At 37.6% G+C, this 288,358-nt stretch overlaps 8 protein-coding genes across 60 annotated transcripts; 6 read left to right on the forward strand and 2 right to left on the reverse strand.

Annotated features, from left to right (window-relative positions):
* Nucleotides 1-9,002: 9,002 nt before the first annotated feature.
* Nucleotides 9,003-91,946, reverse strand: nfasca (neurofascin homolog (chicken) a). Of its 15 annotated transcripts, none has more exons than XM_084100683.1 (33): nt 91,820-91,946; nt 59,744-59,802; nt 52,889-53,062; nt 49,936-49,953; nt 48,377-48,482; nt 47,155-47,345; nt 45,762-45,884; nt 43,956-44,126; nt 43,572-43,619; nt 41,012-41,123; nt 40,584-40,768; nt 40,351-40,482; nt 40,119-40,262; nt 39,920-40,031; nt 39,222-39,388; nt 38,973-39,120; nt 38,596-38,729; nt 37,900-37,941; nt 37,668-37,769; nt 36,649-36,846; nt 36,418-36,488; nt 36,108-36,330; nt 35,889-36,004; nt 35,558-35,768; nt 35,322-35,441; nt 34,035-34,208; nt 33,745-33,774; nt 29,695-29,973; nt 27,431-27,550; nt 23,415-23,564; nt 20,329-20,457; nt 19,647-19,716; nt 9,003-13,247 (listed from the first exon to the last, which is right to left on the reverse strand). In XM_084100683.1, exons 3-33 carry the CDS (start codon nt 52,980-52,982, stop codon nt 13,019-13,021), a joined length of 4,149 nt encoding a protein of 1,382 aa, XP_083956809.1. In that variant the 5' UTR covers nt 52,983-53,062; nt 59,744-59,802; nt 91,820-91,946; the 3' UTR covers nt 9,003-13,018. The 15 variants fall into 15 exon arrangements, 14 of the variants coding, with proteins under 14 accessions (XP_083956809.1, XP_083956808.1, XP_083956810.1 ...); XM_084100682.1 differs by lacking the exon at nt 91,820-91,946 and adding an exon at nt 71,645-71,920; XR_014604262.1 differs by lacking the exons at nt 52,889-53,062; nt 59,744-59,802; nt 91,820-91,946 and adding exons at nt 16,338-16,355; nt 17,968-19,537; nt 50,219-50,861 and having other exon boundaries at nt 13,113-13,247.
* Nucleotides 91,947-96,245: 4,299 nt separating this feature from the next.
* pik3c2b (phosphatidylinositol-4-phosphate 3-kinase, catalytic subunit type 2 beta) lies at nt 96,246-140,746 on the forward strand. Its single transcript, XM_084101350.1, has 33 exons — nt 96,246-96,550; nt 101,033-101,890; nt 102,039-102,139; nt 102,281-102,441; nt 107,029-107,149; nt 109,322-109,433; nt 112,075-112,154; nt 112,246-112,309; nt 113,510-113,656; nt 114,003-114,036; nt 114,925-115,120; nt 118,226-118,348; nt 118,808-118,975; nt 120,448-120,559; nt 125,153-125,295; nt 129,449-129,637; nt 130,159-130,252; nt 130,435-130,529; nt 131,993-132,173; nt 132,452-132,559; nt 132,662-132,754; nt 132,859-132,988; nt 133,240-133,376; nt 133,603-133,772; nt 134,188-134,344; nt 134,526-134,635; nt 134,720-134,921; nt 135,007-135,134; nt 135,541-135,658; nt 136,601-136,697; nt 137,709-137,815; nt 137,903-138,031; nt 138,471-140,746. Exons 2-33 carry the CDS (start codon nt 101,120-101,122, stop codon nt 138,660-138,662), a joined length of 4,770 nt encoding a protein of 1,589 aa, XP_083957476.1. The 5' UTR covers nt 96,246-96,550; nt 101,033-101,119; the 3' UTR covers nt 138,663-140,746.
* Nucleotides 140,747-141,777: 1,031 nt separating this feature from the next.
* Nucleotides 141,778-148,425, forward strand: ppp1r15b (protein phosphatase 1, regulatory subunit 15B). Its single transcript, XM_084101671.1, has 2 exons — nt 141,778-144,453; nt 147,018-148,425. Exons 1-2 carry the CDS (start codon nt 142,672-142,674, stop codon nt 147,207-147,209), a joined length of 1,974 nt encoding a protein of 657 aa, XP_083957797.1. The 5' UTR covers nt 141,778-142,671; the 3' UTR covers nt 147,210-148,425.
* Nucleotides 148,426-174,807: 26,382 nt separating this feature from the next.
* plekha6 (pleckstrin homology domain containing, family A member 6) lies at nt 174,808-251,864 on the forward strand. 37 transcript variants are annotated; one of them, XM_084100391.1, is made up of 26 exons: nt 174,808-175,100; nt 204,309-204,392; nt 206,336-206,468; nt 207,405-207,509; nt 207,702-207,774; nt 216,120-216,220; nt 228,903-229,099; nt 229,986-230,432; nt 231,291-231,789; nt 232,246-232,335; nt 232,642-232,695; nt 235,723-235,791; nt 235,929-236,009; nt 236,097-236,246; nt 236,387-236,482; nt 236,967-237,078; nt 238,203-238,339; nt 239,655-239,837; nt 240,775-240,850; nt 241,214-241,317; nt 241,545-241,697; nt 243,007-243,156; nt 243,268-243,401; nt 243,775-243,917; nt 244,664-244,751; nt 249,563-251,864. In XM_084100391.1, exons 3-25 carry the CDS (start codon nt 206,352-206,354, stop codon nt 244,747-244,749), a joined length of 3,357 nt encoding a protein of 1,118 aa, XP_083956517.1. In that variant the 5' UTR covers nt 174,808-175,100; nt 204,309-204,392; nt 206,336-206,351; the 3' UTR covers nt 244,750-244,751; nt 249,563-251,864. The 37 variants fall into 37 exon arrangements, with proteins under 37 accessions (XP_083956517.1, XP_083956531.1, XP_083956525.1 ...); XM_084100395.1 differs by having other exon boundaries at nt 174,823-175,100; nt 228,984-229,099; nt 238,200-238,339; XM_084100390.1 differs by having other exon boundaries at nt 174,970-175,100; nt 238,200-238,339.
* Nucleotides 251,865-254,096: 2,232 nt separating this feature from the next.
* Nucleotides 254,097-255,936, forward strand: golt1a (golgi transport 1A). The gene is made up of 5 exons (XM_084100425.1): nt 254,097-254,254; nt 254,460-254,551; nt 255,200-255,378; nt 255,600-255,663; nt 255,801-255,936. The coding sequence occupies exons 1-5, from the start codon at nt 254,230-254,232 to the stop codon at nt 255,840-255,842; spliced, it is 402 nt and encodes a 133-aa protein (XP_083956551.1). The 5' UTR covers nt 254,097-254,229; the 3' UTR covers nt 255,843-255,936.
* Nucleotides 255,937-256,601: 665 nt separating this feature from the next.
* On the forward strand, nt 256,602-258,730 carry kiss1 (KiSS-1 metastasis suppressor). The gene is made up of 3 exons (XM_084100426.1): nt 256,602-256,629; nt 257,904-258,018; nt 258,327-258,730. Exons 2-3 carry the CDS (start codon nt 257,934-257,936, stop codon nt 258,590-258,592), a joined length of 351 nt encoding a protein of 116 aa, XP_083956552.1. The 5' UTR covers nt 256,602-256,629; nt 257,904-257,933; the 3' UTR covers nt 258,593-258,730.
* Nucleotides 258,731-259,556: 826 nt separating this feature from the next.
* Nucleotides 259,557-264,008, forward strand: LOC311074734 (uncharacterized protein). Its single transcript, XM_084101605.1, has 6 exons — nt 259,557-259,764; nt 260,363-260,402; nt 260,652-260,755; nt 260,891-260,989; nt 261,066-261,112; nt 261,260-264,008. The coding sequence occupies exons 1-6, from the start codon at nt 259,698-259,700 to the stop codon at nt 261,548-261,550; spliced, it is 648 nt and encodes a 215-aa protein (XP_083957731.1). The 5' UTR covers nt 259,557-259,697; the 3' UTR covers nt 261,551-264,008.
* A 4,266-nt stretch (nt 264,009-268,274) lies between these two features.
* csf1a (colony stimulating factor 1a (macrophage)) lies at nt 268,275-281,373 on the reverse strand. 3 transcript variants are annotated; one of them, XM_084101706.1, is made up of 7 exons: nt 281,145-281,373; nt 278,363-278,476; nt 277,913-277,975; nt 274,757-274,927; nt 273,466-273,655; nt 271,334-272,170; nt 268,275-269,893 (listed from the first exon to the last, which is right to left on the reverse strand). In XM_084101706.1, exons 1-7 carry the CDS (start codon nt 281,175-281,177, stop codon nt 269,664-269,666), a joined length of 1,638 nt encoding a protein of 545 aa, XP_083957832.1. In that variant the 5' UTR covers nt 281,178-281,373; the 3' UTR covers nt 268,275-269,663. The 3 variants fall into 3 exon arrangements, with proteins under 3 accessions (XP_083957832.1, XP_083957833.1, XP_083957834.1); XM_084101708.1 differs by having other exon boundaries at nt 269,495-269,893; nt 271,326-272,170; nt 281,145-281,366; XM_084101707.1 differs by lacking the exons at nt 277,913-277,975; nt 278,363-278,476; nt 281,145-281,373 and adding an exon at nt 276,264-276,488.
* Between the last annotated feature and the right edge of the window lie 6,985 nt (nt 281,374-288,358).

The raw sequence follows: 288,358 nt of genomic DNA on the forward strand, positions 1-288,358 counted from the left end.
CCATAGTTAAACAGTTGAGTTTTACCGTTTTCGTTTTGGCGGTACCACTTTTAGCATAGCTTAGCATAGATCATTGAATCGGACAGGACCATTAGCATCTCTCAAAAAAAAAAATGACCAAAGAGTTTAGATATTTTTCCTATTTAAAACTTGACTCTTCTGTAGTTACATCATGTACTAAGACCGACGGAAAATGAAAAGTTGCGATTTTCTAGGCTGATATGGCTAGGAACTATACTCTCATTCCTGCGTAATAATCAAGAAACTTTGCTGCCGTACCATGAGTCCAGCAGGCGTAATGATATGACGCAGCGCCTGAAAATAGTCCCCAGCTCGTGACCGGGACTAAGTTTGTCTAACCTATTAGACCTATTTTCAGGCGCTGCGTCATATCATTACGGCACCCATGGTAGAAGAGTCAAGTTTTAAATAGGAAAAATATCGAAACTCTTTGGTCATTTTTTTGAGAGAGATGCTAATGGTCTTGTCCGACTCCGATTCAATGATCTATGCTAAGCTATGCTAAAAGTGGTACCGCCAGACCCGGAGATCGGCTGAATGGATTCGAAAACGGTAAAACTCAACTGTTTAACTCTGGGGGAGTTGTAAAATGAGCCTATTTCCAAAAAAAGTGGAGTATCCCTTTAAAAAGAGACCAAACTTAAGTCTGTGCTCCAAAGCATTCAAGATTTGCGACGTTTTAAGTTGGAAATTTAATTTTCTGGTCAATAGTATTTTAGTACCTTAAAATCCCCTAAAAATACAAAATATTAAACAAAAAACATTATCGAACTAAAATATAGTATATTACATTGAAAAAAAAAAAAAAAAAAGGTCATTTTTGACTGTCACACGAGCAACACCAGAGGGTTAAATAAATGCAGCCTATAGGTGAGCAAACTTACTTTACATTATATATATAATCAACATTACAGGTGACCCAAATTATTCATCTGGCAACATGACCTCACAAACGTGCCATCATGTTTTACTACCGTCAGATACTTTCTGCATGATAAAGCAGAATTTTAATATTTCAGACCCATTGTATCGTCTAGTTCCAGTCTATAAAAATAATTTACAGATAATAATTTAAAAAAAATTAATGTGAGGTTTAAAAAGTGAAACAGGTAGAAATAAATGACGGCGGCTCACATCAGAAAACCCAATTATCTGCTGACTTAGAAAACACCAGATGACAGCAGAAGTAATGAAATGCGTATTTGAAAGATTAATATCTCTGACTTTGAGGACCTAAATGAATTATTAATAGCATATGTATTTATTTTCGACCCCCTTCCCTTGCGTGGGGTGATTAGTTACTCTTCATTTCTTCATGCTTAGAGGCGAAGGCACCCGGCACCACACTGTCAAGAACGGGACGAGTGAAGGAAAGGGGGAGGGAGGTTTGTCTCTGTGACATGTGAGCTAATTGACTTCCAGTGGCATCCACCCATTGTGCCAGCTGGGGCTGTTCAGTCTGCTTTCGTTTGGCCTCAGGGAAACCCTCCCGCCTCCTCCCACTTCCCACATACGTGGATTTAAAAGAATGGATGTTTGGATGGACAGACAGAAGGACGGAAAACATCTTTCCATTGCACCTTTCCACCATGCATGGCATTAGCGTTGTATTGGATTGGTGTAGATGCCATAAGTGACATTAATTATTGAGAGCTTGATGAGTGATGGAAGCTGTAGCTTTTAAGCACAGAGTGCCTCCTGACGCTCAGACCAGGGCCGTTTGACAAATGAATGGTAATAAGATTACTCACGGCTGCTTTTTGTTTTTCCTCCTTGATAAATGATCAGTGGGTGACGAACGTCACATGTCCCTGATTAATGTTGAAAAGTAGAAATATGCATTTATCATACCATAGTATCACTAGAATATCTGGCAGCTTCCTAATTTATTTATTTATTCTCTTTTGTTTATGTAGATGAAGGTGAAACAATTATGATTTGATTGTTTACTGGTGAGAAGAAGAAAGTTGAAATAAGAAAAAAAGTCACAAACACAAGTCTTAGAAATACAATCTTTGTGTTTGTGTTGGTTTTCTTTATTTTTTGAAAAATATATTTAAAAAACACTAATATATATAATTTTTGAATCATCAATATCAATAAATATAAAATGAATATGCATTTTCTTGTAGTTACCTGAACTACCTTGCCTTTTCATAGAAGGGTAAACATATATATTACAAAAAAAATAAACAAAAAAATACTACCACACTGAAATTCACACTGATGGGCAAAGTTTAATTTTAATATGATCAATATTTTAAATTATATATATATATATATAATTAAAAACGATATCTATCTATCGATATATATATATCTTTATTTAAAAGATATACTTAGGAATACTATTAGTATACTTGGGCCAAAAAAGTGGATTTGACCCATATCTCTCGCAAACAATCAAATATATAGAAGACGTTTGTCTTGTCTGTTTGAATTGCATTTTTAATGTATCTTTAGATCTGGACAAAAAAGATGTCTGTGACATCATTGACCCATATCTGTAGTGGATATATCTAAAGTGACAGTGTATGATGAATGTCATGCAAACACAATAAACACACACACACACACACACTGCAGCTATAGTGGACTGGAGAATGACTGATTGCATATGGAGCACTCAGTGAGATTGGAACAGATGTCACCTGACAGACAGCTGTACGTCCATCAGCCAGGATCAATATTGGTCATGTTTTTTAGAGAGACAGAAGGAAAGGGTTGGAGAACAAGGCATGTTTATAGCCTTTCGAGTGTAGAGGACAAACCAGACACAGCAGCAACCACCAGCAGGCCTATTTGTTTTTCTGTGAAAAACTGAAAAACACTATTAGCCATAGTGACTGTGTGACCCTTACCTCATTTGGTCTGACACCCTATTAGAAGAGCTGGCATTACTTTTCCATATGCATTTAAGTGGTCAGTCACTTAAGCTGAACTGAAGTGTATCATGCTGAGTGATGTCATCAGAGTAGGAAGGGCTTTGACTGATGACTGGCACTTATGGGCCCTATCATACACCACTGAGAAATTCAGCGCCAGGCGAGATGCAAATTATTTTTGCTAGTTTCAGCCTGACGCAATTATCATTTTCACGTCCTGCGCCACGTTATTTAAATAGCAAATGCATCTGGTCTGAAAACGAGGTGTGTTCGGGCGCATTGTTGGCGCGTTGCTATTTTGAGGCAACTGAAATTACTGAGCCATTGACCAACTAAAACCTGTTCTAAAGTCAATGGCGCAATATTTTTTTTGTTATTTAAAGAGCGTGTTAGTAATGTGCGCCTATAGGCGGGTCCACAACACGTGTACACTTTGCTTATTACACACACAGGGACGCACAGCAGCACACAAACATGGCAAATATTAAAAATAAAAGGATTACAATGTAAAATATTATTATTGTGTACATAAAGATATGGTGGAATCCGACTTGTCCCGTTTCCTCTCTGGAGAAGCGTTCAGTTTTTCCGCTTGCAAATTCCGCCATTGTAAATAGCAATCCGTCATGGCGCGAGCGCAACTGGCTTTTAAAGGGAATGGGAGATGAGACTCTGATTGGTTTATTGCACGTTATGCCCAAAACACGCCCATTACTCATTAAGAGAATAGAGACAACCCTTTTAGACCATGCGCCGGGAGCGCCGACCATTTTTCCCGCTGTTAAACTAGCAAAACTGTGCGCTTAGATCGTTAAAACATGGCCCATGATGTGTTGTGTACAGCATGTCATCAGACACATATTTGTTTAGACTCATTGTCTTATGTAAAAGTTATGAGCACATGGTAAGCAATTATGAATTTTGTAGTGATTGAATGAATCTGTAGGCTAATGCAGATTAGGACTGAAAGCACTTTCAGGATTAAAACATTTAGATAAAACATTACATTTAAAAGTAGCTCACCACTCTTTTTGCTTGCATCTGACCCCGTCTAAACTCAACATTTATTAAAACCCCAGAGCAACTAGCACAACTGACAAATCATAATGTGTAACTTTGATGATGTACATCAGGCGGTTTAGCTGTCAGTGAAGCTCTGTGGTCTCAGTATCCCACTGACTCTTCACCACAGAGAAAAACATCAGTCTCAGAAGAGACCGGACAGACTCTCTGTCTTCACCTTTGAAGTGTCAGGTGGCTGTGAGACATGGCTGGACACTGACTGACATCGGCTCTCCCTTGCTTTTAAAGGAGAATTACACAATTAAATCCAGCCTTACTTGCTACAACATGATGTTCATTCTTTGATAATGAGCAGATTGAACAACTGTCGTCTTTAAAGTGGTCGACTTTTGCAGAACAGAGTTATTGGTGATTTTATTGCCCTTGATACGCAAAGAGCCCATGTTTGCAGTTAACAGAGTGGACAGTTAGCCTGATGTCATGTGAAATATGGTTCACTGACAAAATAATCAATAAAAACAAATGTGTTCACTAAAGCATCATAAACATGGATGAGTTCAAAGCTAAGTGTTCAGTATAAGTAAGTGTTAGGTCTGTTTCACAACACGCATGTAAGCAGGTTTTAAGATGCGCATATTTTTATTTTGATGGCCATGTCAACAGATTCGTATTCACACTACTTGCATAAATGTGCAAAAGTCAACACAAAATATAAATAAATCCTTAGAATATATGTAATGTATCCACAGAATGTGTATGTAAAGTATATAGCCTACATAAAAAAATATTTGTATAAATAAATTATTGTTAAATTAATTAATTATGGATAACTGATTTATTTATTTATTTTCATGTTTGTTGTTGTTAGTGTTCTATTTATTAACACTAATATCAAATACACTGTAAAAAATTAAACCGTGATTTTTACGGTAAAAAAACGGCAGCTGTGGTTGCCAGTACTTTACCGTCAAAAATATGGTAGCAACGTTATTGGTTTTACAGACTTATCTCAAAATTTACAGTAATAAACCGTAATTCATTATCTGATATAATGTGAATTTAACGCCCTATTGAAGTATTAATATCTGTTTTGTACCATTGTAATACACTGATAACCAACAATCACAGCAGTGATGAGAGTCACATGATCAATCAAGGCTCATCACAAGCAGCTCCAACTCTTTCACAAGAAATGTAATGCTAATATAATAGAAGCTGCACAGTGTCATTCACACAAACATTAAACACCATCATGGTAACACACATGAAATTTTAAAAATGCAATAAACATTAATTTAACAACATTAAATGTAACATAAAACCCTAATGTACATAACTGATTAGAACAAACTAAGAAAACTACGAAGAAACATAGTTATTTTAACAAAAATAGATCAAATGTGAAGTGTCACAGGGAATTGTGGGAATTTCAATTTACGGTTTTTCAATGTAAATTATACAATGAGCTGTTCTTTTTCACTTTCAAAAACTGTAAATTTAACGGTATTTTACAGTAAAATTACATTAAATGTACCATTAGATCTATCACAGTTATTTACCGTATATAGTACAAAACCAATTATGTTAACCAATTAACAGTTTTTCACTGTAGCATTTTACCGTTAAAATCACGATAATTTTTTACAGTGTAAATAAAATGTATTTTATTTTTGCTCTTGTTGGTGATTTAAGTAAGTAAATAAATAAATAAATGTAAATAATTTTGGGGGCTAACAAATACAACACTAACAATAAATTAATAAATACATATAAACAAACAAACCAAAAATATTTATTTATTTATTGGTCATAATTGTAGAAATTTGCGATATGCGGTTACATTTTGTATTTTGTATTGGAATATGTTTCACATATTGCAGCCAGTGTTAGTTTTATTTTAGTTTCATTAATATTTAGCATTTAATATTTTTAGTTTATATGTTAATTTTAGTTACATTTTTAGTAATTTTATTATGTGCTTTTGGCATTTAAACAAAATATTGCTTTTTAGGTTTAATTTATATTTTTATTTCAGTTTTAGTTTAGTTTTAGTTTTATTTCTTTCCAGTTAATACTTTCAGTGCTTCAACTTCAACTCATTTCATTTTATTGCCAAGGCAACATTTCTAATTTTCATTTTATTTTTTCCCCCAACTAATATTTAGCCTATATTTTATTTTATTCCAGCTTTAATTCAGTTAACAGAAATGTTTTTCATAGTTTTAGTATAATAACCCTGATTTAAGCATGTGTATTTTACATTTTGATTATTTTTTTTGATTATTGGGGTCATGGGTATTTAGGAGCTTCTTGTTGCTTAAAATATTTTGTCTGGTGAAGAGCCACTTGCTCAAAGCTTCACTTGTCTGTTTGTGGTGCGAATTAAATTGAATAACTTTCAATTCCATAATTAAACTCTCTAAAATATTGCACACTATGCCACAAGAAGACCGTTTGGCAAAATGAATCAATCAGGATTTTGGCCATGGTTTCTGAAGTCTGGCTCTTTGATGGAGGGAAAACTAAATTAAGGAGTGACTTGAAATACAGGGCACTCTGAAAGATTAAACCTGGCTGGACGACCAGAAAATGTGATGACTGGCACGAGGCATATCTGCCCGAGTGCTCGTGTTTATCCAAATCATCTCACAGATCTTCATAATCTTTTGATATCTATGACAGGGCTCTAGGACTGAAGATTATGAGCTTCTTTATGGGGTTTCTGAAGCCATAAATTGGGCTATATTGATTCTAAAGGGAAGCTCAGGCTCGACTGACATGCAAAACTGCATAAACTTGTTTACAGTTTAGTTTAGCTAACATTTAATTACTCGTTAATTCAATTTGATTTAATTAAAACCATTTTCAGGTTAATGTTGCGCCACGCTTTCACACGAGTCATTCGACTGCACTTTGTCAATGCACTTACATTAAGAGAGTAAGTTAACCCCATTTATTTAAGGAAGTAATTACAGAATCTGAAAGTGAAAGGTGGCTTGAAGCTCTGGACATTGATATTTTAGCTAATGGTGTCTGTGAGAGATATATGTGACAGGTGTTTAAAAGGCCTGGCTTTTCGCTCAGACGGCGGAAGGCAAAGGACATTAATATTTACCAGTCTCGCGGGGGTCAAGGCAAAATGTATTCATCTCTCCTAAATAAAATATATCTGAGGTGCACTCTTTCCTGGCTCCACAACAGATTTATCGTCACAGGCCTGTTATTAATTTCACCAGTCTTTGTGTGTGTGTGTGTGTGTGCGTTCCTCCTGCCGTCTGAGTAAAAGAGAGAAGTCGGATCGGCTACATTAAGTTGTTGAAGTCATTGTGGTCATCCGGATATGAGCAAAATCAATGGGGAGAGCAGTGGCTCAGTGAAATGTAGTGTAACCAGGGGCCGTTTACTGGAGAGAATGATGAATAGAGATCTATATTGTTTTTAGCCTACCATGAAAATGAAAGACTTTAAATGTGAAGCTCACTTTAGGTAACTTCATTAGAATAGATTACTTCAGTATTTCCATCTTGTAGGCCTACTTTATACTGTTTTACATTACATTTTGACGTGATTGAAGTGATCTTCAGAGGATTTATAAAATATAATGTGTAATTTCCATATTAAAAGTCTCATTTTTATATACAGGGGTCTCATATGCTCACCAAGGTTGCATTTATTGCTGGAATTGTGTTTGAAATATAAAATGATAAAATAAAATATTATATTATTATATTTATATATTTTATATACTATATTTATGTGCGTGTCTGTGTGTGTAAATATAAATATACACACATATATATTTATATGAATCGATTAATCACTATTAATCGATTTGACAGCACTATATATATATATATCAAATCAAATCAAATCAAGTATATTTGTATAGCGCTTTTCACAATACAGATTGTATCAAAGCAGCTTCACAGTATTAAAATAAAATAACACAACAAAGTTTGTTTCTAGTGGAATTTATTGATTGATAGAATAAAATTAAATATCCCCAAAATATCCCCAACTGAGCAAGCCAAAGGCAACAGCTATTAATATATATATTAATAGCAGTAATTATAATTTATTGAGGGAAAACTAATAGTGAATATGTGTTCTCTAATCTAAAATATTATATTACCATTTACATATATATATATTACTGCTGTCAAATCGATTAATCACGATTAATCAAATCTAACATAAAAAGTTTTTGTTTATATAATATATGAGCATATATATATTATATTTATGTATATGTGTGCGTGTCTGTGTATACATATACACACACACACACACATATACATATTAATCAATTAATCGTGATGAATCAATTTGACATCACTAAGATATATTTTTAGATACATATATGGTAACACTTTAGATTAGGGGACACTATTCACTAGTAACTAGTTGCTTATTAGCATATATTACTAGCATATTGGCTGTTTATTAGTACTTATAAAGCACATATTAATTATTCTGCATGACAATATTGTAGATCCCTTAATCCATACCCTATACCTAAACATAACCACCACAATTAATGTAATTAGTAATTTATTGAGGGAAAACTAGTTAATAGAGAATATGTGTTCCCTAATCAAAAATATTATCATTTACATATAGGCCTATTTGTGCTGTCAAATTGACTAATCGCGATTAATTGCACATAACATAAAAGTTTGTGTGTGTGTATATATATATATATATACACACCTTTATGTTAGATGCGATTAATCGCAGTTAATCGACTTGACAGCACTAATATATGATATATATTATATGAGTTTATTTGAATGTAATTACATTTTAACATTTTACATCAGTTCTAATTGTACAATTTTGTACTAATTTACAGTTTTGTAAGTCTGCATCCTATCTGCTACGTTAAGTCAAGTAAAAACTGGAATTTAAAAAGTATTGTCAAATTCAAACAGTGAAAAGTTTACACTTCCACTTTCCTCAGATATCATCCCATCTAAAGATTAAGTGATTCTAATGAATCAGTGGGAATGTATAAAGTTTCCAAAACCAAAAACAGTAGGTGTTCCTTCAGTAATCAGAGGCAAGGACAGATCAGAAGGTTGAGAAAATGACACAGCTTTACTATAAAGAAAGGCGTCTCGAGCAGATTAAGTTGCAGCATCTCGTCATACACGCATACATGGTGAACAATAATGATTGACCATTCCTATGGCCAGATTCACAGAACAAAAACACTGTTAACCTGCATGATAAGCAATTTAAAAAAGATGATCCGATGCACAAACGTCTAAAAATACAATAATAATCATATGTATGGGTTTGCTGTATTTAAAAATCAAGTGTGTCATGGGAACAGCGGTGGCATTTATCGTCCTCTTTGTTTTATGGATACTAGATTAAGCATGTTACCAGTTAATAACTACACAAATGATCTGACATAGGGAGAAAGACAGAATAAGCAATATACCAACAAATATATAATTGTATATATTTTATGAACATCACCAGTCCCCTACAACTCATGGACATGGGGAACAATCTGCAAAGACGATAAAAGTGCCTGCAGACGTTCAAGGCAAGGTTGGACAAAATAGGTTCAAGCTGACTTTGAATCGCCTTGATGTTAAACTGTGTCTAGTGAACACACCGCAACGTGTCGTCTAAAGAGTTATCTGTGCATGGAAGTCACTACTTGCTGGGACAAAAGCTGGTAGACTAGGCCTACTGTGCAGAAAACAACTGCGAAAGACAAACCAGGAGAGTATTGCTTTGAGGTATACTGGAGAGAACCCAATTCATTTCATTAACACGTATTTCTTTGCTGCGAAGGCATCGTATAGGACATCGCATCCCGATCAGGACGTTAAGACCTGATATTCAGCCCTGGGCCGAGTCACAGGTGAAAGGCATTATGGGAGCCTGTGGTGCAGTAATACATGAACAAGAAATGACAAACCATTTTCTCTTGCATAACACAATTCAAATGTTGCTTACAAAAAAGGTATCATCCTCAGTGCAGAATGCTACAATGGTACAACTCTACAGCATTTGCTATTTACATCGTTATTAACGGTGTCAGCCAGGCAAATTTGAGACCTAAATGCAATTAAAATTAGAAGACAAAATCTTAATCGAATACCCAAGGCCACTGGCTGAACCCAGTCCAAATCTGTGCATGGAGTCTTCCATTTTGGGATGCACCAAAAACCTTTTTTATTTTATTTATTATGAATCATTTACTTACTGTAACACGGTAAACCTGCTCAAAAAAAGTGATATTTACATGATGATCAAGGCCTTTTTTGAGAAAAATAAATACACAATATTTCCATTTTATGTTATGTAGAAATGACATTAAATAAAATCGAATATATTAACACAATAGCAGTGAAATGACATTAATACTAAAAAGAGCAGCACAATTAACAAATAAGACATACTCCCTTTAATGGTGACATCACATTTCATTATTTTACATCGCCACAAACATGATCCTTGATCTCTGAAGTATGTTTTCATCCTACATTACACAATGTGCTAAAATCACAGCTCAGACTCCAAATAGCTGTTGTGCAGTCAGCAATAAATTATTCATATATTAGTCCCTATTATTTTTTTTTAATAAATAAAATCAAGATAAATATGTCGAGGGGTCCAAAAGTTTGAGATCACTATAGTGGAAATGCATTAGCGCTGTTTTGATATTATCAGAAAAACATTTTCAGTTTTAGAATATCTTAATATTTGGTTTGTTTTTGCTTTTGCTTTAATTCCAGAATGAACTCAAGTTTGTGTAAAACCAGATGATCGTGTAAAACCATGCTCTGAACCTAGAAGCGGATCTTCTTTCTTTTAAAGAGTCACAAGAGACTCACTCAACATTTCAAATTGATTAATGTTTGCTTACTTAATTAAATCTTAAAGTCGGCATGAAAGTTGCGACCGTTAAAAGTTTGGAAACATTACTATTTTTAAGTATCTTATGCTCATCAAACCTGCATTTATTTGATCAAAAATACAGGAAAAAAAACAGTAATATTGTGAAATATTATTACAATTTAAAATAATGGTTTTCCATTTTAATATACTTTATTTCTATGATGCAAAGCTGAATTTTCAGCAATATTACTCCAGTCTTCAGTGTCACATGATCCTCCAGAAATCATTCTAATATATAAATATTCAGGAAAAATGTGTTAAATATTTATATTGTTAGAAAATATTTCTATTTTGAATAAATGCTGTTCTTTTTATTAATCAACGAATCCTGAAAAAAGTATCACAGGTTGCAAAAAATAAGCACAATTGTTTCCAACATTGATCAAATCAATTTCTGAAGGATCATGTGACACTGAAGACTGGAGTAATGATGCTGAAAATTCAGCTTTTCATCACAGAAATAAATTATATTTTAAAGTATATTAAAATAGAAAACCAATATTTAAAATTGTAATAATATCTCACAATATTTCTGTATTTTTTATCAAATAAAGCTTGATGAGCATAAGAGACTTCTTTCAAAAACATTAAAAATAGTAATGCTTCCAAACTTTTGACTGGTACTGTATATCCGACTGAAACGGCGTCTCAAAAAAAAAAAAAAAAAAAGGGTAGAGCAAGACTTGATTTTGTGATTGATTACAAAAAGGCACATGACTTAAAAAATTGTGCACAGATAAATCATTTATAATAAACACTGCTATATTCCATAAAAAATATGAATTTTGATTTCATGTTGACTATAACTACGTGAATGTTTACATTTTTCAAAATCTTAAAATGTTGTTCATTTCCAGGTGATTTTCAATGTGGCCTCAGACTTTTGAACCCTACTGTAAGTACATAATAGTGCAGAAGATAAATGAATGGGAGTAGTGTGAGAGCACAGATAGAGAAAGGAACTATCCACCGCGAGTGGCACTAGAATTACAGTGGCATGTCTTCAGGGCAGTGTCTCAGCCGCGAACGAACACTGGATCAACCCCAAACAATATGTACACTTCTCTTTACTGTACTCACTGCCTATGTCTATGTTGAGTTATTCATTTCGAGAAATCCTCAACTGACAAGCCACTGATGTATTGATGCACCCCAAATTTCTTTTAGACTCCTTGAATAAACTTATTCAGGCACCAGACTCATCACCAAGCTTATTAAAAAAAGAATGAAAAACAAATGTGATCAATTTCATCATCATTATTCTCTTTTAAGGACTATATAAAGCAAGTCTTATAAAAAAAAAATGAATATATCATTGTGTATTTAACTCTTCATATTACAACCTCTCCATTGTCCTTTGCGCTAAAATACTACCATGCTTCAAAATAATGTTTTTTCTTCATTTACATGTGATGCCATCTAACCTCTGCCTATAAATATTGGTGGCATTTTATAGTTGCAGCCAGTGAAAATATATTAACCGAGCAACAGCAAATGAAAGCATGATCAGTCCAGTGGCGTATATAAGAATATAGCCAGGACTAGATTTTTTTTTCTTTGCAAAAATCCACATTAAAAAGGAAACATGAGATTCTAACGTCCAATATTAACCCCAAAAGCATGATAATGATAATACATAGTGCATAGTTTTATAAAGCACAGTGAACCGTGCCAGCACTGTATACAGATTTCATGTTTTTGGACGCATCTGTCTGCGGTGAAAAAAAAAAAAAAGGATCATTCACTGCAGAAATATCAATATGATAAACGTATTTGCCGACGTTCTGCAGTCGAGTCGACACACAGTTGATATGTCACAGGTCTGGTGCTTGTATCTCCGTTTCTTTGATGCTAGCTACAATAGGAGGAGGAAGGGGCAGATTAAAGATTTCCAAAATAAAAAAGAAGAGCATAAGCCACACGAAAAGCTTGAAAGTCCGCCCCGTCGCCCTAAAGGCACACTAAAGTCTGTGTGGAGCATGGGGACGCCTCAAACAAAGGTTTCCGAACACCGGCTGGCTCCCCATCCCTTGCTCAGAAGGATCATGCACTCCAGTGCGTTGAATGTGAATACTCGTAATTCTCTCTCTCTCTCTATATATATATATTTATTTTTATGCGTGTAGTGGCACCCTCCGACCTGCTGGGGGCGCCGTGACCCTTTCGGAGTGCTATGCCAGAGAGTAGATGGCATTAACGGGTGATGTGGCTTCTGAGCTCTCGTTTCCTTCAGTCTCCTCTTTGTCCTTCTTAACTGTGTACTGCCCAATGAAGGAGCCGTCCTCGTTGAACTGGCCGTCCCCTCCTTCACCATAGTCCACGAGACTGTCATCGCTCTCTTTTACGTTCCCGTCCAGGGATGTCTGGCTGCCCTGCAATGGCTTGTTGTCTTCGTCGCTGCTGTAGGAAGAAAGAAAAAAAGAGTTAGAACATAACAAGGGATGACGGTTCGGCTGGTTAGCATAGACCGGTTAGCCCTGGTGGTAGATGTCATAACTACACCTTGACTTGACCTTTTTCAATAGGCAACTTTTCAAAAGTAGGCCTGTATTATGATAAAATGAAAAACAACCAACTCAAAAATCCTTTCATTTAGAGATGCACCGATGCATGGGCCAATTTGTTTTATCAATTTACAACCATCGGCATATCGGCTATAGCATGAAAAAGGGCGATTTAACAAACCGATGTTTTATTTAACAACTGCGTGAAGGCACTGAGCTGTATAATGTCCGTTGGATAATCCAGTGTTTTTCTCTGGGTAAAATAATTAAATACTTGCCAAAGCAAAATGAAATCTGTACAAAATACAGCAGGGCTCATCAACAAGGACCTTTTGGACTGTTGGACTATTGAACTGTGCAACACTGTCACTGTCCCGATCGGGCCAGTGCTGCATCTTCGCGAAAGTTTATCATTTGCATGTGGTTTTAAACCTAGCCTAAATATTCAAGCGCAAGAAGACACAAAAGAGAACTCAATTGTACTCACTGTGTGAGAAGTTCACACACATCCATAGCGCGCGAATACTGAACGGAGTTGTCTTTCACATCTTCTAATTAACACAAAATTATATCAAAACCATCTTGAACAGTATCCTTGCAAATATAGTCGGTTATGTCTTAAATGAATGTAATGAGCTCTTAAAGTGACAACAGCCTAATATTCCTGCTGCTCTGCTGTCTGCATTTTAATGTAAATCAAACAACAAAAAGACAAAAAAATAGTACAATTATAAATGTCTTTACTGTTCCTTTTGATCAATTTGATGTGTCCTTGATGACTAAAAGTTACTTCTTTTTACTGACCCCATAGTGTAGTATATCTCTCTCTCTATATTATAAGTACATAAATATTTACACATATTTATATATTATATTCATCCCATCACGTGGCATTTACTGCGCAGATGATTGGCTCAACAATGACTGCAGATCTGAGCAAAATAAAAATCATTGCTGTAAACGCTGTCAATAATGGGGGCTGTGAACCAAGAGCTCAGGATTTGTGAAATTCCCTCAAGGTTTTTGATGCTTGTGGCCATCTGAATAAAGAAGAAACGTAGCAAGGAATATTAAAACCTCAAAATCCTGTTTCCCAGATATGTGGCAACTAAATCTGACTGCTTGACAATTAGAATATAGGGATGCACGATATAACGGTCACCATATCGGTATCGGCCGATACATGTTCTTTTTTGATGTCATCTGCCAGATAAGAAAATTTGGCCAATATATTAAAGCTGATAAATAATGTATTTTTCCTTCAGCTGAGACACTTCAGATGTGCACTGTTCGCCATGATGGCTTTGAATTGCTTGAAATATGATTGGAATCACTTGGAAATTACAGTTAAGTGCAACATGCACAGCACAAGTCATATAGGCTACATAAAATTGTAATGAGAACATTATAATTGTGTGCTTGGATTTTAATGGTGAGACTTTTGTTTTTGTAATCAGGCTCTCAGAAATTATTTAAAATTTGGATTTAGGTTTATTGGCCGATATATCGGTTATCGGCTTTCAAATATAAAGAATTATCGGTTATCTGTATCGGACAAATTTTTCATATCGGTGCATCCCTATTAGAATATTTTATGGTTTGACTTTTTCTTCCATAATGATTCCAACTAGATCATCCTGAGAAAAACATTTAGCATCTCACTTTTGAGAAACCTCAAGGAGAAAAGAAAACACTCAAGGTAAAAGAACCAATTATGTATTACAAGACAAAGACAAACTCTCAGCTCTCTGTATTCTATAAATGATGTCATGGCTACAAATGATTCATTGCACTACATTATCACAGATCTTTTATCCCCTGTCCAGTGCATGCCTAAACACATGCGACTCATATATTAAAACAGACCTCTGCTGGGGGTAACAGTGTCATGCATTAAGAGCTGAGACCTACATCAACCGAGATGTACCAGGAAAACAGAAAACAACAAAGAAACACCAATCAGATCTTAAAAACCATTAATTTACCACAGAGGTCTTTAATTTCATGTAATATCCATGGACCTTGTTGTAAACTGTTTTACAGATGTGCTGTTAAATCAAAATATTGTAAATAAACTACTTTGTCCAAACACAAAACATGGTTTACAACCAGGCTCCATGATACTATCCATTTTCATAGGTCATAAAAATGCTTTTACCAACAGCATATATCCTCTCTATAAAAAAGAAGCATTGATTTTTCATAAAAAATGTTTAAGTAGTATGATATTACCAGATGACACGGTTCTGTGCATGCAGCATGACAACGGGAAAATCATGGTCGTTTAGTTATTTATCTTTAGATTCAATAGGGCGCATTCAGGATATCTTGCTTTGCCCAACCAAATACACTCTCTCTGCACTAGCAAGAGTTCAGGGAATAATGAGAATGGGTTTTTGATTTAATCGATCAGCCCTCACACTCACAGTTTCACCAGCTTTTCACCTCCAAGAGTGTAAAAAGAACACATATTTCACATTGTACATCACTTTTGACAGAATATGTGAAAACTGTAATGACATCATACAAAATTTGGCATGAATCAGGGATTTGAAGAGTATGTAGAAAACAAATGGATGAATTAACAATTAAATAGGACTATTAGTCAATGAATTACATGACATGCAGATTAATCAAATAATATATCTCTATATTTGTGGCCGTAAATATTATTTTTCTGTATTTTGCAAACATTTTTAATTGCACTAAATCAACAAATTAAATTGACAGCCCAATAAATAAAGTTAAAAAAATTAACTACTACAGTTGGGACACAAAATCATGAATTATGATGGATTGACAGGAAAATCATGGAAGAATATGAGTTAGTAAAAAAAATGATGCTTCTAATGTTTTCGTTCATGTATCAATACTAAAGGAGAAGGACATGTATTAATCGATTAAAATCAAAAACACAAGGCAAGAAATGCTTTAGTTCATGACTAAAGTCCAAATGCAGGTGAAATTAGTGCAGCTCTTTCCATACCTTTCCTTTTCAAGAGACCTTCATTGGACCAACAGGATGGAAAACACCCAAGAATAAAAAATGATTAAGAGAGAAAAAAATAATGAATAAAACAAAACATTTGTGTCATCAAAGAGGCACTTAAAAAGAAAAATAAGAGGAAAAAGAAAACGATGCAGTGAACATAATAATTATAAACAGCCTTTAGCAAATAATCTGTTGTTAGCTTTTGGTTCATTTTCTAGATGTGGCATCCCACTGAATGCAGATTACTGACAAAACCCAAGGGCTCTGATCTCCAGCAGACTCTCCTCTCAGACTGTAGGAAATGCATTATAAATTCTGAATAGACTCAATGTTTTAAATACATTTTGCTAGCCTTGCATGCAAATTTACATTCAACCGAGTTCCCTCTGAACAAAGCAGAATCATTTTCATGTTTCATGCATGTTTCTGTGCATCTGATCATGGTCACCCTGTCACTGAATAGTGTGTACTGCGCTTTCCATTTAACGACATTTCAAGGGTGTTAAACATTGAAGAAAGAACCTTGGTTCCCTTCTGACAAATTAATTTAACCTTGACATCGCAGCACTGGCTTTTAAAACATTAACTTTACAATAAAAACCAATGGATTGTGATTATTATTTTTATAATAAAGAGACAAAATTATTTTAAGAGGGAGTAAAATGCTTCAGTACTTGACATTTTATTTCAGGCCAAAGCTTTTAATACACATTCCAATTCACTCTCTGAGATGAACAGCTTTATATGAACCATTCAATAAGTGCACTGCTGTAAGTGTTGCAAGGTGACATGTCTTAACCAGGCACAATGTGACAAGTTTGATGTCCCTTAAAAGCGAAAATGCCGCAAGATATGGAAGCTAGTTTCCGGCATGGAGTAAAAAAAAAGAAGAAAAAAAAAAGAAGGAAATTGCAACTTTTTATCTCAGAATTATGAATTTTTTTCTTGCAATTGCAAGTTTGTATCTCACAATTCTTAGATTTTTTTTTCTCAGAATTGTGAGTTAATAAAATCAGTGTTTAATATATATAAACTTGAGTTTATCTCGCAATCCTGACTTTTGTCTCAGAACTGTGAGATATAAACTTGCAATTGTGAGTTATAAAGTCAGAAAGTGTGAAAAAAGGGATAAAAGTAATTATGATCTGCCTTTTTTCCCTGAATTGCATGTTTATATTAAGCAAGTCAGACTGTATAACTCACATTTTGACTCAATTTTGAGATATAAACTCGTTATTGTGAGTTATAAAGTCAGAAATGTGTGATAAAAAGTCACTAGTAACTTTTTCATTCCGTGGCAGAAACAAGCTTCCATAGCAAGATAACACACAATCACAGCCAATCCCAAAACATCCTGTCACTAGCCACACCTAGCTGAAAAACTAAGCTGCTAGCAGCTAGCTTTTAGCACTAGTTGCTTTATCACATCGTGTTTGGTTAGGACACGATGTATTAACTTAAAAAAAAATTCTGAATTACGTCCAAAATAGAGGGACCAAGGAGTTTAACACCTTTGAGGAGCTCAAACACTGATCAGACAGCAGCTTTAGTCCCTGTCCTGCCATCCACATGTAGGCTAACCAATGACATGCTCAGGCTGAGATGATGTGCTGAAACCAAATACCTGTTCTCGTTCCTTAACAACCCAGCCGCCAATTTGAAAGAGGAGGGGGAAGAAAAGGGTTCATCATTCACACGTTAGATGGAGAGAGAAGTTAGTACTGCCGCTGTGCAAGGCTTAGCATAACTTAGATCTTAGCATTACTAAGCTAATCAGTTAGATCGCTGGTCTCTGATCTCCTTAAAAAGAATTAGCTTTGAGAAAAGGCAAACCATTTAATATCACGTAACTAGCTGTTAGTTATGAAACTGCTGAGACATGAGTGGTTTTTTATTAAAAATGATATAGTCCAAAATGTTGGAGCATGTTTTTCAATTAGTGGTTTAGAGGATTACACTGAATCACCCTATAAATCCATACACTTCTACAGATATATCTGTATTCAGCTTTGGTGCAGTGTTGGAGAAGCTATGTTTAGCTTGCTAAGCTAATCAAGCTACTTTTTTCAAAAAGGAGCTAACAAAGGTTCAAAATCACTAACAAAAAGTAGCTAACTACAATGTTAAAGCTATTTATATTGTTATCCAAATGAAAAATATTAAGTTTGAAGTGTTGCTATACAGTACTTTCCAAACACTGCATAAGTAACATGACAATTATTAGCTTATCGAGCTTGAGATATTAGTTCTTCAGACATTTAATGTGTTTCCTGAAACCCTCACTGACACTTCCCTTTACTCTCTGTACCCAGGTTGTAATATCCACACCAACTTGACAGATGTAGGCTTATACAACAAAACCTTCAAAACAAACTAAGGATGACAGATAGAAAAATGTGTGCTTGTTTGTTAAGGATTCATACCGCCTTAAATACCAGCTGATCCAAACAAAAGCAATGAAGCGCCAATGTTGTTTTAGTTAACTAAATCTAAAACGATTAAATAGTTAAATAGTTTTCATTAATTTAAAATGCAGCTGAAATCAAATAAATATAAATTTTAAGCAATTAACTGAAATAAAATAAGTTAAAGTTCTAAAACTGAAATAAAGGAAAATAGAAATAGAAAAACATAAATTAAAAATAATGGTAAATAGAAATGAAAAAAATGTCAAAAGCATAACAAAGTTCCTAAAAATTAAAATATAAAAAATATAATCCAATTCAAAATAATATTAACAAATACTATAATAGTAGGCCTATATAAATAATACTAAAGTACAGTTGGATGTTGGTGTTTGTTGGGGCAGTGTGAACTCCTCTTCAGAGTAGCACACTGATTTTTTTCCTGCCACGCTGGGATAGCAGGGTGTGAAGTTATGAGATCTGTGTGGTTTAGAGAGTAGAGGTAGAACTGTACAGGAAGGACTCATTTATAGTATGTTGGTGTGGATGGTGATAAAAAGCACACTTTTCCTGAGAATCTGGTGCATTGGTTTTCAGCTGCTGGTCAGTGAACAGACACATTACACATCAGCAAGCTTATTTTCTGTTTAAGTAAAGCAAAAGCCTCATCAACAAATGTTCTGGGGGTGTTTATGTAATAATGTTATTTGGGTTTAAGTGGTTAGTTGTTATAATTGTTTAAAATGAGAGACATTTTCCCCTCTGCAGGGTGAGAGCTATGTTCAGGACCTGTAACATGTAAAACAAAGTGTTTCATCAACAGGTTCAACATTACAAATAGCAGAACCTGAATAGACGTTTATCTTTATGGTAAAAGTGATAGAAAGTGAAAACTTACTGATAGTCAAATGATCCATCTTGGTCTTTATGGTCAACAGGATCTAAGGGGAGGTCTTTCTTCTCTCTCACTGATAAAAACAAAAACAGCAATACATAAAAACCAACAGTAGATAGATCATTTACATAGCCGGTAACACTTTACAATAAGGTTTCATTTGTTGACATTAGTTAATGTATTAACTAACATGAACTAACAATGAGCAGTACCATTTGTTACAGTATTTAGTAATCTGTTAATGTTAGTTAATAAAAATACAGTCCTTCATGTTAGTTCACATTGCGTTAACTAATGTAAACAAATAGAGCTTTTGATTTTAATAATGTATTAGTAAACGTTGAAATTAACATGGACTAAGATTAATAAATACTGTAGAATTATTGTTAATTCATAGTTCATGTTAGCTAAAGTAATGTTAACTAATGAAACTTTATTGTAAAGTGTTACCATGTAGCATATACTTATATTGTGGTTAAAAATAATTAATGTGAACAGAAATGCACATAGTTTACAAAAACAAGAACAACATAATTATTTGATGGTTCTATTTTGAGTTTCTGATCATCATCCAAAATAAAATAAAATAAATAAATAACGCACCCACCAACCAACCCTGGTTTAATACATTACAATGGTTTGTGGAAAGTGATCACACATGTGTTGTGTATTTGCTGGATTTTACCTGGGTATTTTCCTCCACGACTCCTCTTGATGAAACAAACAATGAGCAGAATGAGAACCAATAAAGCGACGGCACACATCAGCCCAATGAACCAGCCCTGAGTAGCGATGTCTTCCTGCTCCTTGTAGGCTGTTAGAAAGCAAACACAGAGGAGGGGAGAAGAAAAAGAGGTACAGAAGAAAATGTTTAAGTTTTGTAACATTATGCCCATAAGCAAGAAAGGCAGAAATCAACTCTCACAGATCATCTTACACATTAAGAACCTTGTTCTCTTCCTATATGATTTATCGAGTCAGGAGAAAAGCTGAACACAGTAACACCAAATGGAGACCCTAATAAATCTCACTGACTTTCAGCAACATGGTAGGAGTCAGTTGACAGCCATTCTTTATCAAAAACACATTAGCGGTGAGTGGATCTGGATTTGAATTACCCATCCTGATAATAACATCAGAGCACAGGAGGCTCTCTCCATAAAGAGTTATCTGATGAAAACGGAAACCCAGCAAAGCCAGCAGCTTGGTTAAACCACATCATCAAATACTCTCCTTTTCAAAAACCACTCTTTTTAAAATCTGCATCTTGTGAAACATTATAGAGAGTGATTATAGAGGGTGGACTAACTGCATGTGTTTTTCCTGTTCTCTATTGGAAGGTTTTTCGATATACACTACCGTTCAAAAGTTTGGGGTTGGGAAGATTTCCAAGGCTGCACTTATTTGATCAAAAATACAGTAAAGATTGTATTATTGTGAAGTATTAATACAATTAAAATGATCGGTTTTCTATTTTAATATATATTAAATATTTTTATTATTTCTTTTTGTGATGGCAAAGCTGAATTTTCAGCATCAGAGTCACATGATCCTTCAGAAATCATTCTAATTGCTGATTTGGTGCTCAAGAAACATGTATTATAATTATCAATGTTGAAAACCGTAATGCTTAATATTTTTGTGGAAACCATCATTTTTAATGATTCTTTAATGAATACAAAGTACAAAAGAGCAGCATTTATTTGAATTAGACATATCTAGTAACATTATAAATATCTTTACTGTCACTTTTGATCAATTTTATTCCTCTTTCCGGAAAGAAATTATTAAATTCTCTCTCTCTCTCAAAAAAAAATCATTCTGACCCCAAACTTTTGAACTATAGCGTACCCTATACCATCTTCTCAAAAACTTCCTTTTAAAACCAAAGGCATTAATATAGAGTGCAATATAATATAATATATAAAAAAACAACTAAAATGGCCTGATAATAGTGCCATTTTTTGTGTGGAAAACCACAGAGGGATCTAACAGTGAGAGGAACAAACAATAAAGCTGATGGATTATTATGAGCTCAATCTCCTATATCCGAAAAACACAGAGCAAACATCCCTCCTAAAATGATATTTACACGGCTCAAGGATCCTTATCATCATGATGATCAATATCTTATTGAGCGTGATCTTACAGAAAATGCTGAGAGATTTCGTCTGGCTCACACCACCTGAGGCACATATGCATCCTGCTGGAAAAATACATTTGCTAGTACACCTGAAGCTTCGAAAAAATAATCTGCAAAGATAAACTCACAAAATAACTTACCGAACATTAACTATGTTGATAACATTTAGGTCTCTATCATACACCCGACGCAATGCGGCGCCAGGCGCGACGCAAGTGTTTTTTGCTAGTTTCAGCTTGACGCAGTTATCATTTTCACGTCCTGTGCCACGTTGTTTAAATAGCAAATGCATTTGCGCCTATTTGTGCGCCCATGGGCGTGCTGGTCTGAAAACGAGGTGTGTTCGGGCGCATTGTTGGTGCGTTGCTATTTTGAGGCAACTGAAATTACTGAGCCATTGACCAACTAAAACCTGTTCTAAAGTCAATGGCGCAATATTTTTTTATAGTTATTTAAAGAGCGCGTTAGTAATGTGCGCCTATAGGCGGGTCCACAACGCGCATACACTTTGTCCTGGAGATGGTCTGCTCGCGTGCTTTAACCCCGCGCACGAGCAGATCCGTTTCCTTGCTAGAGAAGCGTTCAGTTTTTTCCGCTTGCAAATTCCGCCATGTAAATAGCGAATCCGCCATGGCGCGAGCGCAACTGGCTTTTGAATGGAATGGGAGATGAGACACTGATTGGTTTATTGCACGTTACACCCAAAAACACCCATTACTCATTAATAGAATAGAGACAACCCTTTTAGGCCGGTGACACACTGGATGCGTGGCGTGTCCGTTTTTATTTCGGCTCCCATGTTAACAGGTTAGAGCTTGCACACTGCGTGCGTGACACGCGCGGCTCGAGCCGCGCGGAAAACGCGTGCATGCTAGAAATAGAACCGACGCCTATTTTTCACGCGACACGCAAGCGTGGAAGCGTTTCCAGGCAAAATTGAATAGGAAAAGATGTTTATATGACATTTTGACACGAATACATATTAATAAATGTAATTTTGATGTTTGAAAGTGTCTAGGGTTTGACATAAATGCAAATATAAATGCAATTTAAAAAAATATTATCGATTTTCAAATACTGCACCTGTCAATACAGAACGAAATATTCTATAGTCTATATTGCCGTCAACACTGCCGACGTTGTCTTTGCTGCTATATATTTATGTTTAACATGAAGTATAGGCCTTCCACAACTCTCTCCCCATGTCACCAATATGTCACCTAGCAGCAGCAGCGCCGCGTCAGACACGCTTCTGGTGTGCAAAGACATGGAAAACGCGACGCAGCCGCCACGCAGCTGACACGCAACAGAAACGCCACGCTCACGCCACGCATCCAGTGTGTCACCGGCCTTAGACCATGCGTTGGGCGCGCCAACCATTTTTCCTGTTGTTAAACTAGCAAAAGTGGATTCTAAGTACGCTTGCGCCGTGCGCTTTAGACCTTGCACTTAGATCATTAAAACAGGGCCCTTACACTTTACCCATGCCCTTCTTGTGCTTTACAAGTTACCAGTTACAGTGACCCATTGGTAAACATGACAAAATACAGTTTGTTGTAGTTTTATCTACTTCAGAAGGTAACATGTTGAAGCCTTTCTTCCTCCCTTGTGTCTTGGCTACCCCTCACCTCTGCCTGTCTCGAACATGACAAAGTCGCTGCTGATGGAGTGGTGCTCATGGGAATACACCCGCAACCGATACTTGGCCCCGGCCACCAGCCCAGCCAGCTTAATGAAAGGCTGCTGGTTTACTTGTATGCTTTTCATCGACCCATTACCTTCAAGGAGAGACACAAGAGAGGTGTCCATCAAACCGAGCCCATCAAGCTTAACTCGCCAAAATTAAGCACACAACACTGGCCTCTTCCACAAGATAGCAGGTCATGTTCGTTAACTGAGGAAATGTGCTGCATCCCTCCCACTCTTAAGAGAGAATGTATAAAAATAATACTTTAAAGGAACATGCCGACTTTTTGGGACTTTAGCTTATTCACCGTATCCCCCAGAGTTAGATAAGTCCATACATACCCTTTTCATTTCCGTGCGTGCTGTAACTCTGTCTGACGCACCCCCCGCTAGCCTAGCTTAGCACAAAGACTGGAGGTAAACGGCTCCAGCTAGCATACTGCTCCCAATAAGTGACAAAATAACGCCAACATTTTCCTATTTACATGTTGTGATTTGTATAGTCACAGCGTGTACAAATAACAAGGTCAAATGAGACACAGACATCTAACCGTACACATAGTGGGAACTATATTCTCAGAAGGCGAAGCACTGCTACTTCTGCGGAGTGATTTACTCCAACTCTGAGCGAACTCTCTGCTCCTCACCACGGGGCTTCTCAGGTGCTGCGAGCAAATCACTCCGCCCAAGTAGCAGTGCTTCGCCTTCTGAGAATATAGTTCCCAGTATGTGTACGGTTAGAAGATGGCTGTGTCTCATTTGACCTTGTTATTTGTACACGCTGTGACTATACAAATCACAACATGTAAATAGGAAAATGTTGGCGTTATTTTGTCACTTATTGGGAGCAGTATGCTAGCTGGAGCCGTTTACCTCCAGTCTTTGTGCTAAGCTAGGCTAGCGGTGGGTGTGTCAGACAGAGTTACGGCACGCACGGAGATAAAAAGGATATGTATGGACTCATCTTACTCTGGGAGATACGGTGAATAAGCTAAAGCCCCAAAAAGTCGACGTGTTCCTTTAAGCATCCTGGGAGCAAAAATACTGGAATATCTTGGCTCAGCACACATCAAAGTCTGGCACTGGTGTATTAGGGGCATCATTTGCTTTAGTGATGCCTGTTAAAAGCTTTGATGTGAAGTTACCGCTTAATATCTCACAGTGGATTTGCTATAATGAACTCCGGTCTAGAGTGGAGGCTGGAGGGAGATGCACCTTGTCTCAATTATCTATATAGACCTCATCTCATCTCTGAGGAAGCTGAGAAGTGGAGGGACAAATCCCAATGGAATTGTCAAGAGGTGGATGTGATGTTCCAATGAGATTCCACGATGTTCATAAGGAACCATCAGGCACTGTGTAACTCATGGGTTGGCATGAGTTTGATGCAAAACCCTGCATATCCAAAATGTGGCCATATACAACAGCCTTTGAAGCAAGCAGCCATTGGATTATATCTGCATAGCAAAATTCAATTATAGTGTCTGAAAGTGCAGTGCAAGATCTACTAGCTGGAAAGAAAGTACTTATCCATTTTAGACAATTCCTATCTACTCATCCATAATAAAAAAGAAAAAAAACTTTTAGTCATTTGTTTTGTAGCTTTATCTTTCATTTCAATGCTTGCAAAGCTGTGTGTATTACACCAACATTCTGGTTAGGGTTTGCTCTGCAATTAATGTAAAACTATGTTTTATAGAAACAGTACATACTGAATTTTGACTGGCCAACTTGCATATATTTAGCCATGAAAAGCTGCCAAAAACAGCAAAACAGCTCTGAAACAGAATTGAATTTAAGCTAAGCAAAAGAATTTGAATTTACACTAGGGATACAGTTAACAATTCTGACTAATAACAATATGAAAATAATTATGTTTAATTATGTTATGGCCAATAATCTATAAATGGCCAACATTAAAACTGTATACCGTTTTGTCTTTTTTTTGTCTACCATTTTAGGCATCACAACATTATGATTTCAGTATGAAAAATGAATATTTATTCTGAGATAATGCTTAAGATGACATTTAACATTTAAATTAGTGTTTTTAAAAATCAAAATAGCATTAGATGATGATAAATTCTAATCTAATTGTAAAAATAGAAAATTCAGAATGCACAATTAAATATCCAATACTGACCATTACCAATAGATAAGAAAGGGTATGTGGTACTATTATATCATGCATCCTTATTTGTAGCCTTGCAAGAACTCATATTTCCTTCAAATGTTTATGTAGTTCTTCAATAGCTTGATAAAGGTGCCGATTGTCTTTCAAAACCAAGTTATTCCCTAACTTTGTAAAAGAAGCTACGTGGATTTAAATTATATTTATTCCCATATTACATGCACAAAATTGGCTGATAACTCTTCAATGTCACGATGTCCTGCTTTGAGATCAACAAAACATCTCATATGGGCTGAGAAGCTGCTACAGCTTGTCTCAGACTTTAAGACATCATCAGACACCATGCCTCACACTGACTGCATGCAGCTGCCACAATCTTGCCAGGACATGGTGAGACGATGAGAAAGAGGAAGAAAGAAGAGGGAGTGTTATATAATGGTATGGTGAGTCTACATGGGAAGCACGTTTGGAGAATGTGTGTGCTTTGGTCCTGGTGTAATTTAATCCCATAATAATGCAGTATTCCTTGGTGTAAATAAATGAGTCCTCTTGGATGAAACCCAGATTGCTTCAGTTACATTTACACCTGCTGGGTGGGGTATTGCACCAGCACGTACTGCACAACATGTTTCAAGGTTAAATATGTAACTCTGACTCTCCCCCTGAGGAGACCTTAGGTTGGAAACATTAACGTCATCTCTGAAACCTTTCCACCAAAGATAAAAAAGAGGCAATCAATCAGATATGGCAGGCTTGCTGGCATAATCATGAGATGGGGCAATGGTGGCCAATATGAACAATAAGCCAAGCAGTTTTGGGCAGCCAGACAACAAGCGCTGCTGGGATGCCAATGGTTGAGGTAAGGGTGGAAATGAGCAATCACATCTGATGATCCAAACAGATAGCTCAAGGACGAAAGAGCAAGCGAGAGAGAGAGCAAGAAAATGAGTGAGAGAGAGAGAGACTTTTGTAGAGGAATATACACTAGTCAAACACTAGTTACGTATTGCATGTCTCTTTCCGGCTTAAACATGCACAGGCACAACAGAACAGTGATGTAGTGAAAATTAAAACGGCCCAAGAGAGTATAGGGACTGAATAAAAAAATATTTGTCTTGGGTTTTTTTCTCTAACTATATTGACATTTTTTTTCCTTTTATTTAAGCATAAATCAAATAACTTTACACCTAATTTAAAAAAAAGAAAGATTTTTACTGGTAAAAAAAGACATAACTGCTAAAATATTGCAGTGATAATAAGAGTGGACTGCAGGGTGCCACAAAGTCACCAGTTTACGGACCAAAACTCTCTGTGGCCCAATTAGAGTCAAATAAACAGGTCTTGGTTGTCTCTTTTTAAGTCTCAGGGCATCTCTCCCCCTCATAGATTTAGTCAAATCTCTCCCTGTTCTTAGCCACCAGAGAGAAAAAGAGCTTTCTAAAGGGAACATGCATGACTGCTGATGACACAAAGCAGGATGCAGTATTGCACACATGATATTATTCAGTAACATGTTGGAGGACTGCTTCAGTTTGGTGTTAAAACACATTTTAAGTTAACAAGCTACACAAGTACTGTGGGAAAAGAACATTACAGAGATTCACAGCAAGAAAGATATCATAAATGTTGAACAATTCAAATAACATTTACAATACCTCCCTTTCAAATAAACCTGAGCTCCCTGTAATGTTTATTGTGATGTTCTGTAAATTTGCCATAAAATGAGGCCCAATTAAACATTATAAGACGATGATTTGGGTCACCAGTAGGCTCAATAAAATCTAGCGTTCCCTTTATAAGCTCTCGGTAGGTGTATCTGGCTCTTACTGTCCAATGTGTACTCTAGCACAAACTTGCTGCTGTCAACGGAGAAGTTGTGCTTCCAGCTGACGTTAGCATAGTCATTGTTAGCATCCACGGTCAGATTCCAGATCTTTACATTCGGGGCTATGCAGAACAGGTAGGAGAGGAGTACACTTAGATATTTTGTGATACAGACACTGGTTAGCTTATGCTTAATCTTAAAGACCCCATGAAACCTAAATTAGACTTTTTTTTAAATCTTTTTCTTAATGTTGATAACTTAGCTTTGAGGTCATCTACTGTGTATGCAAGTATAGTTGACTAAACATTTAGCAGATACAGTATATACACATTTAAAGTGTACAGACTTTCTCGATCCTCTGAGAAAAAAAAAGACTAAAAATATGGTTATCATCCTGAACATTGGGCATATTAAAAAAAATTAAAACTTGGACTTCCAATGTCTATTATCAATAGAGTAGCGATGCATAAAGTACCACGTACTAACTACGTTTTTTTTATGGTACAGTAAATACAGCAAATTGGCGTGTTCAAAATATTAAAATACTTGAATTTGATGCAAAATCCGGGTGGGGTAATATTTTGTCCCTCACACGAAATTCCACATCGTGCGGATTCCTATTGAGAGGATTGCATTTCACAGAACAAAGGCAAATGTGACCTAACACTTACGGCCCCGATATACTTCAAGGGAAATTGAAGAACGAACTGTTGGTACGTTCCTATTGAAAAATAAATATATCAAAATGCATTTAAAATACATTAATTTTATGCTATGTATACTAAAAATACAAAAAAACTTAATATAAATACCCTACAATTGTACTTTTGGTATACTAAACTGATATACTTAAAGTCTGCTAAATTGGAACATCTAATTTTGTACTAAATGTACTTTAGTTATCCGAAAATAGTGCTGAGGTACAGTATAACTAAATATATACTTAAGTATATTTGATGTGGAACTATTGCAAGTATACTTTAGGTACACTTTAAATGTCTTGCATTTAAAGACTGATAATATACAGTGATCATCCTATCCTTACTAATAGTGATATTAAACACATTTTAGGCTTAATATTAAGAAATGTGCATTGTACAATAAAGAAGTGCTCCAAATAAAGCTTAATCATACTTAGTATAAAATAAATGTATTTTAAATACATTTTGGTATAGTTTTTTTTTTCACTAGGGGTCGAAGAAAATAGTTTGGAGTTTGTTTCAACAGTTCAAAACTTTCTGGAAAAGTTTACACCGACTGGTAAACAACTTCGAACTTCGGTTGGTTCATGGAGATGGCATAATACTAATAATAGTGTGTTCTAAGGTTCCACCTTCTCATTCATTCCTTCACCGGAGAGCTGCTTTAGTTGGAATTGACGTTTTAATTATAATTGAAATTCTGATTCCTGAAACAGAAGAACTCTGAAACACTTTAGATGTTTCTTCAATTTATCACTTAAGCTGCTTTGAAGCAATCTGTATTCTATAAAGCACTATATATAACTTTTTTTTAACTTTTCTCAAAACCGTCATTTTTTGTTGTGTTTTCGCTGTAGCGCGCAGCTGTCAGGGTTCTGTCACTTCGATCTGGTTTATTCTTGGTTTGGTGGCAGAGTTTTGTGTTTTTTATTGGCAGCGTTTTTTCGCCTCTTCCCTTCACCCACACCTTACAGAGGCACATATTTGAATATCTATCTAAACACCGCTTCCAGCAGCGTGGGTGGTGTCAGAAGGTTCAAAACAGTATATCGTTGCTCAGCCATTTCAAACTTCTTTTTACCCCTGAGTGCAGAATGAAAAAGAACTTTGCCTTGAGTATATCGGGCTTTTATATAAATAAATAAGTATAGCTATATCCCACCTAAATTTGCTGTAAATTACTGTCACTAAATACCTCACACAGCAAAGAAAACTTTCATGGGGTCTTTAAAACAGCTGAATACCTTAGCTAGAAAACGTTATTTGCTAATACGTGTGATATGATTTTACTAAGTATCTCATAGTTTAGTGATCAACATCATGCATTTAATCTAATGCAACTAGACTATTTGTAAAGCAAATGTCAATACTAATTCTGAGTAATCTGAGTGTTGTGTGTCTGTGAGAGCACAGGGTGAACATCAATCATGCCCCTGTCCTAAATGGTCTGCTAACTGAGTCAAACATACATAATACATGTCATCTAAACAAGAGGACACACTAATTTCATCTACTTTGTCTGTACTGTGGGCTTTTCCAATGCACATTGTGTCATTATCAGATACCCAGCATTTTCCAATCCACTGTTTTAGGAGACATGGGCCGAACAGGAAGAAGTGTGGTGGAAGCTGTTGTAGTGGTGGTAGTAGTTGTAGTAGTTGTGGTTGTAGTAGTAGTAGTTGTAGTGGTAGTAGTGGTGGAAGTGGTAGTAGGTTTGGGCGGAGCAGCAGTTGTAGGGGCTGGTGTGGCTGGTTCTGGGGTAAGTATTGCTGGGATTGGATCAGTGGAGAGGGGAGGGGGAGGAGGAGGAGTTTCGAACATCAAGGCATCTGTAAAGTTAACGGCTGAGAGGAAGAACAGAGAGAGACGTTATGTGGAGGTTCCAGGGTTCAGCACAAGAAAGACAAAGAGATGTGAGAAAAGACAAACAAGAATGAGTTAATTAAATGGAATTCCCACAATTCCCTTTTCCAAAACAAATTTTGTGAAAGAGAGGCTATGTTCCGAATGGAATACTGGCATACTGCTTACTTCATTCAGTATGATTTATTGTATTCTACCAGCTATTAGTATTATCTACTGTAATTTGAACTCTGTGAAAACACACACACACACACACACACAAGTATACACATGTATTTTGGTCAAATAAATGCAGCCGTGGCGAGCAAAAAACATTTGAAAAAACGTACCATCCCCAAACGTTTGAAGGGTAGTGTTTATAGTATCTATGTACAAAAATATCTAAGAATTACTAGAGGTATTCCAGTGAAAATAGTATATGTGGCATAATAGTATGCTATTCTGAACATAGCCAGTATCAAAAAATGTTGGTCATGGCAGACATCTAAATACCATGCTCATGTATAACCAGACATGATGTCATGCCTCAAAGAATATTAGCATCTTTAAGACACCATTATTTTGTAATGCTTACATTGATTGTATAGCTTGTAGTGCATTCTCAAATATTAGCTTGTAGTACATATACAGAAATGGTGCAACAACTTTGTGATATTTGTGAGCATGAATGTCGGCACGTCATGCCGCTGAGAAATACTGCAGAGGTTGCACAGAGGGTATCTAAAAATTGATTGTTGTGCACCACCAAGGGGAAATATAGCGTCACTACAAACTGCAAAATGCTGCAGTATTCTCAGATCTTGGCATTTTGAAACTATGAAATATAAAATCATATCTGCTAGGACTTATACATATTAACTTGCAGTGCTGTCAGCACATTACACCCAAAAATGAAAATTATGTCATCAGAAAAGAAGACATTTTAAAGAATATGGGTAACCACACAGTTGATGGGCCCCATTGACTTTCATAGTATGGAAAATAAATACTATGGAAGTCAATGGGACCTATCAACTATTTGGGTACCGACATGCTTTAAAATATCTTCTTTTGTGTTCAGCAGAAGAAAGAAACTCATACAGGTTCAGAACAACTTGAAGGCGAGTAAATGATGACAGAATTTTCATTTTTGGGTGAACTATCCCTTTGGGAAATCAATTAGAACACACAGTGGGTAGAATCATTACCGTGGAAGATAGAGATTCATAATGAAAAAATATCAATTATTGTACATCTTTGCTTATTGAAGCTTTTGCCTTGAAAACAGTGATGCTTTGAGTACCAATAACCAACTCCATAACAAAAACTATAAGCAGTTTCCAAACTCAACTAAAAAGTAAGAGCAATCCGTACTATGCTGGGAAGGTAAAGCCATGTCAGAGAGCCCCGGAGCGCTTAATGGTAACATTAAGATTTGCCAGACCAAGATGTGAATCTTTTGCGCAGGAGTGTGGTTTCAGATCAACACAGCCAATCAGCCAACAATTCAGTGCACTCTTACCTGTATGCCTCCGTCTGACTGACACAATATAAAAAAATGCTCAGTAAAAGAGAAATAAAGGTGGCACAAGCAGAAGCGGTGACGTGCATTGCAAAAGCAACGGACTAATGGCGAGCTGATTTAATATTTATACTTTTAATTGATTAAGCAGCACAACACTCACTACCTGCCACTTTGTCTTATCTAATTCTGACTTCCATGTATCATTGCTTAACATTTAGACACACTAGAAAACAGTCCATAATTGCTTTACTAAAACACTTATTTACTATTCTGCCATTTTCATAATGGATGGATTCACAGCCAAACATCATCACTCCATTAATACTGTTCTATAAGCAGATGCACCTCATCCATATATTAACATAACTGCATTTAAACTTTGCAGGCTGTTTTGTAGAGCTTAGTCTTGCATGTTAACAGCATTAATTAACTAGGAAAATACTGATAGATTTCACATTTTGGGGTATTCATCAGAATTTTGCCTCATTGCATCCACTTTGAAAGAGCAGTTGGCACAGGAAAGTATTCATTTACATAAATAAAAAACAAAATGCACCCTCTCTGACTGTCTACAACACAAGTGCTAAATCTGCAAATGTTATTTTACTAAAGAAAAATGGCTAATGGTTCAACATGTACAATGCAATAGGTTTACTGAATGACTGCTATCCTCAAATACAACATTATATTCAGTATTTATAACAATTTGCCCTTTATTTCCACCATTATATTTCAGTACCATCAACACAAAGTGCATGTTCAACGGATACTATTTTCTCCCAAAGCATTTAACTAGTCCTCAGGTTATCTGTTTCTACAGTGAGAATTGTTAGAGAAATTGGTATCAACAACACAAACAAAATTGGCTTGCCATTGTGATTAGCTTCATAAATGTCTTCAAAAACATCACTTGAATATTAATTTCCCTTTCCCTAACACAATGACTGTATCAAAGTATCACCACTAGAGGTCTCTGTTTCCCAAACTAGAACAACAAAGTGCTTCATTCTGGTTTCTGGGTAGATTTTAAACCAAAATGATGAGAAGAGCATGCTGGGATATGCCAAGCAAGGCATGTGGTAGGAAGTGATGTCAAGGCTAATGTAGCGAAGTGCCATCAGGGATTAGGGGGGTCAATCAAAAAAATCACAAATGACATCAGAGCCACACATGACTTTAACCTTATTTCTGTGGCACTTAGAAGCATCTTACCAGCATCATAAAGAGATACAACTTAAATCATCTACACTGAGAGCAGATTCAGTGACTTCACAAAAGTGCAAGAGTGTAGCCCATCCCTGAAAGCACACAGTGACATGGATGAAGGCAGACGGACAATTAGACGGATTGGGACAGGCATTAATAGACAGTGCAGTTGAGCTGTATTTTTCATCAAGGGAAATTGAACAGTTAAAGGTGAAGTGTGCAATTCCTGCACCAAGCAAAAAAAAATCTTTTCAAATAAATTTCAAATACTCATTTTTTTATAGTTATTATTATTATTGTCAATCTTTTGCAATATTCTTGTGATATTGTTTAGGAAAAATACAACAGTACAAGAGTAAAATTATAATACTAATACCGATGTCTTAAATTATTTCCAAATGTTAAACTATTCAACTTTTAGTCTGACATTTGAACAGTGCTGCGCTTCACTCTGAAACAGGCAGTGCATATTCATTTTTATTAAACTGCAGCCTTTGCAATTTGATAATCGCACTAATCCATAACATAATTTTAGTTTTATTTAAATTAATCATGCATCCCGATTCTCATTCAAGTACAATTCAATAAAATTCTGAAAAAGTTATATCTTATGCAGTTTGCTTTGTTGATAAAATATGATGATAAAATGTCTTTACAAAACAAATTACTGATTAAGATTTTTTTTTTTTTTTATATAATCTTTATAAAAGCCTTGTAATACTGATACAGGCAGGCCACTCAAAAAAAAAAAAAAAAAAAAAATATTGCAATTCCATTTTGGTGCTGACTTTTCTCAACTTACCCACTTCACCTTAATTAAACATATGTATAACTTCCTAGTGTTGGTAAAACTGTTTAAGAGAGTACTTGTGTTTGGCTAGGAATTTCAACTGTGGATGTGAGTTTAAGCACTCAGCTGCACTGTCATATTTTGAAAAAGTAGATAGACAATATTTGAGGGAAAGGCAGACAGAGGCTGAAGCAGAGACAGATTGCAGGGCAAGAGAAAGACGGGCAAGCAGACAGTCCATTCCCCCATTACCTACAACTGTAGAGTCAGTATCTGGGGTGCCTTCAGTCAACACCACAGGAAAGACAGGAGGAGAAGAGGTGAGAGCAAGTCAGAGAAGACAAAGAAGAAATCAAGCAGTTAAGAGAGAAACAGATCGAGTTAAAGACACCACAAAGCATCAGGAACAATGAGACAGAAAAGTATTATAAGAAGGAAAGAGAACGACAGGGTGGAGCACAGACAAGAACACCCAATGATTCTGCTCTCAGATTCACTAACAGCTCAGTGACACGACAGAGCGACACGACTTCCTTGCTGACCTTCATTCGCGAAATGTGGCGACTCCACGGCGTACACCTCTCCTGCGCCGACCTGTGTGCGAGCTGCTAGGTAGAACTTGAACCGTGTTAAGCGGTGAGGCAGATTCATGACGTACTCCGTAATATTGGGTGGAAAACTCTGGACCTTCCTCTCTCCCGCCTGCGTCCCGTTCACTAGAGCAGAACAAATAGAACAGAATGAACAAATGCGCTTTTTGAAAAAATAATAACAAACATCTGGGCAAAAGTTGTGCAGGGTATTCCAGCCTTAAAGGGTTAGTTCACCCAAAATTACAATTAATTACTCATCCTCATGTCGTTCCAAACCCATAAGACCTTCGTTCATCTTTGGAACACAAATGAAGATATTTTTGATGAAATACGAGAGCTTTCTGACCCCCCATAGACTGCAATGTTCTTATTACTTTCAGGGCCCAGAAAGGTAGTAAAGACATAATTAAAATAGTCCATCTGACTACAGTGATTCAAACTTAATGTTATGAAGACTTTATTCAACAATCTCTTCTCTCCCGTGTCAGTCTCTGACGCTGTTCCCACTGACACGGAAGAGAAGAAATTGTTGAATAAAGTCGTTATTTTTGGGGTGTTTTTGCGCACAAAAAGTTTACTCGTTGCTTCATAACTTTAAGGTTAAACCACTGGAGTCACATGGACTATTTAACAATGTCTTTACTACCTTTCTGGGCCTTGAAAGTGATAATAACACTGCTGTGTATAGGGGGGTCAGAAAGCTCTCAAATTTCATCAAAAATATCTTAATTTGTGTTCTGAAGATGAACAAAGGTCTTATGGGTTTGGAACGACATGAGGGTGAGTAATTAATAACAGAATTTAATTTTTGGGTCAACTAACCCTTTAAAGGTGCTCTAAGCGATGTCATGCGTTTTTTAGGCCAAAACATTTTTTGTCACATACAGCAAACATCTCCTCACCATCCGCTAGCTGCCTGTCTCCTGAACACACTGTAAAAAAACGCGGTTTCTGTAGACACCCCAGGCTCCACAAATGGCAAGAAAAACAAACTGGGCTAACCCGCACCATGAAACATAACAAACTGTTCCAGCCAATAACCGACAAGAAGGATTTGGGGGTGGGGTTTGGAGGGTTAGTGATGAGGAGGAGGGAGGGTCTAGCTAGCCTCCGTTTTGTTTGACAATACTTTAAACATCAACAAGAAGTGAGGTCACCCAACATCACTTAGAGCACCTTTAAGATAAACTAGGCATGAAACACTTTGCTGTTTATTCACTCATTTTTGAGGCTTACCTGTGTGGTATTGGAGTGTGTATCCAATCAGGATACCGTTCGGCTCCAGTGGCTTGTCCCACTTCAGGTGAACCACGTCTGTGTGCCTCTGAATCCTAAAGTACTTTGGAGCTCCTGGCTCTATGAAAGGAATATGAAAGCCATTAGTTTTCTGCTTTTTGTTACAAACATCACATATTTGATGCTTCATCATGGATAATGCTACACCACTAAAAGCAGAGCATGGTGAATCCTACCTCCCTCCTTGGTGAGAAACTCCACAATGTTACTTTGTGGTCCCTCATGCTCTCTATTAGCCACCACCATGTATATCTTATATTTGCTGTATGGAAAAAGCTCTGTCAGGATGCCAGAGGGATGTTCGGTAGTGGTGAAGAAACCTTTATGCAACTTAGTCTTATTTACTTTCAGACCTTTGATGAGGCTGGCCTCCCGCCAGTAGTACAACTGAGAATATAATAAAAGAGATGTGAATGAGCAACGTTAGCACATTCAGTAAGTGCAAATGCATGATTAATGTAGGAGATCCTGTATGTTTTTGTGTCATGTAGATGTGTGGGCAGACACCTTGTACTCTTTAAACTCTCCGTTCACAGTGCTGGGGTCCACAGGCACCCAGTGAACATTAACTTTGGTGCTGTTGATCTTCGACACCCTGAGCTCTGTTGGTGCAGCGGACGGTTCTGATGGGAAAAATAGTATTAGTACAAAATAGACCAACAAAGATGCACCACTATCTGTGAATGACTATAAAAGTGTCATTAAATATGAAATGTTAGTACTTACTGTCTTCCCCAGAGTAACCGATGACTACGTTTGACTCTGGGCTGTGTCCAAAGTCATTAATGGCCTGTATTTTGATCTCGTATGGGACATAGGTGTCTGTATTATGGATAATGTGCTTTGCTTTGGTTGTAGTTATGTTATTCCACTCTTGCTCTGTGTCTTTCCTTCTCCAGGAGACCACATATCGCAGGTTTGGCCCATTCCTTTCTGTGTTCTGAAGGGCCTGTGACATGTACAGATACATTAGCTCACTAACAGTCACACATCTGTCTGCTTTTTCAAGGTATTACAATAAACCCAGTCCATTTACCTCCCATGTGATCTCCATGTTGTTCTTCTTGTTTCCCCAGCCTTTAAGACCACCAGGGATAACATCAGGAGCTAAACCAAATCATTATATGTCAGTAAATGTCTCAACTTATAATTTTGCCAAATTCTTGACATAATACGAACCAGCTAAAACTTCTATGGCTGCATAAAAAAAGCAAAAAATTACGTTTTTGAACACATTTCTATCAGGGCGATATAAGTGATCACTTACGGGCTCCGCTGGTCTGATAGCGTGCAGAAGGGTGGCTGGGTTGACTCTGGCCCACAGCATTGATCGCAATCACTCTGAACTGGTAGTTGACAAAGGGTGACAGCTGCAGGTTAACTGAGTTTAGGTTGCCATCATATATAGACAGGTTCTGCCACTTGCCCGGCTCCCACCTGTCCTCTTCAAACTGGACGAGGAAATCTGTAGTAAGGAAACAGTTTGATAGTTTAAATTTCTGCTATTAGTCATTAAAAAGGAAGAGGTAGAGACATCAGTCCTACACAGAGTGGGAAACTCAAGTCTGAGTATTTGAATGGTAGACTATTCATTTTTAAAAACAGCAATTATATTAAAGATGAAATAATATTTTGATTCAGGTAAAACTCATATACTTAAAGCTGAGAGTCAATCTCAAAAAGAAACATATTTATTTGAATCATTTGAATCTCTATACCACTAGATGGTGCCATGGTGATTACTGTGTTTTTTTTTGGTATTAAGAGCAGTGTTGGCAACTTAGCAACTATGGGCCAGATTTACTAAACAGGGCAAATCAGTGTGAGAGTGCAATTTAAAAAAAGCACAGATGGAAGTGGAAAGTTCTGCGCGTGATCTACTGGCAAAGAACACAGACGCATCAGGATTAGACAGAATGGACACAATGACATCACAAATATGCTAATTGCATGCATTCATCTAGTGAAATTTTGTGACTTTTGGAGCAGGATTTAGTTACTTTTCCTTGAAAACAGTTGGCAACAATGAGCAAATCTTTAATCATTCACTCAGAAGATTCATTCAGAGTGGTTTGCAATGGAAACACCACAACAGCACAAATTGTAAATGCTTATTTTAATACGTCATATTTACTTGACTGATAAACCTGATTTGTGTTTTTAAAACAAGAGGTAAGTAAACACAAGAGCACTATTAAAAGCAGTGAAAGAAATGTTGACTAAGTTCACTTATTTCACTTTAAAAGCCTTTAACGACATGAGACTTCATCTGAACTCTGAACTTACGTGTAACAGGACTGTTGTTTTCATTCCCAGGCACCCAGGTGAGTCTGACACTACGTGCTGAAGGGTCCGAGAGCTCAAGATCCTGAGGGGGGTCAGGTCGACCTGGAAGAGAACAGTATACTAATTAACCATGTTAACTTACACAACTACTAATTATTCTAAGTAAAGAAAAAAAGGGTGATTGTTAGAGGCTTTAATAGGACATTATAAATAACTGTCTTTGATATGTTACCTGCAGAGGCACTACGATTTGAGTCAGAAGAGATGTCATCCTCTATGAGGTAAAGGTCAAAGGTCAGAGGTCAAGGGTTAGTGTGACTATTAGTAGATAAATATAATGAGAAATGATGGCTACATCCGAAATCACATACTCTCTTGAATAGGTAAATATTTTAAAAAAGTATGTTCTATGTAGTATCAATGTTTGTAGTATGAATGTAATCCGGACACACTACATTTGCCATGTTGTCATTATCACGTGACCTACAAGCAGTTGCGTCGCTTCACCTCCATTCACAAATCCTCTCCCGTGGCCTCATGGGATAGTAAAGTGTCCATCGTATGCACACTTCAGAATCTCGCCGGAAGTAATAGGTCATCCGGGTTTACTTTTATGAGTACTATACTGTATAGTAGGGAAGTATGCGATTTTGGATGCAGTCAAACACTATAGCTAATGAAGGAGGCACAACAGTGGTAATCTTCAAGCAAACTATTAAAAAAACATGCTTTATTTTCCATAACAGGAAATGTTGTGGAGTTATTTTAAGAGGGACAGATCTATAAGTTACAAAAGTTAAAAAAGACTGTGACTGTTCCACATGCCCATTTCCGCTTAGTATCTATTAAGAAGTAAGTTACTAGCCATTGGGAACATGAGAAAAGTGCATAAAAGAGGACCTACATTTATTGTAAGGTGTGTGTGTACCTATAACTGTAAGGCGAGCTGAGGCAGAGTCCTCATCTATCTCAGTTTTGGCAGTGCATGTGTAGGTTCCTCCATCTTCTGGATTGACATTCTGAATAGTCAAGGACTCTTCATCCTTTCTCAACCGGCCAGAACTAGATGACAAATTAGATGTTACGTACAGAAAATTCAGCTTTGCCATCACAGGAATAAATTACATTTTAAAATATATTCAAATTCAATTATAATTGATTGTTGATTAAATAAATAAACGAAGCCTTGGTTCACAGTAAAGTCTTCTTTCTGCTGAAAGTGAATTTGGTATATACAGTAAGAGTGAAAAATAGTGTTGTCTAATTATGATTATATTGTACAAGTATAAAGTTATGTGACATTACATCCAGCTGAAGCTTAGAGGTTTGTCATCTTTCAGCCATGTGACCGTAACAGGAAGGGAAGAATCACGTTTAACTCGACAGTCAAAGCGAACTGTGCTCCCTCTGGGTTCTGTGACATGCTCGGGTGCCCGCACTATCCTTGTGGGCTCTGAAATGAAGCACAACACATGGGCATTAATGTACATTTTCTTGATTAAAAAGTCACAGTTAGTGTGCGAATGTACAAATGATTAATGCTTCTGATCTCACCTTTAACCTCCAGGCGCACCTGATTCTCCATCTTGCCCAGGATGTTGCTGGCGACACAGGTGTAGGTGCCTTGGTCTTCTGGCCGGGCTTGATTGATCTCCAAAGTACCGTTTGGGTACAGCTTGTACTGACCACCATCCAGACCACTGCCTAGGCCATTCTTAAACCTGAACACACATATATATCTTAGATTTTTTATTCTAATTCAAAACTGTTCAAAAGTTTGCAGTCTCTCCATTGACAGTCTACGCAACTACCACTTTGACGCTTCAAAAAGTAGATTGTAAAAGAGATCGTAAAACTAATCCATATGAATCGAGCGGTTTAGTCCACATTTTCTGAAGAGACAGAGCAGCACTTAAGCAGCACAACAGTTTTTAACACTGATAATATTCAGAAATGTTTCTTGAGCACCAAATCAGCATATTGGAATGATTTCTGAAGGATTATGTGACACTGTAGACTGGAGTAATGATACTGAATATTCCATATTAAAATATCTAAAAATAGAAAACAGTGTGTGATAATATTTTTGTAATAAAGTGTAATAATATTTTACAATTTTAATGATTTACTGTATTTTTTATCAAATAAATGCAGCCTTGGCAAGCAAGAGACTTCTTTTAAAATCATTAAAAAATCTTACCGAACCCAAACTTTTGAACAGTATCTGTTCAGACAATCAAACGTAAGCTCACCAGCGCAGTAAAGGGAACGGTGAGCCAAAGAAAGGGCAGTCAAGGAAGGTTCTGTTGTTTTCAATGACTTTGATCAGCTGATTCCTTGGGCCTAGCATTCGCGGTGCCATGTCTGGGAAGAAAACAACACTAACATCTCACAATCAGTGCATTATATGCCCTCTCTGAACATTTTGAACGATTAACTCCATTGTTTTACCCAGGATGCTGACAAAAGCATTGGCCAGTAGGTAACCGTGCTCATTGGAGGCGTTACACTGGTACACTGCGCTGCTTCCGATCTGGACCGAATGGAACATGATGGTATCCCCAAGAACTTGCTGGTTTGGGTTTGGTAGTGAACCTGTTACACAAAGAGCAGGAAAAAGTATGCATTACTGCTTTGTGGACAATGATTGCAACTGTTAGAACAGGAAAAACAGTCGACTCACTTTCAATAGGTTCCCCATTCACCAGCCATTGGATGGTGGGTTTAGGGTTCCCATTGGCACGACACACTAACCGTCCATTCTCATCAGGGGCAAGCACCAGATTGGTGGGCTTATCTAGCCAATAGGGTGCAGCTTTTCAAGCCAATAAAGAAATCATAGAAGTCAGTAAACGAAAGAGCCTCTTGAACATGGCATGAACAAGAAGCATCAGTTGCTGTTTCTCTAAGGCCCACCTTTGACCTGGACTTCAACAGAATGGCGAATGCTGCCGATCTTGTTGCTGGCCATGCAGACGTAGCCGCCAGAGTCTTCTTCGGACACATTGAGGATGCGTAAAGTTTTATTGAAGTTCTCAAGCTTGACTTTTTTTGCTGGCAAGTCTCCTCCTCTTTTGAACCAATTAATGGAAGGAGTTGGGCTGGGAAAGGGGAAGATGAAAAAGAACAGGACGTTACTTAATCGTAACTGATGAATCTAAGAACATTTAGTATTTTGAAGTATTTTGTGCTTTTGGTAACTGAATATGCGGTCTACATGAAACTTGAATTGTTAAAATTACATCTAAATAGAAATGTACTTCTAAATAAAAGCTACTTCTAAATATTATGAAATACTATAAACGTATATAAATAATACTAAAATAAGACTGGTATACACTCACACTCCAGCTGCTATACACTCCAGAAGAAGCTGTTCCCCTCGGAGCACGATCTTGGAGCTGGACAAGCCCTTTGGAGATAGAAAGGTAGGCTGGGTTTCTGGTACATTTCGCACTGTGGAAAAGAAGGAGAAAACTGTTAACATGCACAGAAAGAGACACTGGTTTGAGTTAGGAGCAACTACACACAATTATTATAAGCTAGAATATAATGTTGTGCTGTTATGGATTAATGTTAGATTCAATTTGCAAACAATATACTCTTTTATTAATGCTTTAATTAATCATTAGTAATGTGTTGGTAGCTACAGGAGCCTGTTTCCACACCTTAAAGTAAAAAATATAAAGATAATTGTGAGAGAAAGTTTTTTTTTTTTTACTCTAAGGTGGAAACATGGCTCCAATACTTCCGTTTATCACATAAAGAAGATGTTACATTTGCATACAGGAAATATATATATATTTTTTTTTATCAGTGATATTTTTAAACTTTAAAGAATTCAAGCAAAACAATATGTCACATTACTAGCATAAGAATCAAAAGGTACAAAACTGGTTATTTTTTTCAAACAAATTTACACTACAGTCAAAAAATGTAGGGTCGGTAAGTCTCTTATGCTCATCAAGGCTGCATTTATTTGATCAAAAGTAAAGTACAAACAGAGTGTCACATGATCTTAAATCATTCTAATATGCTGATTTCGTGCTCAAGAAATATTTCTTATTTTTATCAATGTTAAAAAACAGTTGTGCTGCTTAAATTTGTGTGAAAACAGTGATACATTTTTTTTTAGGATTCTTTGATGAATGCAAAGTTCAAAAGAACAGCATTTATTTGAAATACAAATATTTTGTAACTTTATAAATATCTCTTAACTGTCTCTTTTGATCAATTGATTGCATCCTTGCTGAATAAAAGTATTAATTTCTTAAAAACCGACCCCAAACTTTTGAACGTTATATTTTATTTCAAACAAATATGAAAAAGGCATCATAATACACTGTTGTTGTTGTATCATCATTATTTCTGTAAAATCATTTGAAATCTTTATGCAAAAATGACATAAGCATGAAAAAAGAATCGAGAGCTGTGACGACAGACAGATGGTTAGTTGTGGACATAAAACCCTGGTTATAAGAAGACACAGACAGTCTTCTCCCTGAGGAAGACTTGATGAGCATGGCAGTATTAGTCTCTATTGTAATGTATATCTAGCAGTAAGATTAGCTCTCAGCTATTAGCATTGCGAACAGTGCTCTTGAAGAGGGAGTGACAACAGCCTTTGTTGGTGTCATTAAGTGGGAGGACAACGCCTGGGAGATTAGGCTATGAAGCTGCCAGGAACACATGTTTCACGCCACGGTCACGTGTGTCTGTGGTGACAGCGGTGACAGTTCTCTGTCAGTGTGACCCCACAATGCCCTGGTGGAGACTATACATTTGAGACAAGAACCAAGATAGCTTTAAAAAGCTTGTGTCTGTCAGTGAACCCTCGTCCTGACAACATCGTCATATATGGGTGACTCTCAAAAAGCCTATCAAGAACAAGTCTGGTCATAATTAACCCCAAAATCAATCAGTTAAACCAAAAAATAAATAAACTAAAAGTATTTAAAAATGTTATATAATATATTTTATATATTATATAAAATATATTTTATTATACATTTTAAATATACTAAATGTATATATATATATATATATATATATATATATATATATATATATATATTAAAATAATTATATACATATATATATATATATATATATATATATATATATAGATGTTTTATTTGAACATTCATTCATGAAACTGAAAGATTATGAATATTAAAAAAATAATATTTTAATGAATATACAATATATTCATGGTACATGGATACATCATGGTAGTTAATAAAAACAAAAAGTAAAAAAACAAACAATGAAAATCATTCTGTAAAAACATTTTAAAAATATCTTTAAAAAATTCCCCCAATTTCCTAAACAAATGTAAAAAAAAAAAAAAAAATCCAGATTTTGGGGAATTTATGCAAATATATTCCATTTGATTTTGGGGTGAAATAGGATCTATGGCTTGTTTTTGACAGGGTTTGCGATTTACCCATTTTCTTCATATATTCAGTGCCACCCTTAGGCCATATCCTTGGATACATATGGTTATCATTGGATTAATGTTGCTAAAATATTAATGAGCACCTCTTGCCTAATCTCCTTACTTCCATATCCATATATCCATAATGAGCAACGTGATTAGGATAATGAAAGCAATTACCAGATAAATTTGAATACTGGTCCTTCAAAATATGACTGAATAGCTGACCCCAAAAACTGCTTAGACTGATGTATTAAAAAACTTGTAAGTAACATAAGCACTGAGTGGTAAGTTCCACGGTCAATAAATATAATGTGGAACATCTTTCTTTAAATTGTGTATTACATAACAGACACACTATCTCAGCATTTCCTCTGCTGTATGTGGTTAGAAACAGCATGGCTAACTCCGTTAGTGTTCTTTTACAGAAGCACACAGAAAACAGACTAGCAGTGTGTGGAACTCACCACCATACAGATCAGTGGAGTTGAGAAAGGTGTCATTATAAGGTTCCTCTGCGAATAAAGTTGCAGTTTAATCAACATGCATACAAATACAGAGAAAAAAAATACACTTAATTGCAACGGAAGAACAGAACAATACTGAATCAAATGGAAGATGCATAGTCCCTCAAACATCACTGAAACTGTGATAGCAACAAATAAAGGCAATCCTAATAAAACGCAAAGACAACCATCAAAGGTAAATGTCCATTAAGATACTGCAATACTACCTCCTCACCACTAGATGGACCACAATATTCACCTTAGACAGCAGCACCTTTTCAGAGTAACAACATCAAATAAAAGATACCACCACATAATTCTGAATCATCATAAATCTCTACTCACTTGCTTGCACTTTAAGGGTGTAGGGGTTCTTCTGCTGAATGGTGTGTGTGAACTCGAAGCGAGCGTTGCAGCTGTAGTCAGTGTTGGCGTCTTTAGCCAGAACATTGGAGAAGAACAAGTCACCATTCAGACCCATTGACACCCTCTTGTCCTGTGGTATAGGCATAATGGCTGTGGAGAGAGACAAAAACAAAAGAGAATCCAGACTCATTTGTTCAACTTCATTTGATGTCCAATAGCCGACAGGCAACAGAAGAAATAATGCTCAAGATGAGCGTGAGAATCACACGCATGATTATCTTCTTCTGGCCTGAAACATCACAAGGCTCAGCAAATGTGACACTCAAGGGAAAGGAGTACGAGATGAAGACAAGATGTTCTGCACTAATCAACACTGAGTCTGGATTTAATAATGATGTCTCCGGCCTTGTGGATCAAAGAGTGTAGTGATCACATGACATTCTAGTGATGGATATTATCTCATGTGCAAAGAAGTTAGACAGTATCTTAAAGGTGAAGTAATGCACAGTATATCGATACCAGATGGTATTAGAGATGTTTCTAATGTATTGTATCAGTTGTAATTGTATATTTAATTATGCATGCTCATTTCCCCTATTTTTACATTTAGATTACCTTTGCAAAAGTTAATCTAATAATTAATACTAATAATTTAACAACAATGACATATTTAATTACTGTTAAATGTAATCTTTAGCAAATCTGAAGAATAAATATAATTTTTTAATACTGTACATTATGTAGCACTTAAAACACTGAGGTTTCAGTGTTTTATTTTTTTATAAAAAATATAGAATTTTATCGATCATCGTTTATACGTCATCATCTTTTATAGGTTATCGACTTACTAATGATGGCCACAATTTTAATATTTGTTCATCCTTTTTAAAATCTTTATCTTATGCCAGTTTAATATGCAAAGATAACTACATTATATGTACAGAATAAATTAATTTAACCAAAAAATGGTGGCACTATCAAAACATTTATTTGTTTGTTCGAGCCCATCATTTATGGAAGAAAAAAAAGATTTTATGCTTTGGAAAATCATAATTATAACATAAAAAGTTTAAATGATAAGATACTAAGTCATGATTATGAGGTAAAAGTTTAAATTGTGACATAAAAAGTGACATTTAAAAAGAAAAATACTTTAATGTCTTTAAATAATTTAATTGTGATTTACCAAAACATGTTTGCTTTTTTATATAGCAGAAATAGGCTTCAATATGACACATAAACAGTGGCTTAACCAATAGTGTTAGTTTGAGACAAGGTTATCAGTTTGACCAATGAAAATGGTGTTCTCGAAAGTTCTTTATCGAATTTAGGACTATACTCAACGATGGAAATTCAAGCTAGAAGTTACTCTATCTAAAAGATCCTTATGATTAATACTTCTCATTGACACATTTCATTTCATTTCTCACTGTACTAATGATGACAAACAGTCAAGATGTGTGATCAAAGCAGTGCAGCTATGTGTCTGTCTGTTTCTTGATTCTAGGTCTGTTGAAATGCTTCAGTGCCATGCTTGTTTCTGCTCTCTCAGCTTTTTTATCAGGTAGTGCAGATTCGCATACATGCACCAGCTCAGCACTAATGCAGTAACGGACACTGCTGTGCAGAGGACACAGACTGAGAGACTGAGAGAGACAGAAAGTAAGAGGAAGTGAGAGGGAGGTTTGAGGAAGAGGTAAAACAGAGCGTGAAGGTGAAGGAGAGGAGGGGTAAGGTTAAGAAATTAGACGTAATCAATCACAGGACGCGATGAGCAAAACTCACAGCTGTCCATCCAGAAGGTTTCAGGAGGGGGGAGACCAGGGGGAGGGTTGCAGGGCAGGACGAGTGATACCCCCTCACGCACAGTTACCGGATCCAGAACCTCTTTCGGCCACAGTGGAGACTCTGAGCAATGGAGACAAGTTCACCAGATCAGGGGATATATAACACAATGACATAACTCTATTGCAAGTGGTGTGCATATTACTTTTAAAGGGATAGTTCACCCAAAAATATTGTCACCCTCATGTTGTTCCAAACCTGTATGACTTGCTTTTTTGGAACACAAAGCTTTTTCTTTACAATGCAAGGGGATGGATGATGTCGAGCTCCAAAAATTATAATAGAGCACCATAAATTAATCATAAAAGTAGTCCGTACACTGTCCGAAAAAATCTGCAAGAATTGTACAGCTTGTCACTGTACCCTTAAAGGGATAACTGTACTTTATTAACCTCTAAATATTCTACATATGTGACCCTGGATCACAAAACCAGTCACAAGTCGCACGGGTATATTTGTGGCAGTAGCCAACAATACATTGTATGGGTCAAAATTATTGATTTTTCTTTTATGCCAAAAATCATTAGGATATTAAGTAAAAATCATGTTCCATTAAGATATTTTGTAAATTTCCTACCGTAAATATATAAAACATTTATTTTTGTGAGTGAATGCAGCACAATCGCGAACATAAATGGACAACTTTAAAGGCGTTTTAATTTTTTTGCACCCTCAGATTCCAGATTTTCAAATAGTTGTATCTCGGCCAAATATTGTCCTATCCTAACAAACCATACATCAATGGAAATCTTATGTATTCAGCTTTCAGATGATGGTCCAGGGTCACATATTATTATATATTACTAATCTAACATACTCTAACCTTTTAGGGGTAGATAAGGAACAAAGTTTACCCTTTCAAATGACACTGATTTCTGTATGTTTTGTAACCAACTGAAACTGAAACATGAGAGTTGGTTACAACTGAGATAAAATATGAGAGCTAAGCCTGAGAGGAAAATTATCGGTATAAGCAAATGCTGTATGACTTCAGATGACTTAAAATATTGCATCATCTGGACTACTTTTGTGTTCCACATAATGTTCTACAAATGTCATTCACCTTTTATTATTGTATTTTTAAATACAAATGCATTTCCATGCTTTAAAAAAACTATAGAACTACAATATACACAATCCCACACACAACCTCATATTATGTCAAGTATACTTGTATATTGTACCACAACAAAAGTCATATGGGTTTGAAACAACTTGATGGTGATAGATAAATGATGACAGAATATACAATCCCTTTACAGTCAGTTTGCATTAAGTGCATGTTGTGTACAGTACATGTTGTGCTTTGACATTACAGTAAACCAGCCCTCACTTGACACTCGAAGCAGGATTTTGTTGGAAATTGCTGTGCCAAAGTCGTTGGAGGCAAAGCACTGGTACTCTCCTTCATAATCTTCCGGTTTCCCACTGCTCCTGAACTCCAGAGTTCCGGAACGACTCCGCATGGTCACCCGCGGGTCCTTCCCCACGTTAAAGAACTTCCCATTCCGCCGCCACAAAAACCTGCACAGACCGGTCACAAACAGGATTTGTGCCAACTTGACGCTGTTTATGTAACAGGTCCATTGTTGGAGCTTTTTAATAAGGGGATTTACACACACATAAAACCAACAACATGAATACCAAACCACAGTTGACATGAAATGGAAATTTACTCTATTTCCCTTAATGTGAGCAATTCATTGGTGCATATGTTTATTTATTTTTTATTTGTAATTTTAATTAAAAATGTCATAACTCGATCTTCCAGTGAAAAGACAGACTTCTCATTTCGTCCTCATAAACTTGCTCTTTCTTACAATTGCTAGTTTGCATTCAGATCTGCATCCATCCAATCAACGACCGATGGACAGAACCAAGTCTTCGCCCAACATTCTTTTTCGATAATCCGTTTCACTTGGATGTATGTCACAATATGGAAAAAAAAGATCTTCCGTTTCATTGCGACTTTGAAGAAGGGTAGGATTGCGTGTCTGGAGTTGACTGGGTGCCATTTACTAACCTACTGAATATTCTGTGAGCGTGAACACTAAACTGAGCATATTATTAGACCACAATTGTTTTGCAGACCAGGCTGAGTGGAAGGTTTTATAAAGCCCAACATACCACCAAACAAAAAGGCCGTCTGAATGGCCACACTGTGTTGAGCTGGTCAGGCCTGCTTTTCACAAACAAGCACAAGTAACAAGAGCCAGAGTGAGCGCCCCTGCATTTCTGATGGCATGAGAAGGGTACAAGTGGGAGGGAGGGTGGACGAAACTGGCAGCGCCACTGTCAGGTTGGGACATTGGGTGTCACTCTCACAAAAATGCGCTGGTCTTTGTCATGCCGAGACTAATGGCCGTCGGGTTTAATTAGACGGCGACAGAAGTGAAAGAATGAGAGAGAGAAGGACAGGATGATGTAAGGTGGAAATGGACGTATACAGTAAGAGGTTGCTGACAAACTGGAAATGTAGAAGTGGCGAGAGATGGAGACAAAAAGATAGAGAGGAAGAGACGGCACAAAGAAAAAAAGGTTTCATCCATTCTCACGTTGGCACGGGGTTCCCCTTGGCCTCGCATTCAATGATGATGTTATCTCTGGGGTCCACAATGTAGTCCTTTAGTGACTGCTTCACAATGGTGGGGGGCTGTTTCACTGTGGAGGGAGGGACAAAGAGAGAGAGTCTTATCTCAACAGCACTGTGGAAGAACACTCAAGTTACTCAATATCATGTATACTTATGCAAGCGTTGCATTTCTCGCTGCTGTCTACAGTACAAACTAAACAAAAGGTTGTTCTATTCACTCTTAGTAACAAAATATAGATACAATTAGTATAGAAAGATATACTAATTACATTCAAATTCCCTGCCGCTTCCGTGTTTGTTTACAAAATATACTGGCTTATTTGATAAGATTATTGTACCAGCTTCGTTTACCACAATTTACCCCCCAAAAAACACAAAATGTGTTAAAAATGGTGTAGAATCAGTATGGGCCTCACAAAAAGTTGTGAGAGATTGTAAGATTCAGTGGACACAATATCACTTTAGCTAGTAGCTACTATGCTACATGGCCATTATGTAATACAAATTTCGTCAATGGACTATAGAGTGCAACAGTCAGGTTCCGGAAGTAAAACTCATTCACTTTCTCCATAGTGGAATTGATTATTAAATGATAACCTATGAACCTTTAAAGACATACTGTTAGCTACGAGGTTGTTAATTAATGGCAGGCACATATGCTTTTGTTGAAGCTATCAGCCGGGTTAAAAAATTTTGTTTAACATCAAAATTGGCCTCATGGAATAAAGTGTCCATTGTATGCACACTTCATAATCTGGCTTGAAGTAATAGGACATCCGGGTTTACTTTTATGAGTACTGTGAATTCCGACATACTTCTTTTTTCAAATACTTTTTTACAGTAACTATATAGAAAGGAAGTATGTGATGTCAGTTTCCCTACGCTCTCTCAAACTACTTAAATATCTGTATATACTGAATATGCATATTTTGCAATAAAGGTTAAATATATTGTTTTTATATACATAACATATTTAAATCAATAGATTGGAGTGAAACAAAAGCCGGTGAAAAAGTGGGCGGGCACTGTTGCACTCAGTTGCATTACACCAAATTGTGCCTATTAGTCTCTGAGTTCACTGTATTATACTCATTGAATGTGATACATCATTAGCCACAAGATTCTTGACTGCTTTGCTCTACTTCTAGCTGGCTGAGAACTGTGGGTATTCTGGCACGGCTAACAAACCCCTGAAGTAATCCTTCCTCTCAAAGACATGGCCTGCCAAACAGACATGCTCTTGGGCTTACATTAGAATATTAATCAGCTTTAATAAATGATAGACTTTGTAATTTATCGGGAGTAACACAGTGAACTTATGCAAGCTCTCTTGAGACTGTGTTTGAGGGTCTTTTCAATGGTTTTTGGGGACTTGCTCTAATTGTAAAAAGAGATTGGGCAATGTCCAACAGCAATAATTCTGTTCTTTAGATTTCTGATGAGATAAGTTTTGTTGTAAGCTGTATTAAAACCAGTCGCTGATTAAATGAACAAGTTAATCCGTGTTAATGAAGCACTTACGCTCTTGCTGGATCTTTGCTGTTAGTTCCAAGAAGGGGCGGACGGAGAGAAAAACATTATTTGTGGGAATAGTTAAAAGAGAGAGTGAGGAAACATGGGAGATGTTAAATAATGACTGTAGAGAAGACAATAATTAAAACATTTAATACAGTTCTAAGACAAACATTTATTGTAGTTAATTTCTGCTAAACTACAAACTGAATTACTAGTTATTATACACACGTCACTATGTCTACTTTAACATTGTAATACCAAAAAAAAGCAACCAAACAAATGAACCTACCTGTTAATGGGCCGCCAGATGAATGAAGCGGAGAGAAAATTGCAAATACAAATAGAGAGGGCATATTAATAAGACTATTCTGAAAAAACAGAACATCATACCAAAAATACATCACTGTCACATTAGCAAATCATAATCAGTGCATTTGTCTTCCCCATATGGCAGCATATTTAATCTTCGACTGTCTTTCTTTGTCAGTCAGTTAAAGCGACAGCCCCTACGGGGGGTTCGCTCACATTCGATAATAACCACAATCACTATGATGTATGTTATCAGAAGAGTCAAGAATTGCTTTTGCGATTGTGCTTTGCTAATTAAAGGAATATGACCTTCATCCTCAGGTTATAGTATCAGAAAGCATCCATGTGTCTGTGGTGCTTTTCATGGGATAGCGACAGGTGCATCTCTGGCTCTGTGCCATTCATCATCTGACATCAATCATAGCACATAAGCAAGGTCACGGGGGATGGGACGTCATGGGCAACATATGTGTTAGTGTGTGTGAGCGCATGTGTAAGGTCAGCTGGGACACGATGACAACCCTCGTCAATAGAAATCACATTTCGGGGGAAGTGTTAGGAGTGAAGGAACAATAATGGAGAGATGCTTAAAGTCACATCTCAAGTTCAATTCATCTTTTAGATCAGGGGTCTTCTGAAGGGGTTCTGACTATAATTGTTTGAACTAATATCAAAACAAATACAAGTCTTAAAAAAAGTCCACCTTAAAATGAAACAGTATGACTGGCTTTTGGGTAAACTAAGCCAAAGTTAAGAAGCCAAAGTTCAGTTAAATGTTTAAGTGCTCCTCCTCTGTTCAAAAGTTGGGGGGGGGGCGGGGATTACATTCATTAAAAGTGACAGTAAAGACTGTTACATTGTTACATGGTGTTCTTTTCAACATTGATAATAATAAGAAATGTTTCTTAAGCATCAAATTATTTCTGAAGGATCATGTGACACTGAAGACTGGAGTAATGATGCTGAAAATTCAGCTTTGCAATCAATAAATTAAATTTTCAAATATATTAAAATAGAAAACAGTCATTTTAAACTGGAATCATATTTCACAATATTACTGTTTTAGTATTACTCTATTTTTTATCGAATAAATGCAGACTTAGTTGGATTATTTATTCCTATAGTCTCCAAACTTTTGACCAGTAATGTATTTGTATTTTAAGCATCATAAAGTATACAAATCATTAATATGGTATTATAAACTCAATTTCATCTTATATGTATTGTATATACATATATGTTTGTTTCTCTATCCAAACTAGGTCTTGGTCTGAAAATTACAAGTCCTGTTATGGTGCGTGTAATATGGAGTATAAGCGTACAAATGAAGACACAACACAGTCACTAATAGCGAGATCAGATGCCTGTCATTTCCCAGCAGCCCTGCTGCTGCATACATTCAGAGAGGTCGAGAGGTCAGAGGGGTATTATGAAGTGCTCAGAGACAGGATCAGTGCTCCAATCTTCTCCATCTACACAGATCAATAGAGATTCACACAAACGGGACCAGAGCCTGTAGTGAAAGCTCGAGATAGAGGGGGAGAGTAGTTGCCAAAGACGGAATGAGAAAAAAGGCCAAATGAGAAAAAGAGAAAGGAAAGCGAATGATGGCGCTTTGGGAATACAGGCGGAGAAGGGGAGCTGGGGAGGTGCTGACAGCCCCTGGTCAGACTGAAGCTCCCTCTATTGTTGAAGCTGGTGAGCACTGAGCGCCGCTGGGGTTGTCTCGCTCTGTATGAGCTTTCAAATCATTTTTCATAAGAGATAAAGACAAACCTAGACTGCTATTATTAGAAAGAAACTGAAAAAAATTGAGGGGTAGAACAGACAGCAGAAGGCGGAGTGGATTTATTGGTTTCTTTGTTGCAGATGCAGTGCGGATATAATGGATTTTACTCATTTATTATGTTTCATAAATGGTATGACCATGATATAGACCAGTGTCTCGCAGGACGCTATAAATGTGCAAAACTACATATTTTCAAATTTGCTTAGCTGACTAATCAGTCTTAAGTGGAACTGCTAAGAGAGCATGACACCACTGAGATAATATTTTGTGCAATCAATTATTGTGGCACAGCATTGTCCACTGTAAAATCTGGATCCTAAAGCAAAACCAGTTAAGAACCACCATTATAATTTAGTGTAGTGCTGTTTTTATCGGAGAAAATAAATGGCAAAGTTGGTAAATGGATGTCACGTCTATTATTTAATGCATAATGGCAGAACAATAACCCCATTAAGCCTCAAAGAGAGGTTAGAAAACCTCATCAAATACACACTTAGTGCAGAATATATAATTTATGTTGCGAGTTAAAGTGGCACACTGTGGAGGTCTAAATATGAGTGCGTGTTCGTATATGATGGGGGATGGGACTGCATGTGATTCTCTGTCCTTATATGATGAACGTGATCATGAACAACTTTGTTGATCCTGGAACAACATTCCAATCAACCAATCAGATTTGGCTTACAACCAGGTTTAGGTGCTTCTACATCAGTGTTATTCAGCATTATCATTTACCTCTGACTTTAGGGATCCGTTATGGGTGGGGTTAGATTTAGGGGTAGGGATAGGGTAGGGATTTTCAAACAGGAATGTTGTTCCAGGATCAACAAAATATGTCATATATATATGTTGATGACTTACGGTCCAGTGGGACTTCAATTGGAGCCGCTTCCTTTGACAGCAGAAAGATTATTGACAACACCGCCAGTGCCGCCCACCGCCCCTGCGTCCACATCTCTCTCCTCCAATTGGCTGACCCGTCCCGTCCCAGCTCTCTACTGATTTAGTTGCACACTTTTAGCTGTGTTGTGTTATCTGTGAAAAGAAAAACTGCTTGTTAAGGAACTTCACTGAATAATCCTTTTGACATACTGTGACATTTAGGAAGTGCCACTGGCCTTCCAAACAAACAAAAACTTCTTCTCGTAGAAGCCTATTTATTCAGATTTTGCAGGGACACCCTTAAACGCTAAAATACACAGTTGTGAGTGTGTACTGCAGGCGTGGGCTGTGCATACGTGGAGGTTTTCAGCTGGCCTACATTTGCAGTTGACACGAGCATTCCCTGGAGCCATTGGCCCTCTTACAGATGAATGCGGCATCAGCGCATCACACCTACACATCACCATACAAACCTCCAAAGCAGAAAGAAAAAGACTCTTGCTGGTCAATCGGTTCACTTGACAGGGTGACCGAACCCCAAGATGGAGGACAGGGCTAATATACAAACCACTGAGGTCTGATGGCAGATGTTAACTCATCTGGCTTTAGCTGTATGCTCTGGCAGCTCTGTTTCTCTGCACTAGTACATCTGTCAAATCCTGCTCTCATAAACCTGACATTCTCTCCAGACTTTCCTCTACGCTCTTTGAATAACAGCACACACACAGTCTGGAGGTCAGTGACAAACCCTTCCCTGCAGATACCATCTACTTATAGTTGATCTTGGCGTAATTATGCAAATGAACAGCCATGGCCCTATAATTCACATGCCTAGGGTGGTCTGGGTAGCAAGACCCTTTATTATACAGTGTGCAAAAAAAAAAAAAAAAGCAATTTCAGGAACAAGATTGGTGGTTGAAGCATGCCATATACCTCGCTGCCTCCTTTCTCTCTTCACTCAACTGAACACATTGAATCTGGAACAATGATATTCCAGCATTCTGCTCTCGTGGTTTGTTGTTTGATTAATCAGATATTACAAACTGTATTATCTGTCAGTTCAAAGTGTGAAATGAACTACTAAACAGATGGAAAAATGAGAATTGGATCAAGTGTGAAATTCTTTCAACACACTAATGCCATCATTATCAAATATCTGCACACAAACCATATGCTGGATGAGTTCAAAGTACTTCATCTGCCCCAAGGGAAGATAACACATGCCTCTGCTTCATGTCACTCAGTCAAGAAGGGCTGAAACTTAGTGTACAACGAATCATTGTTGGGGAAGCTACTTAAAAATAAAAATTTTTAGCTTTTTTAAACTAAAAGCAAATCAAAGCAAAGAATGTGGGCTTTACTGTTGAGCTAAGATGTAGCTAAACATTTTTAGCTAAACATCTAAAAACGTTTTATATATAAAAAAGGGTGAACTGACAGTTCGACTTTTTTGTGTGTCAATTTCACCATTCTGAATTGAAAATACAGCATAGGCTATAATTTACATGATTCATGTAATTCATAACTCAATGTGACCAGCAAGAAACATTAACGGAGCTGCTTTTTGACATATTAGGCATACGATTAACAATGTGTTCTTTTAGTGTTCTTATTTTTCTTTATTCCTTGCTTGCTCTTTAAATAATATAACTGTTAATGTATACAGCTATAAATATAATTTTTCTTTTTTTTGTGGTTATTAGTTTAAATCATTGAAAACCTCCTGGATTCAACAAATCAATGCATTTAACAACATTTGAACAGATACATTTAAACTAAATACCACCAATAAAGCTAAAAACACACACAACAAATATATATCTGAGGTAAAACTAAGCATTGAACTAAATATGATGTTATAACAATAAAAAACATGCTTGCATTGCTATAAAAATATGACAAAAAAGCAATTTAGTGAGTAGCTACACTGCTATGGATAAAGCAGCTTGTTACAGGAAAGCTTCCTTGTATTGAAAACCATTGAGTTATAAGAACACTAATAAAAAATACAGATATTAGTAGCATTGCTAGTTTTAACTAGTTAATCCAGACTTACTGTATGTGATGAGACAAAGATTGAGAGTACACAAAAAACTAGAAAGATGCAGTGAACTAGTCTAAAAAATGTCCTTCATCTTGACCATCATACCCGTCATAACAGAGTCCAGGTGGTTAGAAAGAGAGACAGTCTGAGGCCTGGAGAGAAGATGGGCTTAAGCCAGAAAAAATCTGCCACAGAGGTCACTGTCAGCCCAGGGACCCCAGCATCCTTTTATTTCTCGTTCAAACTCTTTCAAAGAGCCAAAACTTTTTTGGCTGCCTGAAATCCCATAAGCACAATTACAGAAAAATGCTTGATCTTTCACCACTCTGCTGTCAAGGTAAAAGAGACTTTCCATAATAGATCTGATACATATGCATACACGCACACATTTATATAGCATACATGCCTCCAGGACGAAACTCTGGCAAGAGTTATTTGGCAGGCTCTGCTGTCTGAGAAACCCCCAATATGAATGTCAGAACAGGAATGATCTAACCCAAATAGTTAAAAGACTCAAGGAAACCAACAGCATTGCAAGTCTCACCCCCACATCCAAAAGAGGCTTTTCAGTTTATTCTAATGGAGCGAACAAGAGATATAGGCACATCTGATGAAGTGTTTTGTGCTTGGTGAGCTGTAGTATATTGAGATTACAGAGAAGCATGTGGCCTAATAGCATGTGTTAAAGCCCCCTCTGTGACCCCAGCAATGACTCGTGGCACACATCCTCGACGGAGTGGAACAGGGTTTGCATCCTGCCAAAGGCAAGACAAGCCATGGGTTAGTCACTCACTGAGTAATCTCCTTCATTTAATTCATAAGATCTAGAATTCAACAACCAGCGCTAAATTAAAATAAAAATAACTTGAAAATAACCATTGAATCGCTGACTCAAGCAAATCACATCAAAAAGATACAAATGGTCTACTAAAACAAAGCTTAATGACACAATGACTTAATAACTGCACCAATCTTTTCATGACTATGGAAGCCCATTTTCACCTTTTGTTTAAAAAATAAGATAGTTGTGACAGTAATTATTTCTTGTAATTGCATCTCATAATGTGACTATTTCTTGATTTACACTTTATTTTACAATAACCAGTGTTGTTATCATTAACTAAAACTATCAAAAATCATTTTTGTTCATTGAAAAAAAAAAAAAAAAAAATATATATATATATATATATATATATATATATATAGTTTTTTTTTTTATTTTTTTTTTATGTTGCTTTGGGAACATATTAAATATATAAAAAATATATAAAATATTATTAAAATGATTAAAATGATGCTAAAATAATACTGACAATTATCTGGTTTATTTTGTACAGTGAGGCATAAACAGGCTTCCATGACACATTAAGGCAAACAAAATTACATGAAAACAAACACTACGAGGCTCAAAGGTACAGGTGATACAAAAGGTAATGTGCTGTTTGGTCTGCAAGGGAATATGCAAAAAAAAAATAAAAAATATGCAAGAAAAAGAAAATTATAAAAATTCTAAGAAATATTTATGGACCCAAATTTACCTGCCATTGTGTGGAGACGTTAATTTTGGAACCTGGTATGCAACCTGGTATCACAGCTAGACCCTTATTAACTCTTACCCTTAGGTAAATTATTTTTAAATTAGATCTCACATTTAATTATGTTAACACCAGCTCATCAACTGCATTCTGGGAGTCATTAATGCTATAATTAAACAGCATGTGTGCTCATATTTGCATTGATGTCTAGATGCATCCATGTTTCAAGTTAGTATCCTTTCATCAACAACCAGAAAAATATATATCATTTTTACTGCAGAAAAACAGAAACCTTCAGAAGGAGTGTTTTTAGCCAAATGGCTTGAGGGATGAGGGGAGTGAGGTGAGGTGGGCTTCAGTGTGGAACTGAAACAGTGATTAACAACATAATAGTCCTGAAACCCACTTGAGCTCCATCAGAGCAGGTGAGTGGGCATAGTGTCTGACTCTTCACTTGTTAATGGTCACGGTTATCACAGCTTATTAATGCATGATGGCAACAGCACCCGCCGGAAAACCTCATTCAGTGAGAAAAGTGATGCATTTTGAAATAGTTTTGATGCACTTCATGGCTGCACTAAAACTTCACCAAGACATCTAGTAGCCTGGAAAAGAGAATGAACATGCCCGCATTTATACTTTAACCAAATATGACTTTTAATATATGTGGTGGTTTTTGAATGGGAGTAAGCAATACAAAAATATATAAATAATATTTTTTTGGTGTGTGTATCGATGGGCCACTTTCATATGCGGTTCTAAATCTAAACTTATCCAATTTCTGGTCCTCTGACCTACAGGTAAGTCTAAACATTTGTATCTGATTCTCCTCTTATTTCACAATTATTCCAAACATTAAAAGAAAATGCCATTCAGTATGCAAATGGTTGAAATCACAGTCCCTCTATCTCATTACGAAAAACCTAAGATGCACATATTTTAACATAATGTGAAGGACATTAAAATTCCATTAAATTACTTTTCTGAATTAGTCAAATGCAGCGTAATAAATGGTGAATATTTCCAGAAGCGAATATCGGGTGCAGAATAAAAATGACCTAATTTATTTTTAATACCCACATATACTCACAGCAATATTTTTAAGAAATGTTCATTAAATTCAAGTGCCTACATTTGATGTCACAGTTTCTAAGGACACACAAAAAATAATGTAATATTTGGTGGTGTTCATGGAATAATGCCTTAAGATTAATGCCTTAAAAATCTGATCAGTGCAGACACGAAAACTAAAATGATAAATAATTAAAGCCCATAACTAAAATTATAAAAAAAAGGGGTGGGAAATATCGAAGGGCTTGTCTCATTTTTATTGAAAAGCCAACAGGCTTTATTAGAAACCTGTTTTGCCAAAGTACTTGGTAGTCGGCTGTAGGTGGTATTAGTGGGAGGGGATTCGCATCTGATTGGACTAAAGTCTTTTGTAATGCATGTGTGTAACCGGTCCCACTCGACCCGCTCAAAGCGGGTTTGGAACCGGGGTCTCCAGCGAGGGAGGCGGGAGGCGGTATCTTACAGCTCTTACTGGCCTACGTTCATTACACAAGGTTAGTCATCAATAGGGTTGGGTATCGTTTTAATTTTAACGATTCCGATTCCTAATTTCGATTCCAATAAGGTAAAAAATAAAATAAAAATAACTTAAATATAATTCACATTTAGTCTTATTGCAAACCATTTAATTGTAGCTGAATATCATGAACGAAAATCAACAGGCTAAAGAACACTTATACAGGCAACTTTTGCCTGTGGGTTAAAAACACCATAGAAAAACAACCTAACTAATATACATTTCAAGCATTATTAAAAGGCAAGTAAACATTCAGTAATTAAAAAAGAACAAGTAAAACATTAGCAAATCGCAATAAAAAGTTACTACTGAACAAAGATAATATTGAAATGAACAGTGTTTTAAGATTTTCAGGTATTCAGGAACAGAAACTGTAATCAAATATAAAATACCAATGCACTTTAGAAGTAAAATATACATTACAAATAGAGTTACAAAAGTTATTCAGTCAAAAACGAGTGAATTTTCTCTTTGTCTTTTGTTGTTTGAGTAGTGTTATTAGCTGCTGTCACTATACACAGTTGCCAAATATAGTTACACATGCATGCAGCACATAAAAGCAAGTCGTCTTGCGCTTGAATGGTTTAAAGTCATATTGAAATGTTCACAAAGGAATCGATAAGAGGAATCGAAATTTTATTTTTTTAACAAGTATCCGATTCCTGACCTCAAGTATTCAATTCCAGAATTGGAATCGATTTTCGATTCCCAACCCTAGTCATCAATACTGTTTTCAATTAAAATTTTTAATTGCACACATCTTCTAAAAGTATAGGTTGTTAATATTAATAAACTTAACTTTCAAGTCTAAATGCAATGTAAATGAGCAATTAAAACAACTTGATGCATTTCTGTAAAAAGAAAAAAACCTGAAAACTAAATGGCACTGTGAGGGCAAATGTCCTTGGTGCCACTGTAGGTTGAAGGTCTAGCAGTCTGGAGTTTCATATCTCTGTCTCTCTCTCTTCATGTCCCTAGTGTGCTGATGGTAGTACAGCCCCAGGCAGTCTTCTCATCCAAACACACGCACACACATTACCCATACTACCGTTCTATAAATACTCACATGCCCATCACAGCCAATTACCCTCAGTGGAGCCGTGCCTCTCCGCCCAGACGCCCCACTCACTCCTCCTCGGGCCCCCTTCAGCACTGTTCCTCACTGAGACAGAGTCTGAGGATGCTGGACTAGATGCCCCCTACAGCTGTCACTTACACACACCATATGCACGTTTTAACACTCCATTTTCAATAGACATGAAAAACTTTACACTCGCTTTCCCTGAGGGCATGGAGGAGATTTTCCATACTTATGTGTCCCACAGACACTGTTGACACTAGAATATGTATTTATATGTGATAACATACATCCATTAGCATTCACAGTGACAAAATAGGGCCATCTGATATTAAAAAATATAAGCTACTTTAAGCAACATTCAAATGAATAAACACAATTGATGAATATTATTTTGTATTATAATACGGCTCTCGAGAGTTGATTCTGACTGGTCGATCACAGCATTCTGTGATTAAATATAAATAAATTAAAATAAAATCAATCAATCACAGCAATCTGCAATGAAATACTTTTTAATGGCCAATGGTGTAATCGACCATAAAAGTAAATAGCTGCAGAGCAATCAAGATAATAGGTATAAACTTACACAAAGGGGTTGGAAATTTGGTCAATGGCGAGGCTGATGATGGCAGAGACTTCTAAGACCTGTGAAGACAAAAAAGGGGGTTCATGATGTTTTTTTCTGTTCACCTGCATTTGTTTATTATTATTGCAATTGTAGTTGGTACCGACATACCACTGGTTCTTAATAGAGAAAGTAACATAGAAGCAAAACTTAGTGTCCTCTGTCTGCAGACATGAGGCTTTACTGTAACATGAGGCATTCCACTTCACTTAAGTGTACCATCAAAATCTGTGGTCCTGAAGACAGCTGAGATTACAGAGTACTGGACAGGCGCTGTGTAATCTTGACCTCTGAGGCATGGGAGCCTGACCTCTGTCAAACAGAGGGACTATAAGGCCTTTCCTGACTTGACAATATTGAGAGGAAAGAACGGTGAAAAAGAAGACAGTGAGAGAGACGTGAATAATATAGAGCCATGGATGAAGTGCTGATAGAGAGTGAATCCTGCTGACGTCTCGTTCTCCTGTGGCACGCTGCACAGACTGATCTCTACGGACATTAAAGGCGCTGAGCAGGAGAAGGAAATACACACTGTGTGGATGTGAGCATGCTCAAGACATGATAGAGATGTGCGACTTGGGGACAGCTTGTCTGTGTCCATTACATTTCCCAGTTGCACAATTCTGAGATGTCTACAATACTTTGCTTCATAACATTTGACCTAACACCAAACACAATTGCTAACACTTTGTGCTATGAATATGAATGATATATCATATAGCTTGCTGAGGAGAGGTGTGCTATTACTTTTTTTTGCCTGGTAGACAATAAAATGGGCAAAATAATCCCACAGATTTATATTGAGGGAGTGACTCAAACTATTTCTAGTGGACAAAATATCAGACAGACTTGCATGTGGGCTATTTTTTAGTTCAGCCAGTAAGAAACCAACCAGAATACTCTAGTAACTGCATAGCAACATGCCCAAAAACAGTCAGAACAGCCTAGAAAACACCCAGAACATCCTATCAACCACCTACTATAGCAACCCATGCATAGCTACATGCCAATATAAACACTAAGAACACCCTAGCAACCACCTGGCAACCCCCCAAACACCTACTGCATAAAAGCCTAAATTCAATCTTATACTGTAAAGCGATCGTGTCTCTTCAGAAAATGTTGGACTAAACTGCTCAATTCATATGGATTCGTTTTATGATCTCTTTATGAACTTTTTGAAGCGTCAAAGTGGTAGTTGCGTAGGCTGTCAATGGAGGGACAGAAAGCTCTCAGATTTCATCAAAAAGATCTTCATCTGTGTTCTGAAGATGAACGAAAGTCTTACGGGTTTGGAACGACATGAAGGTGAGTATAATTAATGACAATGTTATCCAATCCATCTTTTTGAACGATATATTGTGCTGAAAACGACTCTCTACAGCTGGCAATTCAGGAAAGTCAGATCTGAAATGGTGAAGATAACAGTTGTGTAGCTTTGTGTGTCAAATGTGGACGGTTCTGACGTAAAGGACAGGCATGAGGACATGTCAAACCAAAAACAACACACAAAAGCCGAGAGGAAGGTGGTTTGAACTGCTTTCACTGACAACCAGACAAGCATTCAGTCATGCAATCATACACAGTCTTGCTCACACTTCACTAGACCTCTTCCCAGGAGGCAGCCGTGGCTCATCTGTAAGGGCAGGTTGGGCAGTGCCCCACCAAAAAATTCATCCAAAACATAGACCTCTATATAAACTGAATCAATAATAAATTGTCAATTTGTTTAGCATTTTGCAACAAATATTTTTCAGATTCTCTAGACTATTTTAAGTCGTAAAGTAAGCTGGATATATTAAAATTTAGTGCATGGCTTCCCCAGGTGTGTATTATGATACAGATTTCAAACTGCCCTGCTTATTTTCACGATACCTTACATAAACCTCGCTCCAGACCAAGACGTTAGTCTGCATCAGGTCAGTTACTAGTTGGCAGGTCTGTTCTTCCTATGTGGAGTAGCGCATCAAAGGAATGAAAGTATAAATACTTTAGTTTAAACGTGCTCATGTGAATATCCTTTATAAAGTTCAGTTGTGTTTGTTAATGTTTGAGAACAGACATGACTTTCTTTTCCTAACTGGAATTCCTCCACAACTTGTAATATTTTAAAACAACATTCGGAGGCAAGTAATGTTGAGGCAAAACAACATTAGACAGATGTTGATGATTGCGTTATTATATCCCTTGTTTCTACATCTTCCTCACACGTTTTGATCAGGAGATTCAGTAATATTTCAGAAGATGTGTAATAGCGCCCCCTACCTTATAACAGTGAAAACACAGAAATCCGGAAAATTCAAGGAAATTCATGGTTGCCAGGTTTTCGTAACAAAACCAGGCCAATTGCTATTAGAAACCCACCCAATCACGAGCCTAACTAGTTCAGGGGGATAAAAATCGATTTCCAATTGGGGGTCGCATAAATCCAAGGACAAAAAATAAACAACCGCAGCAACAGTGCAAATTACGTGGGAAAACCACAGACTTTGCAACACTGATTCTAAGATAGCGTTCTATGCGTGTGTCAGATAGAACGTTATGCTAAATAACGCAACCTCTGCTAAAAGTGTTCTGCATGTGTTCAGCGATTAAATGTAAAGCTTACAAAATGTTTATCATAAACTGGCGCTATGACCTAGTTAACTAGCTAACTAAATTTACTGTCAGGAGCCGCTATTGCCAGGAGGTCACAAAAGGTTTTTCCTGCCTCCCTTGAAGCGCACTGTTTAACGCACACATCTATTGTCTGTTTGTCACCCAATCTCATATTGTCCGGTAACATCTGCTCCCTTATGGAATACACTTCCTGTCTGACCTCTGACATCATCCATTAGTGGATCTTTTTAGCCTTTACAGGTCAGAGGGCCACAGTAATAACAGCCTACACAGGTGGACAAACAGTCCAGAGATTTATAGAAAAAAATATGAAACATCATCCTACTAAAGCTTGGTTGTGGATGGTTATGGACACACTTAGGCCTATGCTTTAAATGAAACCAAAACTTGCACTAAAGATGCACGAAAAAAGAAAAAAAAGGGACAAATAAATTAGATATGTTATGAAGACTTCAGGGAAGGTAAGAAAGAAGGGTGCAGAGCTGTGTGGATCTCATGGTTGGCAGGAGCGATGGTTCAATGTTGCAGAATGACCTAGTTATACCAGGAGAGAGGATGGAGAGAATAGATGTGGGGAGGGGGTGGCAGGGAGAGGGAAGGGAGGGGACGGAGAAAAGGGGGACCATGGATGAACAGAAAGAGAAGGAGTTTGGTGGAAAGCGAGAGGAAGTAGGAGGAGGAGGGAGGGATGAAGACGGTGGAAAAGGAATGGATAGAAAGAGGCATATCTCCAGCCCTAAGGGGAACGATAAATCAATCCCGCCTCTTCATGATTAGAGCCGAAACTCTGCCTGTTCCTCCCACTCATTGCTGACAATTATTACCTGATGTAAATCCAGAAATAATGTACACCTGCAAAAATCTGGAAAATGACACCTTTGAGACATAAACGTTATCCTGTGGATTCATACAACCACTATCCTCCTGAGCAGAAGAGGCAAGAGCAGTGTGGATGTTTTACTGTGTGGATGTTTTTACCGGAAACTGCCAGATGCTGACCTACTCTACTGAAGGTGGCACGAGGAGGATCCTTGCGGCAAGGAGAAGATCTGGGTCATGATGCTCTGAAGAGCTTGTGGTGACAAATAAAAAAACATTTAAAACACATTTTTTGACAGCACTGGTTTTAAATGACCTGAAGGCTTAACCGCATGAAAGTCAAAGACTTAAATACTTTTACTTACTTTAAAGATTGTTGATTACTGTTTGGAGTCGGTAAGATTTTTTTGCCAGAAATATATATATTTTTTATTTAGCAAGGATGCATTAAATTGACCAAAAGTGAAAGTTAAGACATTCATGTTACAAAAGTTTTTTATTCTATTTTTTTATTCTAAATAAATGCTGTTCTTTTGACTTTTGAATTCATCATAAAATCCTGGGGAAAAAAATCCACAAAAATATTAAACTGTTTTCAACATTGATAATAATATGAAATATTAGCATATTAGAATGATTTCGCAATATCGACTACCATACCGCTCAAATGTTTATGGATGGTATGATTTTTTTAATGTTTTTGAAAGAAGTCTGAAATGTCTTGAAGAGACTTTCACCACACATACACAAACTCTTTTATATAACCCTAGCTAATCATTCAAATCTAATCACCATCTGAGAGATCTCTGTTATTAAAAGTGCTTTATATTTTCTTCCCTATGTGAATGCCACCAAAGAAATGTGTCTGATGGGGTCAGGAGAACCCGAAACAAGCCAAATAATTCAGGGCTTCCCAAAGAATAGCTAATTTTGTACACCATTACATGCTCTGAAACAGATATATAAAGGGAGATGTTTCTTAGTTTGTTCACTGTTCATCACGTAAGAGCAGTGTTTTTTATCTGCCTACTTCATGTCCAAAACACGCTGTGCCACATCTGAAATATTTAAGACCCCCCTTCCTCTCCTATAACCCTTAAAGTAGACCACCCTCCTACACCCTTTCAGCATGGCTTTAGTCTCTTCCCTTCTAAAGTGAAATTGGATTCTGTCTAATCTCCGCCAGCACATTCGGTTTCCTCTCATTTCCTCCTGCACTGTTTAATTCAGTATTTATCCAATCGCAAAAAAGGTCACACATTCAAGTAAACAGGCCAATAGAAAACCTTCTTTGATGTGTTTTTGTATTGATTTTATATTTGATCTAATTTCTTCTGTTTAAGTGTATTATAAAAATCTGTTTTTCTTTGTGGATGTCCTGTAACTCAATAAGATGAGATGAGTTTGTGCCTCGGGAGAGACAGAGATAGGTAGGAACGAATTCTACAAAGCACACACCCAAACCCAGCTCTCCTGCAAAACACTGCTAATGACCCAGTAACCAATTCACACAAACTATTATATGCTTCTAAGTTACTTCATTTCTTTCTTTCTATCTTTCTTTTCTTTCTCACTTTCTTCCTTCCCCCATCTGAACACAAACGCAACCCAATAGCTTATTATCCAAACCCGAGTTCCTGCCGTGGCCAATGGTAGATGACCAGGTCGCTAGGGCTCCATAGCAACAGCATCGGGTGAGGGGTTTGTGTGTATATGTGTTTGAGTGTAAAGCTCGTCCCAGAGGAGGTGTGTACTACGCCCATTACCAAGCCAGCGCGTGCGTGTGCGTTAAGGGTTGGTTGTTGTTGTTTTTGTTAAGTCAAGAAGGGAAGGTACAAAATGTACAGCCCTTTTATTACATTATCAGGTCTGTTAGGCACCATGTGGTTAAATCAGGCTTACACAGGCATAAAAATGAAAACGGTGTAAAACGCACCTGTGAGCCGTTTCCGCGATACTAAGTAATACGGGTTCATTAGATGTGCAGCAGATGTGTGTTCCTGCACAGAACAGGATTCTGGTCAAACCCCCCACCCCCGCTAAAAAAGTTCCAGACAATATATTTCTGAATGACTTCCCTTTTTAAGCATTTTTGGAACAGATTTAGTGAATTCAAAACAAACTGACGCCATAAACTAGCCTTAGACGCTGTATTCTGTGTGTTTTATACATATAGATTGAGAGGTCACATACAGGCCAGTCATAAATATTTAATGCATGCTGATTCCTGTGAAGCTCACGATGAACCCTCTTCTATTGACAGCATTAAGGAAATACCTTAAAGGTCATGGATGAAAAAAAAGTCTTTTTTTCCCGCTGATGAACTGACTATATTGATGTATCATTTTTATAAGAATACATTTTAATATAACATTAATGTAATTTTGCTGCTCACTCAAGAATGATTAGATATTTTTATAGGAAAAAAAAAACACAGACAAAAGCACACAATGTTTTTTTTGCAGTTGCACAGTGGTTAGGAGTGATGGGTTACAAAAATAGCTGCTGGGACTCATTTCCTGCATGGGTCCATCTGCCTGGGGTTACCGTGGTGATTAAATACATTCTGGATCTCTTAATGGCCGTTGCTGTGCCATCCCACCTCCTGGGACATGGGTCCCCCACTCCTCCCCGTGTCTTTTGCTCCTCCTCCGTTCGCACTTATCATAAGGAGGGATTGGTGGATATTGTGATAGGTGTGAATATAGTCTCTAGAGACTCTCGTTCACTAGATGATAAGAAACGGCTATTAGTATGCGTGCATGCATACGTGTGCGTTTGATTGAATTTGCATGTGTGTTTGAGTCTATGTGTGAATGAGAGTGTGACAGAAAAGGGGGGGGTCCGAGAGACGAGCTGCTGACAAATTCATTAATTAAACCTCAGAAATCTATCCACCGCAAAATAACAACTACAAGAAACGCCCCTGGAGCTAATTTTGGAGGGTGGGCTTTTCATTCTTTTGTGATTATTCTAATCTGGACACACGCTGCCATTAAAGCTCTCGTAATAGAGAAAGCCAACCAACGAATGAGATGAAAATGGAGAATATGTCCCTCCTCATACAGACAAAGAGCAGACATGATGTTTTAACCTCCTTGAGTAATAAATAATGCACTTCAAATTTTGCAGTGGAATTAATACAAGTAATTAAAAGTATTTTTTGTATAATAAATTAAATATACATATTACAATTATATATAGTTAAAATTTAGGGATGCACCGATATGAAGATTTTGGCCAATATCGATAACCGATAATTATTTATATTTAAAAGCTGATAACTGATATATTGGCCGCTAAATCTAAATTTTTATCTAATTTTTGAGTCTGATTACAAAAACAAAAGTCTCACCATTAAAATCCATGTCCCAAGCACACAAATATAATGTTCTCATTATAATTTTCTGCAGCCTATTTGACAGACTTGCGATGCATGTTGAACTTAACAGATTTTTTCTTTTCATTTCAATCATATTTCAAGCAATTCAAAACCATCATGGCGAACAGAAGTGTCTCAGCTGAAGGAAATAATAATTTTTTTATCTGTGTTAATATAAATTGGCCAAATTTTTGTATCGATACTGATATGGTGGCCGATATATCGGGCATCCCTATTAAAATTAGTAAATTAGTTGGAATTGTACAATAATTTAGGCTGATAATAATCACAATTATTTAAAATAAACTATATGTTAAATATTTAACAAATGGTCAAAGTTAACCCATTTTTAGTTTGGTGTTGTGGATATTTGTGGTACAAATCTTCAACAAAGGCTCCTCAAAGAAAACACAGCTTTAAAGCATGCTGCTAAGAAACCCATAATCACACTTCAAACACATTTCACACAAACACTCTTTGCTAATCATATTCAAACAAAGAGACAATCCCCCAAAAATACTGCTAATTACTTTGTGCTTCACCTCAGCGGACCCAAAGGGTTCATGAGATGTTTTTCAAGCCCCTGAAGCAGAGAGAAGACCAGCTTTGTGGAGGACCATCCCTGTCCTAAACCATTCCGATTGAACCTGTTCCAAACGCCACAGGGTCGACGCAGTTGGTGCATTCAGGCACTGACGATAATATATGCGCATTCTATTTAGGGTGCTTTCTTAATTCTGTAGTTTATGCTAAAACCTAAAGCCTCAAGATTCACCCTTCAGTCAGATCTAAAGACACCAGCAAATCGTAGTGAACTGACTTCTGATGAATCAGTATTCCATGCCAGCCTCTGTTGAACTTCATGTCTGCTTCAGCTCGTACTATTGCCCTCAGGCGCTGTGAATGTGTGCATGAGGCAACACAAGGTCATAATTCAGGTCAGTGCTTTTTAGAGACATTTAAATCGTACCTCTGAATTTATTCCTCTCATTTTTGGTGGATTTTATAGGCATGTAATACAGCCTATCTCTTACAGTCACATGAAATGCGTGTGGATAATTTCTACATGCTAGCAACACTTTTCTGTCGTCATCTATCATGTAACATCCATAAAACATGCCCTGACAGCTTTGAGCTACAATAATGGCTATGAATGGATCAAAAATTGAGGAAAGCATAAATATATTCAAGCTTTTGATGGTGTGCTAATACTGTAGACTTTCCCTCTAATCCCACAGCCAAGTCTCTTTAGATTAGCCTTGGTCCTCTGGTGATCTTGGCAAAACAAGAACATTTATAGCTTTTCCGTGTTCCTCAGTATGTTTTTGAATGAAACCAGGGCAATGAGCATGATATTAAATTACATCACATTATGTTATTTATTCACTCACAGTTTCAGCAGAAAAAAAAAAAAAAAAAAAAATCGCACAGTCCAAGTGCAATGCTCAAGGGTCCAACAACTGCTCCCCATCTGGGATTCGAGCATCTGGCTCCATACTCTCATCACAATATCAGTTCTTACAGTATGATCTTACTGTAGCCTAGTTGTAAGACTATTACATTCAATTTAAAGGTCTGGAAGTGCTGACTAACAGCTGAATAATGCTGTGGGTGTAATTATGCTGCATATGATGGTAATTCTGCTGAGATTCTGCAGACTATGTAGATTCACTCAGCACCACACAGGTGGCAGAAGTGCTTAGCTAGAGTGGACACGAACACAAGGGAAACGATTAATACTCCAGAAGAGCATCGCCAGTGTCACACACCAGAGCTAAATCTCTCATTATGGAAAGCAGAAGGCTTTTTAAAGGACACAGACCTGGGCTAATTGGCGACGTTTTGGAACAATCCATCTACGTCTGCCCCAAACTCAGGATGTAAATGGCTTTTTAATTTTATAACAGGGTATTTATCCACTCTGAAAGGCACCATAAATTCTATTGAAGTATATAACTGAATTCAGACAGTGACTTTACAAAGTAATTCATATTTTTTATGCAATCAGAGCGCATTCTATTGGTAGAAAATCAGGCTTGATTCTACTTTGGCGAGGAGACCAGGACTATGTTCAGAATAGCATATATACACACATAAACAGTATCCAAATTTTCAACATAGAATACCGGGACAACTGACTACATTTGACCTACGATACAGCAATGCATGTATGGAAAACTGTATCCCATAATGCAATGCACCTGACCTAAATAAAAATATATATATATATATCTTGAATCTTCTTTTTTATTGGATATTTATGAACTTAGCACACACACTGCACAGTATGCATTAAGCAGCATGTTATATTTCTTCTGAAACTAGTTATAATTCTGAAATTCTGAAGGTGTGTGCTAAGGTTGGAATGAGTTTTTTTTTTTTTTTTTTTTATGTCCCTGGGAGGAATTGATGGGTCTTTGAGCCTTCAGTCTAAATATTTACAGTGAAAAAGCATCTCTGTGCATTATCTGTGAGCACATTAACCTCCTCCTGTTCAGCCCACACAAAAGTATGGGCTTTTCAGCCCCCCATACACAGAAACACAAACATACAGTATACACACAGATCTACACAATCAGCCCCTTGTATTGCATGTCCGGTTGTATGGCTGATTCAACAGCGCTGATGATATTACACAACGTCATAATGTCATTGTCACAAGCCTGAGATGTTTTTGCTCCTTTTCAGGTGCATTCATCCAGAACTTCGCTCAACATGTATCTAGTTCTGGTCTAGTTCGCTAACAATATTTACAATTTATTCCCATGTGTGTCGCAGAGATACACATGGCAGAACAAATCCTGACATGTCGCCATCAGCCACATGTGAATGCTGCGTATCGGCTCAATGAAAGCTGATGTTTCCTGGAAGACATCAAAGTCTGGACAGCCAAATGGCCGTTTTCTGATTGCACATGTGACTGCTATGTTGTAAATATTAAACAGCTGCTTTCACCACAGCGAATATTACAATGATGAAATGAGAATGTTTGACGGAATTGGGTAATTTTCCCCCGAAATAAATAGACAGGCAACACGTAAGCCACTTGACTTCTCCAAAATACTACACTTTCAAAATATAAAAAATATCTGTGGGGTCCAACATCTGGCAAATTCTGGTTTAACCAATCGCAAGAGTTTGGAGGCGGGACTACCTGTCTGTACAAACATTGCAGAACAAAATTTGGTATAAATCGCTTATAAATCTATTTTTACATAAATTGTTGCATTGAAATGAATAAACTAAAGTGGTTTCATGAAGGATTTGTATAAAAAAATATATATATTTACAAAAACACAATAAAATGCTCCCTTTATAGTAAACATTGAATACACTTATAGTTGAGAACTTTAAACTGTTAAAAAATGCAAAACCGACAAAATCATTGTGTAATAGCACGATATATCGGCCACGATATCGGTAATGGCCGATATATGTTCATTCATTTTTAATGTTATCGTTATCGGCCTGATAAGAAAATGTGGCTGATATATTAAAGTCGATAAATAATGTATTATTTCCTTCAGCTGAGACACTCCAGATGTGCACTGTTCGCCATGATGGTTTTGAATTGCTTGAAATATGATCATGCACGTACAGTTACATGCAACATGTGCAGTGTGTCTGTCATATGGACTACATCAAATTATAGTGAGAACATTATAATTGTGTTCTTGGGACATGGCTTTTAATGGTGAGACATTTGTTTTGTAATCAGGCTCTAAACAATTATATAAAAATGTGGATTTAGATTTATCAGCCTATATATCGGTTATCGGCTTTCAAATATAAAGAATTATCGGTTATCGGTATCAGGCAAAATTTTCATATCGATGCATCCCTATTGTGTAATCGGAGAAAAGCAAGATGAAGAGAAAGTGAAAATTATACTGAGAATGAAAGCAAATAAACAAACCAAAAAAAGAAAAGAAACACACTAAACACTTTCATTGAAGTGCTCTAATTGCTGTTTAATGGTCAGTGGAAAAAATTAATAAGTATTCTAAATTAGGTCTTGTTAAACGGTTACAATCTCTCAGAACTTACACTGAGACAAAGACAGAAACACAGAGTATCAATCTACACAGAACAGACAATGACAGCTCATACAGTGAAATCGAGGTGTGCTTCAGGTTGTCAAGGGTAGCTGGCGTGTGTTGTGTGTATGTGCTTCAGTAAATTAGTGTTTTCTTCTGAGCGTGAGCCACATGCTCCATACATCCTCAGCTAAACGCAACATGCATCTGACTGACAGCTCTGGTCTAATTTTAGGGTAAAACAAAGACTCCTCTTCAGACTGACAAGAACTAAGATGACATTAAGTGATGTGGTAGCAGCGAGACACGCAGAGCGACAGAAGACTTGCAACAGAGTTCACAAAGGTCATCGCCAGAGCCAGTGAAGTTTATGAGACCCCGATCGCGCAACATGTAGCCCAGAACAAACTCAGAGATCAATATGTCCTCGTCTGCAGCAGTCCACTCATCAATAAGCGCCTGACTGATTTAGGAAATGACTAACTCATAAAATCACATGCATTGTGCTCAAAGGCTCTTTATTAGAATAAGGTGCAGCCACAGTGACCAACCAAAATCACAGATCAAATGCACACAATTATTGTCAGTGAGACAATAACACTGCAGTTTGACTAGTTTAATAAGACTGCTGGAAAATGGCCCAGTTTGCCAATCTCGCAAGTATTTACTTAACAAAATCTCTCAAATACGTATTTAATTTAATCTGTCAAATATTTATTTTATTTAATCTGCTCATTTAAATATTTACATTTTATATTTTACATGAATTAAAAGCTTAATATAACTATTAGAATAAGCCACAAGTCTAAACGTGTCAGACCAACAAAGCCCAGCGTAATGCGGTCAGCATGTGGGATGAAATACACACAATAATGAATGAAAGAGAACAGAGAAATACAGGCAGAAACAAAAAGGGCCAATTATCAGCCCACTGTAGTCAGTGTCTGCTTTTGAATCCAGACAGAGACACACCAATGAATATGTAGGAAAACAAATCCAATTTACCTTTCAAGCAAAAGGTCTCCGTTTCTGGTATGAGTGAGCTGGCCTGTCAGCTCTATTACAGTAGATTCCTCTTTCATTTGTGCCGGCTTGGTTGTGCTTAGTTTAAAATCCTTTGACTAGAGGAGTAGGTCACTGTGGCTTACAATCTGTGCCATCAAGAAGTAAAGCATGTGTGTAGTTCCTCAATGACGTGTCTTCTGGGGGCTGTTATGTCTCTGTGCATCCTTTCCTCAAACCCTTACTAACTGTCTCTGATGTTCCCTCTCTCTTTCTGCCTCCCTCACACACAACAAACCCCGTCTGCCGCCTCCTACTTTGACTTCCCCGCCCACCTTATGAATAATTAATCACCATGTGGGTAGACCCCTCCCCCCTTTGAAAAAGATCCACACACGCGTGCTCACACAACAAAAACGCATACAGACGATGAGGAAAAACACAAACACATGACATGTATGTAAAATCGAGACAGCCGGGTGTGCTGCCCTCCCCCCTCTCAGCTGGGGGGAATTTAGCCTTTCTCAGGCTGGGATGGAAGACTCTCCCCTCCTCCAGGGCTTTCCCTCTGAGCTTGACCTCTCCATTACGACCCGCGTCTCAATCTCGTGTACGTCTGGACCCCTTTTCACTCCCCGCCTGCCCTCATGTCACCTACTGACAAATCAATACGATGTCAACAACATGCAAATGCTCGCTGTATATGATTAGAGAAGCCTAATATGGATAGAGATCGATAGATGCCAGTGCCAGCCGGGCAGCGAGAGTGAGAGTTGAATGATAAAGATATTTAACCCCTTGCTTCTAGTCAAAACAAACAAAAGGTTCATTAAGAAAATAATTAATTCTACCTTCATTTAATATAATAGTGCATGTTGACATCTAGCAGTGTGGGACATACTACTAGCAAGGTCAAACACCTTCATAGCAACATCATTAAGAACAATCTAATAATTGAAACACCTTCTGAGATTAGTCTAATTAAAATGAGGTGATGGAAAATCTGACAACAGCAATAATTGCAAGTATGTCATGAATGTTATTCCAATCTAGTGGTTTGTCATTATTATAATCAAATAGGATTGCAAAGGAAAATTGCTGCATTTTAAATGTACACTGACAAAACCAATACAATACGATGGAATAACTTTTTTCTATATGCCATGGCAATGTCATGGTTCAAAAGCTTGGGATTGGTAAGTTTTTTATTTAATTTATAAAAGAAGTGTCTTATGCTCACCAAGGCTGCATTTATTTGATAAAAAAATAAATAATAATACTATAATATTGTGAACCAAGTATTTAGAGTTGTTTTAATACATTTTTAAAATGTAATTTATTTCTGAACTTTCATTCTAATGGTTTGGTGCTAAAGAAACATTTCTTACTAGTAGTAGTATACTTGTCCTCGAGAGGAAATTTGTTGTGGACTACGTTGCTGCATGGACATATAAAACTTTCATATAAAAGACAGTTTAAACTTTTTTAATTAAATTGAAAATTATCAGGATAAACACTTATTCAACATTCGTACAGATACAGGTACAAAGGAATTCTTATACCGGTTTAGTTTGCACATTGGGACTCTGTATCTTCTACCTGTTCAACTGTTCCACAGTTCATACTGTGAATACAAAGAAGTGAGTTTGGTCCCCCAAAATGTTCTGTACCTGATTAAGAATGCAGTTCTCATATAAGTATTGAAGATTAAGATTAAAATATTCTTCTTACCTAACAATTTTCAATGCTGTCAACACCAGGTGTACAAATACAGATTTAAGCTGTACAGTTATGCTCCCAAACCATACCGTAACACCATACCTAACGGACTATCAATGTTGAAAACAGCTGTGCTGCTTAATATTTTATGAAAACCATGATACAGAATTTCAGGATTACTTGATGAATAGAACGTTTAAAAGAACAGCATTTATTTGAAAAAATTGTAACATTACTTACTATGTCTTCACTTTTGATCAATTTGTTTGAAATCTTTTTTTTTGTTTTTTTTACTGACTCCAAACTTTTTAATGTATACCGTGCTATATGAATATGGTAATCATGCAGTACCATGACATATGTGTCGAGGTACTAGTTTTGTACCATTTTGTACTATCATACAGGGCAGTCGCTCAAATTTATGGGGGCCTGGGACAAAAATAATTTTGACAAAATTTTGAAATAAAAATGACAATACTAAAGCATAAATAACCTTAGAGAGATTCCCTTGTCACATGACCTGAGAAAACATTCCCATGGGAATCAGTTATTGCGCCAAAATGTATAATTACAAGGTATATGCCAACATTTTTATCATCGTTTTGCACAAGTATATGGATGGAAGCAGTAATGAATCATAAAGTTTTCAACCTCACTGTCTAAATGAAGTGGACAGGTCAAGTCAAATTACTATACAGTAGCTTACCATAGACCATCTTCAAGCCAAGGACTTCAAGTGATTGACAGTTTAACTCTAAGTAGGACCCTTGATCCTGTGTCTCAAAGGTGGATTTGCAATTTGGAGGTATTTAGTTCTCTATGGTAAGCACATTAAATTATGATAAGGGGTCTCCTCTGTGACTGCATATCTATCAGCAGGAGTTTAACAGCGAGCACAAATGCAAAGATAACAGCTCAAATCCTCATTTCAATGCAAAGCGAGATTAAAATACTGCAGCAACTTCTCTATTCCCCAGTTTGTAACAAAAATCAAGAAACGTCGAGATTAAACAGTGTTTGTTGTTGAAGCGTATTTGCTTGTGACCTCAATCATGTACAGTCCAAGCACAGAAAGGGTTTCCCTTATTATGAGAAATGTTTCACATTTTTTCCTTTCCACTGACGTCTGTTGTGTTGGCAGATGCAAAACAGAGGGAGTAAGACTAAATAAAAGGTTTGTTTCAGTTCTTCAGGATTGGCACAGAAATTACAAGGAGCTGATCTAAATCCCCCTGGGGAAGCAGTGAGATGGAGAAAAGACCATTAAATCAGAGCCAAAACTTCCTGACACAACTTCATGCATGTGATAGGGATGGGAATCATAATGAACTGAACAATTCTGGTTCTGATTCTGACTCCTCTTAATGACTTGATCTATCAATGGTTATCAAAGAAAAATACTAAACTAACAAAATGTTAACATATTTAAATAATGTATTGATTCACTGTTTAAATGATTCATTCATTCACTCAATTGTCACACACTGGTTGCACTGGATGTTTCTGATTCACTACAAAGAGCCAGCTAAAAAGAGTCTACTGTACACTGGTTGTGCTGCATTTTTTCTGATTCAGACTAGCTCATAAAGCAAACTTTTTTTCGAGAATTGGTCTACACCGGTTGCACTATATGTTTCTGATTCACTAAGAAGAAGTCATTTTTTCGTACATCAGCTGTAGCACTATAGATTCAGTAGTTTCCCAACACTACCCCTGGGCCCTGACAAATTTATTTCACAACTAATTTGACTGATAATGTGATTGCAACATTACAGCCTATGTATGTCTTAAAGTTGTACCAACAAAATTTGTAACTGCCCAGTTGTGTGGCAATACATATCAGTGGATTATTGTTCAACCAAAATTTCTGCAACTGAAAATATATGGCAAAACAGCTAAAAAACGTTATTAGCACGTCTCCGATAACATATTTTGATTCTGTCAATGTCATGACAGCATAGTTAAATTACTTTATTTAAGGTTTCGATTTTCGGCTTACTGAAAAAAAAAATCATTTTGGCGCATAATTAAATTTGATCTATTCTATTCTATTCTATTCTATTCTATTCTGTTCTGTTCTGTTCTGTTCTGTTCTATTCTAACAAATCAGAGATTAAACTGCGTGCTAAACAACATGTACAGCAAATGTACACTCTGCAGTCACTTCCAGAGATTTAAATTCAATGACTAGTTCTGAGGTTAAGAAACCTGTATTCATCTGACGCTGACATTAAAGGCTATGAGCAAAGACATTCCTGCTGTGTTGCCGTGCCAAAGCATACGGTCACAGAGGGCCCGTCTTTCAATTGCATCAGGTGTAACACTAATTGCATTGTTTAAATATTTAAACCAGCTTGAGGGACACAAAAGGAGAGGGATGGGGAGGGGCACGGGTTAAAAAAGAGCAAGAGAGGGAGAGGGGGTGGAAGAAGAGAAAGAGATGACAGAAGAAGAAAGGGCAGAGGAATATGGATGTATTTGCGAAAGATAGAAAGGCTCTTGTTGTTTGTGGAACTCAAGGACAGGACATGAACAAAACAAAGGGAAACAACAGTGGAGCATTATGGCTGTTTGAGCAAAGTAAGGCCTCCTTTGTCTGTGTTGGGGGGGGGGGGGGGGGGGGGATGAAAGGTGAAATGAGACAAACTGGATGTTCCTCTGCTTTTTTTGTTTTTCTCCTTTCCCAGCAATCAACGGGGGTGGCTCATTAGAGACTAACGAGAGGTCTGAAGAGCACACTTGGGAAGGCAGGGAGCTGCCAAGTTTATGAGAGAGGCCATATACAAAAGCTGTCAGTAATGAGCTGAAACGGGTCCATGTGAGTCCCACTGGAGTGAATCCCACTCTGACATGTTCGGTCGTGTAAACCAGCGGCTTTTGAGCACTTGTTTGTGCGTCAAAACACCATAAAACAATTTGCATAGCCAGATCAACATAATGGCAGTTTTACTGGTATTTACTCTCAGTTAAAGGAATAGTTCACTACCGTTTGGGGTAGGTAAGATTTCTCTAATGCTCACCAAGGCTAAATTTTTTTTCCTCCAAAAAAATACTGTAAAAGCAGAATGTAGAAACAAACTGTAATTTGTTCCTTCGATGCAAAGATCCTTCAAAAATCATTCTAATATGCTGATTTGATGCTCAAGAAACATTTCTTATTAATGTTGAAAACAATTCATATTTTTCTGAAAAAAGCGATATATTTTCCCCCCAGCTTTCCTTAATGAACAGAAAATTCAAAAGAAAAGGTTTTTATATGAAATCTTTGAACTGAAATAGAAATCTTTTGTAACATTACATGTCTTTACTGTAGCTTTTGATCAATCTAATGCATCCTTGCTGAATAAAAGTATTAATTTCTTCTATTACCTACCCTAAACTTTTGAACAGTGTACAATGACAGTTCTAGGAATAAATAATAACCAAATATTCATTTTATGATGAACAACGCTTTATCCTTTGTCTTGTTCAAAGACAGCACGCCCAAGTAAGATGCGTGCTGCATGTTAGCTAATGGCACTTGGCAATGATCCTGTTCTCAGTGGTTGGTCAGGTCAACAAATTGTTAAAGTCATCATGATGAAGTAGTTTCCAGGTGTATAGTGTATGTAGTTCCCACACCTCCCATCTGTTTATGTGATATATCACTTCCTAAGCCAATAAGAGGCATCACAAATGAGCAGTTTTCTCTACATCAACACCATACAAAATAAATGTTATACCTTTGCTATACTAACCCCATAATCTAGAATGAGATCACTTTGAATAAATGTTACCCATTCTGATTTGTCCATTTAAGGCCTGCTAAACATATGTATTTAAAGGGATAGTCATTATTAACTCACCCTCATGTTGTTCAGAACCAGTACGACTTGATTTCTTTTGTGAAATTATTTTTTTTTTAAATATAAATCAGTGGTGTCCAATGTTGTTTTAGACTCCATGACTTAAAATGACCAACTAAATGACTAAATGACTTAAAATGTCCCCTTTAAGATTGATACCTAATACAACCCTAAAAGACATGTAAGAAGTACAAATATGATGAAAAGTGTGTTTCAAGTTCTCTCTGATCCTGTTTATGAGGTCTGGGAGCACTTTGGGGACAGCTGGTCTTTCGTTTATCAGGTCCATACCTCTTCACACACATTCTGTCCTTCTCTGTCCCACACTCCATTGATCTGAAGACCCTTCTCTTCACTCAACCTGTGTACAGCCGGTCAGAGGGTCATATTAATGGCGGTCCTTCAGAACAGCTGCTGCCGAAGGCAAAGCAGATACATCCACATTAGCCTTGTGACTCTTGAGACAGTCCTTCCTTTCTTCCATAATGCAATTCACTCTCTTCTTACATTTATTTAACAGCCACACAAAGAGCAAAAAAATCAAAGAAAGAAAAAAGACTTTTTATGACCCGAAACAATATAAATTCTATTCGGATCAATTATATTGATTTGCTTCCATATATCCTGAAGCTCTTCCTTTGGGCAATTTAAAGTAAAAATCTCTCCTTCAGTTCCTATGTTCCTTGCTTTAACTCAGATCCAAATATCTTTAACACAAAAATGTAAAGATTTACATTCAAGGTGTGGTTACATTAGTGATATTTCAGCAAAGTATTGCTGACAAAAGGTCCATTGTCCACTGTCCACAATAGTGTAGCAATGTATGAAGCACAGCTCACAGAAGTCACTTTTTTTGTGTGTTGGTCAGTGATGAGCACATTGAGCACAGAGTTGGTCACATGAGCAACCTCAACATTAGCGAAATCTGCATGGGGAACTTTTTCGAATTTGTGAATGTGCAGCTTTCTACTGAAATGAATTTCATCCGCAAAATTTTACTGAGCAATGGTAAATGTGACCACACTTTAGATACAGCTAAAACAGCTACAATACAGCTCGATTCAGTGTCTTCATTAATAGAAAGTGTCACATGAACAGGGTTGTGACATCATCAGTTATGCAAACCAATGAATACTGTCATACTGTAGGCTAAGCTCATGTCCCTTGTTCAACCACAGAGCAGATGTCAGGTAGGCCACAGCCTTGACACAAACACAATATCTCTAACAGCAGGGTACCTGGCTGTCTGAGTTTCACCCAATAAGCCGCTAGCACAGGGGTTAGAAGAAGCAGGAACACGGGCAGACTCTGTAATTCAATAAAGACCCTGAACAGGGCTATTAGAGGTGTAAAATGTGTTTGGATCAGAATGTTCTAGGTGATGTAGACGGTTTCTCAGAAGTGCAACACAACAGATCACAAAGATAGAGAGAGCAAATCACAGAGCGAGAGGAATGGATAAGGAAGGACTAAGGAAGTAGCTGGTCAAGAAAGGAAATTATCTCAATATAAATTATGCTACATCTATATCCATAATTATGAAACCGTTCCAGGATGCTGATTGGCCAATGCCGAATTCCTGTCAGGGTCAAAACTAAAAAAATCCCAGAAATCGAGCGAGCGAGAGAGAAAAGGTGTTATTAAGATGCGTTTTCGGTGAACTGATCACAAGTGGTCTGCAAAGACGCATTACCGTTACACCTGGTATTATCACGTTTCAAATGCATCTTCTGTGACCACTTGCGTTCGAATTTTGTGGAGACCCTTTACTTTTTTTCATCACCCTCAACGACATCACTTTCACCACACGAATAGGCTACTATTAAATAAATAAATAAATAAATAAAGCGAAGGGTGGGATGTCTGCATATGAATATAAACGACTTCCACACAATTTCTCCTGTCAGGAAAAAAACAATTCTGCTAAATTTGCAGCATATAAGTGTGAGATTGATGCGAGATTCCAGATCTGTGTCAATCAAGTAAAGCATATTGAGAAAAAGCACATGTGCATGCGCAAACGTGACCTATAAAGCAAACTCTTGTGGGCTAGATGCATGGGAAACATATGGACCAGGATGAAACGTGCCACCGATCAGGGCTCTGAGCGTTTAACTGTGTCAGTTGAAGAGTCAACCCCGGGTCTGACATCCAGTGTGTTAAGCCCTGGGGTCGCGGTTCAGTTTAGTCTCCAGACCTACTTTATATCTACACTGACAGAAGGCTGAATTAGAGAGTGTTAACAAAAAGCCCTTCCTTGCTTGTCGGTCAAACGGCGGGCTGTCGCGCGTAGGCACGTTGACCCTTCCCCCTCGGTTCTTCAGGAGCCTCTATCAACAGGAGGTGTTGTCATTTCTTCAGTTAATTGCTGGCGGAGCCCCGATCTGCCCTCAAGAAATCTGGACAAGGGAGGGAAAGCTTTGGTCTCCTGCCAGAGCGCGTGCGTGTCCCCCAAACGCACGCACACACCAATGTCTAAGAATACAATGGGGTAAAGCAGCTGGACTGCAGAACCACAAGACAGTCCTTGCATGAGTAATTACAAAACCAAGACAAGCCATCTGTGCCATAGAGATCATAACATCTGCTTTAGATCAATAACTTGCAAAGATAAGGGAAGTGGATTTCTTTTCATTCAAAAGATATCCTACATCAATTCAAAGCTTCCTTTCTATAGTATGACATAACACACAGTTTGAACCTATGAATTAATACAATAGGCCTTGAAAATTATGTAATTTCCCAGTGGGACAAAATGGACACCTGTTCTGTATGAAAACATTGATAGCGACTTGTAACCCTATACAGGTTTCAGAAGGTCTGCTGAGGGTCCTTCAAAAAGACTAAATAAATGACATGGTTTTATTCAGATTTGAAGCCGGTTGCAAAACAAAGTCAGCATCTTTAAAGGATCAAGAAAAGACAATACAACTGCAAGGACGTGCGTCTATAGATACTATACAGATTCATGGCACTAATTACAGGAAATTAACTAATTGCATTATCCTTCAGACTGAGAACAGACCAAGAAAGTATAGGTCAATTTAATGAAAAATGAATTTTCAGCAGCCATTACTCCAGTCTTCAGTTCAGAAATCATTCTATTATGCTGATTTTATGCTAAAGAAACATTTCTTATTATTATCATCAATGTTGAAAACGACTGAGCTGCTTAATATTTTGTACACTTCGTACTGATTAAAAGTTTGCACCTTTTTTGGGGCATAAAAAAATAAACAAACAGACAAATGACATTTTAGCATTCATATTCATCCATCCATCCAGTTTTGAATGCTTTACAAAAAGAGAAAAAAGAGTGTCATCACAAATGCAGTCTCATCCTCCTCAGAGCCGTGGGAAAAGACAGGGATAACAGTGTCACTGCTTACCATAAGGCTATTTTAGATGCGTCAAATTACAGACACCCCCCTCTGAGAAACACCTGCAGGCATGGTTATTATTTCCAGGGACAAAACGCTTGTGCCAAACCAAGGTTATCACATCTCAGCTAATTAGACGGAACGAATACGGGAAAAGATACCCATGAATCTTAAAAAATATTACCGTAACACTTACGAACACACATTTTTAGCTAACTTACAGAAGCAGTAATTAATGAAATTAGTTGTGACTATCTGATACAACAAGAAGGCCACTGTGTTTTTGTGAACATTACGTGAAGCTCTGAATCTGACCTACATGTAGCAGGCAGAGAGAATCCTTGTGGCAGTTTTATTTCTAGAATCAGTGCGTGTTCACCCAAAAAAGAAATGTTGGTCATTATTTACTGACCCTCATGTCAATATAAACACATATTTTCTTTAAAAAGGTGAGTTAATAATGCTTAATGCTGTAATTGGTTAGAATCATAAAGTCAATCTACTATTGGAGTTAAAGCTATTTTCCTATAGACAAGAGAATATGTCATATTCTCTTACAGAGACACTTTCAGCTTTAGGTACAATGAGCTTGATGGAGAGATTTGCAGAACTGAGATATTAAATAGATCCCTAAAAACACCATTAATGAAAAATTACTCTCTGTTTGACTCAAATACATTTTAAGGTCTTCTCTAAACATAAATCTTTTATGGCATCCCCCTCCCCCATGTTAGCTTGCCCTCGTCTACCACCTTCATCTTCGGTTATTACATCTCAGCAAGCAACTGAACTGAGTTATCGAAACTAATCTTAATTTAATGGTCTCCAATCTGAATTAAACACTGACATTTGAAGCAGATCTGCAACAGTGCATTAGGTTATAAACACAGTCACCTTCTGGGTGACTCACCCACATGAAAGCCAAAAGGCAAAACACTTCTGCACGTCATGACCTTCAAAACAGCCATGGTGACACTGACCTTTGGGTTACGGCCCTGGAGAAGGAAAAATAAACTGCATGTCGTAACCTCACTGAGATAAAGAGCAATCTGTGTCATCTGCGAGCAGTCACAATGACAAACAGATCGATTCGCATGCCTTAAAAGGAGATGCTAGGCTAATTAACAGCGATGCTGGAGATGAGGAAGAGTGATACAATGAAGAAGAAACTGAGACTGATAGTTGATGGACATCCCAACATTAATAAACCCTCATTTCCTGACCTTTGCTGAGATTAGCCATTTAGCAATGCTCAGGATAGGACTGTCTGAACACATTAGCCACTAGCCCATGGTGACCCAATTAAAACACCATAAATGAGGAGCTGCAGCATGTAACTAGGAGTCTAAACAACTTAAATGACATGACTGAATAGACCTTATTTTGCCTGAGGTCAATATGACCTGTATTTTGTGGGGCACAAAGAAGCTAGATTCATTTACAATGTAGAAGGAAGGCTGAAATATTTGAATAATTGCAAAGACATCAATTCTGGACAAATGAATTTGATTTCATTCCTTCAAACAACCATTATTATTGAGTTGCAACAAATACAGCTGTTTAAATTATAAATCATACACACACACACACACACACACACACTTTAAAATAATATATTATTCTTGTAATGTCTGGTACTATTTTGACGCCAAATACTGACAACCACCTATTTAAGGTAACGGGTCTATGATTTCATTCAGCAAATGTACAAATGAATAATTAAAGACTTTCTGTTTTCATTTAGCTCAGTTCATGTCAATGCCGGTTACACTCTAATGGTTGATCAGATGGCATGTTTAAATGTGTATGGCAACAAATCCCTGGTTGATTAAAAATTTAAAGCAAAAATATAAAAACCAAAACAGATTCCCCTAAAACATGGATATATATATATATAATTTCGTTGCTGCTCCATTCTGGTTCTCAATATCTTATAAGACCTGTAGGCCTATGAATTCAAATTTCCTAAAGTGCTGATTCATTTTAAGATAAGATTTCTTATTAATCATAATCTCATTTTGACTCTTTCAAACCCAAATGGCATGTTTATATTAAACAAACTCATAGCAAATACGGGCTCTGCAGATTTATTGAGCCTTTAGAGGCCAATTTAGCAGGAGCTGTTGTCTCAGAGGCTAATATAGCATTTGATACTCCTTTGTGTGGCCTGCGTTCCCTCGCTATTTTGTTAGCGGCAAGAGGTACAGATGGGAGCGTGTGCAATTTGGCTGGTCTTTCCCAAGAAACCCCACAGCATACATCTGGCACAGAAAATCATTCTCTCTCCCATGCATCTGCGCTGTCTGTTCATGTCACGGAGCAGTGAGGTGAGGTGAGATGTGAAATGATTTGTACAAACTGAGCATTTATATCCACGAAACGGTAAAAGCAAATCAGGAAAGTGTCGGGAAATGAATACCTATTTGTTCATTTATAAAACAGGATGCATATTTATTTATTGTCTAGCAGCTCGTCTAGTTTGCTTGTTATTTCAGTACCTGACAGACTACTCGCCGCACACACTTTTTTTTCATCTTCCTTATTTGCTGACATAAAAAAAAATCCTCTCACAATGGGGGAAAACTCCCTTGCTGTGCTTTCTCTGTGCTCCTGTCCATCACGTCACATATTTGGTGCACTCCACAAAACACACTTCGGTACAAATCTGGTGAAACCAGAAAAAACTGTCAGTCAAAGATTGTTTTCTCCTGTATTTATCTTACCAATCATCCCCTCCCCTTTTATGTCAATCTGATCCCCCATTTTTATTTGTCTCTTTCTTGGCCCACTTTTTACTGAACAATGGAGACAATCGCGCGTCCCCTGAGGGCAGAGAAGGGCGAGTTTAAATATCAAAAGCCCACAATGGACATCACGCCAGACTCCAAGGAGCTCCATTCCCTGGCCCCCACTGTCCATCTGCTTATAACGGGAGAAATGAGGGAAGAAAGATAGATAGTGAGAAAGGAGACACAGTGACAGACTTTCGTCTCTCGCTCCTTTCTCGCCTTTTTCTCATTGTTTCAAACAACTCAGTCGTGCTTGTCAAATTATGCCATTTGGGTAATGGGAATATTTGGGGAAAAAATTACTTGAATGATGAATAGATCATGCAACTTATACAATGGAGCATTAACAGATTTCTATTTCAGAATATATACAGTACAAATTTTAGTTAGTAATTCAAATGTTTCTCTTTTTTAAGTATACATGTGAGAAACTTTGTCCTTATAAAATTCTATTATTTTTATAATTTAATTTTATGTTTTGTTACAATTGTCAGTACAGGACTATCTTAAAAGGTCAAACCTGTTACCATGATGTTATATAGTAAGTAAATATTAAGAAAAATTGTAAAAAGTAATTTAATAATAAATTAAAATAATATAATAAAAACAGTATATTAAAATACTGTTAAATAAATGCATATGTATTAACATATAAAGAATAGATGAACCTCGTAGTTTCACAACCTTTAGAACAAGGTTTGCAATGTGAAATTAAACTGTGAAATTGTCAAACCTGTGCATTATTCATGTTCCCTTTTAGTGAAGGTACACAACTGTTCAATATTTTGAGGGAATTATTAATTCTATTCAGCAAGGACACATTAAATTGATCAAAAGTGACAGTAAAGACATCTATTAATGTTTCAAATAAATGTTATTTTGAACTTTCTACTCATCTAAGAATCCTGAAAAAAGGTTTCACAAAAATGGCACAATGCAATTTAACACTTAAACACATTATTTTTCTTTTAGAAAGTTTAAAATCCAACAGAAATCCCCTTATAAAACTGTAAAAGGCAACGGTTTCACAGAATGACACCTCATCCACTGCGCGTCCACCCTACCCCAAACAATATGTGAGGACACAAACAGTCCTCTCTTCTCTCTCTCGAAACCTCCTTCCCCTCAAGCCCCGAGGCTCAGGTTTCCTGACAGGAATGAGTCTTCATTTTTTCACATCATCCTATTCTGTGACTGACTGCATGACACAGATACAGAAAGCCCAATCTCACGGTAATTGCAGGGTGGCAGTACAAGACCGCTGACATAAATGAAGAATCATCCGTAATATCCCCGAGCTATATGTCCCAAGTGACTCAACGTCAGTCTTAACACATCTGAAACCACACTAATAAGAACACAGAAGCCAATTTGAAGCTTCCAGCCAGTTAGGCTAAATGTGGTTTTCCATTCCTAACAACATCAAGTGCTCCTGGAAGTAATAACAAAACCTCACACCTTGACCTCCGATCCCATCGCCATCTAAGATGCTTGTTATTGTCCATACTTCCATTCACACAAGATAACAAGACAAGGCATGTGTCATGTTTTCTTCATTGTTTACGGCGACAGGTGTTTCCACCTGGGCAGGTTTTGTTGGGGAAATTCCAGGGCTTGCTGACTGTCTGTGATCCCAAGGGATATACGGATCTAATGAAGACCCCACTCCCCCCAGCCACTCTTAAACAAGCTGAAATGTGAAAATGTGTCATATCAGATGACTCCATTGCTAATTTGATCAGAGGGTTTATTGATTTTCTAGGCTAACTTAACTGATTGTAATCTGGTAAAGAATGATTCGACCATATGGCTTTGAATTTGGCATGTGAAGTTTTTTTTTTTTTTATCAAACACAATTTAATTCAAATATGGACTAAGATTTCACTCATAACGGCAGCAATCCTGATGAAATATTAGCGTTAAAAGTTATGGGATCTGAGGTTTTGTTGATGACAGCAAAATGCTTTAATGCATTTATATATGCTTTTTAAAAAATACTTAATAACATACTGGCTAAAAGAAAATTACATATCAAACAGAAACACGTGTAGAGGCACCTGACTACCATTAACGGTTTCTTTTTCACAGGTTTATTGTCTAATTAACTAACCTATTGTATTTATTACCAGGCAATCAAGTACAGTACAGCTTTACTTCATTGTATGTGTGTCTTCAACAAAGGTTCACTAATACCTACTACTGCTCTCATGGTCTAGTTAATGGTTAGCTTTTTTTTTAGCTAATGTGCACCATCCAATCTCCAGCATTATTTGACTATAGGAGCTCAAACATCTGTCATTCAATGACTTAAAACAAATCCCAAAAGAGTTCAATGGTTCTGCACTAAAGAGAAGAAGTCTTCTGTTAAAAGATTTCCTCCTTTCAGCCATAAACAATGTAAATCAAACCAGAAGCCACATAAAAGGTATATTGTAGCCCTTTTCAACATCATACTTATTACGTACAATGTAAAACCTGTGTCAACACGTGATTAAAAAGCCTCTCTGATGTCCGTTTTGTTTGATAGCTAAAGAAATCAGTATCCGACTCTATACTGAAAAGATTTATTTTTAATGTTTATCAATGGAAGGCTTCTTTCTTTTTGTATTCATTATACTTCACAAATCTTCTATTCAACAAATCTGTTCTGAACTATACTTAACTCAGCTTAAAGGGTTTGACTGCATTGTGTACTTTTGACTCTTAAGGATTCAAGAATCTGGTTATGGTTTATTGTCCAGCTTTGATATTTGTAATGAATGGAGACTTTGCCGCATTGGTCCAACTACTTTATTTAAAATAAGTCCTAACAACTAATTAAAAAACCACAAAAAAAAACCACATGAAGCTAATTAAAAAATAAACAGGTCAACTGCATCAATCCTGATGTCAACATATGTTACACCTGAAGGGCTGCAATCCTAATAATAATAATAACTACAATTATTACTAGCTAAAGACAAGCACGCACATGTTGTGTTTTCATGTTTTATGAGGACTTTCCATAGACATAATGATTTTTATACTGCACAAACTGTATATTCTATGCCCTTACACTAATCCTATATGCATCATAGAAAACTTTCTGCATTTTCACATTTTCAAAAAACATCACTTAGTATGATTTATAAGCTGTTTTCCTCATGGAGACCAAAAAATGTCCACACAAGGACAAGGATTACGGATATTACCATCTTCGTGGGGACATTTTGACCCATAATGTAAGGGTTTACCAGGCCCCCCACACACACACACTCCATCATTAGTCTCATCACTGTCCTCACTAATTGTCATGGACAATATTTTCTGTATTTCCCATGCTTGACTCATGTGCTTAATCTATTAGTAGCAGTTCCTTTGGGAAAACTCTGACCCTGATGCATACGAATGAACCATTGCTTCAGAAGCCTGTGCAGGTGCAGGGCTGCTGGCTTCACAGAGCCAGTGGGCTCCCTGCGGGTCTAGGGCACCATGTGCGCACCGCTAAAAGTCACAGAGAGAGAGATATAACGCAGACACTGAGAGAAGTAAAAAGCCAGTGGAGGACTGTTACAGATAGTTCCCAAAGTGCCTATAATGCTTTGAAACAAGAAGAATAAGGATGCAAATATACAATGCACTGCAAAAGCTTTGATGTTGTACATCAAAAACACAGTCATACGTCACAGTCACAGAGGTCATTTGAAAAGGCAGAGGTGAGCGCTACTATAGATCAAACAGAACATAAGAGTATGTCTGAGACAACACTTGTGAAGGTGCGGCAAATACAATATGGACAATGTCTTCAATGATTTTGTTGGATATTTACCTACTGAGCCATGATAAAATATTCGGAGTGCATCAGACAGGAAGGGCTTTAATATGGAAACAAGAGTGAGTCATGCAGTGAGATGCATGGGCTACTTCATGTTCTCTATAATGATATTAACTGAGAATTTCTGCTGTAGCATAATGGGACCTCGAACAGACAAACTGATCCCAAAATGATTCACTGTTAACTGTAGCCTGGAGATATGATTCAATGACATGGTAATTAAACAAACAACGTATTGATTTCTAAAGTCACTTTAGCATAAAGTTGAATGATTTCATCTGACAAAGTAATGTAATGTCTTAAATTATCTTAATATTAGGGATCAGAAAATATTGATATGATTGACTGAATTAATTAATCAATATATAAATTCCAAAATCAATGCCTTTAAAGGGATACTCAACTTTTTTTGGAAATAGGCTCATTTTACAACTCCCCCAGAGTTAAACAGTTGAGTTTTACCATTTTCGAATCAATTCAGCCGATCTCCGGGTCTGGCGGTACCACTTTTAGCATAGCTTAGCATAGATCATTGAATCGGACAGGACCATTAGCATCTCTCTCAAAAAAATGACCAAAGAGTTTCAATATTTTTCCGATTTAAAACCTGACTCTTCTGTCGTGTACTAATAATCAAGAAACTTTGCTGCCATACCATGAGTCCAGCAGGCGTAATGATATGACGCAGCGCCTGAAAATAGTCCCCAGCTCGGTAACTTCCAACGTGACCGGGACTAAGTTTGTCTAACCTATTAGACCTATTTTCAGGTGCTGCGTCATATCATTACGCCTGCTGCACTCATGGTACGGCAGCAAAGTTTCTTGATTATTACGCAGGAATGAGAGTATAGTTCCTAGCCATATCAGCCTAGAAAATCACAACTTTTCATTTTCCGTCGGTCTTAGTACACGATGTAACTACAGAAGAGTCAAGTTTTAAATAGGAAAAATATTGAAACTCTTTGGTCATTTTTTTGAGAGAGATGCTAATGGTCCTGTCCGATTCAATGATCTATGCTAAGCTATGCTAAAAGTGGTACCGCCAGACCTGGAGTTCGGCTGAATGGATTCGAAAACGGTAAAACTCAACTGTTTAACTCTGGGGGAGTTGTAAAATGAGCCTATTTCCAAAAAAAAGTGGAGTATCCCTTTAATCAATGAATTAATATCCCTAATTTGTGTAAATGAGTCCAGGTTTAAAGTCACCATTAAATCAAATTCTTATTTTTTCTACAAGATGTTTCAGTGTAAATGATTTATCTATGAATCTATCTATCCCCATCAATAGTTAGCAACGCCCAACTTCCTACAATCCAATCAATTCCCTAAGTACAAAATCAAATGCTGCCCTACATTTTCCAGAACCCATTCCACTCTGATATACGTCACAAATAGGAAAGAAAAGACTATTGCAACTTCCGTTTCATGCTTTAATATACTCTAATGTGCCCAAAGCCTCTTTACTCATTGCTGAAAGTTCTTGTACATCTCTGCAAAAAAAAAAAAAAAAATCAATTTAAATGCAGCTAGTAATCTGTCCTCCTTTTAGGTCAGTCTGAGATCCATAACTATCAACTGCCTTGACTCAGCTGAATCCAGATGAAGAGCACTTTATGGGCTATAACAATCTTCCATTAGCACTCCATCCAAGCGCACAGGCCCTAGAGTCGTCTCCTAAAACATACTGCTCTAAAAAAACAACCAAATGCTTCAGCTGACCCCATTGTTTCGGTCTTTCGCATTTTCTTGTCCTCTCTGAGGAAGAAACAGAGACGGACAGAGATTGAGATTCTTTTCAACCTCTCCTTCCCATCCAGTGTACAACAGTTGAAATCGGTGGTGGGCCAGACTCCACTTCCAGACGCACCTCTCTCACCCCCCTCTGGAGAAAGCTGCTGTTGCGCAGCTAAAAATAGCACCTCTGGAAACAAAACCCTGAGAAGTAAAAGGTGAGCATCCCATTGCAGTGTGGGAAACCTGAGAGTAGGTGAATCTGAGCTGAGGAGGAGAGGAAAGACGGGAATGCTGGAGAAAGAAATGAAATTGCGTACTCTACGTCATCTCTTGACCTTATTTCGATGCAGTCATTAAACATGCATTGCATATTATGCAGCAGGTCACTCAGTCTTTCCAAATAACCTAATTAATCTTTTGTTTATTCATCTTTAATTCATATTTGAAAGCAAAGTTGAGTTATTTACATGCATTTGACCAAAAATTGTGAGCTTCCACCCATTTAAGGTTTCCTTTAAGAGGCAGAAGGCGCTGAGGGAGAATAGCAGGTTTCTCTAATGCTGTTTTAATTGCAGGCTCAGTGGGAGTATCCACAGGGTTTGAGCCACAACTGACATGTTGCCAAGTAAAAGGATTTCTTCAAAATTTGCCATATGGCAGAAAATACCTCTATAGGTGGTGGGAGGACGGGGGGTGTGCAGGTAAAAGCATGTGGTCATTTGTGGATGATCCTCAAAGCTGTTCCTATACAAAAAATAGAATACAGCAACATTTTACAAAAATAGCTTAATAAATCTCAAAATGTGTCATGTTAAATTATGAATATCAGTGGTGGTTGAACTGCATTAGAATCAAAGCTAGCAATATAAATCGAGTAGAATATCAGCATCTAGTGGTGTGCTGAAGTCACTGCAACTTGAGAAATTGTGTTTGATTTCTTTGAGTTGTAAAGAGTGCAAAAATAGCACAGCGATTCATTTTAATATTTACTCTAAAACTTTTATATTGCATGCTGTTATATTACATTTTGCATGCAACTCTGATATCTTTTTTATATTGTACTATATTATGTTACAATTTAAAATGCAGGCTGTACCGTTTGCTCTGAAAAATCTAAGATTTAATCTGACACTGTTCTCATTAAATTACTCTTTAGCCATTCCTAATGAGGATAGACTAACGTTGTCGGGTTGCCAATCGTTATGTTTCACTTCTAAGCTCTATGAAATACCTCCATGAATGATTGCAAAACAATATGGCAAATATTGCTGAATGGGGGATGACATGCACATATCTGGATCATTCAGACCATGGTCCAACTCACTGGGAATATGAGCCCAGGCCAGGTCACATGGCCACAGATATCATCTGATGTGGGCAGCTTTGCATCTTTAATTCATGATGGAAAAAAAATGAGTTTGGTTAGTGGGCTAATTCAGCAGCTCTGAGTTTCCCCATGCTGCAATCAAAGATTAAAAATGGAAACTTTGTCCCTACTGGATTACATATATACAGAGTTGTAGAGTCTAAGTTCAAACAGAATAGTTTACAATCACAGATGCAAGAGGAGTCCTAGATTGATACTCAGTCAGATATATCAGAATACTTGGTACTTTAGATTAGACAGACAGACAGACAGACAACACAGACAGACAGACAAGACAAGATAGATAGATAGATAGATAGATAGATAGATAGATAGATAGATAGATAGAGTAAATAGTTACAGTAAAAAAACAAAACAAAAAAAACATTTCATTAACTTATATGATAACTTAAATACCAACCTATTGAAGTACTAATATCTGTTTTGTACCATTGTAATACATGACAAATACCAAAAACAGGTGGTGATGAGAAAGTCAGATGATAAATAAAAGCTCTTCACAAACTGAGAAGGTAGATGCTAAAATATAAAAAGGTGTGAAGTCTCATTCACACAAATACTAAACTCCATCATAACACACATGACACTAAAGTACTGCAATAAACAATTATTTAACAACATAAGATGTAACATAAAACCCTAATGTACATAAATGATAAGAAAAAACTAGGAAGAAACAGTTATTTCAACAAAAATGCATCAAATGTTAATTAAGTGTCATGCAGCCTGCAGGGAATTTTGGGAATGTCAGTATAGCAAGGAAACTTACTGTTAATATCTAGATAGATAGATAGACAGACAGACAGACAGATGTTCTGACGACATGTATTTAAGGCCTACAACTTTTCATCCTGCCATCAAAGCCAATATAAAATAAAATAAAAACATTTATTAAAAAAAAGTAGCCTATGATGTTTATTGACGATATCAAGATGATTTACAATCTGAACGTTATATGTAGGCCTACTCCAAAACTTATTTTATCCACACAGGCCAAGCTAGCATCCTAAGAGAAAGTAAATTATATTACAATGCTATTTACCAACAAAATTGCCCTTAAGGCTCCCGATGTAATGAAACAGAGCAGCAAATGTTTGTCCTGTTCGCACAATATCCTTGAGCTAAGAAGCGCCCTGGATGGGGCGATGACACTTTCACTCCCTACAGCATCCTTGCCCAACATTCGGCCTCAAAACAACTACATGTAACTTGACAGCCTCAAAACGCCCGAGTTTATTCATCTAAATATGGCTGGTGATGACTTTAAATGAAGCTGCGTTTATATTTATCTACCGATTCGTAAAATATAGCCGGGTACTTCATAACACAGCGGCTGTAACATTTGCGCAGAGCAGCAGAAATAAGACCGCATCACTCAGAGATGCGCAGAGAGGCTGAAGCACGCGGGATGCGCGAGGATTAAACACAAATCCAGTCTGCTTTTATCCTCTGTTGAACAAGGCCAGTTGCTTGTAATTCATTAACCCTGTGATAACATCGCCCTTCTTACCTGTATCGCTGTCGGTTTGGCCACATACGATGTAGTGTTCCTCCCGTACGCACTGTAATGCGGTAAAGGCGGGTAATATCCTCCCTTGCTTCTCTCTGTCTGTGCGACCCTTTCAGCAAGAGCGCGCGCTCACTTCCGACGCTCGCTCCTGAGGGCGCGCCTCCGATTCCAGCCGGACAGGTGTTCCGATCATCTGCACTCGTGCTGCACTACAATAACTTCAGACAGACGAAGAGTTTAATATCACGTGATTAATGCATCTATTAATCATAACAGTTGTAGTGAACTGGCCGCTCTATTTTTATTTCAATATTTTGACAGGATTAATCAAATAGTTTTTAAACTGTTTTCAACATTGATAATAATAATAAGAGATGTTTCAAATCAGCAAACATTTCTGAAGGATCATGTGACACTGAAGTCTGGACAGGCTGCTGAAAATTCAGCTTTGCCATTGTAGCAATAGCCTAAATGACATTTTAAAATGTACTAAATTAGAAAACTGTAATAATATGTCACAATACTGTTTTAGTTTAGTTTTTTTAATCAAATAAATGCAGCTTTCATTGGTGAATATAGAAACTTCTTTCAAAACCATCTCACCAAACCCCAAACGTATAAATGGTATAGTGTAGTTTATTGTTGTTTAATGAAAGAAATAGCCTATATATAGGACATTAGTGCACTGAAAACTTTATCATGATAGGCTGTGACACACTCATTCTTCATCAATGGCCTTCTGTTCCAAACACACAGCTCTTTGACTGAGAACTTTACATCATCCATTACAATATAGTGTCACACTGGCCCAGTTCAACAACACACATGTACACGAACAGAGCCATACAGAATATCCCCTTGAATGCATATCCCCATTTATGAGAATTATAAGCATCAGAAATGTACAAATATAAACAAATAGACAAGACATGATCTGCTTAGGACTTTTGCACAGAGATGATTATAAAAATAAATTTTATATAGTAAAACTGCAATCTCCATGGAGTCAAAATTGACAATCCTTTTTTTATGGAATATTGAAGTAGCCTATTTATAGTAAAATTATTTATTCGTGCACATCATTTTTTTCTTAAATGCATGTGCCTTAGTAATCTTTAATCAAAATAGCTTCCCCTCCCTCTTCTCTTCTCTGATGAGGTGTCTACTGGTGTGAGGGCGGGGCAACCTGTCACTCACATGACATCACAGCAATAGCAAATAACAACAATCCAACGAACGATGGACAAATTCAGGCTCTGCCCTACATTTAGTCTTATTTAAGAAGCCGTTTCACTTGGATATATACGTCATAATAGGGAAGAAAATACTATCACAAGTTCAGTTTCATGCCAAGTTTAAATGTTAAGATACAGCAACATGATGAGGAGATTTCAAAGGCAATGCAATACAACAGTGGACCTTCAAAAAAACATGCAGCTTACAGAACAATATTGTTTAAAGAATATGCACAAAAATGTCTCTGATGAGTTTAAAGTCCAGTGGACAAATATACTGAAAGCTGGTAAATCTAATCTCGTATGCAGCCAGCAGTTTGTTCTCTTCAGCTTGCAAAAGTCAATCCTGCATACTAAACCTTAAAGACAAAGGCCTGCACTGCTATTCTCACATTACATACAGATTTGCCAGGCACTGACAAACTTCACTGTGATGTTCGGAATACAAAGTAAAAGCTCTCAGTACCCTGCCTGTCAATGTTTTAACGTAGTTTATGCCAAGGTCACACAATGTACAGGTCCAACTTCCCTGCAGTTGCTGGTGTGTATGCACTGCACACTTGTGCTCTTGTGCCTCATGCTGCCTCTAGTGGTCTCAAAGAACATTACAGCACGACTAAAATTGTAATGTTTATTTTGCTTAAACCACTTAAATAGTACCATGGTATCATGGTATGGCCTGGTACAATGCCATGTTTTGTGGACACTTACCATGGTATTGGCATATTGCCATTATTCAGTATCACAGGCCTGTATCAAAATTTAATAATATTAGTATCTGAAAGCATTACTGTAGTAGCACACCACCACATCACTTTTGAAAAAATATATCTTTTATTTTCTCTAGTAAACTAACTGAATTACCATTTTCTCTATTATCAATATGTTGATACAGCTGTTTCAGCCATCTAAACATATTTTGTGAACTAGCAATCAGTGTTATCTTAGGATATTGATATAGTATTAGGCTAATAATATTATGAATTACCTTTTATTTTAATGTGTTCAGTTTTTATTTTAAATGTAGTTACAATTTTAGTGCATTTATCATTTTTATTTGTTTTTTAAAAATATTTCTTTTTAGCTTTATTTTTATTCCAGTTAGTTTTAGTAGCCTACTTCGACTTATTTTACTTAAACCTCTTTGATTTCAATTATCAAAAACAATTTCTGATAGTTTTAGTTAACAATAATGACTCGAAAGATGCACTGACATATGAAATGGAAGTTGCGATAGTCTTTTCTTCCCTGTTTGGACATATGATTTTGTTCATCGGGAATTGATTGGATTGTTGCAGTTTGCTATTGCTGAGATCTCATATGAGTGACAGGTTATCTCGCCCTCATGCCACTCGAAGGATCATTGCGTCACCACGGGGCAACGAAGGCTGTCCCAATTTGAAGGCTCCTTCAAATGCGGCCTCCAAATACATCCTTCTTTTCCCATGAAATGAAGGATACAACAAATGGATCCTTCATGGCCGTGCCTTCCTCAGAATTCATTGCACGTCAGTGTTGACAGGATTTTTTTTTTTTTTTAGCCTACACGTTTAAGCGTAAGTATTGGGTTCTACTTACCCAGACAGCAACATAGTGTCGGCCCAGATCCGGCCCACATCTGGTACACTGGGATCCCACACGGCCCAGATGAAGACCGGATCTGGGCCGACACTATTTTGCTGTCTGGGTAGTCAAATATCTAATGTTACAAATATAAACAAAAAACTTTAAAGCACTTAAAATGTTGACATATCTTTCTAAGATGCAATCATATATAGTTTATACTCTTTATTATATACAGAAATGAACCATGGTGAACCTATTTAGACAGTTTGTGAACCCTGTATTGTTTTCAGACAGTTTGAGTTTCAAAAAAGTCTAGTAGAAACGCTCCTGCCACTCTTTAACCGCAGCTGTCAGTGTCACAGTTTCTAGGCAACAAGAACATTCCTTTGTAGGCTAGAACGGCCCATTTAACAACACTAGGGGATGCAGCCTTTGAAATGGGACACAGCCGTTTGCAAAAGGGAGGGGAAGCTATTTTGACTAAAGAATATGAGGGCACATGAATTTTAAAAAAATAATGATGTGCACGGATAAATCTTTTATTATAAATACTGCAATATTCCATTAAAAAAAAGATTTTTCAATTTTGATTTCACGGTGACTTAAGGGTATCAGCAATATCTTGTGTCGACAAAGGGCTCTTACCACAAGATGGCGCCACAGCTTAATTTGAGAAAACGTTACACCATTACATTGCTAAATACGACTTGTCTTTGATGTTTTTATATTTTACAAGAAAGTGCATTTCTGTCTGACCTTATCTATTGTATAGTGTTCACAGAATATGTAATCTAGGCCTCTAGTATTTGTTTCTGTTTCCATATTTTCACGGCTTTGTATGTGGTCAGCGTTTGTCTAGGTCAGGGGTTCTTAACTCTGGCCCTCCTCAAGGTCCACTTTCCTGCAGTGTTTTGCTCCGACTCGAATCAAGCACACCTGAGCAAGCTAATCAAGTTCTTCGGGATTTCTATAAAGTTATAGGCAGGTGAGTTTGATCGAGGTTGGAGTTAAACTCTGCAGGAAAGTGGATCTCAATGGCCAGACTTGAGAACCCCTGATTTGAGGTAGGCTATTTAAGCCAGCACACTCATTTAGGGTTAATATCAAGCACAGGTAGTTTGTTGATCAGCTAGCTAAGGCGTTTTGAATGTTTATTTCTTCGAGTCGTAGTGTTGTCAATCAAAGAGTTGCGTTTGTGCTTGACTTGAAATGTTTCTAGATATGTTTTGGATACAGATTAGGCTATAAGTAATCATCTGTTATTTAGTATTTTACTCTAAATATTTTGGATATAGCCTACCTGCACAAAAAAAAAAAAAAAAATGCATTTAGGGATTAATTTAGTTGCTTTTCCCATTTTGTTTGTTATAGGCCTCATATTTTGCTTCCATATAGCCTAATATACTGTATATGTATGGTTTCATAATGGTTTGCACCATATTGACGTTATGTTTATAGTATATAATAGAAATAGGCCTACTTAATTCTTCATTGAAGTATTGTTACAACCTTTTCGGTTTTAGCAGAAGAACGAAAAAGTTCTTACGTTCTACTGCAGACAGTGCTTGATGTCAGGCATCACTCAGTTCCCGTGTTGTCCACTAGAGTCTGCTATTGTTCCTCTCAGTCTAGATCTCCTGTCTCTACACTCAAGCACTGGGCGATGTGAGCTTCGTATCTGAAATCCTCAGTGCGAAGTCTCCAATCAAACAACCCGGTCGTAGAAACCGAGAGAGCGAGGGAGGAAAGAGCATGCGTCTCATATGGATTAACAGAGACGAGCCCGTGATTTGGCCCTGATCAATACACGATCTTTTGCCACTGGACTCCGGAAACGACCGCCTGATCACGATCTATCAAAGAACAACGATTGAGCCTGATAATAAACGAGGACGACTATGACACAGGCGCTCAAGAGGCCAAGCACACGGTATGTGATGTGCTCTTTCCTTCACTATCACGGAGAGCGCTGTTACAAACGCTTCTTATTTATATACGACCAGCTGTTTTTGCGCAGTGGCTGTAAATTTTCCTAAATTTTTTGTTGGTATGAGCTTCTCCCGACCTGAGAACGAAACACTCTGGCGCTGCTTTAAATGTAAAATTAGAGAGGCGTGTGACCGCCGCGTTTTTACTCCTATTATCGCTGGTTTCTGTTTTAAAAATGACTATCAACTTGACAAGTTTTGGTCTCTGAGCCTCAAATAGATCTATATTTGAAATGGACGTTTATTTAGTAGGACGCTCTGAGCCATTAATATATATGTGTGTAAACGTGTATCAAAACAGAGGGAACGTTGTGTAGTTGGGTAAGATTACTATTGTATTGTTTGTTTTATATTTTAAGGAAATCTTTTAATATTGATTTAATTTATAAACTATTAGACGAGGGTGCTGTGAACAGAAAAGAGCATGATGGTGTCTGTTGTTTTTAATTTATTTATTTTATAAATGCGTTCAGTGATATTGCATGATTTCTTTTAAATATATATTTTTTTAAACTAGAATATCTCCTGACTCCATATGACATTTAAGTTATCGTTAAAGTGTCATTAAAAAAAGATAAAATATATATAAAGTCACAAGGTAGGCTAATTTAAAATCTAAAACAATTATTTTACAAAAAAAATGCATGCATTCTAAATAAAAAAAAAAATAAAATAAAAAAATAGTCAATGCATTAGAATTGTTTTAACATTTATATTTATAAGTAATGCACAGGTTATCATTCAATAACTATTATTTATAAAGTTAGGAAAAATAAGAACTCAAATCTCCCAAAAGGGACTGTGTGTTTGCAATCATAAAACAAATGCTGACTATTTTTTTTTTATTTTTTTTTTATAATGCTTACAGTCAGCTTCACAAGCTTTATGATGTATCTGCTCAGGCTTTCATTTATTCAAGTCTTAACTGCATTTTACAGCAAACAATTTGCATTAATTATAGTGATTCACGCACAATGTTCACAAGGAGGTTTATGCAACTCTGCACACAGGAAAGGTGTTTACACTGCCTTTCAGTGTTTAGAAGCATAAAAGCACATGTATATGATGACACTGTAACCACGGTTTGGGTTTAGTCTGCAAACCTGATTCAAGATCCCGCATGTTTCTGAATCACCATGGCACGTTGGCCGAACAATAATTGCATTGATGTTTTGTAGTGCTTTGTGGCTAAGAGAGCAATGTTATTCATCTTTGATTAAGACCTTATGTTTTCTTCCAGGTTTATATCCTCTGCTTGATCACTGTCTGCATTCTTGGAACATGGAAATCTGAAATTGGTCTCGGGCATTAACCTGTTTCAAGTCTATCAGTGTTCAAAATATCACGTGTTGAATCTCTGAAACCACCCGTGCACCTAAGACCTGTCAGACGGGGGGTAAAATAAAAAGGCAACAATTAATATTTGATCAGCTCAAAAATCTGTAGAACTGTGACGTCTGAACTAAAGATGTTCTTGGCCAGGCTTCGCCTACGCAACAGGTTACACGTGCCATGCGTTTGGTTGAGTCACCTTCCTGTGGGATTTGCGGTTTGTGAGTTTGGCCTTTTTATCAACACTGTTTCTATTTTTCTAAATTGTGAGTCTGGTGTAACAGTTAGTTTTACTTTATTTGAAGTTTGTTTTGTATTTGCCAAACGCCAATGCTTATTTTCTTCTGACTTCTATGGGGAAGCTCGTCACCATCTGCCTGTCAGATCAGAGTAGAGTCGGCTAGCATAGAGGTCTTTGAACCAATATTAGGGTGGGAACGCCACAGGAAGAGAGGCGTATTGATGATAGAAGGCCTCAGCATACGGCGCACAAGCCCTGATCAGCTGGAACTGCCATAAGCGAACACCCTAGGCATGAAGGGAGCCGTGTGATATTTGTTGATGGGTGGGTGTGTTGGGGGAGGGGTGTATATGGGGGGGACAGCGATGACAGCGGTCTCTTTGTCTTTGGTTCTCCGAGCCGTGTGAACGTGTCTGAGTTGGCCCTGCCTCACGTGACGTGGCTGCCCTCACTCCTCCCTGTCCTTTGTTCGACCAATCTGGGAGCCACCCCTGATTGAATGGGATTATATCCCAGCAGGGGATTGATTCCGGGGGCCTGTATCTGGCTGGCCTGGGGTCCCTGTGGAACAATGCAGATCCACCCTCCTTGCCACCCCTCCTGTCTTGGCTGCACCCCTCCGGCCAAAGCTCAGTCATGAGACTGCATAGGAAGCCCACGGGAGGCCGGAGCTTCTGGGAATGAGGCAGAGCCCCATAAAGGCCGTCTAGAAGGAGATGTTAGTTATATTTGTGCAGTCCATCTGTTGGTGCCTGAGAATGCTGTTTACAAACACATCTGGTATTTCGGAAGTGTTTTTGCACAAGTGTGTATGTGCTTATCTGACAGTGTCCTAACAAAATGTGTTTTCCATGTTAATCTGAAGGTTTGTCCTGGCCCTTTGTATTTCTGCGGCATCAAGTGGCGTCAAGCAGAAATTTCACTTTCACTGTGGACAGAACTTGTCACATCACACCTTGTTTTAAATGGGTGTAATGAGCTGAATCCTCTCTGTTTACCATGATCTCCATATGTACACGTTTAGTTCAGCAGAAATTAACTGGATAGATGATTTGCTGATGGAAGGCCTAAAACGCGTCACAGTCATACATCTGCTTCGTTCTCTGTTGATCTGGAAAATCATTTTGTTTGTTTTCCCTTATTCATTCAAATGATCGCCCACAGAGATGACTGGAGGCACACGGTTTTGAAATTTTTTTTTTTTTTTTTTTTTTTTTTTTTTTTGGGATGCATAATGTGGAGCAATGGAAGGGTCCAGGAATGTCTGTCAAACAGATGCCTTTCTGCTTCCTCTTCAGTCTTTTGTTCTGGTGCCACTCTTCTGGTGTAGGGTGTGAGAATTTCCTACAGTTGTGTTTGTGGGCGGAGAAACAGACCCCCTGCCACTTGTCACGTTATGAAGGAAACAAAAGGTCACAAATGGTTATGCACTTAAAGGGATAGTTCACCTAAAAATGAAAATTCTGTCTTCATTTCCTCACTTTCAGGGGGGAGCCTTTTTTGTCTCTGCAATGAAAGTTAAAGTGGTCCAATGGTGTTTTGGACTTTGACTATAATATGGACCACAACCGTGCGGAAATTCTTCAAATTATCTTTCGTGTTCTTCCAAAGAAAGTCATACAGGTTTGGATTGACATTTGGGTGCATAAATGACAAGTTTCATTTTTGTGGGAACTATCATTTAAGGCATTTTAGTTGAGCCATAACCCATATCATTTTACACAGAGTGGTATACTTTTGACCACTTTGGGGTTTAGGATCATTCTACAATTTATTTGTTGTAAGTATCATCCTTTTGGAAAAAGTCGTTTGACCTTAGAGTTTCCCAGCTGAACCCATTTACCATTGTGCAGGACTAGATGACCATTAAACCCAATGGTTCTGCGTTTCTATGGGGCGGCAGCTGTGTCACGCTACATGCTGTAAGGCTGATTGAACGCTAAATCCATTTTAGAGGCACTCAGCAGGTCTTCAGGTCGATTTAAATTCAAAGCTTCGCATCTGTCCAGCTGTGACTCCACAGGAACGGGCCTCTTAATGGCACATCAGTCTCTGTGCAGGAGAGAGAACAGCTTCCCCCAGTTTGAGGAACTGTTGTGCTGCAGCAGAACTTGCACTGATGACTGTGCTGAAAGAGAGATCCGCTTGGCTCGTTTTTTTTGCTGAGCAAGCAAAGGCAATAAGAGCCAGATGATCAGAGCCAAAGACAAAGTCAGAGTCACACATGTGGACTTCTCTAAACATCTCACATCTGTGACTGAACATGTGGCACTTTGATCCATATGTGGTTCAAGAGGTTCATTTGTTAAATGGTTCTGTCTTTATGTAATTTATGTAGATCTATACCATATTCGCCGATATTAAAGATTTTTAAATATCCAGTATTGACTGAAACTATGTAATCTCAAAATGAATATCCATTTTTCATACGGTGCATTATAATGTTGTGATGTTTAAATTCACTTGTAGCATTTAAAATGATTGAATTGTTTTTTGATTAATTTTGACAATGGTGTAGAATTAGATTTAATTTTTATATTGGTGCATCCCTAAATGATCTCAAATCGTTCTTGTGGTTGAAGTTTGCTGTAGTTATTGGTTTTTCTCTAGTTCAGCGATACGTTTTTCTGTTTGGCTGACATTTGTATGATATTTATGGTTATATACCCAGCCATTTTATAATCATTGATTTGAGTCTACAGGATGTTTAAGTTGCTAGCCTTTTATCTGACGAGTGTCAACATCTCTACGTGGAAGGTTGATGACAAATTTTTATACTGGCTCCAGAATATTTACGAGTGGCAAATATCAATAGCATGCTTCTTATTCTTTCATTCTTATCTCCTAACAGGGCCTAATGAACTGGTTGTGCAACTCGTAGTGCCGTCAAGCTCCTTTCTGCGTTCCTTGTGTGCACTGCAGCACCCCCTACAGGAACATGTCTGCAGCGCAGACTCAGAATGACCAGGAACAGCGTTGGGGTTGTCTGGAATCTCTTGGCCTCAGCCAAAAGGAGCTGGTCTTAGCAGAGGCCCTGCAGATGGAGTATGACGCCCTCGCCCGCCACCGACAGGACAAGGGCCCAGCAAATACCCTACCCCCTGACACCAGCAAGTCATCACCCTCGAGGAGCGAGCCCACCCTGCCTAGACGTGTTCCCAGTCCCCCTTGGAATAATTTGCAGCAAGGTGTGTCCGGATCTGACCCCATGCTCAACCACGTTCAACCCGGAGTGTCGAACCTATCACGTTCCAGCGGTGAGTCTCACGGATTCAGTAAGGAGCCTCCGCCTCGTTACATCCTGGACGAATGGGAAAGTGACTTTGAAGGAACATCGCAATTGCTGTCAAAAGGGCTTCCATCCCTAGATGAGCCTCCGCCACCGGTACCGCCCAGGAATCCTCTCCCCCAGAACGATCCGTTTATTGTCCATCGAAGCTCAGCCCCACGGGATGTCAACTTGTTCACTCCTGAGGTGGACCAGCCCAAGCTTTCCTCCGGAGACGCTCTGAACTATGACAACCTCAATGACTCCCTGAGCAAGCTAAATGGGGATTGGCTGTCACCTAATAGAAGCAGGAGACTAAACGGGGACAAATCGGGGAAGGCAGTAGCTCGCAGTAACACCCTTCCTCCACAAGTTCCACCCCGCACCTATCTTCCGGGACAGAAGAGCACTAGAAGCCAGCGCAGAGTGTCAGTTGATCCGGTGAGCATTCATAGAATCTCTTTCATGCTTTTTTATTTTATTTTATTTTTTACTTTGTTATTTTGAAATTCTATGAAATATTGATCATAATTTTTTTACTGTCAGATAAAATATTTATTTAAAAAACAACAACTTTAAATCCTTTTAGGTATCTCTGGGCTCCAGACCAAATGGCTTTGGTTACGAGCTCTTTCAGGTGTCTGAAGAGAGGGATGAAGAAGTGGCGGCCTTCTGTCATGTACTTGACTTGTGAGTTGCTATGTTGTGTATTTGTCTTTTTCGTAACTACTTTTTAAAATTAATTTTTATTTTAAAAATGCTGTTTATATACAATCATTTTGTTTAGAATATTAATTAAAATGTATGTACATCCTTTACTCTTTTCATCAGGCTACGATTGGCATACCCGTGCAACGACTACTCAAAAAATGCGGGCTTTGTTTGGAGCCCATGCGTGGCTCAAGATGAACTGCAACAGGGCCTAGGGGTCAGCATAAAGGTCACAGTTTACAGTTACCACTTCAGAGAACCGCACACTTTCTCTTGTGATGGTAAGAACTTGAGTGTATTCACTTTGTACACATTGCAACTAAATTTGGTTGTCAGTTCACCTTTTAGTGCTTAATCCTGTTCTGTTCACACAGTTCAGTCATTTACGGGAGTGACAACTGCACTCTACAATCACATTAACTCCCGAAAAATGCAGGTAGTGACAACTGCATTTACAAAAATTCTATGCAGTGTGTGTGTGTATGGAATCGAACTGAACAACTAGTTGTATCATATTCCAATCATAATCAAATACACAACGCCTCCTTTAGCTGTGCTTTAGTTAAAATGGCTGAACATAATGAGTCTTGTCACTAATATTTCTTTGGTCAGGAAAGTGGATGCCAAACACGTGAGATTCCAGAACATTGTGATTGACTTCGTGGTAACCATAGCAGTTTCAGGAGTGTTTGGGAGTTGGGTTTCATACACTCTGAACAATAATTTGAGGGAACTTAGTCCTGCATTTAAATGCGGTTGTTGTCACTCCTGAAACTTTATAGTGTGTACTTGGCCTCATTTATATTCTAGCAATACAGATCATAATTTTAAATATTCTGCATCTACTCTGAGCTTGGTTAATATTGTAAAGCTGTATTTTCTCTTCCACATCCTGATACTTTTGAACAGGGCCACAGGATCTCATTGGAAAGACTGCTCTAAACTCGGAATTCTCTTAATGGCATACACTGAATGGGTGTTCTGCCAGCCATCTGTTTTGTGTACTCAATTAAAAGAGGCAGCTTTTCATTCCCCCGCCTTGGAGACACACACACACACACACACAGACACAGACACAGACACACACACAGACAAACAAATATGGCCTCATGTGGCGAGATTAGAGACGGGCCTGAGAAATATGAAGTGAACGAATTCGCTGCACTTGTTTATCTTGCATGATTTGCTTCACAGATGCCATTTATCATGGCTGCCTGCCAGTATGTGATGAATTCTGTCTGTGGTGCTATTTTCACATGGGTCTTTTGTGTCGTAAGCAGCTGTGATATCTGCTAAATGTTACTGAAAATGATGCAGGTCAACTCAAAGTGGTTCATAGGGCATGGAAATGTTTTCTTGGGTCTGTAAAGCATAGCTTGAGGGCTGGGTAGTGATATTTACTTTATTGTCGTCATACCATGTACAACAAAATTAGGACATGCTTCCCTTGGTGCTTGAAAAAAAAAAATGCACACAACATAAACATGAATACAAAATAATGTAGAACAGTATTTTATATGTTGTTGTTAAATTATGTAATTAAAAGAATTAATACAAATTTAATATTAAAATAAAACATAGTGGATCACAAAATAAATCTAAATCACTTTAACAAGTGTACCACTTTATTTTGATGGTCCACTTTAGATGTTCTACTACTAACTATAAGTAACCTTGCAACTGTCAACTAATTCTTTGAGTATTAGTAGACTGTCAAAATAAAGTGTCTGCTTAACTACAGTGCTATGCATAAGTTTAGACACCCATGCTAAAGTTGACTAAAAAGAGGAATAAAAAAATCATCTTTTGGAAATTGAACTTAATGCCTTAATTAAATTTTTTTGGAAAAATCCAACCTTTAAGGACACCAATTTTCTTTGTGAATGAATAATGTGTTGTAAATAAATAAACGTTCTTCCTTAAAATACAGGGTGCATAAGTCTGGACACCCCTATGTTAAATTCCCATAGAGGCAGGCAGATTTTTATTTTTAAAGGCCAGTTACTTCATGGATCCAGGATACTATGCGTCCTGATAAAGTTCCCTTGGCCTTTAAAATAGCCCCCCTTTAAAATGGCCCCTTGGAATTAAAATAGCCCCACATCATCACATAGCCTTCACCATACCTAGAGATTGGCATGGTTTTATTTCAGTTAGCCTAATAGCTGGTTTGATTTGCATTGAGAGATGATCTTATGGAAAGTACTCCATGCCAAACTCTAGGTATGGTGAAGGCTATGTGATGATGTGGGGCTATTTTAATTCCAAAGGCCAAGGGAACTTTATCAGGATGCATAGTATCCTGGATCCATGAAGTAACTGGCCTTTGAAAATAAAAATCTGCCTGCCTCTATGGGAATTTAACATAGGGGTGTCCAGACTTATGCACCCTGTAATTTAAGGAAGAACGTTTATTTATTTACGATACATTATTCATTCACAAAGAAAATTGGTGTCCTTAAAGGTTGGATTTTTCCTATTTTGTTTTTTAAGGCATTAAGTTCAATTTCCAAAAGATGATTTTTTTTTTTTTTATTCCTCTTTTTAGTCAACTTTAGCATGGGGGTCTAAACTTACGCATAGCACTGTATCTGCTAACAATGTACAGACTGACTACAAGTAACTTTACGACTACATTTTGATTTATTTTACTAACACAAACCCTAACAACTCAGTCTAATAACTGAGTTAGTTGACATGTAGTTGCAAAGTTACTTATAGTGAAGTGACGTGTAGCCAAGTATGGTGTCCCATGCTTGGAATTTGTGCTCTGCATTTCACCCTTCCAAGTGCACACACACAGCAGTGAGTATTGAGCACATACACGCAGTGAACAACACATGAGAGTAGAAGAGAGTGCTGTTCACTTACTCCCCCCACCTACACTTCCTGCCTGTACTGAGACCTGAGTGAATGTCTAAAGTGGACCATTGGAAAATAGTCATTGGGTTTGAATAATGAATGATCTTCCCTTTGATTTGACAAGATTCTCATATTCATGGAAAATCTGGAAAATTAAAAAGTTTCTAAGCCTGACCTTCCAAAAGTCATGATATAAAATATCAAAATTCAGAAGTTTAATATAAAAATGATTATAGTGAATATAAAGGTATAGTCTTGTCCTCAAACTCACGCCATTGGTCAATTCATGAGTCAGCGTTGCTATGTCAAAGTGCTCAAACAAACGGTAATGTTAAAAAAAACAAAACAGAATGGCAATGTTTACACTTTTGGGTGGAAATCAACTGACAAAAAGGTTTACATGTCTCAGCATAGTAAACTGGAATGAAGTATTTTAACATAAAAAGAATTACATCACCAGTAACAATAAGAAATGTGGAAATTGTGCCTTGCAGAACAAATGTGGGTTACAAGTCTTGTTTCTGTCTTTCTATGTGCGCTACTTGCACTCTGTGGTCTCTAATTGGAATGTGTAAATGGGTCCATTTACATTAAAAAAATATATTAAAAGCGTAGCCTCAAGACTCGTGTTCAAACAGAAGTGCCCAATTCATTATTGAGAAAGTACGGAGGAAAATGAGGTGTGTGAGGGAGAATGAGACAGGGGCGTTTCTCCAAAATGTGCTCCCACTGACCGCAGTGCAGTACATCTGCCCAGTTAGGGTGTAATTTGTGGGAAGGGTGGATTAACCTTTTTCTGGTTCATCCCTACCTCTGCTCTTATTTTCCGTTCTTCCACATCCTCCCATTGAAGTGATGAACATTGCTATGAACCAAGGGAAAATTCCCATCGTCTTTGTCTGTTGTCCACTGAATGTATTCGGATCAGTAGGTGCTAATTTACTGTATCGGGAGCGTCTGGCCGCATGTCCATTTCCAGGAAGGGATGCACAGACTTGTCACTAATTGATGACCTCTTATTGATCTCGCTACAAGACAAACCAATACCTTTTGAGGCATGCTGGGCAATTATTCTGTTTCTTTGTGTGCTCACTGCCTTTTGTTAGCTAGCATTTGTTTTGGGGAAGTTACTTTGAAACTAGTTTCTCAAGCTTCAAGCTATTCATGATTTAAAGTTGTTAAACTCTTTTTACATGGTTAACTTGACTTCGTCAGAAACTATGCAAGTTATTAGCTAAATTCATTGAAGCTTTTTAAAGCGTTAGTGCGCAAAAACAATGACTATCAGTGTGACCGACAGTATTATATTTGAAAAGATTAACTTGCAACCAATTACAGCTAATAAAACTATAAAACCATACAAAAATGGGGAGTAAAAGACATTTGTTTTGTTTTTTGTTTTTTTTATCAAATGGAAAGTTTAAAAGAACAGCATTTATTTGAAATCAATCTTTTGTATCATTGTTTTCACTAAAATATTACGCAGCACAGCTGTTTTAACATTAATAAGAAATGTTTCTTGAGCATATTAGATGTGACTGAAGACTGGAGTAATGACTGCTAAAAATTACATTTCAAAATATATTAAAATAGAACATTTTATTTAAATTGTAATATTTCACAATATACCTGTTTTATGTATCTGTGAATGTACTGTATTTTTGATCAAATAAATTCAACCTTGGTAAGCTTAAAAGACTTTAAAACATTAAGAAAATCTGTCCCTAAACTTTTTGAAAAGTAGTGTATTATTATTATTATTATTATTATTATTATTATTTATTATTATTATTATTATATATATATATATATATAATATATATTTTTTTTTTTTTTTTTTTTTTTATGGTTTTATTACCTCTACTTGTTGTAAAAAGTCGCATGTTACAGGAAAAGCTACACTATGCTACTAAACATTTTAGTTACGCATTTACACTGTTGGATAGTTATTTTTCATCATGCAAGTAAAGTTAAGTAATGTCAGTATTTTTCTTCTCTTCTCAAAGGATCTTCAACCATAGACCTGCTGATCTATCAGACCCTCTGCTATTCCCATGATGACCTGGATATGATTGATGTGGACGACTACCTGCTGAAAATCTGTGGCCAGGCGGAGTTCCTCAGAAAGTAAGAACTAAGGGTTCACCAAAAAGTGACTTGACCTCCCTTCTTGATGCTTTGTTTGCTTGCTTTCTAAATGCATAGAACTTCCATAGACATAAATCAAAAGTTACATAGTTTACCCTTCATCTTTAGCTTGCCAAATGACCCTACATAAAAAGGGCAATTAGCAGCCTTGGGATGAAAGTTTACTCAATATTAAATTCTACTCACTCTGAGCATTTTAATTACGATCCAAACACATTCTCCCACAATCTGTATTAGAGATACACTGGTCGACCGACCATAAATCAGAACCGGATTTTTTTTTTTTGGCTGATCTTTATTCCGAACTTGCGCACAGACTGCATTGCAATCATTTCCTAAAATGTAATTTGTCGAAATATTATAAAGTTTGAAAACAGGATGTTAACACAGGCCAGAGACGACTTAAGATGTAAGCAAAGAGAACGCCGAGCAAATACTGAACCAGGCACAGCAAGTTCATTGTTTGCAATGCTTGAAATATAGGAAGAAAAATATAAATATTGAATTGGGGGTGAGGGTTTATCTGAATGTATCTGAAGAGAACTGACTGTCTTCAGAAAAGTTTTCATGACATTTTCTTTTCCTCTTACCTCCAAAGAAACCGCTGCGGTTTCATAAGCGCCACCTACTGTCAGAGTGAATTTATTTTCTTTCAGTCCATTTTGTTTTGTGGGTGTCTATGTAGCATAATGTCACAAATCTAAAGTCAGACCACTCTGTTTTACTTTAAATCTTGAAATTTTACTATCCAATTCACTACATGTGTGTAGCAACTTTGTTTGGATTGATTTCAAATTTAGTGGTTGCCTCTAAATTTAAATGGCTACAGATATTTTTAAGGCCAGTTTGTCTGTTATAGAGCATAAAGTTTGCAAAAAAAAAAGTTTGCTTAATATCATAATCAGTCAATTTGCTTGTAACAATTGGAATCTGTCATGCTAAATCGTGATTGGTGCATTACTAGTCTTTATGATGTTCATTGTCTGGCAATAATTCATATTCCAGGCTTGTAAATACTGTTGACAACAGGATTTTTTTTTTTTTTTTTTTTTGGACATCTGCATTTTTCTTCCAGGGGATTCATGTCCACCTCACATTGGGGAGAAAATCCAATCACACACTCATGTTGAGTGTTAGCATTACGGCCAAAAACAGTCCCCCTGCTGCTTGTCAGTTTGCAGTATGTTGCTAAAACATTCCCGTCTAATAGCATAATGAACTACATGTTACAAGCATTTCTGGTTTAAGTACATTTTAGTTGTGGGTGGAAATGGGGTGATTCCAAAAAAAACGAGCTGAACCGAAGATCTGCGGTTTGTGGTCTGAAAAGTTCCTCATCACATAAATGGCCCTTCAATTGTGGTTTCACAAAAACTAGCTGTGCTTATGTCTGTGGACTGCTATAACCACATTTGGTTTCCCCATGACACGACCACCTTTTGAGGCAGATGTAATCACTCTTACGTGTGCTCTTCCTGTTTTTCATTTTTTTAAAGGCCACTTGACATTTTTGATGTTACAGTTGGTTGGCTTTCTTTTAAAAGGCAAAACAGACAGTGTGCGACAAGAACCGCAGGTGTGATTGGGTTGAATGTGTTGGTTGTTTTTGCTGTGGGTGCAGCTGTGTGATAGGAAGTGTGTCTTTTCCTGATAACCATGTGCTTGTGCAGGGCCGTGAGGCGGCACTTTGTGTGTATGACTGTTTTAAAATAAAATACATAAGCATCAGTTTCAGAACAATAACGTACTTCACTCATGGAGGCCTTTTTCTGGGTCCTCACACTTAGTTTTTCAGTTTAATAATGATTGTTACAGTGTTTCATTGACATTTAGAAGAGCAGTTTGTAGGATTTTCATACTGAATTGTTAGACCAAGGTTATTTTAAAAGAAAATGTACAAAACTGCCATAAAATGGTTTGTGCGCTTTATTACGAGACAAAGTGTGTGTGAAAGAACTGCATTTATTTGAAAGGTGTGTTTTTTTTGTTTTTTTTAAACATGAATGTCTTTTACTCTCACTTATGCTCAATTTAATACATCCTTGTGGAAGTTAAAAAAAAAACTTACTGACCCAAACTTAAAGCCGTTTATAAAGACATTATGGACCAATAGATCTCAAGTTTGATTTTGCCTCTTTCCTTTCTGCTAAGCACTGAGACTCTGGCGAGCTTTGAGTACATCCAGCAATGTCTGAAGTTTGACTGGGACATTCGACTCCTCCTTACCAAACGGAGTTCAGTCAGCATGGAGCTCACCCGAATGGTAAGACCAAAGCTGACAGCAGATGGGTTAGTGACCCAACATGTTTTCGTCTTGTTGAAACCACAGGAAACACATTTAGGTCAACTCTTTACTCCGTGTGTATTCAATTCTTGAAAGTATAAAACCTTGAGTTACAGGTTTGAATGAGTGCAATCAATATTAACCCTGCTGAATCATAACAAGGTTTTTATTTAACACCGTGGCTAGACTAACAAATAAACAGACGTCACCCGAACAAAATATCCCGTTACAGTTTAGTAGAAATGATTTCATGAACTTCTTCACTGAAAAAATAGAAAACATCAGAACCACAATTGTAAACGTTCAATCTTCAATCGCGCCTTATAATTCAGCCTCAATTATCACGACGCAAGAACAATTACAGTGCTTTACAACTATAGAACAAAAAGAGTTAAATAAACTTATTTCATCTAAAAAAACATGTTTATTAGATCCTATACCAACTAAACTACTGAAAGAAGTGTTACCTGTAGTGGAAGAGCCTCTCCTCAATATTATTAACTCATCTTTATCTTTAGGTCATGTTCCAAGAACATTTAAACTGGCAGTTATAAAACCTCTCATTAAGAAACCACAATTAGATCATAATAATCTAGCAAATTATAGACCCATTTCAAATCTTCCATTTATGTCTAAAATACTAGAAAAAGTGGTGTCCGCTCAACTGGGCTCTTTCTTGCAAGAAAATGATATCTATGAAAAGTTTCAGTCAGGATTCAGGCCGCATCATAGCACTGAAACTGCGCTCGTTAAAATCACAAATGATTTACTTTTAGCTTCTGACCAAGGCTGTATCTCAATACTAGTTTTACTTGATCTAAGTGCTGCGTTCGATACTATAGATCACACAATACTCTTAGATCGACTACAAAATTATACTGGTGTTCAAGGACAAGCATTAAGCTGGTTCAGATCATACTTATCTGACCGCTACCATTTTGTCTATTTGAATGGAGAAAAATCGATCATAACTTCAGTAAACTATGGAGTGCCGCAGGGATCTGTGTTGGGCCCTCTATTATTCTCAATATGATGCCACTTGGAAATATTATAAGGAAACATGGAATTAGTTTCCATTGTTATGCTGATGACACTCAAATATATATTTCATCACGGCCGGAGTGTGTTAAAGATATAAAAGATTGGATGACGCGTAATTTTCTTTTATTAAATCCAGACAAGACAGAGGTAATACTTATCGGTTCTAAAAAACGCCCACAGAACCTCTCACAATACAACTTTGACATCGTAGGATGTCCTGTTACTTTATCCTCTACAGTAAAAGACCTGGGTGTTATACTCGATTGTAACCTGTCTTTTAAAAATCATATTTCATATGTTACAAAAACAGCCTTTTTCCACCTTAGAAACATTGCTAAGCTACGTAATATGCTATCAGTTTCTGATGCAGAAAAGTTAGTTCATGCATTCATGACCTCGAGACTAGATTACTGTAATGCTTTATTAGCCGGTTGTCCTGCATCCTCAATAAACAAGCTACAGTTAGTCCAAAATGCAGCCGCTAGAGTTCTTACTAGATCAAGAAAATATGATCATATAACACCGATTTTATCATCACTGCATTGGTTACCTATAAAGTTCTGTATTAATTATAAGGTATTGCTACTGACTTATAAAGCCCTAAACGTCTTAGCTCCAGTCTATTTAACGGATCTTCTATCGCCCTATAATCCATCGCGCGCTTTAAGATCAATAAATTCGAGGCTTTTGGTCATACCTAGGATATCCAGATCAACCAAAGGAGGGAGAGCATTTTCACATTTGGCTCCGAAACTCTGGAATAGTCTTTCTGATACTGTTCGTTGCTCTGACTCGCTCTCCCAGTTTAAAAATAGATTAAAGACGCATCTTTTCGGCCAGGCATTCATATAATATTTTTAATCTTACAGTTCAAACTACAATCTGGCCTCTAGTTCATAAATGCCAGAGGAGAACTGGCCCCGACTGAGCCTGGGTTCTCCCAAGGTTTTTTTTTTCTCCATTAGGTCACCTGATGTAGTTTTAGGACACCATTAGGTCACTTGATGGAGTTTTTTCGGTTCCTTGCCACTGTTGCCTTTGGCTTGCTCAGTTGGGGATATTTTGGGGATATTTAATTTTATTTTATCAATCAATAAATTCCACTAGAAACCAACCTTGTTGTATTATTTTATTTTAATTTAATACTGTGAAGCTGCTTTGATACAATCTGTATTGTGAAAAGCGCTATACAAATATACTTGATTTGAATGTTGAACACTTTAAAAAAGCAGTCCATATTGCGCCAGGCATGTTTGTCCATGCAATTCCTTTTTTGGAAGATTTCAAAAAACATTTATTTTAAATCTGACGGCATTCATGTTGCTTTTAGAGTACAATGCATATATGCCTGGTATGTGTCCTTACACCTAGATGATGCACTTGCACTTAAACATAAAGGTATCAATTTTCACAGCAATGACATTGAAGAACTGTTTCCTTAGTGTGAAGAATATTTTAATATTCTAAAAACCTTTTGTTTAACCAACACCATTTATGAATCTTGATTCATAATAGTGTAGAAGATAATGGTGTTTGAGTTCTTAATGTTTGCATTAAGGAATGTTGTTGTTGTTAACAGCTTGAAGATGATGATACTCCATCCACCATGAACCACAATATTCTGCTGCAAGAGAGGCCAATCAAACAGACTGTGACCAGGTAAAAGCGATGAAGAGGAGGTTTAGGCTGTTGTACACGAGTGATTTAACTTCCACACTGTTTGAATCATACTCTTTTATTTGTGTGACAGGGAGGCACTGACTCTTCTCCTGGATACCTTTCACAACGAGGCTGAGTCTTTCCTTTTATCGGAGGTAAGCTTGTTACAAACATTGCTTATCTGAAGATTGTTTGATAATGGAAATTTAAACGAGTCAGAACACATTAGTTCTTCGTCCAAAACACGATTTTGTCTTGCCCTGATTCACTATGGTAAGCCTATTACAAGTGTTTATATTTTAGACCTACCTGCCAGGATGGTTTTCCCGGGAAATTACGTACATGGCCATTCGCCCTTGCGTCTGTTGTCACATCTGTAAATAGAGAAAAGTTGCTCTGGCTAAATTGACGTGTGTATGTTGAGGGAGTGGCATAGGCTAGCTGTCCCAACGAGCAAGAGGTTGACATGTAGCACGCTAAATCATCCTTTCAGAAACTCCTAACAGAGGAGAGTCTGCTGGCAGAAACGAATTAGCCTTTTTCTTCCCTATTGCGATGTATATCCGAGTGCAACTGCTTCTCAGACGAATAAAATGCAGGACTGGAATTGATTTTGTCCATCAGGAATTGATTGGATCGTTGTGGTTTTTCTCTTGCTATCTCATACGAGTGACAAGTTGCCTGAAGTCGCGAAGAGATGTCGGGTCCGTGTACGTTGCGTTCATTCGTTTTTTGATTCAATATTGAAAGTAGTAGTAGAAAAACAAGAAAACGGTTCCCTTTTTCTTTTCTTTTTTCTTTTTTAAAAACGAAAAACAAGTATTCAGCTTTTTGTTTTGGGTAGAAAAAAATGATAAACAGCTTGAATATTCGATTTCTACACGTGGGCGGGAATGAAACGCCCCTTTCCTCTGATTTGTCAGCCGAAGATCAAACTGTTCCGTCATCAGTTCTTTCTCAGTTCCGCACAGCAGAATAAAAGTCCTCCGCTGCTGCAGTTGTACGGATTCTTAACGTGTTTATTGCAACTACTACATTTCATCTTTTTCTCATCAAACAACCAGACTAATGGCTGGTATGGTACACGGACCAGGTTGGTGCAAGAGGAAGTTATTTTGATTAAAGTTAGAGGGCACATGATTTAAAAAAAAAAAAAAAAAAAAAAAAAATCATTCATAATAAATACTGCAATATTCCTTTAAAAAAAATCTTCCTTTTTTATTTCATGGTGACATTAAAGTATTTGAATGTCAAAAAAATACCTTTAAACACATATGCTTAATATGGTTTTTGAAATGCCTTCAGTGTTTTAGTGTTTTTTTTCTTTTTCTTTTTCTTTTTCTTCTCACTTGCAGGTGGAGTTACCATTGCATGTGGAGCGTTTAGTGCAGTCGGTGAAGGCCCTGTGTACTTCTCTAGCAGCTGTTGAAACGCCTGACATCACTGCTGCCCTAAACCAGCTGCCAGCTTGCCCCTGCAGACTACAGCCTAAAGTGCAGAAGGTAGTACCTTTGAACAGTTCGTCACAAATCATTACATGGGAAATATTTTAGAAATCTGATTAGCATTCATTGTGTGTGTGTGTGTGTGTGTGTGTGTGTGTGTGTGTGTGTGTGTGTGTAAATATATTTTTTTGCTGACTACTTTCGTGTGAGCACAGACGCATGCTGCAAACCTGCAGCTTTTGCTGCTTCTAGTTCCTCAAACCACTAACCTTTAAAACGGCTAGAAATGCTATGCATGTTTTTTTTTTTCTTGGTTTTTACAAGTTTCATTTTCACTACAGAAATAGTGTGGCTCTATCTGGTATGCATGCTTATGTATGTCTTTTTCTGTTTGTTTTTATAGGATATCAGTGTCTTGGCGAAGAAAGAAAACAGAGGTACGATGCTTCTGGTCATACTACGCTCTTCAATCTTTGTCACACTGAAGCATTTAGCTTTTTTTAAACCCAACCTTTACTATTATTCTACTACTTGAATTCCAATGTAGAATGTGGTCTGTTATTTCTTGATAACAGTCCGCTGCTAAGTATAACACACCGTTGCCATGAAAAACAGCGTTGCTATGTACGCAGGATGACCGTAGAGACGGAATGGATTTTTTATTTATTTTTATTTTTTTTCGCTTCGTGTCGGGGTCCTGATCAGCCTGTCGGGGTTGTGATTCACTATAACCGCCTCGCTCTACTTTTTTTTTTTTAAATAGTTTTGTAAAGTTTTTTTTACTTTTGTCCCCAACAATATATGAATGATTTCTTATATTAAGATTTAGTGACTGTTTCACTGTGCCTTTATTTATCTACTTTACAAATGTATTCTATACATATTTGATTGTTTGGAACAAGGATAAAACAATGAAAATCCTTAACTAAAAATATAATACGTTTATTTTTTTAAATATCCATAGACGTAGGTCCGTTCATCTCAAGTGTGTCCATACTTGACCGGTAGTGTTTGCCTCTTCCTGGGGTAACATGGTTGAGGATGTATACAAGTGTTTCATGTTTGTTGGAAGAGTGTTTATGTAGCATCCTGATACAATGTCTGTGATCCCAGATAGGGATAAACGGGAAGGATGCACCTTTGTGCATGACATGTTCAACTTTAACATCTGGTGTGCATTCCTGCTGCTGCTTCATCCAATATTCTACAAGCATAACATGCAAAAAAATTACAAAAAATAAAGTTTCAGAGTGGTGTAATAATTATGAATAATTCTTAGCATCATAATCTGTATATAAACAGCAGAACCTATTTTTCCTTTACAGTGGCAATTGTGGAGAAGTTGACTGCAGCTATCTTGGATCTTGTGGAGCTGTACTGTAGCACTTTCAATGCTAATTTCCACACCATGCCACACAGCAGCAGATCCACAGCCCCCATACAGGAAGCTGGCATGGTCACCAACGTCCTTTCCTTCAGTGTTTACGCGGCTCATCGCGTTCCCATCACATGGGCTGCCAGGTAGTGCTATCTTTTCTTGGTTTGGATATATCAGCCTGAGAATCTAGCATGCATTATACACTGGTAAAAAAATACAAAAATATTAAGCAGCACAACTGTTTTTAACAATGTTTCATTTTACAAAATGTTTCTAGAGTGCCAAAAAAGCATATTTGATTGATTTCTAAAGGATCATTGTGACACTAAAGACTGAAGTAATAGCTTTTTTTTATCAAATGATTGAAGTCTTGGTGAGCATAAGGGGTTTCTTTAAAAAATATCTTCCTGACCCCAAACATTTGAACGGTAGTGTACACGTAACACCTCTGTTTACATTTTGCAACATGAACAAGTGCACAAGTGACAATGTGGGTTTTGCTAAAAATTGGAATGCGAAAAGATTATATCTGTGAATTTTTCCTACAACACTTTTATAAAATGGGTAGATGGTGAATATGAAAGTGGGTTGTATTGTCGGTTTGAACGAGTTCAGATTTGCAGAAAGATCTTGTTTGTTATTAAAACCTGTCATTCCGGATTGCTAATCTGTTGACGTTTGCAAAGCAGACTTTCCATGGTATCATCTTACGTGCTGCGATTTTGCCCCATTTCAATGAACCAAAAACTGAAAGTATACATTTTTAAAACATTTAAGGCAAATAACATGGACCATATGGATTAATCAGAAAAATAACTTATTCTTGCCTTGGTTGAGTTTCACTATTATTTGGTTTAATGGCACGTGTTGTATTCAGGAAGTGCTTCTTTTTTTTTTTTTTTTTCTTTTTTTTTCTCAGCAAATAGTTTTCCAGATTGCATGATCGCCATCTGTTGATCACATTCATGGTCTCATTTGTGACTCAAAAAAACCTGAATGTTGCGTTTTTAGATTGATGCCTCTACTTCCACAATAGTCACTTTTCCCGAGGTCTAATTTCCTGTCCTCAGAATTCAGAGACGCAGCTGGACACCAGCTGTCCACGTTGCTGAGCCTCTTTGGTAATCCAGCAGGATTATTTGGTGTTATGGTGCACAGAGAGAACTTTTAGAATTTTCTCAGTCTTCTCCACCCTCTGTCCTAACCCAGAACCGTGACAACCGCTCCCACCAGTATGGAGACAGATGCTGGCCAACCCTAAATGTCACTACACCTCGCCCAGTCGTTCAGTGATTAAGTAATCCAGCCATTTCCCCTCCCCCTCACAGCACAGGAATGGTCTCTCACGCCCATTGACCTGGACTAGTGCTCTTTGTCTCCCTCTGAAACTGATGCTGACTGGAACGAGCCATCACAAAGGAGCACGTATGGGAACTCAGCATAAACTTTGACCTTTTGAGGCCAGGCGGAGGGCAGGCTGGGCACCAGGCACCTGTGCAGTGGTGACGGAGGGCCGACATTCCCCTGCATCCCATCTGCTTTTGGCAATTAGAGTCAATCAGATTGTTCCTTCAGGGCTGATATATCTCAAATCTGATCTGATCAGTGTTAAATGTTCATTCCAAACTTTATTTATCATGAAGATGGTTAAATAATTTTTAGGAGGCAACAACCACGGTGGGTTTTCCTCTGGAGTGTTTTTCTGGATCCTCTAATCAGCATTAGGATTGGTAACATTGTTTCACTTGTGTTTTTCTTCCCTCTTTGGTATTCCATTTAGCTTGGGAATGTTTTTCCTTCGATTTAAATCTGTCTCAGAGTTCACTTCCCATTTTGGAGTCTCTATAAGTGCTTAAATTGAAGTTGAATGATGTGGGAGAACATTGTATAATGTTGGGATTAGGAGAGAGGAGTTGGAAAAAGGTGGCAAGGTTTCCACAGCCATTAACTGCGCTTGCGAACCCAAAAATAAAAACAGTCTGTTGGTTAAGGTTTGTTTTCTAAAGCATCAAGCAGACTTCATTAAGTATTTAGGACATTCAAGCATTGACTCACGCATTTCTTCTGAAAGGCGAAGATCTAACTTTGTGTATTCTCTTTACCATATCTTTTTGGACTGCTCTGCCTTTCCAGACAATTTTTCATTTTTGGGTCGAGCTATCAGTCACCCTCAAGTTATTCTGAACCTGTATGAATTTCTTTCTTTTGCTGAACATAAGATATTTTGAACTGAAGAATGTAGGAAACCAAATAGTTGACGGGGCACCATTGACTTCATACTATGGAAGGCAGTTGGGTCCAACTTTTTGGTTAACCGTTTTCACTTTGTGTTCAGCAGAAGTAAGAAACTCATACAGGTTTGGAACAACTTGAGGGTTAGTACATGACAATTTTCATTTTTAAGTGAACTACTGTAAACCTTTACTAAATAAAACTGTCATCTACTTGCATTAATCTCTAAGGACTTGTTTAATAAAATCTTACCAGCAAAAGTTTTTGAATTTGTCATATGTACATTTATAACAACTTGTTTTTTGTTGTTTTTGTTTTACTCTATAATAATTGGTAGAAAATCAGCCAATCTTTTGTCATGGGACATGGCTTTAATATCTTAACTACTTGCCTACGTAAAGCATAAAGTTAAAGTCATGCCACTCACTTGTGACTTTGCGGATCAAAAAAGTCACAGTAATGGCAATATTTTATTAAAGTCAGTGCTTTAAGATGATTCATTTGAAATTGAAAGGATATGTTCACCTGACAATAAAAATACTGTCATAATTCACTATCCAAATGACTTTCCTCTGTGAAAATGCTAATGGAAATTGTTTTTAAAAATTCAATCTTTTCCATGCAATTGCAACGAAAGGGGACTGAAGTTTAAGTTTCAAAAAATGACCATCAGTGTGTCATAAGCATAGTCCACATGAATTCTGATGTAAATTACAACAGAATGAAATTTTAGTCTGAATGCTGAAATGTCAAGATTTTCTGTAAAAACAGAAGTAGCAATTTCTGATTTGTGAATTAAAAAGATTGGTCTTAAAAGAATGATTGAGGAATCTATCGATCTAGTTCATAAAACCAGGCTGAATGAATCATACACACTGATCTGGTGTGAACTGTGGTTATGTTAGCAGCTCTCTGGAAAGGGTGATTTAATGGCCCACTTTTTTTGGCTTCTGTTAGATTTTTGATGCCATTTGCTGATCTCACCCTCTTTCTTTTTCTTTCACAAACATCCACAGCTATGAAAATTTCTTCCTGTCCTGTTCTCTCACCCACGGTGGGGTGGAACTATGTGCTCCCCAGCACACCAGTAAACAGTCTGTCAGCAAATATCTCTTCCACCTGGTAGTGTGGGACCAGAGGTGAGCCTGGCGCCAATCCACACATGCTACACAGTCCCATGAATACAATGTCTTTGAGGTTAAAAAAAACAAGTGACCTAATGTTTGAACAAGTTAGATCTTAGTTTGTTTACCAAGTACTTCAAATTTGAAAATAGCTCATCCATCTCCGCTTCCTGTGGCTGTTTTTGTACTCTGCCCCCTTCATTGTAGAGTTTTGGTATTGTTCTGTTATATTTCAGTAGACAGTTATTTTATTTTCTCCATCTTAGTAAATATATTTAAGTACATGTTATGTAGGTGTGCAATGTGCATGTACTATTATAACTCCAGGTGTAGGTGTTTAAAAATAAAATGTTGCATTTATATTCTTGTTCTTAGAGCAAACTAAAACTAATTGTTTTTACGAAAATGCATTGCCATTTCAAAAACATGGTTGTGACTGGCATTATTTATTAATTTATCTTTTTCAATATATAGAGTTTGCTTCCCCGTCCAGATCAACCAGTTGCCAAGGGAGTCACAGCTGACTGTGATGCTATATGCCACCCCTCTACCGCCCCCTGGAAGTGCGGAGGAGAAGAGCAAGCAGAAACGCAGCATTGAAGCTCTGGGCTGGGTCACCATGCCTCTATTCAACTTTAGACAGTAAGCATGGATCTGTCATTTTATTTTATTTTTTTATTGCTGGCTGACTGTCACATTTTGTGTGCTTAATGATGATTGCATGAGTGCATGTTATAATGGAGGGCATGAAAACAGGCTCTTTCAGCTCTAGAGTTCTGTTGATACTCACCTCCTACAGCAATCCAGTTGTGGTTTTTAGAACAGACCGACTTCTGCAAGTCTGACGCGGCCTACAAACACCACACACACTAAAACAAGTGCTTTTTTGTTGTTGTGTGTATTCCAGTTCTTGAGAAATGGTGTATTTAGAAGTAGATAACAGTATGCAGTTAGGGGTGGGCGTTATGGCAAAAATATCTTTTTCTTTTCTTTCTCTTTTTTTTTTGGAATGTAAAAAAATAAAGCACTGATTATTTCATTCCAGTTGGTGTATTTAACACTAGCATTCAAGTAAGAAATAGAATAAACAAATGTAAAAAATGTAACGCTACATAGACTTCACTGAATAAATTATAATATATACACATACACACTGATTCTTATTAAAGTTATAAAGTGAAGTTATTCTCTTGGTCTTTTGTTGTTTATGTTAATTACAAATGGCAGCAGGTTTATTAGGCTGCTGTCACTTTAAGACCTCATGCACAGATCTAATAAACAGACACGTATCCGGTTTGTGTGAAGTTGTGTATGTGTAATGTGTATCTTTTGTGCTTAATTTTTAATAGCAAAGAAAATGACAGATTTTTCTTCGCCACTTTGGCCTAAATGTCGGCCATTCTTTATTTTATATTTTGTTACCCAAGGCTCTGTTTTTAAAATGGGTAAATTAGTTCGGCTGTAATGCTCAGTCACCTGCAAAATAGTAAAACCAAAATCGTGATAAGATATTTTTGCCATATCGCCCACCCCTACTTTGAGTTAACATGTGATGTAAATGTATGTTGGGAACTGATAGAATGCACTGTAGCACGATACTATATTTCTTTAATTGCAGATCGTGGATTTTAATCATTCACATTTTAATAGTTCACTATCAAAAATCGATAATGCACAGCCTTAACAGAAGTAGAATTAATTTGAAGACCCTTTGAACCCACAAATATGGTCACATGCAAGTCCAACTAAATAACTTAATCTACATCATGTCATGCTTGAACATATTCGTGCTTTTGACTTCCATCTTAAGGAACTTTGAACGGTTAAAAAAACCCCAGCTGGACTTACATAAGTTATTGACGTTGCCTAATTTTGTTTTTTTTAGGAAGGTTCACATGTTTGCATAAAGATTTGTTTGCAGGATCCGTAGAACATAACTAGCAAAAATATTTACCATTGCCTGTAAGATATAAACACAAGAATGTACTTGGTAGGTCAAGTATGTATTTATATACTCCATCTTTGTCCATATCCTGTTGTTGCTTGTTTTGTGCATCCATAAGCGGATGTTAGGTGTTTTCTGACCCTGCACCCTATTTTTCCGTCTTCCTCAGTGTTCTGACGTGTGGGAGGAAGCTGCTGGGTCTCTGGCCTTCAACCCCTGCCAGTGGAAATGCTCGTTCCAGTACGCCCAACTTCAGCCAGCCAGACAGCGTCATCCTTCAGGTTTGGCCTTATTCCCAATTCAATGTGTAATCATACAGTAAACAGTTTCCTGCTTGTCCTGCTTCATTACAGATAACTCTCTCACCCACGTTCTCTGTAAACTCACAACACTTTCCCTTTCCATACAATAGTTTTTCTCCCCCTATTTTTTGATTGATCTGTCCTTTATCCAGGAGGTTGCAGTGTGCCAAAGGCCCTTATTAGACCTTAAGGTTGAGGCTTCCTATTTAAAACAAACCCGCCACCTAATTTTCATCTTTTTTCAAAGGTCATTTATGCATACACACTCATACAAGCTAACTATTGAGGACGCATGCATGGACAACTTTAAGGTTTAAGATGTTTATAATTGACGAGCAGTACATTTTTGAAGGCATGCTTATGTATGCGTAGATTATATGTAAATGAGTATAATAAAGGTAAATTCTGTGCTTGGCTCATAACTTTGGCAGTAATAGGGTCAGGCCAGTGTGCTAGTGGAAATGTAGAAAGGAACTGTCCCGCTCCTTGCAAAATGTCCTAAAAGTAGGTCAGGTAGCTCTGCAGAGAGAGAGAGAGAGAGAGAGAGAGAGAGAGAGAGAGAGAGATACAGATGTTTTATATGCATCTAAATAGCCACAGGCAAAATGAAATGCTCAGGAAATAGTCTGACAACACAACTAGACATTTTAGGATTTTGTTGTTGCAAAATAACATATAGATTCAAGATATCACAGTTAATAACCATTTACATATTACTTATTAGTGCATGTAATATTGGAGGGCATGAAAACAGGCTCTTTAAGCACTAGAGTTCTGTTGATACTCACCTCCTACAGTAAACCATATGTGGTGTTTGGAACAGGTCAGCTTCTGCAAGTCTAACACGGCCTATAAACCCCACACACACTCAAACAAGTGTTTTTTTTTTTTTGTTTTTTTTTTTTAAAGTGTATTGCGGTTCCTGAGCAGAATTGGTGCATTGAAAAGTAGATTACTGTATCTAAAACTGAGTAAATGCAGAAGTAGAATGAATCAAGAATCATTGAACACGCATTTAATGGTCAAATGCACATGCAAATAACTTAAATATAGATAATGTCATACTTGAAAATGTTCACGCTTTTGAATTTCCATCTGCAGGAAGTTACATAAGTTATTGACATCCTAAAGCAAACACGTGAACCTTCCCAAGAATTAGACTTTGTTTGCAGGATTCATAACTTTGGCAGTAATAGGGTTGGGCCAGTCTGCTAGTGGAACTGTAGGAATTGAGTACTTTGAACCGTAAAATTGTCTGCATCCGAAATCACATGCTTCCCTACTATATAGTAGGTGAAAAATGTTGACAATAGTATGTCAGAATTCACAGTACTCATCATTTTTGTTTTTTTGTTTGTTTTTTGTGAAAGTCTACATTTATTTGATCAAAAATACAGTAAAAACAGTAATATTGTGAAACAATTTAAAGTACAATTTAAATTACAATTTAAAGTAACTGTTTTCTATTTTAATATATTTTAGAATGCAATTTATTCCTTTGATGGCAAAGCTGAATTTTCAGCATCATTACTCCAGTCTTCATATTCACATAACTCTTTAGAAATCATTATACTATGATGATGTTATAGTATATAACTATAGGTTATATAGTGTCTTGAGGTGCTCAAGACACCTTTTTTTTAAAATTAATGTTGAAAACAGGTGGGCTGCTTAATATTGTTTGAATTGAAAGAACCGTGTTTATTTGAAATGGTAAAGACAATTAAATTGTTACAAAAGATGTCACTTTTGGTCAATTGAATGCATATTTGCTGAATAAAAAGATGAATTTCTTTCCAAAAAAAACAAAAAACTAATCCCAGATGACATGGCAATGTTGCTTAAGTAGCAGTACAGGAAACAATTTAAGCACACACACACATTCAGACAATCATCACAAACACCTGAGACGTGTCAATCCCAGACAACCCTCGGCCCTTTGAGTCACCACTTCCTCCACATGCATGAGCTCTAACACATTCAGACGTGACATTTCACCGCCGCTCTCTGTAAACAGCACTCCCCACTGGTATTGTTCTGAATCTGTGTGGTAAATAATGTGCGCATAGTTTTTCTCTTCACTCTGTCCGGGCCTCTGTGAAATTCCCACCCTCCGCACAGGCCTCCAACTATACAATCCCTGTTCTTCTTTCTGCAATCTCAGGGTGCCAAGCCAGCCCATAGCAGTGCCAATAGGGCTCTTTTGTGCCCGAATGGCATGGCTTTGTCTAAGGGCAGTGGGCTGTGCAGTTTAAACTGGGAGCGAAGCCTGGTCCTGGGCCTATTCAGTAGGTTCTGCCCCTCATTAAGGTGCCGGGGTTATTCAGTGCATTTGAGGTGGCAGATTTCCCTCAGCAAGTCCTCGCAATCTGCCCCGTCAAACCGCCCCACAGCCAAGATGCATCTGGGGCTGATGACACATCTGGGGCTCGTTAAAACTGCCTGACGTATGCTCGCTCCCCTTAGCTCCTCTCCTTGTCCTATCCGCTGATGCTTTTCTCTCGCTCTCTTCTCTGACCCCATTTTTCACATTCTTTCTATTCAATTCACACTGTTCTTTGAAATTCTTAGTGGTTCTATATATTCATGCTGAACCACTTCCTACTTTATTAATTGACAAGACTTTTACAAGTAATTCATTATTGCAAGCTACTAACAGTTTATAAATGGGCATAAACTGCAATGCATATATTACACAGTATAAGGGGAAAGAGACAGACCACTTGTGGTAATATTAACGGGGGAAATTGCTGTTAATATCGTTTGTTTATATAATAATCGGCAGATTTTTAGCGTTTTGCTTTTTTAAATTTATATAGACTGTTGGTTTTTGACTCCAGTCAAGATTCCTTTTGTCCAAGACAAGCTGATATGTACCTCTATTACTTCTATTGTAATAAAGTTTATTTTTATTTTACATGATTATTTAAATTGTTATATTAATTTAGCTAAATTAATACAACATCCTAAATTTAAATAAATAAGACTTTGTTGAAGTTTGCCAAGGCCACCTTAAAAGTATATAATTTTCATAACGCCTTAACATTTTCGACTTAAGTGTTTGCCAGAATAAGTTAAATTGATGCACCCCTACATTTTTTGTTTGTTTGGTTATCTGATTCAAGGTAAATGCGTAACATTTTGGATTTTATTGCTGATTTGAAATATATTATTGAAGCAAAATCTTGACGAACTGTTAAATGCGTTGTCTGCCCTAAATAAATTTTATTTGCCTGATTCGAAAATAGCTGCCGAGTGAACAGACTTGCCTTAAGCGGGGAACATTTGGTGCGAAGGTCATGAAATGGATGAAGGGTTTTGGTATTCATTATTGTACTGTGTTCTGTTCTGCTAATGGATGAAGTGTGATGCTGAGAAGCATATGGCAATAATAATTGGACTGATTTCAACCCGGACTGACAGAAGTGTGAAAACATACTCACAGTCCCTATCATTTAAAGCTTTTTTCATTATGGTTTTCTTAAGCTCAGTGACAAAAACAGATTTGAAATCAAGACATAATGAAACTACAGCCACATGTACCCAATGTATGTTGGATGTATTCTGTTAACATTTAGTGTTCGTGGTATTTAACTTGGCATGTTTAAGGTGAAGGCCTCAGCTGTTCATGGTGCGGTTCTCATTGCTTTCAGCACTCCTGTTAACTGATGCCAGCCGTGACTGTGAACTTTAGGGTTTCCTTAGGATCATAAACCTTTCACTCTTGTCCCATCTTTATAACCATGAACTAGAGAAAATTTTACCTGTGATTTGCGGTTTGTTTTCTTTATCCCTAACCCTTCCATGAACAATATAATGGGTAACTATTAGGGCTGTTATATATCAAATATTCATGAAATACTTGCATTAATTTTCTGATGACTATGCAATATTTGTGACTATCGTGATAATCTCAATGGACTATTAGTCATTAGAATAGACCGTTTGGACCTTTTGTCTTGCAAGTTTGAAGTTGTTTATATAGATCCAGAAGCAAAAATATGTTAGTCCCAACACATTTCTGTGAATCCCTTCATACTGACTGTTTCCATGATTCATTTCAATAATAAATTTGTGGCACCGTTCAAAAATGTTCACGGTCCCTGCATGACATTTTTCATAAAACAGTGCATGCTAATAATGTTTTCTAAAAATATAAGTAATTATATTGGTGCATTTAAATAAATTTTCTTAGTAACTTTAACATGGTGTTTTAACTTTATTTTTACTGTTAATTTAAATTTGCTAATTTTATTTCATGCATTTAAACATTTTGAATCTTATTGGCCATGTTTGATGGTTCCTCTTAAATATGAAGATATTACGAATATTGCCAAGTTGTTTTTTGTTTTTTGTTTTTTTTAACCAAAGTGCTGAAAAATATTTGTTTTAGCTTTTTTGCCAAATCCTAATATCTGTGCGTTTTGTCTGAGGAATGCTGTAAAAAGTCAAATAAAGTTGCCATTACAGTTTTCATTTCAGGCTAATAACTGACTGTTCTCCTGGGTGCTTTTACACCCTCCATTGTTAAGCAGTGGCTCATTTCCAACACAACTCTCCTTGTCTGTTCAGGTGGACTTTCCCACTTCTTCTTTTGAAGTACGCTTCAGCACCCCTGCTCCTGCAGAGTTCAGCCCCCAGTACGAGTTCTCGCGTCTGGACCAGGTCAGCCAGAGGCAGCTACAGGATGTCTTGCACAAGAAGTCCCTTTTCTGGTGAGATGGCTCTCTGATTATCCTAAAGCAAATGCTGCATCCTGATCTAATCTAATTATTATTTACTGCATTGTTCCAGATTTTTCCTTGAATGAAAAAAAAACAAAAAACCTTGTAATACTTACCCTAACTAACACTGTGTATCTCTTATTGGATTGACAATATTGCCCCTTTTCTACCAACACTGTGCTGGTGTCAGAGCCAATCTGTAACCGTTCCATGAATTTCCACTAAATTCTGGGCTGGAAACGTAAACTCTGCGCCAGCGTCAACCACTCTCGCAAATCAAAAGGAAACCGCTAATGTCCTCATATCAGAACAACACGCGTTTGACAGACACCACGTTATTTACTCCAGCTACTTAATATTTATTAAATTAAAGGGTTAGTTCACCCAAACTAAGTCATTTACTCACCCTGATGTCGTTCCAAACCCGTAAGACTTTCGTTCTTCTTCGGAACACAAATGGAGATTTTTTTATGAAATCTGAGAGATTTCTGTCCTTCCAATTGACAGTCTATGTAGCTACCACTTTAACGCTTCAAAAAGTTCATAAAAAGATTGTAAAACTAATCTATATTCAGTCTATTTTCTGCTTTATATGACGAACAGATTGAATTGAGGCTTCTATTCACATTAGGCTGATTCAGATTTGGCATTCCCTGAAAACCAGCAACATTTTTGGTGAAAGAGGACGTAAGAAAGCTTCATGGTTCTCAAGTTCATGGTTCTTAGGTTTTTGCTAATTTTGCCACAAAAGAGAATGCAGTGGATTGATGTACATCTATAAAGGTACAGGACAAGGATGGTTTAAGTGTAGCTGCAACCACAAATAACCAACTCATGCAAATTCAGATTCAGCTGTCGTTACTCATCATTCATATTTTAGCGACACGCTCATTTGAGAGCGGAAAAGGGATTTCATGCGGCATGTCTGCATTGGAACCGAGGTTACACAAGCTCAGAGGGATGTTGAGGAGCTGATCAGACACATAAGAGAAAGGATGAAATAGACTGCTGTAGCAGTCGGTGTCAGATCGTTCCTTGTTTCCTGGAGGGATTAAACACAACATTGCCTAGTTCCTTTTGTCCTCTGACCCTGTCTGCTTCCCCCATCTCATCCCTTCGTTCAAATGACCGTGGGAGGAATAGTGGCGTTCATGTGGAGTTGGAAAGGTCTGGATGTGAGAACAGTTGCCTGGTGGCGGGGAGGGTGAGGAGAACAGGAAATGGAACAAGCACACATTGTTAAGACTGGAGAATTAAATGCATGTTAAATATAATATTATGCAAATGTTTAAAATATAGTGTATATAGTATAATTTCTATTTTATTATGAGTTGTGTAATATACGGTTTAAATGTTTGGGGCAAATGCATTCAAGTAATTTTATACTTTTTGTTCATAGTTGTATGCATTAAATGGATCAAAAGTGACCGTAAATACATTTTTATAATGTAACAAAAGATTAACATTTATAACTGTTTGCAAAAAATGTTACTAAATCAACCAAATCAGCATATTAGAGCTATGACGACATATGAATAAATGACATTTTTAAATATTAAAAGGGGGAAACTGTTATTTTCAGTTGTATTAATATTTCACAATATTAGTTTTATTATATTTTTGAATAAATGAACGCATCCCTAATGCAGCATAAGAGATATCTTCCAGAAACATTGAAAAATGTTACTGCTCCAAACCTTTTAATGGTAGTGTATTTAAATCACATTATATAGTTATATTATATTTTTTATTATTATTATATTATTGATTATTTTATTATATTTTAATTCTATTATATAGATTAATATATAATTAATTGTATTTATAATATGCATGTAGAAATTGTGTTTGAATGGATCAGGCATTGTTTTTGTTTTTTTCTGTTGTCTATGATTGAATATGAGGACATATCTGGTGCTCAGCAGGGCTTGGTGCTCTACAGCGTTCACTTCGTTACTGTCAGCTTTAGACAGCTGATGTGGATCTCTTTCCCAGCTGGCCCTGTTCCTCCTCTCCTTCTCTCTCAGCTGTTTTTCCTCTGTGGAGCTCTGAAACATTTGCTGCAGAGACCGACTCTTAGCAACAGTTTAAAACATGGAGCCACACCAGCATGGAAATATTCAGTCATAAATTGTATCCAGCTCTCGGTTCAAAGGTTGAGCGTTTGAACCAGGTGTGAACTCTATGATCTGACTTGTGTTAGCAGAGAGTTAATGTTTCAACTTTTCTCTTTTTTCGTTTTCATGCAGTTTATCAATTCTAGAAGTGTTTGCTCCAATTACTAATGCTCATTTTTGGGTTGGGGATTTTCAAAATGCCCTTTATGGCACAGATATGAATTATACCTCATTGTTTATCTTTTTAGTGGCCTTTTTGTAAGTGTTTGGACTTTTGATTTTACATCTCATGAATGATGAAAGGGGCAAAAAGGAAAAACAAATAAAGTTTGGGGTCAGTAAGACGTTTAAAAAATGTTTAAAGATCTCTTATGCTCACCAAGGCTGCATTTATTTGATCAAAAATACAGTAAAAACAGTAGTATTGTGAAATCTTATTACAATAAAAACAAAGGTTTTCTCTTTTAATGTCATTTATCCCTATGATTAGTAAAACTGAACTTTCAGCATCATTACTCCAGTCTTCAGTGTCACATGATCCTTCAGAAATCATTCCAATATACTGATTTGCTGCTCAAGAAACGTTTTATATTAGTATCAATGTTGAAAACGGTTGTGCTGCTTAACATTTTTGTGGAAACTGATTTTTAAGGATTCTTTGGATAGAAATAAAAAGCAGCATTTATTTGAAATCGTATCAGAACACCTTAGCAACTGCATAGTAACGTGCTAGAACATTCAGATCACCCTGACAACCACTCGCAACAAAACGACCTCATAGTGGAATGTCTGAAATAGGCAAGCACAACCCACAGCTTCTTCAAAAACTGTGCAAATCTAGATGTATGTCTTGTTGCACAATGTTTTTTTGTCCCAGGAGGAACGCTGTTTATTAAATTTAGCATTCGTTCATGGCCATTTGGTAGTCCTTTTTACCGATTGATTTGCAGAAAGGCCTCAGGGTTGCTTTGGGCAGCTGCAGCCAGGAATCAATACTCAAGCCTCTTGTGAATTGTGGGATATGTAGTCTTCTAATGACAGTCATGCTTGCATGTTGTAGAGTGTGAGTGTGACTGTATGAAGCATTCACAACCCTTCCCCCAGTATATTGAGCTGTCTGATGACTGGCCCAGCAGGCGCAGAGGTAATTTGATCCGGGGTTCCTGCCCTACGGCTGTCATCCCTAGAGGGAGAAGCCACTCCCCAACATGAATTCATAAGCAAGCAGAAAAACATGGTAGCTAAACATTGCTGAATAAGCGGGTATGTTTAACAAATGACATCCAACAAGAGATGAGAAGCATCTTGAAGGACCTAGACAGATCATTATATAGGTGTTTAAGCATGGATTGTGTGCTGATGATTATTTGTACAGGCTATAGCTAGTTGTTTTCAGTCCCCTCTATGCATTTAAATATTATTCCTGAAAATAGATCTGTTTACCTTTAACTAGAGCCTTTTGGAGCGTTTACCTCCAGACTTGGACCTCAGGGTTTAGTACATCAGTGTAGAAGTAGGCATGCATCATAATAAATTACCAAGAGATTCAGTGTGGTTATTTTCTATCCTTTACTGCATTGAGAGCCCACGCAGAGATCCCTTCCTGGAGATGCTTTACTGTCTTAATTGCTGTATTTGCAGCTTCTTTGTCTAAATAGGAAGTTTGCACATATTTGAACTTAATCAAATTGGCGAATCATGTTTTTTTGACTGATAGCATGTAGATGGCGAGGTTGCAAACCTTTTTGAGGTGCTTTTGATTTTTATGAAAGGGGCAAAAAGAAAAAACAAATCCCTCATCACAAATCTTTTTTTCAAAAGTGAGGTGTAAACTATGGTTGCTTGTCTGGAAACATTAAATTCTTCCATTTTTGCAGTATACTTAAGCTCTTATGTGTGTCTATAACTGCTGTGCAAGTATGTCTACTGTTTGTGCTAACATGGAATAAACCGACAAATACATTTTAATGATGTTTTCATAAAAATAAAAAGTCATGCTAAATATCTTGTTTGGTTCTTTTATCTAGGTTGACTCCGGAGGACCGGCGCCTGTTGTGGGAGAAGCGTTATTTCTGCCATGCGGAAGCCAGTCGTCTGCCTCTGGTCCTGGCCAGCGCACCCAGCTGGGAGTGGGCATGCCTGCCTGACATCTACGCCCTGCTCCGCCAGTGGGAATGCATGAACCACCTGGACGCCCTAGGCCTGCTGAATGCCACGTGAGTGTTATGGTAACCATGGCAACTGCTTGCTCCGTTGTTTAGCTGGAGGCTAAGCAGAGCTTGACTGTCCTTCAGCGGCTGGCAGTCGGGCTGATTTGAGTAGACCATGAAGAATTGACCTTTGAGATTTGTCCAGCAGAGCACATGTGGAGCGCAGATATCTTTCAACATTTTACTGACATGATTTAAAAGCTGCATTAGTGTTAAATCAAATCGGCTCAACCAAGAGCCACCAGGTTTGATCTACCAGCTCCAACTAGGTTGACCAAGATGGTTCACCAGGTTAACTTTAACCTAATCGGCTGGTAACCCAACTGATCAACCACCTAAACCAGCTTGAACTGGATAATGACTGTTAATGACTGCACCTGTATATATTTTATCCAATATATATCAGTCATATTATAGTTGTTATCCAGTTTATTTTATTCATGTTAATACATAGTTTGTACTTTTGTATAGTGCAGTTTATTGCACCACCTTTTCATTTTTTTGGTTTAACATCCCCTTTAAACCAGGTTTCCAGATCAGGAGTGCAGGCGGACGGCTGTACAGTGGATGGACTCCATCTCTGATCCTGAGCTTTTGGACTTCCTTCCTCAGTTAGTGCAGGTAACAAAGGCCTTGTATCCAACTTCCTCCTTTTATGCTCTATTCCCTCCTTTCCCATTGACCTTGATCTGTTTATATCCTACCTATCTTTCTTTTTACCTTCCGTCCTTTTTGTTCTCTCAGCCTCTGGTTTCTCCCTCCCCATCTAACAAATTGCTCTCTAACTCTTTCTCTTTGTGCAGGCACTGAAGTACGAGTGTTATCTGGACAGTCACCTTGTGCGTTTTCTGCTGAGGAGGGCCATCGGGGATGTGCGCATAGCTCACTACCTCTTCTGGTGTGTCCTCTACTCTCTGATTATACTTAGAAACTCGGTGCGCATGTATTATAGAGCACATATACTGAGAAATCGGGGTCATGCTACCTCATACTGTCACATTCAGGTTTGTCAGTGTTAGGTTAGTTCACCCAAAAATGAAATGTCTGTCATGAATTACTCACCCTCATGTCGTTCCAAACCCATAAGACCTTCGTTCATCTTTGGACCCCAAATGAAGATATTTTTGATGAATTACAAGAGCTTTCTGACCCCTCATAGACTGCAGTGTTATCACTTTCAAGACCCAGAATTGTAGTAAAAACATTGTTAAAATAGTCTGACTACAGTGATTCAACCTTAATGTTGTGAAACGACAAGCATACTTAAATTTATTTTTTTGTGTGCAAAAAACAAAAATAGCGACTTTATTCAACAATTTTAACATTCATCCATGTCAGTCTCCCTAGGCTGTTCACGTGAGCACCACTACGTGCGTGTATGTCTTTATTACCTTTCTGAGTAATGACAGAAATTTCATTTTTGGGTGAACTAACCCTTAAACTGATGCACTTGTGTGATGATATATGAATCTTTGACCTGTCAGCACCTTGAATGCTTGATACTTTGTATACACTAAAGCCATGCACATGTAGATTATCACTGTGTCACACTGATTGCATGAGTGTGTATAAAATTAGCTAACAGCTCCACCTGCTGTCTAATGCAGTCATTTTCTTTCTTGTAACCGCATTCATAAAGCCTTTGACTTCTCCATTTTACTCCTAGAATTAAAAGGAAAAAAATACTTTTTTTCTTTTTTTTTAAAGATTTTTTAAAATAGCATTTATGGACAAAATAAAGACTTTTGCAATGTGACATTTTTTTCAGAACAATTAAACTAAGAATGTTTATGGTGCTTTATTACAGAATACGCTTACCTTGCATCTAAAAATGTATACCGTATATTTTATAAACCTGTTATAAAATATTTATACATTTTAGAATTTGTTGCACTGCCTTTTAATTAAAAATAATTTTATATAAGTGGATATACTATAATATACTAATAAGTGGAAACATTACTTATCTTTAAGTTAAACTTTTTTTATCTAAATAATTTATATATCATTGTAGCATATGTTTCTGCTGCCTTTCAATTCAGTACAAGTTTTACTAATAAAAAATTGCTGTAATAAAGAATCATAATTTAAAAATTAGGACAATACCAAATGCATTACTGTAAAGAAAATTGTGTGCTTAAGTGCTCTAAAAAAAGTCACAATGTAGAACTTTCTAAAGCTTCCTAATACTCAATTTAAATTTCTTTATGCTAAAGAAAATCATATTTTGTGCACTAACAAAGAGCAATTTCTGTCTAATGAAATCTATATAAAATGCCTTCAGAAGGAAATGAATTGCTCTAAGGATGTTTGGACCATCAGTTAAAATGCACTACTCTCCTTTTGTCGCTCTCTTTGTAGGTTGCTGAAAGATACACTTCAGGACTCTCAGTTTAGCGTGAGGTATCAGTATCTGCTGGCGGCTCTTCTCTGCTGCTCCGGTCGAGGTTTAAGGGAAGAGTTTGATCGGCAAGGCTGGCTGGTCAACATTCTGGCTAAGCTAGCCCAGCGGGTCAGAGACGCCTCCCCTTCATCCAGACAGGTCAGCTTCACTGTTCCTCATTTACTCCTGTTATTTACATCTATTTCCATCTATTTCACAAGGTCCAATCAATGCCTTTTTCTGATGAGAACAATTATGACCTACAAAAATAATTTGCTAAAAAGAGCCGGCTTCTAAATTTCTCATTTAGTTATTCACTATTTTTAGCTTCAAAGAACAAGTCTGTGCCAAAGACTGATTGTTGATCCCTAAGGGGCATTTTAACATTCTCCAGACCGTCTGGTCAGCACACTAATCGTGGTTTGTCTGGTTTTCAGGCTATTCTTCGTGAGGGGCTAGAAGAGGTCAAACAGTTCTTCTGTTTGAACAACAGTTGTCGACTTCCTCTGAACCCAGGCCTGCTCGTCAAGGGCATCAACATACAGGTAATTACAGAATGTGTCTTTTATATCAAGCATTTTTAAGTCATTGTATTGTTCTTGTCAAGATGGAAGAAACAAAACATGTATTTCATTCTCTTCATGTAGTCTTGCTCCTACTTCAACTCTAATGCAGTGCCCCTCAAGCTCTCGTTCCAGAACCAGGATCCTTTGGGAGACCATATCAACGTCATCTTTAAGGTACCACCTTCACGTGTCTGTGTGCATTACGGATCAGCGGTTCTACATTGCAACACGTTTTCAAGCGTTGTCTTGGTCGTTTATGGTTGTGTGTTCTCACTCAGGCTGGAGATGACCTGCGACAAGACATGCTGACGCTGCAGATCATTCGGATCATGAATAAGATCTGGATCCAGGAGGGACTTGATATGAGGATGGTCATCTTTCGCTGCTTCTCTACGGGACGGGGCAGAGGTACATCCATCCTTCAATGTTGAGACTTCTGTTTATGAACTCATCAGTGTCTGAAATTCACTACAGTATGTTCCCATATATACATGCATGTGTATATATGTATGTGTATATGAGAATGTTTACTTTTGACTTTTTTTTTATTTTTCTAAACCCTCGATTCCACTCTATTGACTTGATCTAAACGGTGTTATGATTGTATAAAATGTGAAGGAATGGAAGTAATTTCATAACTCCTAATTTCCCTTGTGTAGGCATGGTAGAGATGATTCCAAGTGCAGAAACCCTGAGGAAGATCCAGGTTGAGCATGGAGTAACTGGTTCCTTTAAAGACCGGACTTTGGCGGACTGGCTGCAGAAACACAACCCGACTGAAGAGGAGTATGAAAAGGTACTGTATAATATTGTTATGCTACATTTAAGACTAATTTGCTCAACCAGATGATATGTGTGAAATGTCAGTCCATAGCTGCTTTAGTTGCATTGGGTTGCATCATGTTTCTTATTTTGCCTTTCCTAAAAATATGAAAATGTATTGAGAGATTTGGAAATTCAATTCCTTGGTGTCTCAAAGTGGTTGGTTAAACTAATTCTGTGGGTTTGTTGCTTTTTCACAGGCGGTGGAAAACTTTATCTATTCGTGTGCTGGTTGTTGTGTGGCCACATACATTCTAGGCATATGCGACCGCCACAACGACAACATCATGCTGAAGACCAGTGGACACATGTTCCATATTGACTTCGGCAAGTTCCTGGGGCATGCACAGATGTTTGGCAACATCAAACGGTACGAACACAAGAAGAACATGAAAAAAAAAAAAAAAAGAGTTCCTCTGCCCCACATTTTGATCACTGCAACTGTTGTCTTTTAGAACAGTTAAGAGCTATTGAATTACAACAACCTTTCACATTTCTTCTTCCCAAAGGGACCGAATAAAGTAATAAGCTCCAAGAAGCTGTGGTTTACAATAATTTAGAACAGCTAAGCAGCGTTGTTGGGCAAGACACAAAGCAGAGGTCACAGATGTATGTTTGTAGAGTAATTTACAACAGCTCAAACACTGCGTGCTCAACCAATCAGAGTCAAGGACTGGAACTATCAATTTTATAAGACTGTTTTTGAGCTAACCCAGATCTGGGCTGTTGATAGTAACTGATCACAGATTGTAATCGTCCTTTTGTTTTGTTTTGTTTTCTTACAGCGACCGGGCTCCTTTCGTGTTTACATCTGACATGGCATACGTCATCAATGGAGGTGACAAGCCATCAAGCCGCTTCCATGATTTTGTGGACTTGTGCTGTGAGGCCTACAATCTCATTAGGAAACACGCACATCTGTTTCTGAACCTGCTTGGCCTGGTGAGTTCCCAGATAACTCCACATATCGGTGTTTCCCACATTTTGTTTTAGTTGAATGCATTCACAGAGTTCAGGTAATGTTCTCTTGCTTGCTTTATCGTTTGCCTGTTATTTGAATGCATTGTATTCTTCTGGTCTAACAATGAAATGCTCTTAGTAACCCCTGTGTGTTTGTATGCAGATGCTGTCTAGTGGGATACCAGAGCTGTCTGATGTGGATGATCTGAAATATGTCTATGATGCTCTGAGACCACATGAATCAGAAGCAGATGCCACCATGCACTTCACCAGGTGAGAGCTTACAAGTTATTGCCATTGTCCTTTGAATCCATTTGTCTTGAATAGCCTTCATCTTAACCTTGTCCCCTCTTTTAGGCTGATCGAGTCAAGTCTTGGCAGTGTGGCTACCAAACTCAACTTCTTCATCCATAACCTGGCCCAAATGAAGTTTGCATCCTCCGAGGAGCGTCCCGTTCTATCATTTGCTCCACGCGTCTACACTCTTAAGAGTGACGGTGTCATTCGGAGCCTGTTTGTTTGCAAACACATCAAAACCTTTACTCCAAGCAAAGGCTACGTAAGTCTACTGCATTTAAATTTAGCCATAATGCATTTGAAGTACATTATAATCATTTATATAATTTATTTACGCCTTCATGCAGTCTTATGTTGTAAAAGTGGAGCGGGAAGGTCAACCGGGGACAACAACTTTAGTCCAGAGGACCTTTGAGGAGTTCCATGAACTTCACAGTAAACTGCAGCTCATCTTCCCTTCCTCAAAACTACCCAGGTACAATTTTAAAACCTGACAGAAATGTGAATTATATGAAATCAAAAGCTCACTGAATGCACATCATACACCTTGACCTTGAGTGATTTGAAAAATTACTGACTGTGGTGGGAACTAATGCAGATTTCTGTTATCAGTGGATATATTTAGTTTGAAATCTGCGATAAGTTATGAAACCAAATGAAGGCTGGGCGTAGTACATTTCTTCTCTGTACTGCTAGTATCAATGTATTAAGCGACATCTTGATCAGCCATCAATTTCTATCGCAAAAAATAAAGCTCCTCAGACAGAGTGGTGTACAGGACCCTGATCTCCCCTTCGGGATGTATTTTGTGGTAACATATGCCATAAGTAGTAGTGCTCTTCATTTAATTTCACACCCCTCACAATGTAATGTTCCCACAGCTTCCCCAGCCGCTTTGTGATTGGTCGGTCTAGAGGAGAGGCCCTGGCAGACAGAAGGAAAGAGGAGCTAAATGGATATGTTTGGCATTTGATCCATGCTGCTCAAGAGGTGGCACAGGTAACCTTTGACCCACTATTGACTTTATATTTTATAACTCTTCCCCTCACAATCCATGTACATTATGATTCAAAACTTTGGGGGCGGTGTATATAGTTATTTTATATCTCAGATTTGTATATTGTTTTTGCACTGCGGTACATTTTATTTTAAAAAATGCTCACCAAGGCTGCATTTATTTGATCAAAAACAATAAAAACAGTAATATTGTGAAATATATTAAAAATAAGTTATTTGAAATTGGAAAACTTTAAAATGTAATTTACTCCTGTGATGGCAAAGCTGAATGTTCAGCATCATTACTCCAGTCTTCAGTGTCACATGATCCTTCAGTAATCATTCTAATATACTGATTTGATGCTTAAGAAACATTTCTTAGGTTTAAAAATTTGCTTAATATTTTTGTGGAAACGGATATATATATATAGTATTTTCCAGGATTCTTTGATGAATAGAATTTGTTTATTTAAAATTATTTAAATTATTTAAAATGGACATCTTTTGTAACATTAAAAATGCCTTCATTCACTTTTGATCAATTGAATTGCGTAATCTTACTGATATTCCAAACTTTAAAACAGTAGTGCAATTGAAAATAAAAAAGTTAACTTTTATAATGTTAAATGCATGTTTACATTCACCAACCACACCACCATTTTTATTTCCTGAATAATAGTGGTAAATAGAAATGTGGGCAGCTTGCAGTAATGTAGGTGGTTTCAGTTTAACTGGCACGTTTCTTGGAAATCAGCCATGTTCTGTGAAACCGTCCACCTACAGGCCTATTGACGGCCTGTGCACGCTTTCACACTTCCTGTGCTGTGCTGTACTGTACTTTAGGGTGCATCTCAAGAATGTAACCAGATCGCATAGCATCCATACTTTTGCTGTGACTGTACACCTGCTTATGAGTTAACTGCTGTTTACCCTCTCTTCTTTCAGTGTGATCTGATCTACACCTTCTTTCACCCTCTACCAAGAGATGAGCGTGCAGGAAGTGTAGGAACTGTTGTTAATGCACTCCATAATAAACCAGCAGGTATATTTCTTTGCCTTATTTGTCTTCTATACACCCACATACACTTCTTATGAATCCCTCTATTTACTGGATTCAAAGTTCATGCAGTTCATCCTGCCATCACAGCAAATCATCATGAGTTAGTAAAGGAAATGTATATTTGGGCCAATCAGCTGCAGTCCATGTGAATGTGACTAAGTGACACACCCAGTGCTTATCCAGGTCTTATCTTTAACTACTAGTGTAATGTGCCTGCAATCACAACTTTATTTTTCTTGGACCTCAGTTTTAAAATCCCTTGTGTCAGAGTGCATAGTGTTAATTTCATTGAGATTAATTTAATTCAATTGACATTGCTCTTAAGCTTTATACAGCTAACAGTATGCTTAAAATTTGAATAAATAAATAAAGTAGTAAAAAATGATGTGCTGTCAGCAAAGTAAATGTTTTCAAGATATTATTTTAATTAATATTCTTTTGGGTACAATCACAATATTAAAAGCCAATTTAATTGTGTGAACAGCATATCGTTTTTATAAAATCTTGCTTTTTGCGCGCACAGTAAAAATGGGAGTTTATTCATAAAAATGATACTGTATATCTGCCTTTTATATTTAGGAAAGTAGTCCCTTGCAAGGGAATCATCTTATTTGCTTGTCTGTGGAAAATAACCAGGCATTTGTATTTCTCCGTGGGGACAGCGACCAAAATGAAATCCCCCCCCCCCTTCTGGCGCCGGGCCTTCATCAGACACTTTGTAAACACTTCCATAGATCAAATCCTGAGAGTTTATCATAACTAGTTAAATATTGAAAGAGTCATCATGAGTAAAAGCTGCACTGTGGCAGCCATAACATCTGGTGGGTTACCTTATCTGATTTGTGATAAAGGTCTTTGCTCAACAGGTTCCAGCTCTGGAAATCAAATTAGATTATTTACTTAATTCACCTTAAGTATACCTGGCAAGCCAGATGCGTGCGTACTGCGTACACGCACCTTTCCACACTAAATCCAGTTCCTCCTCCTTCCCAGATGTGTCCTGGGCTCCTGTGCCCGGTGCAGTGGCAGGTGAAGTGAAGCTCTCGATTCTGTACAAGAGCGACAAGCTTTTCATTATGGTGATGCACATCAGAGGCTTGGTGAGTGTCTGCCATTAATCATATGCACATAATGCACATAAAAATGTTGAGTTGGCACTCACCAATGCGTTTTGAACTTTTCTTCAGCAACCTTTGCAGGAGGGAACAGATCCTGATCCATACGTCAAATTGTACCTCCTCCCAGACCCTCAGAAAACTAGCAAGAGAAAGACCAAGGCAGCCCGGCGAACATGCAACCCCACTTACAATGAGATGGTGAGAAAACTTCACTATTAGATGATACTATAGAGTGTAACAGTTGGGCTCAAGTAAAAATCATTCATTTTCTACATAGGGGAAATTATTTTTAACTATAACTTACAAACCTTTTTGTATAGTTTGGAAGTTTTTAGGTTGTTAATCGATATGTTGTTGTTGAAGAATATGTGAAATGTTTTTTTTAGTTCTTTAATGTTTTTCTTTAAATCAATTTTCTATTTCTCCATCGTTCAGTCTTGTACCTTTTTGTCTTTTTTGTTTGTTTCAAATGTAGTTTTGATTTACCTTGTAGCTGGTTGTTTTGGTTCATGCCTTATAACTCTACAATGAAGTTTTTTTTTTTTTTTGAACCAAGGCCATGGAAAAAGTGGGTGGGCACTGTTGCACTTTACTTTTCTGAATCTTCCTGAATGACATCCCTTTGTCTCCATTTCAGCTGGTGTATGATAAGATCCCACGTGGTGATTTGCAGCAGAGAACCATTCACCTGCGGGTACTGAATGAGGGAGCATTCTGGGACAACACCCTGCTGGGTGAAACCATCATCCAATTGAAAGACCTCATCCCAGGCCATCGCATGGTGGACTGGCACCAGCTTGGCACCAGAGGCTCCGACATAAACCGTTAGCGCTTGTATGGATGCCCAGAAGTGAAGGATTTCACTTGTGTATTTCAGTGTGCATGTGTTTGTGTCTGTCTTTGCTTATGGGTCTGGAGTTGGAGATGCCCAGCTGCTCAGAAGGCTGTTTCCCCCAGTGGGGGGTTGTGTTTGTTGATTCTCCTACCCAGGAGGTGTGTAGATTCGGTGATGGAGTGTCATCACTTGATACTGTTCTGGTGGGGTACCGTGCACCATGTGAACCAGAAGCGGTTCTTGGTAACACTATGGGACAAAAACCATTTGGTGACACAAGGATTGACAAAAAGAATATTTAAAGATGAAATGACTTCCATGCGCCATATTTTTGGGGGATTTCTGGAAAATTGCTGTCCATGAAACTTTAAAGCCCCATTTTGTTTTCTTGATGCTAATGGAAATTTAAGTTATTTTCTTTTTAAGATGTTTCTCTATTGTGGCTCAATTTTGAGCTTTGTTGTGTCTTGTGACATTTAGTTATGCCTCTTTGTATCAGATTTTGCAGATTTACCTAAAAATGAATAGTGAGGGCCGCTTTTGTACTGTTAAGTTGGGTAATTTCACATTGCCTGTGGCATTTACCTGATCATTAAAAAAGGGATGAACACTTGATAGTCTTAGACTTGAAACCATGGTGGAATTAACTTGCTTCATATAACCACAGCGGTGGAAATGACACACAGAGAACAGAGTGAATGTAGATTTTTGATCATGTAAAATAGGTGGGTGCATAAAAACGAAAAGATGAATTGCATGTAAGTATATTGAACAACAGAGACAAACCCTGAGGAATATGGATTATTTCTTTACATAAACCACTAACATTTGTTTCTTTCTGAAATGATGGCACAACTTTTTATACAGAAAAGGCTTTCAAAGGGACTTTACTTCAGGGTCGATGATTTTACCTTGATATATAAACATAACCTACACAAGGGAAATTCTATTTGAAAATAGTTGATTTGCATGCTGTAAATTTTGCTACTGGATAAATATTGCATTTTTTGCATTTGTTTGTCAAGTACATTGACCTCATATTTTTCCAAGTTTTATTGGTTAATTTATTTTTCCCCCTTTTTTTTCAAAGGGAGAGTGAAATTAAAACTTTAGACTGTAGTTCTGTCAGTATTTCCATTCCTCATTTTTATGTAAAACTGCATGTAAATTAAATGCTAAATATACCACAGTAGATTTTTTTTTTTTTTTTCTGGGAAACTTTTATGCTTAAAGATTTTGCATTCCGATTTGCTTTACTTTGCACTCAGTTTGATTTGAGAAGAAATGCATTATAGCTCACCGTAAGGTTGGAAGGGAAAATTAAGTAATTGGAAATTTCCTTAAATTTGTGTTTAATCTGATTCTCATAAAATTGTCCAGTTTAACCAATCGGCATTGTTTAGTGTGTGTAAAATAATAAAATAGGAAAACTATGAAGTTTTTGAGAAAATGCATAATGACAGGAACTGTTTTCAATCTTCATTGAATTCATATCTTTAAATCAATTACATACAAGTTGAAAGTGCAACCCTGTATGTCGAGGTGCTCTAACAATCCAGTAGCCTTAAGCAAACGTGGATATGATTATCCAGGTCAATGTAGTCCCTGTTGTTCCATGGCTTTTTCTAACCTGAGAAACCAGCTCAATTTCAGATATGAAGTACTTTCTTTTTTCTTTTCTTTTTCAAATGAATGATTATGTGTGTTTTTTTCCAAAGGGCACTACTGTGTGAGGTTTAACCTAATGGGAAATGATTGTACGATTGCATGCCAACTCTATAATGGAAAACTGAGCGTTTTGTTTTGAAAATCTTGTTGTGAATGTGCAGAAAAGATTGGGTTTAAAGGTATAGAACTTTTATAACATCTGTGACCCTTATTTTAATAACTAAAGAGAATGTGAGCATAAAATCAATAGGGTTGACATGTAAATGCTGAGAATCTAATTTTGATGTGATTTATGGATTATAAATGGGCTTTATTCCATTTTTTCCATTTCTAGGAAAATTGTTTCTCTTCTAATTTCAAACCATGTTTTTAACATTTATTTGCACTTAATAAATGCACAAGGAAACCGACTTGAATACTGTGTGTTTCTTGCTCTGGCTACCAGTTTGCATTTATTGGACCACATAAACCTCTACAAAGATGGTGCAATGATCAATGTAAAATGATGAAACTTGTGCAAGTCTTGTTTAGATGCACATTCACATGGATTCCATGTTCCATCTCAGTTGGGCACGACTGACCACAACAATCCGCTTTACTGAGACACTTGTGACTTTATCCCATATGCTGTTTTGTCTGTCATCACACTGAAGCAAGGATTACATCAGACTGGGGTTTATCATAAAGGCTTTAATTGCCTGTCTGAACAGTCCATGTTCTTCCACATTACTCATTATTCCGATACTCCAGAGAATTCTGATGACATTTCTCATTCATCCATGTTAATGTAACAAATTAAAACATTCCATTGAGACTGGGTTTAATTAGGACAATCTGGGAAAGAAATTCAGGTTTTTTTTCACATCAAATAGATAGGAAAACCTGAATAAAGTACAGACCTATAAATTAGACCAGAGTTATGTGTTTGTTCTGTTTTTGGTTCCCTCTTACGCTCCAGGATTGCAGTTACAAGAGAGCAGGGAATGGGGAAAAAAACATGCGATATTGCTTTAATAAAGACTGGTATGTGTCCAGACTGTCCACATATTATTTAGTGGAAACCAAATCACAAAAGAAAACGAAAAAAATATGCGTTTTCATTTAGCATCAGCAGTCATTTCCTCATGATGCATTAGTTCTGTGGTTGAGGGATTCTGCACAGGCAAGTTCACCAAGCACAAATAGATCTGTCAAATTCATGCTGAAACTATCACTGGACTTCGAATAGATCAGTCGAACTACTAGAAGCACTGACATTAAACTTGCATTAAAGATTTAGAATATCCTGAGGGATTTATGTATGTGTTGCCGTGCATTGCGGGGCATGTAGGCCTACTGAACATCTTATATAACACACGCATCAATGTACCACGTGAGATCAGAATTTTACCACAGTCCCTAAGCGCGCGGTAATGCTACTGAAAATTAGAGACACTCCCTTACAGCTTTTCTGATGAAATCTCTCCGCTTTAGCTCAGCGGCTAGGGAACAAAACGGCGACGTCAACGAGTCCGAATACCAAGTATTTCTATTTAAAACGAATTAAAAGTGAAACTGCTTGTTTTGTAACTTGTAAGGACACCGCTTTGACTCGATTTTGATGTTACAGCCGTTTTTTCTCCTACAACTTACAGTATTTTCTTTCGAAAAACGCGGCAGCCGGGCTCGATTGAGGTGACAGAAGACTGACAGTTGAAGAACCGACGCTCGCTTGCTTCCACTCAAACGTCAAAATGGCTTTTGTTTCAAGCTTTCCTTTGGAGTATACCAGTCTATCTTACTCTTACACCACCTCAAACTGCCTTTCCTTTCCTTCTGCTGCTTCTACAGTCCCTTCAAACCGAAATAATTGGTGTTTTCCTCAGGACGGCACAGTTGGCGTTAACACTGCGGTCAATATGGACGCCGAAGCTATTCGCGTGAGCCGGTGTGGACTCAACACAGTCTAAACGACATGGACTCTTTCATTTACCCCGGAGAATATTTATCTGTAACTTACTCATGGATGGTGTTAAGGGCTGAAAGAAATGAGAAAACGGAGCGTTTTAGTTTTTCGTAGCTAACATTTAGCCATACATTAAAGCTTGGTACTAGCTGCGTTAGCCAGCTAACTTAAGCCTTATAAGGCCATATTTATGTTGTATTAGAAACCGTTCTGTATATTATCATCATTCAGAGACATTTAAACGACATTCGAAGCCGGAGCACTTTTATGCAAATGAAGTCTAAACAGTGTGTTTAACGAGCCACTTCTTAAGGAAGTAACTTAATTTGTTAGTTTGTTCTATTTTCGGTAAGTTTATGTAGTTCAGCGCATTTCATATTTTTCAGAAGTATGAGCACACATGAACACTTTCCTCAAGGGGACACGCGGCCCGCGCGTGGCGGTGACGAGCGCACTGACAGCTCGTGGATAAGCGTGTTCTCGCTGGTCTCCAGGCCTGCGTGGTCTCTCCTGCAGAGATATTTCCCGGGAAGAACCCATTCATTTGAAATGAAGTCAAATCTAGATATTGGAAACTCTCTGACCCCTGCTTTGAGAGTTGAATATCTCCACTGCCAGCATGAAAACGCGGCGCATGCGTCCTCCACAGATCGGGGGACTCTAGTCTGGTTCACGCACGATTCGTTGAGCGAACTGGGAATTCAGAACACCTCCCAGAAAGATTTCAATCTTCAAAAGCAGGCATCGGTCGGATACCTCGGAACGGCGAGAAACTTGCTCAGCCAGGTGTTAATGAACACTCCGGAAAAAAGACGCGCAAAACCAGAAAGCGGATACGATTTGTGCCCGGATACGGCATCCGTGCGATCCACTAACAGCTGGTGGTGGGGTGGATTTGGGGAAGCTGACGACAAACCTCAAAACTTGCTGCTAAATGTAGCACAAAGCAGAAAAGAGACTGACACGAGCTGGCAGCATTGTGGAGAACATCACACTGATCACAGTGTCGGCTATTGTCAGAGCCGCTCGCCGGCGACCGTTGCCATGACGAACGAACTGTGTTTATGTAGCAATGATGGGCAATCAATGCACAACGAAAGCACTGGTCCCTTGTGCTCCAAAGAGCTGACCCACAATGCAAGCCTGCACATGCCCAAACCAGAATCCCTCCTCAACTCATACCAGCTTCCACTAGATGTTAAGCAGCAACTACTAGTTTGTAGTAGAGCCTATAATGAGGTGGCAGTTCTGACCCCTGACCAAGATAATGGCTACTCCAGCTTGGAGGAAGAACACTCAAATAGTAAACTTCACATGAAGCTGCTTTCCAAGGAACAGGAGGTGTCGGAAACAGCCGAAGACAACCCATCTCAGAGTAACACTACAGAGAGTGAGTGTCATAGTGAACCTGTCATTTGTGAGGAAGAAATTAAGGAAAGTGAAAAGGAGGACTCTGAGAAGACCGCAAAAACAGTTCCGGCTGCTGAAAACGGGCCGTTTTTGGCCACGCCTCAATGTCAAAACAAGGTCATTGCTTACATCATGGGCAGCCCTTGCAGTGGCGAATCTGAATCGGAGGATGATGGCGATTGGGACAGTAATGACGATGATGGCTTTGACAGTGAAGGCTCATCCCACTTCTCAGAGTCTGAGGACCTGGATGACAGCGACGATGAATCTGAGGAAGACTCGGATGGAGAGGATGCCGACTCCGAGAACGAGAGGCTGTGGAATTCTCTGTGCCAAAACGGAGATCCTTATAACCCGAGGAACTTCAGAGCTCCTTTAAGGACAGCCTCCAAGCCAAGCCCTGCGACCACAGACTCCTCGGTCTCCGAGTCTCCACCAGCGCGCATGTCCTCCCAGCATTCTCCGCCTCCGGCGTCGCCCTCGCTCTCTGAGAACGAGTCGAGTGAAGACACCTGTGAGATGGATGAGGAAGAGAATCAGAGACTGTGGAACTCTTTTAGCTGTTCAGCAGACCCCTACAGCCTCTTAAACTTCCAGGCCTCCATGCAGACTCAGAAAACCCTCAAAGGCTGCTGCAAGGAGAAAGCGCCTGGAACGCCACGCTACAAGAGAGAGGAGGCTGAGGAGAGGCTGGACAGCGGATTCTCAGAGATTTCCCCTTTGCCATGCTCGAGCAGTGCCACAGTTGTTCAGCTGAGGAAGGTTTGTATAACATTGACTCCTTATTGCATTATCACATTCCAGTCTGAAAGTACTTATGTAATTATCTTTCTGTACATTTTGTTTGCTTACAAAGTGCGAGGTGGTGTGGCTGGCTTAAGAACACTTAATGTGTCTGGAATTGAAGAATGAATCAGATGGAGACAGTAACTACTTTGACTCATGCGGTTGTTAGAAGAGTAGTTTTTCGGCAGTTTCGTTTATAGTCATAGACTGTGCATACACTTTAAGTTCACCAAAAGGTTTAAAATCATTACACATGCTTCATCAAATCCTGGTAAGTTAATGTTTGCTGACTGAGGAAGCAATTTCCTTAGGAAAGTTCATTTTAAACAGCCAATTTTTTTAATATGTAACAGTTGTTTTAGATAAGATAAGACTTTATTGACCCCCTGGGTGGATATTGAGGTGCTTGCAGCAGTGGTACAAGGGACTTAAACACTGATAGGTAAAATAAAGTGGTAGCCTAACACTTTATAATAAGGTTGATTAGTTAGCCTAACATTGCTTAAAGCATTAGGTATCATGGATTTTTTTATAACATTTATTAAGTTAATATTGATTTCTGTGTTTTGGAAAGAAGTCTATTTTGCTTACCACTGCTGCGTTTATTTGATCAAAAATACAGTAAAACAATAAAGTTGTGATATTATTACAATTCAAATAACTGTTCTATTTTAATATATTTAGAAATGTAATTCCTGTGATTGCAAAGCTGAATTTTCAGCATCATTGCAGTCTTAGAAATCATTCTATTATGCTGCTCAAGAAACATTTATTATTATTATCAGTTGAGAATAGTTATGCTGCTTAATATTTTTGTGGAAATAGTTTTAACAGTGTAAACAGCGTAGTTATTTTAAATTGTAATAATATTTCACAATATTACTGTTTTTATTGTATTTTTGAATCAATAAATACGTGCACATAAGAGACTTCCGTCAAAAACATTTTACCAACCCCAAAATTTTGAACGGTAGTGTGTTAGTATTTTTATTTGGCAAGGACACAATGAATCAAAAGTTACAGTGAAGACTTTTACGTTGTTAGAAAAGATTTAATGCTGTTCTTTTGAACTTTATATTCATTAAGTGATCCTAAAAAACGTCAGCTGTCAACATTGATGATAATAATAACAAATGTTTCATGAACAGTAAATCTGCATATTTAAAATATTTGAATGATCATGTTACACTGAAGAATGGGGTAATGGCTGCTAAAAATTTAGCTTTGCCATCACATAAATAAATACAAAAATTCAATATATTAAAATAGAAAACAGTTATTTTAAATTGTAATAATATTTAGCAATATTACTCTTTGTACAAATAAATGCAGCCTTAAGGTTATGATACACGGGGCAACTTTTTTGAGGAATGTTTCCGAGCGCTGTTGCTTGGGCACTTTCCCACTGAGAATGAGCAACAAATTTCGATCTGGATGCTGGATGATCGGTCGTGGACCCTGTGTCTCTCCTGGTTGCCCATTGATGGCAACATTGCTCAAAAAGTTGCCCCGTGTATCATCACGTTTAGTGAGCACAGGCCATTTAAAAAAATCTTTCAGACCCCGAGGTTTTGAATGGTAATTGCACAATTGATTTTTAACATTTCTAGGAAAAATTGTCAACATGAATTAACAATGAACAATAATAATTTATATATTAACATAAACCTGGAATAAGAAATTGCCCATTGTTATTTCTTGACACCTGATGCATTAACCAATATATATATATATTGAACCTTATTATAGTTTTGCCAAGATGGTTTTAAAATAAGAATATATAGTAAGAGAATACAGGATGAATTGTGCCCTTCATATATTCGGAATAATAGTTTATGTCCTCATCAGACCAACAATAGAGTATTTAGGTAAATGCGTGATAATATTTTATTGTATACGATGAATGGTACTAGCAACACTTAATCTTCTTTCACGCTATTATTCTGCCTTATTTCCTTTCTTTGTCAATATGGCAACATAGGCTAGCTTGAGAAAATGATGTAAAGCCATGCAAGATCATTTTTTAAAAAAAATCCCCCCTCCTCTGCCTGTGATGATCTGATGCAATGGTTCCATTTTGCTGTCTCCAGGGAGACTGAGTTCGTGCGCTGCCCATTACTCATTATCACTTTATAGCGTGCAGCATTTCATGACTCTGTCATCACGCTAGTCAGAGTCATTAGCTTTAGTCTGAGGGTGATGGCACTCCCAAACACTCACATGTGTTAGGAACAATCACATACTCACTCACATTATATCTCAATTCTCAACACTTTAAGCACAATCTCGTGTTACTTGGCAACAGTGAAGTGATGAGTCTGAAAAGGGAGCAGAAATAAGAGCGTTGGGTCCAAATTGCTAATTTTTCCTTTAGTTTATTAGTTACTGACGCACATTTGCTTTCAAGAATGTAGAGAATGCTCATGGGATGCCAGGTTTTAATGACACAGAAATGCTCTACTTGTATAATATGTAACAACTTGTTGAACAATAGATGACATTTTATTATACTCAGTCTTTTTGTTTATTCCTTTTCCCAGGTGACATTTATGGAAGAGGTCGAGGAGTTCTATGCCAGCAGCGATGAGGACCGCCATGGGCCCTGGGAGGAAATCGCCCGGGACCGCTGTCGTTTTCAACGCCGTGTACAGGAAGTTGATGAGACTATCAGCTACTGCCTTTCTCCTACTTTCCGCCTGGACGTTTTTCAAAGACTCTACAGTACTAGCTAATCAAAAGCTTTGTTTGTTGTTTGGCAGTAAGTGTAAACAATGAATAATAAATAATATATATCTATATATATCAATAGTTTAATTCAGGGCATCAGGAGGCCCTTAAATGTTCAAAGGGCTCACAAGTCACAAATCCAAGGAACTCCATGGTTCCTGCCAGGGAAAGTCAACTCGAGTCGTGCTGAAATGTTTCGCGCTGAGTGTCGTGTGGATTTTCAGAAATATGCAGTTTGTTTTGATTTTTCTTTCATACAAGTCACACTGTCCTTTCTAGCCCTTATTACAATAGTTTAATTTTATGGAGAAAAACAAAGAGGAACTACACATCTGTTTAATGGCAGGATTCCCACTCAGTGCTGAACACTAAAAGTTTCAAAATTACAATTTTATCTGCTTGAGTTTTTTCTCATGCCTATAGGAAAATTGATTTAATGATTTACTTGACTTGGTTTAGTGATGCACGAACAATACACACAAGTGCACTAACTTCACCTCATGAGGCGACACTAAATTGATGTTCATCTTTGTCTTAGGACTGTATTAGTGCAAAAGTATTCTGGAGGGAAAGTGGTTAGCTTTCCAATCCCTGTTGTTTTCGTCTTGCAGGCCTTCTTACAAACTCAAAGCCAAAGATAACGTTCATCTGCTCTGCAAAGGATCATGAAGCCAGGCCTCAGTGTTTGATGCCACAGGGGCGCACCGGGTGAACAATCCCCCAGAGTAATCGCACTCATTACCCACATTAAACCTAGTGGTATTATGCCGGAGCTGAGCAATGCTTTTATCAGTGTCTGTTCCTGTGTTTGAGTGAAGATATATGGACGTGGGCCTTAGTGCAATGTATTTGCATGATCCTAAATGGAAAGATGTTCTTTTCCCCATCACTATTTATTGGACACAACCATTTGACTTAATCTGTGGAAATCACTGTCGTGTAATGGGGTTTTTCTCTGTGCTTTGAACTGTGGCAGCTGTGACTAACATAGTAAAATGTTGACTATAAAGGTGAAATGCAGGGACAAAATGCATGGTTTTGATCTGATATATAATATGCTTGATGTTGAAGCATAAAGGTAATTTGTTAATCAGTATAATTAACATAAAAGCATTTTATTTTTGTAATACATTTTAGCATTTCAGCATATGTTATGGGGTTTGTGACGAAAGACTAGTCATAATTTAATTAATCAATAAAAAGTACTGCAGAAAAAAATGACTTTTGTGTACTTGTTTTATGCTGTATTTCTTTTTTCTTCTTTTTTTGCACTATACTGCATCAAATCACAAAAACTTTGGTATACCTTGGCACGACCTGTTTATTTTCAAAGAGGTAACATACATTTTGAAAGAAAAAGTTATAAAATTAAAATATTAAATGCAGATGTGGACAAAGCACAACTTCCTTATTTAAATGAAAGTACAGATACTACTGGTCAAATATTACTCTGTTACAAGTAAAAGTTGTTAAGACCTATTTTTTACTCATACTCGTTTTTAAAAGTACATAAGTATCAAAAGTAAATGTCAATGCATTTTTGTATGTAATACTTACAGTAGCCTACCTTATGCCTCTGAACCTATGCATGCCCACGTACCCTCATATCAAAATTAAATTTATTTCTAGAACATAGTTCCAGTAGTGAGATTGAATAAGTGTACTCAATAATGTCCACAATGGTTTCGGACACCAAAATGGCTGTTCCCTCAAATAGTGTCCTATTTAAAGTTTTTTGGCTGTTAGTATGAATATGTTACCCTTACTGTTATCTAAAAAGCTTGTGTGCTCCAAAACAATGACAAAATTCGCATTTAGAAGACCAAACCCAACGTTAAAAATGGAAATCAGGTTGATGTCAGAATCCAACGTTAATCTCCATCGTAGCACAGACGTTGTATTGTGGTTGAAAATGTCCTGATGTCAACCCGACTTTCATTTCCAACCAAAATCCAACGTCTGTCCGACGTTGGATGTTAACGTCAATCTGACATCGGGTTCTGACGTCAACCCGACTTTCATTTCCTACCAAAATGCAACCCCATGCAACCAAAATCATCCCCTGACTGACATTACTACTTTCTACTGAAGGACATTGATAGAAATGTAGTGGAGTAAAAAGTACGATATTTGTCTTTCAAATGTAGTGAAGTTAAAGTAAAAAGTTTCCAGAAAAAATAATACTCAAGTAAAGTGCTACAGATAGGCCTACTCAAAAAGTGTACAGTACTTGATTAGGCTACGTGTACTTTGTTCCTGTCCACCTCTGATCAAATGTGTGTTGGTTTAGACTAATAGAAAATGGAACTTTCTTGCTGTCTACTACATATGAAAGCTGGCTATTACCGTATGAAAAAGCATCCTGCTATTACTGTTGCAGTAGTTTACTTCGTACAACACTAAATCCTACAAAGTGCTTGACCTTCCATTTCCTGTGTTATGCATGAACGGATTTATATTTGACTTGTTATATAATAAGCCATTATTTATGCCTATTTGATTGTCACACGTTGAGACGTTTTTCTACAAAACTGGATTTAAAATTACCACTTTTATTTCTGTGCATCCATGTGACAAAGTAGGCTAGCATACTGTTTAAAACTTGGATTGTGAATAATGCCTACTGTTTCACATTCTATTTTCACGTAGGCGACTTAAGTAGTTGGCAGGATAGTGCACATTAGTCAGAAGTGCTGTGGTTTGCTAGTATTCCAATCTCGACATCATCATTCAGCACTGAGTCCTGGTCATGTTGTGGATTGTACTCGACGGAATAATGTTATCCTGAAGACGCCATAATTTCATCCACATGACAACTGATTCTAGTTCTTTGGATAAATTCTGATTCTTCTGTCAGGAATGTCTCAAGATAAGTTATTCATAAACCCTTCTCGATTTTAGGCTCTTTCTTGTTCCGTTATATGTATGGCGTATTTACTTTTTTGTTGTTGTTATTTTGGTATTTCAATGAGCAGATATGACATAGTCCTATATTTTACAATGAGGAAAACGTAGAATAGTAGCCTATAGCATTTAGTTTTGAGTCTTTATTAGCTCTATGTTGGTGTATTGACACGACAATGAGAAGTGTGCGAGCTCTCAAGAGTAATATAAAGTGTTTACAAGGAGAGTTTGCAGTAGAACTGCGGATTATTTGAAAGTACTAACAGGAATGTGGGAACGGCTTGCAGAAATGGTAGGCCTATGAGCAATCGATGACTCTGGTTCATTAGTCATGGTATTTACTTTATCCAGTTTAAAAATACTGTAAGTGACCAGCCAATAGGCCTATACGTCTAAGGATAAACCAAACTAAAATGCATTTTTTCCCATTGCCAAGACGTCTTAATCTATTGAACATAATAAAACATTGAACGTGACAATATGGCTACACCAAACGTTTGATAGCAGCATCTGTTCTATTCATCTCTTTTATTTATTTATTTATTTATTTATTTTTATTTATATATATATATATATACCAAACAGGTTCTTTGTTCAAACAGGAGTCTCTTTTCTTCTGTTTTCATTTAGAATAGGGAGGGATAAGTCAATATTTACATTTTGTACATTTGCTTATATTTTTCCGGGCTATTAATTTTTCTTTGACTGTTTTAGTGACTGAATGTTTAGAGAGAAGACTTGCTCGACAGGACAGTGTGCAGAAATATATGAGAAAATAAATAAATAATTTAAGGTCGCTTTTGATTATTTCTTTACCAGTCAATAGAAGGCGCTGTGTATAATATGTAATTAGAGGGCACAGTATACCGTTCGTCACTAGAGGGCGCTGTGTAGAATTGTCCATAGAGAACACTGTTTACAGTTTATCGCTAGAGGCCGCTGTATACCAATTGTTTTAGGTCTACAAGCAGTGATGAAAGTGTTTTCAAAAAGAACAAGATGTGACAAAGGACCACTTTTATAGTATTTTTGTAGAAGCATTTGCTGCTGTTTTGGATGGTTTATGAAACAATAAAATGTTATCTTAACTATCAATCGCCATACTTGAGTTCCAGCTCTGAATTACTACTGGAATAAGACAAGTATTTTAAGATAAGTATTTGCAATAGACTCTTTCAGAATTTCAGTTGCTTTAAGTGTTTAGGCTTGTCTGGCCTACAAGAAGCAACATACAATGTAATTGCAGTAATCTTCTGTATCTGTTGATGCGTGTGGACTGATGTGTGTTTATGGAGCTACTCTCTGAGGTGTGTCTGTCTCAAGTCTGTGGAATGTTAGGAATTAGATTAAATCCAGCTGAAGATTCAGCAGATGAAATTTGAGAACCATCACCTGCCACTGACAATCAGCTTACTGTGCTCAAGAAAAAAATATATATATAAAGTTTTTTTTTTTTTCTATTAAAATATATTTGAAAACGTTATTTATTCCTGTGATGATAAAGCTAAATTTTCAGCAGCCATTACTCCAGTCTTCAGTGTCACATGATCCTTGAAGATTTGATGCTCAATAATCTTTTGCCAATGTTTATTATTGTCAATTTGATTATTGTTAACAGTTATGCGGCCTAATATTTTTGTGGAAACTGTGGTGCATTTTTTTAGGATTCTTTGATGAATAAAAAGTTCAAAAGAACAGCGTGTATTTAAAAATAGAAATGATTTTCTAACATTATAGGTTTATTGTCACTTTTGGTGCAGTGCAATTAATGTAATATGTAGCCTATTGCAGTAATGCAATATGGAAAACAAATTATTTTCATATACTTGAGTTACATGTACAAAATCAGATGTGCAATATTATATATATATATATATATATATATATATATATATATATATATATATATATATATATATATATATATACACACACACATACGTTTTTGAGTTCATATTAATAGAGATGCTACATTAAATATGTCTGTTTTAAAAAGTAGAAAATGTTCAAAATGAACTAATGAAGGCACAAAAGGAATTAAAAGGATAAAAAGAATCAGTGATATACTCCCTTATATATTACATTTTTAAATGAAAATTCTAATATTGAAAGAAACATTGTTAACTACCTATGCAGATCTCTCTCTCTCTCTCTCTCTCTCTCTCTCTCTCTCTCTCTCTCTCTCTCTCTCTCTCTCTCTCTCTCTCTCTCTCTCTCTCTCTCTCTCTCTCTCTCTCTCTCTCTGTGTGTGTGTGTGTGTGTGTGTGTGTCTGTCTGACTGTGTGTGTATGTGTGGTTCACATATTCCCTATGTTATGTGGACACAATTTTTTGGTCCCCTTGAGGAAAGCAGCTGATAAATCATCCTAAATGATGATTTTTGAAAATAAAAATAAAAATGCAGAAAGTTTTCTGTGATGGGTAGGTTTGGGGTTAGGGGATAAAATATATAGTTTGTACAGTATAAAAATCATTATGTCTATGGAAAGTCCCCTTGAAACACTGAAACCGAATGTGTGTGTGTAGGTGATGTGCTTGTTTCTCAGTTTCTAAGGGGTTAATGCACGGCTGTAAGCCGGAAACACGAGTGCCATTGGTGGGCTTCTTGCCTGGGGGTGGGCTTGTGAGAGATTACAGTTTCATTTCTCCCTCTTTTTTTAATTAAACGGAAAATAGAAGCAGCTGTGAAAGCGTCGCCCACCGCTCCCCACTGTACCCATCAACATAATGGTCCCCTATCCATCTCTCCTTCACTCTCTTGCCCCTTCCCTCCCTTTATTTTCCAACCAGCGATGATTGACAGCTCAGAGCAGGTCATGTGACGCGTAAATACCCAGGGATTTTCAGCGAGCATGCTCCATAGTGCCCCTCCTCCCCTCCTGCCTCCATTTCTCCAGTACGCTTGTCACTCCCTCCTTTATCCATCCTTTCCTGAAAAGGGGATGCTGTTATTGTAGCATCTCGCCGTGACTGCCTGCACCAGCTAGTCTTGTTGCTGTTGTCAGTTGTTGTCAGGAACGACTTTTCTTTGCTTACAACTGATTCATTGTTTAGTATTTTTAAAATATGATTATATTTTATTTTCATTTGTGGACATATTAAGAATATCCAAACACTGTCAAGGAGCTTATAGCAGTTTCCTGGTAAGTGCTGATATTTGTGCATGTGGGATTTTATTCATGAAATGTCAGTGTTAGGACTGTTTCGTAACATTTGTTTTCCCCCTGTTTTTTGAGCATGTTCACACACTTATGATTAATTCATATAGGAAGTTTTTAAGTGAATATTTTATAGCTCTGAATGATTGAATGTGGATGGTACATCCTGTCCAAAATGCTGAATGTTTTGATCTGGTTGGTCAGATCCTCGTGGTTTTTGGGGTGTTGTCCGTGATTACAGATGCTTGGGTCTCACCAGATGGGCTTCGAGCCTCCCCCCCCCACCCCCAGAGTGCCGCCACCTGTCTGTCTTTCATTCTCTTTCGTTCTCGTTCGCCTGTTCCTTCAATGCAGGGTTTGTTCCAATCAAGTGCCGTCCAGCATGCAGAGTATCCAATCAAATCTAAAACCAAACCTGAGCTATTTGGATGAACCACACTTAGATTGAGAGGATAAACTCAATTGACTTCAACAGGCATCCTGTTTAAATCCTGGTTGTGTAATGGATTTCTCCCACCGGGGTTGTGCGATCTTGATTCGGATAAAATGTGACACGTCTTTAAAGGAAAGATTTTCATATGAAGCACTAATCAAATATAAAGTCTTGTTAGTGCTTAACCATTTGAATCCAAGTTTTCTTGGATTAAATGCCATTTAAGTGGAGTTGTGAGGCCTTTCATGAGCAAACGTGTGTGTATGTTTGTGTGGAAAAGGGATGAATGCGGTGCTTTGCCTCTAAAAAAGACGCATCTGTGCTGGAAGCACACTAGCTCTCTGTCCCAGTGTATCTGTTTGTGTTGCCACTCTCCCTGTTCTGTTTATCTACTGTGTGATTGGTTTGTGCAAAGGAAATGCACTTTTGTCTGTTTCTCATTGGTTGGAGAATGCAGGATCTATGCTGATGGCTGGTAACGCTGGTTGTGGTTTGTGTGAAACCTGTCAAAAAAAAGGAGGGAAATGTGCGTGTGCATGTGCATCTCTCTCGTCTCAGTCTCTTCTCTCTTGTTTGCATCTGCTTCTCTCTCTGATGCAGTGCTGATACTGTGAGACCCAGAGCGAATACTGAGTAGTGATGGAATGCGGTACTTCTAGAACATGCTGCTGGAGAACCCAATACTGCACATTTTGAGGCATCTTAAAGGGATAGTTCACTGAAAAATGAAGATTCAGTTATCATGTACTCACCCTTATGCTGTTACAAACCTGTTTGGCTTTCTTTATCCTGTGGAATGCAAAAGAAGATATTTTGAAGAATGTGCTGGTGGCACTTTTTCATATAATGAAAGTGAATAAGGACTTGGGCTGTCAAGCTCCAAAACGGCATAGTAAAAGCCATATGATAGCTTGCAAACAGACCAAAAGTCATATTTCATTAAAAAATAATGGCCATTTATAAAAATGGATGGTTTGTCTATGATTTTTCGGTTTATGCGACTAAACATATGACTAAGCAATGACTAAGTAAGTGAAACTGACTATCATTATGCCAAAACAAAAACAGCTAAAGTTATTTATTTAGTATATATATATATATATATATATATATATATATAATTTTCTACTCTGATTTAGAGGAAAAAATAGGTTTGTTAGGTTAATTTATTTATTTCATTTTCTGCACTAGGTTTTAGATTTTAGATAGAGATGGAAATCTCAAAAAATGTGTAAAATAAGTGAATGTATGTAATAAAAGTTGAAGTGAGAGTTTCGTTCACCATAAAATATGACTTTCGTTCTACCAGACTCTTGAGCACCACCAACTGGCTATTTTTTAGAAGAGCAAAATACAAAACTACAAAATACAATGGCAGATAGTCATGTTTATTGTTTAAAATCAACTAGCACTATTACTGCAGGTCTGAGTGAGTGCATTCATGTTGATTCACTGTTTACGGGGGTGGTGTTAGCTTTCAGCACATGCTTTAGCGAATGTAATTAGACATGGAAAAGTGCACAGCACTCAGTGAGATAACCTCCATCATTGTCCTTCAGAGTGGATTACTGTGAGGCAGACAGAGAAAGAGGGGTGTAGGAGGAGAGCCCGGCATTAAAGTGTTAATCTGCTCACTCATTACCCTTTCCTCAACCTTTTGGCAATCATTAAATATACTGTAGGCCCAATAGGTATTTGAACACTTGAGCCACACTTAAAGATGTATGAATGAATGTCATTACATTACGGAAATAAATATCAGTCCTACTCAGTGGTGTTATTGTAAACTAAAACTATTAAAAATATAAATATAAATGATAACAGTTAGTTAACTAAACCTAAATGAAAATTATTAATACTGCTACAAATAAGTAGTATTAAAATTACTAACAAAAACCGACATAAAAACAAATAGATATATTAAAAAAACTAATAAAAATGACTAAAGCACATAATTACTAAAACTTAAACTAATTTTAGATTAAAAACATATGAAATATTAATACTGTAAATACTATAGTAGTATATAAATAATACTAAAATAACGCTGATCCAAATTGCATTTATTTTAAAGAATTATAATACAAACACTTTTTAAAATAAGGTTTGAAAAATGAATAGATAAAGTATAATATTCAGATAGGTAGTTGCATACTTCAAATTACATTAATATAAATGCTAATTTATAATATCATTTATATAAATTAAATCTTAAATAAAATAAAATAAATTAATTTAAATAGTTTTAAGTGTCCAAATAAGTGTTTTTGGGACAAGCATCACCATTTTCAGAGAATGAAAGATAGTGGGAGGGAGAAAGAGACTGGAAGAGAGGGCGGCATTTGAATAAGTGGAGAAGAAAGGAGGGATGAGGTGAGAGAGTGAGACATGGCAGATGGAGATTGTTTGGAATCAGGTGCATTTTTCCCTGGGGCTCCATTCTTTCAATTCACCCAAAACTTGTTTACTCTGAATTCTGACACCAACCCATTTATATGTTTATTCTTGCATATAAATAAGTACTTATGCATATTTTATAAACGCGGTGGACATCTGAGAATGGTGGCTTATAGACGAGACAGATTGCCTCTGTCTTCGGTCCGTTTAGCACGGGGACCAGGTGGCCTGCCAAAAGATGTGCCAAACCTGCAACAGATCGCGCTCAACTGGATCTTAACCCTTTTATCTCCCGTTGCTGTCTACTCCACACCAATTGGACATAACTGGCACCATCCAAGGGTGTTAATCCCTATTTGGATCATGCAGTGGTTGTTTCACCTACCTTGGATGGTTTGGCTGATCACCTGACCAACCTTGACCAATCAGGCAGTCGGGTTGAGCATTTAAAGCTTGGTTGATTGACCTCCAGTGTTAACCCTGAGGTCCACAGAAGTATGGTAGTATTGCAATGATAGCACAAGTTCTCTGATGTTCACCTGCTGTGACAAGATATTCAACCAGAATAATTGAACAATTCAACTGGAATTAAACTATTCAACTGAATGATTCTGGACAAGCAGATATGCATGTCAGATCGTATCATCCCATTCAGATCTTCACAGAGCTGAAAACAGATCTAAAACCTAATATACAGTTTTTCCTGTGTTATACCTGTAATGCACACTGATTATAAAAGTGATGCAAGTATAAAAGTGATGTACGCTAGTGATGATGTAAAAATATATAATGTCGGTATCACATGTACCTTCCGAATTCATTTTAATATTCTGATTTGGTGCAGAAACATAATTAGCTACAATGTTGAGAACAGTTGTACATTATACTTTTTTTTATTTATTTGATGAATTATATTATATTATATTATATTATATTATATTATATTATATTATATTATATTATATTATATTATATTATATTATATTATATTATATTTAGCACTCCTTGCAACATCCATACATTCAAAAATAAAATGTTATTTTTCTTTCTGAGTTCTGTCACGTTTAGCTTGCTCCTTAGTATAACACTGTTTTCTGTAGTGAATTGTGAATGAGTAAGCAATTCCATGCACAGCATGAGCTTTGTAAAAAGCCTTAATTGTAATAAAAACAGATGTGCAATGGAACAGATGACCCTTTTGTTTATCACTTTTGTCATTTATTTGTGACATCACAAATGCTTTTATAAGGCTCTGCAATGAAACTATGAAGTTCATTGTGTTCTTTTCAACACCCACACACCATAGACGCATGATTAATATGATTTTGACAGCAATTTAAGTGACAGCCACATCTATTCCTTGCTGTAGCTCTATAAATCTGCTTTTATTTAAAGAATTTAAACCCATAGGTATTAAATTTAAAGCTTTTTTACCAGTGAATGAGTCATCTATATGAGCAAATAAAATGGTAATGCTTATATAATTAGGCCTAAAGTTACAGTATATATCAACGCTAATGTAATGCTAATCTCTAAAGGATCCCAGGTCCTTTTCTGGCACTCAGTGAACGATCTATTGGATGTGAGTCCAAGCTCTGCAGACAGTATTATCAGTCACACAGGATATAGACCCATTAGGATTTGAATGGCATTACAAATCCTCTTTCCTCTGTAGATTGGTTGGGCATTGTGGGACTAAACCAGACTCCGAGACGCTCTCCCTCTTCTCCCTATGTACTAATTAAAAAGCTCTTTTAGTCTTGATTCTTTCCTCGGTGATGACACACCATAGTATATACCCAAAATGCACTGGCAGTTGTCACAATACACCTACTTTTCTAATGTTTTTGAACACGTGTAAGAGTGTTTACATAATTAGCTGGAAGTCTCTTATCCGTTTTGAAGTCTCTTGAGTTATGACGGAAGTATTGCAGCTCGACTTTACTGAGATGTCGCATCTTACTCCGTCAGCTCATGACTGCTGATTCTCTGAGGCCTGCGGTAATGTTGCTCACACGCTTCTGGAACATCTTATTCTTTCACTGCTGAAGTGCAGTGACCCCAAAACATTAATGCAGACTTAATTGGACAGGCTGGCATTTGCAAGTACAGCGATGTGTTTGGAGGGTCAGTAACTAGAAAATCAGGTCACCTTTGAAGAATCTCAACAACCTCTGAAGCCTTTTCTCCCCCTTTAGAAATTTGCTCATAGTTGAACAGATCAAACAACAGACCTTTTTTAAGAACAACAGGGTATTCGTGAGAAGTTATACAGGGAGAAAACCATACAACTGTGTGTGTGTGTAAAATATATAGATTATGCCATCACTATTGGTTACATTTTAAATGCACAATGGAATACATTTTCCAACATTCATCTTTGTACCATCTTGCAAGTTTCATATCTTAAAGGGGTAGTTCACCCAAAAATGAAAATTTTGTCATCACTTACTCACCCTCAAGTTGTTCCAAACTTATATGAGTTTCTTTCTTCTGTTGAACACAAAAGAAGATATTTTGAAGAATGTTGATTGACGGTAGCCATTGACTTCCATAGTATTTTTTTTTTTTTTTAGTCAATGGCTACAGTCAACTACAGTGATGACACAATTTAAATTTTTGGGTAAACTATCCCTTTAACTTCCTCCTAAGCTCCAAAAACAGCTCATTTTGAGATTGCGGGATCTGTGATGTCATATGGGCAAATTTCTTTGCGTATGTCTGCCTCCAGAGCAAGACATCGGCAAATAGTCCTACATAATCGCACCATAGGCCCCTCCTACAGGCATTCAGCTGCTTAACGGCTGACATTTGCCTACAGTGGATGTGAGTGTCGTGTCACTTCAAAAGCTAATAGAACCCATTATAATTCCTGACACTGTCTACACTGGATACAGTATACAGTGCACATTCAGTTTCTGACATACTCCACGCACTTGAGTCTGTCGACAAAGGACAAATGGAAGAGTGAAAGGACAGTTTAAACGGCTCCTTTGCCGCTCTGTACAGACTTCAGAAGGATCCCAGTGTCGGAAATAAGTTTATTTTATTGGTGTCCCAGATCGCGTCTGGGGACTATGGGCCCTATCTTGCACCCAGCGCAATTGACTTTGTACACCGACGCATGTATCATTCCTATTTTGCACCCGCGCAAAGCGCGCTTTTCCCTCCACAAAAGCACGTCGCTAAACTAGGGAATGAACTTACGCTCCCTGGGCGGTTCAGCGCAAAAAAGGAGGCGTGTTCCGGCGCAAACGTTCCTTCATGCTATTTTGCAGGTTTAGAAAACAATTGCGCCACTAACCAGGAAAAAATAGTTTAAAGTCAGTGGCGGGTTGCGCATGTTATTCATATGCTATTTTAAGGGCGCATTCTTGGCCATAATCAATGTAGCGTGTGCACAACGCGCATACACTTTGATTCTCTCATCTACACAGAAGCAGCAGTTTTCATTTTTGCAAATCATATATTATTACGATAGATAGATAGATAGATAGATAGATAGATAGATAGATAGATAGATAGATAGACAATTTATTATAAAAGCATACATCTAGCTTACACATTTACCCAAATTATCATACGCCTTTTTAACCGAAGTTAATTTGGGTGGGTTTCTCCATCCCCAACGTCCCTGACGAGAGCGTTGCTCTCCTTGGCTGTGAACCGCTCCTGGCGCGCGCCTGGCAAATACGCCGTTATAATAGGAATCCGCTTTAGAACAAAGCGCGCCTGCTCTTAAAGGGAATGTGAGATGTCGCTCTGATTGGTTTATTTCACGATACGCCCAAACCACACCTATGAATAATGAAGCTACTTCAGACCAACCCATTTTAGATTTGCGCCTGGCGCAAGAGTCATTTATCCCGCTGGGAAAATAGCAACAGCGCCAAGACCCGCCCACAAAGTTACTTGCGCTTTGCGCTTTGACACTTGCGTTTCAGATCGTTAAAATAGGGCCCAAAATGTTTATTCAGAGCATTTTGTTTTACGAGGCATTGTAAAATGTAGAATTAGCAAAGAATCTTTTTTTTGAAAGATACAGTTACAGTCAACTGTATTGGATATGGGTGAACGTCCCTCTGGATCAACTTATTGGATCAATTTATGTCAAGTTTAGGGTTTCAACCAGGGTAAGGTGCTCTACATCAGTGTTATTCACCTATTATTTCATTTTGATTTTAGGGATAAGTTATCTGTAGGGTTAGGTTTAGGTTTAGGGGTAGGGGTAGGGTTGGGACTAAATTTTCAGACAAGAATGTTGTTCCAGGATCAACAAAATATGTTGACGCAGGAACATGTCTTACTTGGCAAAATCACAGTGACCATCAGTGATCTGACAGCAGCTGCATCACAAACCGAAAGTAAATGATTTCATAATGATTTGTCTCTAAATTACAGTTTTATGGATAATGTTTTTAAAACACTTGATATGGCGTTGATACGGTTTCCTTTTCAATGACGGTAGCCAATCATAACGGTGGCCGTTTACTGACGAGCCTTAAAGGAGCCGTCCCTTAAAAACTGATAATTTCAGACAGAGGGTCAGAATGAGGGTTGAAAATAATCTTTTTATTCATATATATTGTTTTGTTTTTGTGCAAAAAACTTTATTAACAATATAAGTGAACCTCAAGGAACATATTAAAATAATAACCCATGTCATAACCCCGTTAAGTGGAAATAAAAGGAAAACTTTTTTGCAGGGTACAGGCTTGATTGATGTGTTATTTATACACAATAACAGGCTTTGTTAATGTGTTAAATGTGTAATAAGAGCCTGATTTTGGTGTTGAGGTTGGTTAACCCAAGGCCTGATTTCAGGTTAACCCAAAGACCCACATTTGTAATTAGCGTTGAATAGTAGGAGGAGCGTCCTGATCTGCTCTGTGTTTTCATGCTTTTCAGATGTACAGCATCATGTAATTCTCTCCGCTTACTGCATCGTTAATTGGTGGTCTGGTCCACTTCTGGCTCTATCATTCCTTGCCATATGTTGTATGAAGCCTGCTTTATGCCTCCACAACCTTCTGTTGCTGATTCTGTTTGTTGGGTAATTTCCAAAAGAGTGTGAGATCAAGAATATCCCAAAACCGAAAGTCCACGCCTGGTCAACCTAAAACCAGTAAGATTGTGTACTGACCCAGTGGACCATTTTAAAACCATGTTATTACTGAGATTTGCTTTATCAACTGTAGTAAGGACTTGGCGAACAAAAACGCACGTCAATGTTTCTCATTTCTTTTTTCAGGTCATGTTTGCGTGACCCGATTTATGGGCACCGTACTATTTCCTGCTTTCATTAAAGTGAGCATAGATAGAGTTTAATATCATTGTTTAATCCTTCCTTGGAACATTTCCTCTGAATTGTTTCTGGCAAAACCTGGACAGAAAGTAGCTTGGAAATCCAGACCTAAATCTGAAAGATTAATGGTCTGGCATCGACTAATGAAAATCGCACAGCTCGAGGGGCGGCACCAAGCATGCATTTGAAAATCTCTCTACACGCAATTGTATAATACTATGACCAATGACAACAAGCACCATACGCTTAGCTACCAGCGGAGCTAACTGGTAGATTAGATTCTTGCTAGCCTGGTTAAAACCAGACCATTCTCAGTAGTAACTGAGTTATGGTCTGGCAAAGCTCCATAGACAAATCATTTCCAAAGGGGCGTCACCAACGGACGTCGCTCAAATGCCTCTGGGCGCAGTTGGATAGACCTAAAACCAATCAGAGCGATCGTCATCGTGTAAAGCCAAATGCTGCGTCCCAATTTGCCTAAGTTACACTACGCCATAAAAGTATGTACTCTTTTTGTGAAGAAAAGGTATTTACTTTTGAATGTGTAGCAAAAAAGTAGGCAAGCTTTGGGACATACTACTTCGTCATCTTTATCGGACGGATCTGTCGCGTGCATCCTGTCACTTAAACTGCCCTGTCAATCATCGTGTCACAGTTAAAATCCTCTATTAAATCTAATTTAATTTCCTACCGTTTCGGAGAGAAATGTAGAAGCACGTTCATCTGCCAGTGGGTCTTTTATGGAGACTGTCCTCATGTGTTTGCAATTTGAATATAATAATATATTTAAAAGTTGAACGACGTCGCTCAAATGCCTCTGGGCGCAGTTGGATAGACCTAAAACCAATCAGAGCGATTGTCATTGTGTAAAGCCCGCCTCAACGTTTCTGATTGGTGCCGTGATTTCGACGGCATGGAAATGGGCTTGAATGAGCTCTTTGCCAGACTACTTCTCGAGCAAATCTGAATTTGCCGGAAGTTGTCTGGGTTTTCCCAGGCTAGATTCTTGCCGTATCCGGTTGGCAAAACAGCAAAAACATCCTTCTTGCAAAGGAATGATTCGAGCGCCGTCTTCTGTTCCTCTTTTAAATAAAAAGCCAAGTCTAACTCGTTCATTGTAGCGGCCAAAGCCGTTTCAAACAACTGGTGTTCATCCATAGCCATGTTTACTAATGACTTCGACGTCACAGCACTGTCGTCTTCTGTTTAGCTCGCCTCTGGCCCGCCTATGTCAGATAACCCAATGTGATTGGTGCAGCTCGGATACAAGGGCATATTTAATGAGCATCATTACTCGACGCCAGAGTACGCTGAGCAAATTCAACTTGTGCTCTCGCGAGAATTCTGGATTTCCAGGGTAGACAGAAAGCTTAAGGAGGCCAAAACTTAAGACTTATTTGCTACTGATGTTTTCCTTTGGATGGATCGGTTAAATTTTGAACACACAATGGAAAAATTTTCACCGTTCATCTTTAAAAAAAATGCATTGTATAAAGCAGATGTGCCCACATTTTTCTACAAAGGGACAAACTTTGAAATGATTGAGGGTCATGGGCTAAAATTAAATATTGCATTAAATACTATATTATATATTAAAGCTATGTATACATATATTTTATACCTATAATATATTAAAATTTACATTTTAAAAACCAATCAAATTCACTTATATTATTTACATTTAAAATGTAAAAATAAACTAGAGATGAAGAAATATTCTTCAGTGACGGGTCATCACTGGTATGCGTGCCAAAAAATAGATGCTTAGGGACAGCTTGTCCCTTTACTAACAGCTTGTGCCAGCGCAAACCCTCTTTTGGTGTTAAAAAAAGTCAGGATTTACTAAAGATTAAAAAATTAGTGCTCAAAAGGCATGTGGACAGGGTTATTTTTGTGGCAGGCATTATTGTATGCATTTGCAAGGTGATTTACTATGCGCTAGTCAATTTACTAGTATTTGTGCCATTATTTACCACCCCAAAAAAGCACGTCTTAAAACAGACTTGCTCTGCTCTTGGTAGAATGCGTTGATCATTATGGAGATGATCCGTTTGCGTCTGTGTTCTTTAATTTGCGTGTCGTCAGTAGATCACGCGCAGAACTTTCCACTCCCATCAGCGCTGTTTTGGAATTGCGCTCTCACGCTAATTTGCACTGTTTAGTAAATCTGGACCTTGATGTGTAGCTTTGGGCTGAATTCGTTGCTGAATGTGTCTTCATCAAATCCTGTTCAGAATGTTTGATTAATATCAATTGACTGCACTGTAATTAGCCAGAACAGATGTAAACAGTGATGTTAAACTGATTTAAGAACAAAAACAGGTACCGGTAATATGATCATGAGTTAGTTTACCCTTCCCTCAAGTTTTACAAGTTGACAGTGACTGTAGTGGACTGGTTGTCTTCTGTCAAACACACTTGTGGGCCCCGTTCACAGATAAAACACAAAGCCTCCACAATCCTTTTCATATAATTGAATCCTAATCCCTATGATCTACACAGACAAAAATCACGTCATGGGACCAAGTCTGAGGGAATTATAGCAGGACGTCAAGAAAAGTCCTCAAATGGCAGCATTAGCCTCTATAGCACCCTTTCAGAGTTCTCTGAGTGGACTTTCTTTAATGTCTACTAATTGTCATAAAACACCTGTTTTTTTGCGGACTGCATGTGCATTGCCCGTCACTTGTTCCACATTTTTCAGTGACTCACATATTTAGACTGCGATAAGCCAAAATGATTTCCTTTTTTCCTCACAGTCTCTCCCTCAATCCTGTGTTGTTTTTCTTCATTCATCCGGCCGCCCACAATCTCATGGAGAGAAGGATTTCTGTTGAATGGATGAGAGATTCAACACATTCTTTGTGAGTCATCAGGCTCTGCTTTTAAAAAGTCTCTCTCAAGGATTCAGTTTATTGAGAAATTACTGTGGGAAAATGCAACAGCCAATACCCAGTGAGTTGGGTATGGCGTTAGCATGTTGCTACGCTAAAGCAACAATATTCTAAGCATAGAAATACATTAATATACACTTAACTTTTTTAATTGATACATGTCAGTATTAAATCTTTACCCGCCATTGGCGGAAATTTCCATCAGTTGTGAGACAACGCCTCTCCATCATTGACGGAAAGTAAAGTACTGAATCTTCTGATTAAAACAGCTAGCATATTACTGATGGCTAGCGTAATATAGCATAAAAAACACATTTGTTTTCAGTTACAGGTGGCACTGCAGAAACCTACTATTTACAGCCATCATTCATTTCATGAGCAAACATGTTCAATAGCAGGAGATTTTAAATATATTTTTTCTAGACTGTTCATTTCTTTTACTGTTAAACTTTTTAATGAGGGGAAATAATTTACAATTGATAAATAAGATCCCAACAGGGCTTTTAAACCGAAGTTTGGAGTGTGAAAGGTCAGTTGAATAGCATGAGAAGGTTGTCAAATGACATAATAGCACATTTATTTGTCAGACAGTTGAAGCATGTAAAGGTGTGGTTTCCTTCAAGACATAAGACACAAAAGAGTTGAAGAGCAAATATTCTTGTTTTCCAGAACTCCCTTGATTATTCACAGATATGGCATTAGACGGGTGTGTAAGTGTGCATTTGCACGGAAGATGGAACAAAAAGAATATAAAACTTTCAGGTGATGTACCTTTGATGCATATATTATCTATATGGTCTTGTAGGACATGAACTGACTGATAACTTGCTGACTCAACACACTGACTAATGCTGATAGCTAACATCTAACCCGCAATGATTATTTCAAACTTTCAGAAATTTAGCCACAGGCATCCAGCTACCGGAAATTCTGTTTTATGCTGAATAACAACGATTCCTTTTATTTGCAGACTTTATGTATACAAGGTAAGGAACTTCCTGTTACTGATAAAAGTTTCATTTTCATCATATTCTTATCTCACTCTGATATTTTAATGATCACTTCAAATTCATAAAGGTGCATATTTAATATTTAATAATGTTTTGCTTTGTGTGTGTGTTTTTTTTTTAAAAAAGTGTTTAAAATCAATTTTTAAAAAAATATTTAATTATTATTTTTTTTTATGTTTTTAGATTTGTCCTAATTGGCACTTTTATTGACAGGAACTGTAGATAGATCAGGAAATTATGGTAAGAAGAGTGGACTTTTGCTTATCTAAATTGCTATCAGTGGCTTTCCTACAAATATATTTTTGTAGGACAAAGGTCTAAAGAATTTCATTTAGGCTACTGAAATTGCTGCTACGGGGTTGTTTAGAAGAACAAGCTTGCAAAGCAATTTTAATCTGAAAGCTGTAACATTGGTTTATCCAGCCATGTGTCTCATTTACATGCTCTGCAAATGACAGGCATGTCCCAAAGCTGCTCATTTGAAAAGCAGAACTGTTGGCCTAACAGATAGTCAGCATACTATCCTCGTGGGGGTGTGATTTACTGTGAAATGACTGGCTGTCTGTGTCAGCAGAGAATGATGGGATGTGGATTCATGGTGCCCTACTGTTTAGCTGGAGCCGGTTAATCCGCTCCCTCCAATGAATGATGCAGACAGGCAGCTGGATGAGTTTTAATAATGTCGAGCGAACAGGAAGAATCTGTGAGTTACAAGATGCTGGAGTCTAGACTGCACAATCTGGTAGCCGTAGTACAGTCGCATACAGTTGTGTTGTCTGCTCACGTCCTGTAGTAGAGAATGTTTTCAAATGAGTTACTTCCTGTTACTGCTTAATATCATATGACTGGATTACATTTTGTAGCCTTGTCTTTAATTCTGAATGCATCAAAAAGGCATTTTTATTTGATTTATTTATTTATTTATATTTTTATTTATTTACTTTTTTTATTTTATATTGTTTTTAAATATATATTTATTCTATTTAAATTATAATAATTTTTTTATTATTATTATTATTTTCTACATTCATTTAAAAAAAGTTTTATTATTATTTATGATTATTATTTATTTATTTTATTTTATTTTATCAGCTTGTATGGCATGGCAAAGCCAATGTCATGGGTTCAATTCTTAGGCACAAATAATCGCAAATAAATAAATAAAAACTTTTAATGCATTTTGTATTCAAATTTTGGCTATTTTATTTTTTATCATATTTTATTTTATTTTTATTTAATTTTCGCCAAGATCATATGTTGGTGCAAAATGCATACCTTAAATTCACTGTAATGCGTTTTTGATTCAAATGACTGCATACATTTATTTTATTATAATTTCCTCATTTCCACTTGTGTGATGAAGCAAGTGTGTCAACCACTATGTATATCCAAGGCTTTTAGCAATTGCATGAAAATAACAATTTTACAATTATAGCATGTCGTGCTAAAATAATTAACAATTACACATGAATGGGAATGAAGCATCCTTTCTTTGTCCTCTGTGTCTCTCCCTTTTGTGTTCAGTTGATAAGTGGGTGGGGCAAAGAGATTTGGGAGTGGCTGCCATTAGAGGACAGCACCAATAGCAGCTGCTAAAACATAATTGACTTGAATAGCGCCTTCCCTTCCTCCACTTCCACACAAAGCCCCATGCTGTGATTGCCTCCTTTTGTTAAGCTTCTCTGTGGCAGCCTCCTTGCCACGTGCCAAGTGTTTTCGTCACGGCAACACAATCTGCTCTAATCTCTGCCTTGCTTCCTTGACGTAACTAACATGTAGTGACTTTGCAATGGCTCGAAACCTGTTATGAGTTTGATGTGCACAGAAGGGAAGATTATGTATTTGCTTAATTTCATTTTAATCTAAAGACTACTGATTGAGCTAATGACCTGAAAAAATAAAGTCTGTTTAATTAAAAGTGACAGGCAGAGAACACATCTCTGAATGGATCTTTCCGTAACGTTAAGACACTGCTCACAGCAAGGACAAGGGCGACTATAGTCAATAGACAGGGTGCGTATTTGCTACGGTCCTCGCTAATGAATTTAGAAACCCTCTTTGATAAGGGCTAGCATGAGGTCTAATCATCAAAGATCCCTGAAAAAAACGCTGGCTAATTAGATTAGCTTTTTCATCCGCTGCATAAAACAGTTGCCTGTCTTTACTGATGAAACTGTGAAAGCAAGAAAAGGCTTCCGCTTTATTTTAACACCCTGTTCTGCTTTGTTGGAGGAAAGCTGAAAACTGATGCTTCTTGAATGTTTCTTGAGGCTTTTGGAGAGGTTTGGTCTTGCATGCTGAGAGGCCTGCAGAGTTAATGCTAAACTACGGATATAGAGCAGGATGAACCATCGGATCGTATCAGATTTGTGCGTTTAAGGTTGTGAAATTGTGCGCCCTCGCTCCCGACCTCCCACCTTTTCTGTCTGACACCGTCCTTCGTGGCTGTCCATCCTCACTGCGGGACTGTTATATAACTGTGACTCTCTGACTGATGATTCAGTAGATTTGGTCTCTGGTTATCTTTCCCAGAGGGATTTAGCCAGTGACAGTATCTAAGGCTATAGATTCGGGCTGTGTGGCATGCTACCATACTACTAAAAATACTATTTCAGCGGTATGTAGTATGTATACTCTGCAGTGTGTGAATTTTCTGTATGCATATACTGTAGATTTGCCAAAATGTGCAGTGTAAAGCATGCTGAATGACATTATATGAATGTGTGTGTGTGAGTGAGTGAGCCTTCCACTATTATGAGCCAATCTTAAGCCTTTTTTCAGTCAACACTCCAAGTTTGAGGAGCAGTCTGTGGCCCAAGGAGGATTTAGATGGACTTTAATGGAAAAGAGGACATGTGTCTTTCATGTATTACTGCTGGCCTACTTTCGATAGTTCTTTAATTGCTCCAGAAAAATCTGCCCTTACTGTCGCTTGTCATTTAATAGAAGTCTTCTGCAATCTGGAGAGATTTACTGATTCATCTTTTAACTGAAAGAAATGAAACGCATGAGAAGTGTGTTGAGTCCAGCCTGATCTCACAGCAATTCGTACGAATTCCACTAGGTGGCTAATTCGTACGAATTCATACGACCTCACTCGTACGATTTTTGCTAAATCGTACATATTTTTTACGAATTGCCCAATTCGTATGAATTCATACGAATGACCTACCCCTGACCCCGCCCCTAAACCTACCCATCACGTGGGTTTAGACAAATCGTACAAATTCGTACGAGTGAGGTCGTACGAATTCGTACGAATTAACCACCTTTTAATCACTCGTACGAATTCGTACGAATTGGTCGTGAGATAGCGTTGTTGAGTCATACCAACTTATGTCTATGTTACTGTATATGGAGGATATAATTGTTGCATGTCATTGGGAGGATTCTGGGAAATGGAGTTCTCGGGGAATGAGAATATGTGCACTCCTCAGGGAGGGTAGCCAGCACACAGTGAGGGAGAGGATGATAAACAAGAGTCATCCTCACTGTTTCACAGCCCAGAGCGGAAGGAAAGAGAGAAAGAGAGAGGGAGAGGGGGAGAGGGGGAGAGGGGGAGAGGGGAGGGGGGACAGCGAGGCAGTGCTAAGTATAGAACTGGAACCAGTGGAGCTTCATCCCATTGGGCACAACCACAGCCAAACAGCTTCCCATGATGGCATCCTCTGGGGGAAAGAATGGGTCATAGGTTCTAACCGGGTGCACACTGTACGGCTTAAGGCACAATTTTGCTGTGTGAAATAAATTTAAGGGCAAATTTAAGGGCATTTAGGGCAGTGTTTTTTAACTGGGGTTCAGAGTCCCCCAGGGGGAAAGGGGTGCTGGGGGATTTAAAAAATAAAATAAATTTGATTTAATTATGTTTTTTTCACACAATAATATAATTTTTTATTTTATTCTACTTCTAAAGAATGGTGAGAAATGATGACATGATTTTGCAATAGTTTTTAAGCCGTAGTTTTTTACAATAGGAAATTTGGTGACACTTTACTTTAGGGTCCAATTCTCACTATTATGTAGTTGCTTATTAGCATGCATATTACTAGGATATTGGCTGTTTATTAGTACTTATAAAGCACATTTATACATTATTCTGCATGACCATATTGTACATCCCTTGTACAACCCATAGACTGTAAAAAAAGATGGACGACGCCCCTTCGCTCTCTTCCATTGATGAGAACTGAAGCCGCCAGAGTCCCGATATGGTGCTGACATATTGGAACTTGAGTCTGCGCAGTAGCGATCTCGGGACCAGACCTGCGCAGTAGTGAGCAGGAAGTAAAGCCGCGAAATCAATGCTCCGCCCTCACTCTCGCAGAATGCACTCAGGGAGAGTGGATTCTGCACACTTTTTTAAAAATTGATTGCAGTACGTCAAGAGGCTTGTTAAAATAAAGTAAATACAATCTCCTCAGTCCTCCGAAGATCCCGAAAAAATGTCCGTTGGTGCTTCAGTGACTACTTCGCTCAGAGAACCTGTCAATCACAGCTGTCAGTCATGACGTTACACCACCGCATCACGTAACTAACTAAAAAACAACTTATTTTTGAAACAGACACTTGAACTTACATCAGCGTGATAAAAACGACAGCAAATGAAAGAAACCACCTTTGGAAAAAAGATATTTGAAGTGTAATTTAATTGTTTAGTTGGTCTCACGTCCCGTTGAATAACATGGGGAGGCGGGGCTTATGACCTATACTAGGACCAGTCACCGGGGGGCGATCGAGACGTTTTGGCTTCACTTTTCAGGGCTTGTGCGGCACGCTTGGTACAACCCAATACCTAAACTTAACTACCTTACTAACTATTAATAAGCAGCAATTATGATTTTACTGAGGCAAAAGTCATAGTTAATAGTGAGAATTGGACCTTAATCTAAAGTGTGACTGGATAATTTTTGCTTTTGAAAAAAGCAAACTTAATATAAAGGTATTTTAACAATAATATAAAAGCCCATTATTTACTTTCGAAAACAAATTTGTTATGATATTATGCAAAAATATTTTTCACACACACTATCAATGGTATTTACATGAAAATATATACCTGCTGTTATATTTTAAAAAGGGGGTTCCTCATAGAAGATTGTAATTGTCACAGTTAGTTCAGATGAAGATGATGAAATAGGTTTTCTACAAACAAAAGTTCTTTATAAAACAAACTCAGGTAACCCAAAGGCAATCATGCAACATCAGAGTGTCTACACAAACAATACCAGGCAACCACTGAATGAAAAGGAGGAACTTAAATACGTAAAAACTGAAATGATGAACAGGTGGTGACTTGTTAATCACAAACGAGGAGTGGGAAACTGGAACAAAGAAAAACAGGTGACTGATAAAAACAAATAGAAAGTTCATGAAAACAAAACAAAAACAGTCAGTTCGTGACAGTAATATTTGGTGGTATTAAAATATTTGAAAACACCAGGACATTATCATTAGTTTTGGATCATTTTCGCTTTTATGCAAGATCTCATCTGGCTAATATCGTACAATTTGAAAAGCAACAATCATAAAGGACAGAAAAAATCTTCAACTGGATATAACCAGACTATCCAAATGTCTGAGGCTGCGGTGAACTGAAGAACTATTTCAAGAGCTAATTTGCTTAATCGTTCTTTGCTTTGGCCTCCAGATGCATCTGTCCTCATTTGCACAGTTGTTTACTTTTTCTGTGGCATATATGACTTCCATTGCTAATATGGCTCCCAGGTTGGGTATTTTGTTGTTGTAAAAAATCTGCTACTAAGAGAAATCAGCAATGAGATATCTGTACTGACTGCCGGTTATGCTTTTTGCTTTTTACCCCCCGTTTACTATTTTTATATGTCAGTGTTTTCTGATCTCTTGCCCTTGACGTTGCCCTCATCCCGGCGGCCAGCAGTAGTCATGGCACTGCAGTCCAGTGACGGACATTGATGGTCAGCTTTATTAGCATGCAGTTAGCACATGTCCTGCAGCCCATGTCCTTCTCTCTTACAGACTCATCTCTGTCAGGCGCTGAATGGTCTCTGCTCATCTGTCCCGATTTAGCACAGCTCTGCTGATAGGGCATGGGAAAAGAGCCTGCTCTCATGTCTTCAGAGACATTAAAGTCAATGGATGGCTTCCTAATATGGACAAATTTCCAATGTAATGTCATTGCCTCTGTATTTTTCCAACGAAACCACTCTATCTTATCTAGATTAACATTGTATTTTAAATATAATTGTTGATAGATGATATAATTGATAGATAACCTTTTTTTTTATATATATATATATATAAACAAAGCCTTCTCTTTCAAACAGCGGTGATGTGAATTCTCTGGTACTTTAATATTTACCCTTGTAAGAAATGATTTCCTTATTGATACATTCCATTTTCGCTAAGGAGACATAGTTTCTATCAAAAACAACTATTTGCTATTGCATTTTTTCCCCACTTTAAAGCTGTTAATAAATAAATAATAAAATCATTAGTATTCAATTATTATTATTATTTTTGTACTTCTCAGTACAATACTAGTCTTATAAGTATCAATGTTTCCCATAAAATAAATTTGCTTAGACTGCAGTGGGCATTTAATTTGAAAATGCATTAAAAAATAATTAAAAGTTTGATTTTTAAAGACATTCATACTTTTTTTCAGCAAGAATGCATAAAAGTGACTCTAAAGACATGTATAATTTTATGAAAAGTCTGTTTCAACAAAAATATTAAGTAATATTAAAATATTACATTTTATATTAATATTAAAATGTATTAAATATAAATAAGTATATTCAAATTTAATAGTAATATTTCTGTTTTTACTGAATTTTCGATCAAGTACATGCAGCCTTGGTGAGCATGAGAGACTTATCAACCCTAAACTTTTGAATGGTATTAATAAATTATTGCAAGGGGAAAATAAATACTGTAATAAATATTTAATTGTTTAATTTCCTCAATATGTTCATAAAGCTAAATTTCAGCTTACCCTTGAGAAAAAAAGAAGAAAGAAATGGAGGTGGTAATATTAATTCTGTGTCTCTAAGAGTTTTGTTCTCAGTCAGGTCAAGACTATAAGCCGTTTTCATTGATAAACTTTTAAACTTTGCCATGTTTCAACATTGATCATGGACATGTACAGCCTGTTCCCTGTATGACCTGGTTAATGATCACTGGACAATCCAAAAGTTCAGTTTTCTAACCTCTCTGGATCACGTGTGCTGTAAGTGACAGCATCTGGACACTGTCTAAACTTTATGGGTCATAATACTGTCAAAGCAGAGGACACCGTAATCTCTCTTGCTCTGTTTTCTCTCCAACTAGAGACACGTGGTTGTTTTAATGTTAAGTTCTACACCCTCGTAAGGGCGCTAAATGTCAACACTCTGCGGTGCGGTTGATCTGGTCATCTGCTGTGGGAGAAAGAGGTCTTTCCTGTGTCTTTTTGTTCTGTTAAACCAGGTAAAAACCAGATGAGAAAGAGAGAATTAGAGGAGCGGCAGCTGGGGGAACGCGCAACCTCCGCAGAGCCGCGAAGATCCGATAACAATAGACTTGTTTTACTTGAACAAAGAGGTTGTCATGGTATTTTCCCACCATTCTCTCTTGGGCAGAACACACTGATTTAGTTACAAAGCAAAGTAATACCATATACAGATGTGTCGTGTAGATGAAGCTTTGTTTGTTCCCAATGATAGCAAACTGTATTCAGAGCAGCTAAATCCTTTTTACTCAAAAAATAGCAAAAGCCAAAGCCCAGTTTATTGCAACAGAGAAATAGATGAAAGGTTTTTGTCGTAGCTTCATATATTGTGTCATTTGCCACAGTGTTCTGAAAAACAGCTTCATAAAATATGAAAAAGTGTCACGGCACTCCCAGCAGGCCTGCAGTAGCTCGCCGTGTATGTTGGCCATTAGAGACACTTTCCCGCAAACACGGCTACTCTACAGTAGTGGGTCTGACAACACTTAACCTCCGACCTTGCCGAAAACCGTAACGTTAAACACGAGCACGAGCGTGGAGAGGGTCGGGAAGTCTTGTGGGTGTGTGTGATTATAGGGAAATATAAAGACTCAGAGCACTCCAGTAATTACTCACAGGCGCACTGACACATGCTGATTTTTTTTTAAGGGACAATTTCTGTGTTTATCGGAAAAACAAACAGGACGGCTACTGATAATCTTATATAAGACTTTGTAATATTAGGCATACAATGTAAATAAATAAAAAAGAGTTGTCGAGAAAAGATAAAAAAGTGTGATGTACAGATGTATATGAAATATATATTTTCTATATATCTATCTATCTATCTGTCTGTCTGTCTGTCCGTCTCTATCCATCCATCCATCTATCTATCTATCTGTCTGTCCGTCTCCATCCATCCATCCCTCCATCCATCTATCTGTCTGTCTGTCTGTCCGTCTCCATCCGTCCTTCCGTCCGTCCGTCTGTCCATCCATCCATCCATCCATCCATCTATCTATCTATCTATCTATCCATCTATCCATCTATCCATCTATCTATCTATCTATCTATCTATCTATCTATCTATCTATCTATCTATCTATCTATCTATCTATCTATCTATCTATCTATCTATCTATCTATCTATCGTTCAATCGGTCTGTCTGTCATTTTGTCTGTCTGTCTTATTGTAATACCTAAACTCACTTGTTGCATTTAAAATAACTGATTTAAAAAAATATATATATATTTTTTTTCATTTGACAAAATGGAATAGAATTTTTATTTTAATATCAGACATTTATCAGTTATTGGTTGTAACTTAAATAATTGCCAGCTTATCATTATCAGCCAGAATTTAAATATTGCTACATTTCTGTCTAAATTTGTATTTATTTATTTTTAAATGTAGATTCAAATTTCCCCGTATTTGGGATTCCCTTTATGCTGGATAAAATATATAGCTTTTTTTTTCTGTGATATTTGGCTGTGCACATGCTCACTGCACACACACACAGATCTGATTGGGTGTTTCTGCACAGGGGCCTGTATGACATCATAAATGATATGACTTTGTGTACGTGCACGGGCACGTGAGGAACAATGAAAAGCACGCTGGGAGAGCGATAAGAAGAAGATGAAAAGTGTGCAGTGTAATCACCACCTATATCCCATAGTCCTCCATGCCTCTCAGGAGACCGCTATCCCTAGTACGGTTGTTAGCCTTCCCCAAATGCTCAGTCAGACACTCTCATGGCCGGCCACAGTGCACCTGACCTCAGCCCTTTCCCTTTATTAGACAAATGTTGCCATGGCTTCTTCTCTCTGGAAGAAAAATACATTTAAAAGCTGAACCCGAGTGTGGGAAAATGAAAACCGCTGCATTTCTGTATGCGAGTGTGTGGTTTAAAGAAGGAAGTCGACTGACAGGTTATATTTTTATGTACGGCCCTGCTGGATGTACAATTCTCCTATTCATTTTCTTTATTGAATCTGGATTGGAGGGAAAAAATAGCTGTTCTTACGCACCAGGAAGGGATTTACTTTGAGGCTGATGAGTGGAGTAGAGAGAAAGGAGAGGGGGGAAATGATTGTCTGAGAACCACCGGTGGTTTCAAGTTTCGCCGTCTTTACCCTGGAGCTTTTGATTCTTTGCTCTCCCTTTCTCTCTCGCTCACTCACCCTCTCCCTTTCTTTCTCTTCGCCAGCCACCCCCCCTCCCCTTCATACCACACCACCACGCTTCAGGAGCACAGTAACAGGGAGAAGAGAGGGAGGCAGTGAAGGAAGCGCAAACCGAAGACTTAACCGAGACCATTCTCAGACACTAAATCACTCTCAGCAAGGTAGGATCACTTCTTTCCATTGGGGAATCTTTAGCTGGGTGTGAAAAGAGAAGGAAAGTCCTCCTTTCTACATCCAAATCCCTGGTTTCTGTTCTGTCATTTCTATGTTGCTAGCTCCAGGAAAGATGTTAAGTAATCAATGGATGCATGTGAGCTTGTGTGTGTGTGTTCGATATGTGATACAAGGTGTCTAGACAGAGAAGGGGATTTTGATGCATTGTCCAAAGACCAGAATACGCTAGACCAAATGTTTCCTGTTTTACAGATAGCATATCTTGCAGATTTAGGGTAAATATGAAAGATGTGGGGTCATTTTAGGAGTAATCTAATTGATTTAGATCAAGTGTAAATGAGAACATGAAATTGACTTTTTCTAGTCTTCTGAAGTGTTCGAAAAGATCCAACATACCACGATTTCAAAGATTCTGAATGGGCATTTATTGTTATATTTTCATTTTTAATTTTTATTTTAGATACATTGGTAACACTTTACAATAAGGTTTCATATGTTAACATTAGTTAGTTAACATGAACTACTGATAAACAATACATATGATTTATTAATCTTAGATAATGTTAATTAAAATCAGAATTTGTATCTGTTAACATTAGTTAATGCACTGTGAACTAACATGAACAAACAATGAACAATTAGATTAACATCAACAAAGGTTAATAAATGCTATAAAAATATATTGTTCATAGTTAGTTCATGTTAACGAATGTATTCATTTTTAACATTTGTTTTAAATGTGCTTTTGTAATTTTTATCAGATTTTTAAAAACATATATTATAGTCTTCATATTAGTTTTAGTTTAGTTTTAGTTTTTTATTAATTTTTAGTTGTTAGTCTAACTAAAAGTTAGTCATTTTATTGCTTCAACTTTTGTTTAGTTTAAGTTTTTTAATCTAATGTTTACATTTTATTCAATTTCTACTTTATTTCTAATAACAAAAAAAAAACGTTTTAGTTAACGATAATAACCCCTCCGACATACATGAGTAGATGAACTGACGAAGTTATGATTCATCACGTTAGCTTAAAGGCAGCAAAAACAGATGACATACAGCTAAGATGCATGCACACACGCTAAGACAGATGTTGTCTGAGGTTATCCAGATGCCCAGGTGTATAGCATTCAACAGGAATATGCCCTCATCACCTCAAACCAAGCAGAAACAGATAATTATAGCCGTGGATCATTCCTGAAGGGTGTTTCACCGTCCCCTGCTTCTTGATTTACTCTTTCTGGCGAGGACAGAGTACCTGTATACCTGCGCCTGCGGTGTATGCCGAATTCGGGAACACAAACTGATTTGAAGACTGCAGCTGGTTGATGCTGCTGTAGGCTGTTGATATACATCCCGCCATTCTGTGTTTAAACCTCTGATTATCATAAACCACGAGGCAGCTTAAAAATTTTAATGGGAGACCGTAAACTCCTGGGCTTAATTTTAGAGAGTTTAAAATCTGGAGCTTAGTGGCACGCGGTGGAACCGCGGCGAATTTCAGACTTGCTAATTTCTACGCTATATTTGGATTTCAGGGGAAATGCAAAGATGCTCATTTGTGATGGGCAGGCTGCCATCATCTGCAGAAAAGACAAAGATTAAACATTGAGAACTGTGCTAAAAGTTATGGAACATCCCGCAAACCAGTTGCAATGCAGTTTGGGTTATAATGCCTAGTTTTGCATCTCTAATTTCAAAGATCCACCCTTGCATGTTAATATATGATTTTTTTAGCATTGTTGCTATGGCAGAAGTCAGTTGGCAGAAGTTGGTTTGGCAGTCGTCAGATTGGCCGCTCTCTGGACCGGGCTGGCGTCCCTCGACGTGACTAGCACAGGGTGAATAGTTGCCTCGGTGTCTGGATGGACAGACTTGGCACTGGCCGACGGATCAGGAGAGGTGAACACAAAGCTGGAAGATGACAGACGGGAGAGGGGAAGAATACCCCACTTGTGTCCAGTGTCTAAGGAGCTCTTCAGTGTTCAGTGTGGGAGTGTGATGTTTATCTGAGTTTGTGCAGAGATAAAAGCTCATTTAGACACACCTTTCCCCAAAATACCCTTGCAGCACATAATGTTTGAGGATAGTCTGTACATTTAAAGAAAAGTCTTTCCCCCTAATTTGGTGTATATATATATATATATATATATATATATATATATATATATATATATATATATAAACTGTCAAAGAAATTTCCATGTTTAAGCATATCAAGCTGGCAAGAAAATATAAATAAGAAAGTAAAAGAAAACAATTGTTAAATAACTGTATGAATCTCATAAAAAGAAATATCTTCGTCATATTCCATAAAAAAGTAATAAGCAATTATTTCTTGAGTAAATAATTTTTTTAAAGGTTTTTTAAAACTATTAACTAAGAATATTTTTGCATTGTGAAATTATTTTTATGACAGTCATGGACATTTATCTCCCTTTGCTCAATTTTAAGCTTACCGCATAATTATTGCATTAAAGCAAAACAAATAAATGTTGAAATTAAAAAGTAGGCTACTTAAGTTTTTTGTTGTGCTGAATTTGTTTCGGTTTAAAAAAAAAAAAAAATGCATTATGGTAATAAAAATTTTGGCAGAATTGCATCCTAAGAATAATATTAAAATGTTTTTGTTTTTAATAATTTTTTTTAACAAACCTACACAAATTAAGATTATTCATTATTTTCACAACATAATAATACAGTAAGAATAATTATAAATATACTAAAGTAAGATAATACATTATTTATAATAATAATAATAATGGTAATAGTAATATTAATAATAATATTTTTTATTTATTTATTTTTATTTTGAGGTGACATATAGTAATATATATTATTATAATTATTATTATATATTTAACAACTGTTAATTGATATTTTTACAAATTAAGAAGTAGTATGTTGGTGGAAAAATGCCATAGACTTTTTTGAAGTACCATGTAATGCCATAGTAGATGAATGAACACATGCAGTACATTTAAAAGTAATCAATTATTATTATTACTTTTCCAATGTACCACTACCACAGTATTTGTTTGCAAGGGTTATGAGTCATAAAGATTCCAGACAGAGATCCTTAAAAAAAAAGCCAGGACTAAATAACAAGGCAAAAGTCTTTTGTTCAACAAAGAACACAATCCTGATTAAGGGCTGACGTTGTGAGTTGAAACAACAACTTGTATTGTCTGTTCTTGATTTACTGTGCAAGGCCATCTGGGGTCCTAATTAGCCACAACATTATTAGCAATAGCCAATTTCCATATAGCCATATAGCCCCCCCCCCCATCCCCCCCCCCCCCCCTCTCCCCCCCACACAGTGTAAATTAGAGGCTTTAGTATCTGTGCTCTGTCTGCACAAGTCACTTCCTCCCACCTCTGTCTCTGGAGTATCATTTAGATGGCTAATATGAAAGAGAGAGAGCAGAAGACGAGGTGAGGCACAGGAAGTCATTTCAGACATGGATTCAGGAGAGCGGGTTGACATGGTGCTTTAGTGATATGGTTCCTTTGTTCTCTGAACCACTATGGCCAATTTAATTGCTCTTTGAGTGGTCCTGCACTCGTTCTCTGCTGGGCTGCTCTTCTGGCATGGAGATATTTTTGGCTGGTGTCCAATGGGGGAGCTGTTATGACTATTATGCTACACAGAGCGTTGCTGTAAATGAATGCTTGTTCATAGTACGCTATCCCTGACAAAGTTTTTTTTAGGTTTTACAAATTGAACTAAAAGTTGCAGTAAAAAACATGCCTCATTAAATGAAAATGCTGTGTTGACGCAAGAGCAGACGTTGTTGCATGAACATGTTGGAGATTAATAATTTGTAAATAAAGTGGTCAGTTATGGGATGTTGGGGCGGGGGGGGGGGTTGCGCAAACAAAGCACTTGGGTCACATGGATTACTTGAAAATGTACGTTTTTTTTTTTTACAAATGAAGGAAACTTACTGGTTTTACTGTAGCATTTTTAGTCTTTTACCACTGAAATTACAATAATTTTCTACACTGCTGAATCCGAATATTCATACTTCCCTGCTATAAAGTACGCAAAAAAACAGTATGTGACAAATTATGTCCAAATTTATAGTATTCATAAAACAGTAGGCAAAAAAGTATCCAGATGACAAATACAACTGTATACTGTTTTCTTTTCTGCATTACTGAAAGTCATTTTTGTGTGTCTGGCCAACTTGGAGCCAGTCATTTCCACTGATCTGCTGTCAGCTCTTTAATTAGAGGTTACAGTAACGTTTAGTGTGGAACCTGGTCCTAAATCAGAAAACAAAGATGACATGTTTCTGAAAGAATACAGTTGTGTTGCTTGTAGAGACTTGTTCATCACACCTCCAGTATTTCGCCTCAGGCAAGAGGAGGAACAGGACAGAGTAAATACCTCTCCGATGAGACGTCAGGCACATAGAATGCACCTTTGTCTAAACACGGTCGGATGTCATCAGGAGAGAGGTGTTGACATCTTTTTAAATTGCGCACAAGACTCATTTAAGCCACTAATACACACAGACAAACATGTGCTTTCCAAAACAAACCTACACCCCGAGATGGAACCTCATCCATCTGGACATGACTGTTTGTAATCATTTTCCAGTCCATAAAGAAATCCTTTTAATCATTTCCTATGACCGGCTACTAACCTGACCTGGTCACTGTAAAGGGTTCTGGATTAAAAGTTACAGAGAGCTCATTATTTTTATTTTTTTATCTCACCACTTGTTGTTACTGAATCGTTGCCAAGGAATGGTTTTCCCTCATGAAAACAGAATGCAATTAATGTGATCTCTATTTATCAAGAGAGACAGTCAAGTTATTCTTGCAATATGGCCTCAGGGTGTTGATGTTAAGCGTAATGAGCAAGTGTGTGTTCATAGAGTAAAAAAAAACAACAGTTTGTAGAAATGCATTTGAAACCAGGTGAATAAATTATTATTATTTTATTTATAAAAAAAAAAAAAAAAAAAAAAAAAAATATATATATATATATATATATATATATATATATATATATTTGTTTTTTTTTTAAAGGAACTTAGGTTCTATTCCTGGGATGCTTTTTGAACATTACTGTTGGAGTTTCTATGCAGACTGGTCACTTGATGGACATTTGTATGTCCAAACTAAGACTAATTTAAAACTAGAGGAGCTGAAGATAATGTGGTAGATTTTTCTCCTACTCTACCTGGGTCTCGTCTACAGTCGACGTTAGTTTCCTATAATATTTATACTCCAGCGCGTCTTCACATCGACGTCGGCCGAGTCTAACCCTATACCCTAGCGCGTCTACACATCGACGTCGGCTGAGTGGTCTAATCCTATACTCTAACTTGTTCCCCTAACTAACTTGCTGCGCAGCAATAATAAACAGACATACTTCAGCAAATGTCCTTTAAATGCTTTAATCACGGCCAGGAGAGTTCTCGAGTAGTTCTCAGAGAATCTCCACCAAGAAGAAGCTTTAATCACGGCCAGAGAATCTCAGACAAATTCAGAGGGAATCCCACCAGTAAACAGGAATACATCAGGTTTTATAGGATATAGACAGACACAACAAATAAGATCATCGTGACTAACTCATGACTTAACTCACGTCACATTCTATCAATATGATTGGTTCAATTGGTAAAGCAAGCCCCCACCTTCTTACTCTCTGTTACTGGCATAAGCAAAAATATCTTGAATCATCAAAAACATTGTAAAGGGTTGAGAGTTCAGTTGATTACTCAATATATCATGACATAATACAGACAGTATATTTTTGATTTTGTCATGGTCAGCACTTGAGAATTTTCCATAACACAAATAGGCAAAGAACAGAACGTTTTGGTACGTTCTGTCAAAAAGTGTTTGAATGTTAGACCTAAAAGGGGAAGTAAGGTTTAGATGTTAGAATTGTTAGAATCATGGTTAGTTTAAAATATAAAATTAAAATCCATCACAATAACCAATATGAAATTTTATTGTAGGTCAGTAACATTCTGTTCTCTCATGCTCTTTAAATCTCTAACTGGTTATCAGCAAGCTCGCACCTCACTAGGGATTCCAAAATTAGCACCACCATCGATAAGATAAAAGGTTTAATGCTCTTTGCCTAGTGGGTTAGTCCACTCAGGGTAAGTGGCATACAGCCACAAATAACCTAAATTCTTCTTGTTCATGGAACCTGCCTGTACCTGTTCCATCTTAGTCTTGCTTGGGCTAGGAATATAATGGGTCTTTCTTTGGCCCGTTTCATCCCTCCATCCTATCAAAGTGCGGTCCAATAAACTCTCAAATGGTTAATGAGAACCAAACTTGTCACAAATGGCATTAGACAGTTCTTGTTTTCTGTTTGTCGACAACAGTAACTGAGAAAGAGCAGGTGTTTTTTTTAAGTTTTGTACTCTACGGTTTGAGAAGAGATGCTTGTGGTCGTGTTGGTTTACAGATTAGTGGTGAATTACAAGTTAATAGTCTTCAATGAAAACAAGGGATTGTGCTGCTGGAATGTTTTAATTGGCCCAAGAAGGGGGAGATTTGTGGGTCTTACGAGACATTGGACCCCAGGCAATGAATCAAGCTGCTGTGTGGTCGGACAAATAGCGATAAATAACATTCCCCAACGGACCTCGCCCGAGCATGCGTGTGCCTCAGATTATCTCATGTGTTGAAAGGACTCAACGTGTGTGTGATTGTTTGTGTGTCCGTGAGTAGGTTCGGTAGGCCGGCCATCTGTGTTGACTCGCTCTTGATAAAGGCGCTGGATTTTATGCCCAAGAGCCATTCCAGGTTGAAGGCTGACCTTGGTTAGTGTCGAAGTTGAAAGCATTCTAGACTCCTCCATCTGAGACATCGCAGACAAGAAGTGAACTGGAATACCAGACCACATCAATTCAGAGAAACCTCCCTCTGCTGTCCTCAAATATTTGCCTCTGGTTGTACTGTAGATAAAATGTTCTGCAGGGTTTCAGTTGTACGCTAGAGCCATGTCAAGTCTTTTGTGTTTGATCCTTTCCAGCTACTTTTCTTCCTTATGAACAGATTGTATGTTGACTGTGTGTGTGGACATTTGCATGTGGTTATGCTTATGTAACCAGAGCAAACAAAGTGTCCTCGCACTGTTGCTCTGTCCCTCTGTTGGTTTCCCTCGCACCCCTTATCCACCCACACACACACACACACACACACTGTCCATTTCCAGTATAAATTTGTTTGTGCAAGGCTAGAGAGCTGGCACTAACTCCATGGTGACCAGGGAAGCATAAATAAGCCACCTGTCTAAAAGCTCTGCATAGCATGTGACAGAGTGCACATTTTGAAGCCAGTCTGTGTGGACTCTCACATGTAAAGAAAAAGAAAGTTCACAAAAAAAAAAAAATTCTGTCATTATTTACTCATCCTCATGTTGCTCCAAACCCATATTACTCTATTTCTTCTGTGGAACACAAAAGGAGATATTTGAATGGCTGTGCTGGTTGCTCTTTTCCTTGTGATTATAATAAATAGGGGAGTGAAGCTTTTTAAGCTCTTTAAAATTATGCTTAAGCACCATACAACCATTAACCATATGACATGTAAACTATATTCCGGTTATTGTAAAGTCATTCAATAGCTTTGTGTGATACCAAAATTTAAGTTGTTTTTTATTATTATTGTAAATCGTCCCCATCTGTGATATGTTAATATGTGAGATTGGGTTATTAAGCCAGTTAGAATTTGAGAACTGGATTAGTTTGATTCGTGATTGAATAATTGAGACAGTTTTTTTTTTGTTTTTTTTAACTGGAACAACTGATGCATTGCAAGAATCCAGTTCAAAGCAATGATTTGTTCACAAATTGGACTGTCATATGGATATCATTCGATTCATATGGACAATTGAATGATATTTCTTATGGTACTTTTTTTCAGATTTATTGAAGCTTAACATCCTTATTCACTTTTATTAATATTGAAAAGACTGGTCTGGATATTCTTAAAAGTTTTTGTGTTTCTCTTTCTCAGAAGTCTTAGAGGTTTGGAACAACATGAGTAAGTTATGATGAATCGTTTATTTCATTTTTTTTATTTTTTGCATCAGGTCTGTGCTGTGTGTATCACTGTGGTTCCATTTGGGCATCCATTTGGGCATCCATTTGTTTCCATTGCATTTACTATATTTAAATGCTGTTACATTATGAAGATTCCAATTCTCTAAGCCATAAATTTGAGTAAGTGAAACCATCTGCATGTATGAAAAAAGGTGTTTGTGCCAGAACTCCAGAGCACACTTTACCCATGGGTCCATTTGTGTACTACCAGTCTGGTTTACAATGATGTGTTAATGAGGTGGTAATGGAACAGGAAATGGATATGACCTTGCATCATGTCACCACTTGATATATTACTAAGAATAAATGCTTAATATCTTACCGAGAAGCTTTCAAACCCCATGGACATAAAGATAGATCAAACTAGTCAACAGGTATTTTACACATTGTTTTGTATATTTTCATATCTTTTATTATTATTATTATTATTATTATTATTGAGTTGTATATTTGCCTACCTCAAGTGTAAACCCTGACAATTTAAAAATACAGAATCAATATTATTTATTTATGGTTTGTTTATTTCTATAGTTTTTTTCCATCTTTCATATTCCTATGCTTTTAAAACTTGTCAGATGTTTTTTCATGAGAAGAATCCATTAAAAAACAAAGTCCGCATTTATATTCATCCTGTTGAGAACCAGCTGGGTTTTGGGATGTTTTGGTGTTTTGCCTGCCTCCCAGGTCTTGAACCCGTAGTGTTTGTGAGAAGGCAGCCAGAGTGTCTGATAAGACGGAAGGAGCATCACTGAAGAATGTGCAATGATACGGCATGGACACTGAGAGAGCTTTGTCTGTAGATCAGTGTTAGAATTTTGGAAAACAAGTGGCCATATTGCAAGCACTAATAGGACATGCATGGCCATCAGACGCCAGGATAAGTTATGCGGACAGTCTTCATTAGAAGTTTGTTTTGGCAGTGAATATCTGGGACAGAGGCCTTGTATGTGAAAATTGCAACCATAGGAATCAGAGATGGACTTAAAGTGACAGTTCACCTAAAAATCCTCATGTTGTTCCAAATCCAAATGGTTTCATAGAACTCGTAGCATATAGATAATAGACAGGATGTTCATGATTCTCTTTTTTCATACAGTGAAAGTGAATGGTAACCAGGGGCTGTCAAGCTTCAAAAGTAACCAAAAACACCATAAAAGTTGTCTATAAGACTCCTGAGGATGAGTAAATGATGACAGAATGTTCATTTTGGGGTGAAATGTCTCTTTAACTAGGGCTGAGTAGTTAGAAGCAGGGGAAGATACATTGCTACACAGCTGATAAACCAATAGAAGACGAATAAAATGGTAACACAAGTAATGTAGCGATCTACACGGTTGTAAATAAACTGTGCTTTGACCTTGGAATTCTTGAAAGGTCAGAATGCTTGTTGCCAAAACCCCTCATTAGCTTATAAACTGTAGCTGGTAATGGCTTGAAGTTATGGAGCAATCCTCAAGAACATTACATCTTGTTACGCACAAATCAGCCCATTCTGGTCATGTAATTACAAATTAATGAAATAACCATTGTAGGATTATAACTGAGCATTGCAGGCCAAAACAATTAAATACAACTCATGGTCATAAATTATTAGATGTGTGGCCTAACATTACTAATAATCCCTATGTCATTCCACAGACTTTTTTCTCTGTCATTATCATTGATATTCTACTCTGACTACAAAGATCTCAATGCACATTACAACAATGTGGCTTGTCTCACTTTGCAGAAAGCACAGAGATGGAAGCTATTATAGAGGCTAAAAGCTGTCATTAAGCAAAGTTGAATTAGTGATTAAATGAATTTGTGCTCGTTTATAGCGCTGTTTGTTTGATCTGGCTGCATTTTTTGTATGTACTTATGCAAAATCAGGAACAATGGAGCAAGCAATTTGGAATATAGTGCACATTACTTGGACTACCTTTATGCTTTTTGTAATTTTTGGTACTTTTCACAATTCACTTTCACTGTATGGAAAAGATCATTCTGCTAATTAAAACATCTCCTTTTTTGTTCTACAGAAGAAAAAGTCTTGCGGACTTGGAACGAGTTGAAGTGAATTGATATTGGCAGATTTTTTATTTTCATTAGTAAACAATCGTTTTAACTAGGGCTGATACATGAAAGGAATTATAGAAAATAAGGTAATGGTGTAAACACGGCTAAAAATTTCTGAAAGCAACTTGCGCTGGCTGGTTCTAAGCACTTGTTTGTGGAGGAAAAAGTAGAGTACCGCCATAATTTGGGATTGTATTGCATATGCAGAACTGCTTGTAGACAAAAAATGTTTTACCGTTGTTTAGCCTAGTGTGACATTTCACTCGATAAATAGCACTGCTTTGTGTCATTTAGTGTGACATTAATTGCACAAAACAAAAGTTGAAAAAAAATTGTTAACTGTCATTTAGTGCAGTGTTAATTTCACTAGGCAAATATTGTTGCATTTACTGCAGTTCAGTGCAACATTAACTGCAGAAGCCAAATAGCGCTGCTTTAAAATGAAATTTTATTTAGTGTGTCATTTAGTGTGATGTTAATTTCAGGTAAATAGCACAGAGATTGCATGTTTGCACTAAAAATAATGAGAATTATTTAAATTATACTCTCCACATCTCTACACAATTTTTTTTGTGCTGAAATACTGCTAAAGTGGTGCAACTGTAACATCCAAACTAGCAAACGTTAGTGTGTCTAATCGCTTGTTCCCTTCAACCTTTTGCGGACAGTCTGAGCAGTTTGGACAGGACATGATTATGCTCCCACAAACCCATGACAACAGATTACAGGGAAGCCCTAGCATGATAGTCCATCCAAACCTCAGATGAATTGCCCTACTTCACCATGTTATGTAACATTCTGCAGCCCATTAGCACTGAATCAGTGGCCCTCATGTTCACTTCCACTATCCTCGTTGATGTTACAAAGTATTCCAGGAGTAAGAACAGTCTTTGTTTTTATAACCCATGAGGAATGAGTGGCAGGAGGCCACTGAAAGGGTTAAAGGACGTAGTGCCGCCCCAATCAGAGTTAATGATTAGACTAGAAACAGCACTGTAGAAATGAGGGAGCGGGCAGGGCCTGTGCTGTGGGGGGATTCGTAGGGGAGTAAGAGAGAGAGAGAGAGAGAGAGAGACACTGTGCTTAAATCCAGCTGGCTGCCTCCTTGGGAATGTAATCCATATGTGAGCGTGAGTTCAGCTGCAGGAGAAAGAAAAGATATTACCCGCAAAGAAGCGATTGTTTCTGCTTTTCTTGTTTAAATTCCACTCATTCTGGCCCCTGGACCCTGGCTCTGGTTCAACAGCCGACACAAAAAGAGAGGTATAGTGTGGAGAAGGACAAAGTGAGAGTTGAGAGAAAGTTGGAGAGGATAAAAACGAAGGCAAAAGGAACAGTAGAGAACAATATACAGATTAGGGACCCGAACGAAGAATGAAAGGGGACACACAGGAGGAAGGCGTAGAGAGGTAGGTCATCTAAAGTTTTGGTTTTGTTTTCTAGTTAATGCTGGTTTAGGTGCAGAGGTAGTACTTTGTGCTGGGCTGTTTGGACTACTTCTGGATAGGAAGCAAGAGGAGACCATGTGTTTATGTATGTGTGTGGATCGATGGATAGATGGGGGCGTGGGGCTTCTGCAGGATCCAGAAGCCAGGAATATAGCACCACAACAAAGATCTGAATAGCTTTTTTAAAATAGCTTTTCTTTTACTGTGGTCACCTGAGATTATTTGTGTTGCCTGGACACTACCTTTGGCCGTCTTGGACCAGGAACAAACCAGCTCATCAGTCATCATTGCGATCTTGATGTATTTAAGGTGGTTTTTGGGACATGGTGGCTGGTCAACTGGCCTCAACCAACTAATAACCAGCTTGGAACAGCTAGCATGCTTTTAAAACACAGCTACCAGCTTAAGTATCTTTATACTGAAACTGGTAGAAGTTGTACACTCACAATGAGTTTCTAGTGTTTCATACCAGGAAGGTTATCAGGTTTAAGAACCACCTCCTTCCTTAACCCTTCACCTGCTTGTAAAATATTATCATTAATGGCTCAACTCTATGTTTACTAAAGGTGTATCTTCAATAAAATGTCTGGTTGCAAGGAATAGTGAACAAAGTGGGAATGGAGTTTTTTCTCATTGTTCCCAGATGGGAAATTTGTGTAAAGGGGGAGTTTGCTTGCAGACGTGAAGGATAACCTCCAAGTCTTGATTACTCTTGGGAAACACAGGGCAGGCCTGAGTATTTTGACTAGAAGAATTTCTCACTTAAACAGTTTGCTTGCAGTAAAGTTCAAAGCGTGAAAGCAATAACTTGCAGCATAAAACAATAAGGCTGGTGGTGTAGTAATAAAGCCAAGTACTTGGTATTTTTGAACAGTCTGTGAGAGTATGAGAAGAACCTCAGATTTTAAAGTTCAGTAACTTGCAAGGTTCAGAATGCTAAACTAGGGGTGGAGGGTCCTCCTGGTCCTTTAGCTTCTTTTTGAAGTTTAGCTTCAACCTGCCCAAAACACACTTGCCTGGAAGTTTCAAGCAACCCACAAAGATCTTGATTAGCTCACTCAGGTGTGTTTGATTTGGATTAGAGATGAAATGCACAGGATAGTAGCACCATTGGACACCCCTGTGCTATACCTATCCCGAGGTACCTGTATCTGCTAAACGTGATTTTCCCATCATGCCATGAATGGAACCCATCCTTTGACACGTACCCAGGTTACCAGTTCTCTTATAGTTAAATAAAAGTATGCTGACAGTGTTTGTAAGGTTGGAAAGACCAGCATTCCCTGAGGCTCAGTGTTCGGCAAGACTTAAGAGGTATTGTCGTCGGAAATTTGTATTGATTTGAAATGATCTAGTGTTAGCACAGGTCATCCTATTTGTTGAAAGATTGCAGCCTGCTAGCCTGTTTTCTGTCCTCAACCCTCACCAACAAGGAAGTATGCAAGGAAAGAAGTGCCAATTGGAGGTGGTATTGTGCTCTGGAATGTTCTGAGAACGCCCCTCTCCAGCTGGTGTGAGTGTGTGCGAGTGTCTAGATCTCATCCTTCAATAAGGATTTGTCAGTGGAAAAAACAAGTGCACATTCAGGTGGTTTAAAGTGCAGCTTGAGCCTTCAGGAGTATCAGGAACGTATCATTTCAATGTATCATATGTGTCTGAATGCCATTACCCACTAGGTGCATGACAGGCATTGCAGTCTTATCAACATATCTCACGTGAAATGTGGACATGCACGTCCTTACCCAGTTTAAAACAAAAATAATGCATATTTGTTGAGTACAAGTGTGTCATCATCTCTTATGTTCCACTGCAATCTTACTATAGTAGGTTATCTAGGAGGTGCATCTGTTGTCTCTGTTGTAGCTTGGCCTATTTCTTTTCTGACCTGACAAGGGAACAGATGCACAAATAGGACTTCTGCTGTATGGCCCAAGACCAATCTCATTGGCTTGTGAGTGATCTAGGCTGCCATGTCACTTGCCTCTGAGTAATTTTACCTTTTTCAGTTTTCCTTATCCAGTTCTTCTAAGCCCCTTCTACTATGTAATTAAATGACAATACTAATCTCAAATTTGTACACCAACAGATTGTAGTCACAATGTGAGTGGTCAACTAAATTTATCCCCTTTAAAACATCACAACTGACTAACACATTCAAACTTAAAATTGGTTCACTTCACTGTTTTTAAATACAATAATGCATCTTTTGTAAATGTCTCTTGAGAAACATTTCTGTTAGGGGTAAGGTGAACCCGAAACCAGCCTAATTATACAGGGACTCCTTTGCTGACTAGTCATTCAGGCAACCCACCAACTAGTCGTTTCATTGCAATTGTCCTCTAAGAAGCACTTACAACTCTGTCATATCTTATTTCACACAGGTCCCAATAGACTCCCTCTGACAGCTAATTGAATTCTTGTTTTTTCAGCGTTTGATATGTGCTATACACTGGGAGCATGTTAATTACTTAGCTTAGCTCAGAATTGCAAGTAATTGTATGAAAAAGTTGTTCAAACCAAAAATACATCTATATGTGTTAATTTATTCGTGCTTAGGTAATGGAAACTTTTAATTAGCACTTATTTCCAGTATTAGCTCAGTTTGATTGATGTCATCACCCAGGGAGTTTTGAACATTAGTTTATAAATAGAATCTGGTGCTATGTTTTTGCAACTCACTTATCGCACTTTAACTTGCATAGAAAAATTTACCATGGTAAACATAGTTTCTTTCACAATACTGTACTGCAGTAAAACTGTGGAAACTTGTTCTTAGCCAGCACTGTCATAAAATGAAAGATTTTGAAAGCTTCATACACTGTTTGAAGGAGATCCCATTTTAATGTGTTATGGTTCCACTGTAGTAAACAGTAGTAACTTCACGATTTTGGCAGCTACTATGGTAAATATTTTGTAAGGGATGTCTTGTGTGCTTGTATTCACATGATTCATTAAGCTTAGTGGGCTTTTTCAAACGAATTCTCATAAACCCTAGTTAACCTGGAATTTTATTTTTTCTAGTATTGACTCGGGCTAATTAGTGCTGTTGCAATGCATTGAATTCACACAGTTTCTGGAAAGTGAAATTAATTTTCCACGTTATCAGCAGTTTCAATTTGGCCTCGACTCTAGAGTGATAATACTTTGTTTTAGCGAAAGGTGGAAATTACATGAAATAATTATCGAGGCCGTGGGTGTATTTGAATCCTTTTCAAGCAAATACCACAGCACATTTCCTACTCTTATCTGTGAATTATTATAGTTGTGTTTACATAAAACCCACCACAGTATAAAGAGCTCTGGAAACATTTTGAGTGTATGTCATTTGGATTAAAGCACGTGTGCAAATTTGGATCTGAATAAATTAATTATTGATTTCTCTAGTATCCATCAGCAGTGAGATTATTATATTGTTAAATAGCTGTATTGTCAGGCACAGTGTCATGCAAAGTGCATAATTATTCAAAATGCTTTCTATAGGCCATGTGTGTAGTTTTTGAACTCTATAACTTTATGAATGTACTTGTGTCGTATGATTTGGTCAACCTCAAACACTTTATCAATTATAACAGAGTATTTACACAGTGAAAAGAAAAATATAAAGAAATAATGTGATATAAATAATAATTAAATGTAAGTAAAATAATCAAAAAAATATTTAGTTTTGAATTTAGATTAGGAAATAGAAAAACACCTGGATTTTCTCCTAATGAATCATCATTGTTTTATGTTAGCTTATGGATTCTTTCGCCTATGATTTTCATCTTTAAAATTGTTTAATATTTAATCTGTTATGTTAAGATGCTGTATATTGTACTGACTACATGTATCACATCGACAGATGAAAGTTTTTTTTCTAAAAGCAACAGTGGGCAGTTACTTGCAATCAAAGTCTGGAAGGAAATGGACTTTTTATAAACCTACTAATCTGTCGCTTTACCACATTTGGTCCCAAACGCATTTTAAAAACTGCACTCAAGCACATAGCTGTCACCTTGGGGAACAGGAACCGTGCACTTTCCAACAATATTATTTGATTGAACTGAATTGTTTTTTATTGATCGCCTGCCTTTGTGGAAGTGTTTTTCAGGTTTACAAATCTAATGTAAATCTGGTATTAAGTAGCTTGTTGAGCTCTTTATGTTCACTTCGGACTCCCCATAGTGCACTGTTGTTTTGCAGATCGAAAAATTGTGATGTTGAAATCTGGATTTGTTTGAAGTTGTAATTGTGTTTGTCTCTCTGAGATGCAGGTCAAAGGACACATTCTTCGTATGAAGTTGTGTTGGCGTGTGTGCTTACATTTTTTGCCTTAACCCCAGTCTCAGTCTAAGCCATGTCTTGTGGTTGGGGATTTGCTAACTCTCTTGTGTTCCTAAAAGGATATTGCCTCATTCTTAATCTCTTGTCTCAAGTGTACAAGGTCCTTGATGGACCCTGGTTAAGTTGAAGGATCCTGCAACTCACAAGAGGTGACGAGAGGACTAATGAGAACATTTTTCCAAAACAAATCTGCTGCATTAGCTTAACCCCAATGTCCTATACTATTTCCTCTAATTTTACAGTATGCTATTCATTTTTATTTTTACATTTTTTTCAATATTATGAATTATTGTTACATTAATGTTACAGTTTTATTTTGACTCTTTTTTGTAAAATGGTCATTGGACATAAAATAATACTTTATTCTGATGATAAAGAAAAAATCTTGAAATGTACATTTTATTATGCTATTATTCAGCAAAGTGACAGTAAAGATGTTTATAATGTTACAATTTTCTATTCATAAAAAATCCTGGGGGTAAAAAAATAACAACCGGACAAATGTTTTCAACATTCATAGCAATAAGAAATCTCTTTTGAGCACCAAATCAGCATATTAAAATGATTTCTGAAGAATCTTGTTACACTGAAGATGCTGAAATAAAATTTTGCCATCACAGAAATAAAACAGAAAACAGTTATTTTAAATTGTAATGATATTTTACAATATTACTGTTTTTACTGTATTTTTGGTCTTGGTGAGCATTAAGAGACTTCTTTCAAAAAAATCGTACAGATCCCAAACTTTTAAATGGTAGTGTATGTTACAGAAGGAAAAACCTATGGACATAGTAAGTCTACACACATGATAGTATTCTTTCATATAGCAGTTATAAAAGCGGAGTTGAATTTTTGCCAACAGAGGGATTAAATTACCCCTATCTCCCCTTGATCTGATTTTACTGTAGCACCTGCACCTCCATCAACACTTGACTGATTTCTGCTTCAGCCAGGGCAGCGAATGCCAACTTTATTCATTCTGTCAAATCTAACTTTACTCACAGACCTTTTTGAGGTCTGTGTAATCCTATGATCCTCCTTTTGTAATGAAGCTCCTATTGTTTGTTTAAATGAAGCAGCAGGATGTGGCACAACTATCTGGCTAAAATCATAAATGACATAATGATGAGTGTTATCATAAAGCAGCGTGTTTTATTGGAATCATAAATGCGCATATATCAGTGTAGAGTCTGAACGTTTGCCAGGTCTCTTCTTATGTAAACATACAGTTACACCTGAAATTACAGGAATATCGTAAGCACTGCTGAGCAATGAATCTCACAGTTACGAAAGAAAGCACAGTTCAGCAATGTTCTGGAAGGTATTGTTTGACTTGGTCAGGGAGAGCACAGTGCCCGTCTGTGTTTATATCTCCAGTAGAAAGAGAGACAGAGAGAGAGAGAGAGAGAGAGAGTATGAAGAAGAGGGGGAGATGGGTTTGAGCTTCGGCCAGCAAACCTGACAGTGGGCACTAAACACTCTCCACTGCTGTGATGTCATCTGGGCGTGGTCTAACAGATTTACTGTCTGCTGGACGGCTAGAGGGATATTCGTCCCGTCCTGGAAAACCAATCTGTGAATCATTTTACCAAATGGTCATGCAAGTTTTGTGTTTTTGTGGCTCGGAGCAAGTTTCACCCATGTGATTTATCCCTCCTTTGGGTGTACGTTTAATATTTCATGATTTATTAAGTCTGTGGCAGGCTGTGTGAAACTACTTGCAATCAAACTAATAAACAAAAATAGACAGTGGTGATAAAGCCTGAGTGATGAGCTTATTGGAAATTTTATAGCTTTAAGATTTCATTACTTTATAGCTTGCAGCGTAAACCTTTTCATTGCAACAGGGCTAGCTGAGCATTAAAGAGATGTATCACCTAAAAGTGAAAATTTGGTCATTTATTTAGCCTCATGTCATTCCAAACTTGTATGCAAGTATTTTTTCTTTGGAATTTAGAGTCAATCTCAAAATGAAAATGAAAACTGAAAACAAAAAAAAACAAAAAACAAAACACCATAAATGCATGAAAAAAGGTGGTCTGTATGATTTGTGCGCTAAGTGATTGTTTTGTGTGAGAAACAAACCAAAATTGTAATCTTATTCTCTGTTTTTTGGGAATTTGACAGGTATGGTCAGTATGGAAAGAGTTGCGTAAATATCAATCAGAATGTTTTACTTTCATGTTCCACAGAAAACAAACTGCATATGGGTTTGTCACGACATGAGGGGGAGTAAATAATGGCAGAGAGTGTGAGTAAATAATGACTGATTTTCAGGTGAATTCTATTCCTTTAAAGTCAGGAATTAAATGCTTTTACATTAGGTGAAAAGCAGTTAAATGGACGGCCTCATGCAACACTAAGCGCAGTACTCAGTGGGATAGTCTTGAGAGAAAGCTTGGTCAGCAGCCCTTTTCCACATTGTGCATTGATCCATTTGGGTGAGTCTTAACAATCAATACTCACCGCAGCCCCATCATTAATTAGACACAGGTAAATTTCCCCACCTCTGCTCTTTTCTTTTTAGTACTGCTGCTTTCCTCCCTCTCTGTCTCTCTATCTCTCCCTTGTTCTCTCACTGTCTTTTTTCCTCTTTCTCTCTACTATGAGATTACACTCGTTGAAGGCAGGGAGCCCTGGGCAGCTCTTGGCAGTCAGAAATTGTAACCTTAGCTTTGAAGAACATGAAGGGAAGTAGTGGGAAACTCCCTTCAGTTCCCATGATGCCTCCCCCTAAGGACTGAGAGCAAATGTATAAGCTGATCTAGAATCACCCACACTTGTTCACTGCAAAAAAGAAAAGAAAAATAATTTTGTCTTGTTTTCCTTTGGAAACATCTATTCTTAAAACAAGATAAATTTACTTGAGGAGTATCCCTTTTTTTCTTTTGTACACAACAGCCCCTGGCTTTAATATCCCAACCTTGAAAGGAAACATGTTCCTTTCAACTCATATAAGAGCTGTATTCAAAGAATGTGTTTTGAATTGAAGTTGTTCTTGTTTTAAACATTATCCTCACTTAATTTTGTTATATGTAGACTATACTATTCAAAAGTTTTATGTTAGTAATTTTTTTTTTTTAAAGGGACTATGTGTAGCTTTTTAGGTATTTTATTATCTAAAATCAATATTTTTATTAATAAATATGCCATCAATGATGTACAAATACCTATGCCAATGATCAGACTAATCCTCGTAAACGAAGAATTTATTATCTTTATATACATGGGACGGGTAGGTCCACGGAGGCTTCCATGTAGTTCCGCCATCTTGAAAAACTATAATAGCAGAGAGGGACAAAAAGTACTAGGCCAACGCGTTTCCACAACGTGTTTTCGTTCAGAACCAGCGTCACATGACTGAAGCCAGCAGAAGCGGAGGAGCAGAGCAGTGAGAGGCGCTTGTCACTGCCGCGGCAAGTTTAAAAGGATGCACTGCACGGTTATTTATACACCGGTCATTCATACATATGCTGAGTCACAGGATGAGTCCTCGTCGTCGAAAAAGTCCAAAATAGACCGTAAAAGGAAACGTGACCGAAGATTACAAAAACAAGGGTTAATGTCAGGATAGCTAAGGTTAATGCAGGAGAAAGCTTTCAAAAGAGACCCTGAAGTTGCCTGCTTTCTTCTCGACAGGTAAGTCAATGTTACGGTCTTAATTACAAGCTTTTTTTTCACTGCTTGGTTGTGTACTTTATTATATAGACAGTAGAACATTTATAGTTGAAAGTTAAACAGGCTCTTTGATGAATAGCAGCTATTGAGTAAGTTAGAGAATGCGCTGATGATGATGATATCTAACAATGCACGTACTTCAAAAAATATAACGAGTAAAGAAGGCATTACTACTAATTACCATAGTTAATGTTTTTCACAGTCAGTAATTCATACTGTAGCATTCTTTTTTTCGTTGTTTCAAGTTTCAGTTTGTTTTAAATAACAAACCTGTTCACCCGAAGAAAAACTATTATAAGACATCCTGTCATAGCTTTTTAGTACATAACGGCTACCGTAGATGCAACGCGCATTTAAAAAAATGAGGCGCTGGAGAGCAATATTCGTTTGAATGCAAAATCCAATTTCACCGCTAGATGGGAGAAATTCCTACACACAGTCCCTTTAAAGTGAAGTAATACCAGACAGGAGGAGGAGGAGGTCTGCTAATTCAAGACTATCAGAAATGTACAATAACAAATGCACAGAGAATAACATTATGGTGTCCAGAAATCAATTTCAATAGTACATTAATTTTAATTTATCAACATAAAGTAGATCTCATGTTTAGTTTCATCCTTATATCTACTATAATACAATTATAGTATATAAGTATTTAATACAATATATGGTTAGTCTTGAGTCTTTACATCAGTGAATATATATATATATATATATATATATATATATATATATATATATATCCACAGTTAGTGTTCGTGTGTCCTAATGGAGTGGTGGTAGATCTTTTGTTAAAGGTAAGGTAGGTATTTTTACCTACTAAGAGGCTAGCAATAGCGAGCTAGCATTGCAAGCATAAGATCCCACCCTCCCTTCAGAGTGTCTCAAAAACCACGCACAGCCACAGCCAGAGCAAACAAAAGCATCATGAGAGACGGTGTTAAACTACCTCATGTCTAAAAGCAAGTAACATTACAATAATAATGAACATAAACAACTTAAAGAGCACTGAACTGTACCACCTGTCTGCTGCAGATTTATTTTGCCGTTGATAGTGTTGCAGTTGAAACGCATAAATTCGAGTCACAAACCGCTTCGCGTATAATGTCACAGGTTTCCATATCTTCCAAATTACGGCAGTTATGGTGTGAACGCAGCATAAGCTCATTGTTTTGTTTCAGGAGGAACTGTAAAAGGTGGCTGCTGTTTGTTTGTGGTGCTCGGTGACTGACGTCTGTGTAACTCTGCATAGAATGAAATGCGCTGATAACGTGTGATGTCTGTGGGAGCGGGGTGCACGGAGGGTATGGATATACATGCGCTGACAGGCAGGACATTGTATGGAAGGCGTAGGACCATAAAAGGTTCGTCCAATCATTGTATTCAGTCCAACATTTTATGGTCCTACGCCTGCCACTGACAATATATATATATTATATTACCTAGCCTAACCTAGCCTGCCTGCCTTTAAACGGTTCTAGGTTCTAATCCGCCTTCGTATAGTTTTTTTTTTTTTTTTATTAAAACAAAAGATTAGTGATTGCAATACATTTATCTTGACATTTCAATATTATTGCTTGAAAAATAGAACAAAAACAAAAAATAAAATAGCAAAAATTAAAAATTAAAATATTGCACGTCCAACACTAGTTCATCCTGTGCCACACGTTTTGCTTACGTTTAAGGGCTCTGTCTCTGACATCCTCAGTGCGGGATGAGTCATTGCATGTGAGTGTGAACACGTGTGTGCAATATCAGGATTGCTGTTGCTAGGAAAACAGCTGAAAAACCACAGCTGTTCTTTCTCACTTCTCCAAGAAGACAAATAGAGTTTTAAATGACCATGAGTGATTTAACGCAGTATTTGACAGTGTCATATCATTATTATCCATTATTCATTTAGTCTATGATGTCATTCTGTTTCTATTTACATACATATTCTCTCTAAAGACATTAGGATGCCATTCCCTCCATCTTTATCGTTGAAATAGACTCAGCGGAAATGTTGCTGTTATGAGCTTCAGAAAACTGCCAGTGATCAGCGCATCGCTTTGTCGTTCGCTGTGCGATTCTGCCGCTGCAAGCTCATTGGAGGCAACACTCAAGTGTAATTATTCATCCCCCATCCCTCCCTCCTTTCTTCCCATCGTTCCTCCAACCCCCTCTCGTCTTTCTTCCCACTCATCCTCTGGCAAGCGGGCTGGCGTTGAGGATGTGGTCGCTGTGATGTGGCAATTGTGATGTTGCTCGCCGCCACCATCTTGGCGTTGCTGAGGTCAGAGGTTTGGCTTGCGATTGCATCATCTCGTACCAATGACAGAAAGAATGAAAACACACGTGCACACATTTATATGCACAGGCACGTACACACACATCCCACTCAGCACTGTCCTCTGTCTAATTAGCATCTTTTTAACAATTTGCATTAGAATGACATCACAGATACATTTATCAGTGTAATTGTTCCTCCCTTTGTGGTTTAATGGAAGTCCACGAGCCAGTGTGATTGCAGGCAGTTCCTTACACTCCTTTTTTTTGCTGTATCTGACTTGTCTGATGCAATGACATGGAGATGAGAAGCTTAAGCCCACTGTGCCATGCTTCTTGTTTCTCTCTATATGGCAGGGGAACGAGAGACTGTCAGGTTTAATGCTGGATTTTGCTCTCAGCTGAAACCTGAAAACCTGTCATTGTGCTGAACGCCAGTAGCCAGAATACGGTGGTTCCTTTTACAGGAGCACGGTAGACCTGACATCATGAAATACTAGCAGTGATGTGCATGGTTAACTTGTCAAACATGTAGTTGGGTGTGTTTTAACAGTCTCAAGCACACAAAAATATAATAAATAATACTCAAATGTGACAAAATACAGTGGCATCCGATGGCTGAGTCTTCTATTTTGCATGTTTTTAATTTGATGCAATGTTTTTCATTGCAAATGATGTTATCAGCTGGACAATTTGAGTGAAACGATGACATTTACATTAATTTCAGAGCTTTTTTTTGTATTTGGTTTGAACCTTGTTTGCTTTAATGATGTGTAAAAAATCTACATGATTTGAGATGATTAGATTCCCTGTTTGTTAATTAGTTTCCATAGTTCATAAATCTATCACACCTGTTCTGTTTCACACTTATTACTTCCCATGTATTTAAGCCCTGAGTTTTCCTTAGTTATTTGTCTGTTATCATCAAGGTTGTTGTGTTTAAGTTTATCTCCTGATATCTCCTGTGCGTTTCCATTGTGGATTTATTAAAACAGTTTTTGTTCCTGTACTCCTTCGTCGTGCGCATTCTCTACATCCACGTGTGACAGAAATAGCATAAAATCTTTAATATTATTTTTGTATATTAGATTTTTTATATTATTTTCATATTTTTTATTCAGTTCAATAATATTTTAAATTCAGTATTTAAGTATTTTAATGATTCTTTGTTTTAGATTTTTCAAACCTGTTTACTTTTTATCATTTTACATTTTAAATTAGATTTTAAATTCCATATTTTCATAAATTCCAAATTCTCACCCCACAGTATTTTTGTGTTATTTATTTATTTACATTTTCAAACCTTAGTGATGACAGCAAAGATTATGCTGTGACTCATAACTGACAAAAATAACACTTGCCAATCTGGAATTGAGTAGACGTTATCATTCTTAACTGTAATCATAATTCCACCCCTGCACAAAACATAAACCGCATATTGTCTGCGGTGTTCTCAGATGATCTCTGAGTGGGCGCTATTAGTGGAGACCGCGTCATACGAACCATTTGGGTCCCGCAAGCGCAGATGACAAACTGGCTTACTGGCTGACCTTCACTCTTTCACCGCAAGGGCGATTTTAGTTCGAGTGTGTACCTCTCAATACTAAGCACAGCACTGAAGGACATTTTTTTTTACAGCACTAACGCAGCAGGTAAATTGTTAGCAAATGGATGTGCTGTTTAGACTCAGCATGCCACGTTTCATCCTGTACAGCAAAAACCAGACACATTACAGGCTTGTATGGTACATTCCATACCAGCTCTGTGTCTTAGTGTTAAATGAATGCTTTTTATATCCAAGGTTTAAGGAGGGATAATAGCAGAGCAACGAATGCTGACGTCTTTCAAATCACAATATGGATTAACAGGAATGCAAATAAGCTGTAGGCTTAGTTTAAATATTCAAGAGTTAAATTAAAACATTAAAAACTCATGGTTTAAAGAAAGCAAGAGATGGAGATTGGGTTTGAAATGTAGGCAATCCCCTCAGAGGGGCAGGTAAGCCTTCTATTTGTATTTGTCCCTGTCATATCTGTGTACAGTGGGGGACGTGGTACGGAGACCATCTGGTGAGACCACATATAATGGAAGCCCACTGATAGAAGAACTACATATTTAGAAGAGTAGTTAACTTCGAAACAAGATTTTTTACATTTTCTGAAGGAAATTGCTTGCCTGTATAAAAATTATGTGGATGGTTGCCAGGGCATTGAAAGTGGTCGCTAGGGTGTTCTTGATGGTTACTAGGGTCTCCAGGGGAATATTAGGAAGCTGCTACATGAATTATTAGTGGTTGATCCCTATCTGGTTCTGGGTGATTGCCAGGTTCTCCGGCGTTGCTATTGTGTTCTAGACTAGAGGGTTGCTAGATAGCTGCCATAGGGTAGGTGGCTACTAGGTTGTTGTAAGTGATTGGATGGTTGCTATGTGGTTAATGTGGTCCAGAGCAATTGCTTGGTTGTTCTGGGTAATTGCTAGGGTATACACATGGGTTTTCTAGGGTGTTTTGGATAGTTGCTAGGATGTTCTGTGTGACTCATAGGTCTCTAGGGGGATGCTAAGGTGTTCTTGGGTTCCTGGGTGGTTGCTAGGGGGTTCTGTATGATTGTAAGGGTCTTCATGGGGTTGATAGGGTGTTCTAGATGATTGCTATAGGGCAGGGTTCCTCAAATCTTGTATTGGAGGGCCAATGCCCTGTAAAGTTTAGCTCCAACCCTGATCAAACACACTTGAGCAAGCTAATCAAGGTCTTCAGGATCACTAGAAAATCACAGGTAGGTGAGTTTGATCAGGGTTTGAGCTAAACTCTGCAGGGCAGTGGCCCTCCAGGACTGGATTTGAGGAACTCTGCTATAGGGTCTCCAGGGTGTTTCTAGGGTGTTCTTGTGAGTTGCTGGGTTGTTGCTAGATGACTGCTAGAGAAATTTAGATGGTTGTAGATGGTTGCTAGGGTGTTCTAGGTGGTTGTTAGGTGATTGCTTACTAGGTCAAGTCATAAAGGGTGGGATTATTCTGGTCTCTAGATATGGCTTAAGTCCCACCCTCACTGTAATGGGATTTATAAAAATCCGCCAACATTTGAAAAATATCTGATCATTTAGGACAGTAAAGTGTCATTCATGATGAGATACAAGTCAAAGTTCAATACTTGGGGTAAGGGTCCTGTAGTAGTAATAGTGATACTACATTTCCATTTAAATCTCTTTTCTGTAGTTATCCGGGAATCCTGCTTTACTCAGAGATAAATTATTGAGTCATTAGAGTGGATGGAATATCACCGGGTATATATCCATAGACAATATTAAAGGGGATCTGACGTGAATATATATGACAAAGTGACATTTTAATATGCCAGACTCTTGCTTAGTGCTTTTAATGTTGAGCTTGTCTCGGTGTGAGATACAGATCTAATGATTTGGTGTGGGAGTGATGTGTGTGTCTCTAGGTAAGGCTCGGCAGGGGGCGGCTGCAGATGCAAAGCCGTCTACCTGAGTGGGTAGCGACTTTTATTTTTTACCTCGGCCACTCCCCTTCACCACATCCAAGGCTGTCATGGCCGTCCCAGGGGAGTTCTGGTCATGATTTCTCCTCGGGTAGGCTTGGGGGTAGCATCTACATCTCAATCTGATCTGTGATAGGAGGCCCCATGTGTGTGAGGGAGAGAGAGAGAGTCCGACAAAACCAGTAACCAAATAAGCTGAGCTGAGCAGATCTAGAAGGCAAGAGAGCCAGAATGAGATATAGAGGTTGAGCGAGAGAAAGAGAGAGAGAGAGAGAGAGAGAGAGAGAGAGAGAGAGAGAGAGAGAGAGAGAGAGAGAGAGAGAGAGAGAGAGAGAGAGAGAGAGAGAGAGAATGAAGCTGGCTGGCAACAGCACACATGCTCAAGGAGAGAAAAGAGGACAGCAATTATTGTATCCAACACCCTACAGCTCCTGCAATAAAGGCTCGCTGTTGTCGGCATAACAAACCTGCTATTCTCTCCACCTGGCCTCATCCCACTGACTTATATGATTGATCCGGGGGAAAATGCTGAAGTTCCGCGCGGACCGGCGAGTGAGGTAGGTAAGGCAGGATGTTGGGAGAGAGTTTATAGCGGCAGACAGCAGTGTGAGGGGAAACTCTGAGCTGGAGGTCAGGCAGGACTGCAATGCAGTGCTTGCTTTCTCATGGACTATCTTTACAAGATATTGAGGTTTATTTGTGTAAAGTTTGCGTGTTTTGTTACCAGTGCATGCATTGGCACCTCATTTGTGTCCTTGCTGGATTCCAACGTGGTTCCGTTTACATGCTCCATTCCGATGCTGCTAAATCATTTCTTGTTTGCTAACGACTCAATCATTGATTAGTGGTCATATTAGCAACGTTTATGTGCAGATGAATGTCTTGTGCCTCTATGTAGGTTTATAGGTTACACACGAGCGAGCATGCTCAGTGGCAAGACCACATTGGAGCGCGCACACGTGCACTCGCACACCTCAACCTGATTTCAGTGGCTAGGCTGTTATGCTAGATTTGTTTAAACGTTTGTCCTCTGGTGTTATATGGAGCACAGAGCTCTGGTGTGTGTATCTTTTTGGTGTCAAGAGGTAGATGCCTTCAGCATGAGTGTATTCTTGGCTTGTGCTTCTTGTCCCCAACCTATCAGGCCGCATGCGTTGTGTGTCAGTGTATACAGAGGCTTCACAGACTTTGAGTTCTGCTTGTGTAATCCTTAAGTGGTTGAATATGGCATATTGTTCAAGTGCACTTAAACAACACTGAAGAGGTGAGTCTGATGTATGTTGGAAAAACATCAAACTGAAGAGATAGGACAAGAGCAAGATGAATATAAGGACCTTAAGTCTAGTGTTTTTACAGTAGATCCAAGAAACAGGCTTTTCACACTTGAAATTGTTAAACAAGGTTGATTTTTAGCCCATGTTTAATGCTGGGTTATCCTGTGCCATCATAATGCATGAATTTGTTCTTCGCAGTCAGGTTTTCATATTCCTCATTGTAAATGCATTAGCGTAGGAGTTACATTTCTTATTTGCATATTTACAAGGTTTATATCATTAGACAAGTGAAGCATGTGACTTGTACACTTGTGGAAATGTCGCTGCATAAATTCGCTGAAACTGCTGGCAATGTTTTTTTTAACTTTTTCTCTCAGACAGTGAAAGTTTTGTGAAACTACACAGCATGAATATATTATGTTGCAAGAATTGTTTAGTTTACGATTAGTTGTTGGTTGCTATCTGACACGGCGTAACATGTTAGCACCTTCACAATTTAGTCTGTGGCTCAAACTCTTCTTTTTAACCCCGGGTTAAGCATGGCGTGAAAAGCCTTGTAGAGGTCACTGGTTCATGTTAGCTTAGCGATCATGTCTGGTTTAAATATGGATTTAACTCTAGCTAGATGATAGTTATCTTCATGTGAAACTCACTACATTTCACAAGCAAAACAATAAATGCATTAAATTCATTGTCTTTACTTATTTACATTTACCATTGCAGACAGGTAAAATCAATACTAAATGCAAATAATGAAATACAATTAGCCGTATACTGTAAATATGTATATGCATAGGTAAATAGACTTATAATAATAGGCCAAATAAATAGGCATATGAACTTTTAAAAGGGAGAAGAAAATATGTCCTATAGGGCTGTCACTTTACGTTCGAAAATCTATTGCACAATCGATCGGACCAACCAACGCAAGATTCGAAAACGAAAATAGGGAATCGATTTTAACGGCCTTCTCTCGGAGCTCGTCGCGATACGCCCGCAGCGAACGCGCGTCACACAGCAACTGCAGGTTCTGACAAACACACATAACAGCAAATTATACTGCTGCATAATGTGTCTCTTTTTACTACAAAACTGTGAATTCTGCCGGTATTCAGACAGTCTCATGCAAACAGATAACGTTACATATTCGGGCTACGCGTCTACAATCGCCTATGCAGGTGAAATTTGTTTGCCATTTCTAATCGTAAACACAGCCATGTTGAAGCCTGCAGTGATGTTTTTCATTGATGTTATGGCAGTCCACTCTGCTTAATGTGTTTCGAGAATGTTGCACTCCTGTTTGTCATTGTGCACGAAACTTCACGCCAATAAATCATCAGGAATATTTGCTCACTTGTGCGCGTCTCAAGCGCCATCTTTACGTTCGTCCTAATGCCTGTTAGTTGTCCGTGGATTTGCCCATATTTGGCGTTTAATATGGAAATATCTTTAGACATGGAAAATCGATTTTACAATCGATTCAATGAACACTTATGTGTCAAAAATAGAACAGGATTTTTTCACAAAAGTGACAGCCCTACTATGTACTGTTGGTGTCAAAGGCTGCGTCCAATACTTTTAGCTTTAGCTAATTTAGCTAGCTAAATTATACGGATGCCAGCATAACTAGGACGTATAACTAGGATGTTTTGGTACTGTGTTGGGTCACCACTTAATCAGTGTTATTTTATTATTATTATATATTATTAAAGTATTCATTTTAGCTTTTATTTTTACATTTTCAGTTTTCATTTCAAGTTTAAGTAGCTAATTTTGTTATGTGGTTCCTGAAGCAAAACAAGCCTAAATTTGACCCTCACTGTCGCATGACTAAAATTATATCTTATGGCCTGGATCCTTTCTAAATGCTAGTTTTGATTTGATGTGTGTGTATCCATGGTTCTCTGAGAGAAACAGGTTAACCAAACCCAGAGAAAATGTATTTGCCTGTTCCCTCTTCTGCAGTTATAAAATCAATAGCCAGAAAAATGACACGCAGCAATGAAAACACTTGTAGGATTTACACCCGAGAGACAAGTTTCAAGCGCACATCCACAGGGAGAACACACGAGCCGAGGTCAGAGAAAGTGTGACAGGAAGTTGAACTCCAGGCTTCATGGGGTTTTATATGGACAAAATACATGTCTTTTCTGAATATAGACTGAATATAATAGGTGTGTATGAACTCTGACATGTTATTCTTCAAAAACAGCTCTTGTTGATAGTTTGGCATTGAGCGCAAATCTGTCCACACTTAATACGCTCTTTCACAAGCTCTGACAAGCCATTCATTTCCACAGCAGTTGTCTCATGTGGACTTACAAAGAAAGTGGCACTTTATTGATCGGACATGATGTTGTAATGCTGAATTATTAATAAAGAAGGGATGTGCCTGCTGTGAAACAGGTTTAAAGCCATAAGAACGAGTTTTGGAGCACCTTAAACAAATGGGAAATCAGTTCCAGCTGCTTTTGGCTTGATATTCTTCCAGACAGTTTTTGAAAGATTGTTTAAAATGTGTTTGTCAATCAGTCTGAAATCTTAAGTGTCTTTTTTATCTTTTCAGTCAAAATGACCCTAACGGAACAGTTGGACACCAGCAAGTGATCCAGACGCACCTGGAAGATAACGGACCTTTGAAACCCTTGCTGTGAGTGAACTTTTGTTTATTCTTTTGTAAATATTCTGTTAGTTTTATACTGCCTTTGCTGAATCTGTGACATGTTGAATAAGAGCTTGTATTGTGAAAAGCATTTCAGCTTGGACAACAAGCTAACCAAGGGTCTTCTTTCAAAAGAGATCGCAACTATTCCTTCAGTCCAAAAGGCTCATGAACTCATTCATGTTATCATTTTTGTCTGGCTATGTGATTTTTTTTGTGTGTGGGTAATATAATGCACAGTGGTACCCATCCCCATGATAGATTGTAAATGCAACATCAAAACATTTACAATACCATTCATAATTTTAGAGTCAGAGAAATGTCTTTTTTTAAGAAATTAGTACCTGTATTCATCAAAGACACATTCAATTGATCAAAATGTTGTTACTTTTTTTCTTATTAATGCTGCAATTTTTTTACTTTCTATTCATCAAAAAAATCCATAAAAAATATTAGAACGCAAAACTGGTTTCAACATTGATTATAATAAGAAATGTTTCTTGAGCACCAAATCATCATATTAGAATGATTTCTGAAGGATCATGTGACACTGAAGACTGGAGTAATGATGCTGAAAATTCAGCTTTGACATCACAGGAATAAATTACATTTTAAAATATATTAAAACAGTTATTTTAAATTGTAAAAATATTGTATAATAAAAATAGATTTTTATTTTGAGAAGTCAGTTTACTTGCTGCTTAAAACATGGTGTTCCCAACAGTCACTGTCACTGACACTAATCATCAACTGTCATTGAAAATGAATAACATCCGTCTCGTTGCTGAAAATGTGATTGTGAACGCCCCTAAGGAGACAGAAAAACAATTACTTGTCAGACCAACCCTGTTCTGTCTGGCTTTTTGTATAATAGTCACTATAAAATAATTGTTCACTATGGAAACATAAATACAAACAAATGGCGATGTCAGGATAAATTACGCTGAGAGCATTTAATTAATTTCGTTTTAAGCTGCATGAGATAACAGGTGGAGGATAAACGTGCCAGAATTTCCTTGATTTCCTCTATACATTTAGTAAAACGTTCCTCCAAGAGAATGCACTTACCTCTTGTTCTCCTCTGGATCAATATAATGAGTCGAGAGCCAATAGCACATTAATAAGAGGTGATGCCATTAAAGCTGAGATCCATCCAGGATTTAATTTTATTAATTTCCATTTACGAAGCAGGAAGCTGGTGGAACATTACCGCTGTTTGCAACGATAGCTAAATAAAGCCTAGATAATTAGCACAGAGATGTTTCTGTCGTGCCCTAATGTAGTAATTGTTACTGTCGTGTGTGCGTTCCCACTTTGCGCTAATGATTGTGTGTGTTTTTATGTCCTTATTTGATCTGTATGTGCATGCTCTGTTCCATATGTGTTTATGTAATGTTCTTTGCTTCAGAGACTCATAATGACTTGCGTATGGCTATAAACTGACTGCGGATGTTAGCATGCACTACAGTGAGCTTTCCAAGATGGAAGCTTCAGCCACCGGGGGCGGCTCTAGGGGATTGTAAATTCATCTTGCTGGTCGGTGGATCGAAGGCTGTTGGAGAGGGCCTGGGCGGCCCAGTAAGGAGATCGATACGATTGACCTGAGACTGCAGGCCTGCATCCACCAACTCTTTCTCTCTTTCTTTCCTCTATTCGCCACTCCAATCACATTCTTTGTGAACCATCGCCTGTTTTTAAACTGCAACCTCAGGGGTGCGGCCTTACGACGGTGCCAGTTGGGAATAAAAATAGCTGCTCCCGAATGCCTGTGTGCTTCCTTCCCATAATCCCTCAGTTTTCCACCAGTTCGAGTCAGTGTATTAGTTTGAAAATGATTTCTCTGCATTGGTGCGTTGAACGCCGGCAGATGAGAAGTTTGTTACGGGATCAAAGGCTGGGATGGCTCAATGGCTTTGTGTGTGTGCTCACAGGAGCTCTGATTCGGAAATGAACGGCAAGGCGGGTGGCAGGGGGCCCGTGAACAAAGCCAGCGAAGCAAACAGCAACGCCAACAATATCAGCATGGTTTCTGAGATGCCCCCGGACTCCCAAAACCACGCACGGGTCAGTACAGCTGCTATAGATTAACTAGTTTCTAGAAATAGAATTATTCTAGAATTATTATTATTATTATTTGTATTAATATTATTTTTGACATGAATAATATATTTTTTTATTAAATATGAATTTTAAAACAAATATTATACTTTTTATATTGTTTTATTATTAATTACTTTATATTATATTTTACTATATTTTTTTATATTATATTATATTATATTATATTATATTATATTATATTATATTATATTAATTATGAAGATACAAAGATACAATTTTATTTAAACTTGTTATAACAAACAAGTCTTTATTTTAATATTATTTATATATGTTATTATAGAATTTTTTAATTAGAACATTTGAATTAATATTTTAAATTAGCTTTTATTTTTGTAATTTTATGTGCTTTAATAATTTGTATTAATTTTTTAATGTTTCTGAGATTAGCTTTAATTCATTTTTATTTCAGTTTTAGTTTTAGAAATGTTAGTACTTGAATGAAACTTAAATGAAACTTACCTTAGCATCTTACTAAAATAAAATAAAAAGTTTATATTTATGTAATTTTACTTTGGTTGCCCTTTATTTTACAGTACATGCACTTAAATTGTACTTACAGTGTAGTTACCCAAGAAAGTACTGTAATAAAAGGTAACTACATGGGTTAAGGTTAGGTTCAGCAGTAGTTCAGGGTTAGTACTTAGTTATTACCCAGTTAGTGTCATTACTACAATAAATACATAGTATGTTCATGCAAAACAGGACTGTAAAATAAAATGCTACCTTTATTTTTAATGGTTTTAGTTTTTGTTAACAATGGTCTGGCTGCGGTGGATGTCTTTCCTTTGTAATTCATTCCCGCTGTCATTCATTACCCAGACTGTGTGCGTTTGCCGTTGGTGTTATTGTGTTAACACTCCTCCGTGACTCTCCCACCAGGGCACGCGCACACCCAAGAGAACCGCCACGTTTGGGAAGCGTTCCAACTCTATGCGACGCAACCCCAATGCTGAGGTGGCCCGGCAGGGTTGGCTTCACAAGCAGGTACTGTTGCTCATCCTTAAACCTCACCATCATCCACACAGACGCAAACAAACACGCTCTCACAGCCTAAAGCCAGAACTCTATAATCCATACTTAAGCCACTCTCTTTCAAAAACGTCTAGGCACTTAGATGCAGTTTCAAGGCCTTGATTTTTTTCTTCTTTCTTCTTTTCTTTTTTTCCTGCAATGTAGGCAAGCAGTGGTGTGAAACAGTGGAACAAGCGCTGGTTTGTGCTGACAGATCGATGTCTTTTCTATTACAAAGGTAGGTTGTGTATGTAAATGCTGGATTATGCATAAGTTCGGGCCTCGTGAATTTGGTTAAACATATTTTAGTGAGTTCCCCAGAAGCTCAAAAGCTGTATGATTCGAATGTATTTTTTAAAACCAGTTTTATAAAACATTATTTGAATTTATCCCATGGCATTGTTTCAGCACACAGGCTGTGTGCTGCCAGTAGCGAAGAAGAGAAGTATAAAAGTAGATCTATAATGACAGTCTAGCACAAGCACACTACAGTATGAAGCCTCTATGAAGGCCTTAGAAAACTGTATTATCTATGTTGTGTCAAAAGAAAAAGTACCATGGTACATATTTTGAAGCACTGTAAATCAATGGTATTTTTTTAAGAACCATAAAACACCATTGAAACACTACAGTACCTTTCAAATGTTGGGGGTCATAAAAGTGAAATAAACACTTTTATTCAGCAAGGTTGCATTCAAGGGTTAGTCGATTTCAATTTTAGTTTTAGAAATTGTACTTGAACTTAAAAAACTTAAACAAATCTTAGAAACAATGCCTTGAAAATAGAGGATTTCATGTTTAGACATGTTTGTTTTGTTGTGTTATTTCTCATGAACTTGCTTGTGAAGTTGTCTTGACAGCCACACTGGCTGATGTTGACATGGTTTTACATACTGTAAACCTTAAGCATCTAACTTGTGGTTTCCTTCCAACCGAGGCATATACAAGACATTAGTAATTATCTTTAATTTACTTTGGGGTAATTACATGTTTTTAAATGACAGTTCAATTTGCACGTATATTCAGCTAGTTTCCCATATTGGAAAGAAACTAATGAAGTGTAGCTGGATTCCTAAAGAGTGTGTAATGTTGGAGATTAAGGAAATAGGTTTTATATGAAGCCTAAAAGTATTTTAAATGTTTATGTGTTTGAGATTTAGCGTTAGTTAAAATACCCTGAATTAAATTGTAAAATCTAGCACACTGAACATTGTTCTGTTTAAGCATCCCGACATTTGCTCAACCAGCTGTGTGAGTTTGGGATGTGATTTTCCACTGCTTATCTGTTTGTCTGGCCAATGGAAGACATTTTTGCAATTCAGTTTGGTCCAAGAATGACACATTACAAAATTAAGTGTGACGCAAATTTGTAGTGAGTTGTTCCCACACTATTCCCACTTCAATCACGCACTCTCAGAAAGCGGCGTATGTGATCTGCGTGACGAGAATGACCGTCTCCTTTAGACCAGCCGTGAAGGTCAGTCACAGCTCATGCGTGGAGAATCAACATCATCCAGAGGCATTGTGGGAAAGAGGAGGGTGTTAAGATATTTGGTATGAAGCTTCATCCATATGTTCCTTCATGTTCTTTAGACACTGGTCACATCTGGGGTTTTAACCCTTTCAGACCTGGTTTATATTTCAGACACACCAACATTATATCCATGCTTTATGTGTACTCTAAATTCTAAATTATTATGAATTATTATTATAAAAATATGTTTTTGTGTATTTTCATTTTTTTAATAAATGTTTTTTTTTTTTTTTTCTTAAAATAACTATTAAAAAAATTAAAAGGGACTGAAAGGGTTAAAGCCTTCATGTGGAAAGGTAAAAATGGTCAGCATATTAAAGAATGAATTGTGTTGCGTGCAGAATAATCTTGAAATCTTGAAATATCAACTTACTAATCATTTCAGAGGAAGATGAATTCCTAGAAAAGAATGTCAAATATTCTATTTTTGAAAACAAGATAATTTGCTTATATACACTTCAGAGAATGTATCTTGAATTGGATATCTTTGAGTTTTTTTAATGCATGAACCTCACAATTTGCCAAATTAGGAACTTTTAATGCTATTTTAGCATGTTTTTTCAAAGCTTAGATCTTCATTCTCCATTAAATGTAATTGCATGGAAAAGAATGACCACATTATATCTACTTTTTGTTTTCTACAGAATAAGGAAGTCTTCTGAAAGGAAGGAAGACAAGTAAATGATTAAATATTGTGAGGGAATTATTCCTTTATGGTCTTAAAGGGTCCTTTAAGGTGTATATGACTTCCATCTTTCAGTCGAACACAATCAAATTTATTATATTAAATAATATACTGGCTCTTCACAGTTTTTTAATGGCATTGAATAGTGCCAGAGTTTTCTTAAAACTTTATAAACTATAATCACTGGCTTCCGGCAACGGCCATACGCGCGTTGGATTACAAAGCTGAGAAGAGCCAGGATATTATTTAATATAACTCTGATTGTGTTCGGCTGAAAGAAGAAAGTCATATACACCTACGATGGCTTGAGGGTGAGTAAATTATGGGATCATTTTCATTTTTGGGTGAACTATTTCTTTAATGAAATTTTTGCAGTAAATTTATCTTCAGAATATTTAGACAATTTTATTTGAAAACAAGACAAAAATACTGAAGAAAATGTATTTTTCATTGCACTCCTTTTTAACACTCTCTTTCTTACTTTTTTATCTGCATATTTTCCTCTGTGTCCCCTCAATACTTTCCTAAAGTGATTTAAAATCCACATACTTTACTATCTGGGAATATAAGTCAGTGATTTGTCTTCATATTTGCTAAAGAATGTATAACTAGTCCATCCTTAAATCAAAACATATTAAGTTATGTAATCATAGTGGGTTCTCCCCCCCCCCCCCCCCCCCCCCCCCAATTTATTACGTAATCTTATGGCAATACTCTTGTCAGTGATTCATTGTGCATTGTTTTAAAAGTAAACAACATTGATGGTGCTACTATTCAGACACATAGTTTTGGTTTTAGATCCATTGACTATTATATTGTGTGTTATAGCCCTATTTGAACGGGACTAGTTTAACATGGAGAGGTGGGGTAAAGTAATAATTACCAGAGCTTCTCTGTGATTTTAGACCTGTCCGAATGTGCCATCTCAGTAATCATTACGGACATTGTCAGTAAAGATTACGGCGACTTTTACTTTCAGTAAAAAGGTCTGGAAAAATTACAACAGGTAATACTAATCCTGTGTGAATAGACCCTATGTGTGCACCTGACCATAGTTGACAGTGATACTGTCTGAGGTAATGCACATATGAGTCTCTCAACGTCTCCAAACATGTCAGACTTCCTGTAAAGTTCACTCTTCACTTGCTGTCAGTGTTGTTCTGAGTTGGTTCTCAGTTTTCAGAGACTGGCTTCTTGTTGCTGTGTATCTGAACACTTGCGTGCTGTGTCAGAAACAAACTTGTTCTGTGAGATTGTAACTGGCAATCATCCGTGTAAAAACAGCGAGGTTTTCTTGCACTGTGTGTTTGCTCGGAAGCATCATGCCAAATGAAAGTGACGCGGCACGTGCCACTTCAAATGTTAAGCCAAAATGGATTTAAAATTCAACTTTGAAAAATTAATTTAAATGATATATGAAAATGCATGATTATTGGCTGTCATGTTTTGTGCATTTTTATGCAGTTAATTTAAAAATTCATATTAAAGGGATAATTTACCCATCAAGGAAAATGTCATGTTGAACACAAAAAAAAATGTTTTTTTCTTCTTCATCCAAACAATGGAAATCATTGGGGTCCAATGTTGTTTTGGACCCCATTGACTTTCATTGTATGGATGAAAACAATCAAAACATTCTTCAAAATATCTTTTGTGGTCCACAGAAGAAAGTAAGTCACACAGGTTTGGACGTAAACGATGACAGAATTTTCATTTTTGGATGTACTTTAATCTCTTTAAGTAGGGATTTGAACAAATTCCATGCCAAACAAAATTGTACCACTAGACCTACACATCTTTTCACTTTCACAAATATCCTCTGAATATCCTATTCCTCTCCTTGAAGACTTCCTCATCCCTTCAGTCTTCCAGGCCTGTGTTATGGGCTGTGGTGCTTCCTTCTTTAAACTACCACCTTACTACCTTTATACAAGCATTCCCCTTTGACAGGACCCACATGCATTTGATCTCAGGTTTTCTGAAGGGAGTGTAGACGCTAGACGTCCTCCCGGCTCTGCTCAGATACGCATGTCATGGGGTTTGTTTTGGCTAGAATAAGTAAAGCTTTAAAAGGCTGTTGTCTTCTTCCACAAAGCCTATGGAGGATAAAGCTGTCCACACACATCCAACGTCCCTAAGTTTATATGTGGATTCACAGATGTGCTCTCTGATCAGAGACAGTATTTGGTGATTGATTGATTTAGCCCTGCTGATGAGATGAGCAAATCTGATTTCTCACTGGTCTCCGTAATGCCTATTTGTTGTGTAAATTTGAGACCCATTAGAGATCCATTACCCTATCACATTAGATCATAAAATGTTCCTAGCTCAGGCTGCAATTTAATCATAAACTTGAAGAACATCTGTGCATGCGTCTACCCTGAGGAGGAGGTCTACAGTAATAGTTCTTGGCTGGATCAAGCTTTCTGTGTGCAGCAGGTTTAATTATATCGGTGAATGCAGCAAGGCCTGTGGGGCTTCGGCTGCATGATTCAACCCTGTTGACTTTGCCCATGTCTCTCTGGCTAATTACTTCACACTGCCTCTCCATTACCCTCATATACTGAAGGCAACATCAAAACGTAAAAAGTCCCCCTGTAGTCAATAGTTTTATCCCTTAAAACTCATTTTTGATCACCAAAATGACATATTTAAACTTTGTTTTATTGAAAAAAAAAAAAAAATCATGCCTTAAAATAGCTTGAATGTAACTCTAGACCCTTGCCTCATTTAGTATATGCAGTTCTATGAATATGCAAACTACCCCCGTCTCCAATCACTCATCAGAGATCCACACGTTGACGTGATTGGATACAAGGTAGTTTGTGACGTCAGAACTGAGGTTTCAAACTGCAGTTTTAAGGAGAAAATACTCAGCAATGATGTTGACTTAAAGCATATTAAAAACACCACAGATATATAAACAACATTAAAAGCTTGATTTTCACCACAGGGGGACTTTAAGGCATTATATGAGCACTCCTCGCATCCTTCATAGAGAAGACATTCCCAGAATGCATTGCGGCAGCTCAATGAAAAAAAAAAAGTGGAGATAGCAAGAGAAACTGATTATTAATAAACTTTCAGTACTGAAAAATATCAATAAAAATTTCTGAGAGTTTATTATATAAAATGATTTATTACAGACTACTCTTCAAAAGTTTGGTGTCAATAAGATTTTTTTTTTGTGAATAAATACATTTCTTTTTCAAATAAATGCTGTTCTAAAATTCTGCTTTGCCATCACAGGAATAAAGTATATTTAAAAAAAATATTAAAATAGATTACATTTCAATAATGTTTTACAATATTTCTGTTTTTACTATATTTTTTGATCAAATAAATGGAGCCTTGGGGATCATAAGAGACTTATTTAAAAAAACATTAAGAAATCTTACTGGCCCCAAACTTTTGAACAGTAATGTTCAGTAATCTTAATCTTAGTTTTTATTCTGTCATTTTAAATGCGTTGATTATGAATAATCTTGAATATCATCAATAACAATAGCTCAGTGTAATTTAATTTAAATGTAATTTATGGATAATTTTACCCACTGGTTGTAAGGTTTGTGCTTTAATTATTATTGTATATTCTAATTATTAGTGTGGCATGTTGTTAGCTTAGCAACATGCTAACTATTGAAATGAATAGTAAGTCTCCTTGCAGGAAGTGCATTCGGATAATACTTTTTTAATAGAACTATTCCTACTTTTGACCTCAATGTCTGTAGAAATCTGATATTAGATGCAAGGTCAAAACGATATTCGTGTTTCAGTATGCCAACAAACGTCATGTCATCCCACTTGCATTGTAATAAACTTTGCAACTACTTTACACAAAGACCATTGTATATTCAAAAATGTAACGCATAACAACATAACAATATTAATGAGAGTCACTGTCAGAGGCATAACAAACACACTCCAGGAACACCAGGAAGTTTCTTTCCTTCCTTGATTGGCTCACTGGGGTGAGAGGGTCATTTATTTAAAAATCACAATCAGCAACACTCAGAAACTGGCTGTGTCCCATACGTCTCCACGGCTGCCCTTAATGTCTTGGCGACGGCACTGTGTTTGGAGGCACAACACCCTACGTCCTCTTATCACCCCACATCCATCTACCCAACTGTGCTGTGCAAAAGAGTTGGAGAATGTGTGACAGAGCAATTTAATGCCTCAATTGGTATTCTGAACGTGGGGGGACGTTGAAAAATGGCTCTCTGTTGTTGTCACTGCAGATATAAGAGCTGTACAGTATGCCAAATGAAAAGAAGAGAACTTGGATGAAATGATTGTTTACCCCTTAAAGGGATAGTTCACACAAATATGAAAATTTTGTATGTACTTACCCTAAAAACCTGTATGAGTTATCCACCATGAAATGTCACCATGAAATCAAAATCGATAATACTTCTGAGCCAAATAGCTCCATTATCCATTGCGATGTAGCGATGTATGAAGCACAGAGAAGTCACTTTCAAACCAAGCATCTTTCTGATGGCCAACATAGCAAATTTGCATGACCAACTTCAACCTGTTGCGAAATCTCTCAATTGTGGGGATTCCTATTAAAATGACTGGATTTTGCATAAGAAAATTCACCAAACAACAGTAAATGTGACTGCACCTTTTGTCAAGGCTTTTACTATAAACTGTTTGAAAAGAGAAATAAGGATCATCTCGAGCCTGTGATATCAAGCATTATTTTGAAAAGACAAACAACAGATTCTGAGAGAATGTGTAAATTAGTATTGTTACATAACCAGTATCAAGAGTCACCCCAATGTAAATATTGTCTCCGCTTTTGTATTGACGTGCCATTAGTCAGTGATTTTGTGTGTGATTGATATGTCAGCCCATAATTTGTGGAACAGTTCTTGTGTAAAATTACCTATTAAAGTATACAAAAGCATGTCAAAGCACTTGGACACAGTTAAGATGAGTTTCACAGTTTCAGAGTGATAAAAATAGGTGACTGCCAAAAAAAACCCAACTTCTTTTATAGTTTATAGTTCTAAAAATACATTGTCAGACAGTAAGACTTGAATATATTTTATGTTTCTCACTTATTTTATTTATTTATTATTATTATTATATCATGTTCTTGTTTTTAAACAAAATTTTCTTAGATTTATGCTTAACACAATACATAGCAATATGCCAACAGGGTAAGAAAAATATAATTTATTCCCTGACACCATGGCTTATGCAATTTTTATTTAGACATTTTTACTGGAAAGTAAGACACAAATGCTAAATGTAGGGGGTGAATAAGTAAAATAAGGATAGATTTTATGCAGACAACTAGTTTTCAGGATTGGAGAGGACTAAGGCTAATAAATTAAAGAATCAACCATTGAAAAAAAACTAACATCTAAACTCATAACCACAAATCTGAAAATTGGGAGAGACATTTCTTGTCTTGTAATGATTACAACCCTGTCAGACAGGTTTAGGATTGTGTTTGTTGTGGTTGTGGTTGTTGTTGGTATGTAACCCTCATTTATACAGTGTTCATGTATTTCATTGTGTTTTAAGGTTTGTCGTTGAGATCATGTTTTTCCTTATCAGTGTACGGTTCTTATTCAGAATTGTTTTGCCTGGCCTTTTTGTTGACAGAATAATACTCTGATTGGTTGTTCAGTGCAGGTACAGCTGGTCGAGAGCCAGAATACCTGCAGCACTGAGTCACTGAGGGGATGATAGCTATCTTTTGCTCTCTCTCTCTCTCTCTCTCTCTCTCTCTCTCTCTCTCTCTCTCTCTCTCTCTCTCTCTCTCTCTCTCTCTCTCTCTCTCTCTCTCTCTCTCTCTTCTATACAGCACAAACACAATCTGCTCCACTCCTCCTTTCCCTCCGCCCCTCCCTGTCTCTCTCATTCACACACAAACACGCACACACAGTGTTGTCAGAACACACACATACGCGCGCGGGTGGGTTCACTGCATATCCCCGTCAGCAGCTCTCAGTACGGGTGATCGAGAGCAAGAACACAGGATCTCCGTTGCCCTCCTCGCGATGAAAATTTAACGATGTGCTCCATTATTTAACCAGCCCGAGCGCTTCTCTCCCAGGCTGTGCGCCGCTGCTTGCTTCAGTGTCATTAGCGTTGTTTTGCGCTGGGATAAAAATGGATATCTATTATGGGATTCACCTGCCGTCTACCTGCTTTTCCATTACCACTGCCTATCATCACCAGTGTAGCGGCACACAACAGAAAGTTGGACTTTTCTGATTTAGAACAGAATTGTTTCTCATCATCTTTTTCTTTTTAAATCCAGGTTGGAATGATATAATACAGATGTTTTATTTTATTTTTTGTTTATGTTTGTCTTTGACATACAAATTTTTATTCCATCCAGACGATAAAGAAGAAGGAGTCTTGGGCAGCCTTCCTCTTCTCAGCTTCAAGATTGGACCAGTTCAGGCAGTGGACAACATCACCCGCAAGTTTGCCTTTAAGGTTGGTGATCTCTGTGCATTTTTAATAAATGTTTTGAATGCTGTCGGGACAAGGGATGGGAGGGGCGACAGGTAAACATGGTATTCTGTGTCAGTGTAGGTCATGTGATGATAGGAAACTTTAAGCGATGTTTCTGAATTAATCATGATTCAACGACCTTTATCTGTTTTTAGTCAAAACCACGGACTCTATATTTACCCTGATTGCACACCCACACATGCAGTGGACTTTGCATCTTTGCATGCGTTCCCGAATATGTTTGCACACCATGTGCCAGAAGGACAAACATAATGTCAGATTATATTTTCATCAGGGTCCCAGGCGACTGGGTTTGAGTACATAGACCTTTAGAGCATACATATCTAACAGATCACAGTATTTCTGAGTGTATGCGCCCCTGGTTGCACTGTGAGAGAACATTGTTGTGGTGAGTTACCATAATTTAGTGAGTTATCATCATTTAGTGAATAAGATTGTGGTTAGCCTGTGTGTGAGGCTCTATTAGATTAGACAGGGTGCATGCTGGGTAGCATGTGAAGATGTGTTTTGAGCTGTGTTTATAGCACACGATTGTAGGTGTGCTCGTTCCACTTGTGGAGAATGTGAGACCGTTATGTGTTTGGTAACTGTGTTTATGTCTCTTTGCCTCTGGCTCCACGGGGCCCCTAAAGGCTGGGCTGGAGATGTTCAAGAATTTGATGTCGTGTCTCTGCAGGTTTTGTTAGGTTTCTAGTAAAACTGCTTTTTTTATATATAGCACCTGGCTTTTAAACTGACCAATTGGAAATAAGCAAGCAACAAACGAGGCACAGCTGAGGCGTTGATGACCTTTGGCAATACTTTTTTTTTTTTTTTAAATAATCAGGAAGGAGGAATAAGCTTTGCTTCTGCCGGAGCTGTATTAAGAATAATTTCTGATTTAAGCTTTTTTAATATTTAGTTATATTTGAATGATGCTTTATGCAAAATATTTATTTATTTAACTTATTTTTGCAAAATCGTACATATTTTACGAATTGCCCAATTCGTATGAATTCATACGAATGACCTACCCCTGACCCCGCCCCTAAACCTACCCATCACGTGGGTTTAGACAAATCGTACAAATTCGTACAAGTGAGGTCGTACGAATTCATACGAATTAGCCATCTTTTTATCATTCGTACGAATTCGTACGAATTGGTCGTGAGATAGTGTTGGTAAAAACAGTAATATTGTAAAAAATAATTTCAATGTCATATAACCGTTTTCTAATTGAATATATTTTAAAAGGTCATTTATTTTTGATGGCAAAGCTGAATTTTCATCCTTCAGAAATCATTCTAATATTCTGATTTGCTGCTCAAGAATTTTTTTTATTATTAAAAATGTTGAAAACAGTTGTGCTGCTTAATATCTTTTCAGGATTCTTTGATAAACAGAAAATTCAAAAGAACAGCATTTATTTTGAAAAATTAATATTTTATAGCATCATGAAAGTCTTTACTGTCACTTTTGATAATTTTGTATATTTACAATATATTATTTGTATTTAATAAAAAATAAATTATATTGTAAATATAATGACTTAAAGGGATAGTTCTCCCAAAAATGTTGTCATCATTTACTCAAACTGCAGGTTTGGAACAACATGTGGGTCTTTCTTCTGTTGAACACAAAAGGATATATTTTGAAGAATGTTGGTAACCAGACATTGACTTCCATGTCTGGTTACCAACATTCTTCAAAATATCTTCTTTGTTTTCATTTTTGGGTTAACTATCCCTTTAAATATGATTTATTTAGACATTATTTTATATTTGCCCATTCTGTTTGGATTAAATTCTATAATATTAGACTTAAACTCCTATTTGTAACATGTCTGTTGTATAATATTGTTATTGTCCATTAAATAATATTTTTTAAGAAGCAGGGGGTTTAACAGTCATTTGACTGTAAGATCACATTTACTTCAAAGTCTTCTTTATAGTTCTCAGATATCTCTTTTTGCATTTTACTTTGGTTTCTGCGTCACACTTATACTTCTAATGTTCATGCCCTGTGGAAATGGCAGGTTTAGACACACCGCCATCACAGCTTTACAAAAACCCATGTCTGCCTATCCACGTGTTTTTGAAAACATATCCAAAGCTGTTCAATCTTCTACCAAAGAGAGACTATTTTATACTCCAGAGATTAGTTTGCAGAACAAAGCAAACCAACAGTCAGAGGGATCCAGTAGCCTCTTACATCTGCACCCTGAGGCAAAGGTGTGCAGTGTTTCTTTTTCATATCACAGAGACCCCTAAAGTGTAGTTTCGGTGTGGATCCACGTCAGCGCAGATCAGGTTCATTTTTATGGCAACCATAATAAAAATCATGACACCATCATATATGTCACACTATGTCTCTAAAAATATCTATGGGTGTGTTTTGAACTTAAATAATAACCTAGCTTGGTGTTAATAATTAAGTTGGAGATATTGAAATGTGTTTGTCATGTGTGTGTGTGTGAGAGAGAAAGGAAGGTGTGTTTAGTCAACCATTCTTCATCATGATCGGTGACAGTGAATGGTTACATGTATCATGTTGCCTTCACTAAAGAACCTGAAACATGTCCGATGCAGTGCATCTTGCCCTGGGTCTTTTTATTCAGACTCTTCTCCTGGAAGTGTTACCAATTCTTTGGGCACAGGATATTCTTCAGTTTCACATAGGGGAGTCTAATACTCTCTTGCTCTGTGTTGCTTCAGGCCTTACACGCACACACACATACACACACACTTAGTATGTGTGTGGACACTTGGATAAACTTTGAGGACAATACTGTCCCCAAAAGTACACTAAATTTGGAGTTGGGGCCTGTTCACACCAAGAACGATAACTATAACTATATACAGTGAGGAAAATAAGTATTTGAACACCCTGCTATTTTGCAAGTTCTCCCACTTGGAAATCATGGAGGGGTCTGAAATTGTCATCGTAGGTGCATGTCCACTGTGAGAGACATAATCTAAAAAAATTTTTTAAAAAAAAGATTTTTTAACTATTTATTTGTATGATACAGCTGCAAATAAGTATTTGAACACCTGTCTATCAGCTAGAATTCTGACCCTCAAAGACCTGTTAGTCTGCCTTTAAAATGTCCACCTCCACTCCATTTATTATCCTAAATTAGATGCACCTGTTTGAGGTCGTTAGCTGCATAAAGACACCTGTCCACCCCATACAATCAGTAAGAATCCAACTACTAACATGGCCAAGACCAAAGAGCTGTCCAAAGACACTAGAGACAAAATTGTACACCTCCACAAGGCTGGAAAGGGCTATGGGGAAATTGCCAAGCAGCTTGGTGAAAAAAGGTCCACTGTTGGAGCAATCATTAGAAAATGGAAGAAGCTAAACATGACTGTCAATCTCCCTCGGACTGGGGCTCCATGCAAGATCTCACCTTGTGGGGTCTCAATGATCCTAAGAAAGGTGAGAAATCAGCCCAGAACTACACGGGAGGAGCTGGTCAATGACCTGAAAAGAGCTGGGACCACCGTTTCCAAGGTTACTGTTGGTAATACACTAAGACGTCATGGTTTGAAATCATGCATGGCACGGAAGGTTCCCCTGCTTAAACCAGCACATGTCAAGGCCCGTCTTAAGTTTGCCAATGACCATTTGGATGATCCAGAGGAGTCATGGGAGAAAGTCATGTGGTCAGATGAGACCAAAATAGAACTTTTTGGTCATAATTCCACTAAACGTGTTTGGAGGAAGAAGAATGATGAGTACCATCCCAAGAACACCATCCCTACTGTGAAGCATGGGGGTGGTAGCATCATGCTTTGGGGGTGTTTTTCTGCACATGGGACAGGGCGACTGCACTGTATTAAGGAGAGGATGACCGGGGCCATGTATTGCGAGATTTTGGGGAACAACCTCCTTCCCTCAGTTAGAGCATTGAAGATGGGTCGAGGCTGGGTCTTCCAACATGACAATGTCCCGAAGCACACAGCCAGGATAACCAAGGAGTGGCTCTGTAAGAAGCATATCAAGGTTCTGGCGTGGCCTACCAAGTCTCCAGACCTAAACCCAATAGAGAATCTTTGGAGGGAGCTCAAACTCTGTGTTTCTCAGCGACAGCCCAGAAACCTGACTGATCTAGAGAAGATCTGTGTGGAGGAGTGGGCCAAAATCCCTCCTGCAGTGTGTGCAAACCTGGTGAAAAACTACAGGAAACGTTTGACCTCTGTAATTGCTAACAAAGGCTACTGTACCAAATATTAACATTGATTTTCTCAGGTGTTCAAATACTTATTTGCAGCTGTATCATACAAATAAATTGTTAAAAAAATCATACATTGTGATTTCTGGATTTTTTTTTTTAGATTATGTCTCTCACAGTGGACATGCACCTACGATGACAATTTCAGACCCCTCCATGATTTCTAAGTGGGAGAACTTGCAAAATAGCAGGGTGTTCAAATACTTATTTTCCTCACTGTAGATAATTATAACTATATCATCCATACCAATGGACGGTAACGTTCTGTTTGTTTTAAACGCACACTGCAGTTTCTTTAAAAGCTTGAGCTCCTTAAAGTTATGTGGATTCTAATTGGCTGTATCTGAAATCACATACTTGGCTGTCAGTTCTTTTATTGTTCATCACCTGGAGAAAAAATATTCTAACAATATTGTTCCAAAGATGAACGAAGTTCATTTTTGGGTTAACTAGCCGTTGAATGCTTTGGTTTGCAACAGTAATATAATTTCTTTATCAGCCCAATTTATTTTAGATGGTTACATAAATATGTATGTGTGTTTGCTACTATGTTCTCTTTGAAGAGAGTTATTTTTCTTTTACTCCCTCTCTCTCATTCTTATGTCCCAGTATAGAGCCGCTGCAATATTAATGAGTGCTGGTTGTGTAACTGCTGTGTGCTTGGAACATTTTTAGCCTAAGATTCATCTTTTCTCTGAGGGATGAACGGCAGAAACATGAAAGATCAGGAGGTGAGTCTACCGACTCACGCCATCAGACTAAGAGATGAGAAATCTTTTCTGGATGGAAAAGTCCTCAGCGGCTGAACCACTGGCATGCGAGATGCACAGATACGACCAGACAGCTTTCATATAGTTTGTAATAGATTCATGACAGACATATTTCCCTTAAGGGTGGACCATGAAAACAGGGTTTGCAGCCAATCTGGAAGAGCTATTGATGGCAATTTGGATGAAACCTCCCGTTCTCACCTGTCTCTGCAGTCGGTGTTGTCTGTCCTGAGTTCACTTTGTTCTTCCCAGCAGCCCTGAGCTGGTTACCTTGTCCTAGCGTGCTGGGCTGAGGTGTCTCTCTTATCAGACATGTGAACTCTGTCTGTTTGCTGTGTATGAAGTACACATCAGAGCGTTCAGAACAGACACACGCCATCCAGAGAGTGTGTGCGTGTTTGTAAAGTACGGTGGTAGACGGAACACACACACAAGGAGCCATCCAGCCTTGTGTGACGCTTAGTCATTAAAGGTTGCTGCAATCATTCATGTTCCAGTTCTCCGCCATATTTTTGCTGTTGTTTGAGCTCGTGCTGTTAACTGCTTTGTCAACATGGAGAGCATCACACTACTGCTGTGGCTTTAACCTTCCTGCAATGTTGCGTGTGCGTTATTTCCAGCTGTTTGCCTTCACCCAGCTGTGTTACTGAGTACAGTACTGTTGATTTATTATTATAATATTAGTAACTTAAAGGAATGTAAACTTAATTGCATTACTTAAAAATATAGTATATAATATAATATAATATAAATATGAACCAATTACTTTTTATATTTATATTTACACTACCAGTCAAAAGTTTTGTTGTTCAAATGTTTTTAAAAGAAGTCTCTTCTGCTCACCAAGGCTGCATTTATTTGATAAAAAAAAGTAATATTGTGAAATATTATTACAATTTAAAACAGCTGTTTTCTATGTGAATATATAGTAAAGTGTAATTTATTCCTGTGATCAAAGCTGAATTTTCAGCATCATTACTGCAGTCTTCAGTGTCACATGATCCTTCAGAAATCATTCTAATATGATGATTTGATGCTCAAGAAACATTTCTCATTATTATCAATGCTGAAAACAGTTATTTACATTTTTATTTCAGGATTCTTTGATGAATAGTAAGTTCAAAAGAGCAGCCTTTATCTGAAATAGAAAGCTTGGGGAAAGAAATAAAAGAAATCAATACTTTTATTCAACAAGGATGAATTAAATTGATCAAAATTTACAGTAAAGACATTTATAATGTTACAAAAGATTCTATTTTAAATAAATGCTGTTCTTTTGAATTTTCCATTCATCCTGAAAATAAATTGTACACAACCGTTTTCAACATTGATAATAATAATGAATGTTTTATGAGCATCAGATCATCATATTAGAATGATTTCTGAAGGATCATGTGACACTGAAGACTGGAGTAATGATGCTAAAAATTCAGATTTGATCACAGGAATAAATTACATTTTAAAATATATTAAAATAGAAAATAGTCATTTTAAATTGTCATAATATTTAACAATATTACTGTTTTTTTATCAAATAAATTCAGCCTTGGTGAGCAGAAGAGATTTCTTTTAAAAATATAAAAAAATGTACCGATCCAAAACTTTTGACTGATAGTGTACATTATATTTATGTTGTTGTTGTCTACTGACATTTTTGGTATTTTGACAACCCTAGTTGGTCTCCTAGTTTTCTGAAAGCATGTTTGTCTACACTAGCATGTCTACATGTCCCTGCCCCATGGACTCCAGGATCAGCAAACATAAGGATCAAAAACAAGCCAGTTCAGCCTAGCTCCGCATGACTTGAGAGTGTACAACTACTTGTGTCAGAGGCTCAAAAGGAGAGAGACAGGCAGGATAACAGAAGCAAGGAGACTGGAAAGCAGAGGGCTGTCATTTTCATATCCGCTGAAGCTTGACTGTCTGCTTCCTCTTCCGTCTGGCACTCCAAAAAATAAGGCAGAATTGCCCTGTTCCTTTGTTTTTACATAGAGCTGCTCTGGGCATTGGCACCTGCTGTAATTTGTGTAGACAGGTGAACTGCTCATTCTCTGAGTGTTTTTCTCCCAGATAAATCCAATCAAAATGTATTTTATTTTATTTGGTAGCACTTTAATTTAAGGTGACGTTAGTTACACACTACTACATGTACTTACTATAGTAATAACAGTAAATTATGCATAATTACAACTAACCCTAAACCAAAACCAGTTACACTTTATTTTAAGGTGTCATTGTTACAGTGTAATTATACATTTAAGTACTGAGTAATATTAATTAACTACATGAACTTACTATAGGGTTAGGGTAGGATTAGGATTTGGTTGAAGGTTAGTTACATGTAATTATGCATAATTTACTGTTATTACTATGGTAAGTACATGTAACCTATGTAACAAGGACACTGTAAAATAAAGTGTTACTCCAAAACCTAACCCTAACTGTAACTCTATTGTAAGTGCATGTAGTTAATTAATCACTACGGTACACCTATAACAAGTTTTTATATTCAGACTCTTTTAGACTGGTATGGGTCGTACCACTGTGGAATTGCCCAGTACCTGCATGACTCGTCATAGACATAAACAGAGAGAAGTAGCTTACATACTGCAGCTTTAATATTACTCAGTATATCACTAAAAAAAAATTACACCTTTAAATGAATAGTAAAATTCCATCAAATTGAATTGAATCAATTATTCAATTAAAATATGTTAGGATTATTCAGTTAAATTTGATGGAACATTACTATTAATTGAAACGCATAAATCTTTAAAAAAGGCTTAATTTTTTGAGTGCATTACCTGAGTAAATACCATGTAACTACGTCACCATAAAATGAAGTGTAACATTTAATTGATTTTATTTAATTGAACTTAACGTAACGTAGCATAATTTAACTTACTTAACTTAATTAGTTTTGTTCTTTATTTATTGTATTCTATTCTCTTCAAGATTCTATAGAATCACTATTCAGATGTTGAGATGTACATCATTGTAAGATACAGATAGAAGAATACAGTTACAGCACGTCTAATGTGCAAGAGGATTTCTGAGGCCATTGAGGGATTTACCACAACAAAATAGTAAATAATTCCTAAAAGTCAGCAAAAGATTGTATTGTGGTGTAAAAAGCCATGATGTGATGGCTCAGCTGTGGGTCATTGCCGAGATGGGAAACTATGTTTAGTGGATATTGCACTCAAAGGAAATAACCTGTAGTGACTTTCATTGTGGCCAGTTGAAATAAATGATCTAGCATTACTTGTCTCTCTTGGACATCTGATTACTGTAACACTAGGGGTATAACGATACACGTATTCGTATCGAGATTTTTCGTTTTTATCATGAATGAATTTCCATTTTACAATGAAATTTAATGCTATAGTTACAGAATAAACATTTGAAGGTATGATGAAAGAGACAGTACAACTTACTTAAACATATCTCGTGTAATCGCTCAACAATCAGTGTTTCAACGGCAGAAAGGCATCAATAAAACAGCTTGTAAACAATGTCACAGCGTTACATTTACGTCAGGTAAGTACATTTACATTCAGTGTCCACAACTTGTTAGTTCGCTAGAGAAATAAACTCTTTCGCTAAATATATGCACTATATTAGCCTATATATTCATTATATTTTACTTAACCTGTCTTGCTTATTTAATGTATGTTTAGATAAATCTGTCATGAAAACAAGTTATGACGGCCACTGTGTAAATGAGTATATTTTAACAACAAATTGGAGTAGAAACATAATTGTATAATTAGATTTAGAAGTGTCACGCTTCTGTTTGTGTTTGGACTTCCTCTATGTTCATTGTGTTCAGTTTCTAGCCACTCCTCCTTCATTAGTTCATCCCAAGCCTGTTTGTTACTATGGTTTCTGTCATTAAGCAACTGAATTTAATAGTTTGGGCTCTGTTGTTAATTGTAACCTTTAATATAATAGTAATGTGTAAGGTTACTATTAAAAATAATGTTTAGTTTTCTCATGTTTGTACCGAACCGTGACTTCAAAACCGAGGTATGTACCGAACCGTCATTTTTGTGTACCGTCACACCCCTAGTAAACATGGTTCTCAGGTCGCACCTCTGTGCCAGTGCCATAGGAGACGGAGAGCTCTTGGCACGGAGAGAGACATCAAAGCACACTCCAATTACAACAAGACTATCTAGCTTGACCGTCTTTCATTTGCAATAAAAGGTCAAATGTATGTCATTCTTATCAGATCACCTGCTATTCCAGTGTATTGCCTTCACTTGCATCAGCAATTGCACAAAAAGAGGGCGTCATTATAACATGAAATCCTACACAGATCAGGAAACTAATACATACTTTCCGAATTTCACTTGCGTAGGCTTATTTCTTCAGGCTAGCTGCAATAGAAGTGATCTTGTGCTAGTTCTTATCTGTGGTCTGACTGAGCCTGTGGAATTCCTGAGGATGTGATTGAGCTCGCATGTTTCTCTTCACAGACCAATGATGACAAACCTTTTCAATTAGGACATAATTAAGCTTTGACTAAATATAGCCTTGCACTTACATACTATGTGATGGGAAGTTCTTCTTTCTGAATTGTGAAGAAGAAAAGAAGGCCCCTGTGATTATTTGGGTAGAAGAGTACCTGGTGGTTAAGAGGAGGTCTGTAAAGATAGATCAGTCTGACATGTGATGCTACTGTAAACTCAAATGTCTCATCTGGAACATAAATATGTCTTAGAGGAAGTGATTTACAAGCAATGAAGCATCACTAAAAACAAAACCTGTATTACTACATTTTCTTCTGTGGAACACAAAAGGAGACATTTTTATTAGTAGTATTTTTTTATTTTTTTATTAAGAACATGTAACCTTTTTTTGTGCATACAATGAAAGTCAATGGGGTCAAAAACAACATTGACTGCCATATTATTCAGCACCATATTATAACGAACTGCTCATCTGGGAAACCTATGAACTTTACATTGCCTCTTCTCATTATAATATTACACTTTGAATCATTATGTTAGTGACAACTTGTCAAATTAGTACCAGATAAATCATGTCACTTCAGTTTAGCATGGTTCATTTGTCATGCGTCCTCACAAAGCAGTGTCAAATATCTTTTACATACTTACAAATTGCACCTCTTACTCCTGCACTTGTTTACTTTACATAAAGATGTGCTAGAATGTTGGTTATACTATAATGAAGGTTTAAACAAAGGCCAATGGCTTCCCTGTAAAAATGAAATGCAAACAGTAATCACAGAATTTGGCAAGCCCTGAAATGAATCAATAATGCGGGAGTGACGGTTTCCTCAAGGAGAGGTTCAGTCAAAGAAAATGAGGCATTCTTTTGGCAGGTACAAAGGTGAGCGAAGGATTGGGACAGCATTACTGGTTTCTGTGCCATATTTCTAAAGTTGAGCAACCTCTGCAATGCGAACGGCAGAACTTAAGGCAAACTTTCGTTTTGATACTCCATTTCCTGTGAAACAAATGTTGAAATCTCAGTTTCAAGAGAATTTTAGGCATGCAAACAACATCCAGCTCATTGAGAGAATGAACAAGAAAATAAATGATTACTTTAGTTTAGTCCAGGTCTGTTATTCTGGTTAATTGAAGTCATGTAAGCTCAGGAGTCTCCCTGGCTTTTAATCCTTACTAGACATTTCACATTAACACGTTCACCTGTACAGTACAGTATATGACTATAATTTGTTTGTGGATGTACAACAAATTCTGTTCACCGGGTGTTGTCTATTCAGAAATACAATTAGTTCCCTAATGATCTCCAGTGTCAATTAGCTAACTGTCTATTTGTTAACTATTAGTTTGTATGAAACTGATGTTAGCAGTAGCACACCCTCGGATGACTAAAAGTTCAGGTGTTTGTTTTAAGCAAGACTAATGAAGAGGATTGGCAATGGTAGAGATGCTGAATTACATAATTATATTTTTATGGTCGGATTATTATAGCTTCCAGTGATTGTCAGGTTTCATCAGTGGTAACACACCCTCTCCATTCAGTATACGTGCTGTGTTTCCTCAAAATGTCATGTAAGTTATAGAAATCTGAGGTTGTGTCACAGGCTTCGTGCATCATAAACTGACCAAAAATGCCACTGAAAGTTAAAAAAAGACCCAAGATATTTAAAATGTGTAATAAAATGTTCCCCTATAGTAATAGTTATTATATCCAGTACATTTTACAGCTATAATTTTGTTTTTAAGTAACTACAGCTAGAATTAATTTGAATTTATTTACTTTATTTTTTCTCAATTGACTTGAATGAAGTATTTGGCATAAATGGACTAACACGCTGTGTTTTTGTATGGTTAGAAAAAAATATTCCAGGGCAAATATTGTCCCTTAATAAGAAAACTTAATTACAGAGACTAGACATAAGTTCAATCAGAGGCATTAGGTAGAATTTGCTTGTAGATCTGAGCTTTGTTGATTTCTTTTGAGATATTATAGAAATAATAGCTTCAGTATTTTTGTTTTTAGCTGTGTAGTCAAACTAATTTATTCAGTTTTCTTTGCTCTTTGCCACTCATGACCACTGAATACATATTGTCCACAATTAACTCTGTAGTGCCCTCATGTGGTGAAGTTGTCTACTGCAGTGTTTTGGACAAGTTAAACTAGTCTTACTTTTTAAATGTAGCTTAATTTATGCTATACTTACACCTTCACACAAGGTGTCTATGTGTTTCATATAGCTGATGTTTTGTGTCTGAAATAACACAACAAAGCCCCATTTCTACTAACCGCCATCTCTTTCAGGATATTAGTGCACACTATCCACTCCATTACAATAAACCTGGCCACACCTAGCCCACATCTAACCTGCTCCTAAAGTTGATTTGTATACTTGATCTAGTCATCCTTATGTAGTTTTTTCTCCTCTGTTCCCAATACCCCCCCCATCTCTGAGGACCCCTGAGTGAGTTTTCTCCAGTGTGTCGATGATCCCCATTTAGTAGGTATTTCAGAACACCTCTTTTTGCTCCTATAACTGCATGACAAGTGACAAGATCAGATTCACATGCTTACGTTCCTAACATGAGCTAACAGTAATGATAGTGATGACAAAACTTTATAAGAATCTTCAAACTTCTATATTCAGTAGTCTAAATCAAATGTCGGTCATTAAATGACTAAATTGCTCACCTGTCAGCCTTCAATTACTATATTTGTGAGTCTGATCTGCATGTCCTTTCTGCTATTTTCTCCCATGTTCTGCTGCATATTAAATATCAACAAATTTGGCCCTCTTAAATTCGAGGATATGAATTTACATGAAAATGTACAGTCGTTGCACGACTGATTTGTTTGTTTGCATGCACTGCAACCCCACCTACCCACATCTCTCCAGCTCTGAAAGGCCTTAAGCCAAATATTACTCCAAATATTACTCCAAATAAAGTACTGTGTTTATGCTTATAACTTTAAGCATGTCCTTCATTTGCAGGCTGTTATTTGTATACCTGTTCACGTACATATGAGCAATTTAATCCACTATTTTGCATGAGCTGTATTGGGTCTTTTTTTTGCATGCTCTGTTGTTCCTGTGGTATCAGGTTTACAGTTAAGTTCTTGCGAAATGGGAGAGGCTATAGGACAGTGCAATGATATTCTCTCTTTCTTTCTCTTTCTGTTGCAGGTGTGGCGTGAAATAGAGGAGGAGGAGGAGGAGGAAGAGGAAAGTGAGGATTTAAAGGGCAGTATTGCGTTCTGTTTGCAGGCTGAGCACGCAGGAACTCGTACATATTACTTCAGTGCCGACAGCCAGAAGGAGCAAGAGGAGTGGATCCAAGTCATGAGTGAGGCTGCCAGGGTCCACATCCTAGCCACATCCAGGTACACACACATCTATAATACACACTGATTCACACAGAATTTGGTCCTGCATTCAAAAACAGCTTGACAAAGTGAAAAACTGTTTAAAATATATCTTTTTATTCTCTGTAAGATATAATTCTGGCATTTACTCACCCTCCTCTCATCAAATATAACACTGTAACCAATAAAACTTACTAGTAATCTGGTACTGTAAATCTGTGTGCAGTTGGAATAAAAACAAACCCCTCAAAGACCAGGAAATGCTATTTTTACGCACACTACAAAGTGAATATGACATAAGTAATATGACCACATAATGGTCAACTAGATATATAGTGCACCATAGTTTGAAGTTGACAGCCAAACTCAATTCACTTGGATAGTTTGTACATGCATTTTTCCTGTGTGTCTGCACTCTGTCAAAATAAAAGTCCCACATACGACACTTCACGACCAAACAGGATAACTTATTGGCCGATGCGATAACTAAAAAATCAGCCTTGATGATATATCGGTCAACCACTCCTTGAAATAAAGTCCATGAGTCATATAGACTACGTTTATTAAACGTTTCTGGTGCTTTTATGGATCTTCATTCATAGAGTACAAAGAGTACATTCTTCAAGATTTCCACTTTTTGGGTTTCACAGAAGGAAAAAAAGTCATGGGTTTGGACAGCGTCTTAAAAACATGATTCTCGTGGAGCGAAAACAGCAGATGCCAAAAAATTGCAGAGATGGAATGCAAAAGTGCGTCCTTAGTACTGCTACCCTGATACTCTGAAACAAACAGTCATGTGCACTCCTTATAAAACAACATTGCATAAAGAAGATCAAAGGCATCACTCTGTTTCATGACAGTGTCTCACAGATGTTTTGTCTTTCTCTCTCCTGCTGTCCTGCAGAAATAAATCTGAGCCCATCCCTACAGCTGACCAAAATGACATGGTAGCCAAACGACTGGAGCCCAACTCTCATGCGGAGAACAACGGGCAGAGGCCAGACTTTCACGAGCCAGTCAAACATGAGCCAAATGGAGTAGAGTCCAGAGACACCACACCCAGCACCCCAGTAACCCCTAATATAGAGAGCAGGATGGGGGAGAAAGGAGGCCTGGCACCCCATCACCCCAATGGCTGGGGTAACTATGGTCCTCCCAACGGTTCAAGATACCAGTCCCAAGAGAATGTGAGGGACTTGCGAGAGCCGCACGAGGAGAATGTGGTGATGCGGAGGGGCTTTGTGCCCAGGACGGCACCAGAGAGACTCGCCCAGAGGAAAAGCTCCATGACGCAGCTGCAGCAGTGGGTCAACCAGCGCCGGGCCCTGGTGCCTCAGGACGACGGACGCAGGTGAGGCATCACGACCTCATCCTTTTCTTCTCAGCAGGGTTATTATAGTTGGGGTTTTCAAGGGAGATTTTATTTTATTTTCAAGTATTTTAATTTAGTTTTTGTTATTTATCTTTGTTAGATCTACTTTAGGTTTGTAATTTTCAGTTTTTATTTGAGTTTTAGTGTTTTAGTTTAGTTATAGTATTTAAGTATTTAATATTAATATGTTAAACTTAATCAGACTGGTACAATTACTAAACTGATTTAATTTCTCTGCTATTTTTCTCTGACATTTTTGTTTATAATGTAAGTAGATTACAAAAACTTATGGGAATATAAGTTCTTTTTGGAGTTGTAAACAAATTATTTTAGCTTAGTTTTAGGTTTTTTTTTAAAAGTAATGCTAGTATATATATACACTACTGTTCAAAAGTTTGGGGTCAATACATTTTTAAGAATTTTTAAAGAAATGAATTACTTTTATTCAGCAAGGATGAATAAAAGTTACAAAATATTTCTATTTCCAATAAATCCTGCTCTTTTGAACTTTCTATTAATCAAATAATCCTTAAAACATGTATAACGGTTTCCTCGAAGATATTAAGCGGCACAACTGTTTTCAACATTGATAATAATAAGAAATGTTTCTTAAGCACCAAATCAGCATATTAGAATGATTTCTGAAATAGCATGTGATGCTGAAGACTGGAGTAATGACTGCTGAAAAATAATGAATAAATTATTTAGAATAATTGACATATATTAACATAGAAACAGTTATTTTAATAGACTTTGACCCCAAACTTCTGAACTGTAGTCTATTTTTATTTAGATTTCCACTCATTTGTTATTAATTATAATCACTCTGCTTCTCAGTCCATCCAGGTACTACACAGTGAACCACGGTATGTCAGCAGACTGTTACAGCATGTACGGCGGGCCTCCGTATATGGATGAATATCCCCTCTACCCACCCGGTGTCCGACCCGAGAGCATCTGCTCCATGTCGGCTGCGTACAACCGACCATCTCCTCGCTGGACCGCGGAAGAGAGAAGGAGGTCATTGCGAGACGGACCCATATACGGTCAACCTCGAGACCCTCAGTGGATGATGGGACCCCAAGGTCCTGCCTATTACCCCCAGCTGGACTCAGCACAGAACTCTATGAGACGGCTTTCCATACAGCCGCGCTCACGGTCAGTCCCTCGCTCGCCTTCTTCCTCATCGGGAGGACCCTACTCTCCGCACAGCTTCGCCTCTCCTGCCCGATCGCCCAGCACCAGGTTTGATCGGGGTCCCAGCCGAATAAGAGAGGAGGGTATTTATGCTGACCCCTCGGTCTACGGACTCCGCAGGTCACTGAGCTCACCTAAGGTAAAGCACCTGTCAACCAACTAAGCATCCATATAGTGACAACAATAACCAGAGCACCTCAATTGAATGATTTTGACTGCCAACTTTCTTAAACTTTTTAATTCTTTATGTGAGTGTGCTGTCAAACTACTGTTAGTCCACTTTGCAGCTTATTGCCTTATTGCAGAACTGCCCACTTGCACTACAAAATATATTATTTAAGATAACATATTATCCAAAAAATCTGTTTCAGTGTCACATGATCCTTCAGAAATCATAAATGTTGAAAACAGCTGTGCTGCTTAATATTCATTAATGTGTTGCAGTTTTTCAGGAATCTTTTGTAGCATTTAAAAAAAAATGACGGTCACTTTTGATCAATTTAATGCATCCTTGTTGAATGCAAAAATAGTGTATATTAAATGTATACACAGCATACACTAAATTGCCATATTTAATTCTTATTTCTTATTTTAGTACGATTTCCCTGGAGATCGTCGCTCTTACAGCCAAGGAATGTACCACTATAACTACCCAGCATCCCCAGCATCTCTCCACAGTAAAATGGTAAGTCAACACCTTTTAAGCATTTGTGAATGTATTTAGCATGGTGCAAGCCAATTACAGCCTTGTCAATTGAGAATCAGCAAATCATGTGATCATGTGACTGATCATTTGTATGTGCAATAGCTTGTAATTGAGGGCATGTACTTGTCTGTTATTATGAGTATGAGCGTGATGCACCACGCTGTGCTGTGATTAGCAATGCCGTGATCAGCATGTGTGTGTCCTCTCCTGTGTCTCGGTCTCCATCTCTCCATCTGATGCTTTTGCGTGCTGTATGCTGCTGCTGCTGGGTTTAATACACATCAGGAGGACATTTTAGACGTGCAGCTTCAGAGGAACCTGGAGTACCTAGATCAGCAGGTAGGCTTGATCCAAAAAACACAACTTAGTTTCAATGCTGACAGCACATGCTCTGTTCCAAAACCGAGCGAGCTAGAGCTACCCACCTTGGCAAAAAAAATTTATGAAATATTGCTGTATTTATTATAAATTATATGTGCACATCTTCTTTTCTTTTTTATTCATGTGCCCTCATAATCTTTAGTCAAAATAGCTTTCCCTCCCTCTTTCAAACAACATCTCTTCTCTGACGACCTATTTACTGTCGTGAGGGCGGGTCAACCTGTCACTCACATGACATCACAGCAATAGCAAACTGCAACAATCCAATCAATTCTCGATGGACAAAATCAAGTCCCGCCCTACTTTTTTTAAAATTTTTTTCGAAAAGCCGTTTCTCTCTGATATTCGTCACAATTGAGAAGAAAAGACTATCACAACTTCCATTTCATGTCGACTTTTTTTTACCACAAACATTTTGACCACATTAGAAATCTGGTATTCAAACCTAGACATAAACAGAGCTTTTGATTGTTGGATTCACATTAAGAAGGTGTTCTGATAAAGAACAGACTGACTGATGTTTGGATGCCCACTTCAAGATAACATAAATGTAGTCATGGTCCTTTCAAACATTTTGTAAAGCACCACCTTCCGCTCTCACTGTCTTCTCCTCCCTTTCTCCCCTCTGTGTTAGTTCTCACACTGATCTGAAAGTGTTTTCTAATTTCATTACGGTTGCATGTGACGTTCACAGCAGCAACTGCTATATATAGCTCCTTCATAGTTTTCACATGGGAAAGCTGTAACAAGGTTGTAAGGTTTCGAGTCAAGAGTTCAACTATACAAATATGTGTTTACTCTAGCAGTGTTTTTTAATTGTTATTTTTTTGTCAGTTCTGGAAATTATTATTTTTAATGCAAGGTTGGGGAAGGATGCCACATTTTCATTGAGGCACATTGTCACACCTACTGTGAAATGTTTCTTAAATGTTTCTTCGATAAATGGTTGGTTGGTTACCACTGGTTACCATCCAAGAAGATGTAGTCGTGGAACTAAAGAACATTCCCAAATCTTTACTCTATTTTTAATCAAATGAATGCAGCCCTAGTGAGACTTCTTTCAAAAACATTTTTAAAAAATCCTACCGACCTAAAATGTAGTGTAAAAACATTTGAATGGTAGTGTACCTAATATAGAAAAGGACTTGATAGAAAAAAAAAATCCAACTTGAGAAATATTCACTGGAGTACAAATAATGTGACAACTAGCCCCGGTCTCTCTTCTACCTGCTGTGAAGTATAAGTTAGGTTCCATCGAAGTCGGCCATATTCAAAGTCAGGTGTATAGCCAGATGAATGATGGTTTGTTCTGCCCTAGATGACAGATGGTGATCACCTAATCGGCATGGTCACCAGAATGGTTGAGCGTTCCTCTCCTCGAACAAAGCTATTCTCACAAGTAAGAGAGTCGAGAGTCCTCTAGAGAGGCAGGCTGCTGATCTACCTGGTATTCCTGCACCACCAAACCTCATTTCAGTCTCTTTCCGGCAAAGTTAGGCTCAAACGAGGCTGTTCTGAGGCTGTAATGGAGCCTGCCTCTCTCTGTGCTTCCTGGTCGATGTGGCATGTTGGATGTTTTGATAGTGCTTTAGGTTTAAGTGATAGTTTTCAAGTTCAGTGATACAAGTTAAGCCACAATCTTCAGTTTGTCTTTGGTTTTCGATTGGTTTTCAGCCTTTTTGCTTTATTTATGTGCCAGAATCCCACCATTTCCAGTGCTTGTTTGCCCTATATCACACCCTCCATTGTGTAGTCATTGTGTATCGTGTCGTCTTGCTGTTGTCCTCTGTGTATGTGTCTTACCCATTCACATCATCCAGCAAGAAAGCCATTGTTCAGTATATAGCCTTCACACAGTGGGGCTTATCATTGACACAGCATTTGGGATGGTTTTTGTTGCTGAATAATGCAAACAGCACGTTGCAATGGCTAATAAATAATGTATCTATTTATTTATTTAAAAAGTTATTTACTTAAAACGATTATTAATATTAATAATATTATGCTCTTTATATATATTTATTTATTTATTTACACACACTACTAGTCAAAAGTTTTGGATCGGTAAGATTTTTAATGTTTTTAAAGGAAGTCTCTTCTGCTCACCAAGACAGCATGTATTTGATTAACAATACAAAAAACAGTAAGATTGTGAAATATTATTACAATTTATTATTATTATTATTATTACAAACAGCTTTTTTTCTATGTGAATATATAGTAAAGTGTAATTTATTCCTGTGATGGCAAAGCTGAATTTTCTGCATCATTACTCCAGTCTTCAGTGTCACATGATTCTTCAGAAATCATTCTAATATGATGATCTGATGCTCAGAAAACATTTATTATTATTATCAATGTTGAAAACAGTTGTGTACAATTTTCAGGATTCTTTGATGAATAGAAAGCTCAAAAGAACAGCATTCATTTGAAATATAATCTTTTGTGACATTATAAATGTCTTTACTGTAACTTTTGATCAATTTAATTAATCAATTAATTAATTTTATTTATTTCCCCCAAAAAATTAAATAAAAATTCTTACTGACCCCAAACTTTTGAACTTATTTTCAAACTTGTGTTTATTGTTATATTTCAGATAAATGCTGTTCTTTTGAACTTTCTGTTCATCAAAGAATCCTGAAATAAAAATGTAAATAATTGTTTTCAACAATAATGAGATAAAAATGAGAAATGTTTCTTGAGTATCAAATCATCATATTAGAATGATTTCTGAAGAATCATGTGACACTGAAGACGCTGAAAATTCATTCAGGAATAAATTTCACCTTACTATATATTCACATAGAAGCTGTTTCGAATTGTAATAATATTTCACAATATTACGTTTTTTTATTTATTTTTTAAATCAGATAAATGGTGAACAGCCTTGGTGAACAGAAGTTACTTATTTTAAAAACATTAAAAATCATTAAAATCATTTTCACTAATATTTCCATTTTATTTTATTTTATCTGGTTATAGATGCCTCCATTTCATGATGTGTACGGTGACCTACATCCAACACTGAAGATTAATGAGATTGAAACCAGTGTAAGTCAATTTGTATGATCAAAGACATAATTTTTGGTGCATGCATTTATAACTCATTGTCATACATATAACTCATACATATAAATCATTGTCATTCGCATAACAGACCCATGAACTTTCATTTTGTCTCTGTACAGAAACTACTGGGCCGCCTGTGTGAGCAGAATCGTCTTTTGAAAGAGCAGGAGACTGTAGTTCATCGTTTGCGAATGGAAAAGGTAATTTCTGATTAAATGATATACTTAAACCATAAAATGTAAAAATACTAAACCAAACATTACTTGAATGTCTTCTGCAATCTCCAGGATAGTCTAGAGGGGGTGCTGGTGGCCACACATCAGGAGATGGAGCTGTACAGGAACCAGCCGCTGGCCATGGAGAAACTTCAGATGAAGAAGGAGAGTCTACAAAACAAGCTGATAAACATCAGAGGAGAGCTGTCTCAGGCCTCCAGTGTAAGAAAACAGACAATTTAACAGTTTTATGAAAACACATTAGCACATTATCAAAGCTAGTGTTGTTGATTAAATAAATGTTAAATTGTATGATTTTGAAAATAGATATTTTTAAATATTCTTTGCATGTGTCTTTACAGGCCCTGACCACCACCCGAATGGAGTTCGAGGCACTAGAGGATGATGTGAACAGCATCCACGGTGACCTTTGGGAGCAGCTGAACGCTGGAGGGCAGGTATATTGATTTCCATGTTTGTCATCATCATCAGCGGCGCTCATGTTTTCAACATCATCATTACTTACTTGGAAACCTTGAACTCCTATACTACAAACCCTTAATGACTTCTGCCGTCTTTTCATTTAGACAGATCATTTATTCACAGGCACATGCAATTATCCATCATGATCATTTTCACATGATTGATTTACCTTTATCCATTATGGGTGGTGTGATGTGGGCATTATCATAGTAAAAAATGTGACCTTGATGATACAGAATTAATTAGTATACTAAATTAAGATCCATAGCAATTACCTATTTATTTGCTAGTAATGCAAATGCAAGGACTGCTCACATTTATTTAAATGGAAATTAATTGTGCAATCAATAATTGAATGGCTTGTGATTCTTATTAATTAATAATGTGAATAAAATGTGAATAATGTGTCTTTTCTGTTTCAATGAATAGCTTGTCTAACAGAATCTCTTCTCCTCCCAGAGTGAGCTGGTACACAGGCACATTCAGAAAGAGTTCTGGAGGGTTCAGGACGTCTTGGAGGGGCTGCACAAAAACAACCCGTCTCGTGGAACGGACACGGCCAAACACAGAGGTCAGATGATCTATATCACACATAAACTCAGCAACATTAATAACAGCAAAAAATTGGTCGGAAAGAAGAAGAATATTAAAGTCAACATGAGATGAAAATTCACCCTTATGTTTTTTTTCTAAATGCGTTTCATTTTGTTCCAACTGGCTTGTAATTTAATCAAAATTTCATAACTGGATTTTCCGGTGAAATGTCAGACTTCTCTCCGGTGAGTACGCCAGACTTCTCCAATCATTTAGTCAGTTTAAACCCCAAACCTTTCTTAAAATGATCTGAAAATTCACATTCAGATCTTCCTCCTTCCAATCAACAATCAATGGATAAGAACCAAGTCCCTGCCCTCCATTTTTTATCTAAAGTATTTTTTGCTTATTAGTATGGTTCAATGGGATCATTGAAGGTCAGCAGCAAAGACATTGGGTAATAAAGTGAGATAAAAAAATCTTTGTGCATCTCACTTCAGTTTTTGTGCAAGTGAGATGAGTAAATGCTTGTTCACATTTAGTCTAGAACTACAATAACCATCATGTTTACACAGTGCACACAACACCTCTACACCTTTATTCCCAATTTCTCTCAACATGGGGACAAGAGAGATGTCAGTCAATAAATGGGAAAACAAAGTAACTTGCGTTACTTATTTGAGTAAGTAATGCGTTACTTTACTAGTTACTTGGAAAAGTAATCTAATTACTTATCTCACGTTACTTTTAATGCGTGACCCACAAAACTGCCTGAGACAACCTGTAACGATTCAATCAATTCCTGGTGGAGCAAAATCTAGTCTCGTCCTACATTTTTTTCTTGTTCGAGAATCCGTTTCACTCGGATAAACGTCACAAAAGAGAAGAAAAAACTATTGCTACTTCCATTTCATGATGACTTTAAAGCAAATTCTCAATACAATAATTGTATTTATTTATTTATTTATTTTATTTTTATCCTGCGGCGTTTTTATACCTTTTGTGCATAGTAATTAGGAAACAGAGAAAAACATCATTAGTTTTATGATTTGATTATGTTTTATTGGAATACAACAGCAGCAAAGTGGAGCACATTACAGGGAAGAATATTAGGTTAGTTTTGACGTCCTTAACTCTATTATCTGTCTCTGTCTCCAGCAGCCAGTGGAGCATCCGGCTCCTTCAGCACAAACAGTCCTGCAAGTCCCTTGAGTTCAGTGAGTCTGACGAGTCCTCTCAGCCCCTTCTCCCCTGTCCCAGGCTCTCACGCCTCTCCCACTAAACAGCTGGCCACAGAGGTATTTCACACACCGTTATTCTTCAATGAAAGACATTACAGTGTACAGAAAACAATACAATAGCATATTCTCTAGTAACAAAACATTTCATTTAAACGAAGAAGGGGATATTCAATTATTCTGTTTCCCCTAATTAAATCAAGGCTGATCATAGGACTTAGCTTTTACATTCAAAGGATTTGCTATTTTTGTTTATTTTTGCTCATTTAAAGAAAACCCCTAACCATAGTCCAATGCCATGGAGTTGTGGTAATAATTTCAAAAGACATTTATTTTGAAAAGATTCCATAATAGAGTGCAACAGTGGGGTTACGGAAATAAAAATCCCATTTATTTTGTCCATAGGGAAGTTTGTAAATCAATGGTATATGTTTTTGTTGAAGCCATCAGCCTGCATTATTTCAATGTATTTTAAAAAAATCATGCTCAATAGCAGAATTCCTAGTGAAAAACTAAAACAATCTCCATTGTTTTTAATTCAGTTGTGTAATTCCCAATGCTTTATGGGATTGATGTTAAATAAACAGTCTTGTACCTTTGACATAGCTGGTTGGTTTGATCTATGGCTTATAACTCCTAATCCAAGGCTGCTGAAAATGTGGACGGGCACTGTTGCACTCTATTAGCTTGTTAGCATAAGATAAAGCACAATGAGCTTAATCAGGAATTGAATTAATGTAATTGAATAATGATTAAATGGCCTGAAATGGGATTCAAAAACTATTTCTGTGTCTAATACCTGTTTTCTGGCTGTACGATTCTGTTTTTTGTTGTTACTTAGCTGTAGTCACTCTTAAACGTTTGGTTGTGCGTGTTTGCTAGTATTCATAGGCGCCCCACTCCTATAGTGATACGTTACCAAAATATACCCAGAGTTTTATGCCTTTTCTGGCTTTTAGCACATACCATTTATTCAGAAAAATCAGCCCCTGACTGAACTGCACATTTTCAGACTTTTTCAAAATTTTAGGTCACAAAGGATTTCCATGTTAAAACAAATGGCCTTAGCCATTTAAACTCACTCAAGTTGCCTTTGCTAGCAGTGATTTATCAAAATGCAAAGTACATGTGTGGGTCGTGTGCAGGTCAGTGTTGCTTAGCGTTTGTGGTGAGGGATCCATGCCAATATGCTTCCCATGATTCTCTCCGCCCTCCACCTGGCTTAGTCGCTCTTGATGCAGTGGTCTCTCTCTCCATTCCTTCTCTTCTCTCCTCCTCCCTGCCTTTCTTTCCCTTCTGCTTTATACCTTTTCTCTCCGTAAACCTTCCTTGTTTTTTGTTTGTTTGTTTGTTTTCTCCTGCCTTTCCACTACAGGAGGTTGGTCCTCCGAGACCTCCACTTCCAAAATCTTACCAGCCCCTGGAGTCCTCCCAGTCCTTTCCCCCCTCTGTCCCTCCCCTCCCCTTAGACAGCAATGCCTGGCTGCGCAGTATGGGCCCCCATTCAGGCATCCAGCACGAAGGCTACAAGAACGAGGAAGAATTCCGCAGCAGAAAGGTACCTCAGGAAGGTGGCCGCACTACGAGAACAAGGAATCATACTTCCACTGTGTCCATTTCCATCGTCATTATTGCAACCTCAACAACATCTCCTTTTCACGCTCACTCATTAACTTGATAACTTCCCTTTCCTTCTGCTGTACTATTTAACTTTATATCATCTCTGTTTGCTTTTACATATTTTATCATTTTGTTGTTTATCACTTCATCTCAAACCAAACGCCATCACAATATAACATCTGTTGTAAGATATAGAAAATACTGGAATAAATGAATCAGATAGAGTAGCTTGTCTTCCTTAACAGTTCCATTTTCCCTCTAATGTGTGTGTGTGTGTGTGCTGGCAGACAGCTCAAGTTCCCTCATTTACAGACTTGTGTAGTTGCACCATTTTTGTCCTTAGTACCCATTTTAATTTGTGCTTGCTTGTGTCAGTGCTAGTGTTGCGTTTATCAGTGCTGTGGTTTGTAGAAATGCTTTCATTGCTTTTACGTATAGTCATATTCGCCCAAACAGCTTCATGCATTTACAGGATGCTATTCATCACGCTACTGAGCAACCTGTAGAAGCCCCCACTGTGCACCATGCTGACTGTTTTTTTTTTTCTTTCATACTTTTTTCATCTATGCTAAGAAAACTGTTAATGCATTGCTAAAAGCTGTGCTAAATGGCGGGTGGTTTTGTGGGAAATGGTTCCCTAGTTGATAAATGTAGGTAAATGGATCAGATTAAGCATCTACTTAGAATCAAATAAGATTTAACAACTAGATTCTCAGTTTGATTCTAAGAGGATTATTATTTATTTATTTTTTAATCCTGTCAGGATCCTTTGGGGTGGCTGGTTTCAATTATGACAGAAATTCCATTAGCAATCCTGTATATTCCTTTAGGATATTTTTTTTATCAGGGTTTATATTTGCTATGTTCTGTTTCAGCACAACTACAACTCACAGGGAGAAAAGGCCGGCGACTTTGAGACAGAGCAAGACCGGCTATCCAACCAGAATAAAGGTAAGAATAATGGCTGTCATTTTTAATCTTGACCTTTCTTGAGCATGTGAAGTTGGGGATAAATCTGGAATATTATTATTATTAGCATTTTTACAGTTTCCTAAAACAGTTGAATTATTTTGCTATTACAATGAAACATCAGTACTAAATAATTAAAAAAAAATAGACCAATATTTAAAATATACAAATTACTAATCTAAAATCTTGTATTACAAAGCTAAATTCTAAAATCCCCAAATTCTAGGATGAATTCTAAAATGCTTATAGAATGGCCAACTGATAAACATAGGAACCAACAAAATTGTATTGCCTTACAATGGCGCCTGGCTAAAATATAGTGTATAACTGACTTTTTCCTCGCAGTTGGAATTGTTCCACCTAGGACCAAGTCGCCTTCAGAAGAAAAAAACAACTCTGATGCCGTCCAACGGAGAAATGGGAAGGTGTCCAACGGCCACATTTCCAGGGTAGGTTAAATCCGTAAATTGTTTGTTAAATGTAAAGGTTATTCAACAATAGATATACATTTTATGGTAAAGTATAATGAACTATAAAATATAGTAGGTCCAATTTATCAACATAAATTGGTTACAGATCCAAATTATATGTTTAGATTCAGTATGAATAGGACTATGTGGCATTATAAGTAGTATTTTATAATACAGCCTGTAATGGTGTTTGATGTGTGTCCCAGGAGAGGCCAAAGAGTGCGGTGTTCCCAGCAGAAGTGAAGTCGAAAATGAGCGTGGAGGAACAGAACGAGAGGATACGAAGAAACCAGAGCAGCTCCGTCAGAGACAAGAGGCGTAGCCTCAACCTCTCCAGCAACTCAACTAATTATAGAGTGGTTAGCGTCATACTCTTAAACATATCATGAGTTTATGCAAGGCTAGCTGGTTACCAGTGCATCTTATTACCATGCTTTTGAGTTGAATTCTTACTCCCACTTTTTATAAGGGTCAGATTTATTACTTATTGAATTTTGATAATTTAGGCACTTCACAACAATACTATATACTTCAAAATAAAGTTTCCAAAAGTAGCAGTGGCATACCATTTTTGGTTCCCCAAAGAACCTTTCAGTAAACAGTTGTTAAAAGAACCATTTTTTTCTCTTAGTGTGAAGAACATTTTAACCTTTAAATGCATGATTGTTTGGCCAATCATTATTGCATATTCGGGTCTTTAGCAATGTGGATCTATATCTAACAAGGATGGATCTCTTCCTGTCGTGATAATATATATTATATATTTGATTATTATATTATTATACTTCTGATATTAGAGTAACAATTACAGAAGAATAAAATAAAGTACACTTTGATACCTTTTGAAGCTTTGAAGGGTTTAGTTTGAGAAGATGTTTTATACCATCATCACTGGCCTTGTCAGAGCTCATTTCCTCACCATCTCAAACATATTCTCAAAACTATCATTTTCAACATCTTCAAAATCAATATTTTGATAGCTGTCAGCTACTTTACCAGATCTAGCATTAAGTGACAGTGACACTAGTATTTCATTGCGTTCAGTACTTTCTCTGCAGTAAATTGCTGAGCCATTTCAGTATTTCATACTTGTGTATTCTATTGTTTTCTGCCTGCGGTAACTATGAGTGAAACATCACAGACATTGCCACCTTGTGGGAAAACAGGCATTCTTTTATATTTTTTTAATTCTTAATTGTTTAATTCTTGTTATATTGTTTATAATGAATTGATTGAGGAATACTTAGAAGATTGATGTCTAACTTTAAAAAATGAATGAGGATGAGGGTAGTAAATGACGTCCTGGGTCACTAAAGACCCAAGGTATGCATTTAAGGGTAAAAAATCTAAAGAAACTACTTGCGCTTAGAACCTTTTGTGCAATGGAAAGTTTCCATGGATGTTGAAGGCTCTTCATGGAACCATAGATGCCAAATAAAGAACCTTTATTTTTAAGAGTGTAGTAAATTAAGTAAATTGATATATTATGTATCTAATAATAATTAATACATTAATAGGGTTCCATAAAGTATATGCTTAAAACATGAAATGATTTGCCACTGGTGTAAGACAAATAAAAGTAATTCAAGATATGAAAACAATCGATTTTTTTGCAGTGTACTTTAAGTCATGCCAAGCATTGAGCCACTTGTTGTTCCTGCTATCCAGGTGCGGAGGAGAGTAACAGCTGATGAGGTGGATATTAAGGATCTCGAGGCGGCCGTGAGGGGAGGTGGTGTGGAGTCACCCAGGCAAGAAATTGCTCGTCTGCGACGACACGTGGAGCCCGAGCACTATGACCTGGATCTCAACAAAGAGGTTAGACTAGAAGACACATGGCAGCACTGACATCATCCAGCAATTTTACATTTGTTTTATACTGGCTGATGTGAAGGATATGCAAGGACTTTTGTGTCATTGTTTCTCCAGTTGTCAATGCCAGATAAAGTCCTGATCCCTGAGCGATACTTGGACATCGAGCCCAGCACACCGCTCAGCCCAGAAGAGCAGCGGGAAAAACAGAAGAAAGTTGAAAGAATCAAGACACTGATTGCCAAATCAAAGTATGATGCACATCATGTCCTCATCCAATGCACACCCAGTAACCTTCGTTTTGTTTTTGTTCTGTTTGGTCCAAACCCATTTGTTATAATGCCATAAACCATATGCAGCACTTGCCGAACAAAATGGGACTGTTAAACTTTTAAAAACGAGATCAAGCTGTGAAAATTCAAATACAAAAACCATAAAAGTCAAAAAATTTTACTTTTGTGTTCTTTGGAAAATATAAGGTAATGGGTTTGGAACAACATTGAGTAAATCATGATAGTATTTCCTCTTAGGTAAAACCGTTAAAAAAATAGACTTTAATCACATTTGTGGAAATATATATATATTCTTTATTGTATATTAATGGATGGTCTGTCTTTTCTCCAGCCTGCAAAATGTGGTGCCAGTTTTGGACGGGCCGGTGGAGGGATCCAGTAACCCGGAGCAGCAGCTTCATGAGCAGGAGAAACGCATCGAGATTTCCTGCGCGCTGGCCGCCGAGGCGTCCCGCCGTAGCCGGCTGCTCTCCGGTGAGGAAGCCTGCCGCCCAGAGGAGCCTGGCGAACTGTGACCCCTACTGTCTTATCACTGTCTGACCCTCATGCCCTTCTAATGTCACATGCTCCTCAATGTCCTCAATGCACACTTTCACCACACTTCAGTGCTGAGGTTGCACTTTAATTATACCTATTTTTTGAACTATTAGATTTGTTATTTTGCAAAAGGAAATGATAATGTGATTTATTTTTATTATCACAATCTGCATTTGCAATATATTAATGAAGCTTTTAGATAACATCTAGATGTGTGACCTCTGTACTGAAGCACACTGTCTAACTCCATTTCGATTCACTGGGAAACTGCTCTAGAGTTTAATGACTATGAATATATTCAGGTTTGTTACCGTCACTAAATCATTAAACATCAGAACACATATGAATTGACAAAGGCAGAGAGGACAAACATAATTTATATTCAATTTAACATGCCTTTGATCTCAATTGCTAGATTAAGATTTTTAAAAGCAGCCAAAATGCAAAAATTCATGCTAATTTTAGGATCATGCATTGGACGTTCCTTCATAGCTTTCTTTCATTTTATTCCATGTTGTTTTAAGTCAGAAATACAATTAGCATGGATTCATTTTACCTTCTGTGTTGTGGCTCAATGAGAGGACAGTATATGATCACCTCTCTGTCCCACAAATCCTTTTTCAGTTGCTTCATGGCATACATTCCTTTTGATATTTTCCCCCCATGATTCCACTGCATTGCAGCCCAGTGCGTCCCCAGTCCCCCTGCCTCCCCAACCAGCCTGGTCCATCCCCCTTCTGCTGACTACTCCCACATCATGAGTGTGTGAAGGTGAGTCCCGCCCACTGCACAACAAACCCCGCCCCTTCCTTTCACTTCCAGTTCCTTACACAACCTCTCTTCCTGGGTCATTACTGTCTTTGCTTTATTTTACTTTCAGTAGAGCTAGAAATATAAACGCTCAGAATATTGGGGTGTTTACACCACCCTGTTTTGGTATTTTTCTAAAAGAAAATAATTAACTGCATATTTATTCAAGGATTTATGGCTCCTCCACAAACACATCCTGCAATCGAGTTGACTGGCTTTCATTCTGTATATTTTTCATTTTTTCCAAGTTTTGACACCAAGAGTAAACAGACTAACAGTAAACCTAAAAGCTGCAATCAGCTCATGACATTAGCCAGTGATGATAAAAAACATGTGACAAGAATTTTGAAAGGCCTTGTGTTTGAAATTGCACATTTGGACCATGTTGATCATATGATCTACAGTGGACTTTGCAAACCCTACATTTCTCCTTTGGTTCATTAACTGTTCATTAAGGAACATTTTTACCTGCTGTAACCACATGGAAACCAGATGCTGATATTTTGGCTTCAGCGGTTGCGAAATTTTATTAACTGCTTGGCCAGAAACATACTCAACACAAGTGTGCGAACGCAGATGCGAATGTTTAACTAGATGCATTGCAAAAGTGTAATCCCTTTGATTAACTTGCATTTATCTGATGGTAGCAAACCTCAGAGTTCAATAGACCAAAAAGTGCCATTCTTCTTCGAGTCCGTTGCAATTTCAGATGTCGTTCTGCCAATATCTGGCGCAGGTCACAGCTGATGGGGTCGGTTCAGCCAGGTCCTGGGGGCTGCACTGGGGGGCGTTTTCACACTCCAGTAGATGAGACATTGTCTGAACTGCTCCACAGCTACATGTGTCATCTGTCTGGTGGTTCCATGTTTTCATAAGTGCTTTGCACCTCCCCTGTTCCACTCGTAGTCTGTTGAGGGTCTTCCAGGTTAGCCATGGGAGGTCGTGCCCGCTGGCAAGACATTCAGTCGGGGTGATTCCTCTCTCCATCCAATCCTGGGCTCGTGTAGTTAGCTGGTTCCAGTCATCTTTCCAAATGTTGGTCCTCGCTATTTTTTTGGTTGTCTGGAGAAGTGGGACTGTCAGCAGGAAACTGGCTCTCGATTTCAAACGGGGTGGGGGTGCAATGTGTCCGTGCAGGGGGTGCCTGGTGTCAAACTCCTGTGTTCTCCGCTCGTCTTGGGCAATGATGGATCGTCTGATGTAAGGGGGGGCAATGCCAGCTAGAGCATAGAGGCACGGGACTGGCGTTGTCTTTATACATCCCGTGATAATGCGGCAGGTGTCGTTGAGGGCTATGTCAATCAGTTTGGTATGGTGGGAGCGGCTCCAGCTTGAGCACGCGTATTCGGCTGTGGAGAAGCACAGGGCTAGGGCAGTTGCACGGATGGTTGATGGATCGGCACCCCATTTTGAGTTTACCAGTTTGCGCAGAATGTTGTTGCGAGTGTTGATCTTGGCTTTGGTATTCTGGAGGTGAGTTTTGAAAGAGAGTGTCCTGTCGAGTGTGACTCCCAGGTACACAGGGTGAGGGTGGTTGGAGAGTTTGTGGCCATCCCATGGGATGCTCAGTTCTTTTTTCGCATCTCGATTTTTGAGATGGAAGCTGCATAGTTGAGTTTTTGATGGGTTCGGTTTCAGGTGGTTGTTTTTGTAGTAGGTTGACATCTCTTGAAGGGCATTTTCCAGGACTGCCTCAATCTTCTGGAAGTTCTCCTGTTGGGTGGTGATGCAGAGATCATCCGCATAAATAAAGCGGCGGCATTGTGAGTGAAGTGGTTGGTCATTAGTGTAGATGTTGAAGAGGAGTGGGGCCAGTACACTGCCTTGTGGTAGGCCGTTCTTTTGGGCTTTCCATTTGCTCTTCTTGTCATTTAATTGGACAAAGAAGCGCCTGTTGTTGAGGAGGCTTTTGATGATTTGGCACAGGTCGAGGTCACCAGTCATGTCAAAAAGTTTCCTAATCATGGTGCGGTGCTGGACTGTATCGTAGGCAGCAGTAAGATCTATGAAAGCTGCTCCAGTGATGAGTTTACACTCAAAACCATCCTCAATATGTTGGGTGAGGTTCAATAGCTGCCCAGCACAGGAGCGACCAGGACGGAAACCAGCTTGATCTTTAGTAAGCTTGGAGTCTATAACTGGCATAAGGCGTTGGAGTAATAGCCTCTCATAGAGCTTGTAGGTGATGCAGAGGAGTGAAATTGGTCTGTAGCTCTTTGGGGATGATGGGTCCTTTCCAGGTTTGACAATTGCGACTATCTTGGCCTTTCTCCATGCCGGAGGGATTATTTTCTCTGCCATGCATGAGTTCAACATTTCTAGGAGCCAGGTCTTTGCTTTAGGTCCCAGGTGCTGTATCATTTCCGTCAGTACGTCGTCGGTTCCTGCTGCTTTCCCAGGTTTCAGCATGTTCATTGCAGCTTCCAGTTCTTGTGGATCGAATGGCTTGGTAAGTGCTCTGGCTGGTTGTGGGTGGTCCGGTACCGCTGTCCGGCGGTATTCTCCTGTGGGTCTGCGCCGGTTTTGGCTGCGACCGTTTGCCACCAGCTGTGCTGCAACTGCGTTTGCTGTGACTGTTGAGAGCGTGGGTGGTGTGGTATGGTCTTCGCCGAGGCGGCGGATTGTGGCCCATGCCTTCCTGCTGTTGTTGGTCATGTTGGTATTTTCTAACAGCTCCTTCCAGGCTAGCCTTCGATCTTCCCCAACTTTGTTTAGCAGGGTCTCTCCGAGTTCTGTGACGGTGGGGGAGAAGGGGTCCTCATGATATGCCTCGTGGTAGGCTTTCAATAGCTCATTAGATGTTTCTGACAGTCCGGAGATGTACTCGGTCTGGCATCCTCTTGGTATATGTCGCCTGGCTGACCTTTTCAACAAGTCTATGAACATGTTGTAGTTGTTGGGGTGTGATGGAATGCTGGAGATGGAGTTTTCAATCTCCTGTTGGAACGGCAGCCAGTCTGCCCTCCGCAGATTAAACCTTCTGCGGAAGGGGACGGTAGTTGCTTGGAGGACAGATTTGATGGTTATGGTGATTGGCCGGTGTTGCGTGTGGGGGATAGGATCCAAGACAGCTTTCACAACTCTCGATGTTAGTTCACTGCTCACGCAAACAAGATCTGGGTTATATCCTCGTTTCCATCTGGCGCTGTGGAAAGATTTTGACAGTTTAGCGTCATGGATCAGGGTCAGGTGTTTCGACTCAAGCCAGGTTTCGACTTCATCTCCATCTTGATTGTTCACTTCATAACCCCACAGTGTGCTATGAGCATTGAAGTCCCCAATGTTAATGTGGTATTTCCTTTTGCATCTATCTGGCAGTTCAGGGTGGAGGAACGGGCTATGGGGGGGTTTATACACTGATGTGACAGAGACATTCGGGAGGGCAACTGTGATGGTTTCCATTTGCCCTTTGGTGATGTGGGTGCAGACCTCTTCGATCGCAAGGTTTGGTCTGCTGAATACAGCTGACCCATACTGTCTGTGTCGGATCTCAGCCACCAGCTTCATTCCAGGGATGGCTGGTCGGTGTTGTGCAGGGCCGATATGGGTTTCCTGCATGCACACTATGTCGAAGCATCTGACCGTTGTTGCTAGTATGTCTGCCTTGCGTCTGGAGAAACCTTCAATATTAATTGAGGCGATTGACAGTGCAGGCCCCGAGGGGGGCGAGTATCTGTTGCGCTTCGGCATCGTTCATCTGTTAGATTGCTCGGGTTGGTATACAGATATTGGCCTACTGGCAGTAGTAATATCGGATAGAAACTATCAGATTGTACCAGTCAGCGTTTCCCAGGCTGCACCACGGGGAGGTTTCTGTATTAGCAGCCCAACTTCAAGATGACTAAAGGTGATTTAAGACAAAAGTAGTATTACAATAAGAAATATCTTATATATATATATTTTTTTTTTGCTTTATTTTAATTCCCACCCTAAACATTTTTTTTGTCCTCATATACATTAATAAAATCTTATAACTTGCATGGGCTTTTTTTATAATGAATACAATACATTATACATTTTTCTAGTTAAGCCAAGCTCTAAAATGTTTTATTGAGTAGAAATTTTGTAAAAAAAATTGTACACTAATGTTCCCCTAGTGGCAGCACATACTTGTGTTGCATTTTAAATTGTTGTTTGATACATTTTGATAGATTTCGAAGTATTTTCTTACCAAAAACTGAAAATTCTCGTTGACTTTCTTCGGCGTAACACAAAATTGTCCATACAATGAAAGCCAATGGGGTTTAGTCTCTTTTATTGTATGGAAAAAATACAATACAACTTTTGTGTTCTTCAGAAGAAAGTAAAGCCTCATTCAGACTCATTCCAAATCCATTTTTTTTGTGCATATCCGATTGAAATTCGATCAGATTTAGCAAGTGTGAATGGCAAAAATCAGATGAAATGAGATTTTTACAAATCCGTTTCGAGCTACATTTATATGTGGTTTGAAATCCTATTCAAATCGCATTTCTGGAAAACTGTTTCAGTTTCCAATTGGATGGACAAATAATCGGATTTTGACAGAGTGTGAACATAGCCTAAATCATACAGGTTTGGACCAGTGAGTAAATGATGACAGAATTTCCATTTTTTTGGTGAACTATCCGTGCTAGATGCATTCACATACTTCCACAGAGTGTGTTTTTGGCCTATAATTTTTGTGTTTGAAAAACGTTCAAAGTTCTTTGAACTAAAGAAATATGACGGTTTCTGACAATGCATTTATTCTCCTCTTCTCTTTTTCTCTCTCGCATCTCACATTTTCCCAGCTCAAGCTCTTGCAGCTGTCAAATTTGACGGTGAGCCCTTCTGAGTGTCCAGCAGACAAAGAAAAGATGGAAAAAACCCACTGAACACCAAGAACATATGTTTTGCCTTCGTCAAACATTGTATTTCTTTTGATTACTTACACAATACCAAGCAGAGAAATATTTCAGTATGTTTGGATGTCTGAGGGTTGTTCACGAGGTCATCTGCCTCCACATCTGCGCGCACTCCGTATTCAGAGTGCGTAACCCACAGCAGATCTAGGCTACGTAATTGAATTAATCAACTGTTTTGACTTGGTTTCGGAGGATGGCAGTCATATTACAAAAAGCTACAAACTAGCCAGGAAGTGGACGATGTTTACAGATTCATATCTGCTCTCGGTCACATTAAGTGATTGGAGTACACACAGCAAATTCATGCTACAGCTGCTCAGGGTGGATTCTGCAGACACAAGCACGTTCGTGACAGGAAAGAGCGCGACCAGAGGAAAATAGCCATGCTTGAGGAAGTTGTATAAACCAGACCAAGGACTACAGCAAAGTTGTCAAAGCTCAGTTTATCAGCAAGTCATCATGAGAGAGATTTGGAACCGCTGGTATGATAATTATTCGTGTTCAAAACACTAGCTTCGATCGGAACTTGGAACAATCGCAGACCGTGGACGAATCCGTTGTTGTTTTGATCCAAAGGATGTTGTTGATTCAAGAAGACTTGGCATTGGGCACTTCCCCTCCATCAGTTTTTAGGCCAGACTCACTGTGACTCCTCCTGGCCTCCTTCTTTCCCACAATCCTCTCCGGTTTCACTATAGGGTTTGAGAACCCTCGTCCCGTCAACATTGCAGTCTCTCAAACCATTGTCAGGCCTTTAAGTACCGTGTGTATCTATAAAGAAAGCATATATATTGATATGACTATTACTCTAATCTTTGCATCAAAGCCATGTGGACTCATCATAGTGCTTTTACTGCTAGGACAGTTGTTACCAAATAATGGTACCTAAATACTTGTGAGCGTGTGTGTTAGATTAATGAGAAAAGAAGCCCAAACATTGGAAGTGTCCTTAGAGTTGTAAGTCTGCTTGTTGAAACGATGCGTGTTCATGCGGGGCCAGCAACTTGCATTACAGCCTGTATATACAGTACTGACTTTAAATTATGTAACCTGTTGCCCCAACAGAATATCAAAGCCCTTATTTGTGGATCAGTGTGCCATTTAGAGATTCATCTGGCTTTCTTTTTCTGCTGTGGCACAGTTTTTGTGTAAATATAGATTGACATGGAATTAAATGGAACAATATTTTGGATTATTTTTCTATCACTGGTAATTACCTCTGTAATCAAGCAGTTTGATTATAATGTATCGTAAAGTAAAGAACAATTTGCCAAACAATAAAAATCTCCTGTTTTGTACTTTGATCTTTCACCATATCGAAACCTCTGAAATGGCATGCAAGTTGTTAGCCCATACTGTGCTTTCTGCTTGTCTTTTTTTTTTTTTTTAAACATGAAATCAGTCTGTCTTAGGTCTAACTCTTGACTAAACACTGGCCTTCGCTTGTGTATGAGATATTTTGTGAAAAATTGTTTGAAAAATATTGTCATTTTAATTTCTCCCGTCAGGTAAAGTCATGGATATTATTTTGTTCTTATTCCAAAAAAAAAGAAAGAAAAAAAAAACCCTGAATCAAGCTAAAAACACAGTATGAGATCTGGAAATGAAAGTCAAGTTTCAGAGAAGCAGATTACTCACCATCACTTTTAAGCAAAAACAGCCCTGAAGGGGAAGACAGAGATCTATTTTTATCATTTTTCAGAAAGAGAAAAACAAGAACAATGCTTTGCATTATTTTTCTATGATGTATAAATAAGGGTTTGATTGGTTACATTTATAAAATGATTAAAGAGAGTTTTGATCTGACGTATTATGGGGAATTGAGGCTGATATATTTTTAATTTATTGACCAAAACTTTACAGCATCCTTTTGAAGGCCTTGTTTAAGTGTTATTTTGTATGTAATTGGACAAAATGGTCAAAAGTCGCAGTTGGACAGTCAAAGCAGATATGTCTAATATTTGATAAAATATGTAGCGTATAAAGTGGGAATATCTAATTCAAAATAAGCACATTGTTCTGTGTAAATATTTTTAAATCAAAACACTGTATGTCATATTTACTGCTATTTTAAGTAAAAAAAAAGAAAAACGAGACTGCTTGAGCTATGCAAATCAAACAAATTAATACTTCATGTGCTTGCTTTAGAAGTACCCTCATGCAATAAAGCGAATGTATTTAAAACCTTCATTTGTTAAAACTCTTCATTTGTCCCTATCAATTGTTGTACCTTAAACACAGAACAACCTTTAAACATGACACTTTTCTTCATTCATTTTTCGCAAACAGGCAAATTTTTCTAGAGGTAGACAACAGAATTTCTTTGCTTCAGCTTGTGAGGTAAATAGCACTCCCATTGAAAACAATTGGGAAAATACGCCAGCCACGTGAAAAAACGCTTTGGTGGACACAGGGCCATACTCTTGTTTTGGCAGTTGGAAATGGAATACTCCACAATGAAACTCATAGTGTTGAGCCAGACGACAGTCAATGCATCTTTCCAATGCAAAAATCCCATCATATTTATGACCACAATCATTCCTGCGCCACTTGTAGTTGTAAGTAATCGATGTAAACATCATCAAATGTGAGACAAATTCAAATTCTGCTGTAAAGCAAACAGTATGTTAATATGTTTATGATACACACTCTAATGGAAAGTATTAAGGCATTGAAGTAATATGTTGTGAAGATCAGTTGGTTAAATGACAGTTCACTTTGTTGCATTTGTTAAACAGAGGATAGGACAAACCGAGTGCACTGACTGAGAAGGGATTTGTGTAATGGAAAATAAAGAGCTTGTTGGGGGTTGTTTCAATAGATGCCAGGAGGGGAACGAGTTATGGTTGAGGTATAAAAAAAAAAAAAAGAGGTCAATGGCAGGACGGAAAGAGGAAGAAAGAGGTACATGTGTAGATTTAAGGGAGATATTTTGCTACCAAGATCCTGGTAACACTTTACAATAAGGTTTCATTTGTTAACAATAAACAATAGCATTTATTAATATTAGTCAATGTTAATTAAAAAATGTACAAATACATTTTTAAAATCAAAAGTTCTATTTGTTAGCATTAGTTAACGCACTGTGAACTAGCATGAACAAACAATGAACAATTCAATATGTGACATTAATAAATGTTTCAAAAAGCTCATTGTTAATTCATGTTAACAAATGGTACTTTATTGTAAAGTGTTAGCAAAATGCATTTGAGCATTTGTTCACACTTCCACAAGAGATAATTCTGAGTGAATAGAGATGTCAAAATTCATATTATACAGTTAAAAACACATTAGAATGGTGAACGCTTCCGGTGTTATGACCTGCCCACGACTGGTGTAGAAAACGTATCTCGAATGAAGTGCAATTTTTCATTGAGTTTTACTTTCACTTTCATCATTGTGTTGTTTCCAAGCTGGTAAAATGAAACTTTTTATATATATCATATACGCTCATGAGTGTGTAAAACATGATGGCGGTGACTAAATGGAATGCGCAATGATCGAGTGCAACAGTTCCCGCCCCCTTTTATTTTTTCCATTCATTTTTCCAATTCTGGGATTAAAAAAAAAAAAGTCTTCGTTAAAGATTTATAAGCCATGAACTAAGCTAATCAGCTACAAGGTGAATCACATTACAAACTTTGGTTTGAAGCAAAAAAGTTTTTGAAAATAGGAAAAAAAACTGTGTAGCTACTTAACAGCTTTAATGGGGTTTTTCACTTAAGAATTCTGCCGTTAATAGGCCTGTCTTTAAAGGTTTAAAGTTATTGTTCAAAATCAATTTTCCTATAGAGAAAATGAATGGAGAAACAATGTCATTGAGCATTGAATTCTGAGTAGACGTCGCCACATATGAAAAAAGTAAAAACTGCGAGTTTATATCTTTTAAGAGAGTTTATATTTTGTAAGAATTGTTAGACGTAAACTCAGTCATATTTGTGAGATAGTCACATTTACCTTTTTTATTTTTTATTCTGTGGCAGAAACAAGGTTCCATACATGCAACGGGGAATATTAGTAAAATATCTGACCTTTAAATGCCGATCTTGACAAGTCAGAATCAAGTAAGCCTATGCCAGAATTTACTAAACTAAACTATAGTTACCAAAAGGGTCTCTGATAAAATGACTATTTTTACACATGTTGTTTTGCACTATTTTCTTCTGAACACAGCTATGAATATACAATTATTTGTCATGCCAGTAAAGCACATTACATACTCCAATTATTTAGATTGGGGGACAGGGGATATTACCAAATTGTGAAAGGTGTTAGGGTGTACTTTTGGCAGCGTTAGCGGTCATATTAGAGATTAATACATTTGGGATGTGAGGTAAGGAAATAAGGGCAGAGGTTGAGTTGACACATGAATGAGTGAATGGACTGTGATAGATTGTAAAGGAGATAAAGTGATCATCATTCTAATACGTTTGGTTAATGTTCACCCTACGGTAGGGTTCAAAGTCAAGTATTTATGGGAAACATTCAAACCAGTAAAAACCAAGGAACCTAAACCGGGACATCTGAGCCAAGAAAGACAACAGAGGGGAACCATGATCACAATCACTGAGTTTCAGAGTGAGTGTCTTTCTTTCACTGAATATAAATGAAACGCTATATGAGTTGCTGAACACAGAGACACTGGTAGGCTATATTCATTCTGACTTTTATAAATTGATAAACAGAATGAGAATATGTTATCCCTTTTAAATGACTACAGTAATAATTGCTTGATTAACTAACTAAAAATATAGCTAAACAATCTGTTCTAACTGGATTCTAGAAATCGGTGTGGGTCTGTCAGGATTCGGCATGTTCTTTGTGCTGTTTGGAATACTGCTGTACTTTGACTCGGTCCTGTTGGCGTTTGGTAATGTAAGTGCTATAATGAGCTGTTTAGATATGACACAACAAGCTAGATCTTTGGTCATGGGAAATGTTTTTTAAAGGGGTAGTTCTAAAAAATTGGAGATCTGCCCAACCTTATGTCACTTTTACCAAATATGAAACTTTTTTTGCTAATGGTAATAAGCCAAGTAATGGAAAGGCCCAAATTCATTAATTACAATCACTTGTAAGTGTGTCAGAAAATGACATACAATATCGTTCTAAAGTTTAGGTGTTTTTTCTTTATTCTGCAAGAATGCATTAAATTGATCAGTCAGAGTAAATATTTTTAACATTGTTACATAAACCTATATTTAATAAAAGCTATATTTCAAACAAAAATATTGAGCAGCACGATTTTTTTTTAACATTGAAAATCAGAAGTCAGCATATTAGAATGATTTCTTAAGGATCATGTGATACTGAAGTAATGACTGTATACATTTTTTTTATAGACAACAGTTATTTAAATTGTAATAACATTTCATTATTTTACAGTTTTTACTGTATTGTAATAAATGCAACCTTGGTGTACATAAATGTTTCTTTCAAAGACATAAAAAAATCGGTATAGTGCACATAAGTTTATTTCTTTGTTTTGTGTACTTTCCGAACATTTTCCTTCTCTTGTATCAGATTCTGTTTCTGTCTGGTCTGGCCTTCATCATTGGCTTGAGGAGGACAGTCCACTTCTTTTTCCAGAGACAGAAGCTCAGAAGCTCCGCCTTCTTTCTAGGAGGCGTGGCTTTAGTTCTACTAAGATGGCCTCGTATTGGCATGCTAGTGGAGACCTATGGCTTTGTGCTTTTATTTAAGTGAGTAAACAGTTGAATCATGTCCTGTCCATGCGGGACAGGCGCCTCATTTGGTTAAGATATTCTTACTTTAAACCAACCAAGATGCATTTTGCCTAATCGCATTTTGAAACCTTTTATATTTTTACTAAATACATGCTATTTGTCTGCTTGAATTGGCATCATTCTTGGATCGTTCCTCTCCTAAACTGACAAATAACACAAATCTGCATTGTTTGTAGGTCATTCTTCCCAATGGCTTTTGGATTTCTCACAACAGTCTTGAACATTCCCTTTTTAAATACGGTATGGAACAAAAGTTGGATCAAAACTTAAATCTATATTAAAGTTAAGCACAACCAAAGTATTTATTTTTTACAACAATACAATTAAACATTCAGGGTTGACTTAACATTCCTCATTGCTTCTTTGCTCTCTTTCAGATGTTAAACAAGATATCTGGAAGTAGTTCCTCAATGGTGTGAGGGCAGATGTTGGAAATCTGGATGTGCTGCTGCAGTGCACTGTTAAAATTTTAGATTTTTTTTCATATATATATATATATATATATATATATATATATATATATATATACACATGGACTAAGGTATATGATGGATAGTTGTGTGGTTTATTTTATTTTAATATTTTAGTAAATGTTTATAACAACATGTCCTAATAACTTAAGAAACTACTATATAATAACTTAAGAATGTTATTTTTGTGTTCATTTATTTTAAAAAATATATCTTTTTCCATAAAAAAAAAAAATATATATATATACAGTATATATGCTGCAATATGAGGGTTTGATGAGCGCAAGACATACGTTGATCTGTACTTTTTACATTTCCCTCTTGAGATGAACACAAGCAAAAATAAAATGTCTGGTGATCTTGTAAAGCTTCTTGGCCTGCTCTCAACGCTACAAGTTATGAATATATATTTTAGAGCAGTGCTTTTCCAATCATCTCATTTCTATTCCATCTGTCTGCTCCCCCCGATTTCAATGAACTACCCTCACATTGAAAATCAAATGATATCGAGTTCAAATATATAAAGGCTTTGTGGTTCTGGAATGTTCCGGTGAAATGGATGGGTGGTGGACCCACCCCGGGGCAAAAAGACAAGATCAGAGGGAAAGAGGGGAAGCTTATGCAGGTCTCCCACCCACCGGGGAGGCTATGACGCAGGTGATGTTGTATGAAAAAGATAAATTGTGTCTGAAAATTGTATGAACCAAACACAACCTCCATACCAGTAGGTGTAAAGGTAAGTCATTTACTTTAATCTCCCACTGCCATGAAATGTTCATGTTTGCATTGATAGTTGCATACATGTTAGTGTACGTGTGTAAGCACACGTTTATACATTCTGTGTGATGGTCTATTTGAAGTCCTTAGGGAGTGTAAGCACACATTTATACATTCTGTGTAATGGTCTATTTGAAGTCTAGGATTTGGATGTTTTGATTGACGGTTTTACATTTACATATGCATTTGACATATTTTTCAGTGTGATTACAGTTTATTGACTTTTTTTCTTTTTTTAATCAGTACCTGCGTTCACTGGAAATATGCATTTTTGTAATGTTTTTGTATAGGCAGGTAAAACCAAACCAAAAGGGTCTGAATGTGAACTAAATGTGATGCTTTTTAAAGAAGAATCCACTTTTTTGTAGTTTCTATGCTTTTCAAAATGTAAATGAATGCACATTTTGATATCACTAATTCCATGTTCAATTTGAGCCTGTGCGGTTTTGAAGAATGATTTACATTTTTCTTACGCACCTTTTACAATGCTTTTTTTTATCCTTGCTCAGCAGCATTTTGGTCACAAAATATCTGATTAGTTGATATTATTGTATTAAAAAAAATAATTAAAAAACAGAATAGGAGTAGACAGAATAGGAGTAGGGGTGAAAGGCTGATTTCTGATGCTTTTGATAACTTAAATTCTCTTTGAAGTGTGTGTCTGAGTTTGTGTATGTGTGGGTGTGGGTGTGTGTGTGTGTGTGGGGTGGGGGTGGGGGTGGTGGGGGGGGGGGTATACCCTACATTATTGCAATATCCAAAATCCTTTTCCTTGTAGGAAATTTTTTTGGTCACCAAGAGGAAAACAGCATGTAAATCATACTAAGTGGTGTTTTTTGAAAATGTAAAAATGCAGAAATTTTGGTTTAGGGGATAGAATATACAGTTTGTACAGTGTAAAAATAATTGTGTATATGGAAAGTCCCCATGATAACCCAATGTGGGTGAGTGCGCGTGTGCCGTGTGTGTGGTCCTTGTAAACCCTACAATACATTATGTATGCACAAGAATGGCAATACAATGATGTTTTTTTCCAGTAAGGAAAGAAGCTTATCATACTGAATTATGTTTTGAAAATTTAAAAATGCAATGTGTGTGTCTGAGCTCACGAGTATGAAAAGATACAGAGAAATGTCACTGAAACGTGTGATCTCTTAAATGAGTCTTCTTATAAGTCCCCATGATTCAGAAAACAACCATGTGTACTGGTTTCTATACATTTCTTTCTTACAGAAACTAATTTTGGTTCAAAACACATTCAAAATGATGCTACTTACCATCATTTTGATGATGTCAGTGGCGATTCAAGACACATACTCTTCAGTGCATTTTCAATATTACTTAAAAGGTAAGTTTAATGTTGTGTTAACTGGAATTAACTTCTAATAAATATATAAAAAATATAGCAAATATTAAAATGTGTTAAACAGTCTTAAGGCAACAAATGTCAATGCAACTGAAAAGAAAATAGCCATCAAAGATTCAACATTTACCATACAGTAGTAGTAACAGATGTTATGTTTATAATTTTATGGAAAAACTTCATAATGTTGATAAAAAAAAAGTTAAATTATAAAATATATCAAAAGCCTGTATTGGACATGTAAATACTGTAAAGCATAGTTTCACTTGTCTGAATGAAACACCTATCTCTAGATGAAACTCCTGAAGAAGCATCACTCCGGGTTCTCAGGAGAACTGATCCTCGTCCCACATCTGGATCTCCTTCTCCCAAGCTCTCAATGCACTTCTCCATGGGTGCAGGTCCTCAGCGGCGCACATGGTGGTTGTCTCCAGAAAAGCCTTACACAAAAAGAAGGCAGCATGTTGCATACTACAACCTCAATTCCTTCGGTCTCCGCTATGGGAAGAGAGAACAGAACATGCTTGCAGGATTTAAACAGAAGATACATGTAAAGTGAGGTCCAGTAGAGTTGTATATTGTTCTTTCATGTATTCTCTGTGATCCTTTAATCATCTGATTGCCACATGTGATTGACGTACATCCCATACAGCAACATAGATCCAGGCCCACATCTGGTACATGGATTCCACACGGCCCAGACGCCAGCTGGATCTGGACCAACACTATGTTGCTTTCTGGGATTAGTGAGATAGTTCATAATCTTCACTATAAAGAGGTGTATTGATAACTTAGTAATTAAAACATTCTCAAACAACCTGAATAAAGGGACTTTATTTGGTGACATTTAAAATAAATGGTAAAAATGTTATTTAAAATGACTGAATCAACTAGGTTCAATACATTAGGTTACACCCCTGAAAGTGATTTCATTTTTGTGTGTGTATGCTATGTGTAATACTGTACTTCCTTTTCACACACTCTGATGATCAAAAACCTAACATGTTTTTTTTTTTTTTTTTTTTTTTTTTTTTACAAATTAACTTCAAATTAGCTTCATGTTGCCACATCAAGCAAAATCTGGAAGTTGTTAAAAAAAATTACTGTATACATTTATTCATATCTTGTAACTTAAACCGATTCTAAAACCTCATCAGGTCAGGTTCTCTGATTATTTCCGTATTTATGGTAAACTGTTGCACTTACAACCAAAGTGAACTGCACACTAATAAAATATACTATGATATCTGTTCATTTTGTTTCTGATCATCAAAATGGCACAAAGTTTGATCATCCTTAAAGACTGGACTTAAATTTCTATCTTTCTACTGTATGTGACCTATACTAGGATCAATAATAATAAAATTAGAAATAATCTGTAAATTTGTATTTTTTTATTTTTATTTTCAAGTACACGTTTTAACATTCAAAGCATCTCTTTCAATGAGCAAGATATTTTGGTGCTGTATCTTCAGTGTTTAACCTTATTTAAAACTGGTGACGCTCAACCACAACTTTCCACTGACTCTCTAGATGGTAATCACTGAGCGTTTCCGTGGTTGTGCTTTTGAGAGGGAACTTGATCAGCACTTTGATACAAATATTAAAGACCATTATCAGAAACAATTTGAAAAACTAAATAATTAGTGTGAGTGTCTGAAGTCATGATGTGGATCATAAACCCTGTATTCTTTTTTACTCTCTGCATGTTTCTCTTCAATGAGCTGGCAGGTAAGACACGTGGCACAAACTTTATTTTCAGATATATTTTCTAATAATGGTCAATAGGATGATTGTTTAAAACCAGAAATGTAGGGTATCTAGCTTAATATAAAATTATATAATAATAATAACAATAAAGTAAGATAACAACTGTAAAATTCTTAAAGAAAATGTGCAGCGTGCAAAATACAAAATTATTATTAAATTAATAAAAACTACTATTTTAATTATATACCATATCACTATAATACAGTTGTTATTTAAACAGTTAAGATCTGAAAGTTGTGATCAAGTAAAACTTTTTGTGTGTGTGTGTGTGTGTGTGTGTGTGTGTGTGTAAAAGATGAAGAGGCAAGCACAAACGTGTACAAATATATAATCTGGAATGGAAAAAAAGATACAAAATATTTCTTATGCGGCAGAGAATGATTTCAAGTCAACAAAAATGCAATATATTGATGTAAATGATGTTGAAATGAATCTATGATATGCAATTTATAACTTTGTAACATATCTGAAACTGAATATAGAATGATACAAAATCAGCACACATTGATCACCTGTATCAGTTTGTTTTAATGCAAATTAAATGTATTGATTCCCGCAGAAGGTCAGACAGCTTCAGCTAACACAGGACACGGAGTTTGGTAATTCTGCAAACATAACAAATGTTTTTTTGTAGACTTACAATGTAACACATTATTTTTTACTTTTAGCCTTTGAGTTGTACAGTAGCTATTTGTATTTTGACTTCTGTGAGAAGTGACACTTTGATGCCGTACAAATCAACTAAATTACTTGAAACAGTTTTTGTATAATTTTATTATATATATTATATACACAACTTAATCTTGTGATGATTCCAGTTATCAACATTTATTTATGCATTGTTTTAGTGATGTTCCTTGTCCGTTATTGTACGGAATCATCGGTTTCCTCGTTTTCTTGGTTTTCATTCTCCTGATTCTTCTCTTTAAACTAGTCATCACGATGCAAAGTGGTGAGTGCATTACATGTTTAATTGCTTATTTATTCCTTAATATCATAGTAAATAACAATATAATTAAGTCTTTTTTAATTCAAAAGATGTAGCTTTATTGAGCCTAGTATGTGTGTGATTTTTGTTTTAACTCAGGCTTTAGAAGAGACACTATCCACTTAGCTAGGGACACGGAAGAATCAACCGGTTTGCGTCAGAATAATGCATTAAGTGTTTCCTCTCCTTCATGCGAAGGTAAAACATGCTTTACAATTCGTCTTACTGTTCGTCCACTGAGGCTTTCACACTAAACTTTGGCCTTGTCAATTAGGTGGAGATAATTCATCCTCTACTAGTTCTGAGACCCCTGAAGGCTCGGTAAGTCATCTGAAAAACATTCTCCTTCAAGCACCTGAACACCATCCATTATGAATTCCAGATGCATCACGTGCCATTTTAAGTGTGTTGCAATTCTTTATTAACATTTTTGTTTAATATGGGATTTTGTTTTTGTTTGGGTGTCAGCTGGCAGATCTTTCCTGTAACTCTCAGCGGTATGCAAGCCTTCAAGACCGTTCTAAGACTTCTGACTACATAAATGTTGCAGAGAGTGCTTCACTTGGACCAGTGAACTTTCATAATAAAAAAATGGATATAGACTATGTGAATGTTAAAGAGTCCCAAAAGAAGAAGATCAACAGAAAAGGCCAAGCAACCTGTGATGACGGTACTAAAAGTGTTAGCAGCGATACAAGCGAGGAGTCTGCTGTGAATTACTCCAAGGTTGTCTTTACTAAGATAGATAGGCCTAAGTAAAAGATGTGATTAGCTTTTGTAAAAAATTAGCTTAAACGAATCACTCACCCACCCAGAAATGAGAATTATTATAATTTACTCACCCTCATGTCGTTCCAAATCTGTATGACAATAATGTTTCAGTAGTTTTTGCCCATACAATAAAAAGTCAATGGGGTCTAAAGTAACACTGCTTTCATTTTATTGACAAAGAAATAGCCTAAACAATCTTCTTTTGTATTTCACAGAATAAATTGATTTGGAACGGCATGATGGAATTTTCATGTTACAGTTTAATAGTCCTTTTAACATTCTGTAAAAAGGTGTGCGTAAAAAGTTACAAATGTTCATATTTTCAGAACGAAAACATACAATTTTAAACATGGTTACCTAAGCATAAGCATTTTTTCCCAGTGAATTTTCAGCCGCACTTTTTAGTGAATTTTTCAGATCAAAAAACACCACATCCTGACAGGAAGGAACCAGACATGCATCTGTGAAAGTCTAACAGTAATAAATAACTCATTTAAATGTGCAGGCATCAAATGCTGTAACCCGATAACAAACATGCCCCTTTCTTCACCATACTGACACTTGCTTTTTCACCGTCAAGCATCATTTTTCATTTAGGGCCTGTGGGAAACCATAAAAATCTCACGATTCACCAGGAGTGCATCTCGGAACATTGTTATAAGGACAATTTTTAAGTATAACTTTGATATTTCCCAATACCACCACACGTTTGATTCAATTTTTAATATTTGATATTTACAGGTTTAATATTTGATATGCCACAAATCAAAATGTCAATGTTATGGTGGTAGATCGCATCAGCTTGCACTGACACTGTCCCACCACTTCGTGGTATCAATGGCTCTGCATGTGTTACTATGAAAGCCTATTTGAATGTGAACTTTGTATAAAGCTGTGATGTTATTTTGAATGCAGTACCTATTTATAGTCCATCTGTGCATGAGCCAATGTCGAGAGCACACATTCAATATCATTCTTCTCATTTTAAGGCCAAAACATTTGTATGCGATAGCCTAAATAAACAACCCTAACCACACATACGGATATCTGATAAACACAAACCCTCAAAGGAACCCAAAAGGACTTTAAAAGTCACCATATTCTGATAAGACACAGATGTTTAAATAATTCAATAATTGGAGGAGACGTCCAGGTTCCTAGAAACGCTTCTATTTTGAGTTCACATTCGAATTGAATTTATTACTAAATTAGTTTTGCATTGTAGCACTCTTTTCAAAGTGAGTCTTTTGTGAAACTGCTTTAAATTCAGCAGCAACAGTTGTAGTTCAATGAACTTAAAGTGCATGTCTTTGTGAATATTGTTACAGTATGTTACAAACTTTGTGTCATAGAAGCGTTGCTACAGACATTTATAAACACACCGCTTGCATGTGGTTCTGGTTAGGGATTGAAATAAACACAGTTCGTATTGAAGGGGGGGTTTATCTTTAGTAGCAGTGCAACAAAGAAATGCCATTGCATTGCTCACATCCGACTAATAGTGAATGTTCTGTTTGTATAATTTTGTATACAAAATTGACATTCTCACATAATAAAAACTTTAATAACAAAAAGTGTTTTCCCACAGACAGTAAAAAGAGATTGACTGTTGCGAAACATTACTCAATGCAAGGAGGATTCCAATAATTTTGGCACATCCACAGAGGTTTGGCGTGTGAAGTTTGGTGGTTTGGTTAAATAACAGCGCTCTGTTTCCACAAATCTCCCCAGCACATGCAACATCTGTGTTGCAAAAATAAAAAACAGCATTAAGTTGGTGTGTCCCTAAACCTTTTTTCCTCCAATTTAGTTTTCTTCATTGTGGCTCTGTTTTATTCTCAATATAAACCATGCAAATCCAGCTCTGACATTTTGAACAAAACAACAGCTTTGCACAAAGGAGTTAACTCTATGGTCATTGACGCATTGCTAATAAGCCAATGTCTCGAATTAAGTTGTAAAACATACAGTATAAACAATCAACCGGTGAGGTATACCAAGCTTTCCAAGTTAAAAGCTTTCATTAAAATGTCTTAATAGCTCTAATGTGTAATGGCTTCAGTGTGTCAACAGTTACAATGTCTTCATTATCGAATTAAATAAAACTTGCTGGAATGTTTTAATTTCTTGTGTGTAATGAAAGTTTGACCACCAAAATCTCACATCAATAAACTTCTCTAGCTTTATTGCTACATTGTTTAATACTGTTTATGACAGATTTCACTTTTAAAACCACAAGAATTGCATTTAAAATATTTAGGGCTGGAGGAATGGATTAGAATTTCTTTTCTTTCTTTCTCTTTTTTTTATTTTATTTTATTTTTTTATTACCAGTGACAAAGTATTTTCAATCATTTATCTGTTCTTTTATGTCTGCATATGTAGGGAGACCAGGACGTCTCTAGGGTTTTGCCTCAAATGTCCAGCTACATAAATTATTGGTTTCAAACACTGTCTTGAATGAGTACTTTTTGTGTGTGAATTATAGCTTCCAAACAATCCTAGTTTTGTTAGAGTAACAATGTGAATTTAAAAGGAACGTCTCGGTTACGTATGTAACACTCATTCCCTGAGTAGGGAACGGAGACGTTATGTCAGTGACGATGAATGGGGTTTCGCTTAGAAAGCCTATCTCACCTTCGATATTAGAAAATGAGCCAATGGCAATGAAATGCCATGGGTCTGCGTAATTTGCATAGCGTAACTCCGCCCCACCTTGTGGGTATATAAGGAAGTATGGCGGCAACATGCAGATATGTCTTCGCTGAGGAGCCGAGACTGAACTCAGGCATACCAGCAGAAGTGGCAGAGAGACGTAACGTCTCCGTTCCCTACTCAGGGAACGAGGGTTACATACGTAACGAGACGTTCCCTTTCGTGGTCACTACGAGTTACATCAGTGACGACGAATGGGGTTCCCAGTCTAATCACGCCACCTCGGCTGTCTTCCAGTGCCCTGCGTAAGTCTGAGATCCCTGTCGTGAGACTGGCACTGACGAAGGACTCCTACTTAACACAGGAATACCAAGGTACACTGGGAAGCATATCTCAGTGGAAATATGCAATCAGTGCCAGCCTGAAGGGGGGGGGGGGGGGGGGGGACTTAAAGAATACACATATGACCCGGGAGGGGGCTGCATATATAGAATCACTGGTTTGCCAAGGGAAAGACACATGCTCAGAGAGGCTTACAGTGGAAATAGCGACCCGGTGTGGGGGCACAGTCATTAGCCGCGTCCTGCCAGAGGAGGCCAGGGAAGGACCAGCGTTCCACGGGGGTGTGCTCTGGCAGGGGTCTGGTGACAGAGGGGGACAAGAGTGCATGGCTCATGAGTGGTGCGCACTGTCATCCGAGAACTCTGTGTGCTCAGAGATGGGTATGTCAGTTCTTTCTTTAACCACATTGGGGTGCTGCTCGTCATGAAACGAGCAGCGGGGGTGGGAAAACCAAGGATTCTCCCCCGGCCCTCCACCGGGGGAAGGAGTGGCCCTGCTACCATCTCCTGGAAAGAACTGATCGGCATCTCCGCTTAGCCTGGCGTTTAGCGGGGCGCGAGGCCAGAGAGGGCTGTGGCGCCTTCCTGCGGCTTCCTCCACGACGCGGCCCAGGTGAAGGCTGCTGCTGGGGCTGTGCGGGAGGGGCGGGAGCCGCGGGCGGCGAGTGGCGAGCAAACTGAGGATTCTGTTCCGATGGCTGGGTGGAGGCAGCAGCGGGCCGTCGGGCAGAATATGTTTGATGGCCTCAGTCTGCTTCTGGGCGGTCGAGAACTGTTGGGCGAAGTCCTCGACCGCTCCGCCGAAGAGGCCAGCCTGGCATATGGGGGTGTCGAGGAAACGGGTTCGCTCGGCCTCCCTCATATCAGCCAGGTTGAGCCACAGGTGTCTCTCCTGGACCACAGCTGTGGACATCACCTGACCCAGGGAGCGTGCAGTCACTTTCGTCGCCCGGAGAGCGAGGTCAGTGGCAGCGCGCAGCTCATCAAAGGGTCAGTCCTCCCCTCGTGCATGTCCCTGAGCAACTGGGCCTGGTAGACCTGCAAAGTGGCCATGGCATGCAAGGAGACGGCTGCCTGCCCCGTGGCTCTATAGGTCTTCGCCACGAGAGTGGAGGAGAACCTACAGGCTTTGGAGGGGTGCTTTGGGTCGCCACGGGAAGAAGCGCTCTGAGGACACAGTTGCATCACAACAGAGCGTTCAACTTGGGGAACCCCAGTGTACCCTTTAGCAGCGGCCTGATCGAGAGGAGGAAAGGTGGAGGAGGTCGCCGAACGATCACGGGAAGACAGGGGAGTCTTCCAGGACCTCGTGATCTCCTCATGCACATCCGGGAAGAAAGGTATTGGGGTTGGATGCTGACGGGGATCAGCGGCCGCACCCAAAAAACAATTGTCCAGCCGCGAACGCACAGGGCCGAGAGGAGGAGACCACTCGAGCCCAATGGCCGTGGCTGCCCGGGAAAGCATGGCCGTCAGCTCGGGATCAGAGCCCGCATCGATCGACATTGAATCATCGTCTGGAGTGCCGAAAGAGACCCGCGGCACGCCGAAAGACAATGCCACAGGTTCAATTGGGACGCTCTCGGGTTGCAACACTTGAGAGGGGGGTGTGGACCGAGGAAGAATCGTCGGATGCTTTGTTCCACACTGTCACCCTCAGGTCACCCTGGCCACCTGCCGAAGTACCAGCTCTTGTGGAGGAGCTAGATCGGGGTGTGGATGAGGGGACTCTCCCTCTTATGAGGTCATTGAGTCTCGACCGTAGCGTTGCGATGGTCATGTTCCCGCAATGGGAACATGAGCCATCCACAAAAGCTGCCTTAGCGTGACCAACGCCCAAACACGCAAGACAGCGATTGTGCCCATCAGACTCTGAAACAGCGCGACCGCAACCAGAAGTGCACGGGCGAGACATCTTTAAAAAGACGTGCCACGTGCAAGCTCTTTTGTGAGAGGAAGAAAGTCTCCGCAGAGTGTTGAAGCGACCAGGGAGATGAACACACAAACACTGGCAGATCACTGCACAGATCAGCAGGGAATGTGCACTCGCTGGAACTCGCCGTCACACCAACACCTGGAGAGAAGCTCGTCTCGAAGAGTGAAGAGATGATCTCAGATTTGGCTTGTGGAGTGCAGTGAATACTTGGCTCCAAAGCGAAAACATATCTGCATGTTGCCGGCGTACTTCCTTCCTTATATACCCACAAAGTGGGGCGGAGTTACGCTATGCAAATTCCGCAGACCCATGGCATTTCATTGCCATTGGCTCGTTTTCTAATATCGAAGGTGATAGGCTTTCTAAGCGAAACCCCATTTGTCATCACTGATGTAACTCATAGTGACCACGAAAGGGAACTAATGTCAAATGAATGTACTGTATCATTGACAGACACACCCTATTAGTCTCATGATAGCTTCAAATAAAAAGTGTGTGGGATTACAAATTTAAGAATCACTTTAAGATTTGCTTATCCTGTCTTGACATTACACCACATAAAAACTAAGGTGAAGTACATTGTATTCTGGATTATTAGAATCATCTACTTACCAGTTTTTTGTTCCAAACCCCAAAATCTTTGGAACACATATGAAGATGACGCTTCAAAAAAAGATAAAGAGATTGCAAAACTCATCAATATGAATTGAGCAGTTTAGTCCAAATTTTCTGAAGAGACTCGACCACTTTATAATGAAGAGATTGAGTTTAGGCTTTTATTCACATATAAACATTGATCAGCGAACATAAACAGAAGCTCAACCGTACTTGTTTGACTTGAGAGAACAAACCTCATTGGTTCTTGAGGAAGCTCAAATGTGCTGCGTAACACAAGAATGAACCTCATTGGTTCCCGCATGTCAAGCGAACATGCTTGAGCTTCCGTTCACCAGAACTGATATGTGAATTGATGAACGCTTATATGTGAATAAAATGGTGGTCATTGATCATGATAAATGCTTTATCTCTATGATTATGAAGTTGTCTGAATTGTATAGTTATACTGATTGGATAAGGACTGGTGAAACTCTTTGTTTACTTCCTTTGTTTAAGGTTATCACCTAAGTGCTTTGTATCCACCTCTAAGCACTACCCCCTAAATATATATAAAAAACTAATGTACAGATTGTAGTTCTAACTCTAGTAAAGCCCTAGTCGGGCTTGATGTCTGCAGTGTTCTTTATTCTCAATAAAGAATCCTGCTGAAGACACACAGAGTCTCCTGGCCTTTGCTTTCTGAGTTTCCAATGTGTCAGTTATTCACTATTTCCTTTCCCAGTATGACACATCTTTTGAAATTTCAGTCTTGATGCCTAAAAGTGTTTTTGTAAAGGGACAGCTCACCCAAAAGTAGAGCTCTGTCATCAATTACTCGCTCTCATGTCATTCAAAACCTGTATGACTTGCTTTTGTCTGTGGAACACAAGAGGAGAACTTATTCCAGTTGCTCTTTTCCACGCAATTAGTCCACATGGGGATGCACATGCACCAGAAACGTAAATGGTTTAAAGTCAAATGGGATTGGAGACAGAAGGGTGTTTAAAAAATGACATTTTCGGGTCAAGTAATTCTTTGCACATATTTCTGCCCTGACATCTATTATTATTTTATTAAAGTCATGTTAGAGGAGAGAAGCAGCATGTGACTCGAAAACAATGCAGTAATGCACATCTATGAAAAGACAGAGACATGGACAAAAATATGAATCAAACTAACCAGCTAACATGGGATTGCTTTATTGTAAATGAGTAGTTTTAAGGACAAACACACTTTTAATGTTAACTGTTCCACGTTCTACAAAGCACTGACGTCTCATTTGTTCTTTGGCACTGCACAAAATATATTGTTGTTAGATTCCTTTTACCGTTCCTTTTACCAAGCAAATTGTAATATTAATTATTTGCTTCTGACATAAAGATAGCACTTAGAATGTGGCTTAGAATCTGCCAGATCATTCATTTTCTTCTTTTAGTACTATATCCTGGTTGTAGACACCTTTTGAGCACTTAAAGGGTTAGTTCACCCAAAAATGAAAATTCTGTCAGTAATTACTCACCCTCATGTTGTTCCAACCGCGTAAGACCTTCGTTCATCTTCGGAACATAAATTAAGATATTTTTGATGAAATCTGAGAGCTGATCACTTCTCCATAGGCTGCTAGGTGACCGAAACTTGCTGGCCCAGAAAAGTTATTAAAGAGATCGTTAATATAGTCCAAGTGACTACAGTGGCTCAATCTTAAGTATATCAAGCGACGAGAATACTTTTTGTGCGCAAAAACAAACAAAAATAACGACTTTATTCCACTATTCATTTCCTTCTCTCTGGGCCTCGTAGTGTTTTTGCGCTGCGCGTCTGTGTTACACGTCAACACGCATCACACACATGACCAGCGTCGGCCAATAGTGAGCCTACGTGGTGACGTGCAACACAGACGCGCTGCGCAAAAACACTACGTGAACCAACTAGAGGCCCAGAGAGAAGGAAATGAATAGTGGAATAAAGTCGTTATTTTTGTTTGTTTTTGCGCACAAAAAGTATTTTCGTCGCTTGATATAATTAAGATTGAGCCACTGTAGTCACTTGGACTATATTAACGATTTCTTTAATAACTTTTCTGGGCCAGCAAGTTTCGGTCACCTAGCAGCCTATGGAGAAGTGATCAGCTCTCAGATTTCATCAAAAATATCTTAATTTGTGTTCTGAAGATGAACGAAGGTCTTACGCGGTTGGAACAACATGAGGGTGAGTAATTACTGACAGAATTTTCATTTTTGGGTGAACTAACCCTTTAACATGCCCTTTAAAATGTATTATAATATCAATACTGAATGAGAAAAAGCAACCTGCTGATATTATGTCTCTCAATTTAAAGTTTGTATTGAACAAATAATTAACTCTACCTCTGGGTTTCTTGGTTCTTTTTATGTGTCTTTCTTTCATGTTGGAAACTTTAAAGAATGTTGATTTTTCTGTTTGACTGAGATCACTTGGGACACCCTGCTGAAAAGATCACCAGCGATAATCACCAGCATATGTTTTGGCTACTGGTCTCAGCAGGCTTCTTAGGCTAGACCAACACCACTCCAGCACTGACCAGGATGCCGGTCTAAATAGGTCTTTTCAGCAGGGCCAAAGTGCATTGTTGGTCACTTACTTTTTGCTGTCTATAAAATAAGAGAATTATGAGCAGAAGTCCACCGCACCCTAGTGTAATTATGAGCAGGGTGCCAAAAGAGATTAAAATGCTGGATTGTTCTGTAGTAGAGTTCCTCTGTGTTTCTCTGTCTGGAGGAGTCTGGTCCATCATTCCCTGCCTGTCCTCCTGGGATCTGCTGTCTGTTAAAAGCAATGGTATCTTTGGTGAATCATCACAGAATTGGAAACACATGACTCAAGCAACCTTAACACGTTCTTCTGCCTGATGCGTCTCATCTGCCTGATGTGTTGACGTCTACTATTCAGGGTTAATATTGTTACTTAAAACTAAAACTATTTTATTTTTGTTAATTGAAATGAAGTTGATATAAAATTAAATACAAATATTAGATGAAAAACTTTAAATGAAAATTAGAAATTTCGATTTTTTTTTAAATTACTAAGTGGATATATGTATATACATAAATATAAATATACTACAGGTATGTATGTGTATATATATATATATATATATATATATATATATATATATAGGCCTAACATTCTAACACTTTGAAACAAAACGTACTAAAACGTTTGGTTCTTTGCCTGTTGTGTTATGGAAAATTCTGAAGTGCTGACTATGACAATATCAAAAATATACTGTCTGCATTGTCTCATGACAATATTGAGTAATCAACTGAACTCTTAACCCTTTCCTATGTTTTTTTTTTGATGATTCATGATCATTTTGCTTCTACCTAATAACAGAAGGGTCCATGCTCATATTCTATAAAAACTGTTGTATTCCTGTTTGCTGGGGAGATTCTCTTTGAAATTTTGCCATGATTAAAGCTTCTTCTTGAGGGAGATTCTCTGAGAAACTGCTCGAGAACTCTCCCGGCCGTGATTAAAGCATTCAGAGGACATTTGCTGAAGTCTGTCTGTTTAATATTGCTGCGCAGCAAGTTAGTTAGTGGAACAAGTTATTTAGCGAAACACTAGAGACCTTACTATCAAGTGATATTGTGGAGCGGGTTAAGAACACTAGAGACCTTATTCCCAAGTGGTAGTGTTCGATAGGGGTTGAGCCATTGTTCGACTCTTTGTCAGACTCTTAGGCGGGGTTAGATTGCAGTCAGGTAACTCTAATTCTTGGGCATTTTATTTATTTATTTATTACTTAGGCGTCAACTCGCATGTTCAGAGGCAACTCAACAGAGTATAATATTTTCAGGTATCAAGGACACTCGGTTCAACCCAAGTCAGGTGCGTAGGGGAAAAATCTCCAATTAGTATTTTTAGTGTGTATATCACGTTTATATATATATATATATATATATATATATATATATATATATATATATATATATATATATGGATACACATATATATATATAATCCTTATAAACGTGATATACACACTAAAAATACTGATTGGAAATTAATACAAACTAAAATAAACATTCATACATACTACAGGTATGACAAAAATGACAAAGGCACATAACAAAATTACTATTTAAAATTAAACTGAAAATATTAAAATATTAAAACATTGAAATGTTAATAAAAACTATAATAGTATATATATATAAAAAAAAATATATAATATATTTATACTCTATCTTACTTCCTCACCCTTGCTGAGCTTTGTCTCATGGATGGTTCCCATGAAATTCCTTGGCACCCTCACCGGACTTTGGGTGGGAGTTTGGACATTTTCAGGAGGGCTGTTTAGATGACCTGGCTGTTCAACAAGGATGCTCAGGGCTTCTGATGAATGTGCAGCTGCTTTCAAAGAAGACAGAACTGTGGTTGTGACTGGTACAATGTGTTTACTTATTTTAAGCATCTGGAAAGATTGGCCTTTTTTCTCTGTGCTCTTCATATATTTATATGTTGGCTCAGATGTTGCAGTAATCCAGTTCTGGGATAATTTCACATAGGAACTGGATGATCCTTCCTGGGTTTTGGAATCTAAAGACCTCTTTGCAAGTAAAAGCGGCGTGCTCCTCTCCACACCGTCCTGTGCGTTATCTCTCGTGCTTTTTTGATAGGGGCCAGACGCGGTCGACTGAACAGTTGGGTCAGTTCGGCTTGGAAATACATCCTTATAATTTGTAAGTGAAGGGAACAGATCAGATGATGGCATATTCTCCATCTCTGAATGTGAAGTTTCTTCATGTGAAGCTGGAGTGCTACTAAAGAAGAAGTTGGATAAATCTCCTTGCGTTGATCTCCATGTGGTAGGTGTCCCTGAAGCTAGTGTTTGGTGTTGGGTTACTGGGACAGCAGACTTGACTTGTTTAGCTTTCTCATTAACACCCTGCAAAGTTACCACAGGTGGAAAAGTTGATCTTTGTGGGGATTGAGTAGATTTTAAGTAAATATTCCAATGGCTTGTGAATGTAGATGTCTTAAATGATCCACTGCTCACTGTTGGACAAATGCAGGGGCGTGCGGCTGTAGGCCTACCTAGAGAAAATGTAATGCAAATGTCATTTGAATTATGATAAAAGCAACTAAAAGTGAGATTTGCTGGCTTTTTGCTAATACTTTGCTAATTAAATTAATTTCAAGAGTCTGTTATGCTCTATTTTGTCTTCTGTCTTTTATTCCTTCGTCGAAGCAAAAACCAGGAGACTTGAGATGGATCTTATAAGCAGAAGATTTTTATTTATTCTTCAGAGTCTGTAGTTCATCAAGTCTGAAGTTCATCATCATCAAGTCTAACTCATAATACAGTATTCATTGTAATTATACTTTTCAAAGAGGAGAGGGATTACATAGAGGTGGAGACTCTGAATAAAGCACGTAAATGAGTATACAGGTTAAGGAACCCGCCCCAGACTCCAGCGTGTTACCAGTCTCAATCCAATCAGCATAACATACAGCTGTATGTGCTAATCCAATCAGCCTAACGATTCAACGTCTGGACTGTGGCTCTGGCTCCAAGAGCCATTAAAGACAATAGGTTAGCGTCTCCGTGATCTGACTCATTTAACTTACAAAGGAAAAACAGGTCTGGCAGGAATCTCTTGCTGTAAACTCAATAATCACTTTCTCAGTTTATATACTATTGTAGTGGAAACCTAAATTAAACATTTAATAAATTTGTAATACAACACTTCTTTCCATTTTTTTAGTGAATTCCTTTGTGTGTATTTTTTTTAACATTGCTGTCTGTGTTTGCGTTTTCCAGACAAACTATCAATCTGTGTGTATAACAGATGAGGATTTGTGACTCTACAGGTAACATTGTTATACCAGTGGGTGTCAACAAGTATCTTTATGAGTGGGCCATTTTGATTCAAAAGATTCATTCAAAAACACAGATTAAATTATAAAATGAAACAAATGACTAACGAATCAGTCTTGAATCATTTACTAAAATGAACCTTTAAAAAGTTCTAAACAGATTATTTCAGGAACGAAACACCACTACTGTGTGTTGCTTGGAGGCACACAACGATTCTTCTTTGGCTTTCAGAACTAATTATGTTGGCAGTGACTTAGACAAAGTAATTGCCAATATTGTGTCTAAAATATAAGTTACTCAGTATTAAATGGGTTATTCTCTGCTGGCATTATTAAGGGCCCTATCACACACCCAGTGCAATGCAGCGCCAGTTGCGACGCAAGTGTTTTTTGCTAGTTTCCGCCCGACGCAGTTATCATTTTCACGTCCTGCGCCACGTTGTTTAAATAGCAAATGCATTTGCGCCCATGGGCATGCTGGATGATTTTACTGGACTTCGCAGTTATGATACCTGCTGTTTGGCTGAGAGGTTCAGTGGAGGATTCTGGGTAATCCTCTGTGAACTCCTCTTCACAGTTCCAGTCCACAGGTTTGTCGCTCTGAGTCATTAGACCCATATACATGTGAATCACTTCCTCAGCTTTCTCCAGTGCTGCCCTCGGCAAAGTCATGTACATTCTTATGAACTTCGTTGGGCTATCCTGTAAAGTGTAAAACAGAAAACAATTTAGGTATTGGGCTCTACCGTGTATTGAACCCCTAGTGATTGGGTGTAGGTGGTAGTCTCCACGGGTCATTGTTAAGTTATTTTAATGCAACAATTTTACTTCAAGCAACCCATTCAATAACATCTACTGCCTTTTAAGGTTAAATCAATTGTATTGTTTTGGGTTTTTTATAGCTGGTTTTTAAAAAGATTTGGTGCTGATGTCTGACACTGGGGGTTGGACTTGGGAGCCCCAAACACCTGTGATACTTTGAGAAAAGGTCAATGAGAATTGGCGAGTGGAATTTGCATGCCACTCCCCCATACATACGGGTATAAAAGGAAGACGGCATGCATCACTCATTCAGGTTTGTAGTTCAGGTCACTTCGACGTATTGTCGATGACTGACACTATGGGTCCCCCAGGGAAAACGCTACAACAGCTGAACCTTGTTACTAGGTTTTGGCAGTGCAGATGTCGACAAGCCCTCGTGTGCCGGGTTATAAGCACACTCGCATCATCGTAACCTACCCAGGGTAGGTCGCTTCAGCCACTCTGTTGACCTTTTCTCTCTCTTTTTTTCAATAAAACTCTAGCTGTGCAGACCCAAATTAACGTTGGGGGAAAAAAATACATTAAAAAATATATATATATAAAAACACATTTTAGTATGTACAGTCCAACCCTACTACAAGAAAAACTATTTTAATAAAGACAGCTGTTGCCAAACCACTAGCTACTGTCCAAGACTCTTGATTACTTGACTTTTTACCCTTGAAACTTTATACAATTCAATTTATGTACATACAAAACAATGCCTAATATTTTTTTTGCTTAATTCTTGCACTGTTTTACCTCAACTGTTTTGTGATATTTGTCACTGAAAATACTTTTCTATATTCTATATCACTATCATTTGCAGCTCCACAAAATGATTAGACCTACTCTTTCATTTTGCTCTTTTCATTTGTTTACTAGTGTTTAATTTAACACAGTAAAGTATGAAATGGCAAAAATATTTTTCAATAACCCTATTTATAACTTACAGATAATTGAACCACAGCTCTCCTAGAGAATAAAAATAGATTTTGTTACCTCCATCTCCTCATTGATTGGAGGGATGCATCTCTGGGAGTAAATGTTGTAGATCAAGTTCTTCAGTGAATTAGTATAACGATAATTGTCGGAGTCCTTAGCATATCTGAATTGGGTGTTGAGTAGCTCCAGTATGTGAGGAAATGCTGCTTTAACATAACACACAACACTCTGAAACACACAAACATATGACAACCACAATGAACATTTGACACACACACTGATTTTGTACACCCTTTTGTATTCAGACCTGAGTCACAAAACACACAAGGCTATTTTTAATGTTATCATACACCACATTTCTATAAGACTGCATTTTGTGAGTTTTTATTCCTATTATAATACAGCACACAAGCTTTCCAAATGACAGTGCTTGCAGATGTCATGCTTCATATCAAATGCGCTCTTTCGTAAAGCTTGTGCTCCATTTGAATGCTGATAGGGCATCTCAGATCTGAATGGTAAATGAGAGGAAATGTTCAAACATTGTTACTGAACAGAATAAAATATCAATCATCTTAATTAATTTCATTTCAAAAACTTCTCATCTAGTTAAGTGGAGTGCAACTTTATACATAGAAATTTACAGGGAAATTCCCCTTGGGATAAGTGACTTATCAAGCACACAATTTCAGCAAAATTATTGCTGGGTTTCCTTGTTTGGGAGCCTGAAATCTTTGAATTGTTAAATGTTATCACCACTCTCAGTCGGTCATTCAAGATGCATTATTCAAATATAAAGGACATCAGGCCATATATACACAATTCCTGCTGAATAGCAGGGATCCCAAAACACATCTTTGTCCAGAGCAGTCTTCAAGCTGTGATCTTTCAAACTCTTAACATGACTGATGGCCTTGTAAATTTCCAAAAGAAAGTTGTGACTATTTTACTATTTTTGTTCTTCCAGTGGCAGTGGCAGCTCCAGGATTTTTTTCTTGACAGATTTTTTTTAACTTCACATTTCAAAGGGGGGTGCTAAGGAGAAAAAAAAGAGTGCATCTATAACTTCAACTCCCTGCATTTATTGCATTGTACTCCATTTTACCTTAAATACATTTACAAGGTCACATTGTAAAGTGTGCACAGTTATTAAGCTCGGTATCAATTTCGCTGGACATCTTTATTATTGCATTATCAGCCCTTTGAATCAATAACTATTTATTGAAACTTGTCGACTTACAGTCCCATTGCGTCACAGTGGCGCGACGAAGGCAATCCTCGAAGGGTACTTCTAATGCGGCCTACCGTCAGTGTTGCCAAGTCAGAGGTTTTACCGCGGAATTGGGCTACTTTTAAGTTGTTGCTGCGGGTAAATTTTTTTCCGGCGGGTTGATTTTTTTCGACGCTCCAACAAACGCCTACTGTGACAGCCGTTGCGATGAGTGGCAGTTACATTTGTACTGGACTTTATATATACAACTTTATATAAGTTATATACTGTATAAGCCCATTTGTATCATTATATACATTAGATTGCTTAATTAAATTGAAACACAATACTTACATTTAAAAGTGTAATCTGGCAATTTCGACTCCGGCGCGCAATGAATTCTGGGGTAGGCTGCGAAGGATTCTTCTGATGAAGGACGCATTTGCATTTTGAAGGACCTTCGAATTGGGACAGCCTTCCTTGCGCTGCGGTGACGCAATCGGCCATACTTTCCCCTTTAAACGAGTCTCGGTGCATCCTTCGAAGGCCTATTGGCCAGAACAGATAATGAAGGAGGGGCTAAATTGATTTACAAATGTGTACAATCAGGAGCTCAGACAGCCAGTAGAGGGAAAAAAATGGCCTTGCTTCCTAAAGAGCGGGATGAAGCCTCTGCCCCTTTCGGGGGTGCTAAGTACATTTCTGGTGGGGCCCCAGCAAGCCCCATCCTAGCACCTCCACAGGCCAGTGGTCTCCTTCAATAAACGCTTCCTCTTGTACATCAGTATCTGGTGGCATGTGCCACTGAATGTTATATGTAATGCCAATGATGTAATGCACATGCTAGGAAACACAAGGAGTAAATCCGAATGCAATGATTAGACGAAAACATTTTGGTCATGAGACTTCCACAGTAGATTTATGTACATGTTTTAATATTTAGACCAATTCTATTATTGATTACAATTAGGATGAGAAGAGAGTTCCAACCAGTATCACAAAAAGTGATTATAAAATAATGTGCCTACTTGTCCTTTAAACAAACACTCGCGAACTTCCCTAAGCACTTGGAAGGATATAAAAATTTGTCATAGCTAAATCAAAACTCCAAAAATGAAACTCACTTAAGCACCATCACTTAATTGAAATAAATAGTAAAGTAAAATGACTCAGAGTAAGAGAAGTTTTAGAAAAGTGATCAGCAAGGAGAGACAGGACATGATCCATGAGTTGACTCAAAGACAGGCCAAAGGTCTCTTTAAAACAGGCCCTCAAAGCCGTTTATTTAATTAGCTCAAGAGGATGTTGTAGAAATCATAATCCCCCATGCTGCATTTGAGCTACTAAGAGACAAGACCACAATAGTGACCTCCAGGATAATTTCCCTAACGATGAATTAAGCTGCTTGTGCGAACTGTGCTGTCATGTTCCAATAATTCAGAGAGTTCCAGCGCAACTACATTTCAACAAAAATACATCAAATGTGAAGTGTCACACAGGAAATTGTGGGAATGTCAATTTACGGTTTTTCACTGTAAATTATACAATGAGTTGTTCTTTTTCACTTTCAAAAACTGTAAATTTAACGGTATTTTACAGTAAAATTACATTAAATGTACCATTAGATCTATCACAGTTATTTACCGTATATAGTACGGAAACTTTCTGTTAACCAATTAATAGTTTTTCACTGTGGCATTTTTACGATCTTTTACCGTTAAAATTACGCTCATTTTTTACAGTGTAGTTAATGTTACTGTTAAACTGCCTAAACAGCTTATTTCATTAAACTGAGGTTTGCGTAACATGGCTTAAAACATGATCCTATAGAACATCTGTTTTAGATCAGTCTGATTTTGCGGCATGGTAGGAAGATCTATTATACCAGAATGTCAGGCTCTTTCAAATATCAGGCTCTTTCATATACTGTTCATATCTGTTGAAATACCCATAGTTTGGTTAATCCACATGCCATTATATGAAAGGAGTGGAAATGTCCATACCAGGTTCTGGCGCTCAGTGAAGGCGTAGGTTAGAGAACAACCATTTTGCAGTTGGTTCTTAATCTGCAAAGGGAAACATTCAGTGAGAAATAATTTTGTAGTTTTCCATTTGTTTTGCACATATTTATCAGTATCAAAATAAATCTTAATGGGGGCTTCAAAAGCGGCCAGACAGTTTGTCTCATTAAATGGCATTTAGATTATTAGGACTATTTAGTGACCTGCTATTCTATCATAAAGACTGCATGCCATTAACTTCCACCAGCACTCAAACAATCCAAATAATTTATGCATGAGTGATCATTACAGGCAGCTGTGCATTTCTGTGGGATTTGATTACAAATGAACTATAATAAAGTATAATAAATAATTGTCCATGTAATTAAATAATATAAGTACATTTTGGTCAGTCCACAGGGAGATTTTCTTGCCAGTAAAAGCTCATCTTACCAGACGTTTTATATTCAGGAGATGGTCCCGTGTGACAGAGTGCTTACATGGACCTGGCACACCAGCACAGACCAAATGAAAGCACAGGATAAGGAAGAAGCACTGATGCCTTACCTGTAATCACAAATTCATATTTTTATTTAGTTTTATTTGCAGAATCATTCATTCATAGATACAGTAGAATATCTTTTTATTTTATGTTATATTTTATTTTATATAATAAATATTATCTGTGTTTGTTCTATGTTTTATGCTTGCTATGTTTTTTCTCCTGACCATATAGATTAAACAAAATCTCATCTCAGCACGTTTGATGAATAGCTACGCAATTTTCAGTCTTGTCATTTCATCTGAATATCAACATTTGTGAGATTTAGTCAGTGAAAACATGCAGTTTTGAGGTTAATTGATCTAATTTTGTGTCTCTGGAAAACATTGATCTACTGTATGACATAGTATTACATTGACTATCATTTTTTTTGTGTGTCTGTCTGTAAATGAGGGATTTGTGGACACAATGTTTTTAGAATTTTGAAGTAAAAAATGACTTTTTTTTCAGTGTAGTGATGGAGAAAGTAAAAATAGTATACGGCACAAATTATATAAAATATATATATATATAAGACATCACATAATCAATAAAACATCCAATGCGACTGGTCATTAGTAATGTTGTTGAATAAATACACATTGCACTTGGTGCACTGTATATCTTATCAAGAAAATATAATATATATTTTTTTCAGCTTGACAACTTCAACATGCAATTTTTCAATATACAACTTCAAACACATCCAAAGATATTTAATATGATTTTATCAAGAGTGATAATTCCCCTGGAGCAACCTGGTGTTGAAAGGGTTGAGAAGAGGGAATGTTGATGGAAAAGGAATATAACCTCAGTAACTCCCAAATTCTTAAGTCACTCCAACCTGGGTTTAACTTGAAAACCTTATGTTTATAATTCCTATAGATCTTAGCCACTTATACAACACAACAGGGATTTATCACATAATGTTGTATAATACAATATACTGTATTATAACAATTATATAACAATTAATATATCAATAAAGTGGAGATAAGCACTTCTCAACCTCTCAGAACCCAAAGCCAAATTCCACAAATCTCTGGAGTGCAAACACAATGAAACTATAAAACGGTGTAAGGGAAAGTGTTTATAATGTTGGCCAGATCAGTATACTAGTAAAGCAGGAAACAACAGATCACTATGTCTTTGCTCATCTTCATCCAAGCCTATCTCCACAGGAGAGCTGAATGGACTCATAGTCATGTGTGGCAGATGTGTTTCAGTCTCTTAGAGTATGATAAAAGCCAGACAGCATGTTAGCAACATCTTGACAAAATCTTACAAGTTTCGTCATGCAGTACTGCCTTATCAGAGACAGAAAGTGTCTAACAAGGCACATTAATGGGAAGTAACTGCATATTCTGTCTCAGATTAAATTTAATTATAGTTGCTGAATTAGGCAAAGAAATGCAAAAATCAACAAGGAAATTTAAGCAATTCAGGCAGTCACCATTTCATGCTTTTGATCGAACTTGATCGAACTAATGAATAAATAATCTATAATAAATATAATGTATCCTTTTTGTGTTAAAAGCCCCTGATAAATATACTGATAAATAAATAAATAAATAATTAATTTAGGGTAAAAAAAAAATACAATTAGGAATATATCCTTCAGGGTCTTGAGAATAATAATAATAATATATATGATTATTATTATTATTATTCTCAAGACCCTGAAGGAATATTCCTATTTGTATTTTTTTTTTCTTCAGTAAGCTGTATTTCAGTATGCTGATTTTACATAGTAAATCAGCATACTAATAAATATATATCAAATATATATCATTCAGGGTGTTAAAAATGAATAAATATACTAAAAAACATAATTGTGGGTGCTGAAAATAAATATATAAAATTGTATTGTTCAGGGTGTTGAAAGTTCATAATTAAATATACTAATAAATAAATATATCAGTCAGGGTACTGAAAATGAATAAACATAACATTCAGGGTGTTCATAGTTAATAAATATCCTTATAAATATAACATTAAGTCTATCATTAGAAAACCTTAATCTTATTAAACAAAACTGTATGTAAACATTTTACCATTTACCATTTTACCATTTTACCATTACCAAACATTTTAGTGTCTGTGAAGTCCTGGGGTATTTAGCCAATAAAGCATGCAGTGATAACAGGTCTAAGACCCCATAAAGTGCAGGTTTCTACTACCCGATCTTAAATGGCTGTTTTCGTGATCAAATAAAAAATATCAAGGAATAAATGTGGACACAGCAACTCAAAAATCAACAATCATAGAGCCAGAAGAACTGGCATGGTATGTTTTACTCAGCAGTTGCCTAAACAGACAGCCAACAGAAGCAATGAAATTTCACAGACCACAGTTTTCTTCTGCATGCTCCACGGCTCAAGAAATTTGCCCCCAGATGTTTAATGGTTTGGCATTCTTACATTGAAATAGCTTGATGGCCATAAAATCAAGGAATAGAAAAAGTCTATGGGAAAAGGTTCAACAAGAAAGGAAAACAATGTTCTGACGTTTCACAAGAGGAAGATCAAGGCTCCTCAGAGATCGTATATCTATTTCAAATGAAATACATTAATCATGCAGAGGCAGAAATTGAAAGCTGGTTTGCACAAAAACATCAATTGAGCTTCAATAATCAAATGGCATGAACATTAACTACTACAACAAGCATATGTCAGAGTAGACCAGAAGTCTTACCTTGGCTTTGTGGGCTGTTATGTGTGTGTTCATCTGGCTGGACTGAGCAAGTAGAAAGCAATAAAGTTCACAAGTAGATTCATTGGATTAATATTTTTGTTTTGCGTTTGATCCTAATGAAGATAGTGTCTTGCCCTCTGAAGATTTCTGCATGATTCAAGCATCCAGGCTGTCTTGAACCAGTTGAGACGTGCCACCTTGAGAGGCTGAATGTTTCTGCCTGAGGACTATGGTAGACAAATTAAGTGAGCTTTAGACCTCCTCCTCCTCTTCTCCCACTGCTGGGCTTATGAAAAGCCCACTTTCTCACTTTCTCTACACTCAGACCATTCCAACTTCCTTCCATTCTATTGATGAAGGAAGTTTTAGCTCACCTCAGACCAATTTATGACATAAAATTGTTTTTTACCACTGAAAAGTTACATTTGTGGATGAGTTGAAAATCCTACCGGGATGGTGAATCATCTGCTCATTCTATAAGATTTGATGATGTTTAAATATAAGTTTCCATAGAGAGAAACCCGTTGGTCTTTAATCTTGATCTCGGCAAGAAACGGAAGTTACGATAGCCTTTTCTTTCCTATTGTGACGTATATCCTAGTGAAAGGAAAAATGTTGGTAAACAACAGAGAAGAAAAGATATGTCCCTAACAGAGGGATATGCAAAAGCACAAATGAATACAACTGAGCTATGTTGGATGGGAATAATACCTTTTTGGTTTTTGTCAGTTTTATGAAGCTTGACAACATCTGTCCCCATTCACATTTATGTATTATGTATTATGAATGTGTGGATATCATTCAAAAATTGTATCTTGTGTTACAAGGAAGACCAAATTCAAAGAACTCACTTGTCTTCACTTTCTCTGAAGGTGATGGGAGATGTTCCCCATACACCTTATAGATACTGTTTTTACAAAGTTTAAACAACATTCTCCCCAGCTGTGCATATCTGAACACATATTTGTCCCAGATATTTGAGTTAGAAAAAATAAAAAAAATAATCATTACACAACACATTGAATTATCTTCCAAAAATAAAGGTTCGCCTAAATCCTGATCATGCACAATTAATATACAGTATGCCATTAGCCATTAAGCTGTGCAGGAAGGATAACCTTTGACTTGTTATCTAGAGATAATTCCTTCAGACTAAAATACCTCAAATAGCCAAGACTTTACTTTTACTTAACTAATTAAATTGGTTCTAAACATCAATTCTGTCTCTGCAAGAAATTTGTGTCATTGGTCATGAAATAAGCGGATTCATGGCAATTATATATCAATTAGGTGATCAATGACACATTGTTCTGTTCAGACATCCAGTCTGAACTGAAGCACACACAAATGCATAAGGATGGGAAATTGTGTGGTGTAGACAAGCTGAGATGCTGCTAAAACAACAGGGATATATCACAATGTTATATAGTGTATTATAACAATTATATAACAATTAATATAGCAATAAAGAGGGGATAAGTACTCCTCAACCTCTCAGAACTCAAAGACAAATTACACAAATCTCTGGAGTGCAAACACATTAAAACTATAAAACGGTGTGTCTCGGCAAGAAACGGAAGTTACGATAGCCCTTTCTTTCCTATTGTGACATATCTGAGTGAAAGAAAAAATGTTGGTAAACAACAGAGAAAAGAAGATATGTCGCTGACAGAGGGATATGCAAAAGCACAAATGAACACTTTAAAGAGCTATGTTGGATGGGAATAATACCTTTTTGGTTTTCTCAGTTTTTTTAAGCTTGACAACATCTGTCCCCATTCACATTTATATGAAAAATTAAGATTGGAGCAGTTCTTATATTTATGTTTTCTATTTAACTACTGAGAGTCATTGAGATCTGGGACGTAAAAAAAAAAAATTGAATTGAATTAGCTATATTAGTCATTATAACCACAAATTTTAAACTATTTAATAAAGAAACATAAAGAAAAAAATCTAGATAGATACAGTGAGGAAAATAAGTATTTGAACACCCTGCTATTTTGCAAGTTCTCCCACTTAGAAATCATGGAGGGGTCTGAAATTGTCATCGTAGGTGCATGTCCACTGTGAGAGACATAATCTAAAAAAAAATCCAGAAATCACAATGTATGATTTTTTAACAATTTATTTGTATGATACAGCTGCAAATAAGTATTTGAACACCTGAGAAAATCAATGTTAATATTTGGTACAGTAGCCTTTGTTTGCAATTACAGAGGTTTGCACACAATGCAGGAGGGATTTTGGCCCACTCCTCCACACAAATCTTCTCTAGATCAGTCAGGTTTCTGGGCTGTCGCTGAGAAACACGGAGTTTGAGCTCCCTCCAAAGATTCTCTATTGGGTTTAGGTCTGGAGACTGGCTAGGCCATGCCAGAACCTTGATATGCTTCTTACAGAGCCACTCCTTGGTTATCCTGGCTGTGTGCTTCGGGTCATTGTCATGTTGGAAGACCCAGCCTCGACCCATCTTCAATGCTCTAACTGAGGGAAGGAGGTTGTTCCCCAAAATCTCGCAATACATGGCCCCGGTCATCCTCTCCTTAATACAGTGCAGTCGCCCTGTCCCATGTGCAGAAAAACACCCCCAAAGCATGATGCTACCACCCCCATGCTTCACAGTAGGGATGGTGTTCTTGGGATGGTACTCATCATTCTTCTTCCTCCAAACACGTTTAGTGGAATTATGACCAAAAAGTTCTATTTTGGTCTCATCTGACCACATGACTTTCTCCCATGACTCCTCTGGATCATCCAAATGGTCATTGGCAAACTTAAGACGGGCCTTGACATGTGCTGGTTTAAGCAGGGGAACCTTCCGTGCCATGCATGATTTCAAACCATGACGTCTTAGTGTATTACCAACAGTAACCTTGGAAACGGTGGTCCCAGCTCTTTTCAGGTCATTGACCAGCTCCTCCCGTGTAGTTCTGGGCTGATTTCTCACCTTTCTTAGGATCATTGAGACCCCACGAGGTGAGATCTTGCATGGAGCCCCAGTCCGAGGGAGATTGACAGTCATGTTTAGCTTCTTCCATTTTCTAATGATTGCTCCAACAGTGGACCTTTTTTCACCAAGCTGCTTGGCAATTTCCCTGTAGCCCTTTCCAGCCTTGTGGAGGTGTACAATTTTGTCTCTAGTGTCTTTGGACAGCTCTTTGGTCTTGGCCATGTTAGTAGTTGGATTCTTACTGATTGTATGGGGTGGACAGGTGTCTTTATGCAGCTAACGACCTCAAACAGGTGCATCTAATTTAGGATAATAAATGGAGTGGAGGTGGACATTTTAAAGGCAGACTAACAGGTCTTTGAGGGTCAGAATTCTAGCTGATAGACAGGTGTTCAAATACTTATTTGCAGCTGTATCATACAAATAAATAGTTAAAAAATCATACATTGTGATTTCTGGATTTTTTTTTTTAGATTATGTCTCTCACAGTGGACATGCACCTACGATGACAATTTCAGACCCCTCCATGATTTCCAAGTGGGAGAACTTGCAAAATAGCAGGGTGTTCAAATACTTATTTTCCTCACTGTAAATCAGAATTATGTCATATTCTGTGTGACAGTAAAATACTTTATGCATCTCTCCCATATAAATATCTTCACACCCCAGTAATCATATGCACATGGGTCACACATGTGTCGTCTCTTTCAAGAAGCAGAGAGCGAATCCATTACAGGCCCAAAGTACATGGGCTGTCAGCAGATCAATGCTCTGTTCTTCCTTTGGGGCACATATACCCTTACAACTGGATCAGCTAAAAAAAAAATATTTACTTAAGGTGAGCCTGCTTATTTCACATATGCAAGTAGTAACTCCAAGTAGACAATTTTAAACACATGCTTTTAAAATTTAGTGACTCGGATAATAGAAAGTGACATAATTCTGACAAAAACGTACATTTTTGTGGACAACCATTGGCAATGTAATCAAACTTTTTAATGCTTGTAAAGTAACGTCACAGATGTTAACATGTCTGTTTCTGTTCTGACATTTTGAGATTACTCTTCATGTGATCTTCTTTATGATAAAACATAATTTGGCATAACAAAAAAGCCTTAAACTATGCACATAATTAACGTGTGGATTTAAATGCTGCCTTAAGCTGCCTTAGTAATGTCCAACATTACAAGTTAAGTTCACTCAAACTCATTTGAGTGAAGAGCAGAGCAAACTTTAAAATTAATTTTGTTTTGTCCAAGTACGGGAATCTAAAACATCGCAACAAACATGTAGCCAATGGATCATCGTGTGCAATGAACTGGTGAAATGTATTTGGCAAAAGATCTTTCCACGACCATCCTTGTTTATCTAGTTGGATGTTGATTCCCTTTGGAGACTTGAATGGATTCATTACTTTACTTCTGTTTCACATATGGCTTTCAAAATGAAATCTAGCTTAATGATTTTAATTCTTCCAGTAATGTTAATAAAACATTCATTCAAAGTTATCTGGTGTTTAATAATGTTCTCTAAAAAAAATTAAAAACATTCTTAGAACATATTTTTGTCAGCTGGGTTGAGTCATTCCGACTCTCTGACACACTCTTGCCCCTTTAACCTTATACCATCTGATATTCTTTTGCCTTATTAAATTTCTGAAGTAGAGTAACAGTGTCACATGACTTCCCAACATTGGACGTTTCAGAGACTGTGGCACATAAAGGGATAGTTCACCCAAAAATTTTGACATCATTTACTCACCCTCATGTTGTTCCAAACCTACATAAGTTTCTTTCTTCTGCTGAACACAAAAGAAGATATTTTAAAGAATGTTGGTAACCAGACAGTTGACGGTGGCCCATTGACTTCCATTGTATTTTTTTCCTACTATGGAAGTCAATGGCTACCATCAACTGTTTGATTACCAACATTCTTTAAAATATCTTCTTTTGTGTTGAACAAAAGTAAGAAACTCATACAGGTTTGGAACAACTTGAGGGTGAATAAATAATGACAACATTTTTGGGTGAACTATACCTTAAATGTCCTTTGGTGCACAACATGTTTAGGCTTTATAGTTGTTTCAAAAAATGTTCGATTGATCTTGGAAATTAGTCAAACTTATTAAGCTGTTTTCAGGGATTTACTTAATCACCACACTGACCAATATGTGCTCATAGTGTGGTGGTTGGCCAGATTAATGGTTTGGGCTGCTAGCCGCAAGTTCCCTTTCGTGGTCACTACGAGTTACGTCGTGACGACGAATGGGGTTTCGCTTAGAAAGCCTCTCATCTTCGAGAAATAAAACGAGCCAATGGCAAAGAAATGCCATGGGTCTGCGGAATTTGCATTGCGTAACTCCACCTTACCTCGTGGGTATATAAGGAAGTACGTTGGCAACATGCAGATATGTTTTCGCTTCGGAGCCAAGAGTTCTCTTCACTCCCACAAGCCAATCTGAATCATCTTCACTCTATGAGACGAGCGGCTCTTCAGTGTGTTGGTGTGGCCGACAGCGCATTCCAGCGAGATCGCATTGCCTGCTGCTGATCTGTGCAGTGATCTGCCGACAGTGTGTATGTTTCTCCCTAGGCGCTTCAGCACTCTGCTGAGCTTTTCCTCTCTCTAAAAGAGCTGCACGCGGCACGCAATCCCACGATTCGTCCCATTGCGACCTGTTTTACTCCCTGACCGAGGGCACGCTTGGCATGGACGCACTGGTGCACAGCTGGCCGCGGGGCCTTCGCAAGTATGCGTTTCCCCCAGTGAGCCTTCTTGCACAGACCCTGTGCAAGATCAGGAAGGACGAGTAGAAGGTCATTTTGGTTGCCCCTCATTGGCACAACCGGACATGGTTCTCCGAACTAGTACTCCTCGCGACAGCACCTCCCTGGCCAATCCCTCTGAGGAAGGACCTCCTTTCTCAGGGACGGTGCACCCTATGGCACCCTCGTCCTGATGTTTGGAACCTCCACGTGTGGCTCCTGGACGGGACGAGGCAGGTTTGAGTACCCAACCACCAGCGGTGGTGGCTACCATCACTTCCGCTAGAGCATCGTCCACGAGACATGCCTACGCGTTGAAGTGGAACCTCTTCGTCACCTGGTGCTCTTCTCACCGAAAAGACCCCAGAAAATGCCCGATCAGTGTCGTGCTTTCCTTCCTGCAAGAAGGGTTGGAGTGAAGGCTGTCTCCCTCCACCCTGAAAGTGTACTTTGCTGCTATCACCGCACATCACGACGCAGTTGAAGGTAAGTCCGTGGGAAAGCACGACCTGATTATCAGGTTCCTGAGAGGAGCGAGGAGACTGAATCCTCCTCGCCCTCCTCTCGTACCCTCTTGGGACCTCTCAGTGGTTTTAACTGCCCTGCAGAGTGCTCCCTTCGAGCCTCTGCAATCAGTGGAGCTTAAGTTCCTGTCAATTTAGACAGCGCTCCTGGTTGCATTGGCCTCCATCAAGAGGGTAGGGGACCTGCAGGCATTTTCGGTTGACGAAGCGTGCCTGGAATTCGGGCCGGCCTACTCTCACGTGGTCCTGAGACCCCAGCCTGGATATGTGCCCAAGGTTCCCACCACTCCCATTCGAGACCAGGTGGTGAACCTGCAAGCGCTGCCCTTGGAGGAGGCAGACCCGGCCTTGGCACTGCTCTGTCCAGTACGTGCCCTCCGTGCTCTCACGACAGGGATCTCAGACTTACGCAGGGCACTGGAAGACAGCCGAGGTGGCGTGATTAGACTGGGAACCCCATTCGTCGTCACGACGTAACTCGTAGTGACCACGAAAGAGAACGTCTCGGTTACGTGTGTAACCCTCGTTCTCTGAGTAGGGAATGGAGACGTTACGTCTCCCTGCCACTTCCGCTGTACCACTGGAATGCCAGAGTTCAGTCTCGGCTCCTTAGCGAAGAAACATATCTGCATGTTGCCAGCATACTTCCTTATATACCCACGAGGTAAGGCGGAGTTACGCAATGCAAATTCCGCAGACCCATGGCATTTTTTTGCCATTGGCTTGTTTTATTTCTCGAAGATGAGAGGCTTTCTAAGCGAAACCCCATTCGTCGTCATGACGTAACGTCTCCGTTCCCTACTCAGGGAACGAGGGTTACATACGTAACCGAGACGTTTTACACCCCCTCTCAGAAGCCTTGGGCATTTGGGACTATGTGTCAAAAAATATTTTCTCTAACCTCAAACCCTTTCCCCCACATTTTATGTAGTAGCAGCAACCATGTGTGGCCCACTATAGTCTTCTATCAAA

The sequence above is a fragment of the Abramis brama genome (genome assembly GCF_963993115.1).
Source record: "Abramis brama genome assembly, chromosome: 23".
NCBI classification, from domain to species: domain Eukaryota; kingdom Metazoa; phylum Chordata; class Actinopteri; order Cypriniformes; family Leuciscidae; genus Abramis; species Abramis brama.

What these genes read in the sequence shown, in the direction of transcription:
- nfasca (XM_084100675.1), bottom strand. Translation starts at nt 50,330, where the DNA reads ATGTATTTTTGGTATGATGTTCTGTTTTTTCAGAATAGTCTTATTAAT. An exon ending in GAATGGGGAACCTATTGAAA is followed by an intron (nt 40,263 to 40,350) that starts GTGAGTCGACTG and finishes TTTGTGTAACAG; the next exon opens with GTTCACTACCAAACCCAAAC. An exon ending in GAGAGTTTAAAGAGTACAAG is followed by an intron (nt 35,769 to 35,888) that starts GTGTCTGCCCAC and finishes TTATATTCTCAG; the next exon opens with TTGTACTACTGGCGGGAGGC.
- pik3c2b (XM_084101350.1), top strand. Translation starts at nt 101,120, where the DNA reads ATGTCTGCAGCGCAGACTCAGAATGACCAGGAACAGCGTTGGGGTTGT. An exon ending in CTGGTAGTGTGGGACCAGAG is followed by an intron (nt 118,349 to 118,807) that starts GTGAGCCTGGCG and finishes TTCAATATATAG; the next exon opens with AGTTTGCTTCCCCGTCCAGA. An exon ending in CTGCTCAAGAGGTGGCACAG is followed by an intron (nt 135,659 to 136,600) that starts GTAACCTTTGAC and finishes CTCTTCTTTCAG; the next exon opens with TGTGATCTGATCTACACCTT.
- ppp1r15b (XM_084101671.1), top strand. Translation starts at nt 142,672, where the DNA reads ATGAGCACACATGAACACTTTCCTCAAGGGGACACGCGGCCCGCGCGT. An exon ending in CAGTTGTTCAGCTGAGGAAG is followed by an intron (nt 144,454 to 147,017) that starts GTTTGTATAACA and finishes TCCTTTTCCCAG; the next exon opens with GTGACATTTATGGAAGAGGT.
- plekha6 (XM_084100385.1), top strand. Translation starts at nt 186,624, where the DNA reads ATGAAAGGGGACACACAGGAGGAAGGCGTAGAGAG. An exon ending in AAGAATTCCGCAGCAGAAAG is followed by an intron (nt 239,838 to 240,774) that starts GTACCTCAGGAA and finishes GTTCTGTTTCAG; the next exon opens with CACAACTACAACTCACAGGG. An exon ending in CCAACGGCCACATTTCCAGG is followed by an intron (nt 241,318 to 241,544) that starts GTAGGTTAAATC and finishes TGTGTGTCCCAG; the next exon opens with GAGAGGCCAAAGAGTGCGGT.
- golt1a (XM_084100425.1), top strand. Translation starts at nt 254,230, where the DNA reads ATGATCACAATCACTGAGTTTCAGA. An exon ending in CACAATCACTGAGTTTCAGA is followed by an intron (nt 254,255 to 254,459) that starts GTGAGTGTCTTT and finishes ACTGGATTCTAG; the next exon opens with AAATCGGTGTGGGTCTGTCA. An exon ending in TCCTGTTGGCGTTTGGTAAT is followed by an intron (nt 254,552 to 255,199) that starts GTAAGTGCTATA and finishes CTCTTGTATCAG; the next exon opens with ATTCTGTTTCTGTCTGGTCT.
- kiss1 (XM_084100426.1), top strand. Translation starts at nt 257,934, where the DNA reads ATGATGCTACTTACCATCATTTTGATGATGTCAGTGGCGATTCAAGAC. An exon ending in TTTTCAATATTACTTAAAAG is followed by an intron (nt 258,019 to 258,326) that starts GTAAGTTTAATG and finishes ACCTATCTCTAG; the next exon opens with ATGAAACTCCTGAAGAAGCA.
- LOC311074734 (XM_084101605.1), top strand. Translation starts at nt 259,698, where the DNA reads ATGATGTGGATCATAAACCCTGTATTCTTTTTTACTCTCTGCATGTTT. An exon ending in AGTCATCACGATGCAAAGTG is followed by an intron (nt 260,756 to 260,890) that starts GTGAGTGCATTA and finishes GTTTTAACTCAG; the next exon opens with GCTTTAGAAGAGACACTATC. An exon ending in TTCCTCTCCTTCATGCGAAG is followed by an intron (nt 260,990 to 261,065) that starts GTAAAACATGCT and finishes CTTGTCAATTAG; the next exon opens with GTGGAGATAATTCATCCTCT.
- csf1a (XM_084101706.1), bottom strand. Translation starts at nt 281,177, where the DNA reads ATGAACACACACATAACAGCCCACAAAGCCAAG. An exon ending in ACCTCTCAGCCAAACAGCAG is followed by an intron (nt 272,171 to 273,465) that starts GTATCATAACTG and finishes CATTTTCTCTAG; the next exon opens with GTAGGCCTACAGCCGCACGC. An exon ending in TGAGACAAAGCTCAGCAAGG is followed by an intron (nt 269,894 to 271,333) that starts GTGAGGAAGTAA and finishes TGCTTTTAACAG; the next exon opens with ACAGCAGATCCCAGGAGGAC.